At 34.0% G+C, this 288,358-nt stretch overlaps 3 protein-coding genes, 1 long non-coding RNA gene and 1 pseudogene across 10 annotated transcripts in view; 2 read left to right on the top strand and 3 right to left on the bottom strand.

Moving 5' to 3' along the window:
- The window catches only part of LOC143226291 (protein obstructor-E-like), a 16,339-nt pseudogene extending 4,248 nt beyond the window's left edge, over window positions 1-12,091 (bottom strand). The window contains exons 1-3 of the transcript XR_013014540.1: window positions 11,758-12,091; window positions 2,383-2,604; window positions 119-306 (exon numbers count right to left, since the gene is read on the bottom strand). The product of XR_013014540.1 is annotated as a protein obstructor-E-like (transcript). The remainder of the gene's footprint in view (window positions 1-118; window positions 307-2,382; window positions 2,605-11,757) is intronic.
- Window positions 12,092-61,647: 49,556 nt separating this feature from the next.
- On the bottom strand, window positions 61,648-122,665 carry LOC143233269 (uncharacterized). Its single transcript, XM_076469330.1, has 10 exons — window positions 122,508-122,665; window positions 115,685-115,879; window positions 112,355-112,543; window positions 106,426-106,651; window positions 104,255-104,276; window positions 71,963-72,143; window positions 66,072-66,299; window positions 63,712-63,900; window positions 62,935-63,133; window positions 61,648-61,860 (listed from the first exon to the last, which is right to left on the bottom strand). The coding sequence occupies exons 1-10, from the start codon at window positions 122,551-122,553 to the stop codon at window positions 61,848-61,850; spliced, it is 1,488 nt and encodes a 495-aa protein (XP_076325445.1). The 5' UTR covers window positions 122,554-122,665; the 3' UTR covers window positions 61,648-61,847.
- Window positions 122,666-132,315: 9,650 nt separating this feature from the next.
- LOC143226261 (uncharacterized) lies at window positions 132,316-169,910 on the bottom strand. 4 transcript variants are annotated; one of them, XM_076457020.1, is made up of 5 exons: window positions 169,887-169,910; window positions 139,918-141,208; window positions 139,034-139,100; window positions 137,489-137,657; window positions 132,316-136,646 (listed from the first exon to the last, which is right to left on the bottom strand). In XM_076457020.1, exons 2-5 carry the CDS (start codon window positions 141,115-141,117, stop codon window positions 136,445-136,447), a joined length of 1,638 nt encoding a protein of 545 aa, XP_076313135.1. In that variant the 5' UTR covers window positions 141,118-141,208; window positions 169,887-169,910; the 3' UTR covers window positions 132,316-136,444. The 4 variants fall into 4 exon arrangements, with proteins under 4 accessions (XP_076313135.1, XP_076313132.1, XP_076313137.1 ...); XM_076457017.1 differs by having other exon boundaries at window positions 169,765-169,906; XM_076457022.1 differs by lacking the exon at window positions 169,887-169,910 and adding an exon at window positions 169,559-169,738.
- Window positions 169,911-189,434: 19,524 nt separating this feature from the next.
- Window positions 189,435-215,258, top strand: LOC143226251 (uncharacterized). 3 transcript variants are annotated; one of them, XR_013014452.1, is made up of 3 exons: window positions 189,435-189,563; window positions 199,516-199,613; window positions 203,746-206,420. It is a non-coding gene; the product is annotated as an uncharacterized LOC143226251 (long non-coding RNA). The 3 variants fall into 3 exon arrangements; XR_013014458.1 differs by lacking the exon at window positions 203,746-206,420 and adding an exon at window positions 215,119-215,258 and having other exon boundaries at window positions 189,507-189,643; XR_013014438.1 differs by having other exon boundaries at window positions 189,507-189,643.
- A 1,482-nt stretch (window positions 215,259-216,740) lies between these two features.
- LOC143226242 (long-chain fatty acid transport protein 4-like) lies at window positions 216,741-288,010 on the top strand. The gene is made up of 12 exons (XM_076457008.1): window positions 216,741-217,157; window positions 257,617-257,767; window positions 261,460-261,697; window positions 264,278-264,439; window positions 266,011-266,080; window positions 267,112-267,313; window positions 269,418-269,610; window positions 270,880-271,023; window positions 272,832-272,969; window positions 279,428-279,592; window positions 281,813-281,959; window positions 282,798-288,010. Exons 1-12 carry the CDS (start codon window positions 217,045-217,047, stop codon window positions 282,953-282,955), a joined length of 1,881 nt encoding a protein of 626 aa, XP_076313123.1. The 5' UTR covers window positions 216,741-217,044; the 3' UTR covers window positions 282,956-288,010.
- The last annotated feature ends 348 nt before the right edge of the window (window positions 288,011-288,358 follow it).

The following is a 288,358-nucleotide window of genomic DNA, read 5'->3' as shown; positions in this document are numbered from 1 at the left end:
GTGCATTGATATAGTTGACTTAAATGGATACAGTAATTCTGTCATAGTAAGATGTTAGATCACACTTAACATATATCACAAAACATTCATTATTGAATCTGATTTAAATTTTACTTACGATGTTGCTGACAACCTGCAACGTTTTCAGGCCAATCGCACGATTCGCTCTTTGTGTTATAAAGAAGTGAGTATCCACACTTGTGGACGGAAGACGTTCCGTTCCAACATTCCCAGTAACGCCTACAACTAGTTTTGTGGGGAATCGTCCCCATAACCAATCACAATTCTCGGTTTGGATAGGTGATTCTGTAAGGAGTATAATAAGAATAATAGTTAAGCCTAAAACAGTTTTATACAGTTGTATTTGAAAACATGAAATTCCATAAGACAAAAAACGAAATGTGCAAATGAGTAATTCATCTTTTGGTGGAAAATGTATGCTCTTTTTACAGTCATGATTTCAGTCGAAAACTAAAGGGGCGCTTAGTAGAATGCATATCTCCGCCACCCACACAGCTCTGATCATATTCATCTCTTAAAAAAATAAGGTTTGGTTTGTTTTGAATTTTGCGAAAAGCTACATGAGGACTATCTGCGCTAGCCGTCCCTAATGTAGCAGTGTAAGACTAGAGGAAAGACAGCTAGTCATCACCACCCACCGCCAACTCTTGAGCTACAGTTTTACCAACGAATAGTGGGATTGGCAGTCACATTAGAGCATGTTTGGTTTGACGAGGGTTCGAAAGCCGAACCCTCAGATTATGAGTCGAGTGTCTTTACCACTTGGCCATGCCGGGCCAAAAGAAAATAAATAAGAAAATGTCTTTGAATGTAAACCGTGATCAACAAACAGTAATCATTTTACGGTGGACTGTATAAGTGTGGTTCGTACCCCATTACCTCTTCTCCCCCCTCCCCAAATAAAACCAGTATCGTAGTTGGGGGCCCTAGGTGCATTATAAGAGCGATGGTCAAATTCCAATATTCGATTAGTGTAACTCGCAAGCTGGGTGTTAGGCGGTATTGGCTAGTTACCGTTGTCATTATATTTTATCACTTCATAATTAAGAAGGCCTAGCACAGATAATTCTCGAGTAGCTTTGCACGAAACAACAATCATAAGAATAAATGAACCTTTTTTATTTAATCAGTTCGTCTAATAATTAATTTTTTACTGTTATTCATTGTTTTGATTATTTAGATTATCACAAAAAGAATATAAATATGATTCATGTGATCGGCAGCTTATTTTCCAGAAAGGGGACCGAAACCTGCGTGAGGGATAATTTGTTTTAACCATTTGCATCACAATGTACTAGTGTGTTGTTTGTAAGTAGACAATAAAATGGTGTCATATAAGAGACGTTTAACGTTGCACTTTGTACTGTCGTGACAGAACATTTTCGGGAATCTTGCTCTAATGCAATTTGTTTTACTATGGAATGTACTGAGTATTTTTGAATATGCTTACTGCAAATACGTGACCGTGTATAAGTACATTTTACGTTTTCGTGAATCTTAGGAGCAAATAACTGGTGTTTTTTTGTAAGTTCTATAAATTATGACTTGCTTCATTGTATTCTGTAGTTAACTCATTAAATCTTATTAGTTATAACATGTTGTACTTCTTTTCAATTGCTGTTTGCATTATTAACTTGGTATACGAATTTAAGGTGTGTGTTTTCTTATAGCAGAGCTACATGGTGCTATTTGCTGATTCCATCGAGGAGAATCGAACCATTGATTTCAGCTTTGTAAATCCGTAGATTTACCATTGTACCAGCGTAGGACATGAAATTCGGTCTGGCCTAAACGTTTTAAGCTGGCGGAGTTTGGTATGACAACAATGATCTCTTGAGAGTTGGGGGAGCTGTTAGGGTATAGTCAGAACATTAATTATACCGAATTAAGTGTTCTAGTACATTTTCATTGATGAAAATAATAAGTAATTATTACAGCATATACAGTATTTTAATGTGTATCTGTATATTAAATTTCATCACTTAACTCACTCTTTCATTCATTTAAATAAGAAGTGGTCGCTCAAGAAACCACATTTATTTAAAAGGTGGTACGAATGACAAAAATTTGGCAAGCGCTCTTATATCGTATTGTTAAGACTGTGCCCGAAAATATTGTACTGAATATAGTATATACTCTAATCAGCGTGAATTGTATCTTTCTGTTGTATTGATTTATGAACACAGTAGGACGTTTATTAGTTTGATATACACAATTGAATTAATTAGATTATGACTCACTTTTTGATTCCAATCAATGTAGTTTACTTAGTTTTTTAATTAAAATCTCACATTAACTGTATTCGTACTCATTTTTATATTTTTGTACTATTAATGTTTTTAAGAAACCAACTTCACTTACGTCCCATTACCCTTACTCCGTCAGGACAACCACCACGTTTTTGGTAATCACAACTATGAAGTAAACCACGACGTTTTCCAACAAATACAAGGCCATTTGGACATAATTGTAATGATGCAACGCCATCTATACATTCGTAATAATAATCGCAATAATCATCGTGTGGAAAATATCCGTTGTCAGTGCGACAAACAGCATCCCTACCACTTCCTTGCGCCACACCTATGAAGATCAACATTATTAGGGTTTAATATTAAGAATTTTAACACAACCATTATTTAATGAAGTTCGTCATTGTAATTAGTTTTCTCGTTCTCTAAACCTATAACACAAAGTAAACAAAGAGAAATATTAAGAAAAAACTGTTTTTCAGGTTCATAATTATTGCTTAGATCCTATAGGACATATTATTCATTCTATTATCTCATCTTCTAAACTTCCATAGTTATGTAACAAGGACCGCCGAGAACTATCATGGGTTGTAGGGATAGATTGTTTGTTTTTGAATTTCACGCAAAGCTACTCAAAGGCTATTTGCGCTAGCCATCCATAAGTTAGCAGTGTAAGATTAGAGGGAAGGCAGCTAGAATAGTGGGATTGACCGTCAGTTTATAGCGCCCCCACGGCTGAAAGGGCGGAAAGATTGTTATGTGGGCCCCTTCTTCTAATTAATTTTCCCTCTGTCTTCTTCAGGGTCCCATGGAAACTTTATCAGCCTCTCAGCTTTCTCGGTGGTCCTGTCTATGACCAAACAAAAAAAAACTCTATATCCAAAACCACAAACCTAAAATACCTCTTTTTATTCCCATAGGAAAACATTGGGATAAAAATACTTTCATTTATACCACACAAAATTATAATAATAATTTCAATCTCTCTCCGAATAATATTATCAGTTTTTAAAAGTTTATCTCAATTCTTTAACCAAAATTTACTTCAGTTTAAAAGGATTAACAAACACACCGCTTAACGCTGACTGCCATATTTAATATTCCACTGATGAAAACAGAGAACAAATTAAACTAACTGGACAAATTCATCAATTCAGACGTATTAGTCTCATTTTTATTACAGCCATTAGCTATAAATTTTAATCATCTTTTTTTACTTTATACATAATTTAATTTGTTCGAAATTACTGATAAGTTAACCTTTTAAACGCACTAACTGGCTTTATTTCAACGCAAGCTTAATTTTCCAGTTGTAAACTTTTACAAAATGGACACAGCTATGTGCACTTGTTTGTTTTGGAATTTCGCACAAAGCTACTCGAGGGCTATCTGTGCTAGCCGTCCCTAATTTAGCAGTGTAAGACTAGAGGGAAGGCAGCTAGTCATCACCACCCACCGCCAACTCTTGGGCTACAGTTTTACCAACGAATAGTGGGATTGACCGTAACATTATACACCCCCACGGCTGGGAGGGCGAGCATGTTTAGCGCGACACGGGCGCGAACCCGCGACCCTCGGATTACGAGTCGCACGCCTTACGCCCTTGGCCATGCCAGACCCGCTATGTGCACACCTAAAGTTTTTATTACGCCATACTTTATAATTCTTTCACACTTTCAAAATTATTCTATGCTATTCAACGATATCACCTAATTTAAGTGAGCCAACTGTTCAATAACCCAAGGTTGTGTCAAATTCTTAAAGTTACGCAGTGAGAGAAAAGAGGGCGCTAGCTATTCCTGATATGCGACATCTCTCGATAGTTATCTTGAAAAGTAGGTTGTCTACGAAGGCCTAACTTCTATGTTTTTCAATAAACTAGAGTACGACCCGTTATACATGAATCTGGACGTCCTTGGATGAGAAAAGTTGACGGATAAAAAAATTTTCTTATGTGAGGAAACAAGCGTTTAGCAGAAATGTAACTAGTTGCCGAATAGGTTTTTTTTCGAAGCTCGTTGAAACTCTACCACGAATTTAAAAGGACAGAAAGTACAATGGCCAAACTTCTGAGTAGAGACGTAAATAAAACATATGTTTTATACATCGACGAAACTATTTCTCTCCCCGCAAACAACATAGAATTGAAAAGTACTAAACAAAAACATGGGTGGGGAAGAGATAGGTGTAATATCACTAGGTACTAAAAGAATGAATGAGAGATAAACAGAATTAAAAAGAGAAGAGCAGATTATCTTTAGATATACGTATGAACAGTTATACTTCATTAGTGAGTTAACTAAGATAAGCATAAATAAATATAAGGATTAAGAATATAAGTAGAGCTTATCAGATATGTTGGTTTTCCTTTTTTATTATCTGTTTTAATCTATTAGATAAAGCTCATAAATAACCTTATGTTTGTCTTTGCCCAACAAACTTGAAAAACGCACCAAAACAGGCAAATAAAGTCGTAAAAAATGTCAGAAAACCCTTCATTTACGTATATATGTGTAATTGGACTTTATCTAACAAACCTTAATGAAGAATAGAAGAGAAAATAGATGGAAATATATATATGTGTAGATCATAGAATATATTAGATTAATGGACAAAGAAACAAAAATTGAGCGTATATTTAAACAAAAATAAAAATATAATTGAATCGTAAATTATATTTTAAAATTATAACTTTTTTAATATATTATTATTTGTGATTCAATCATTCAGTGACATGAAGGAATTAAAAAAAAACTGTTGTTTTGGGAAATTTCAGTGGGTTGATTTGTTTTGAATTTTCGCGCGAACTATCTGCGCTAGCCGTCCCTAATTTAGCAGTGTAGAACTAGAGAGAAGGCAGCTAGTCAACACCAACTACAGCCAACTCTTGGGCTACTCTTTTATCAACGAATAGTGGGACTGACCGTAATATTATAACGCCCCCGGCTAAAAGGGTGAGCATGTTAAGTGTGACGGGGATTCAAACCCGCGATTCTCGGATTATGAATCCAATGCCTTAACCACCTGGCAATGCAGTGGAACTCCTTATAATTTGTTGAACACGATACAAGTCTACTAAATTAATTACTACTATATATTTATGATTTACTGTTCATTTGCCTAGTCTTTACCTGAGTTCGATAAGTTTTCTTAATTTTGTCACTAAATATAATATTCTGAAATCAGACTCAGACAATATTTTTTGTTCCCTCACATGGTAATCATAATACACGACTATAATGAACGATTAGACGTGCCTTAAGCAGTGATGATATTGTAAAATAATATGAAACAGTAACAGTTTCGTTTGTCACATGTAATAATACTGAAATAATTATCGTAAGAAACGTTTTTACACGATCCTAGAACGTGTGGTGTTTTTGGAGAAACTTAAAGGTTCAATTTAATTTAACTTTAAAGTAATAAGTCTTACTAGCAATCCATCTCTATCTTAACAAAAATTCTTCAACATCAAACTGATACTTCAGAAATATTTCAGAGATTTCCTTCTTGAGCACATTAAAAGGAATATAAACCTCTGTACAAACACAAGTTTAGAACTTTTTCCACTGCAGAAAAAAAACACAACCTAAGTTCAGTAACTTAGTTTTGTATGCCTTTGAAAAAGTCGCCCACTAAGACAACAGTAAGTTTACGGAATTACAACATAAAAATCCGGGGTTCTATTCCTCAAGGTGACCACAATAGATATCCTTAAAATAACAAACCATTATTTTGATAAAAGATCGTTAGTTTCACAAGAACACTTCGTGTAACTTTTGAAAAGAGACTTTTCACAGATTACTCTCATAATTGTTTTCAGAAGTCCCTTTTATTGTCTTCTCATATTTTTATCTTATAAAGCTAAGCTTTTCAAACTAATAAAGTTACCAGTTATTTACAAATCTCTGTGTTCAAAAACCTGCAAGTTCTATCAGATATCCACGTGAAATAATAAATAAAAGCGCAATGTTTTCTCTATATAGCAATTCGCGGGTTTTAACACATGCGCAGAATAATAGTGGTATTTCCACTAACAAAGAAATATCGACATTGTTTTGTCAGCTTCCAAGTAAAAAAGTGTGCGAAGCAAATAATCTGTTTCCATTAAGACAATAAATATACCCAACTTTTAACGAACAAAGAGTCTCTAGCAATAAGTACAGACAATTGAAATAACTTGAAATAACAAAAGTGTAAAAGTAATGCTTCTTTTCTACTTAAAATCAATTGAGGTTTTGAAATCAATAAGCAATTAGCCAGCCCTTGATTTTGCAATATTTTGTAATCAAAACAAAATCTTATTACTACTTGTAATGAAACAAGTGTATGAAATTACAAGTAAAACTTCTATTGGCCTTCGAACGTATTAATAATATCGCACTATGTTAGAAATACCATAGGTTTAAGTCATTTCCTGTTTCTATAGGACAACGAGGTACTTTACAAAAAGTAAAAAAAAAATTCCTAAATAAAATTTTCTATTTCCTGTTGCTTACAAGCATGTTTGCGTGCCAGTTCACCATTCTACTTAGCTGACGGCCAGGACAGCTTGTATAAAAATGTTTGTTAAGTTTGTTTGTACCTAAAACCACATTGTTTCACCGTAGTGGAACTTCTGTGAGCAGTACAACGACCCACCCGTATAAAGTATGTAACTGGTCGACATGCGGCATACTTTTAACATAAGTGACTGGCAAGAATCAGGTTTAAGATATGATATATATGAACACAGATAACAGAATTTCAAAACACACGAATATTTTTACATAATATCTTGTATTCTGTAAAACGAATGAGATATATCTGTACTTCTGTTTCACTCATTTTATGCCCCGCCCCTTCATTTAATAAGCCTGTTCGGATATTAACTGTCTTTAAAATTACCTTATGTAGGACGAATTGAAGTCACTAACCACCAAATGGTAAGGGACAATAAGGTTCATTGATCCTAGTGCCGGTCAGTTACCTCTAATGGACAAATTTGTAACAACATGGTACATATGTTTGGATCAAAGGGAGATTTATCCGTTTTAAAATGGTGAAGATTAGTTTTAGGTAAACGTTCACATAGTTCATGCTTGTTCTCAAAGGACTGAATGTGTAAATCAGTACAATAATGTAACACTCTGTAACGCACATCTAAACACGATGTTACATGTTACTGTGTATCTTATTTATAACAGTTACTCTTTTTGTTAACCAATATTTGCCAGGAATACATACAGTTATTTAACAGTAAGGTGATATTAAGATGCTATACAAATTCTGTTATGTTTCTTCAACACTTGATTGTGTTATTTTCACAAAAGAAACAAATTTACCCAGGTCAACGTAATTTTTTTAACCTCATAGGTATTAAAGTATAGGAAAGGTAAAACAATACTAAAAATGCCAGAACTTCTTACAGCAAAAGTAAAACATTATTTTGCAGGTCTCAAATAAATTTAATAGGCCTGACATAGCCACGTGGTTAAGGCACTCGACTCATAATCCGCGGGTTCGAATCCCCGTCACACCAAAACATGCTCGCTCTTTCAGCCGTGGGGGCGTCATAATGTGACGGTCTATCCCACAATTCGTTGGTAAAGAATAGCCCAAAAGTGGCGGTGGGTGGTGATGACTAGCTGCCTTCCCTCTAGTCTTACACTACTAAATTAGGGACGGCTAGCGCAGATAGCCCTCGAGTAGCTTTGCACGAAATTCAAAAAAATCAAACCAATCCATTCAATACAAAGAACAGGGTGTTTCTGGTTATTATAAGTAAAATATAATACATTTCCGCCATTTTATCACCATTATAATTTTGCCCCTCAGTGGCACAGCGGCATGTCTGCAGACTTACAACACTAAAATCTGTGTTTCAATAGCCGTGATGCGTAGAGCACCGACAGCCCAGTGTGTAGCTTTGTGCTCAACTTGAAACAAATAGTATAATTTGTGTCTCCATCTGTTGGCAATATGAAAAGCTTTTATGAGTGGTACATTCAACAGATCGGAATAACAATTTATCTTGAAGCTATTTTAAACAAAATTATTTTAAAGTTTTTATTAGACTTGAAGTGTTGAATTATTATAATTATACATAAACATTGACAATATTAATCAGGAGTGACTGCTTAACATCTTTCATATTTTTATATTTTTGCGCGTCAATAAAGATGAAATTGTATTGCTTTACATTTTGAAGAAACTAATTTACATGTTCTTTAACCTTCCAGAATTCGAAAAATAACTCCATACTCCTAATCTCAATCATATAAATAATATAGTATAATGTACCAAAATGAAGTTATACTGGTTATTTACTGTACGATTTGTCAAAATAAAAACAATAGTAAATAAGTGTAAATTAATAACATTTGCGTCTAAGAAATCACAAACAAACCAAGTGTAAAGTTATAACAAAATAAAAATTGTGACTTTGATTTCCTAATGAAATCAGTTGCAATAAGCATTTCATTTTCGATTTAAACTTGATGTTAAGACGAACCATATCGGGTCAAGGAATATATGTAAAACACTCGTATTTTCAAATAATTATTTTGGTTCTTGTTACCATTTTTGAAAATTAAGTATGGAACGTAAGTAACCTACGAGAATACCTGTTAACCCTGTATTACATACATTATGAAAAAAAAATGTCGGGAAAACATTTTCATTTCTTATTGAGGTAATTCTATCTTGAACAAAAAGGTTTTTGTGCAAAATATGCATTGATAAGTTCTAAATGAGTACGTTACCTAGAAGTAATATTGTTCAATTGAAGAACCAACATGGTTTATTTGGAACGTTACCTGCTTGTAGCCTAGAAGAAAAGTTTAACTTTCCTTTTGGCTATTTAAAGCGACTCTACATTTATATATAATAATGACAAAAATTATATGTACAGACTTTTCTCTTGCATTTTCAAACTTCCTTTCATTGTTCTGGAAAATGCTTTCACTGCATAAGAGATGTTCCGAGTCCTAAACGTTTTTATTGTTTTTTTCCCGGACGACATAAATACAGATTTCTATGCGTCTATTTTTTTAAAGTTTATTTCAATAATATGTCTGTTACTCCATTCACATAAAATACACACAACGCTAAAACATCGCGTCACACCTCTGTGCATAATGAAATTAACAGCATACAATTTTATGATTTTATTTATTTTTTCTACTTGAAGTACACGAATTTACAAGACTTTAAAATAAGCTATGTTTAAATTCACCTTGACAAACCACTTTTTGGGTGGCCAAGTATGTTTCTTGAGCGATGAGGCATGTCGTATTCAAACTGTTCTTTTCGAACCAGTTTGAATAAGTAGAACGCTCAAGTTAACAACAGTGTCTACTTTAGTGGGATAAAGGAATAAGGCAAAGACGCATTGCATGTTCCTGTTTTTAAAACCAGTTTAGTTTAAATGTAATTACAATGATATTTCATATTGTATAATAGTACACTACACATGAATTTTATATTGAATTTTACTACTTCTTCTTGTCTTATTGAGGAATAGAAATATACATTTGTATTTATTTAAGGCTTCGCTCCTATATCTATGTCTCCATCATAAAAATTAGTTTGTATCTGATTCAACTTGAGAGTGGGTAGTAAATTAATCCAAAAGTTTTAGGTTTTGGCTACTAAGAGCAGGTAAAGATTTTGTTTAATCAAAATATACTTCTGAAATCTGACCATTCTGCTAACAGCTGTCAGAAAAAGATATATGTTAAACCTCGCTACCAGTAATCTGTACATAATAAACAGAAAATATTACAAACACTTTTGTTATCACAGTTAGACATATAGTTTTCATTATGAGCAATAAATTCACATTCATTTTTACTGTTTTTAGTGACAAAAATAAACATGTCGAAGTTTGAAACATGTTTCTCTGAATTATAACAGCTGTTTACTTTAGTAATATACGGATTCTTTGTATTTTTGTTTGTCAATACATATTTTATAACACGCGTATTTGTAATTATTTCACAATTGTAATGAAATTATTCAATGATAAACTATAAATCTAAGCTCAGGGTTGATAAGTTGTACTTTATTAAAAATGACATACTTATATTATATAAAAAAATGGTTACATTTTATTGTTGAATTCAGTGAAATGTTCAATGAAAGGAGTACTTCTTACTTCTGTTGAGTAATTTCAGTTATGACCCTGATTATATATATATACAGCAGAAATGATGTCTTCCTTTTGCCCGGTTAGGTATGCACCTACAGTTTGAAAAACTTGTTTAAAAATAACCAGTATTTTCTTGTTTTTCTAACTGAGAAAACACCATTATCTTAAGTTGAATGCTCAAAATAACTAGTACTTTATTACTGAAAAAAAAAAGATAAACGGCAAAGGAACCATTATTTCTAAGCCACAGGTTCAAGATTAGGTTTTTTTCATACTAGTATAAAAACTATCAGTTTTTATTCTTTTAGTGACCAAACATATATTTTGCAAAACGACTTCTTTTGATTTTTATATCCCAAATACGGACTTACGTAATAATTCTTTATTTGTTTCGTTCATTTACCAGGCAAACAATAAAAACCCGACTCCCATCACCACTTATTTTAATCAAAAATAATTTAAATTGCATGCTGGCTATTAACCAATATACTTTAACTGAGCGAATTAAAACAGGTCTGATAAAACGAGGATGATATCAACTGGACATTCAGTAGTTATAAAATATATAGTAAACATAAGTGGTACTTCACAACTGAGCACTTCCTAATAAAATTGTCCAGAAGCCAGCAGGAACACAGGAGTAGCAACTCAACCGGTTATCAGAGTTTTGTCAAGATACATTTGAGAAAAAAATTACCTTTTTAACATAATATTTTCTTATATCTCCATCAGATAACTCTATCTTCAATTTTTCCTTTGGTTTTGTGGCTGTTTTATATTCTTATTTAAAATTTGTGGAAGCAGTTAGTGCATTGAGCAACGTGAAGAGTTACGTGTAATATAAATTAAGGTAAGACACAGTTGTAAGAAGCAATATGACAAAACGAAATAAAACCGTGCATTCTTGATCATTTTGTTCGTTACTGAAAATAAAATTCGATACTGAAATATATTCCGTTACAAAACCTAAATAGTTAAAAAAATGTTCTACTGATTTTCCGCCTAGGAACTCTGTTGTGTCAGTTTCGTTTCTTATTGTTTATTCCATTCGAGAAAGGGTAATATACAACCTCTCTATAAACACTTCCAAAGTGATGTTTGTCATTTCCACCTTAATGTTAAGCATCAAGCCTTTTCTTTTATCTCCATATCGATAAGACAAGACGTATGAAATTAAGAGGGTATCAAGAAATCTGCTGCTCTGTTTAATTTTCTTACAAACCCGCTTTTGTCAAACAAAGCAAACTATCTTAACTGAACAAAATAGTTCTATTCTAAAGCAACAGTCGGGATGTCCAGATACCTTTACTAATCTGTAAAGCTATGGTAAATAAATAGTAAATAGCAACTTACAGGATCCTACGAACGCCAGGAACACCACTACATTAAGGATCCTCATGATTGTTAAGTACTATACAGTATTAAATCGTATTGTACAGGGCAGCTATTTCTGACTTTCTTCTAGGACACTAAATTTGCTCTGACTGTCAAGTTTCTTCACAATTTCTTTTAGTATGTCTCCGCTGTGGCAACATCAGTCACGCGTCGTGATTTCTCATTGGCTCTCGAACGTTATGATATAAAAAGTTGGACTAATATCATTGGGTAACCGAGGAGTTAAGCTAATAGTTGCTGCATGGAATTCACTGTGGATATATTTAATCCTGGGGAACAACTTATTAGGATTCCAAGCTTTTCCTTTGCTGGATGTTTCCACAGGCCATGTGAGCACGTGCTACATGTTATTGCTGACCCAGATCCAATTGTTAGATGACGAGCTAAACGTTTTATAACTGAACATATCAAAACTAGGTTACCATCTCATTGCTAGCAAACTAAGAGAGACTTACTTATAAGTAGAAACGATATAACAGATTGCAAGAGAAAGAGAAATAAAACATGTTTATTCTAGCCTTGAATTATTTTCATTTTGTTCGTTTATATAACAATAAACACCATACAATTTTAGTAGTTATAAACAAACTATAACTTACGTAACATAGTAGATTTTGTTATTTTGAAGTTAAGCACAAAACTACACAATGGGCTATCTGTGCTTTGCCCACCACTGGTATCTAAACTCGGATTCTAGCGTTGTAAGTCCGAAGACACATGACAGTACCAGTGGCGGGCAACATAATAAAAACATATAGAAGAAAAAATGAAACGTCACTGTTTAATAACGAAGTAATTTGAAAATACTAATTTTGCAGTTCACATAATAAGTTGATTGTTTGTTCGCTGTCAAGTGCATGGCTGCACAATGCGTTCTTTGTGCTGTGCACATTAAGGATACAAGGGTATTCAAACCCAGTTTTTAGCATTATAAGCAGAGTTGCTGTGGGGGAGTCCAGGAAATGGAACTACGTTGTGAGAAACAATAATATTTTCAAATAAACATCAAAGCAAAAATTGTTAATTTTTCAGTTTTTCTACGTTTGTGAATTTAAATTATATTTTGTATTATTTATTCATAGCCCTCGATAGTACAGCGGCATGTCTCCGCATTTACAACGCTAAAATCAAGGGTTCGATTCCCCTCGGTGTGGCTTTGCTATAAGAAAAACACATATTTATTCATAAACGAGGATAAATAACCCGTTTGACTCCTCACCTTTTTAGCTTTCTTTTATTTTTCCTGTTTCTATAATCACCTTTTTTTCGATACTTTTATTCTGTTTTAGTTAGCAATGCTTTTAATTTTCTTTGTTTTCGTTTTATCTTTTTGCTGTCACTTCTGGACTTCCATTCGATCCCAAACTTTATAAATACAAATAATCATTTCAAATTTTATAAATACAAATAATCATTACTTCTGTCAGATTCTTAGTAAATAATCATTACTTCTATCAGATTCTTAGTAAATAATCGTTACTTCTATCAGATTATTAGTAAATAATCATTACTTCTGTCAGATTATTAGTAGCTCTTTAATTTTTAAAACGGAGGTTATTCCTTCCCTTCTCGGCCCAGCGAATAAGGCACTCGGCTCATAATCCGAAAGTTGCAGGTTCTAAACCCCGTGACATTAAACATGTTGGTAAAAGAGTAGCTCAAGAGTTGGCGGTGGGTGGTGATGACTAGTTTCCTTATCTCTAGTCTTACACTACAAAATTATGGACGGCTAGCGCAGACAGCCCTCGAGTAGCTTTGCGCGAAATTAAAAAAAAACAAAACAATCCTTCCATTCTTAGTTTATCAGTAATAATTTGTATTCTCAAGTTGTCAATCGCTAAATTAAGAAGAAAAATAAAATCATAGTTTTGGAACAATGTTATTACAAAAACTGAGAACCAGTTATCGACGCTTTCATGTATCTTCTTCAGTCTTATGGTAATTTTGCTAACATACATGGTATTGTGTATTTTTTAGATTGCTATGTCAATCACTCCTTACTGCCCTCTACCCTGATGACTAGTTATTCATTTCACTCCATGATTGCTAATCGATACTCATTGCTTTTTTCTATTCCTGATTGATAACCAACGATTTTACTCCCTGATTATTAGTCTTTCCTTCCACTCCCTGATCACTAGTCATTCCTTTTATGTCCAAATTGTTAGTAATTCCTATGACTTCATGGTTGCTAGACACTCTTCCTACTCCATAATGATTAGTCATTTTTCTGATCACTAGTCACTTCTTCGACTTTCTAATCACTAATCATCACTTCTGTTCCTGATTATTAACAATTCTTTTCATTTTCTTACTTTTAGTTACAACTTCCACTCCTTGTTTATTATTTTTGTATTATTAATTATTATTCTTTCTCTCCATAGCTAACGTGACACAGTGGCTTGTGTATTGGACTGTGAATCAGCGTTAAGCGTTGACGTTCTCACTAAAATAAAATCATGTTCTCTTTTTTGGGGGTGGGGCATACATGCGTTATAAGAGTGATGGTCAAATCCAACTATTGGGTCAGACAAGAGCTTTCAGTAGGTGCTGTTGATTCGCTGCACCCCCTTGAGTGTATCAGTTCAAAATAAGGGGCGGCTAGCGTATATAACCTTACTGTAGCTTTTCATGAATACCTAAAAACAAACAAACAATATTTTCCTCTATTAAATATCAATTATTCTCTACAATCACTGATTATCAGTATTCCTTCTAATATCGGCTTACAAATTGTTTTTCTCCTTCCCATCACTACTAATCACTTCTTTCTATTTTCGACACCATTTTATTTGATACTCACGTTTCATTGTGTTTCTTGCCTTTTCTCCCTCTTTTATACATTTTTTCTCTGTGGAAATGACTTATGATATTTCATTAACATACATTAGGATGCACATTTATTAGAAAACATTTCCACATTTGATTTACATACAAAATAACAATTGGTTTACCACAGAAATCAGCTTGCAATTGTAACTTTAATTCGTGTGGTAATATTATGTATCAGTAACAGCTTGACACCAGTGTGACATCTGTTCATCCAAAGTCTCAAATATAGTTTGATCCTTTTCTTTTAAAATCCTATCCAGAGGTTTTCTTTAGTATGGTTGGCACTGAAGTCCAGCAAATCTCAAATCTGGTTTATAGGGTAAAATCCTGTAGACAGCTGGTTTCGTGAACTTCCTATGCCAAATAAGCTCAACATTTCTTTGAAGTGCGTTTGGAGTTATAATATTCTTAAAATATAAATAAACATTTTTCTAGAGAGTATAACATGATGGACTAATATACTGTGGTAACTTTGGTGATCCATGATTCCATCAATGTTATTAAAATAGCTATTACCCACATCACAGACCCTTCTGTAGGCCTAACTGTTGCCATAAGATACTCCTTCTGCAACTTCTGATTGAATCTTCGGCGAACCTATACGCACTGCTTGGTACCTACACTCTTTGTTGAAACTTAGGCTTGTCTGTCTATATAACGTTGTGTCACTTTGCCGTCTTCTCTTTATGTAGTGACATCAGTAATGCCTATCGCAGTTTTCCTTCATTGTTTGATTTGAAGGTATTTAACATCTCTTTTAGTTAGTTTTTCCTCGGTTCCCCACCTTGTCTAATGTTATAGGACTGTGCTTCCTCGTACCTGTTCAAGATGTACTTCACAATGTTTAGTGAACAGTAAGGTCTTTTGATTTTTTTTATCAAACTACATTCAATACCATTTAAATATTTTAATGGTAGTATCACATTATATTAGCTGTACTGGATGACGATTTTGTTATCATGTCATTTGTTATAAACCTACAGATGCAGGCATGAAAAATTTGTAATGTGACAATTTCAAAGTTGTAACAGTGATGCTTTGGTTTCTTTTGAAGAGAGCTATCTGTGCTAGCCGTCCACAATTGAGCAGTGTAAAACTGGAGAGAAGACAGCTAGTCATCACCAGTCACCGCCAACTCGTGGGCTGCTCTTTTACCAACGAATAGTGGGATTGACCGTCATATTATAACGCCTCCACGGCTGAAAGGGCGAATATGTTTGGTACGACGGTGATTCGAATCCGCGACCCTCTGATTACGAGTCGCGTGCCATAACCACTTGGCAATGCCGGGCCACATCAGTGATGACTGGTATAGAAACAACAGGCATCATGTGGGACAGTGCTACAATGAATAACTTTTAAACAATCGACTGCAATTAACAGTTTGTGTTGTTTTACTACAAAACGTTTAAGTAAATTAAAATTATAATATATTAATTTCATAAACTTTTGTTTTGAATTTCGTGCAAAGCTACACGAGGGCTATCTGCGCTAGCCGCCCCTAATTTAACAGTGTAAGACTAGAGGGAAGGCAGCTGGTCATCACCACCCACCGTCAACTCTTGGGCTCATCGTTTACCAACGAATATTGGGATTGACCGTCACACTATAACCCCCCCACGAGTCGAACGCCTTAACACGCCTAGCCTAATTTCATAAACAAAGTTAGCAAATAATAACATGCCTATTTTAGACTACAAGGTTTTATTTAAGAACCACAACAAGTCGAGACTACAAAAGTAATACAATATTCTAATAAATGTTCACACCACCATATACCCTAGAACTTTTCTTACCTTCTTTTCCTCTGTCACAACGTCTGTTTTTTTCTTTTTAAACTCTCCACCCGTGTATTGGAGCTGAAAACATTTTTTCCCCCACTCGTATTTTTTTCACAAGTTATCCAAACCTCGCTCACTTACTTTTGGCTTTTCTATGTCTTTTAAATGAGTCACAAAAACTAGAAGCAAAAAAATTAGTGGTTTGAAAGTTCGCACGTAATAACACCTGAAGAATAGATATAGGTTTGTACAATATTTGACCTAAATGACATAAAACAGATAAGCATAGAATCATTGAGAATAAAAGGTAAAAGAAATAAAGGAAATCGTTTTATTTTAGATCAGTAACATTGCCAAAGAGAATTAGTTTTGTTTGTTTTTGAAATTCACGTAAAACTACTCCAGGACTATCTGCACTAGCCATTCCAAATTGAGCAGAGATAGTATGTTTTTGTTTTTTCTTATAGCAAAGCCACATGACGCTATCCGCTGTGTCCACCGAGTAAAATTGAGCCCTAATGTTAGCGTTGTAATTCCATAGATTTACCGCTGTTCCAGCAGGAAACAGCAGTGATAGACTAGAGAGGTTTGATATGAATTTCGCGCCTAGCTACACAAGGGCTATCTGGGCTAGACGTCTCTAATTCAGCAGTGTAAGACAAGAGGGAAGGCGGCTAGTCATCCCCACCAACGCCAACTGTTGGGCTAATCTTTTACCACTAATAGCGAAATTGACCGTAACTTAATAACGTCCTCACGGCTGAAAAGGCGAGTATATTTTGATGTGACGGGGATTCCAACCCGCGAAATTCGGATTGCGAGTCGAGTGCTTTAACCAGTGGATCATGCCGGGTCTAGATTAGAGTGAATGCAACACAACCCTCACCAGTCAACCTTTCGATTGCTCTTTTCCAACGAGTAGTGGGATTAACTGTCACATTATAACGGCTAAAATGGCGAGCATTGCATGTTCGGTGATGGAGGTTTGAACCCGCGACCCATAGATTAGAAGTCGGGCCACCAAAGATTGAACAACGTCAACTCATAATAATTTTGTTATTATTTGTTTTTAGTTAAATAAGCCGAGAAACGGTTGTGATTTTAGTAATTTTGCAAGTTATTTTCTGGAAGTTTGAAACGCATGTTATATGGTTCTTAGTGTGACTGTGAACCCGAGTATGTATGGTTCGTTTACTGTTTTCGACAAAATGCGTTCCGTTAGAGGTAAATTGAAACACACTGGTTATTTCAATGCACAAAACGTCTTGCATCGTTGAGACAGGTATTTAGTTATCACGATTAAGAAATAAATTTTATTTGATAAAACTAACAGTAACTTGTTTTAACTGCACTTAAATGAACTTCAAATATACGAAACAGACAAGCAAAAACTATTAAATTGGATCTTAAAAATTGGAATACAGATATCCCTAGGATCTTTATAGATCCGGATTATGGGATGGGGATAAGTGTAAATGTGTTTGGCTCTTGGGTCGAAAGGAACCCGACTAAGAGGGGAAAAGTAATAAACTGGATGCCAATTGAACAACATATCTTTGCAACTGTCACCATAACAACATAAATTTTAACCGCTTCATGTAAACTGGCCAGGTGATTAGGGCACACGACTCGTAATCTGAAAGTCGTGGGTTCAAATCCTTGTCACACCAGACATGCTAGTCCTTTTAGCCGTGGGGGCGTTTGAATGTTATGGTCAATCCCACTATTAGTTGGTAAAAGAGAAGCACGAGAGTTGGCGTTAAGTGGTGATGACTAGCTGCCTTCCATCTAGTCTTACAATATGGAATTAGGGATAACTACCAGAGATATCCCTCATGTACCTTCCAGCGAAAATAAAAATCAACAATAATATAAGCCTATTTTCCCATTTTTCCCCTATTAACATGCCTTTAACAGCTTGTTTTTTCATAAGTATTTGGTTCATCATATAACTAAACATTATTTGTCATTACTTTATACTTATAAAAATTATTATTATTATTTTCTGTATTATCTCTCAGACAGTTATCGATTAATAACACTACATTGTATTTAACTTATTTATGAAGTTTTTTTTCTGAGAGGCCCCCCATAAAATTTAACAGTGGTCCTCGAGTCCATAATCCGGTCCTCGAGTCCTTAATCCGGTCCTGAGTCCTTAATCCGGTTCTGAGTCTCGGTGTAATGTAATAAGTTCCAATAGCTCTAAATTGTAAAAAACAACAAAAAATACGTCATTTGTTAAAATAGTAAGATTTTTTGTTTGTTTGCACAAATCGTGAGAAGCTTAAACTGCAATCGCTTCCTAGATGCCTTCTAAATAAGGACTCTATTCTTTAAAATCGAATCCTTTAATTAAGGAAGATGGGTACTCTGAATAGAATCTCTTTACACATTTATAGATTTTGTTTGTACATGTTATGCAGAAAATAATGTTCATTCACCTGGCCTCTACCTTAAAGCCGCATAAACTTTTACTTCATGAACTTTCCGCTGATTATAAAACATATTGGTGCTTCATATAACATATTATATAATATATAGGTGCTTCATATGAAACTGAAAGTATTCCAATTGAACAAACTTTCACAATAAAAATTTATGATATATCTTGAAAGATTAGCACATAACTATTATTCACTACTGTGTAGATAGATAAATTTGAGAACATAACGTGTAGTTTATTTTCGTTTTGGTATAAAAATAATAATAATTAAATAGCCAAATATACAAATACATTTGTTTGTTTGATTTAGAGCAATGCCACAGTTCAGCGAAGAATCAAAGATAGTTGAGGGCTAGTTAAAAAGAGAGAAGTTGTCTCTTGCCGGTAGAGTAAACCAGTCAGTGTGCTTTTGTGTAATTTTTGAAATGGCTTAAATTAAGTAAGTTTAGTTTTAAGTTGGTGTCGTGCAGTTAGCGTCATTTACAAATTTCACCTACGTATTCTAGTGTTTAACCTCGTAAATTTGTTGAGGAAAAAATAAATTAAATTGTTGTCACGCACTAGAGTTTAAGTTATTTGCACCAGATAATTTAAAAGAATCTGCCCCCACCTGACGTAGAATTGTTCAATGAACGGAGAAAGCATGGCGTGTCAAATTACAACAGGTGCCTGTCGAGGTTGAGCATATAGAATATTGAATTTTGTCAAAATTAAGAAAATATCATGGAATTTGCTTCTTTGCTAAATTTGTCGGATCTTTGTCTATATACCTTTGACGTAAATAAAATAGTTTGACTGTTTTCAATTTATTTATGTGGAAAATTATGTTATTGTGCAGATGTATTGTTCTCTTTTTTTCCTTTTTTCCTTCATTCATTTGCGTACTTGTTTTTAGTTTAGCTGCTACTAACCATAAATGTAACTATGTTATGCCTATCTATGATAAAACGACTTTTAGTAATTCAAAATGTCTGTAACTTATTCAATTGGAACGGATCATAAGTATTTTCATCACGATGCATCATTACGTAAAATAAACAACATAATTTATTTAAGAACTACAGGTTATGTGATATATACAACAAATTCTCAGTTCTAAGGATTGCTTTACATAGATTACAAAGTATTAAATACTTCCTGCATTCTGATGAAAAAAGACCATTTTAGTCTTCAATATTTTATAATTTTAAAATTGCGAGCTTAGAAAAATATTTATAATGCTATTTTATTAACGGAACATGAATATTGCTTCTCAATATTTGGAAAAATAATTTTGAAACATCTCTGTTTTTGCCTGTCTTTATATATAATTTATTATCCTTTCCTTCTTTTAGCTCTGTTGTCTCCTAATATCACATCAATGGTCTGTCCATTATTTCCATTCAGTGGGCAGAAACACATTTTACGTTTAAGGATTAAACTAGGATATTCAAGTAAAAATGACTAAATCTTTAAGTGCATTTATTTGGATTAGAGGCTTGTTTAGATTGGAGTATACTGTATCTAACAGTTTTTTTTAAAAAAAGGAGATAGAAATAAGCTTGTTTTGTTTGTTTGTTTTTTTCATTTCGCGCGGAGCTACTCGAGGGCTATCTACGCAAGCCGTCCCTAATTTAGCAGTGTAAGACTAGAGGGAAGACAGCTAGTCATTACCATCCACCGCCAACTCTTGGGGTAGAAGTGAGAATAAATTAAAATTGATCAATTTAGATCTTCTATGTTTGAATGTGAATTCTATTTTTGATAAATATGCCGAAATTTTTGAAACTTGTTATAAAATATCTTCAAATTAAAGTATGCAAAAATAAATTGTTTATGAAAATTTGTCTTAAATTTTGATGTACAAAATACCGACAATGAATATTTTATTTCATCTAATTAAATTCAGATTAAAATGGCAATCTATTCATTTTATAATAGCATTAAAATATTACGTTATAATATTATAATAATAAAAATAACAAAAAGAAGATGCGAATTATTACATTATAATACTAAAATTATAAATATTATATATAATATTTATTAGTTACTTTATTACATATGGAACTATGTAATTAATATATAGCGAATATTTAATCTTGAATATTTTTACGGATTTTAGAAAGCATTAGTGAATCCTCAAACATTTGTGTTTAAATACAAATATCATTGATTATCCTGAACGAATTGCTAACTTAACTTATAATTGCACTAGTAATAAATTAACATCCTTTTCATAATCATATTATTACAGATAATTTAGAAATGATTAAAAATGAGGATCATAAAATAATTATGCAAAACCTACTGAATTTAGAAATGGAAAACAAAAAACGCGTAAAATACGCAAATAGTTAGAAAATATCGAAGATTATTATATAAATCTTAATGGCCCGGCATGGTCAAGCGTGATTGAGGCGTGCGACTCGTAATCTGAGGGTTGCGGGTTCGCATCCCCATCGCGCCAAATGTGCTCGCCCTCTCAGCCGTGAGGGCGTTATAATGTGACGGTCAGTCCCACTAGTTGGCGGTGGGTGGTGATGACTAGCTGCCTTTCCTCTAGTCTTACACTGTTAAATTAGGGACGGCTAGCACAGATAGCCCTCGAGTAGCTTTGTGCAATTTTCAAAAAAACAATTAAAAACAATAAATCTTAGTACAAACATTTTTATTCTCCTTTATTTTTGAATGTCATTAATAGTGTATAGAAATAGTTAAATGTTTAAATATAGAAGAAAAGTTAGAGAAATATAAAAATATTTTGCTATTGCCCAATTGATAAAGTAGTTCATAATATAATATTTATACATAAAACATTTTACGCAAAAATTTTAATTAATGGAAGTAATACACTCAAATATCATTAAAAGTGCATTAAATATAAATTATTTTTATTGTTAATCCATAGAAAGTAATAAAAAATGTAATATAAGTGTTGATTATACATATATTAATTTGCCTTTTTTGTATGCTATTCAAAAATTACATGAAATACCTATTAAGTCTCAACTATTACAACTAGGGGTTTGATTCTAGTTGACGGACATAAGAAATAGCATACTGTGGCTTTGTTAAAAGAAAACACACACTGTTACTGAACCTTTCTCCATTATACTCGATACAGTTTTAGATCTTTCCATTTAATTAAATAAAATTAATGTCAGAAGGTATTTCGAACCATTGCTTTTCGATTATTAAAGGAGCATTGTTTGGAGTTTCACGCAAAGCTACACGAGGGCTATCTGCGTTAGCCGTCCCTAATTTAGCAGTGTTAAACTTGAGTGAACGCAGCTAGTCATCACCACCCACCGCCGCCAACTCTTGGGCTACTCTGTTACCAACAAATAGTGAGATTGACCGTCACATAATAACATCCCCACGGCTGAAAGAGCGAGCATTTTTGTGTGACGGGGATTTGAACCCGCGACCCTCGGATTACGAGTCGTATGCCTTAACCACCTGGCCATGCCGGGCCAGTGAAAGAGTAAATAAGCCTTGCAATGTTTAACTACTTAATATTATCTTCAATTACTTGACCATGTTCTTACATATTATTTCACTATTTTATGTACTAAAGACATTTGGGAGATTTTATAAGAATGTTTCTGTTATATTGTTTATTTAATTCTATCAATAGTTTAAACTTTGATCTCTCTAAAATATATCTCACTGAACTTATTGTAGAACGAAATTGCCCCCCAGTGGCTCAGTGGTATGTCTGCGGACTTACAACGCTTAAATCCGGGTTTCAATACCAGTAGTTGGCAGAGCACAGATAGCTCATTGTGTGGCTTGGTGCTTAGTTGAAAACAACAACAACAAAACGAAGAACGAAATAACAACCTAATTATAGTAAAAATCAAACAGATAAAAATATTCTTCTTCTAAGTGAAAAGGTGTAATTGACAACTTCTTTTCCAAATAAGAAAAAAACGACAAGCTAGTTTTATTATGTTTGGGCCTGGCAAGACCAGGTGGGTGAAGGCGTTCGATTCGTAATCCGAGAGTCGCGGGTTTGAGTCCCTATCCTACCAAACGTGCTCGCCCTTTCAGCCGTGGGGGCGTTATAGTGTGACGGTCAATCCTACTATTCGTTGGTAAAAGAGTAACCCAAGAGTTGGCGATGGGTGGTGATGATTAGCTGCCTTCCCTCTATAGTCTTACAATGCTAAATTAGGGACGGCTAGTGCAGATAGTCTTCGAGTAGCTTCGCGCGAAATTCAAAAAACAAAGAAACAAACCTATCTTTTGTGTAACTTTTCCATGTACAGTGTATTTCCATACGTTCTGCTGAAAATTATATAAATGTTCGTGATAATAGTACTTGCTTTTTATAAAACTTGGGAAATTTTTAAATTTCTAAGATTTTTTGTAATAAATATTACAATAGAATAGTAAGACCTTGATAGAGGCTATATTTATCTTTATTTATAGTATGCGATCTTTGAGAAGACTGTATTATTTCAAAGTTGCCTAGATATTATAAATACCAGCTTTAAATAGTCATTTCTACCTTTCGATTTGCAACACTTTTAGTGTGCCTGGTCCGGAACATTCGTTTCAGTTAACCTGGTTTGTATGACAATCATTTCATAAGAACGGATGGTTCTTGCATAATTATTACTAAACTGTCGGCCCGGCATGGCCAAGCGCGTTAAGGCGTGCGACCGTAATCTGAGTGTCGCGGGTTCGCATCCGCGTCGCGCCAAACATGCTCGCCCTCCCAGCCGTGGGGACGTTATAAAGTGACGGTCAATCCCACTTTTCGTTGGTAAAAAAGTAGTCCAAGAGTTGGCGGTGGGTGGTGATGACTAGCTGCCTTCCCTCTAGCCTTACACTGCTAAATTAGGGACGGCTAGCGCAGATAGCCCTCGTGTAGCTTTGCGCAAAATTAAAAACAAACAAATAAAACTAAACTTTTTGGGTAAAGGTTTTATGGTTTTTGTTATTTTCAAATAATAATCTAAGGGTAGAGGTCAGGGGTTTCACAAGCGCAGGATTCGAGGGAGCTTTTTTATTAATAAATACCTTTACTATGAATAACATAATTTTACTCACATCGAGTTAATGGTTCTTCGAGGTAATTACCATGCCCACAAGTAGCTGGCGACTGTGAGTGGTAGTAAGATTTAGATTGTTGTGGATTTTACCAACAAATCTTGGACTCCATTTACGTTTAGTGGTTAGTTGTCTCATTCTTCATCTGCTTACTTGATTATATAATTCTTCATCTGCTTACTTGGTTATCTCTGATAGACGGAATATCTCGAAAGCTTTTGCCAACTACTGTCGTAAACATTTCCCTTTTAAAATTATAGTTGCTGTTTTTCAAATAATGAATGATGAAGTGGAATTTAAAGCTCATATCTTGACAATATTTTCATAGATGTTCCATTATGCTTGGGTAATTGGTTCTTGAACTGTACTTAAACAAATAAAAGGTACAAAATCCTCTGAAGCTGAACTGGTGGGCTCAAAAACATATTGCCGAATGGGATTATTTTGATTATGTTATCGTGTCCAATTTCATCACTATGCCTTGTTGAGTTGTAGCAATAACCTTCGTTTTAGTACACAAACATTATTCTATAGTTCGCTGATTGTTGCTCTAAAAGATATGATTGAATTTTGCCACTTTCATCAAGAGCAATGACAGTTCTGTTTTTACAATGTTTTCTTTTTGTTTTACTTCATTTAACAATCTCTTTGTATGAGGACTTCTCTTGGGTCCTCCACTGGGATAGCGGAAAGTCTTCAGAAAGTGGACAACTCGTATTTGACAACAAAAACCTGAGAAAGAACACCAAGCTGATGGTTTACAATGTGGTGGCCATCATTATTCTTCTATACAGCGGAGAAACATGGATAGTGTACAGAAGACACTCAAGCCATTGTGGAATTCCATTAGAGATGAAGTTATTGAATTCTGTGAATCAACTGGAAGACAGAAGAACCAATACCAACTTTCACAAAGAACCACTTACACAGGCATATAAGTCAAACTGATAAATGATCAAATGTTCTACATCTTTACCACTTTTCTCATGCTCGCCCTCCCAGCCGTGGGGGCGTATAATGTGACGGTCAATCCCACTATTCGTTGGTAAAAGAGTAGCCCAAGAGTTGGCGGTGGGTGGTGATGACTAGCTGCCTTCCCTCTAGTCTTACACTGCTAAATTAGGGACGGCTAGCACAGATAGCCCTCGAGTAGCTTTGTGCGAAATTCTCAAACAAACAAACAAACAAACAATACCACTTTTCTTTTTTATGCAGTCAGATGTGTGAGATAGCTATTCACATGAAAATAAAATAAAGAAAGAAATTTAGAAAAATAACAAAAATAACTAAAAGAATAATAGAATTACATCGCAGTAAAACTGTCCCTGAGGTTAACATTCCAGTCACCCTCTACGGATTTACAACGCTAAAATCAGGAGTTCAATTCCTCTTGATGGACACAGTAGATAGTCCAATGTGGCTTTGTTATAAGAAAAACTCCCATACACTTCTCTCGGAAAATACATTTTATATGCTTCCACACATAAGCTTGTCCATGGCGGTATTGTTATGTCGAATAATCAAGAATGCGAAATGAACTGAATACGAGTATACATAAGCGCTAACCATTTTCCCATGTCACCATAATCCGCTTCAGCATCAACTCACCACTGTATAAGCATGTACAAATAGTTCATATACAGTGTTACTAATCTTCTGTATATGAAAACAATTGTGCCAGCTTCTTTATGAGGGAGTGGTCCCCCATTATTTAGGGAAAGTACTTTTACGTAATTTTTGGCATAATTTAACATTAAAATAATAATAACATTGAGGACTAATAGAGTATTATCGATATCCGGTACCTAGAAAGAAGTTCTTCCTTCACTTCTTGTTTGCTTCAGGTGAACACGACTTCAAATATATTTTCACTTCCACCCTTTGCAGCTGAAAGATTTAAGGTTCTTCAGTAAAAACGATTAATTTCCGTTACGTGTTTTAAGATTGTGGTTTGTGGCTGTTTAACCTTCTCTGACATTTAGTTGTCTGGGACAAAACAATCTTCTGCGAAATTTTATTAATGTGTTATGATTACCAGACATTTTGGGACTATAAAAGATAGACTTCTGCTGAAATAAAGCTACTGTAGAGCAGATCCCATAGAGGTGTTATTAATAATGTCTCAAACTTAGTACTTGACAGACCAAAATCTTTGTATTAAAAGTCAATTTGGAAAGCTAGTCTCTCGTTTTCATTGTTAGTTATCTATTTATTACTCAACGTGGTGGAGGGTATTGCAGTCGGGTCCGTATGTGTGTGTGTGAATGTGTGTCTGTGTTTCCATGTGCGTATCTCGGAAATTAATAAGTCGAGGTAAACAAGTATTTTACAAAGGATGAGAAGTAAGTATAGGATATTTTCGACAAATTTTATCACAATCCTAATCCAAATTCCGGATCATTTTGAATTATTTTTTTATAATGGAGGGATAGAGCATTTTCACAGTTTTAAGTTAACAGCTTTATAAAGCGAGATCGGATTGTACCAAATTTTATGGACAGATTAAAGTTGAGAATTATCATCCTACTACAAAAGATTGCCCGGATCGTTGATAATTTTGGATCTCAGTAGAATTTTCTGAGTTGTCGAAGGCAAAATTTGACGTTGTTCAATACAAATGCTGCAATTTGAAAAAACAGCGGCGAGGCTTCTGTATGTATTTCTGATTGCCCTCATTATTTAGCCTGGTGGTTCATATTTGGTTGACCAAGTGAAATGTTTGAAAAACTGAAATGAAACTGAAATGTTTCGCTGCTTAATAACTTGTATCAGAGATTTCAGTTATACTTAGTTTTTCTTTATGATGTTTATCAGGAAGTTACATATTTCTTAAAATTTACAAATTATCATTTTTCTTTTGGAATCTTTAGGGCATGTTCCTTCTCTCTCTCTCTTGAGAAGTGGAAGTCTTTAAGAATAACCCAGTGTTTAGAATATTTCCTGTTGTTTTCTGGCTGAGACAGCTTTGTCAAATTTAATAATCTTTCATATTGCCTTATAACGTATCTTTATATTCGATGGGCTGGTATATCATCTTTGTTTATCACGCTATTTTAATTTCTGCAGGGAATATGTTATTATTCACATAATGGAGAAAACTAATTAGACCCAAACCACAGACTTGTGAACAAATATTTAATTAAATTTTGTATTAAGAACCAAGGAACAAAATTTAAATATTCATAACAAAGTCTTCCTGAACGCAAAGTTAAATAAATAAACCTGTTTTATACAGACTCGTTTGTTTACTATGCACTAACCTAACTAGTTTCAAAAATCGGACAGACTTAACAGCGGTTAGAGTGTCTGTAATGCAGATCCGAGGGCTCGTGGCTCGTGTTGTAAAATTCCCTCTTCACTTTTAAATCATATGTGCGTTATAGGAGTGACAATCTAATTCCACTTGTGTGTGTGTGTGTGTTTTCTATAGCAAAACCACATCGGGATATCTGCTGAGTCCACCGAGGGGAATTGAGCCCCTGATTATATCGTTGTAAATCCATGGACTTACCGCTGTACTAGTGGGGTGGATGCTAATGATGAACTGCTTTTTCTATATAATATTACATAGAAATTAAGATGCACGTAATTCTTTTGTAGCTTTACTGCTCGTAATTCTGAAAGAAAAAAAATGTTTCGAGATGGTTTCGAACTTACTTAACAATAATCATTCAGCATTTTATAAAGGAGAAAACATTTTGAAAGCATGGTCAGCATCTTCAAGGAATGTGAGAGATAAAAGAATGTAGATTGATAATTAGTGAGCAATAAACCTACAAAATCAAACATATTTTAGATTTAAGCGACAATTTAATAAGATTCTTTTCAAACACATGGTTACGCAATAGGCTATCTGTGTTTTGTCCATCGTAGTTACCTAAACTGTTTTTATCACTGTAAACCCACTAATCCACTCGATTATATTAGAATAAAAATGAACAATATTAAAACGTTACAAAATAGCTTCCTTAATAAACAAGGAAAACTTTATGTTACCTAATCGCTCATAGAAATTCTCAATTCAACTAAAGATAAAAAAAATATACTACGTAGAAATATTGTTATAGTACTGACAGGACAATTTTCTTTCAATAAATACAATAACGACTATGACATATTTTAGTGTAGTACTTGTTTTTGAGTAATGAAATTAAAATTAAAAGAACGTGAAACCGAGATAACGCCATCATTGAGAAGCATGCTATTTCTAATATTTGTTTTTTATGTGTCCCGAATCCAGACAAGAAGTCACTGGGTTTGGTGATCTGGTTCAGGCGGTCAGGTGTTAAGCTTACAGATCCTAACCTGAATTTATGATTGAGAACCTTTATTCTAGTGTTTTTTATGCCAGGTCTAAGAAACAGATAGGCGACCAACAAAGATAGAAAGAACTTCTCAGTTATTGAATTATGAACGGATTCTGAGCTTTTTACAGATTTGCATAGGAAGTAGAGGATAGATATCTCAGCTTAAAACTAATTAACAAAGGAATGAAACATGAATTGGTTACAAAATGCTGATTTCAGAAGTATTATTGGTTTTAGAATTACCGAAAAATCTGTTTCAGTATTGCTACTTGTTTTGGTGTTGCATGACTTTAAAAGAGGCACGTCAGAGCCAGGTGGTTAAAGCACTCGACTCGCAATCCGAATGTTGCAGGTTCGAATCTTCGTCATACTAAAGCATGCTTGCCCTTTCAGTTATGTTTGTTTGTTTGTTTTTTGAATTTCGCGCAAAGCTACTCAAGGGCTATCTGCGCTAGACGTCCCTAATTTAGCAGTGTAAGACTAGAGGGAAAGCAGCTAGTCATCACCACCCACCGCCAACTCTTGGGCTGCTCTTTTACCAACGAATAGTGGGACTGATCACACATTATAATGCCCCCACGGCTGAAAGGGCGAGCATGTTTTTTGCGACCGAGATTTGAACCTGCGATCCTCAGATTACGAGTCGAACGCCTTAACCCATCTGACCATGCCGGGCCTTCAGTTATGAGGGCATTATAATGTGACAGGTCAATCCCGCTATTCATTAGTAAAAGAGTAGCCCGAAAGTTGGCGGTGAGTGGTGACGATTACCTGCCTTCCCTCTAGGCTTACACTGCTAAATTAGGGACGGCTAGCGCAAATAGCTCTCTTTGAAGCTTTGCGCGAAATTCAAAAACAAACAAATAATCAAGTCACTAATTAAAATTACTCACGTCTGTAAAATTGGCATATGTTCTAAAAGTTCCAAAACTATAATTATCTAGTTATCTTCTTAATTACACAGAATAACTTCGTCTTGGCCTATACTTTGCTGAGCAATCTCGGTTTACAATCTATGGCGATCCTTGTTTTTGTTATAAACGCTCAACTACTGCTTTAAAGTTAGAAAGCTGCTAGTGGGTAAAAATCAGTATATATGGACCTTTTCCCTATTATTAGAGTTTAAGTTTTGTTTGGGAATTTCGCACAAAGCTACTCGAGGGCTATCTGTGCTAGTCATCACCACCCACCGCCAACTCTTGGGCTACTCTTTACCAACGAATAGTGGGATTGACCGTCACATTATACACCCCCCACGGCTGGGAGGGCGAGCATGTTTAGCGCGACGCGGGCACGAACCCGCGACCCTAGGATTACGAGTCGCACGCCTTGCGCGCTAGGCCATGCCGGGCCTATTATTAGAGATTCATTTCAATGTAAATGTTTAATAGCAAACATATAATATCTGGTGTGTGAGAAACAAAAATGCACTAATAACGTTTTTTGGCGTAAATTGCGTTCTAAATGTATGAACATACATCAGCCGGATCTCTTTATACCGTTCTGAGCTTTTCAACTTCAAATAAAATATAATAATCCAGAGAAAACGTGTTGTGTATAGCACTTTATTCTATTTTGTAAATTTCAGAAGTTATAAATATTTTAAACACAAAAGATTTCCATACTCGTGATTCGCTGGGTTAGCTAAGCCTATCAAAAGGAAATGGTTCATTGAATAAGTTTGAAAGTATATTTATTTCAACTACGCTGTAGACGTCTCACTCAACTGGAATGATTTCACTAACTTTTTAAATCTAGCCTAAAAGTAATTTACTTTAAAGTAGAGTTTATAAACCTAATATTAATATCAGACTGTATATTCACAAATGTTTTTAATATAAGATACTTATTAGTTAAATTATACTTCGACCTTTAATTACACCAACCTAAATACAATTGAATTTTAGAATAAAAATTTGTTTTAATTATTGGTAAGCACAAAGCTTCATAATACGCTATCTTTGCTGTATTCAGCAAGGTATCTAAACCTGATTTTTAGCGTCGCAAGCTATTAAGTCAAAAAAGTGTATGAGAAAAGAAGAAGCGATATTTGCTGATTAAAAGCGAGATTGAGGTTTTGTACTACAAGTTTATGTTTCAAATGTTCAATTTCTGATTGTTACATAAATGTTGAATTACATCATAATATATGCTAGGTTTTTATGTAAGTGTTTTAGTATCATACGTTTTCGTAACCAGATATTTTACGTAAGAAATAAAAGAACACGCGTCTTGTATATTAGTCCATATTGAACATTGACCTATATGAAATCAGAACAGCAGTTGTACATTCTTCTGCTACGTACACAAATGTGCCTTTATAACTCTTTCATTTTTAGGCTCTTGTTTGTAATTAAGCACACAGCTATGCAAGCAGGTATCTGTGCTCTACCTATCACGGTTATCGAAACTCAGTTTGTATCGTAGTGAGTTCGCAGACATACAGCTGTACCACTATGGCATGGCCCAATGGTTAAAGTACCAAACTACGAATCCAAGGCAGGAGAGAGATGGTATTGCATTTCATAGTAAATGTCATCAACTTCAACTGACGTTCATCCAGATCAATAAAGAGCAAGTTTCAATTCAATCAATAAGAAAGGGCGATTATAATCGTAGAGTCTAATGGCTCAAAAGAAAAAAGGCGATTGCTCTGCTCGAAACTTGATGGCTGAGGAAAAAGAAACAGAAGTGCTGGAAAGAAAGAAAAGCTGTAGCCGACAGTATCAACGATGCTTTGCACATCAGTATCTTCCTAACCATGGGAGAGCAAGATGGAATGAGGGTAGAGGGCACAGTTTCTATTGAGCTTCTGAATCTTGTTTCAGACGACTTTGGAGCTAGTAGTAGAAGAGACGCTGGTTGGGATCTTAATCCAAATTCTTTCTGGCCCTGATGTCTAATCTGCCAAACATGGGCATGGTGTATTTCTGAACTTTTCACTCTTGCTGGCAGGCTGGAGATCGTTATCTTGGGAAATGTGTCAAGGTTTGTGGAATAAGACGAACAGCTGATTGAACGATGCAATCAGTTACTGCCTTCAAATAGTCATTAATAGACGGCAGATTCATGACAGCATAATCAAGTTCTAAAAAGAGATGAAGGAGAAATAGTCGACCCAGTTCAAATTCCACCATAGCATGCAAGTTGTGACCACGGCTAATCTACCACACAATGTTCCAAGGGTCACTGTCAACCCTTTAAGAAAATTGAGAGAAAAGTGAAGTGAAACAAATGTGTAGATCAAGGGTAGTAAACGATTGACTCAGTGCATGAAAATAAGTGAAAAAAACACTATTGAAGAAAAACAGGTTGTGTTCCAATACCATACACTCCACAGAATGATCATTTTCATCAATAAAAGCATATCCCAAAGAGTTTTTGGTCATTAAAGTATCTCGTGATGAAAAAGGAGACAGCAACTGTTCTATGAAGGTATCAAGGCTTGATTAATCGTAAGCCTCTCTGGGAAACAGGTAGAGGTAACAAACAGTGATGGTATGGCTCAAGGAGATATGGGTGCCTATAGCCTCCGTGGGTGTATTGAATGACACATGTAATGTGGGTACATGTTGTACCTCATCTCCCTGAATTTGTTCATCATACACAAGTCATTGTGGAGTAAAACAACTGAAAGCTTTTAAGAATGTTTCCTGTAAGAAAAGGGACATTGAATGATAGGAATCGGTTAAGGCCTTAATGTCATGCAAATGAGAATGAAAACCTCGACAATTCCATTGTATCAAAGTGGCTATTTTTATTTAGATGAAGGATAACTGAAAGAAGAACTCTTCTGTTTGCGTTCTTTCCGTTTTTCTGTCCAAGAAGGCAGTCTAAAGATCTCCATGGATCCTGCTCGGTAGGGTTGGCAGGGCTCTCTCATTATAAATTTATTCCAGTGACTGAGAAAGCAAACGAATAATTGTTTAGCATCTTGGGGCCGAATAAGACGAATACAACCAGTCATAGAAAGCAATGGTGAAGACAAAGACAGGAAACATTAACTTGTCAACTCGTTTATCCACTGAGAGCAAGCAACTCTTCAGATGGTGTGAGAAAGCCTCTGAAGGAAGCATGAAAAATCCATCTGCACTCCCACTGAAATAGTGTATCATAATACAGTCTGAGATGATGTAGGAGGAGGTAAGAAGGATTGCTGACAATCTTTTAGCATTGGATCTCTTTCTTCTCCACCATCTTAGGACAAGAATAAAAATAAAAGAGATGAAAACTATCACAATTAACACAATGAGGGTCTAGTTATCACTCGTAGGCATGATGGTCCTTGCCACCATAACGATCACACGTTATAGAATCACAACAATATACCTTCAACTAATCAAACTGCTGGCACTGAAAATATATGAGAGGGTTAGGGATATATGATCATATTTTACTATTAAGATAACCTTCATTAACAGAGGCAGGTAGAAGTGGAAATGTAAGCATTAGAATAAGAACATTAGTAGGCAGCAAAATTCATAATTCATTCTTTCACAGTTCATTTTTTTATAATTCATTCTTTCATAATTCATTCTTTATAAGTGAAGATACATTTCACCACAGGAATTCCTTGACTAGAAAAACTAGCGAGAATTTCTGAGTCAGGAATGTTCCATAAATTCCTTTCAACGATGACTCCTCGGGAAAAATTTAAAGTAGCATAGGAGTACCCTTAATAGCTATATCCGCAATGGCGTTCGAATTCAGAAATTTGCTGTGTTTAAGTGTAGATGTTCCTATCAAGATGTCTCAAGAATTATGCTACTTTATTGACTTTGGAGTGCCAGCAAGACCATTTAAACTGTTTTGAAAGGAAAAAAGAGACCTTTGTCTTAATGATTTCTCAGTCAAGTGACGAATGATAAGAAAACGAGATAAAGGTACAGAATTGCGAGAAAACTGCAGTTCAGAGTCTTTTAAATGTAGTCGCTCTACATTTCACTGTTTTTATAATTTTATTTTTTCAAGGATTGGACAAATCATATCAAATGAGAATGATTTAGTGCCCGCTGACTCCATCCACCAAGGAATCCTACGAGTTGGTGATAATTAACTGCCTTCCCTGTTATCTTACACTGCTAAATTAGGAACAGCTATGTAGTCTTCGTGTAACGGTATATGAAATTCTAAAAACAAATAAACCTTATTTAAGGGGGAAATAAGATCTTTCTGGAATGTATAAAGTGACACTTCGAAGAACTTTTTAAAAGAGGTAAAAGGTTTGTGACCTTCATATTAATAAACATAAATGACATTGTTATAGAACTTCAAGCAAAAGATTGTTATTTAAAATTACTTGGATTGTGAAGAAAATAATGCACTTGCAAATACATGTTCTAATTAATTGTCAAATGATAAAAGAGGGCTTTCTGAAAGGGAACTGGGTCGCATTTATTCGCACATCGATCAGTTTAATGCTTTATATCAAACAATAGACACTCCCCAGAGCCGTACCCAATTTTCGAACAATTTAGACATAACTAAGGTATTTGTAACAAAAGTTGTTGTTGTTTTGAATTAAGCGCAAAGCTACACAATGGGTTGTCTGTGCTCTGCCCACCACGGGTATCGAAACCTGGGTTTTAGCATTGTAAGTCCACAGACATACCGCTGAGCCACTGTGGGGCTTCTAATGAAAGAAAACACAGAAACAGAGGCTTTCTAGCAAATGGTTTCTACTAATGCTCATATATAAGAGCACCATTACTCAACTGTAATAAATCCACACAGCTGTTTTTATAAACTGTGTTGAGTAATTTCATCTTTCAACTTTATTAGACAACTTGAAGATATTTTTGACACCATACTGACTCTCAGTCGTCTTGAACATATGTTTTTTATGTCATGTTGGCTCTAATCTGAAAAACTGTTGTGACGACTAGCGAAGTGGATAGAAAGCTCAGGTAACGGTTACACAACCAGAACTATCAACATTAACTGTGGTGTTTTTGATGAATAAGTGGCAAGTCATGATTTGGTCAGTTTTTGTTCGATTTTTAAGTTGTGTGTTGTGTTCGTCATATCTTATTTTATTCTACATCCTTTCTGAGTTTCACCGAAATCAAGTAAATCCAGAAGTTGTATGTCCGATCTCTGCCATTAAGATCTTGTATCAGTTCTCAGTCTGCGAGTTTGTAGATTACAGAAGGTTGTCACAATTTCCAGTATATAAGTTAGAATTCTTATTTTACTGCTATTGCTATTAATATTGCTACTACTAGTACCACTGTTGCCACTATAATCTCTGCTGCTACTTATACTCCTGTGTTACAGCAACTGTTGTCACTACTACTGATATCTCAAACTTCGTGCACCAGATTAACTTCTCCAATCGAACTGGAGAGTGTTTGTCTGCGATTCTGAATACAAACCATTATAACAAAGACTACTGGACATACTGTAGTATCAATTTTGCACACATTAATGTTGTATGCATTCCTGGGCCATCTCCATGAAAATAATAGCTTTATACAGCAGAGGAACCTAATCTTGTATTGGGTATCATGTGTAGCAGCTATTGACATGTTTTATGTGAGAAAATGGATTTTACCCTCTCACAACATGGAAACTATTGCGAATATAACCAAGCTGATAGGCATTTCGTGTTCCATATATCACAAGAAGTTTTAACATCTATTCAGAACTTAAAACAAAGAGGTAGAGAGAACCAACAAGCTTTGTTTAGGTTTGTTTGTTTTTTGAATTTCGCACAAAGCTATTCGAGGGCTATCTGTGCTAGCCGTCCCTAATTTAGCAGTGTAAGACTAGAGGGAAGGCAGCTAGTCATCACCACCCACCGCCAACTGTTGGGCTACTCTTTTACCAACGAAAAGTGGGATTAACCGTAACATTATAACGCTCCCACGGCTGAAAGGGCGAGCATGTTTGGCACAACTGGGATGCGAACCCGCGACCCTCAGATTACGAGTCGCACGCCTTAACACGCTTGGCCATGCCGGGCCGCTTTGTTTAGGAACTACAACACTAAACATCTCTCCTTGACTCGAAGACTGAGTGTTAATTCAATGTTTTAGTACTCCACTGATATCATTGTTAACTAAGTAGGACTTATAAGTGAACCATTATTTTAATATCAGCCTATTAATAAAACACTCTCGAACTGTTCATCGCTATTTTTATGTTTTGTTTTGAAACCATTTGTATGATTAAACAGAGAAAAACAATCACACATTATATTACAATTTAACTTGAACCAACTGTGTGGTATCTATAAAAAGTCCAATATATGGCACTATATTTTTCTCGTGATAGCTGCTAATATTTCATGTGATGTTATAGTTGTATTCGCACAGAAATTAAATAAGATACTAAACAACAAAATAGAATTATGTTTATTTTACGGTAAAAAAATACATATAAATAAATATATATATATAAACACGATACATACCCTAATAGCTACTGTAACAGACTTCTTAATAAAGTGGTGATAGCAAGTTGCCTATAAAAGATGTTCTTCTCCCCGCAATTGAGCACCCTTAATTTATTCCCCTATAATTGTAGCTATGATTATAGCTGTTTAATATCATTAACTTAACGGAATAGTTCAACTGCTTTTTAATTAAAGCAAATTAAAAACTTTGTCTCTTCCCTTGTCGACAATTCTTAAGTTTGTCAGCTAGCTACAAGTCCCGTTTTGGCCTGCTCTTCCCTGCTACACTTGACGGATCATACTTATGACACTGGTGGTAGCCAATCTGTGTCACACGTGTCTCAACTGGCACACGGGACCAAAACTTACATACGCCTGTCATTTATAAAATATTGCATGTTGTAGCATCTGGTACAAGTTGTATTTGAAATTGCTGCACACGCGTGAAGTTTATTTAAATATTATTAAAATACATGTGTTACTGTTATATTACTTTTTAAAATTTAATTTGTAAAACATCCTAATTTGACTGCTTGATTCTCCATCTTCCTTCCCGTTTCAACAGATTTTGGTTTGGAGTGGTTTCCTGAGTCAGTGGCACTTTACTCAAAATTCAGAATCTAAAATTTGCACAACTGCTGAAAAAGTTGTTTATCCTTCTAACAATGGGTATTAAACTGAGTGATATATATCTTGAATACTTATAAATCACTGTAAAAACAGTGACCGAAAAGGATAAATAGATTTAGCCAATCTTAGCTAATTAGCATATATCGTGTATTTTTAAAATTCCTATCTAGCTTCTCTTGGTCATCTTAACAGAAACAGTAAAATATTCACTTCTTAATGTGTTGTTAAGTGGTATATCCTTAACTTGATATTTATTCACAGACATTCCTGTAGGTTCTAAGACTAAAATTTTAATTAAATCATTCAGTTACCCAGTTAAATGGATAATTAAGTACTTCAGATGTTGTACTTACACAAATCTGAGCTCTGTGTCTCTATGCCGTCGTAATTCGGTAAAGGGTAATTTAAGTTTGTGGCTTTTGAAACATAAATCATCGGTTAATGTTACTAATACTCGACAAAGACTGGAATTTTCGTTTATTACTGTATTAAACTGTACAACATTTGTAATATAAATGTTTGTTTGTTTGAATTTCGCACAAAGCTAAACGAGGGCTACCTGCGCTAGTCGTTCCTAATTTAGCAGTGTATGACTAGAGGGAAGGCAGTTAGTCATCACCACCCACCGCCAACTCTTGAGCTTCTCTTTTACCAACGAATAGTGGGTAACGGCTGAAAGGGTGAGGATGTTTGGTGTGATGCGGATTAAAACCTGCAACCCTCGGATCAATCAAGTGCCTTAACATCCTTGCCATGCAGGCCCTTATATAAACGAAGATAAACAATTTATTTTATTTTATAAAAAAAAGTAAGTTTCATTTATCTAAAACTGTGAGTCTTTTGACCTCTCTTGAAGAAACCAGTGACCTATTGTAGTTTAACAATTAAGTTTACATACTTAAGAAATTGTATGGAAATTAAAATATGGAAGAGAATCGCGAAGAATAATAAAAACATAAGACAATGGCATTAATTTCGCTACTAAACACATTGTAGAGAAATCAAGAAAAGTAGGATACAAGAAATTTTGTATAAGCATTTAAAAACCATACCTAAAAATGTGACAGTAAACAGTACAGAGAGAAGTTTTCTGAGGTACGAATATGACAGAACAATTTATATTAAGTAAAAAACCATGGCACTGCATTGCCAGGTGGTTAAGGCACTTGACTCGTTATCCGAGGGTCGAGGTTTCGAAACATGCTTGCCCTTTTAACCGTGGGGGTGTTATAATGTGACGGTTATTCCCACTATCGCCAAGAGTTGGCGATGGGTGGTGATGACTAGCTGTCTTCCCTCTAGTTTTACACTGCTAAATTAGGGACGGCTAGCGCAGATAACCTTCGAGTAGCTTTGCGCGAAATTCAAAACAAACCAAACAATCAAAAATCATTCAGAAATTTCAGATGCTTTATTCGTTTTGGGACAAACGCGATGGATCTGTTTACCAGATTATAGGCCCGGCATGGCCTAGCGCGTAAGGCGTGCGACTCGTAATCCGAGGGTCGCGGGTTCGCGCCCGCGTCGCGCTAAACATGCTCGCCCTCCCAGCCGTGGGGGTGTATAATGTGACGGTCAATCCCACTATTCGTTGGTAAAGAGTAGCCCAAGAGTTGGCGGTGGGTGGTGATGACTAGCTGCCTTCCCTCTAGTCTTACACTCCTAAATTAGGGACGGCTAGCACAGATAGCCCTCGAGTAGCTTTGTGCGAAATTCCCAAACAAACAAATACCAGATAATAAAACGTAGTTGGTTATAAAAACGGTTTTTGTTAACTACAGTTTCGGATGTATCTAGTGATTAACATGTCCAGACTGTAGATCCGAAGTTCTTATGATAACTCGCTCCGTTATAGCCATGTTATAAGTTTAACTGTCAATTAACACTGTTTGGTTAAACAAGAGTAACCCAGTTAAGAGTTAGTGACGTGTGTCGTTGGCTCGCTTCTTCATTTCTAGCCTACCAAATCAAAATTAGAAATGGCTTGATGCAGGTATCTCTTGAATAGCTTTCCGGGAAAATTCAGAAATAAACGTTAATGACACTTGTGCTAGAAGGAAATCTTCTTTTACGCTCTTTTGAAAGTCAAATAAGTCATTGCTCTTACGTGTTATATAATAAAATAACAATGATATTACAGTTTTCTGAATTATAAAGATCTAACATTTACCTAACATATCAATCTATTTCAATTCTAAATCATTAAAACCAACATGTCGATTTATAGGTTGCTTATTAAACAACAACTCCAAGATTTCCCTTAAAGATTTCAACTTTATATCATTCATTCAATATTGTAGGAGAATACACGTGTGTTTTCATACAGCAAAGCCACATCGCGTTATCTGCTGAGTCCACCGAGGGGGAATCGAACCCCTGATTTTAGGGTTGAAATCCGTAAACTTACCGCTCTACCAGGATAATGCACCTGATATGAAAATACTAAAATGAAGCAATTTTATTTCACCAGGGACATCAACTTTAAGATCATTGGATATAAACACACATTGTACTGTCATTTTCAGATGTTTAAAATTAGAGAATACTTCTTCTGTCATCTAACGCAATACATATTACACACAACCGAGAAACTTCTTTAAAATCATTCTATACATCGGAAATGAATCCATCAAGGTAGACAATGGATATTCTACAAAATGCTTTTATTAATAGTAAAAAAAACCTCAGCCATTTACTATGATGTTTAGGTAGACATATATTACTGTCAGTGTTCGATTGCTTTAACGCTTTAATTTAAATGGCTGTGTTCCTAAACTTCAACTATCCAGAAAACTTTTCAGATATACTTCATCCATAACGTTTCTTTAAATAAATGATGAGCCACTTATAACAATCAATGAAATGAAAGTTGGAACATCGGTATTTTCATTTGTGTTATTACTACCATGTAATAGTATTATGTTACATAAACACTCTCTGGCTAGTTATTGCTTCTATACGAAAAAAAGGATTTGAGCAATGGCTTATGGTGTTGCCTCCAGACATATAAAAGGAAGAAAATGGAACATTTTATTTCGTTGTGTTTTTTTTAAGGAAGAGGACGAACAGCATTTGATGGAAGCCTTGGGCAAACTAAGTTGTTCAAAACAAATAAAAATTTTCAGTTGCACAAACATTGACAACTATCCTTTCTTTTCTTTTTAAATGGCTTTTGGCTTTCTCACTGACTTTTAAATACGTCATGATATAATTTTACATGAATTAATCTAAACAAACTAAAAAATGCGCTGTTTATATTGCATAATGACTTTTTATTTCCCTTAAACATTTAAACATACACGATATTTTTATTGGTAATCTCTATTCATATGTCATTTTACCAAATCATTGATTGTTTTCTAAGTTATGCTAAAAATATTACTTTTAGCCATTTTTAAAGTGTCGTTTTGTTTTCCTTTTGAAATATTTTTTTCCTATAAAGTCTTGTGCGAGTTTTTATTGAATAAAATTTTGACAAATATAGTTTTTGTAATTTGATGTAAGGATTTTCATGTTGTTGACTGTTACTATATCGAACCTGCACCATTTATACTACAAGTGCGTAATACATTCATCTGTAATAGTTATGGCTTCTGCATTTACTTACATCTCACCTGCCAAATGAATTACTACTGTAGTAATCGCATACACGTGTAATGACCATGGCTGCATCTATCTGTATATTAATAATATTTTAACACACAGATCTTCATCAAGTTTCTTCGTAATAATTTGCTTGTTTGTTTCAAATATTCGCGACAGCTTCGTAAGAACTATCAGAGCTAGCCGTCTCTAACTTAGAAAGATCAAACTGAAGGAAATATACTAGTCAACTGCATCTGTGGCCAACTCTTGAGACATCCTAATCGGAGATACGTATCTGATCGTTACTCTTATAATGCACCTGCGGACATATTGCACGGAGCACAGATTTCCTGAAACAGAGCGCTAATATAAAACTAGCGATATCACCGTCCAGCACCCTAATGTTTGCCACACCCGGTCCATTTTTTGTAATATATGTAACTTTAGCAATTATTTGTGATTTGAAACAAGCATTGAGCGTAATCAAAGGTTAATGTAGCTGCACGATTAATACAAAATAACCGTACCAGCTTGATCTTTGAACAATAATTTCGCTCTTAACTGCTCATATTAGAAGAAAAGAACGATTGAGCTGCTAATAGTAAGTATCAAATATATTTTGTACACTTAATTAACATAATGATGAACATTTACTTGTCCTCAAGTTGCATAGTAGAGATTTTGAAGTATTATATCTAGTGATTGTTTCCACAGTTTTCGATTATTAACTTCACCGGTTATCAGTAAAACAGTTATAACAACGCTTCTTTAAAAATAAACCAACATAATTGTTTATTTTGTGTCAAAAATTAGAAAAGTAAACATTATGAGCCGGAATAGTCTAAACATACAATATGAAATACACTTAATACCGTCTGAACTTACCATCTCGAGTTCTTTCTTCCATTTTATGAATGGCTTGCCTATTGCAGAGATGCCAACTATTTCAAATGACTGAGCGTAATGATTGTAGACACAGCCCTTTATCATTTGTGGCTACTAGGCCTAGCCAATGTCTCTAAGTTGTTTATTATTATAACTATTATTACTTATTACTGCTATAGATTGCTTATTTATGACTGTGTTTTGTGTATTTAATAAATAAATTTAAAAAAATTCTTTTGAAATTATGTCTTTTATTTAGTTCAAAGTGAACTAAAACTGGTGAAACAACATTGAACATGCACAAACAGTAAGCAGAAAAAACCTTTGTACAAGGACTAGTTTATATCATGCTTATGACACTTATTGTAACAGTTTTGGAGCTGTTGCAGCCTTTGCTTTCATGAAAATGTCTCTGGATGGTTGGGAGTTATAACAACATTATCCATTTGACTTCATACACATCTTGTGTGTTATAACACTGCTTAAAACTGAGGTGCTCAAGTTTGGTCTGAACTTGCTTTTGTTTTTAGTCACTAAACTAAATATCCTTTCACCGTCAGCATTAGAACGGAAGATTGTAAGAATTCCAAGCATAACCCTACACAGAATGTCATACTTCTGGTTGCCATTTCCATCCTTAACTGTAGACAGCTGAATCCAAAACTTGTCAACATTTAACTGAAGGACAGTTTCTGAGAAAGTATCAATTTGATAGTTCAAATATTGCCCATTCAACTTGTCAATAGTGTCATGCTCATGTGTACTGACAAGGACAGAATACCTGTCTGTGAAGAAGCGAAGAGAAGAGAAATTTTTTCTAACTTTCGGTTTTGGATCAGCAACCTCTGCGTGAATCAGAAGTTCATCATTTAGAGGGAAATGTTTCATCATGCAATATAGTATTTCTTGACACTGGTGTAGATGGTAATTAGGTCCAGGTCCTTGTCATATTTAACAATGTATTTCTTGGCAGCATTTCCAATAGAAACTGCCTCATCAGATTTGTGTAAGGATTCATTGTTGTGGTCAAGTTCAGTGATGTTGCCCTCAAGATATTCTGGCTTGATGTATCTGACAAGTATATTTTTAACTTGTGTAATCAGAGTTCTATGCATAATGTGTATGCAAGGTTCTTCTCTTTGCAATATCAAATTGGCTTGCTTAACTAGAGGAATCGCAGATTGAAGAAAAAGACAAAATAACAAGTTCATTTTGTTGTCCAGAAAACTGTTAACTTATCTAACTTGCTCTGCGCATAATTTTTCTTGGTTACTTCCTTGCTAGCTTTCGTTTTCTTTTCTTTTTTTCATTGATTGTCTCTTCTTTAGTTCAAGGTCAGACTGCCTAAACATATATTGAGTTGTATCAAATGTTTCTTTGCTTTTGGAGACTGTTGTCTTGTGTCCCTGTGTGGCTGTGAGGATATCCTGACTGTTAAAGTCTTGCTGGCTGACTGAGCAGCATGTTTAGATCATTTTGAATCTAGTTTTTCTTTTTCACAGAGAAAATACTTCTTCAATGGCTTCCACATGTCCAATATTCTGTTGAGGCACACCCCAAGTGATAGCCATCTTGTGTTAACAAACTGTAAAATTTCTTCTTGTTTCTTTGTCATACAATCCTTGAAACTCTTTGAAATGTTGTTTTCTGCTAGTACTTTTGTCCAGAAAATAGTAGATATCAATACATCAGAAATTGGGCAGGGCAGTTCTTTGGAAGTTTTCTGGGCAGCAGTATTCATGAGATGACAGGCACAGACCATGAAGTAAATGCTAGACTGTCGTCTTGAGATGTGTCTCATCACACCTTTACCTATACCAGACATAACAGAGGTATTGTCTGAACAAAAACTAAGACAGTTTTCCCATGGAATTTTCCTCTTTGTCAGTTCGTGGTCCAAAAACTTAAAAATATTCTCTCCCGTTAAAGATTCTTTCCATTAGACCATTGTCAAAAGAGAACAAACAATTTTTCCAAGCAAAGGATCAAGATATCGTACAACCACTGGATACAGTTTGAGTCATTCATGTCTGTGGATCCATCAGTAGCTAAACTGTATACACTGTTAGTAAGTATGCTTGAAATCATTTTGTCATCTACACAACCCACCATCTGTATAATGGCTGTAGTTTTGGTTCTAGCACAGCCATATTTTTTCGCTATATCAGAGTCTGGGAACTTTTTTTTCTGAATAGATGTCCTGTATGATTAGCTACAGCTAGGGGTAAATTATGAGCAATGACGAATTGTGTGAACATCACTTCTACATTTATGGTTTCATATTCTGAATTCTTACTCATAAATGTCGTTATCTGCATCGTTTTTGTCTTCGCCTCAGTCTTTTATTGGTGAGATGCCGATTTTGTATGTCTGGAACAATCGTTTATCCCGCCATGCGCCACAGAAAAATCGATGTGGCAAACTGTACAAAACGCATGACTGTCACTGACATTCGATGCAATGACTGGATATTTTGCACTATACTCTTTCCTAAATTTTTGATTCACAGTTTTAGTCCTTTTAGATTTGCCAGAAACAAGACAATTTGGTGAACGAGGCCTATGTTTTTCGAACTTGTTAACGATCACATTGGTGTTTCTATGCCGCTTAGAAAACGAGGAATACCCATCTACGCGAGCGCTGGTTGGCTGACAAGCACTGATGACGTAACTATAGATTCCCCCACGTACCCAGGATAGAGAAGCACCCCACTCAAACTATTGGTAGACGTTGGAGTTACAAATATTTTTTTGTTATTTCATGCAAAAACATGATTATCGCAAGTAGCCATTTGGACTATGCCTTTTATTTATTAACAAAATTTATTTGTATCTTACTAGAAATTTTCTTTTCACGCTTTTCAAGCCCTGGGGGAACAATTTATCACTTTATTGTATAGGCCTATATAATATATAATAATTTGGGAGTTGCAAAAAGTCGTAATATTTGTCTGTATGAGCGTATAGTCGTAATGTATAAACCAAAATCGTAATGATTACGCTCAAATCGTAATGGTTGGCATCTCTGCTGTTTTAAAAGTACAAAGCTACACAATGAGTTATCTTTGCTGTGTCTATAACCAGGAAGTTTATGAATGGTTTATGTGTTTGCTTGTTTATAAGAACAAGCCAAATTGGGCTATCTGTTATGTTCGGTGAGGGGAACTGAACCCCGGATCTTAGCATGTAAATCAGTAAACTTACCACTGCCCCACCGGTGGACTTTTATGAATGATCAAAATAAGTTAACTCGATCAAAGATTTCAAATTTTCATTAAAAACTTGTATTTCTTTCATATGTAACTCTTTATTGTCCACACGCTAAGTATTTATTATATTACTAGCTCGAGTACCCCTCTCCTGCACGGAAATTATGTGAATTCACGATTAACGAATGGTTATCTTAGGGCGTAAAAAGTTGCTTCCCCTTTAAAAAAAAAAAAGAAACGCAAATAAAACCCTCAAAACTGAAAATTTACACCCTGCAAAATAGTTACATGAACATACAACAGACAGTACTATTATATTTATATGTATTTTCTAATAACATTATTCTGTATATAAGAAAATCGTTACATAATTATAAAAAATGGGCTTTTTTTGAAAAAGAAACTATCCGAATTTGTAAGAAATAATTTTAAAGTTTTAATTTTAAAAAACGTTTAGCTAATTATGTTATTTAGTATTGATGATTTTAGAAGTATTTTGTCCAATGCAACTATTAGCGATAATCACAACTGGAAAAAAATGTGGTATGAATTAGATTGCTGCTGGTTCATGATGCCAACCATACCTTTTCAATGAATGACTCTAGACCAATGACATGTGGTTTTACTAAAATATTTTTAGAAAAAATATTAATTACTTTCTAAAACTGGCAAGATTTATTTTGGATTTAAAGATAAAATATGCTTTTATTTAAAAAAAAAAGAAAAGCTTGAAACTGTTCCAAGTATTTATTGTTAAACTTTTGAGAGTAATGCAATTATGATATATTTGTCCTCGTTATATTTATGAAAACCTCACGTCAATATTTACATTTATGACCGTGTATTCAAATTTTTTATGTGAGTAAATCCCACCGTCCGTTGGTAACAGAGAAGCCCACGAGCTGACAGTGAATAATGTCGACTAGCTGTCTTTCACTGTTGAATTAGGGAAGACTAGCGAGAGCAGATTGCCCTCGTAAACTTTACGAGATGTTCGAAACAACCCAACAGTATTACCTTCGCTCAAATGTAGAACTTCGATAAAGAAAACTACTGCATCTTATCACGCCAGGATTTTTTTCTAAATTCTGAATGACGTTCAAACCAAAAAAGAAAGTTTTAGGTCACAATTAATTCCTGTTATCTAATTTATCAGAGCAGGCAAGAGAAGGTCGTTATCTTGTCATTCCATACTGAGAAATAGTTGGGGCTACAGCTTAAAAAACTAATCAAAATTCAATCTAAAAAGGAACTAAACCTAAAGAGAGAAAATCAGCACGGTTAGAGTTACGTTGGCTTTAACCTATTTTATGTACATTATATAGTTCAACAATATAAAAGGTTAAGTCTAACATAGTTTCTAATTTCGGATTCTAGTGTTACCGCCCTTTGCTGACACACTTAATTTTAACAGGGGTTGCCGTGAAAGTGTCGCTGAACTTTTCAAACCCAATGAATTGTTCTTCTTTTCTATGGGTGGAGAAACAGTTCATTGACTGAGTACAATAAGGCAGCACTTACGATAAGCTACAACCTACAAACATTAAGAATTTTATCCCTACGTCAGACAACGCGGTTCATGCAAGAGAACACGACACACGATGGAAAAAATAACTGATAAATTTCCCCTTAACTTCATCAATGAACTAGTCAAGAACATAGGCACTCCTGTTAAACCAGAATGACTATAACAAAAGGTTTCATAATAGGTCACTAAAATGTTCAGTCAAGTAGCCTTGGTTAATTATAAACACGTTCCTGACTTATATAGAGAGCTTCTGGTATTAAATGTATACATGTAGAGAAATACTGTTATCCGTGGAAGTGTGGTCACATAACGCTGCGTAGTAGGTTATTGTTTAATATTAAAACAGACATTGAATTTTGTCTTGCGCTTTGAAACTATAGATATGACGTTACACTCTCTAACTCACTTTTGGACAGTCTGCTGTGTCCGCCACGGAGAATCAGACTCCGGATTTTAGTGTTGGAAGTCGCATTAACAAAACATTTAAAAAGTCAAAGTTTGTTATTAAAGGCTCTTAGCTGGCAAGTTATGTTGTTTTAAGTTAGGCTTAACAAACTACCCTTATCACAGCATATATCTTTGTATATTTCAGTATTGCTTCTTCTATACAACAAGCCAAGTGAACTGAAATAAATACATTTTAAAACTTTCAAGTTATTGTTGCATTTTAAATTCTATGTTCACCGCGGAATTTCGAACCTCGGATTTCAAATGGCTCTAATCTGCAAACTTACGACTGATTCACTCTGCGAACGAATGCTTTTAATGTTAATATTTTGTTAAATGATTAATGTTTCAACTATTTTAGTTGTCACTAGTTATTTACTTTGCATTTAAAGGAAATTATTGAAATTCATAATTAATGAAAGATTATGTTAGGACATGAAAATTGTTTTCCTTATATGTAAATGTGAGAAACGTAAAAACGGCCATAAAAACCGCCAAACGGAATATACAAAACTTAAATTTCTACATATCTCCCAATGGACCCAAAATTTGGTGAAGATTCTTCAAGAGGGTTTGTTTGTGTGTTTTCATATAGCAAAGCCACATCGGGCTCTCTGCTGAGCCAACCGAGGGGAAGAGAACCACTGATTTTAGCGTTGTAAGTCCGGCGACATACCGCTGTGCTATCGGTGGGCCTTTGTTTTTAAAATTCGCGCCAACTAAATGAGGGTTATCTGCGTTAGCCGTCACTAAATTAGTAGTGTAAGACCAGAAGAAAGGCAACTAGTCATCACCACCCACTGCCAATCAACGAATAGTGAGATTGACCGTTACATTGTAACACCCACACTGCTGAAAGGGCGAGCATGTTTGGTGTGACCCTAAGATTAAGAGTCAAGTGCCTTAACCACCTGGCCATGCCGAGCCCAGACTTAAATAATAGCATTCTTATGCTTTTAAAATAATTTCAGGAAAAAAAAGTATAGTTCGTTTGTGTATAAAAACTGCACATAACTCAAACTGAAATACACTGAAAAACAAAACAACAAACTCTGAAGGAATAAGGTGGTTAAACTTTGAAAATAAACACACGTGACTGTATGAATATTTTGTTTTCCTGACCAGGACGCTATGGATGTGATTACATTTGATGCAGACTTTTCTATTTAGCTCGTACAGGGTTTGAAGAAGAGATTCCTTTCATACTGTTAACCTTTTAAAACTCTCTATTTGGCGTCTATTTGCCTTAAGTAAATTAAACGTGCTCATGTATTGTGACACGTGAATTCTGTTTGATTTCATCTCAATACACGCGAACTTATATATCATCCTTAAAATTAGGTACCACTACCCACTGCCAATGATTGGGCTACTCCTTTACTAACGAATAGTGGAATTTACGGTCACATTATAACGCCCCCGCAACTGAAAGGGCGAGCATGTTTGGTGTGACCGGGATTCAAACCTGCGACCCTTGAATTACAAGTCGAGTACTTTAATCACCTGGCTATGCCGGCTCTTCAAGAGGGAGCAAAGTAATGACATAATATGCGAAAAGGCTCATAAGAATGCAAACCTGGAAATTTGTTTAAACCTCAACATAGAACTAATAAACCTCCATAGCAATATTGGTAAAGATCCATCTACTTGCTATGGAGTAGTTCTATGAACATACAACAAACAGTACTGTTATCTTTATTTAGATATATAATAAGTTAATTTATAAACTGAAAAGAGCGATATACTATGTTCAATTTTGTTTTATAATTTAGATTTTCTAACATATCCAATGCTATTTTAAAATACAGGGTGAGCCAAAAGTAGGTGGACAGCATTTGGAATAGGTTTATGTATCGGTTATATTAATGCAATTGTATATTATAACTATGTTGCAACTATATTATTTGTGTTATATAATTACAATTTTATAATTACATTTGTTTTAATTTAATCTGTTTTCTCTTTTTTTAGATTGTTAATAGAACCCATAATGTCAAATACTTTAAATACAGATAAAAGAATATGGGTGTTAAAAGAGTATTGGAAATCTCCAAATACTGAAACCGTAAGGAGAAAGTGGGTTGAAACATTTGATACTCCAGCTCCAAAAAGACAAACCATTTACGGTATCCGTGACAAATTCGACGCCACTGGCTCAATCCTTAATGCTGCTAAAATTGGTCGACCCAAAACAGTCTGTACAGAGAATAATAAGCAACGTGTTGCCGATGCATTTGTTCAAAGTCCAAAAAAATCCACCAGAAGAGCTTCTATGGAATTGAACATACCACAAACCTCTATTAGGCGAATTATAACGCAAATATCGACCACAACTAATTCATGGCTTATTGGAGGATGATCCAGACAGGCGACTGCAATTTAGTGAAATTATGCTGAACAAGATTGAAGAAAACCCAGGAATTTTAGATAACACTGTGTGGAGTGATGAAGCTTCTTTTAAATTATCCGGTCATGTCAATAGACATAATTGTGTTTACTGGTATAGTGAGAACATGCATTTAACATTAGAACAACAGCTAAATCAGCCTGGTGTCAATGTTTGGGGTGGTATTTCAAGTTCTGGTGTTTATGGACCATTTCTTTTTGGACGGAACAATTACAGGAGATAAGTATCTCGAAATTCTAAGGAATCACGTTGTTCCCCAGTTACAACAACAACCTAATTTTCATGACTTTTATTTTCAACATTATTCCAAAGGAGTTCGTGAGTATCTTGATGAAACATTTCCATTGAAATGGATTGGTCGAAGAGGTCCAATCGATTGGCCGGCACGTTCACCGGACTTGACCCCTATGGATTTTTTCTTTTGGGAAGTACTCAAGGAAAAAGTTTATAGTCAAAAATCAAGAAGTGTCGGTGATTTAAAAAATTACATAAGAGATGCATTTCAAGAAATTAATGCCCAGAGTGACTTGTGCAAAAATGGTTGTCGAAGCGTAATAGGTAGACTTCAAAGCTGTGTAAATCAAGAAGGAAAACAATTTTAGCATTTGCGTTAATAAATAACATTTTATTTTCATTAATATAATTGTCTTATTACATATAGTTGTACGTATACGTGATCTCTAAATAAATTTTTTTTACTGTCCACCTACTTTTGGCTCACCCTGTATTTTCGAAAAAGAAGAAATTATTATTGCTTTCGAGAAGTTTTGTTATCGCAGAATTGAAAGAGAAGCTTTTAAATTAATTTTTTTAGAATTTCACTTCATATTTATATATTCTCTATAAGAGCAATTATTTCTGAGTTCTCTTTTTTGCTTTTTTTTACAGAGTATTAAGCAGTTTTCTTTCCAATAGATGGTTAATATTGTAATTAAATGGTTTTGTTTATGCGAAAAATGTTCTGATAAAACTATTTGACGAGTTATTTGTTTGGTTTTTTTTTATTTTCGCATATAGCTACACAAGAGCTATCTGCCTTAGCCGTCCGTAATTTAACAGCGAATAGTAGGATTGGCCTTCACATAAGAATTTCTCTCAGGCATGAAAGGACGAGCATGCTCGGTGGGAAATGATTCGAAAAGGAGTTAACGTTTTTATCAAATACAAATACTTCAAGTTTGTTTAGAACTTAACACTTACCTGTGTACATAACACCATAGCTTTTGTTGTTTGACTCTTTTATTGACAAATATATTATCGACAGATATTGTTACTTGGTAACCAGTAAAATATTGGAAACTACCTCTTAGCAACGACACTACCAAATTTTAAAATAAGAATGCATAAAATAGAAGGCGGATGTGTAGCACGTCTCATACTTTTTAGATTTATCATTCCGTTGCTGAAAAGGTCAGTAAAATGTCAATTATTGATTAATTATGGAGTTTTAACATATAGATTGGACACAAGGTTACCAATATCTCAAGGAAAACTTCGTAGAACCCAGTCACAATTGGACTGTTGTTTCAATCAAAGAATACTAAAACGTATTTTTTTGTTACCGTGGTCATCTTTATAAGTTATTTAATCTCTCCGTAGGTTCGGATCCCCGTCACACCAAACATGCTCGTCCTTTTAGCCGTGGGGGCGTTATAATGTTACAATCAATCCCACTTTTCGTTGGTAAAAGAGTAGCCCAAAAGTTGGCAGTGGGTGATGATGGCCAGCTGCCTTCCCTATAGTCTTACACTTCTTAATTAGGAACGGCTAGCGCAGATAGCCCTCATATAGTTTTGCAGAAAATTAAAAAAAAATAATAATTTCGTTACTCTCCGAAAATGGGAGAGTAAGATTCATATTAGTTACGCTGTTAGACATGGATTACTTTATGGTTATATCTTACTATATACATTCTATATAAGTGTGTGAGGCAGTCACGTTGAAAAAAGTATTCCAGAAACATCAGTATCTTGTAAGAAGTCTCAAACTTTTCGTGATTTCTACAAGCATGTACTCAAAATTGGCTGTAAAACTTAAGTATATCCGTTTCTCATTTAGAACCTTGACCAATAGTAAGGCAACCAGTCAACAACACTCGCTGCCTACAATGCTACCGAATAGTGAGATTGACTGTTCTAGTTTAACACCCTCACAACTGAAATTGTGGAATATGTTCGGCGTTATATTGCGCTCGAACCTCAAACATTATGATGCGCAGCCCAGGAAATGAATTAATACACTATGCTAGAGCAAACATTTTTAATGGTTAGAATATCTTTAATTCTTGTTATTTGTGAATATATTTTAATGACAGAAAGAGTTTTCAAAGATATTAAATAACTTTCTTCACCATTAAAGAAGGTGTATGTTTGGTGGATTATAAAGTGATTGACTTTAAGGTGATATTTCCCTAAGAATAATTGCTCGAAAAAGGCTAGAGGTAACTGAGTTTTGAAAATTAAATAAAACACATTACCTTAGCAGAAGTTTTAATTCGCTAATAAATTGTCTTTTGATTATCAAAACACTGACAATTGCGCACTATCTTTGACAAGCCTGATCCACATGGACTAGTTATGCTGTTAGGACACCTATTTAATATTATGTTTGACTGCTTCTCACCAAAGTAGCATGTTTAATTCGGTGCTACATAGAATAATAAGACGTCAAAGGCATTATGTTCGATTGTAGCCTTTTTGTTTAGATGTTCTCAGTCCACAAATGTTGGCAAACGATTTCTGTGGTAAATGTGAAATACAATTTATTTCCCAAAAGGTGCTCATCAGAACTGAGCTTTGATGAACGTGCTACTCAAAGAATATGATTGAAGTATTTGTTCTACTCTTCAAACCACGCCTAAACATTATAAAACCAGTAGCTTGTTACATGGAAATAAAGCATTAATCATTGAGCAAGACTAGCTATGCTACATTCAACCTTTTAGGTAAGCTTTTGATTATTATTATGAGAATATAACAATGTGGCCTAGACATGATAGCCAACAAGGTTCAATACATTCTGAATATTATTCAGTCTTCTAAACGAGTCATAGGATCCAGTTTCTCACATCCGCATTGTTATATCACCTCTAGTAGTTTGCACCAACAAGGTGACATTACCAACGTTAATTGACTCATTAACTCATCAAACACCACCGCTATTCTTCTTCCACGTTTTTTATTCCAAGTGTTACTAAAACTACACTCTTCTGTTGTGCATCTAATGCTAACAGTTTTCATACCAGATGTTGGCTGCCGCGTGTTAATTTTTTAAGTGGTCTGAACATGGTACATGTATAGATAATATAATTTTAACTGTGAAGGAATCTATAAATTAGGACACAGCCCGAGGTCTAAATCACTTAACAAGCCTGTCTAACTGTCCTTCCCTAAAGTCTGTTACTAGTAGTCTATGACTAGTCTTTACTAATAGTAGTCAAATTCTCTTTCAGTTGTCTTTGTTGGTAAACCATGTCAACAGATGGTTCTGAAATGCCGATGAAAGAGGTGATCTTTAATACGAAAGCTCTATTAGAGAGAGAGGTACAAACTAATATGCCATGTTTAAATTTTTAGAAAATCTTAGGTGTATTCATTGTTTTTACAGACATGATGTACTATTTCTACATCTGTATAGATTTACTGAGTTCAACTTGGACTACTTAGTAGTTAAAATGTTAAGTTCCAAAACTAACACTCCAAGGATCCTCGCGATGTGACACTTAACGCGTTTTTTAAGCTCAAACGTAAGAATGTAGGAAATGCGATAATTAACCTCTCTATTCGATTACGAGATTGGCGACATATATATAACGTGTGCTAAATACTGGTTGATTTCTTTCTGCTGAGTAGCCTTAAGTTCGTGAAGGTTATGCCTGAACCTTGGAGTCTCTAATTTGGCAGTTTAGCCACGTGTAAAATTAATCGCATCCAACATTATGTTATCAATCTGTTTTGCATACAATAAATGGACTATTCTACAAATATGTGTTAAAAGTTTAACAATGTAGTTATTTTATCTAGTTAATTCATATACTTTGAAGATGAAGGTGTGGGCATTGCTTGCTGGTTTGTTTCCTCGGGATGTCAATCCAAGGAAGTATGATTCTCAATTCGTTGCCATAAAAAACTTGCTACTATCTTTAGAGCCGTGAGTGCCAATCACTTTCCACTCTTTGATAAAGCAAGTATAGCTCGAGAGATGGCGGTGGGTGCTGTAGGCTGAAATACAGTTCAATAATAGCTTACAGATCCTCAACATCTCGAATATTTTGGTTAGGATTTAGTGATATTTGTATTCATTATTTTGAGTTGGTTTGGTTTGTTTTGAATTTCGCGCAAAGCTACATGAGGGCTATTTGCGTTATCCATCCCTAATTTAGCAGTGTAAGACTAGAAAAAAGGCAGCTAGTCATCACCACCCCCCGCCAACTCTTGGGCTACTCTTTTACGAATAGTGGGATTTACCGTCACATTATAACGTCACCATAGCTAAAAGGGCAAGCACATTTGGTGTGACGCGGATTTGAACCCGCCATCCTCGGATTAGGAGTCGAATACCCCAACCACCTGGACATGCCGGGCCAATTTTGAGTTGCAGAACAGACATAAATTCTCGCTGTTTGGCAGCATGTGTAGCGATAAAACAAAATTTGAAGAGAAAAATGGATCTTTTCCATTTACGTTAGGCATAAGCAATTGGGAAATATTACTTTCTGCCCAGGAACAAGAAAAAGTAAAAATGTTGTTACATAGTGTAGTTAGAACTGGACCAAGTGTCTTTTGGGTCCCACGCAAAGAAAATGTTATAGAGCCCTCAGTCATGATTTCAACAATCGAGGAGGAACTCAAACAGTTCACACAGAATATTTTTAAAATATATATATTTATTTAATGTTTAGCAAAATAATTTTTTCCCATTTTATAAAATCATATGCCTCCCAGTGGCTCAGCAGGAATTCTGAAGGCTTATACACCGGGTGTCAATAAACAAAGAAAGAAAGAAAGACTTAATAAAATCAAGCCAACACAATATTATTTTAAATAAGTATGACTGTATTGCATGACTTATATATCGTTATCAATCTTCCCATTGTAGTTCATTGTACAACGTACTTTTAAAATATCATTTTAAGTGCTTTGGCTGCAGAACATTTATCAAGATCTTCTACTGTATCTAAGATTTAGACCAGACCTATCATATATGGCTCCTCAGTGGTACAGCAGAATGTCTGCGGACTTACAACGCTAAAAATCAGGTTTCGATGCCTGTGGTGGGCAGAGCACAAATAGCCCATTGTGCTCAATTCAGCTGACACACAGCTGACACATTTTTATTATCACTTCAGTTTGGTTTGTTTTGAATTTCGTGCAAAGCTATTCGAAGGCTATCTGTGCTAGCCCTCCCTCAGTTAGCAGTGCAAGTCTAGTCATTAACACCCACTGCCAACTATTGGGCAACTTTTTTACCAACGAATAGTGGGATTGATCGTAACTTTATAATGCCCCAATGACTGAAAGGGCAAGCATGTTTAGAGTGACGAGGATTCGAACCCGCTACTCTCAAATTACGAGTCGAGTTTTTTAACCACCTAGCCAGTGCTAATCAACTACAGATCTTTGTTTGTTTAGAATTAAGCGCAAAGTTACACAATGTGCTATCTGTGCTCTGCCCACTACGGGTATCGAAACCCGGTTTTTAGTGGCGTAAGTCCGCAGACATACCACTGTTCCGCTGGGGGGGGCAACCACAGATCTACGGACCATCGCGATCCATCACAACCATCATCCTGACCCATAAAATTTCGCAAAAACAAACTAAAACTGACAGACTGTATATATGCAAATCACCATGTTTTTATTGTGCTTGAATCTTAGTGGTCTGCCGTATAAAAAGTATTCAGAGACACTGGTCTAAATCCACATCAGCAGTTCGTTGTTTTGTACAATGAAAGCGAATAACGCTTTTTATTGCAGCAGACCCTGGCGTTAATAAGATAAAATAACACTGTTGCATTGTAAAAGTTTGTTGTAGAAGTTAAAGCAAAACTATATAAGAAGTATCTGCTCATAGTCGCCTCTAAATTTGAACTAACAGACTAGAATAATGGCAGCTAATCAACATCGCCTGAGTTTTTCGCGTTTGGTTGAATAGTGGGATTTGAAATTCTCTCTCACACACATAAAGACACGACACCAAGAGCGTAAATTGATTTTGCGGAAACAGATTGTGAACCATTAATTTTTGGATTCGCAATTTGAAAACGCTAATTAAAAGACAACATTCAAAATCATAAAAATATCTTATAGGTGTGTTGAGTTTACCTGCTGAGTAGGTTGTTTTCAAAGAAGAATAAATATTCAAAAATCTCAGGAATAGTGAGTAAACAAGATTTCAAGAAAAAAGTTATCATTATGGTTTTGTTTGTTTTGGATTTCGTGCAAAGCTACACGAGGGTTATCTGCACTAGCGATCCCTAATTTAGCAGTGGAGGGAAGGCAACTCTTGGGCTACTCTTTTACAAAGGAATAGTGGGATTGACCGTCACATTATAATGCCCTCATAGCTGAAAGGGCAAGCATGTTAGGTGTGACGAGGATTCGAACCCGCGACCCTTAACCACCTGGCCATGTTAAGCCTGTTGTCGTTATGAGACAGACTTTCAAAAAGATTCAATGAATGAGAATACGATACATTTAATGCAAAGCTGCATTTATAAATAAACTATGTTAGTTGTGATCGTCATATCTGTGTTATTTCTATTAAATGTAGTCAGGTTTATTCTGAAGTTTCTGTGTTAAAGTAGGGTAAATGCAAATGTTTATAAAAAATAAGAAATTATTCTCCTGAATAAAGTTACAGTCAGTATTTTATTTATCGTGATACAATTAAACACGTCTTCGTGCAGAAAGTAATGATAACACAAAATAAGTTAAAATCCATGCAGTACGATATTTATGCCATATTTAAAAATTTAAAAATCCACTAATGGTTCAGTGATAGGTTTACGGACCTATAACGCTGAAATCTAGGGCTAGATCTCTCTCGATGGTCAACCCATTGTATGATTTTTTGCTAGAGGAACGACGCCTTTTAAAGACAAATTTTTTTTGCTTGGAAATGAATTACTTGTTTCTTTAAATTAAATATTTTTCATAAATTATATACATATCGCAAATGTTTAAGCAAATATATGTACGTATAATAAAATTTGCTATTTACCAGAAAGTTGTACGGTGTCGCACCTTGAAGTAGAACAGCAAGCTGATGATTTATACAACGCCCTCTGTAATCCACTTTGAATAACACAATACCTATTCAACAATACCATTCTTTCACTATAACACAAAATCCTATATACTTTCCACTATTGTGCAAACAGACTTAATTGATGTTAATATGGTAGATAAATATCAAAACAAAGGTGTTTTTTTTTGTCTAGTTCCAAATTCACATTTTCAATATATACGTCTATAAACAATACACTTTTTTGTTTTGCAAAGCAGATAATACTTACAGTCATAAATATGCCTGAAGAAAGATTCTGTGATCACGTTTATTTTATTGTAAACGTTGAAAGAGAGTGTGTGTGTTTTCTTACAGCAAAGCCACATCGGGATGTTTGCTGAGTCCACCGAGGGCGTTGAAAGAAATACACTTCATTAAGATATTTAAAATGTAAAGGTAATCTCGTTATGTTTTAGTTTGCAAAGATTTGATCATACTTATAGAAGTGTACTTAATACAAACCAGCAATAAAATTTCGGCACTGAAAGAAAAATGAACTAATGACAGAGCGATTAACACCAAAACAGTCGTTTCAAATACGGATCTACTAAACTGAACTAATAGATTGTTGTATTTGTTGTTGTTTCGAAAGTTTCTGAGTCAATGATAACACTAGCAAAAGTCTGTGGTTAAAGTTGAAAGCGTATTATTAGATTACGAGTTATCAAATGGAATTGATGGCAGATTGCCTTGAGTTCACTTGTGTCCATGAACTACTTTAAAACTATGTTGTAAATCAATGAGCTTCAGTTTTAGGTACAAGTATTTCGAAAGAGAGAATCCTAATGATTCGTGATTAGGGTAAGTTATTTATTAAAGCGAAACAAAGTGAAACTTCACAAAGGTATATGCAACTAACTATGTAGTTGATCAATTGAAGGTATCTTTGGCAATCTATGTGCAGCAGAATAATTTTAGAGTACGTATTGGCTCAGAATAGATTTATTTTAGGTTTTACATTAAAATTATATCATAAAAAGTAGAAGAAAAATATGGTTTATGAAATGATTATGCTCTGAGCAAATGAAATTAAATTACACGAACATGGTGTTTCACCCTAGGTGTGCTATTGTATTGATGTATGAGTGCTCAACCATAGTAAGTTGAGATCGTAAAGATACATAACAAGCTAACTAACTTGTAGTTGCTACTTGTTATAGAATGCCATTGATATCTAAAAGTCGAATGTAGTTTCTTAAAGAATGGAACAATTTTCAAAAATCGCTGGAAACCCTTCTGATCACCGTGAGTTTGCTAACTGAACTTTAGTTTCAACAAGGTAGAATTAAAAAAGTAGCCTGTAAGTTATACCGTTATCATTAACTTCTACACTTGCTAATATATTGATATTCATTGTAACTTATCACTTAGAAAATTAGTTTGAAGTCTCATTTTAGAAATCAGCATAAAGCATAGTTTTTCTGTTTCATCAACTTAGTAGATTTAATTCGTTTGATAAAGAAATTCTCAGAAGACGAATAAACGAGCATCGAAAGTTAATTACCTTGTACAAGAACAGTGTGATTGGTTCTGTGCAATTCTAAAAATTATTACCTCTATCTTCGATCGTGCTCATTATTGTTAATGAACACTATTCTACTGTAATAATTTCCAGTATATAATAGTGAGAATGTCAGTCTTATATTTCTCCTTTTTGACAAACTTCCATTTATTGTACGTGAATGTCGATTTTCAAGACAACAGTAAGCGGGTCAAAACAATGAGCGTCCAATTGAACGGCGTCAAAAGACCAGAGAAAAATTTAAAATTTCACTGTATGATATATTTCTCTTTAGAAAGACCTTTCATATCCTTCTACTCACAAGTCGATCCACGTAAACACTGCACTGTCTTATAGTTGATAATTTTCGAGAAGCGTTATATTGAAACGATTTTCAAACATCTTCATGTCATCACATTCCACGCATTTACATCCAGCCTCGCTCGCTCTATCCGACGATCGCTCACCTTGGAACTAGCCTTGTTGTATAATTATATTACAAAACACTAGGTTTATAGGATTTTCATGTCAAAATCACGCCACTCTTCCTTGCAGAGCTTTCATAATCCAGCTAGTATATGAAGATGACAGTTTCCGCCGACCATTTGAACAGTGCGTCTGTTGACTTGACTGATATGTCTTAATACGGAATAGCATGAATACCTGTTTCATTCTGCAATTAGTTAAGACGTGTCCCAGTTGAAAAGATATGTCGTTATAGAAGCAGCTTGTGTACATATAACGTATCACTTTTCCACATGAATATCCTTCTTGAGTACGTTACCTGAAACCGTGAACAGTTTTTACTACTGACCTTTGTGTTTCTAGATCATCAGCTGTTACATGAAACTGTTCTTTCTTACCGCAGCTGAAAACAGGACTTTCTACTGGTTTATTTTTGGACGTTATATCCCAAATGCGGTTCAAAACAGACGATATCTCTGTCTTTGAAATTCTAAATACCCCAGCTGAAAACATCTTTACGATCCAAATGTAAAAAAACATTTTGCTTCGAAGAGGGTCGTTATACTCTTCCCACCAGATGAACTTTCGATTGCATCACACTGCCTACCTAACGCCAAACAATCCCCGAAGGTTGTTCTGATACATGTCATTCTGCTGCAACTTAAATATGTTGTAACAGTTACGTTACTTGCTAATTTGCATATCTAAAATCGTTTTAAAATAACATTCTCATCCCATTGAATATATAAATGTTAAACACGTCGCCCATGGCTCTACGTTTGAGTGTGCAGCAAAATGTTATAGCACATTCTTAGAAATGTAATTTGGAAAAGTTAACAAAATGGGCCAACCTACTTGACCGTAGAAATCAGAAACCAATAATAAACGAACAGTTCTGTGATTGGACTGGGGGAAGGTACTGAAGGGAATGTTTTAAAACACTTGTTGCCATTTTTTATATAAATGTTATAAGTAGCCTCATTAACTGTCGATGATATAAATTTTCTGATGCTAGCTAACCTGATAATGTTTCCAAAGGATTTTGGCAGGTTCAGTGAATAGTGAAACCAGTAAATTATGCGTATTTCAACATTAAAAAGCATAAAGTAATATATTCAAGATATAGACACTTGTTGTATGAAAGGGTTTTATTCCTGGAAAGCTGAGGTGCTTTCTCCTTCAATGGAACAATGGAGCTTCAGGTTATACAGGGGCGTCAAACAGCAGCTAGCTAGATTGGCATGTTGGAGAGAGCATCCTTTCTGAACGAAGGCCCTCGTTCATCGACCATGCCAAAGCAAATGTTCGCAGTTATTCGTAAGGACGGCCGTGCAACTCACTACTGAGATCTCTTGTTGGGCATTTCTTACCCTGTTTAGGACTTCTTTTTGGTATGGTCTTGAACGTTTGGCCAACTGGTATTTAAGCTAATTTTATGGTGTTTACATTTTCCCTATTAAATACTAAATCTTTTTTTTATTTTTCCTTTTCTTATCTTCATCTTTCGAAGCTCTAGTCAAATAAGTGGTTGAGTCTAACAACGCAAAATGCATATTTTTTCTTCATGTTCATTGGCCTTAAGATTTTGGCCAGCGTTGTATGTGTTTTATAAAAGCACTAACGTATCTTCCCAATATTGTTACCAACTGAACTTTCGAGAACCTCACCCTAGAAGTTTATAAATAGACAAGCCAAACAACAGTATAATATTGTTGGTTTGCTAGAGTTAGTATACTATAAACCTTGGAAGCTATAATTGTGATGAACGCTTATTGAACGGGAAAACTACACATATTTGACCAGGAGCATTTATAGATTTCGAACATTACAAATTGTTTAACTTCAGTGAATTAACTTCTAACGCTAGTATTCCTATGGGGACATCGCATAACTTCAGCGGAAAAACTCGCGTGTGAAGGGATAGCTAGCTTTCCCGTCAAATTAAGTGTACTTGTTTATCGACATAGAATTATTTCGTTTGTTGTAAACCGTCGATAAAATATTCAGTTTCAGACCAGTGCTGTTTGTAAGTTTGTAAGATTTCTATATAGAAATTATTAATTGTAATAACCGTTATATAAATTGTATTGTTTGTATAATAAAATATACTTGTGTTAAGAAAGAAAATTGTGTGTATCAACCTTATTGACAAATATAATAAATGTGATAAATATCTACATTCATTTAGCTAATAAATCAAAATTAAGATTTTCGGCTATTTGAAAACGTAATACGTTCCATGATAAATCGGAGCCTCATCTAATATCAATTATAATACGTCACACAACTAATAATAGAAGTATAAAACTGAAACCTGTTATTATACCTATGCTAGGTATTATGGACAAAACATTATTGGTACGTTATTCGATAATGATATGCCAATTAGTAAACGTCTAGAGAAGAATTATTGAAAACAACCCGTTTAGAAATAATGAGTTAAGACGAATGTGGAAAGTTAATCTTTGTTCAATGGATAGACCACCTGTAAGGTTGTTATGATTCTAGGATTAATAAAGATATTATTGATAATTCTATTGTTTGAGATAGTGAATACAAGCTTTGAAATCCTAGATCCAGACGTGTTATTATGGAAAGTTATTTCACGCTGGAAATTGATAACTTGTAAAATAAGTTGCTTTATGACGTGATGTGTACTTGTAATTGCTCTATTTTATTTCGTTATTAGATGTTTACAGATGAGTTTAAGATATTTCTTTTAAATGAGTTTATACTTGCTTTTGCATTTTTTTAAGAAAATAAATAATTGGTTTGGTTTTGAATTTCGTCCAAAACTACACGAGGACTATCTGTGCTAGCCATCCCTAATTTAGACAAGAGGAAAGACAGCGACTCAACACCACCCACCGCCAACTCTTGAGCTACTATTTTACAAACGAATAGGGGGATTGATTGACATATAATAACGCCCTCACGGGTCTCCTTGGTCTCATATAATTAGTTTTAAAAAATATTAAACAAACACTCTGAAATACGCTGATGTATTCTCAGAAATATTTAAAAATATAATTTTCTCAAGGTAATCGCATCTGTTTTAACAGCACACGACTCAATAGGTACTAAATTGTAGTTTCACTTTTAAAATTAAAACAATAAACTTCTCTGTTCTCTTTAGATTCAGCTATGACTAATAGTCAAGTAACTCCAAATTCAAAGCCGGAACAAAATGGACATTACGTTCCTATAAAATGTTACGCTGATTAAGATTTATATTTATTTATTCCTCTGACAACAATGTTCTGTTGTTAACAATAAATAATTAAAAATCACTTTTTTTTCATTCATCCATTTTATACCACATAAGCTTTTGAAATGAAATTTCTGGAGAACTCATTTAAATATTATTTTCCCATGTTATAATTTTTAATCACAATTAGTTATTTATTCTTGTCACGAAATATGTGGTGGGAATTATAAAATTATCATTCTTCTATCTAAATGTAACTTCAAAAACCATTTTTTACACCCCCCCAGTGGCTCAGCGGTATGTCTGCGGACATATAACACTAAAAACCAGGTTTAAATACCCGTGGTGGGTAGAGCACAGATTGCCCATTGTGTAGCTTTGTGCTTAGTTCAAAACAACAACCATTTTTCTTCAAATTAATTTCGGTTTTATTTCGCGGTTGTTTATCTCTCACATTATTTTCTCATATTGTTTTTTTTTACACTTTATTCAGAGTCTTAATTATTTTGACGTGTAATTGGATTAAAAAGGTATTCTTCATCGAATACTTTTGTTTAATAACGAACACAGTATTATTTTTCAAGAAGACCTCTATTAACTGACTAACTACTGAGGAAGGTGGCGCTTTAAGAGAATGATGATTATTATTGATGATGTTGATAAATTATTGCTATTTGAGTACACCTAACATTCTGGTCTGCAAGTAAAAAAAATTCAAAGTTTATTCAACTTTCACAAAGCATAATAGTAAGAAACCCCAAATCGACAAAACATCAAAATCAAGGAATTCCAAACCCCTAAGTATATTTAAGAAAAGTTACATACGTGCTTGTTATTATATTGATCGATTAATATCCAAAGATAGTGAAATAATGAATAATTAAATCAAGCAAAGTTATGTGTAATCTGCCCACCAGTTTATTAAATCAAATTACAAACTGTACATTATTAACCATATTTTTACAAGACTTGTTCTGTGGCATTCGGGAAAAAGATTTTGCCTTTACTACAGAGTCATTACGTCATCTCTAAAGGGTTTAGGTCACGTTCTGTGAAATCTAGAAGAAGGTGGACACGAATCGGTTCTTCAACCGCTTAGTGCGTTTTGCTGAAAATAAGAAAATAAATAAATAAAAATTATGACATCCCTTCCAAAAAAAATTAATGTCGCACTCAACAACTAATTCAAAGTTTCCTCACTTCTAAAAATTGAAAACCATCATTGACTTGACGCTACCAACGTTAATTGGAGCTACGCACACGAAAATCGCATATGAAAAAATTATACAAAATTATAAAATGCATTACCAAACAGGTGGTTGAAACGTGTGTGAAGCTTATTCATAGATTGTTAATATAGAACGATTGATGACTGATCGGTGATGCACATCAGTAAAGCATCTGTTAAGGTTTGAAAGAAACGTTTGAGTCAAAGCTTAAAGGTCAGTTAACTTATATATGCTTTTGTGACACAAGTATATGAGAGTGGTGAACACTTTGTCTGGATGGGATTATAGTCCATTCTATGTCAGTTTTCAGCAATTAGCTGGTACTCGTATTACGAGTGAATAGAATGAAGAAAACTTTCGATACCTTATTATCGTGGACACAACGACTAAGTATTAGCTAGATTCTAACCCGCAACCTTTCGGTTACGAATTCCAAACCTTAACCTCTCACTAAACGCAACGCCGATCTCAAATATTATAAGAATGACATGTTATTACTATTAATGTATTCTTTAGTTCATTAAAGAGATACGGGTTTGAACTTTTGGAATTTTAGTATTTTTCTAATTTGTTTCTGCCCAAGATTGTATTGGCAATATACTTTGAAAGATTTTGATAATTCTGTGCTCTTAAAATGTTGTAAGGGTTGAATAAAAAATTTTATTTATGTAATTATATCACCGTAAAATAACTCAGTTCTTAGAGTATTTCTGATGATAAAACAAAATAAAATAAGCCCACTTATCCTAGACGAACATACTATCACGTGACTATTTTATTTTAAAAATTACAAGTATATTTTGCCTTATTCATAAATACTCTTTATCCTAAAGTCGTGTATATCATTGTAACATGATTTATTTAAACAATTATATAAATGTATATGTGTGCCTCTGTTTATCAACCAGTTCGTGTATTATAAATTTCACTCCGTACTGTGTTCAAGCACTTACCAATTAACAAGACGATTGTCGACACATCCGTACTCTTCTTCACTAAAGGCCTTCCCATCACCACAGTTCAGGATACGCGGATTACCTTCGACACAGATAATCAACTTGGTGCAGTCATAAGGATGTGGATATCGAGGAGTTGGATTGAAAAGAGCTGCTTTGCCTGTTGGTTCAGCTGGACATGTGAAACCAACCACAGCTAAACAGGAAGGAAAAAATAAAAGTTCAGATAATTAAAAGAAATATTTTAAAACTGTATTGGTCTTACCAACTTCCGTTATTTTATACATCAATTAATCGTACTAGTACATAGAAACGTTTATGATGAACAGTAAATTACTTTTAAAACAGTAATTGAATGAACAAATTATCTTAAATAATGACCTATTTACTGCACATTATTAACAGTTCTTTATATTGTTTATGCTAACTGGTGGTTAGTGGGACCATTCATATCATGTAAACATAAATATAATAATAATAGTTCAGAATTACCACAAGTACTAAACAATGTAGTAGAAATACTATCTTTTACATATGTTTTTATGTAATAAGTCTTACCTATAAAAACATTATAGGCTTATTTTTTATTTTCTATATGTTTCATTGGTAAGTAGTCCTTCAACAAATATATCTCTGTGTATACGTCTCGTTTTACTACATATTTTATGTTCACTTCATCTGATTCGTTGTTACGGGTTCACCTTTATTATGATATAATTAGGTTATGAAGTTTAAGTGTTCAAAGTGAAAACTTAAAAATGAACCTATTCGTACCTTCACTGTTACATCCCAACACATCTGGCCAATTGCATGCCTTTTTAGTATCGTCATAGACCAAACCCTCTTCACAGTCTGTTACATGGGCAATCCCCCAGGCGCACTTGAAATACTGAGTGTTACATTCAGCACCAAATGGAAAGAGTCCAAACTGCCAAGGACAATTTTCGGACGGAATAGGATCCGCTTAAAGCAAAATAACAAAAATCTTTGGTACAGCTTTACTTATTGAAAGAAATGTATGAATAATTATGAACACATAATTCTCAATACGATATAGATGAAAAGACACCTATGTATAAATATATGGATAACTTAATGACATTTTGTCATGGTTCATCTCGATCAATTTCAATTATTTTTGCACCAAATTGAAGGTAGATTAAGATCAGTGATCTTATATTATATACACTGGCAATAGTGAATGAGATACAGATACTGGGTTTAGATTGTCTGTGTCTCAAAAACTCAAAATAAAAACTGGTTAGTTTTGAGTATAATAGACAAATAAAGATAAATGAATAAATAAAAAGGAAAGGATTTTATTACCTTTGTGGCTCATAACTGTAAAGAATTAGTTAAATATTTTGAATATTTATTTTAAAACGTTTTATAGGTACACAGTAAAACTAGAGTAATCAATACAGAAAATATTCTCCAAAAAACAACGCTAGAAACAAATAGTTCATTGTGGTGCTTTGTGCTTAGTTACAAACAAAAAACAATTAAAAAATAATAATAACATTTATTTTAACTAAAATCTATCATTTGTATGATTCCATAAATAGGCTTAACATCGAAACGCTTTTGAGTTTGTTTATTTGCAATTAAGCACAAAGCTACACAATGGGCTATAACTAAAACACCTGAACAGAGAAAAAAAAATCACCCAAGCAAACTGAAATGATAAAAAAGAAGTTATTTACCGGAATTAGGAGATTAATAGAATATTTAAGAAAACATTTTCACTCTTTACCGTTTGAAATTATAAAACAGCAAAGAATTTTTTTAAAATACGCCTTGGGATTTAGGTGCTATTATACCATCAGGAATTGATGAAAATCTGATGTATATTTTACTGCACACTTTTGTAAGACAAGCAACACTGCTTTAGTCACACGTAAAATCTTATCTAAATTGACGGTCTTTTATTTGAGTGACGTATCTAAAGGTACCTATCCCTTGAAGAAACTATTATTTGAGTGACATATCTAAAAATACCCATCCCTTGAATAAACTATTATTTGAGTGACATATCTAAAAATACCCATCCCTTGAATAAACTATTATTTGAGTGACATATCTAAAAGTACCTATCTATTGAATAAACTATTATTTGAGTGACATATCTAAAAGTACCTATCTCTTGAATAAACTATTATTTGAGTGACATATCTAAAAGTACCTATCTCTTGAATAAACTATTATTTGAGTGACATATCTAAAATCCCTTGAAGAAACTAAGAAAATTAACGATTTTAATATTATTTCGTAAAGACAGTTAGTTGGTTGATTATTTAAGATCAAAGCCACATTGGGCTATCTGAGTGCCCACCGTTGGGAATGAAACATATAATATATGCACTATATTGTGTTGTAAGGTCATAGACAAATCAAAAAGTTATTTCCAATTAAACTTCATGACAATGTATTAGAGACATTAGGAGTAAAATCCCAATAGAGACTTTGATTCAATGTGTTACAACAATGCCTGAAACACTGTCTGCAGTTATTAAAGCAAAACGGGGCACGTGAAATATTAACTATTTGCTGAACTCAAGCACTTCTACTGAGTTTCTTAGGAAGATTAACAAAAGTTTGTTTTAACTATGATTTACCTTCCATTGCTCTTTGAACGTAGCCTGAAATCTAATTTTTGCCCTAGCACTTTTGCACAGTACAGTAGGTTTACTTCACAATCAGAACATCACCTACCATTTACGTAAGTAGTCTCAGGTTAATGTTTGATTTTTGATGTCATCTTTTTCTTGAACACCACTCGTCAAGTTTATTAAAGGAAATTATGAACAGATGAAATTTAATTCTAACTTTAATTTTATCTACCTAGTCCTGAAAAATAAAACTTTACGAAGAATGAATAATGAATACTAAACATCTTATTTCTAAAATTGTTAAAGATATTAGAAAATATCATAATTCAAGTTTTAGAGTTCAAGATATTTCTTTCTTCATATCACAATTATTGTAGTAGTTTTATAGTTTATGAAAGACTGCTTTATTATTTTCTTGCTTTTAAGAAACAAAGCAATCTTTCCAACGTCCATTTATTCATCAAATACAAAAGTAATTCATTAAATAACCTGGTTATTTATATATAATATATATTTATATCATACGCAGAATTTTATCTCCACAGTTTACATGCCACGGGTACGTGCAGAATTCGACAACTTTTCCATCGGCAGCAAAGGCAAGTCCATTGGGGCAGGTTTCGTGTGAAAAGGTCCCATTTACGCACAAATAAAACTGGTCACAGGCTTGCTCATGAGGGTAAGCAAAAACTCCAAGTTCGGGACAAGCAGTTGGTGCGCCATCTAGTGGTAGTTCATTTCCCAAGTAGGTACCTTAGTAAAATAAAATCATATTCTATTTTACTTAAAATATTTCTTTATTTCGATTAAGTAGCATACATTATAGCATTATAGAGAGCTTATATGTTTTTAGCTTTATTTTTTCATGTATTGCAATTCTGAACCCCTAAGAAATAAATTCTTAAAAACTAAAAGCATGTCTCTTTGGTATTGAATAAGCAACATATTTTGAAAACTCAAAATAAAACTTTCAGCACTGTAAATGTAATAATTCAGATTTGTGAAACTTGTTTAAGAGGTTAAATAATAATAGTTTATTGCGTTTTCATTCCAAAACAAACAAAAAACACTACATCTGCAGAATACATTAAAATAACAAACTTAAATTCTTTAAAAGGTGTCATGAACATATCTTAATCTCATGATGAATGTTTTAAAACATCTTGTTTGTTTGTTTATAGTCATGGACAATCTGCTAAGACTAACTACCTATGTTCCTAATTTTGAAATGTTACACAGACTGAATGTAACCAGTCAGTAGCATGCATCACCAACTCTTTGCTACTCTTTTTACCAAAAATAATGAGATTGACCTTTCCATTATAATTCTCTCACGGTTTAAAGGACATGCACATTCGGTGCTAGATTTAAATTCCTCGACCTATAGGTTTCGAGTATAGCACCGCTAACCATCATTAGTAGAACAGAATAAGAAACTTGAGTAATACATGAACCAAATGGTTTGTATGTGGCACAAGTGTTTTTTAGTGACGTATTCTAAATATTCAGAAAACTTTTTGGAAAAAACCTATAACGTTACACCAAGTTGCGGGTTTTATTCTATTACTAAAACATTCTTCAAACTTATTTGTTTACTTTGTATTTGAAATCGGCTCGTTTCAATATTAGAATAGAATGCACAATTGTACCGTGTTTCATTATAAAATATAATTTTTATGCATAAAAATAGACAACAAATTAACTTAATTTTCTATCAAGTAAACGCCATGTTTTGGATTACTCTTTACCAACGATTAGTGGGATTGATCGTTACAATGTAACGCTCTCACACTTATAAGGACGAGCATGTTCGATGATGGGTTTTAATCCCATGGGCAATGGATTGCGATTAAGCTGAAATAATACATACGTAAGAATATACATTGTTTAATAAACATAAAGCCCAAGCTTTAGATGAGCTTACAATATTGTTTTTCCACTATAACAAAATATATACGTGTACATAATAGAAACGCATCACGTATTGTATAAAATGAAGAAAAAAATTAAATAAATTCTTTTCATGCCTTTGGAAGGCACATTGAAGCAGTGATTTCGATTGTTTGTTTACTTTTTAATTTCGCGTAAAGCTATGACACATACACTATGGTCATCTGCGCTAGCTGTCCCTAATTTAGCAGTATAAGACTAGAGGAAGTGCAACTAATCATCACCACCCGCCGCTACCTCTTGGGTTACTCTTTTACTAACGAATAGTGGGATTGACTGTCACATTATATCGCCCTCACGGCTGAATGGATAAGCATGTTTGGTGTGACAAGAATTCGAATCCGTGACTCTCAGATTGTGAGTCAAGTGTCCTAATAACCTGGCCATGCGGAATAGCCAGAGTTTCCAAAGTTACTGTTTTGTTAATCAGTGCACTTTGCCATTTAACTGATATGTAAAAATTATATACAATATGTACATTTTTTAAATTATTTAATGCATATTCATGTTACAAATCACAAAATAATCCTCCAAATATAAAAAATTTCCTGTAGGCGTTTTTAATATGTTACTTTTTCTTCATTATGTTATTTAATATATGTTTATGGTATACGTTTTAAAACTCTAAATAATATTTGATACGCATTCTACGTTTGGAAACTTGAATGGATAAACCAGGTGAAGTTATAAAAAAGTGGGTGGGGCTTACGCTCAATATTTTTTCTAATCTTCAAGGGTACTTATAACGCATGTCTGTATTAGAAAATGAGTTTATTTAAGCACTTGTCGTCCGGCTCTATTTTATAAAGCATGACACAAAATAATATAAATATTACTGGGTATCTCCTATATACGACTTTTTGTAATTAGTTTCTAATCCAATTTAAGAAACAATAATTCTTCTTCCGATTGTAAACTAATTTCTAATAGGTGTTTTTTTTGTAAAATCATGTACCGCAACCCAAACCATGTGGCCAAATAAAGTGATTAACGACTTTCCAAATGAATGAATGAAACATACGAATGGGGAACTGCTTATCATAAATTTAAGTTACTGGAGTTGTATCAAAATTCCGTCTACAAGGATAACCAGTTAACGATAACCAAAGGTTTCCTTCGATCGCTTAAACGTTATTCTGGAGGACGAGGTGGACAAGTGCGAATCTAGTCTGTCCGGAAAAGGAGGTCGTTGTTTTTTTCGTCATTAAAACTGGGGCAACGCTACACCACCTTTACCTTTACTACAAAGGTGCGCATAGAAACTACAAACATGTAGAAAAGCCAACTGGATTTTCGTGTGTGTGTGTGTATGTATGTCTATATATATATACATGTATGCGTGTGGTGTGTGTTTATATATATTGTGGTGTTTTCAGTAACCTTGAATGAGTAGTGAGGGTATTGAAATGAAGTGTCATGTATATCTTTACTAAAGATACCATATTTCTGGTACTAAAAGTGGATTGGGGGTTATAAAGAAGCTAAATATTTAGTCTCTAGCTGGGTTTGATCAAGTAGTTAGCGTGACGTACTATGGATCTAAGAGTCCACGGTTCGCGATACTCGTAGAAAATATCGCTCCATAATTGGGCTGTAGTTACATTATAAGAGTAATGGTTAAATCCAACACCTCGACTAGTGTAACCCAAAGAGTTTACAAAGGGTGATGTTAAATAGTAAGTTGCCTTCACTCTAGTCTTAGGGACGGTTACCACAGATAACCCCTATGGAGCTTTACGTGAATATCTGAAACAAAACAAAGCAAAACGTTTACTGTTACGTGACACAAAAACTACGTCTATTAAAATTCATAGACAATATAAGCTGTTTTTCAGGCCAGCTCGACATGGGCAAGAGGTTAGGGCACTTGACTAAGGGTCACGGGTTCGAATCCTGCCACACCAAACATGCTCGCCCTTTCATCAGTGGGAGCGTTATAATGTGCGTTCAGTTCCACTTTTCGTTGGTAAAAGAGTAGCCCAAGAGTTGGTAGTAGGTGGTGATAACTAGCTGCCTTCCTACATTCTGACATTGTTAAATTAGAACGTCTAGCGCAGATAGCCCTCACGTATGTTTGCTCGAAATCCAAAATAAACAAACTTGTCAGGCCAGTTCAAGTGTCCTGTTACGGAAAGTGTAAGGATATGATAGATTTACGCACACCATGGTTCGGAATAAATATAAAGAAAAATAAAATGTCCATATTATTGTGGTACGGGAACTGAAGGGCTTGTAAACAGAATAAATATTCATGTTAATATATTCCGAATAATTATAATATGATAGGAATTAAAAGAATAGACAGAGAAAAAACTCTCACAGAAAAAAAGCTATGACAACAGAATTACCATAAAAGGATTTACTATGCACGTTGCTAGGATACAAGGTATTTGTTGCTATGAAGAGATTAAATGTTCACTTTGTCATTGGAAAACATTTCAAGAAGATGGTTACTATACAAAGATTAAAAATCCGTGTGGCCATGGAACAACATCTACAAGGACGTGGTTACTATGAGATTAAATTTGGAATGGAAACTTGAAGGACATTGGTGTTGCTAGGAGGAGATTAAGTACTGTTGTTGTAACGAGAGAAAACTTTGAAGATGTGATTATTGTAAGAAAATTAAATGTTATATCTTTTATTGGACGTAGACTACAGGTGCATACAAAAATAGCAAATATTCATGTTATCGTAACGCTTGAACTATGGGTTCTTTATGCACATGTACGGTTTCATTGCACAAAACAATTAGAATGGAATATATTCAATCCAACATGCATAATAATGATGGATATAAAGAATAAACAAATATTTTGAAATACAAAGGAAGTAGATTTGAAAAAATCTTGAAGAAATAAACACTGAAATTCAAGAAACATAAAAAGTATATGTGTAAATTAAGCAACTAAAACATGCATCCTTGGTTTGGAGCAGCAGTTGAGACAGTTAATTTAAAGAGATTGATTTTTTGTTTTAATGTTTTGTTGAATATTTCTATTGTAAAGAGAGCTGTATGCGCTGGCCTTCCCTAATTTAGAAGTGATAGGCTACTTTAGTACCAAAGATAATAGAGATTAACAATCAAAATATAACGCCTTCACAGATAAAAGAACGAGCATAGTCGGTGATGGGATTTGAATCCCGGTACCACAGCTTGTGAGTAGGGTGCCCTAGCCAGCAGAACATTCAAGCCCACCTTGCATAAAAAATTAAAGAAAGAGTTATCAGTTACGAAACAGCAAATTTTAATTTTAGAAATACAGAAATTGAAAAGAAAAGGCCTAACCAAAGTTATCATAAAAAAAATAACGAATACATATTAATCTGTAATAGACCTACTACCAAATATCCTTTTTTTATTTATTTACAGCCTAATAAAATATCAAATCAAGGCTATCTGACTGGTAATATTTTTTTCACTTCATTAGGACAAATGATTTGATTAATCTATTTTAATACTAATATATATTATATACTCAGTTGTGATTACGCACAAACGTTTTCATTAGTTAAAGCCCACTACTTCATCATCTAGTGAATTGCGTTGTTATTAATCCACATGAAAAACGCAGTAACTGTGTCAAAGATTCAATAATAACACGAACGATACTAATACGTAATATGTTTAAAACACCACCTGGCGGCATTTTAATACATGAGGTAGTTTCAATAAAAACAATTAAAACACACTCCGTTTCATTTTATATGGTTTTTTTTATTTGTATGTGTATGTGAGTCTACTGGGAAAAAGGTTTTCGCCAAAATTAGGCCCGATCTTCACTTCTTGTAGCTTCATATTCATAGTTTTAGTTTTGTGTTATTAAAGAAATATTTTTAGAATTCATTAAAATTTCGCACACGCACACACACACACACACAAGCTTTTTAACGTATATAATAATATTATACCCAAAATAGAACTTTTTAACGTTTTTTCAACAAAACGGTCTCAGATTTAACAATTTAAAATGAACATCTTTGATGTAGTCAAGCTTCGAAATTAAAAATGTTTCAATCAAGTAGGTGTTCAGTTATCAACCTATAGGAGGTAACTATAGACAACTCTATTGATTTGAATAATCATTATACCTTATATAGTGTAAATTTTACCCAAATCAAACGATTTCAATCTTTTTAATTGGAAGTTTCTATCCCTTTGACAAATAAACTTATTGCAACAAATGTTATTGTTTTTTCACACAAAATAATCTATTTTTCTACACTGAGAGAATTTCAGTGTATCTTATTAATAGAAAGGATTTTATAGCTCCACATGTTATAAAAGTTACAATTTCAAGAAATTCATGTCAAATTAATTAACATAACATATGTTGATATGAAGCTTTTAAGATATTAATGTTTAAGGACACAAAACATGTTAAAAGTATTGGCAATTAAAGATAATAATTCGGATCATTCAAAAATTATATACACATATATATATATATATATTTACGACTTACAATAAGCCGGAATTACCAGCAACAGAATGATCCCTAGAGAAAACGCCATCTTTCGTCTGCCTTCTAGCTGTGATACCAAGGAAGGAAAGTCACCCGAGTGAAAGCGGAGTGATTGAATACGTTCAGTGTGTGCGTAATGTGTAACGCTCAGGGCGAATTGGGATACGGTCACGTGATAACCCTAGGTACCGTTATACTGGTATTTTTTAGTGTACAATTAAAAGAGGTGTTCGAGCTAGTGTAAACTAAATCTGACGTAACTGTGAAAATGTGGTATTCAGGCCATATTTGGGCCATTAAATATGTGCTATCTTGCACTACAACTTTTCCAAACTTTTAGACAAAACCAGTTTTGTTTCGACTCAATTACCTTTGGAACAAAAAAAAATCTAATCGGGTTTTTAGTGTGTCATGGGTGTGGCACGTTAAGTAAGTTTAAGAAATACCTGTTAACTTTTCTACCATTGACAACGTACTTTGTTCATTTCTGACACCGGATGACTATATTGCTTCTCGTCTAAAGGATTTTGCATTAACAGTTTACCAAAAAATCTACTCTGTATATTTCATGATATAATTTTACTGCACATTAATTATGTTATATCTAGATTCTTCACAGTTTGGTCTGGTTTTAATACAACTTTACGAATATGGATACATTTGACTTTACTAAGGGATACACTTATGCACTGTGAGCCTCTATTCACACATGTATTTTAATGTGTGTGTGTGTTCTAATAGAAAAAGCCACATCGGGCTATCTGCTGAATCCACCGAGGTGAATCGAATCCCTGATTTTAGCGTAGTAAATCCGTACACTTACTGTTGTACCAGCGGGGGACGTATTTTAATGAATATATTTTGGGCGTGTGTTTTGATTTCTTATGTTAGAGACCAAAAATAAGTAGCAAATTACACACCCCACAGTTTGTCAGAAAAACTTCTACCATCAGCATTGGAAATACATATGATTTAACCCCAGTTAACCACTACTGTTAATTCTTTACACACTGTTTTTTTTCATATTGTCATATTTTTCATTTTTTGTAGTGTCTTTTTTAAACTTCAATTAAAAAATTGTTGTCATTTGGAAGTCCCTATTGTCATAAAAAATACATCAACTTTGAATAGCTTTTTGACTGTCTTCGGATTTAAAACGCTAAAATCAGGGGATCTAGTCCCCTTGGTAAAATCAGCAGATAGCCCATGTGGCTTTTTTATAAACACACCCACCAAAGTTTTTTTTTATTATAATTACAATTTCAGTCATATAATATATAAAACACAGCAACGACACAAGTGCACACTTATTTTGGTCTTCACAAAGTAATCTGAGATCGTCTTACATTTTCGTCCTGCATAAGAAATCAAGTTTAAATCTTGAGGCAAACATTATTTCTATTTACTTTCTATAACCAACTAGTCCGGCTACATAAGGCTCGGCATGGCCACGTGGTTAAGGCGCTCGACTTCCACTCTGGGTATCGCGGGTTCGAATCCTCGGACCACCAAACGTGTTCGCCCTTTTAACCATGGAAGCGTTATAATGTGTGGTCAATCTCACTCTTCGTTGGTAAAAGAGCAGCCCAAAAGTTGGTGGTGGGGGTGAAATGACTCGTTGCCTTCCCTCTAGTCTTTCACCTCTAAATTAGGGACGGCTATCGCAGATGGCCCTCGTGTAACTTTTTGCGAAATTGAAAACAAACAAACAAGCCCGCTTACATCGTGCTTAAGATGAACTTTTAAACATTGTTACATGAAAAAGAGTTAATAGATAACCTTGCCTGTTGCAATATTTTGAGTTTTGCCATAGGTGTCGCTTGGCACTGGCCCTTAACTCACTGAGTTTCACCATACATGATACAAGCCATCATGACATTGAGCTTCACCGTGGGTGTTACTTGACACTAGCACACATTCCATTGAGTATCACCATGGGTGTTGCTTGGCACTGGCCCACATTAATTGAGCCTCACTATGGGTGTTCTCTGGCACTGGTCCACCCTGACCCAGGGTATTGAACAAAATACATCTCCAAAAATACTATAAAACGTTTTATTGGCTTTTTTTTCTCTACTCTGTTTTTAATGAAGTGTAGCATACAAGGTTTCATAGTTTCTTTGGACAGGCGAAAAAATGGCTTTTTTTAAAACCAAGCCTTTAAAGTAAAAACATTTGCCAGCCGTCTCACATTAAAATTAATTTCTTCTGAGCCTTAACCCCAGGTCTCTCCTGTAGCAATAACCGCCTCCTATTCTTTCTGATATATATGTTAGTGATACATATATTTTAAAAGTGTGTGTACTTTTTATACATTGTTGACAATGTAGTTTGAATATATTTTTATGGTCTTTGACAGAAGATATTCAACAGCTTGTTTAAAGTCTTGTTGAAGCATTAATATACGGAGAAAAAACAGTTGGATTAAAAAGGTACAATAAACATACTTTAGTATTAAATACATTGTACTGTTTCATTAATCGTAATATTTACTAAAATAATCATATGTTACAACATAATTGACAAAAGTACGGATATGACTGGTTTCTACGAGGTTGGCTATGTTATACGTATGTTATAATGCTGTCAATGGAAACAACTGGTTAGAAAATCATTGTTTCTCCCATTGATGTTCCAAACCTGCTATAGCATATTAGAATAGCTTATACTCAGAAAAATGCGTTAAATATCTTAATAGGGAATATACATTACTTTGAAGAAAAAGCATAGAGTTCATCTTTGTTGGGTTTTTTTAATTTTGCGCAAAGCTACAAAATGGCTATGTACACTAGCTGTCCCTAATTTAGCAGAGTAATACTAGAGGGGAGGCAACTGGTTATCACCAACCATCGCCAGCTCTTGGGCTACACTTTTACTAACGAATAGTGAGATTGAGCGTAACATTATAACACTCCTACGACCGAAAAGGCCATTATGTTTGGTGTGGCAGGGATTCGAACCCGCTACCCTCAGATTACAAGTCGAGCGCCCTAACCACCTGGCCATGCCGGGCCAGAAAACATAGAGTTTTGGGCTTTACTCCTAAACAAGAATCATAAGACGTCGGGCTTAGAAAAGTTTTACGTTTCTTACTTAATTTTTACTCGTGATTCAATATTGAAACAAATTACTGTTTGAATGATAGTCACTGTCTCCAATAATAAATGGGGTCAAAAGTTGAGCTTTCTCTCTGTTCTACTTTGTTTTTTCACGAATAAACAAGACTCAGTTAAATTTTGAGTTTGCACATATATATCATCAAAACCAGGTATTTTCATTCGGAAAGGATCGCAGCCATAACTAATCTACCAAGGCTTAACAAAGAATATTAAAACTTCAACTAAGCGTCAGTGACAATTTCAGGCAGTCTTCGTGGGTACCATGTTTGTCTTTAATTACATGCTAAAGAATTCTGACGAACTTCCTACTTCTATTGCACACATGAACTGAAGTTAGCATTAACTGTATAGTTTTTACAGAAAGAATGAGGCACGATTATTTGCTCTGTGTAGCTGACGTGTCTCATATAAATACGAAACAATTAGCTGATAAAATTACCTTTCATGCTTTGAAGATTAATTATGTTGTTTTCTTTCAATAACATAGCGTAACGTGTTTATAGACAACCTTAAAAACATATATATATCACTTTACACATTATTGTAACAGGTGTGAATAAGTTGTTAGCATGCAGTATTATGAATCTACAGGTCCATTGTTCACGTCTCGTTACAGAACAAATACAATCTTACACCACAGCCTCAGAGTGAGATGACGTGCAGATTTCAGTGTTCGGTCAGAAAAGAGAATTGTTTTGTTTTTGAATTTTGCGCAAAGCTACACGAGAGCTATCTGCGCTAGCCGTCCCTAATTTAGCAGTGTGAGACTAGGGGGAAGGCAGTCAGTCATCACCACCTACCGTTAACTCTCGGGCTACTCGTTTACAAACGAATAGTGGGATTGACCGTCACATTATAACGCCTCCACAGCTGAAAAAGCGAGCGTGTTTGGTGTGACGGGGATTCGAACCCGCGACCCTCAGATTACGAGTCGAACGCCTTAACCCACCTGGCCGTGCCGGGCCCAGAAAAGAGTAGCCCAAGAGCTGGCGGTTGGTAAAACACGCATTAAATCCATTCTATTTTAACTGAGCTCGCGATTTATACATCTAAAACTCGGATCTTGGAAACTATCGCACCGATCATCAAAATCGTAATTGAGTAATATTTTAATAATCAGGCAGTATTTCAAAAGATGGGCAATAAATGAAATCATTGAAATTCCATAAAACTGATGTGTTTCAGATTTAATCACTAAAAATTACAAAAAACTAAGACTCACAAGAAAAACATTTTTTAAAAAATTACTTGATTTTCTTTAGTGAAGTTTTCATTTGCGTTGTAAGGGAAAAGCAAAGCACCTTTATTGATAATTGGGTCTAAAAAGGAATACTCAAATAAAACCAACTCTGTGTTGTGGCCAGGTAGTTAAGGCACTCAATTCATAATCTGAGGGTCGCAGGTTCGAATCCCCGTCCCACCAATATAGGCTCCCCCTTTCAGGGGGGGGGGCGTTATAATGCAACCTGGTTGCCTGCTAGTAGCCTTTTCAATAAAAGCAAATATATGTACGTATATTTACTTTTCTAGAGAAATGGGAAAAACGCAACTACAAACAAACATCTAACGCCACGGAAAAAAACATAAGATGGGTCATTATGTAATGTATTTTAAACTTCTTGTGTGGATTCGTTGATTACAAGAGGTTTAATATTTCAAACCATTTAATAATCATAGATTTTTTTTTAAATTTGAAAAATAAGTATGATGTAGAGGTGGCAGTACCAAAATGTACAGAAACAAGGTGGGGATAAACAGACAAAACCATTCAGAAATCACGATAGTGGCAGTACCAAAATGTACAGAAACAAGGTGGGGATAAACAGACAAAACCATTCAGAAATCACGATAGTGGCAGTACCAAAATGTACAGAAACAAGGTGGGGATAAACAGACAAAACCATTCAGAAATCACGATAGTGGCAGTACCAAAATGTACAGAAACAAGGTGGGGATAAACAGACAAAACCATTCAGAAATCACGATAGTGGCAGTACCAAAATGTACAGAAACAAGGTGGGGATAAACAGACAAAACCATTCAGAAATCACGATAGTGGCAGTACCAAAATGTACAAAAACAAGGTGGGGATAAACAGACAAAACCATTCAGAAATCACGATAGTGGCAGTACAAAATGTACAAAACAAGGTGGGGATAAACAGACAAAACCATTCAGAAATCACGATAGTGGCAGTACCAAAATATACAGAAACAAGGTGGGGATAAACAGACAAAACCATTCAGAAATCACGATATAAGTAGCCAAATATTTCCATGAAAATCTTTTGACCACAATTAAATGTTGAATTCCTTTTCCTTGCGTGAATTCAGATTTGAATAAAAGCATATATTTGAATGGTGCTATAAAGTCTTGCATCGACTAATTCCCATAAGTTTGTAACAATGAGTCAATGGCTTCTTTCTGTAGTGAATTTTGCATGGTTTGGTGTGTTCATTCTTACCTTGTTTCTGTATTTTTTAGTATTACCATCCCTAATCAACCGGATTAAAAAAAATCTTCATTACTTGTTTCCCCTCATTTTTTAACAATACCAATGAATATTTTATTCTGAATAGCAGTTGCTCTGAAGGCAGTAGTTTTAGCCTGGTGTGAGTTGTATTACTTGACACCATGTGTTGAAGTTTGTGAAATTCGATACTGTTTCTACACTCCCAAAGTTAAAATCTTATGTGTAAAACTGAATTTAGATGCTTGTAAAAGTTTCTTAGATTGTTATATAAGAGATCTGAGACAATAAGAACAATACATAATATGTGTCAGCTATTTTTTCTGACCCGTCCTTAAGTACTAAACACTACAGCGCTTAGTGATAACAAAAAACATGTTAAAAAGTGTGCTTTTTATCAAATACAGCCAGAAACAAGACAATCCAGTAAAATTACTCAGTTTGGTATTAAAACATTGAATTTTCTGTCATTTGTAATTAATATATATATATGTTTTTAATAACTGGCTGCTAAAATCCTAATAACTGTTTCTGTTTTTTTTTCAAATGGAACATTTCAGTATCATCATAACTAAGAAACTTTGGCTGTAACTTGATAAACATATGGTAAATCAAGAAACATGAAAAAGTGTGAACAGCTTATAAAAGTGATTGATATCTCTTCTGGAATATGTCGTCCAACTTTGCTAAGCTTTACATACCCACTAACTCTGCAAAGCTTCACATACCCACTAACTCTGCAAAGCTTCACATACCCACTAACTCTGCAAAGCTTCACATACCCACTAACTCTGCAAAGCTTCACATGCCCACTAACTTTGATAAACTTTCTATACCCTCTACTTTGATTTCTCTCCTGTGGCACAGATATGTCTCCAGACGTATATCTCTAGAAACCTTTTCGATACGCTACCCACAGATAGCTCTTTGTGCTTAATTAAAAATTAACTCAACAACTCTGCTAAGCTTCACATACCCACTAACTCTGCAAAGCTTCACATACCCACTAACTTTGATAAACTTTCTATACCATCTACTTTGATTTCCCTCCTGTGGCACAGAGGTATGTCTCCAGACGTATATCTCTAGAAACCTTGTTTCAATACGCTTGGTGGGTAGAGCACAGATAGCCCTTTGTGTAGCTTTGTGCTTAATTAAAAATTAACTCAACAACTCTGCTAAGCTTCACATACCCACTAACTCTAAAGCTTTACATGCCCACTAACTTTGATAAACTTTCTATACCCTCTACTTTGATTTCCCTCCTGTGGCACAGAGGTATGTCTCCAGACGTATATCTCTAGAAACCTTGTTTCGATACGCTTGGTGGGTAGAGCACAGATAGCCCTTTGTGTAGCTTTGTGCTTAATTAAAAATTAACTCAACAACTTTGATAAACTTCACATACCCACTAACTCTGATGAGTTTAATGTGTTGTAGCTCACATGGTTTATTTCAACAAATAGTGTTTCCTGTTTGCCTTCTATCGACGTTAAATACATTGAAAAATGAGAAACGCGCGTTCTAAAGTTCAGCTATTAAGAAGATAATATAGCAAAAGAATCAATACGAAACAGTAAGTTAATTACAGTAATGAAAACAAATAATTAGAGTGGAATTTTTATCAAAGTTTCAGTGTTTTAAATTTTCAATACTAAGGGTTGTGGAGCAAAAGAGAAACAGATTTTTACACCATATGAAGAAGAAAATATACATAACAATCGCATAAGATATATTTGTGTAGACGCAAAGTTTCATAACGGTCTGTCGGCACTGCTCCAAATGAAGGAATCGAATCCAAATTTATCATTATAAATGTTAAGTTTACTGCTAGGCTACAGCACCTGAAAGAGCTGTAATCGGTTTAATCCTCAATCCTATTCATTCTATTAATTTCTAAATTTTAATGAACGATAATAGATTCTTACATCATTTTTTCTTCTAATAATTTAAAATGCATTTTTTTCTGAAGCATTTTTATGATAGATATATTTTTAATCGAAATTACCTTATTTAATTGTCACTCATAAGCAATAAAATTACCAGTAAATCAACATAACTTCGAACGTTACAAAATGTTTTATTTTGATTAGGGAATAATTACTACCTGAAGCAATCGATTGTTTTCAAAAGCAAAAAAGCGAGCTCGGAAACATATACGTTATGCATTATTTCAAAAGGATAAACTTTGTGGTTCTTTGTTTTACGTGACTTATTTCCAAGTTTAGTTATTTTTTCAAATTTCATATTCTGAATGAATCCAAAGTGTTTTAATTCGTCCTTCCTTTTTATTAGTGGTCATAGTAACTGTCGTATCATTTACGTTCTGTTTGTTGCTCGATTTAGCACAAATCTACTGCGCTAACCACCTCTAACTTGTAACTTAGAAGAATGTCATCTAGTCAACCCCACACGTTGCCAACTCTTGATCTGTTCTTTACCAACGAATAGTAGGATAGACAGTCACATCAGAACGTTCTCATGGCTGAAAAGGTGAACATGTTTTGCAACAGGTTTCAATCCCAAGACCTGCAAATAATGAGCCAAGTTCCCTAACCGCCAGGCTATGCTAGGCCTTGTTTCTGTTCGAACCAGTTTTCCAACACAAACACATTTAAAATATCACTTTGAATTGACATCATGAGCTTGTTTAACCGAAGGCTAGAATTAGATACGTATAAAGAAATACATTTGACACTCAAGGTGTTATTGTTGAAGGTAGGATTTATTTTCACCTATTTTTCAATATATGAATAAAGATCTTTACCAAGATATTGTAAAATTTAGTATTTACCAAAATAATGCAAAACATAAGTTTTCATCCCAGATCTTTACTAATCATATAACACAATACTGACATAATTAATAAAATCAAACGCAATAAATATAATAAAACCTACCTAGCGATTGTATAACAAAATCTAAACATCTGTAAAAAAAAAAAAAAAGTTAATAGAAAAGGCTATGAAACAAACTATCTATGATAATATTAAAGTAAAACCAAAAATACGAGAGAAAAAAAATAGTACAGCTGGATAAAGAGACAAAGTGAAACCTTACTATTCCTGGATGTTTTCTGGTTTAGAACTTAACTTAATGATGTAGAGCTCTCCCCCTAGGACAAGCCTACAATGTCGGGATCCGACTATAGAGACTAGTTTCGAATTTATTACAGTAATAGGAATAATGTGGAGCTAAGCCAACAACTTGCAAAACTTCTGAGGTTTTCTGAGTGGGGTAAGGATAACCCTAACGTACTATAGATATTTACAAGCATAATAAACTGTTTTCAGATCATGATTTGTTATATACTGATATAAAGATATTAACTATAGTTGAATCAAAAATACATTAGTTCTTCTTTCGTACATTTCACTGCTATTGTATCTTGTGCTGTCAATGTTTCTTTACTTTTAAAAAATTAGCACGAGATAGAAGCGCTTTGAACATGTTCTGAAATTTTAAACGTCAATGTATTGCCATCTATTGAACTTTCCAAAAACTATTAGACAATCAATTACTTTACGCTCTTTCACAGGTGTTAAATATTAGTAAAATAACGAAAGAGAAAGATCCAACTGCGCATTTTTCTAGCTAAAGAGAAAAAAAGAGAAAGTCATATTTTCTCTGTGACATGTAATTTTCAACGATCCTTTTTAATAAAAAGAGAGATCACAGTTACAAGATATTATGTCACCAGCTGCTGAACAAACGGTGGATACACGTTCAACATACATTTGTAGCGACCTTGTTTTCTCAAATGATAAGTGAATTAACTGCATGATTTTAAAAAAGAAGAAGAAAAAATTATAAGGAAGAAATTTGTATTTATATGTTGTATTTTTAAGAAAACTACTAAGGTGATTTGACCCACCCCCTAATTGTAAGCTACTGGCCAGAAAGAAGATAGCCAATGAACTAAGGAATTTATATAACTTATAACGTATCCTAAAAGTGGCAGAGGAGGAAGATGTAGAAAAGTAAAATTTAAAAAAAAAGAAAATAAATCATTTTATATCGTAATCTACTGAATTTCGCGCCGGGTTATGTACAGCACAAGCTGTCTCTAATTTAGCAGCATAAGACTAGAGAAAAGGAAGCTAATCATCGCCACACACTGCCGACTCTTGAAGTGCTCTTCTACCAACGAATAGTGGGATTGAATGTAACATTATAACGCCCACACTAAACACGTTCCGCACTTTCAGGTGTCGGCGCGTTATAAAAGTAACAATCAATCACGTTATGTATTCTACGATCATGAATATAAGAATTTCATTAAATAACTCATTGTTTTTTTACCCTAGTCAATGACTCAAAATTAAGGATAGCAAAATTTTAATCATAGAGGGAATCTGACCACTGCATTTATGCTACACGTGCAAAAGGTACCACACAAGTTCAATTTTTTATTTCCATATCCGAAAGTCCAGAAGACTTTAAAGCTTCTGTAACACTTATATTATTTATTTCAAAACATATGCAGAAAATAACCACAGAGGCTTACACAGCCTCAAATCTTTTATGAAGAACATAAGGAATTGAAGACATATGTTTATGAACTTGAAAATTTGTGATTTGAATATTTTTCAGGTATAGGACACTAACCAAATATAACATTTGGTAGAGAAATATGTGCGTGGTGTTACGTAGCATAAGACTGATAGAAATGAATACCACATTATTCTTCACTAGTTATTTATGGAATTCCACACAGAAGACTGAATTGAGATTTAATTATATCTTGTTTAAAGTTACGGTTTGAACGCCGATAGATGGCAAAGCAAAATTTGTAGGCCTATAAACATTATTTGAAATCCGAAACTGATAAATGAAAGAGAATATGTAAGTAAAACATCTACGATTTACCCGGTGTTGTTTCAATCACAGATGGTATACCTCGTTTGTTGTATGCAACTGTCGACAAAACCATTTGATCAAAACAGGAGCTCATAAAAAATGGAAGAATTAAAACTATATACTCTGCCTTATTTGAAACGTTATCTACAACAGTGGAAGAAATACAACAAATCCAATATAACAGCAATGTTATTGCACATTTTTCTACTGAAAAACTATATTGAGTTAGTAATTCTAAACACCTGTGATATATCCAACTCTAACGACGCCTTCTGCGTAATATAAGTACATACCAAACTGATTGGAAGACGACAGATGTGGTACTGGACCAACTTAAATTGTCTCCCCGTCGGTTAGCCGTAAGTTTGAGACTTATAGCCCTAGTGGACGTGGCGCAGATAGTCCATTATACAGTCTCAAACTAAAAAGAAACAACAAAGTTTTCAAGCGTATGATACACTTACGTCTTCTAAAGTTACGATTACAAATATTTAAATTGTTTTGAGAGAATAAACCCTTGTTTTCTTAGTGTAAGTACACATGAACTGATTTTTCTACTGTCATTTTTTATGCACGTTTTACACTGATTCACAAGCTATAATGAGATTTAGAAAATAAATCAGTATAAACATCTTGATGTTCCAGCTGTTCAGTTTTGTGTTAAACAGACTGTACAATTAAGAAATTAAATTTTATAGTCTGATGAAAAATTTAAATTTTAAAAAGATATCGAGATACAGCAGGAGAAAAAAGAGGAGACAAATACGAGTTTAAACATCCTATTAGAAAGTGTTCGTTTGCTTATTTTTGAATACATATGTAGTTTGTTTGTTTTTGAATTTCGCGCAAAGCTACACGAGAACTATCTACGCTAGCCGTCCCTAATTTAGCAGTGTAAGACTAGATGGAAGGCAGCTAGTCTTCACCACCCACTGCCAACTCTTGGGCTACTCTTTTACCAACCAAAAGTGGAATTGATCGTAACATTATAACGCTCCTACTGCTGAAAGGGGAAGCATGTTTGATGCAACGGGGATTCGAACATGCAACCCTCAGATTACGAATCGATTGTCTTAACCACCTGGTCATGCAGGGCCATAAGTGTTCGTAATTCGCTGAAATCAGCCATTCGTTAATTACAGTACAATGTCGTGTTTGCTTTCTAAAGTTCCCCTGTTTCTTGTAGCACGCTAACTACTGCATTGTAATAGTTTGTATGTTTGTTTAGAATTTCGCACACAGCTACACAAGGACTATCTGCGCATTGTAGTAGTACATAAAGCTATGAGAAGAAGAAGTCTATACTTTAGCCGTTACTTGAAACTCTTCTAACGTGTAATTAAATATTACATGGAATCAGCATGACAGTTTTACTCTTTATCAATATAGTTAATTGATTTACTCTAAATAATCACGTTAGAGGCATCTTGTCTTAAAACAAATGTTAATAAGTACGTTACAGCAGAAGTTGAATTCGGTTTATCTTATTAACTGGAATGCATTGGTTTATCTTCGAATTATTTTTTTTAATTCAACTTTTCATACACGTGAAATTATTTTGTGTGTTTCTTTATTAGAGACATTAAATATTTTGTAGTTATGTTTATTTTGCATAAAATAACTTAAATACAGAATGGTATTAATACAACGGTCAAAAGGGGAAGTTGTCTAGAGCCCACCGTCGTCAGGGACCAATCGCGCGTTGTAAGCATAATAATAAATAAGAAAATATGAAGTGCATAGTAAAAAACAATAATAATAAACTTATTATAATAAGATTTTCCCTTTATCATTTTCATAATTGTTTTTATTGCTAAGAAATTTAGTTTATCAATTTGTATGATATTTTCTTTAAAACAATGGTAAACAAGGAAGGCTCCATTAGTTTATACTTTGCCCAGGCCCCATCAGTGCTTTAATGTAGCACTGGTGAATGTTGAAAAAAGAATGTCTTAAAGCTTCACTAAATACATTACATTAAAATACTGGTTTTTTGGTGAGTGTTTTCATATTGCGGTGTACAGGTTCGCTGATGCTCAGTAGAAATGCCAAAATAAGTTCCACAACGAGTAGTTTTAGAACTGTTGAACACAATGTTTTGTTACTTAATTGGTCGAGGTTCTTCTTTCCTGTCTGGTGCCCGAACAAGGGCAAGAGATCTGGCAAAAGATAAGATAAGGAGTCTTCTTTTTCCTGGTCAGTCCTTACGTTTATTATATAAAACTAAGGATGCTCAAATATAAAGCGATCTCTCTTCATCTCTCTCATTATTCATTGGATTTATGAAATAGTTGCATGAAAAAATATATATATAAATACACACACAATAAGTTAAGCCACCTCAAGCACATTAAAGTATTAGAAAGCCTGTCTTATATATTCAAACGCCCACCGTTTGATAAATGGTCCTACTCAGGGTGGCTGGGATTTGTAGATCTGATGCCATAAATTTAGCTGTGGGGGGGGGAGTACCCTCCGGAGAAAACTCACTTTCACTTATCGAGCGCCGAACATCCTACTCGACCAGTGTTTGGACTGCATATCTGGAATGAGAGAAGAAAATATTATGAGTGTCACATAATGTGATTTCGAAATAATTTCTGTATCATAGCAGCGATTACTGAGTGTTGTGGAACGATGGTGAATAGGCGTTATTGTAGCTTCAGATAGTTTCAAGTTTTGCATGTCATCGTTCACTAGAATATTCAATGATGGTTCAATGAACCATCTTAATCAGCAACTTTTCAATAAAGGTTTTCAAAGCCAGTTATCCTCCTGGGTTGTGGCTTCAGGTTCTAAGTCGATCGATGTGTCAATTTGGGTTTTCTTACTTCTGATATTCGCTCTAGCTTGAGTTCAACGGTCTGAAGTCGAGGAGATTTTGATGGATGTTTCTCTGTTTATCGGTTACATAACATTTACTGGTTAGGGTTACTGTATATTGTTCTTCCGTTTTACATTTGTTTACTTGCTAGTTTCTGAGTTTCTTGGTGGAGATGTTACTGTCGTGAAACTTTAACTTGAGAGTAATATCGACTTCAGTGTTTTTGGCCTGCAAGTGTCAGTTGTAGTTCTAATTTCATTCGATGTTTTGTTCTTTATAGGTTGGAAATGAATGAAGTATGAAAAAAGAACCGTTGTAGGTATGTATTCTGAAATTCGCTTTGATGTTGTAACAACTTTCGTGAACTGTGTTGGACGTCCTGTCTGCTTTGAAATGATTCTGTGAACTGCGTGAATTTAAGGTGATTATTATTTTCTAGCGCTTGTAGGATTTTCTAGCTGATAATAGACAAGTCCACATCTTTCATGAAAATGTTACTGCCTGGAGGCTGGAAGTGTACTAACGAATTAGAGTTTCATGGTGTATTTTAAACATCTGAAGCTTTTGGATGCCTTGAGTTTCATGATGACTCCTCTTCGTTGAACTGTTTTTTGATTGGTTGGTTTTTGTTCGTTTGTTTATTTTTGGTGTTAATTGGCGCACAGCAACTCTGCCAAACATTCGGAATAAAAATGAAATTAAAAACTTTATAATAGGTAACAAGAATTAATTACAAACTAAACAATGTCCAAAAATCAGATAAAAGCTCAAACAGAATTGAAGAGACATGCAAAAATCTGAAAACAGTCAAGCTGGATAATATCACCAATAGCATTGTCCAATGTCAGCGGTAAATCCCGAGAAAAAAATGTCTAAAATGGTGCCGCCGTTTACATTCATAGTGATGGCACGAAAGTGAGAGATGAGCAATTATGATATCAGTGTCATAAAAGCCACACATTGGAGGAATGATCCCACATAAAGGAAAACGCAGAGTGAGAAAAACTGTGACCAATGCCTAGCCAAGATAACTTCTGCCCTTCAATCCTTATGTAAACAAGATGGCCAAACACAAAAAGTTGATTTAATTTGGAAAAGCTTGTCATGAAGCTGCACTCCTTAAATCGACTGCCAACTGGCGCGAAACTGAATTTCGATTACAGTACTATAGTTCATAAATGGAGGATGAGAGACGGACATAACTGCGGTGTCATTGAGCTGGTTCTCATGAATACCGACATAGCCAGATACCAAGGAAAACTGAATAGATCTCTCTTAACTCTCTTTCTCTGATAGAACAACTAGTTATCACAACGATTGTTTAAAATAGCGACTGCGTTTACTAATCAATTAAAAATTCAAAAAATCATTTGCCTGAGGTATATTATGTTACGTGTATACAATACACCTAATAATAAAAACTTCACTTTATATTAATTGTTCCATATTCGAGACATGATTACAATTCTAGCAGTGTTCTTTAATTATAGCACCAATGCTCTTCCTACACACGAAGTAAAGGGTTAATACTTATTTGCGACGCTACAGGGCTACACGATTGTATACAGAAGATAATGTTATTTATATGAGTGATTTGTATATACTAATACAAGAGCGTCTCACGTTATATGCGAGCTATAGCGCCACGGGCCTTATGCTTGTCAGTGTGTAAAATACTTATGGCTGGAAGAAAAAAAATTACAATTTTTTTTCAAATACGGATATTGCTATAGCAAGTTAGTTAAATGATGTAAAACTAAAGAACATAACCCAGTGGACAGGAAACTAATTGTACACTTTGTGGTAAAACATAAAACTTGGCGCTTATATATAGTGCTGAGGAAAGTTAAGATTTAAATTTCAGGCTTCTTTCAAAGATCAATAGAAAATAAATTGCAAATGAAACAAAATTTTGTTAATCTTCCTATTTAGTACAACAAAAACTTTTGCTTTAATGGCTGTAGACAGTCTTCAGACAATGATGCAACATGTTTAATCAAAGCTTTGCTTTAATGGCTGTAGACAGTCTTCAGACATTCATGCAACATGTTTAATCAAAGCTTTGCTTTAATGGCTGTAGACAGTCTTCAGACATTCATGCAACATGTTTAATTAAAGCTTTGCTTTAATGGCTGTAGACAGTCTTCAGACATTGATACAACATGCTTAATCAAAGCTTTGGAATTCTATTCCAGATCTTTCTAATACACTGATATAAAGTTTCTTTGGAAGTAACTTTTAACTTGTCAATTTCTTGATCTATAAAATCTCAGATCTACTCAATTGGGTTAAGACCAGATCATTCTATCAGTTGAATGATTCAAGCAATTTATCTCTTAGCTAAATGATTTCTGGAAAGAATGGGCGAATGTTTAGAGTCATTATCTTCTTGGTAGTTGAATCATTTATTAACAATATGTAAATCACTAAGTATGTTATGATAAATCAGTATCTGATGGTACTTGCGCTGTTTCATTATTCCATCTATTTTGTAAATATCTTTAGTCGCATCAGCATAAAAGCACCCACAAGCCATCACACTGCCTCTAACATGCTTCATGACAGGTACAATGCATTGACGCATCTTTCATCTTTATTTCTTCGGACATACATTTGCAGAAAAAGCAGACAAACGCCCTCAGACTATCACACTGTCTCCCTCATGCCTCGTTGTAGACTTAATGCATTAAGTATCTTTCACCTTTCTTTAGCTGGACGTACAACCTATGCTTTGAACCAAATATTTCAAACTCTGACTTAGCCTTCTATAACACCCTTTTCCAAAGATAAGCTGTCGCGTTTTGTGCTTTTTAGCAAATTTCAGTTTTTTGACAATACTTGGAGATAGAAATAATGTTTTTATAGTTGCTACATAACTAAATATTACCTTCATGTTGAATATTCGTGATACTATAGATCTGAACAATTTTCTATACTTTGATACATGGTCGTTTATGTTATGCTGGAGATCAGTGGCAGTCTTCCTTCTGTTCAAAAGGCTGCATAAACGAAGATATCTAACATCACTATTATTGAATTTAGGTGTTCTACCTCTTTCTTTCCTATTTTCAAAGTTACTTGTCTCAGCCTCATGATCTAGCATCACGTAAAGCTTTTATGTAAACTCTCTGCTCTGCTGACAGTTCTCTACGCTTTTAAGGTCATGGCATGACAACAAAACTTAATATATAGTGTTTATTAAGGTTTATTTGTGGAGTTCCATTAAACTGATTTCTTCTATCATACACCAGTACCATATGATAACTTATTTCTATATTGTTGTTATTGTTGTTTTGTTGTTTTGAATTAACCACGAAGCTACACAATGAGCTATCTCTGCTGTGCCCACCACGGGTATCGAAACTCGGATTTTAGCGTTGTAAGTCCGCAGGCATACGGCTGAGCCACTGAAGGGCTTTTATATAGTTAAATCACTGCATGGGGTACTATGACAGTTATTTCAGACCCTAAATTTGATTGGTATGTTCATTCAAGCAGTCCCCGTCACACCAAATATGCTCGACCTTTCAGCTGTGGGGCATTATAATGTGATGGTCATTCGTTGACAAAAGAGTAGCCCAAGAGTTGGCAGTGGGTAGTGATGATTAGTACCATCCCTCTAGTCTTACACTCTTAAATTAGGGACGGATAGCGCAGATAGCACTCTTATAGTTTTGCGCGAAATTCAAAACAAAAACAATCATTCAAGTAGAAGAATGGTAAATATTCTAGCCTGGCTCATTAAGTTATCAACAGGGATCAGTGAAGTATTACCATAGTGTTGGTATTTACATTCTGTAATGGCATGTAAGAATTAGCCCTATAAAACAGAAAGAATGACAAAATATTCTATTTTCCTAACACTCTTGCACAGTAGTGTACACTATGTAAATATATAAATAGTACCGTTCTATATTATGCTTATGGCATCCGTAGTAGCCATTTATCAAATTAACATTATATATCTTGGAAAAAAGCAATATCGACACATAGGTTTTAGGGTGGTAAAGTTCAAATAAAATATTATTATGTGCGTCAGTCTAGCGGTTTACCAGTTTTAAAGATGGCGGACATAAAAACAGCTGAAATATGATAACTAGAGAGACTGGAGACTTAGAGTCATTATTCTGATTTCAAGTTAACATTTTTAAGGTTAATGAGTTCAACAAGGATGTTATCAAGATAACTAGACCACAGTACCCTCCACTTGTAAAGATTGTGTACAGAAAATGCAGTCTTACTCAGCCATAGATTTGCAGTCCTAAAGTCGTCAATCCGGTGTCAGTTATAGATTTTTCGGGATCAGAGAATGGAAAACACACAATATTGTGTTATTTGAATAATACAATAATGCAATTTGTTACAATTATCTAGAAAATTACCAGAAGCCTTAACACTACATTTATCCATAGTTAACGTACAGATGTTGTGATTTTTAAGAAAAAATGTAAATATAAAACTGTATGATCCTCTAATAGCTTACACTTTTTATGATGTTTAAACTAACAAGTTCCTCCAAACTTGCACAGAGCAGTACAGCTTTTACACGTTTACACTACACTCAACACCCTTTGGTGCAACCAGAGTGCAAAAGTTCTCCAAACACTTGAAGGCTGCTCCATCGGCATGTGTTCAGTTTCACACTTCAGGTTGCAGAAGGTTTACAAGTGGCTCATGAGCCTAACTCGAAGAATTATCAGTATTATATGTAGCTCTTCTCAGAAGAGTCTTTTGTGTGGATAGAGTATTGTTCTCATCTCGATACTTCCGTGTAAGTATTTCTACTTTGGCCTCCCCTATACGACATTTCAACTTGATTTGAGAACAACAACTCTCTCCAGTGTATCCATTACAGCATCCACTTGACAGTTTTCAGGGACTGTGTCATTGAACTATGTTGTGCTCATCGTTTCTTTTGACGTAATCATTGCTGAATGAGCATGTATAAATGCATCTGCATAATGTTCGTATGCTTTCCTTAAAAATCCTCGTTATGCAGCAAGAGAAGTCACTTCCTTTCTTAAAGGCGTGCGCCTCAGGAAGGTTTGCTAAAATATAATCTTCAAGCCTTGTCAAGGGCACATTTGGATCAGGCATACCAAATTGTGGAAGCATATTGCTGTGGAGCCGATCGTGGAAAAACATCTTAAACATTGATGATATTTTGTGCAATCTACTGCCAATAAATTTGTCCTTTAAAAATAAAACAAACTCAATAATTGCTCTTGTATCATAAGCTTCTGTTTTATCATTTTGTTTATAAGATTTTATGCTAGCTAAACATTTGAATACTATTTTGCTGCAATAGCATCAAGTCTCAGAGGAAATTATTGCTAGAAGTTGTTCATCAAGTAATTTTATCACACTTCTCTTAACTTTTTTGCCAATCACTTTTGTCTTTGCTTCATCCAGTGGCTCAGATGGGCTAGCATGTTTATCACAGAATAGACACATGTTGATAATGTTCCGTTGTAGGAAATGTCGTTCATGTGCTTGCTTTTCGATACACTCGGTGTTTGACTTCTTTTTTTGTTTATCTATGGATTACCTACGAAAGTCTGATTTTATTGTACAGAACCCTACTAGTAAAATGGAAATTGCAATGTGAGTTCTACATTGACTCCGTTATAGCTATGAATTTTTTTTACTGTTTTAGGCAAGCAACCAGCAGTAATAAAAACAATAAGTTCTTCTGCAGAACTACTCCAGCACCAACATTAATGTATTTTGAAAGTGCTAGGCAACAAAGTTTTTTATTGTTAGCTTCTTAGCAAATAACACAATATGTATAGAAACATTCAGCAGAAGATGGTTGCATTGTTGAGCTAACGAGCTTCACTTCTAAGGTCATCTTATTCCGGAAAAAAAAAGAAAAATTAATTAATTTCATTACACATTTCTCTTTTTTAGAATGAAATTTTACGATTTTCTTCTTGTTTAGAAGAGAAAGTTTATGGCAACTGCTAGCTCTGTTTATGCTAACTGGACGGAAGAGATGTCCAAAATATCAACATCAGATAGTTCAAACTACCAAACACCGGAAGAGATGTCCAAAATATCAACATCAGATAGTTCAAACTACCAAACACCGGAAGAGATGTCCAAAATATCAACATCAGATAGTTCAAACTACCAAACACTTTGGTATGATACACCTAAAAATACCTGAACTATACAATTCCAAAAAGCTATATTTAGGCTCTAAAATGGAAGGGAAACACAGGGATTCTAAGACTTATCAAGTTCTGAGTTTATTTCATGTCAGCCATCTTTTAAAATGGCTGATGTTATAGAAACAATGATCTAAAAATACCTGTGATGAGCTCTTTGATCCTCCAAGTATATAATTCATCATCAAATCAAAAACTCTTAACCTCCAAGTTCTCTAGTTATTAGATTTTTGGCTGTTTGCAGATCCACCAGTTTAAAAATGGCGAAGGCGTTGGTCTGATTCCCTTAAAATGCTTTATCTTAACTATTCGTCCTATAAAACCTGTATGTAAGCACTGGAATGATAGTTTATAACACCAAAATGTTGTTTTTATTTAATTAGACACTGAACATTGATCTTTTATCAGCTGAACTTCTATGCCTATGCAATCGATCTCTTTGGAGAAATTGGTGTTGGTTCTTTTGTCTTTCCATTTGATTCCCAGAATTCAATGACTGCATCTCTGATGAAATTTCAAAAGGGGTCGGGTGTCTTATATACACTATTCATGTCACACCGACATATAGTATAATAGTGATGACCACCAGATCTTTTCCAGATCTTTGTTGTCGAATAAAAGTTGCTCAGGCTGTAAAAAGCATTTCAAGAACATCTTATTCTGCTTTCAACCTCCTTATCAATTAAGGTGACTGAAGAGAGATGACTGCCACGATATGAAAAGTTGTTCACACATTCCAATGGTTCTCCATCGACAAAAATGTAGGTTGATTTGAAGTTTGGTCTCTAAGGTTTTGGTTGAAAAATGATTTCGATTTTTCGTTTCCATGGAGAGTCCAAGTTTCTTGAAAGCAGAGTTAATAAGATCCATTGTCGTTTGCATAGATTATGGACAATTATCACACAGTCACTGGCGTATTGAAGATAATTAAGTATGATAGGGGTAACCTCGCTTCTGACCTTCAATGTTGTAAGTTGAAAAGTCTGCCCTTATAATGATAATGAAGTTGTACGCTAGCAAAAATGTCATTTTGTATAAGAAAAAGACTGCTGACAAGAAAGGTTGAAGAAAGTCTGAGCAGTAACTCATCCTTGCTTTATGCCTGTGTAAATTTTAAAGGTGTTAGTTTGAGAGTCTTTACAAAATACAACAACAGTCAAGGAGTCTCAAAATTCAAAAAAATCTTATAGGGCAGCCAAGTTTATCAATAATTTTCCATAATACTTCACGGTTGAGGGAATCAGATGTTTTTATTTGATCTGCAAAGTTCATATGCAAATCCAGGTCTTATTCTCTACACTTTTCTTGATCTTGATGTTTCAAATCATGTTGGTAGTTCCACAGTGAGATTTTAAACCACACTGTGATCCAGGAATTATTTCCACAGCTATCTGAGATATTCTGTTTGTTAGAATATGGGTCAAGCTCGTTCTTGCAACTGAAAAAAAGGGAAACGCCTCGATAATTTCCAGACAGATATTTTACATCTTTTTTAAGATAGTCACTCACAGGTCAGATGGTATTACCTCTGTAACTCAGATATGAAGTATCTGAATCAGGAGAGTTCTCCCATGTTGAAATATCTAGGTAGGGATTTGATTTGGTCCACAAGCCTTGTTACACTTCATCTTTTTCAGAGCAGATTCTATTTCAGTTTATAATGGAGACTTTTTAAATGTTTGTATGATGCTTGCTGAAGGATGCCATCATATATATGTTCTTCATTTGTGCTGGCTCTGTTCAGGAGCTGTTCAAAGTGGCCCTGTCAGCATCGAATCATCCTTGGTGTTGTCGTTTAAGTAAGACTGCTCAGCCATAGATACAGCTGCTGAGGAATACTTTTGTTCCTATCCAAGCATGGCGTAACCATCTAATACCTGTCACTTATTTACAATGTTGTGGCTGAGGACCTCTAGATCCTACAACCCTGCTAATGCAATACTTGTTTATGACTCAGGAGAAGCCTATGCATGATTTTTATAGAGTGGTAATAGCGGTGTACAGCCGCTAACCACACTATTTTTGGCAAGTTGGTACTCATGTTCCAATGTGATGGACAATCAAGAAAATTGATAGTGCTTTCTTTGTATTACGCTTCCTTGTGAAAGAAAAGCCTTTTATTGCAGTCAAATATTACATAAAATTTCATGTTTTGCAACATGTTTGCAGGCCCAGATTGCATCCTATTGTGTGTTTTGTACTTGTATTTGGCAAGTAGGTTCTCACACTTGGTGTTCATTTGATTTAATGACTAAAAGATGGTGCATTGGGTTTTCCATAGTGAAGAGTATAGAGTGAAAGCCCTTTATAATCTTATACAATGGAAGGATTCTAGGTTTGTATGTCATCATCACGGGGTTCTGATTATACTATGTAAAAAAAATTTTACTTTTTCTTGTTCCTGGGCAGAAAGTGTTATTTCCTAATTGCTTATGCCTATAGTAATTAGAAAAGGCTTATTTTTCTCTTCAAACTTTGCTTTTGAGACCTGGGTAATGAAATTTTCAAATTTGCCAATTTTCCAGAACATTCCTGGTAGATACAGTGCTGAGTAGCTGATAAAGAATTTTCTCTAACCTGCAAGAAGTTTCAAGAACTTTCTAGAACGTTGTAGAACTTACAAGAATTTTCTAAAACGTCGCAAGTCAGAGGAAGCGTTACCGACATTTTTCAAGTTTCTTTACTCGTCAAGATGGGTTTTGCTTCTGCCACAATGTATCCGGTCTGTGCGAGGCAATTGGAAATGCCTGTAACCCGAACGAGTGGTGCCTCTTCATTGATAGCTCATCCAGAAGCCTCAAAGCTGTGTTGTTCCATGACGGGAATAAGTATCCATCTATTCTCTTGGCTCATTCGGTACACCTCAAAGAGGAATACAACACCGCCAAGACCTTGCTAGAAGCCTTGAAGTATAATGAGTATGGCTGGAAGATTATCGAAGACTTCAAAATGGTGGCATTCCTGATGGGTCTCCAAGGAGGGTTTATAAAGTTTCCCTGCTATCTTTGCCTTTGAGACAGCAGGGACACCGCAGCGCACTACAACAGGAAGCACTGGCCACAATGGACCGAGTTCTCTGTAAGGAGGCACAATGTCAAGTGTGAGCCACTAGTGAACAACCAGAAGATGTTGTTCCCACCATTGAACATAAAACTGGGTCTTATGAAACAATTTGTCACAGCTCTTAATAAGGAGTTTGTAGTCTTCAAGCACATTTGAGACTTCTTCCCTAACCTGTCTGAGGCAAAGGTTAAAGCTGGTGTCTTCATTGGACCGCAAATAAAGAAGATCCTGGAGTGCACAGAATTCCTCAAGAAGCTCAGTAGGAAGGGAAAAAGCTTGGAGCAGTTTTGTCGCAGTAATTTGGGGCTTCTTGGGCAATCACAAGGCCGAAAGTTATGTGAAACTGGTTAAGACTCTCGTGAAGAACTACGGCAAAATCGGCTGCAGAATGTCCCTAAAAATTCATATCCTTGACGCTCATCTTGATAAATTTAAGTAGAATATGCGAGCATACTCAGAGGAAAAAGGCGAGCGCTTCCACCACAATATACTGGACTTTGAATACCGCTACTCAGGAGCGTATAACGAAAATTTGATATGAGACTATATTTGGAGCCTGATACGTGAAAGTGATTTACATTACAGTCGCAAATCTCGAAAAACTACTCACTTCTAAACATTTTAGTTCATTTTTGTATAACTTTAATATAAATACATGTAAGTCTTTATTCATATGTTGTTCAGACCTCATGTAAATGAAAATGTGCAAATTTCCCCGTTTTTATATAGAAAATTGGTTAATTTCTAAATTTCATTACCCAGGTCACAAAAGCAAAGTTTGAAGAAAATAATGGTAATTTTCTGTACTTTTACACATAAGCAATTAAGAAATAACACATACTATCCGGGAACAAAATTTGTGTTACGTAGTGTTATCGATAAATTCTTATGTCCTGTAATTGATAATTTTTGTTTAGCTTTTATCTTTTGTGAGCTCTCTTTGTGTTATAACCTCTGATGCAGATCTGATTTAATTTTTTTTTTTTGCACCTCACTAGGAAACATCTTTGTTCAGAATAAATTCCATTCAGTAGAAAAGCTAAAGTGTATACCACAGGTACAAAGTACACGAGTTAACTTGTAATTTAAATTCAGACTGAATTCGTTATGATGGTATAACACGTAATCGTAAAGGATTTTATAGACAGATTGTTTACACCAAATATAGCTTCCCCCGGTGTCACAGCAGTAAGTCAACTGATTTACAGTTCAAGGTTCGATGCCCCACAGTGAACACGACAGATTTCTAGCAAAACATCATCTCGCCATGCAAGGAAAATATCTCCATCAAAACATAACCTAATATGACAATGTAATGCTGCTTGCTGAATGATATTTTCTTCAATATATCTCATAAATAACCTTAGCAGTGAAAGACAAGAGGAAAGACAGCTAGTAATCACCCTTCATCGCCAATCCTTGGGCTACTCTTTTTTACTAACGAATAACGGGATTGGCCATTACATTATAACGTCCCCATAGATCAAAGGGCGAGCATGTTTATTGTCATAACAATTCGTTGTTGTTGTTGGTTTGAATTAAGCACAAAGCTACACAATGGGCTATCTGTGTTCTGCCCACCACGGGTATCGAAACCCGGATTTTCGTGTGTAAGTCCGCAGACATACCGCTGAGCCACTGGGGGGCATATAACAATTCGAACCCTTGACCTGTAGATAACGAGTCGAGCACAATAACCACTTGACCATATGCATGTGATGGAGCCATCATGATACCAATGCTGTATTGCATTACTGGACAATTTCAAACGTATTTAACATTAGAGCTAGTCCAATCAAATGGGTTATATTTTTGGTTAGGGACAAAGTTATTGGTATATTTTTGTTTCTGTGTTTTAAAGTTATTTGACAGCATTTAATCCCAAGATACTGTAGTACATTAGTGTTTAACACTGCAACTTGTAATGTTACAAAAATGCAATTGAAAACTATAGTAAACAGTGTATTTATTTTTAGTGATTAAACTGTTGATATCCTGAACAAATAATAGTAACGTACGGATAAGCGATCGGATATACTACTAGAGCAAAGGGTGCGTGTGGAATGTTTTTAATGATATATGTTCTAAAACTGACCACAAAGTCCTTCACAAAAACTGTTACAATAAAAATTTCAGTGAGTAATAAAATGTAATCAGGGCCAACAGCCTGAGCACAATCGAAGAGGGTAAGAATACGATAACCAGAATATCGTTTTTATAACCTACAATTTATTCTTTATATCTCAAATGCTGTCTTCTGTAAATCTCTCTAACCTCCTTTATTATTTTGTAATTTAATTGAAAATGGATCACTATTTTTTTAATTTTATGATTCTTTATTGCTCATGAATATATATACTACAGGTGTATTGTCAAAATTAGTATAAAGGCTACACAATTCCTTGGCAAAGCCAGTCGAGTGTTATCTGGGCTAGCCATTCCTAATTTCGATAAGGTAGATAACAGGGGTAGCAGATAGTCGACATCACCCATGGATTACTTTTTAGCAACGAATGGTTCACCATCTCACTAAAGCGCCCTTACAGCTGAAAGGGCGACCACGTAACCAATACATTGTAAAACGAGTGTTCTAACCACTAGACCAGGCCAGGCCCAGGCCGTTTCTATAGGAAAGTACGTTTTTATAGTTCAAACGAGTTTTAAGAGAATCCTTTTACACACGTAGAACAAGAAACTGCTTCAGTATATAATACAGATTGAAATTAAAGAAACTGTTTTCAGGTGACGAAGATGACTGGAACTATACATTTTAACGAAAAAAACTTTAACATCTTTGAAGCACTTTAAAGTTTTACTTAATCCAAGAATTATTTATTTTAGAAATACGTGCTTAAGAAATTTATTTATTTTTTTATGAAATTGAAACACCAAACTTGACCAAAAGCTGGAACATCATTGATATTTTTTTAAAATGAATCAAAAGTATTTTCTTATCGAAAATTTAATGTGTTTTATTTGATCTGATAACTGAGTACAGAAGATCAGTCGTGGCAGGTAGCTTTATTTAAGTGATGAACTATTTTCTGAAGTGAAAAACGTCATAAATCAGATTGAACAGTAATTGTACCCGCATATAATCCTGTTGAACGACTATTCTAACTAATTTAATTACTGGGCTCTATTCTGCAACTTTAATTCTACATTTTCTGACTTATTTGAGTGGCAAGTAAATGTTAAGAAATAAATAGATAAATAAACACTAAATTCTTACGTGAAATAATAATAGTTTCGTAACCGCATGCATTATACCTGTTAATGATAGAGCGTTTGGATTGTATCAAAAGTGATTCCTTCAAGTTCCTGTCATGGAGGTTATTACAAATGTATTATCATCATTATTTTGATATTACACTTTTTACCCCTTTGTATCATTTAACAACGATGATACCTTTATTATTATTAAATTTATTTATTAATTAAATAAACCCTTATGGAGATGGATGTGTTTGAGGAGCACGTTAGACATATAATGCTTTATGAATTTAAAAAAGGCAATAGTGCAGCAGAAACTACACGAAACATTTGAAGTGTTTATGGTGCAGAGTCTCTCAAAGAAAGAAAATGTTGAAGGTGGATTTAGAAATAGTTTAAGTGATGCACCACATCGTCTTGTTGAGTTTAATGGTGACTTGCTGCGAGCTGCACCTGATGAAGATTGTGCTGTAACAGCTGAAGAACTAGCATTAAACCTTAATTCAACCCATTCAACAGTTCACCATCATCGTCAACAGCTTGGAAAGGTGTCAAAACTTGGAAAATGGGTAGCCCTTGATTTGACAAAAGCCAACCTCAGAGAAAGAGTGGATATTTGCACTTCTCTGCTCTCTCGTGAACGTAACTCATCTTTTTTGGACAGGTTAGTGACTGGAGATGAAAAATGGATATTTTATAAAATGTTAAATGCTGCAGACAATGGCTCAGTGCAGGTAAAATGGCTAAAGCACAGCCCGAAATGGACTCCACCCTAGAAAAGTCTTGTTAAGCGTTTGGTGGGATATTGCTAGTGTGATCCACTCTGAATTGATGCCACTCAGTGTAAATAACATCAGACTTCTATTGTCAACAGTTAATAAGCTTGAATGTTGCACTGAAAGAAAAAGAGGCCTGCTTTGATCAATCATAAAGGTGCAATGTTACACCAGGATAATGTACGGCCCCATACAGCAAGGATCATATCCTCAAAGATTGAAGAGCTAGACTAGGAAAAAGTTCCACTTTTTTCTTATTCTCCAGATCTTGTCCCATCTGATTATCATCTATTTCGAAGTTTTCAGAACTATCTTGATGAAAAAAAAACTTGGAACACATGAAGATGTCAAAACTACCATCTTTACAATATTTTCCTCCAAACCCCAAGAATTTTATAAAAGTGGCATTCAGAAGCTTGTGAATCGTTGGCAGGAAGTAATTAATAATAATGGAACATACATTATTGATTAAATAACATTAAAAGCGTTTGAAATCTTTTCTCTTTTTCTGAACCTAAAAGCAGACATTACTTAAGGGATGGCCTGATATATAACAGTACTATCGGTTTTATGTTTATGCCCATGTAACTACTTCAAAGGATAAAAATAGATTTTCACCAAATTTGATATGAAGGTTCATTGAGTATATGGGGAGATACATACACATTTTCAGTTTTCATGTTGCGTTTTTTTCTATTTTTAAGGGCGTTTTTGCATTTTTTACTACTTCTGTGGATGAATATTCACCAATTTTGATATGGAGGTTCACTGGGTACAGTTTTGCTGCATTTATGAGAGTTTTTACTTTTTATACCACAATTTCGCCCCACGTTGATGGTTCTTCACCACATTTAGCATTAATGTTTGTTAAACGTAATATAAGGTCTTATTAATGAACGTTTAGACTTTCAATATGAAGAATTCAATAACTTAGTGTTAGTGTTATTATTTCAAAATAACCTTGAGAGTTTTGATATAAATGAACTGTTTGATAGAGAAACTAGTGAGAATCTCCAGCTCGGGAATGTTCTTTAAATCCCTCTCAATAATAACTCCTCATGAGGAATTAAAAATAGCATTGTGAATAAACTCAATGATTATATTCCTAATAGCCTTAGAATTCACGAGGAGTCTGTATAAAATAGCTTCTTGATGAACTATGGAAAGCCAGCAAACCTCTCTAATCCCTTTTAAACAAAAAATGGAAACATTTGCCCTAAATGTTTGTTAGACAAAGAATACAGTATGAGACAATAAGGTACAGGTGTAGAATGACTTGGAGATTACTGTCCAGAGTCTTTAAGACGTGGTCATTTACTAATAAACTGTTTTCATAATATTTTATTTTTATAATGATTTGGGGGATCCATAATATAACAAGAAAGACTTAGTGTGCACTGACCATACCCGCCATAGAGTTCTACAATGGAATGCACGGCAATGTCAAACAAGAACACTGCAGCAACACCGGGGTTTCGTGAGCACTATACCCAAACACCAGCATTAGATACAATGCCCACAACACTAGAACTCGATTGACCCTAGCTAAACAAGGTCAGCTAACTGACGTTAGGGTGCCACCGCAGGGCCATCCGTCTATAGGAATTCAAAGCCAAAGTAGTGTGTTGGGGTTGGACCCCTCATAAAACCAGGATCCTCTTTTCCCCTTCACGGCTTGCCATTCATGACAAACACGTGAGTGGACGTTCATATCCCAGAGGAGGTAAACTGGAAAGACAAAATCTTCTCTGGAAGGTGCCCTCACTAGGCATCCACACTAAGAGATAATGGAGAGTCAAACACCCTAACCACCAAGACAAGCAATAATATAATATGTATATGTCACATTTTAGAGAAAAATCGCATTTTAAAAACTATAGTATTAATTTATTTACCTGGCAACGTTCCGATCAAATGCTCTGTTTCAAGCCAAAAACAAGTTTGTAGGTTAGTGACTATTACAGAAACGTTTCGAAAGGAAACAAAATACAAAACAGAATGTAACGCGACATAAAACTGTGAGAATCAAACAATATACTAAAACTGGTGATTAAGAATCAGTCTTAAGAATTATTAGAAATTGATAAAAACTTTACTTTATTTATTTCTTTGTTATATAAACATTTTAAGATAATAAAAGGAGATAAAAAGATACGAAAAAATGAACCGACTGTTAATACCCAAAGAACTTAAATAACCCAAATTAAAAATGATTTATTTTTCGATAATAATTCATTTAATGGTGTTAGAGAGGGTATGACATAAGGAAAGTACTTTCAAGTACTTAGGAGAATAAACAGTTGCGTTGAAGTGTCAAAACTCTAGTTTATCTTGATTAAAAATCAAGATATTACTCAAGTGGTCTCGTGTACAATCAGCAAGCATTCAGCTGGTTTCTTCTATGGATATGTGATTACAGTTGTTACATATAATACAATACACGAAACATTTATGTGTACAGGTGAAATGGCTATTCACAGAATAAGTTTATTTAGGATCTCTAACAGATGTTCTAAGATCAGAGAAAGGACAAGTGTTGCATCTGCTCCTCTGACAACTGTACGTACGAACTTCAACTGCAGATAAGTTATATATTATTCGAAAGTTAGCTATGAACGAGTACATCTTTGATATTAGCGTCTCGTTTATAAGAAATCATAAGTTTACTAAGGAACATGTGACCAATGCTATTGTCCTGTGTTATAATATGGAAGTTATCAAACAATATACGTGTTATTTATGTTGGATGAGTGAAACTTGTCACGGGAATTGTTGATGGTCTGTGGAAGTAGAAGTGTGTAGGTTGAAATGAGGCTGGATGGGTGTTTCAGAAGTTTAGAATTGTCTACTGTGTTAGTTATAATCGCTAATATGATTTAACCTAAGCAATTTCTGGAAAGCTAAATTCGAACGTTTATTGTTAGTATGTGGATTATCTTTAATGTGATGAAGAAGAGACGTATGTTAGCCATGTTCTTAGTAACAGTGGATGTTGATAGATTTGCTATTATAATCTTGGTCGTTACTGAAGACCTACGCAATCTGGTGAGTTGGAATTTGAGAATGTTTCTCCTGACGTATTGAGAATGGTTGGAGAGAAAATTTAAATAGCTACGTGTATCAGTTGGTTTGTAATGTACAAACATTGCGAGAATGTCATCATCGGTCACGGAAATATTTATATTGAGAAATGAAATGGTTTGGTGAGAAACAGAAGACATGTATTGGAGTGATTGGTGAAAGGATTGAATTGGTTCATCATTAGTGTATGTAACTATACCAAAAGCATCATCAATACATCTATAGTATAAGTCTGTTAAATTTATCTTCAATTTATTCAACAGAGGTTAAAGTAGAAAGGACCTATTTCGGTTTCCATGGCTACATCCTTCATTTGCAAATAGAATTTGCGATCAGAAGAAAAGGCATTTAACGATAAAACTAATTGAGCTATTCTAATAAAGGTTTTAGGAGGTGATTCTATGTTATCTCTTCTGTCAAGGTGGTGTTTTAAGGCCTTGAGTCCATCTTCATGTGGAATAGACATATATAACGTTATTTCAAGCATGAATAAAATAACCGAATCTAATTTTGAATTAAGATTCGCATTTTTTGTAAAGCGTCACTGGTGCCTTGAATATAAGTACGAAGTTGATGAACTAATGGAGTCAGGATGAAATTACGGTAATTAGAGATAAGTTCAGTAGGACAGCTGCATGTTGAAACTGTGGTTCTGCCAGGATAGTTTGGTTTATGTACCGTCGATATAATATATAACACTTAAAGCGTGAGATATTTAACAATTAAATTAGATTTTATTGGAAGTTCGTTATTGCTTATCGTTAGTTCTATAGTTGAAACAGACAGTCTGTTGATATTCATCAAGAGGTTCGTTATCACAGATATCATAGGACAATTGGTCTGATATTTGCTAGTACATGAAGATAGATTTCTTTATTCCAAATAACTGCTGCTCCTATGTCAGCTTGCTTGATTACAATGTAGTCGCAGGAACGAAGATTATGTAAAGCTGTTTCTAATAGATGTCGCAACACTGAAATCCAAGTTATAAATTTCCTCCCAACATTTCTCTACATAATAATCAAGGGAAAGAATTTTTCCATGTTGATGAATTCACATGTTAGTTTGTTTCTGTATTTGGGGAAAAATAACTTACTCTTGTTGCTAGGTGGCTCCTGTCTTAAGAGATTTGCATTTGAAATGTATAAGTGCGCTTGAAGACGTACGCATCGAATAAATATGCTCGACTTAGTGTTTAGTATTGAACTTATATGTTTCTTAATGGGGACAAATTTTAGGCCTTTCTTTAGAATACCGATATCACTTTCCGTTAGGTGTAGGTCCTGAGGTATTTTGACAACAAAAATATGTGACGTGTTCCATGTTAGATCGTCATGGCTAATTTATGACGATTTTTTTTTTCATTTAGAGGAAGATAAAATTCTATCAACCTATACTCTGAGTTAAGAGTTACGAGTTTATAGGATTTTACATTTCTCATTAAGTTATAACAGAGAATTCAACTCACTTTATTATGCATGTTATGTGAAATAACTGGTTCACTAGATCTGTAAAATCGATGAAGCTAATAGCATAGTTCTAATGTAATAGTTTCTTTTCTGATAAAAATTTTCTTAATGTATCACGTATTAAGTCAATAGAACATTTCGTCAGTTTATTTTCTATCATATCTTTATAATCATTAAGTTTAAAATCTCGATGGATTAATTTTAAAGTTCAAGAAATACGAAGAAAAGATATGTGGCTACAATACCTGGTTTTTGACAACGTCGCCTTGAAAATATTAGAATGAAACAGTTAAGTGGGGTAGTTTAGTTTGGTTTTGAATTTTGCACAAAACTGCACGAGGACTATCTACGCCAGCCGTCCCTAATTTAGTAAGGTAAGACTAGAGGAAAAGCAGCTAGTCATCACATAACCCTCGACCATCAGATTATGAGTCGAACGCCCTAACCACCTGGCCATGCTGGGCCTAAATGGGCTAGCGGAAAAGATAACTCATTTCATGGGAAGGTAGTTGGATGTTATCTTAGAAAGAGAAATTATGTTTAAATGGTCGCTTAAGAATTCAGTGAATAAACAAGTGGAAAACTTTTATCTCCTTTGCATTTTTTCACTTATATGTAAATATTGTTATGGATTACATTTAATGTAAAACATGTCTTACTAAATATTGTGTTTTTAAATTCTTTCTTTAAGGATGTAAAATGATTTTGAGGGTGAAATCCCTATTATAATGTAGGCGAACGTTTTCAATTTTTTTTTAGATTAGATTATTTCAATTCTTTTGTTTGTTTTAATTTTGCACAAAGCTACACAAGGGCTATCTGCACTAGCCGTCCATCATTTATTGGTGTAAGACTAAAGAGAAGGCAGTTAGTCATCATCACCTACTGCCAACTCTTGGGCTACTATTTTGCCAACGAATAATAGTATTGACCGTCACATTATAACGCCCTCACGACTGAAAGGACGAGCATGTTTGGTGCGACGGGGATTTGAACCCGCGACCTTCAGATTACAAGTCAAACGCCTTAACCCTCTTGGCCTTGCCAGGCCATTGTTTCGATATAAAACTCATGTCATTCTTGAAAAAACATTTTGACTCAAAACGTTTGTTTATTTACCTTTTTTAAATATTTTAAGGTACAGATTTTCCTCTCAAGCAGATGTAAATTAAATACGTTTAACGTAGAAAATAACTTGTCATCTTGTGGACGGGTACAGATGCATGAGGTTAAAACGTCTGCTTCGCAATGTTTTTGTAGTAATTTTCACTAGAAAATAAAGAAAATAAAAAGGTATTAATTTTTTTTAAAAAAAGTGGCTAGCATAAACAATTTCCTTACTGAATATCTAATCTCACAATTATCCATTATGCATTTAAATCTAACTATTTATTAAAAGTTAGTTAATACAGTATTGTTGGTATTCTGCATCCGTTTATTAATATAATTTTCTAAAGACATTCTAACACGATTTAAGGTTATTTAATACTTAGTATTTCTTAAACTAAGTATATTTAAACATTGAAGACGATTGCATCAGTGCTCGAATATCGTTTGTGTTTGAAAATAAAACTTACAAACGAATAACATCGTTACATTTCTTTATAGTATAGACCAGTAGTTTTATAATGAAAGTATCAAATTTCTACGCAGATAAAACTTGTAATACACCAACTTAAGATCAAGTACCGCGTCTAAAATGACCACATCTAGTCAGTAGCAATAATTTATCACTAAATATAGTCATTCTTTAAGGAGTTTAATAGCTTTGATATAGATGTGAGAAATATTCTTATTTAGCAAAAATGTTGATTTTAAACACGTGGAAAGTTGTTTTTTTTTTAAAAAACGCACTAGCTTTATTAAAAAGGTACTAACTATTAGACCTTATTTTAAGCAAAACTTTAATTTGACCTCTATTGACTATTGTCCAATTTCATTGTGACCCATCCTCTCACTTATTTTAGAGTATAGTAACATCTGTATGTATATCTAAATGACAAAACAATCACTAGTTTTTTTAACATATTTCACAATACTGTTGGCCCGAGACATATTTTCCGTTAATATTTCGGGTTCAACAAAAACATCTGGGGGAGAGTTAGTGATTATTGAAACAAACTAGTCTCAGATTTTTTTTTTTTTTTTACTTTCCTTAAGTAGATTTAAAACGAACCTAATTATTTTATGTTTCCAATTTAGTTATTAAAGACATGACCCCAGGTGTATGTTTTAAATTTGGTTACACCACACCAGTGTCATCCGTTTGTAACACATGAAACTGGAGTTCGTAAGTGCTTGTCTTAGACCTAAAGTTTTTTTAAGCCTGTCAGTCACGTGTAGTTTCATTAAAGTAATCAATATTTTATACTCATGTGATTAGGTTTTAAAACAATCTTTAAAAAATAAATATTCACAACTTGATGTTTATTATATATGTTGTATATCATAACGGATATGAAAAAGCAAACCGAGGTATTTTGATGCTTTAAAGAACGCTCTTTTTCTAAAAATTACCAATTTTTAAAAGTCCATGAATACTTGTTTTAAAATGACAAATGTCTTCGTTGGAAAAACTATACAATCAATCTATAAACGAATCTGTATATCAACTATATGATGGAGCTGAAAAGATTGCGTTAATAAAGTAATAAGGACAATTGTAAACAAATGTTATCTAAAGTATAAGGAACTGAGAAAGGATATTATATTTCCATTAGGACACAAAACACTCAGAATACAGAAAACAAAGGATTAATTTAAAAACTGTTAAAATTACCAAACTTTTAAATACTACTAGTGAGAAAAAATCCCTAAACAGTTTCTGAAAAAAAAAAAATCTAGGTCTGGTCAAGTCATTTTTCAAAGGGATGGCGTTAAATTATATCCAATTAAGAAAGACATTGTCTCTACATAATGTCAAAATGTAGGACAGGTTTCCAATTAACGGTTTTAACATGAACAGTTTTAACTCATAGTTTTAAACGTTATTTGATGTTTCAACAATATGTTTAATGAATTACAGTGAAGAAAATAAATCGCTTTAAATTGCTCATGAACTTCTCTACAGTTATTTTGCAAGGAAGTAATTTGTAGTTTACTAAAATAATTAATCGAAGTGTTTAGTTGCAAGTTTTTATCGTTCGTTAGCATTGATATTAAATTAACCAGCATTTAAAATGATGCAACTTGCACTAACTTTAATCAAACTGGCAAACAAACTTTACATTTTGATTATAAAACATTAAAGTAGAAAATCACTCACCTTTGACTTCTCCATTCTAATGGTCAGAATAGTGTAACTGGGTCGTAAGTACAACATATATTTTAAGCTACTTGTTAATTATTATACTATAATAAACAATATAAAAACATAGAACATCTTGTTCTATATAAACCAGTTAATGTCTATTCTTACCATCCAGTCACATTCACAGGATCATCACATGTTGATTTTATAGGGTTAAAAACAAGATAATCTTCACAAGTCAACAGGCGCGGGACCCTCCTGCTCTGACTAGGATCGTTAATGTCTATCACGCACACAAATAGTTTCTTGCAGTCTACTGGGTGCGGATAAATTGGGTTGCCGAACAACTGGATTTCTGCAGGGGTTGGGACAGGGCACTTGAAACCTAAGAATGCTGTGAAAATTTAAGCGAATAAGTGATTATACGTCAGTTCATAGAACCTAAAACAATCCATAAACTTTAGCTCATTGAATGGTTTTACGCAGTGTTTGTGTACATATTGACATCATAAAGTAGACACTGTAACAACGACCTTTACAATCAACCCCAGGATCAGTTGCTTAAGAAAGTCCAAAATACCATGTCCTCATTCCATTGATACAATGTAAGTTTGCATACAAGTAACGCTCTTTAATACATTGTCTATAGAGTCAAAAACACCCAGAAGAGAAGAAGATAAACCATACAAGACTGTGGATGAATTTCTTCCAATATGTCTCGGTGGAACTAAATAATATTCCATCAGCAGCCTGAGCAACATCTAAAAATCAGTGGTTTAATTTATCTCTAATAATACTTTGTCAAGTGGTTTTACGTAAAGGTCATATGAAGGGAAAGCCTTCAGTCTTCCAAGATCTAAAACTAAACCAAGTTTAGTTAATTATTTGAAGTAAGTTTGATATACACCTTCACAGTTTCAAACCAATGACATATTTTAAAGTTATTTTTTATTGAGATTATTTTTAAGTTAAAACTATTGATTGCGTAGCCATCTATACGAGTAATACTTAGTATTCCGAAAATTGTTTAGTATCTAAGCCTAAATTCAAAAATGTGTAGTTCAATCTATACTTTCATCAGCATGTGTTATTGTATGATGTTAATTTCGGAGAATTGTACTCCTCACCAGTTAACACAAGTTAACCGGAGAGAGATAAGCTAGGCCATGTTTCAGAGACCAAAAACATAGAAAATATATCTGTAACATTATACTGGTTGGTTTTGAAAATATCTTGTTTCTGAGGTGTGTGTGTCTATAAAGGTTATACGTTCACACCAACAGTATATTTGGTACTTTTCACTGAGATATAAGTCTAACTTATCTCTCTTTGACTGACTTATTGTTCAGGGTTACTGCTGAGAAGTGAAAATCTCCGACAGTTGTATAACCTAATAACACACGTTGATCAAAGTGTAAAATGAATTGGACCTTTCTTGAATTTAGACTTTGATATTAAACAATTCAGAATACTAATTTTATTTATTATACCTGCTATTATTTAATTTGAAGAACTGAATAGTGGTCGATAACAATTTCATCGTTGCACCTATTCATTGTATAGTTTGTTTTTCTCATAGTGACTACAAAACACATTCACACCAAAAGTATGTTTGATCTATACAAGTGGCTGCATACCCGTCAAATAGAAATATTCTTAAATTGTTTTTATGATTAATATTTAGTGTGAAAAGAGAAATTAAAAAACACTTAATTTCTAAATTTGATTCTTTTCAATCTTTAGATTGGGTTAATTCAAGAGCAACTAAATAGGGAGTAAGTCCCTACCTCTTTAATACAGTAGGTAATTAACCCTTTCATATCTCCCAACAAACAAGTTCGATAGATTTACATTCTTGTTTGTTTATTTTTGAATTTCGCACAAAGCTTCTCGAGAACTATTTGCGCTAACCGTTTCTAATTTAGCAGTGTAAAACTAGAGGGAAGGCAGTTAGTCATCACCACCCACCACCAACTCTTGGGCTACTCTTTTACCAATGAATAGTGGGATTGACCGTCACATTATAACGCTTCCTCAACCTTCATATTATGAGTCGAGCAACTTAAACATCAGGCCATGCAGAGCCATTTAGTATTTAGAGATTATAAAATGAATTTAGTAGATGGATATAAAGAATAAAAGAAAAAAAAAAGATTGAAAGTCAAATAAGTTGATTATTGAACTAATTATTTCCACATCATATCTTGGTTCGAATTCATCACTTAACGAACACTCTACATATACAAGTTTTCATGAGAAGGATAGCCCTAAAAACCTCTTGTTTCCACCTACACTTCTAACAAGATTGATTAATTTCCTACTGTAACCCCTGCCACACACGTATGTTACTCCATGGAGGTTTAGGAATTTCACTTCTAAAATAACATTCAGCTAAATATTCATCAAGTTTTATTTGGAGAACTTTTAATGGCGTTATATTGTTCTTTGAAACCTCCAGTCAGATATTACATCTGAGAAAAGGTAATAAACTACAATTTATATAATAGTATTCTTTAATTGGTGTCGTTTTACTTCTTTAATCACAATCCTAAGGTCGCTCTTGCCAATTATAATTTTTTTTGTATTTTATACTTACCTAAAGGTAATAACATCACATAGTAAAGCATTAACTTAATATAATAAGATATTTCATAACCTGAGTACTTTTGAAAGAACTTTTCTTCTTCAGAAGCAAACAGTTTGCCCCTAACTAACTAACTAATTTTACTAACGAAGTGAAATTAGCTGTCACATTGTAATATCCCCATGGCTAAAAAGGCGAGCATGTTTGTTGGTATGGGGATTCAAACCTGCGTCTCTCCGGTTGTTCATCAAGTGCCCTAACCACCTGGCTATGTTGGGTCCTCAAGCTAATAACAACCATTTGGCAAGTACCTTAAAGTTACGTGTGGATTAGTAACATCGATGAGCAGTAATGTATATTAATTTTAAAGATAACATCCAATCCATTTAGCCAACTTCTAAGTACGTGTAACTTTATCACAAGTATTTGAAAGGGAAAAAAAATATGAATTTTTTAAATTTTGCTTCCTCTAACAATAAACTTTTAAAATTTAATAATTTTAATGATAAATTTAACCTTTAAAGAGCGCAATTCCAGAGTCAGTGAGAAATGTAAGATCTGTGTACATTTCGCTGTATTTTTTAACTTGAATGAGATGCACACCATTCTGTTTTAAATCAGAGTAGAAGACTCAGAAAACTGAAAGATCTCTAACCAATCAAAAGAAATGAAATTCAACCTTGGCTACCACGCCTTAATATTCTTGATTTTTCTTTTTTTGATATCTGTTAATACCAGAAAAAAAATTTTTACTCTTTCCAGTAATTTTGTAAAATAACTCCCTTTTTAATAATTTATCTTTTCGGGTCCTACAAGAACGTTGTTAATACGTGAAGATGAAAAATGTTAACCCATGTCCAGGATCTCTGAATTAGAGGCCATTATAGATCAAAATACAAACATTTGACTCAAGAAGATCTGATGCTATATTTACAAGTAAAGAAAAAAACTTTTCAAAAAGTAAGTAAAATGTAGGGATGGCTAATGTCAATCCTTCAAAAAAATGCAAAACAAAATAGTAAAAATAGCAGTTGCGTCACCCATTCATAATTGCTATACGTTAATTCTTGCTGCACTATTATGCAGAGATAATACAGGTGCCATTCCTATTAACTTCTTTACACTGTTTTTGAAGGATTTGTATTAACCATCCCTGTATTTAATTCATTTTTGAAATGTTTTTTCTTTACCGGTCTGCTTATTTTTTAATGCAGTATTTCAAAAGTCATAGTAACATTGTGTTTATAACTAAGATCTTGTAATTCTGTTATTACATGGATATAGTCAAAGGAAATACTGTATAGCATTGAAAAGTTTTGATGACCTATTGAGATATATTTAGTATATTATTTCTATGGACTTCCTTGCAGAAGCAGCACTACTGCCTGCCTTATAATTAAATGTTACTGTGGAAACATACAAACAACAGCTCTGTGCCCTACTTACGAGGTAGGTATTAATATTAAGTATAATTAGACTATTAAAGTAGTGATGTATAAAGTTAAGTCATGAATGTCTTGTCACTCTCATTATTCCCGTGTGGTTTGTTTCTTTGTTAAATATACCTACTGGGCAAAAAATCACTTCGCACAGGATTGTTTATGTGGTCACCTGTTTTCTTAACAAAACAGCTTATATGCATATAATCCGGTAAAAAGAGAGTAGCAGTCAATGGAACTGTAAGAATACTCAGTAAATTTCCAGACAATGAAAATTGTTACATTGTTTCAAGTTAAAATCTATTTATGAGATCGTTCGTATGCTGTAATATTCAGAATTGTGAATGGTTTAAATTGTGTATACTACTCTTATTATTAGAATATATATGCTTTAGTGAGTTACGTAATACTTATCCGTGTTTATCCTGACTTAAAATAGTGGGATTTTTAAAATGCTTAAGCAGTGACTTCTCTTCATTTGATATTTGTAGATCATGATATAATGTATAATTTTATTCTTGAGTTACAGTTGCGTTTAACTTATATAATCAACTCTTGATGACGAGAAACCCATTTGAAATAAAAATGGGTCTCAGAACGGTTGGTGTGGGTATTAACACTTTCATTGCTAAGCAGAGAACAACGTTTCGACCTTCCTAGGTCATCTTTAGATTAACAAAAGTTAATAATCCTTTTGTTAACCTGAAGATGACCTAGGAAGGTTGAAACATTGTTCTCTATTTATTAATAAAATTGTTAATACCCACACCAGCCGTTCTGAAATACATTTTTATATAATCAACTGCTTGTTCTTAAAGTAACCAACTTCTAAAGCTCGTTGAATAAATAGACAAGAATGGAAAACTGACAGCTAGGAATCTAAAGGATCGAAAGACTAACCTTACACAAAAACACCACAATAAAACTATCATATACTGAGCAAAAAAATTCCCATTTCCTCCGGGAAAAACGCTGTAATGTTAAATGCTTTAGTTGGAGAACAAAGATTATCTAGGTCTGCAAGAGAGGTGAAAAGCCCGTTCGACCACGGTTCTTTCATCACATTATTTGAAGTAAGTTTTGTATTTCAGACTTGAATTTGTTAAGAACTACTACACAACTATAATTTGTTTGTAAAGGAGATATTTTCTTGACTACCAGAGTTAATGAGCCAGGTCGCACCTAGCTGTGGGCAATGTCAAGAAAGGTATTACATAGGATTTGTGTTTTTGTGTTCCTTCATTTGTTGTTGAAACATATCAGGAAGATACATTGTATTGACGACTGTTTGCAATTGTTGGGTATTTATATTACTACACTATTTTTATACGTCCTAATTTATCCTAACAGTAAACGAACATTTATAACCTTTCTTAAGTGGCTGATTGCAAGACTCATGAGTGAAAGTGTAGAATAATATAATATGTCAACCATACTTTAACTGTTATGTCAATCCTCACGTGGCTTCCCTCCCAATAACAGAGCTCATCCAGTCAGCTGGAACACGACAGACGTAGTAGTATTAGTCGATACGTTATTTGTATCATCAGTTACTATAACAGAAACGAATTGGTTTAACGTACTTTGTAAAACGAGTTCCACTTTCTGTATCTAGAATTATCCTGGGTAAATAACTGCTCTAATCACGTAGAATTTCCTATGAACAAAACTTAATTCTTACTGAAACTATCAAAGATCACTTGTTTTGAGTCATTAAGATGAGCAACATGTCCTCTGATTATGAAACAGCCTTTCCTTTGGTCTTGTGTGCGTTTAAATATATGAATACAAACAAAATACGACTATCTTACACATACACACCACAACCCTAATCAATACTTAAAAAACATTTGAAAACGTTGGTTAAAAGCAATAATACTCATAGAGAAATCTTATTTCTGACTGTTATTCAGGTAATGCAACAGAGAATCTACAAACACGAAACATTAACTTACCAAGGGTAAAATTATTTACCAATTAAACCCACATATAACATGTATATTTTTACAGACGCCATGTATAATTCAATGTACCATTTGTGGGCTGCAAAGTTTGTATGCAAAGTTGTTCCTACCTTCACTGTCACATTCTGATACTAAGTCTGGCCAATCACATGCTCTTTTGTTTGGGCTGTAAGCTAAGCCAACAGGACAGTTGAAGCCATAAGCAACACCATCAGCACACTTCCAGAATTTTCCACAGTCAATCTCGTGTGAATAGTCACCCCATTTATGAGGACAGTGCTCAGAGGGTTGAGCAGGTTCTGTAACAAATACATAAAACAATCAAATATCTTTAGACTAAACAAACTACAAAACGAATGCTCACTTGTTACAAAGTTAGCTTAAATCAGTTTTAAACTATGGAAACAAGATTTTAATTATTTTCTTTTCATTTAAAGAGGTACTTTAGGTCTGGTAACGTAATTTACTGTGTTACCTAAATCTTATTTTTATTCCACTTTTTTTCATCCTCCAGAAAGCTTACAAAGGGAGATAGTTTTAATACACAAGTTATACCCATCATTTCCTTCTGTGGTTCCTACTTCAACAGATACGTTCCACATGAGAAAACACTGCTGTTTCTACTTCACAATTTACGTCCTGTATTTATTTGTATACGTCATACATTTCTGTTAACTAGGTAACAGATTCAAATCGTTTATTTGCTGTTTTTGTTTTGTTTGGTTTTCTTTTTACAAATCAACATCAATAGCCATTTGTGCATAACCATCCTTGATTTTTAACTGATAGCCTAAAAGAAAGAAGCCAGTCAGAAATCATCACAAATTATTGAAAATGTTCTTCTTATCTAATAGTGGAATTTAATTGTCACATTTATTGTGCACTCACAACAACTCCAATGTACATAGTGCGTTTTTGCGATAATTCCCGCAAACTCTGAGTCTTCAGACTCACGGTACGAGAAAGATAGCCACTGTAGTTTGTTCATTTAGCACTGATTTTTACCTAAGAGTGGTAGGTCTGAGTAATAACAAGCAATTTGTCAAGATATTTACTGGTAAATAAATTTTTATCTTCTAACTAAATGAGATCACAGACTGAAACGTGTACAATCACAAAAATCAGTTCCTTATGTAAAACACACTAAATTATTTATTTATTGCTACCTTATTAACAGTATTGATTATACTATTTAATATATCTAAAGTTATATTTACTTTATTCTTTGTAATTATATTTTGTGTGTTTTTATTGCTTTTTTTGCATTGTTAGATTAATATATGTGTTTAGGAATAACCTACATATCCTAAGTTGGCTAAACCTCGTGAGGTATTGTGACAGAAAATATTGTTAACAACAAGAGTACTCAGATAATAGAACAGTGTATCATAATCTTTAGAAGTAGAAGCATAATAAAAGTACACATAATGAAACATAATGAATGTCAAGTTAATTTCAGTTTCACTCTAAGTACATAACTTACTCCAGTAAGAACTTAATCTTTATTCAAACAAGCATAATTATAATAAATATTACCTGTCACAATGGAGTCATCATTACTGGAAAAGTATGTCTAAAGTCTATACATATAAAAACGGCTGGTATGGGTTGAGAAGATTTTTTATGTAGAGGAGCGAACAAAGTTTCGACCTTTCTTCTGTCATCGTCAAGTTCACAAAGAAAGAAAGAGGTAGCTGGCAGATAGCTGACCACATGTTTGAAGGGGGTTCTGCAATTGAGTGTAGGAATGTAGAGGGCGTGCTTAGATGTTTGATTATATTCATTAATATAGGTATAAAGGTGTTCCTTTGTATTGGTTTATTCTGGGCTTGAGTTGTTGTATAAGTAAGGCTTCTTTAATTTTGCGTTTCTTTATGTTTGTTTCTTTATTTAGTATTTGGGTATTTTTTATGGTTATGTTGTGTTTATTTGACTTGCAGTGTTTGAAAACGTTTTGAAGGTGACTTTTTGTGTTCTTTGAATGTGGTTTCCATTTTTCTACTTGTTTCTCCAATAGAGAAGTCGTGGCAGTTATCACATTATATTTTATAAATAATGTTGGTGTGGTGTTTTTCACATGAAGTTTGTCTTCATCGTGGTGAATTCTATGAGGGTTGCTAATTGGTTGCTGGGAATGACTATTGATGGGTTAGGGTCTCGGATATAGAGTTCTAAGGCTATCTTACAGACTTCAGCGGTTGCGACTTCTGTAAGGAGGGATATAACATCGAAACCGACAATTAAGGCTTTATTAAGTTTATTAAGATTAGACTTGAAATTAAACCTCATAAACCAGATTGTCCATTACGACCAATAATGTCCACATATGAATCGTTTAATTACAACCTTGGTAAATACGTAGCATGGGCATTCTCCAAATATGTAACATCAGATAGCTCGTTCATCAAAGACTCTTTTAATTTCAAGTATAATCTTAAGCAACATAATCATAAAGCCTTAATGGCCAATTAGCAACCTCCATAGAATTCACCACGATGAAGACAAACTTCATGTTCAACAACCACAACTATATACAAACAAATGGCCTAAGCATGGGCAACCCAGTATCACCAGTTCTAGCAAATATGTTTATGACACAAGTTGAAACACAAACAATTAACACAGCATTACATACACCACTATACTGGTACAGATATGTTGACGACACGATTACGGGATTCAAATCTACAGAACACATACTTAATTTTTTCAATCACATTAACTCAATACATCCCAACATTAACTTCACATGTGAACAGGAAGAAAACAATCAAATATCATTTATTTACCTCAAAATTACAAGAACCGATACACAATTTAAAACAGAAATCCACCGAAAAATCACCTATACTGGACCAAACATTCCTTGGGATTCAGCACATGAAACAAAAACTCAACATACTAAGAAACCAAATAAACACAGCCAAAACTGTGCTCACCAGATAAAATTAACGACGAGTTAGAAAAATAAAACAATACTTCATCAACATCAATAAGTTTCCTCCACAAACCGTAGAAAACATGGGTTAACCTAAGATGGCCTAGGAAGGTCGAAATTGTTCTCTGCTTATCAATAAAAATGTTAATACCCATACCAGTCGTTCTGAAATACATTTTTATTTCAAGTGAGTTTCTCGTCAACGAGCATATTTGCTAATGTCGCTAACAGATGGCAGCGTGTATGCTGCTTGATGGCCCATCACTCAGCGGGTTGGTTCATAGAAACTGTGATACTAGAAGGAAAGTTGTTTTTTCACTCGTGGCATAAATGCAGTTTTCGTACCTAACAGTGCTAATTCTACAATCGCAACTTCGCGATTATAGTAACTGTTATTAGCAATAAATTTGCCGCCTCCAAAATGTGCTGTTAGGAACAGACTCCCAGTTAGCCCTACCCCCTTTCGCTACGCCACTGCTTGTAATAAACAAAAAAGACTTACGAAGTTCTGGCCTCGTACTACAGTCTACATCGAGAATGTAGTCACAACGAGAAAAAATGTGCGAAGTTCTATCGTTGAACGCCAGGCCATCTGGACAGAGTCTTTCACTGATAACCCCTTCTTTGCATATGAAATAACGGTCACACTGTCTGGTATCTGGAAAAAATCCATTAGGCTCGGGACACTGGCTCCAACCTGAAAAATTATTTATATAACTTACGATTATATCGTCTCAAAATGTATGTAGTGTCACCATAAGGGATAGCTTCAGCATATTTCTTTTTAAAGTTAGAGACGCGTATATAAGAAAATTTCAAAACTTTTATTAAAATGTTTTGCATTTCCCAGTCTTAATCAAAAGGTCATGGGTAATAGCACCCAAAAGCGTTGGAAATATCCCATCTATCATACAAAAATAATAAAAAAAGCAGATGAGAAAACAATTATCAGTCATAGAAAATTAATTAACGGTGCAGAGATGAGAGCTCAACTGTTACTGTTTTTCACTGCTTCAGTCAGAGATTTATTAAACTCAAAACTCGGAATATAATAAAATAAAGCCACCTTAAAAATATATCTAATAAACATTACCTACCATCCTCACCCTTAAAAGTTCTAACAAGTCCTACAATGGAATAATAACCATTCTAAAATTTTACAAGTTACTCGCAACCTTCACCACATTATACACTAAAATAGATCTAAAAGATCTAACAGAAGTTTGTAATCACCTGTACGATAATTTTATAGACACAGAAATAAATATTCCTAACTATACTTTTGCTAAAAGGGAAAATGCCTTCCCACAACTGGCTACAGATATTGTGGCAGTGAAAGCAAATAAGACTAAACTGAGTCATTGTGGGTATAAGCACTCAACTCTGCCTCTTAATTTTCCAAGACTGCTAACTGGTTTGTTATCTGCTCTTTAAATTTTGTCTGATAAACGGGATATCCCCAAAGCTTTTGGGCGATATTACTACAGGCAATCTTCGTCTTGGCGTTTGGAGTACGACTTGGAAATGCGATGAATGTTTATAAAAGTGTTTGTTTTGTTTTTTGTATATTAAGTATTAAGTTCATTATTGTTCTATAGTGCTCTATGTGATATATATATATATAATTAGGCTACACTTAAAGTGAAAAATAATATTTTTAAACTACACATCAGCAAAATCTCAAATGAAAATAGGTTAATTTTTATATATATATAAAATGTTTTTTTCAAGAATGACTTTCTGTAAAACTCAATGTTAGGAAAGCACATCTATTCAAAATATTAAATACAAAAATGTTAAATCCTAATTTCAAAAAAGTAGAATAGCTAGTCCCTGTTGAAGGATTGTTTTGTTTTTTTGTTTTTTGGAATTTCGCACAAAGCTACTCGAGGGCTATCTGTGCTAGCTGTCCCTAATTTAGCAGTGTAAGACTAGAGGGAAGGCAGCTAGTCATCACCACCCACCGCCAACTCTTGGGCTACTCTTTTACCAACGAATAGTGGGATTGACCGTAACATTATAACGCCCCCACGGCTGGGAGGGCGAGCATGTTTGGCGCGACTCGGGCGCGAACCCGCGACCCTCAGATTACGAAGCGCACGCCTTAACGCGCTAGGCCATGCCAGGCCCCCCTGTTGAAGGAAGGTCTACTTTTTGAAAGCGCTCGGGATAGTGTTTTGTATTCTTATATCAACTACTATGAAATTATACGATTCTTCACGTGTTTTTCTCCACCACTTCCACATAAGATTAACTTTTAAACAAAACGTTATCACACCTCAGTCAGTGCCTTTTTGTTTTAATTAACTGTTAAGCCTCGCTGTATAGTGTATTTTATTCGCTTCTTTAAATCTTTAACGTTCCTTTAGAAAATATGTTAATATAAGTATTTAACAGTAACGTGAATTCGTAACTGTAGACGATCATGCATAGCTTAGTATTATCGCATAAACCAAAAGTAATGGATAGTGATAAAACTTAAATTTTAATAAGTTGATTCTTTATTTCTATTTCACAAAATCCAAGACTGTGATTTTGCTATCTAAATGGTTTTGTTTAATTAACCATTTTTTTATTTGACAAAACTACTCAGAATACCGACTGTCGTTCTCAGTTTTAAACTGATGAGAAGCAACATTCTTCAGGCAAAGGTAAAGGATATTTCTTCATAAAAGACTATTTAATGTGGATATTACTTAGTTTATTTTGTTAATGCATATTTCATGATTGCGTTGTTATTAAGAGAGTTAAAAGCAGACAGTTATTGGAAGTTGTGTTTCGAATTCGTTGACGTTGAGAACATAGCTAGCAGACGATTTAGTAAAAAACATATAAATAGTATGAGATGAGTGGGAAACAGCAGACAGACAAAAAACAATGCAAGAAAAGAGTGAAGTTACTGCCAAGGAAAACTTCGTCGTGAAATCAATTTTGTAAGAAGTGATAACCCTAACGTTTGATACGTTAGAGTAAGACTAACAGTATGAACGGAGATAAGAAAAATAATTTATTCTGTCAAACCGTGGATCTGTTGCAGTTGAAACAGCCTGAGAGGACTTTGACAAAAGGAAAAGACGAAAATTTCAAGAAAGAAGACCAAATTATTACTGTAAGAGCAGTATGTAACTGCAGTGACTCAAGTGACAGTTGTGAATTATACAGAGAACAGTAGAAAAAGGTGGATCGGCTAATGAACAGAAATTCAGAACTAATTGAATAGACCTAAGTGAACTTTTGACAAGAGAGCCTATGATCTCTATAGTGTAAATAATTTACAGATGTTTAACTTCTTCCGAATATATAAATAACATTTTGTAAAAATGTGAAGTTCGTACTGTTCATTCATCGTTGAATTTATCGCCAAGTCAAATATCTGTATAAAGAATCCTAAACCCAACACAGTATATATTTACACTGTAAAGAAGTACGGATAACAGTCTTTATTTGATAATTGGTGAACATAACCTTAACATCTCACAAAACTGAACTGCCGCGCTGAAACCGAAGTCGCAGCTTAAAGTTGCACTTGTCAACTCCAGTTTCCAGCGCTATTAAAGAGTCGATGCCATTGTATAACTCCATTATTATTCTGCAAATATAAGTTTCTTTGTTTTTGAATTTCGCGCAAAGTAACTCGAGACCTATCTGCGTTAGTGAAAGACTAGAGAGAAGGCAGCTTGTCAACACCACCCACCACCAACTTTTCTTGGACTACTCTTTTACCAACGAATAGTGGGATTGACCGTCACATTATAACGCACCCACGGCTGATAAGGCGAGCATGTTTGGTGCGACGGGGATGCGAACCCGCGACGAGTCGAACGCTTTAACCCACCTGACCATGCCGGGCCACGAATATCACTTCGCAGAAAATAAATATGAGTGACTCTAATGTAGCTGGAAATTTTATTAATTTTTAACTTTTTTACCAGTGTTTTTGAATATATTAAAATAACACATCAATATTTTACCTATAAATTCCTAACTTATTTTTTCTAAGATTGAGAGTCGACGCCTATGCTGAAAATAAAAAATGTTTTTCTTCAGAATATTTTCTTGATTTCTATTTCAGTCTTCAGTGAAATCAAAATTAAACGTTAAATATAAAGATATTTTGAATTAATATTACAGATTATTTTTACCGAAATTAGTTATTATTGTTAAAAGAAAACACAAAGTAATTTCCTTTACAATTTATACATTTTTAGCGACAGGTATTGTTATTCTTGTTTTTCATTTGTAGACAATGAACTAAATATAAGAAAAGCTTTGAATAAACTAACTTCTTGTACACTCAGATTTTAAGCAGTCCATCATTTTATATAAAGGTCTAATGTAGAAAAATAACATGAATAAAACGTTATAGTCACTGAAAAAACAAATTTATTTCTTAAAATCAAACTGTTTTGTGGAATTATTATACAATGCTTAAAGGAGTGAAAGAAATACAAGTTTTTATTACTTTTTCTTTAAAAAACTCAATGGTCCAATGTAGAAATATTCTTACATTATTTAATAACAAATATCAACTAAGTAGTAAAACATTTTTTACAAATAGTTTTGCATGCGTAACGATCTTTCAAAAATGGCTGTCAAATACGCTTCTAATAAAGATTTTGGAAGTTGTTAATTTATTTACTTCAGTGTATATTTTAATCACTAGCTTATCTTTGTTCCTAAGAGCATCTGCGGTTAAAATTAGTTTCTGTGTGAAGCTTATTTAGTCTTGTACTTTGGAGTTGCCCTTGTCCAAAATCACTGATGAGGAGTAGAGTTTAACGAGACCAGTATTAGTGACAATTGGTAAACTGAATTATAAGTTGTACATATATTTATTATTGCTTTTTCTAACTTAGTTTCTGCTAGTGCAGTACGTGACCTCTGACCATTTACTTTTATTTTCATCCCCCACCTCTATGCTTAACCTCTTTTCTAAACCCGTTAGAATTGTAGTTGAATCTGATAAGATTATTACATGTACTCGTAGGAAACATCCGAAGGTCAACGACTTTAATGACCTAGATGTGTACGCAGACATTGTTTGTTCCATGAAGACAGAAAAACGTAACTCCGTTAGAAAGCGTTAGGACTGAAAATTCACCAAATAAGTGTATGAAAAAAACAGAACAAAAACCTTGTAATAAATATATACAGCAAACTTAATGGTTAAATTTAATACCGTAAACTTTTTTAAAAATGTCTATTTTTAAGAAATACTAACTGTGAAGTTTCGGCTTATACGAGTGAAATTGATATAAACAGGAAAAAACAACATAAGATATACTAATCAAATCATTAGAACTTGGTTTGAACAAACACTCAAGTTTTCTACTAATTACAAACCGTATAATTACACATATTTTTTTTAAATGAGTATTGCCACCTAATTAGATATTTGTAGTAAAACGTGTTCGTTGTCATCATGTCCCCCGCTAATACAGCGGTAAGTCTCCGGATTTACAACGCTAAAATCAGGGGTTCGATTCCCCTCGGTGGGCTGAGCAGATAGCCCGATGTGGCTTTGCTGTACGAAAATCACACACACCCTCGTTGTCATCACACTTTGAATTTGTAATTTTTATTAATCATGAGTTGCCATACAATGGTTCCTCCTTGCGATTTTAATTAATTTAAAAAAACCATGTTCATTTGAAAACTGGTCACAACATTAAATTTAAATGGAATATTCTCTCCTTTTGATTTAAAGACATCTTAATTAAGTTTGATCCTAAGCCGTCTGAATTATTAGTATGCTTTTCTTTTGTACTGTTACATAGTATGTGAACATAAAATGTGACATCTTTGTTTTAAAAAATGTGGCCTTTAAGATACACTGCTGACCAAAATTTTAAGGACAATAAACATAAAGAAAAAACATGCATTGTGCGTTGTGAGACTCAACCACTTATATGAGTAGAACTTCGAAAGATAACAATAAGAAAAGGGAAAATAAAATAAAAAACATTTTTTAGCATTTAATAGGGAAAATGTGAACACTATGAAATTAGCCTAAATACTAGCTGGTCAAAAGTTTAAGACCATACTAAAACGAAACGTTAATCTGTAAACACATAACGACATTTAGTCATTTGTGTTCAAGCATTAGCATTGTCAACATCTCCTACTGACATCTCCAGTGTTACATTGGGTAAAAACATGGAAAAAGGCTAAAAAGTTGACAGAGTTTAAACGTGGCAGAATTGTCGAGCTGTAAAAACAACGTGCCATCTCTGGTGAGATTGGGTGTAGTTCTTCAAACGCTTATATCGACCATGCCAAAGCGAATGTTTGAAGTTATTCGCAATGATGGCCGTGCAACTCACTACTGAGACCTCTTGTTGGGCATTTCCTACCCTGTTTAGGACTTCTTTTTTGTATGGTCATAAACTTTTGACCAGCTAGCAATTAGGCTAATTTTATAATGTTCACATTTTCCCTATTAAATGCTAAAAAAGTTTTTAATTTTTATTTTCCCTTTTCTTATTTTCATCTTTCGAAGCTTTACTCAAATAAGTGATTGAGTCTAATAACGCAAAATGCATATTTTTTCTTTATGTTTATTGTCCTTAAAATTTTGGTCAGCAGTGTATCTTAAAGGCCGCATTTTTTAAAACAAAGATGTTGTGCATCTCGTCCAAATGATTTAGTACATAACAAATGGCCGCTTATTTATGGAAACTATGTATTTAAAGTGAAATAAGTTCGTTACTCGCAAACGAGTTTCAAAGTTCAGTCATTCTAACTTATCTGTATTGATGTAATGTAACTTTACTGATTTAACTGTATTGTACTATCTATTCGAAACCTGGCCCGGCATGGCCTAGCGCGTAAGGCGTGCGACTCGTAATCCGAGGGTCGCGGGTTCGCGCCCCCGTCGCGCTAAACATGCTCGCCCTCCCAGCTGTGGGGGTGTATAATGTGACGACCAATCCCACTATTCGTTGGTAAAAGAGTAGCCCAAGAGTTGGCGGTGGGTGGTGATGACTAGCTGCCTTCCCTCTAGTCTTACACTGCTAAATTAGGGACGGCTAGCACAGATAGCCCTCGAGTAGCTTTGTGCGAAATTCCAAAACAAACAAACAAACTATTCGAAACCAAGCTTATTCACGTCATGCACCTACAAAATAAAATTTCTGGAATGCATTGGGTTAATATGCATAATATGAAATAAATCATTTCAGGTTTCTTACTATAGGGAATTTTATTTAACTCTATATGTAAAATATAAATATTCTTAATGCCAATTAGTCCATTACCCTTCTTTTGACTCCAGTACCATGAATTACCCTTATATTAATTGTTACTATCAATTTAACTTCACTTACCGATTTGAACTATTCCGGCGAAAAATATTAAGCTTGAAACAATCATTGTCTTAATTTTATCTAACTATCTTGAATGACTAAATATTAAAATTAGTTGTTTTTTTTCTATAGTTAGTCCTAATTTATTATTCAAAAACTAACACTTCAACTTTCCGCATCCAACTCCCACTTGCAGGCACGAGGATTCTTTAGAGTAGTTCCTCTCAGAAATAAGGTTTTGTAGAATTTAAGAAAGAGATTCAAAAGTACGTCACTAAATTCTCCTGATTGGCTGGGGATGAGAAAAGGTCTCGTGCAAGCTAAACTTTTTGCCCTGCAGCGGTCCCTTCATTAATTTTGTTGTTCTAGACTCCCAGTGTTGGTAAGGTACGGGTCAGTAGGTCATTTGAAGCGGTAGAATCACATCCTACAGAGTATACTAACAGACAAGTGGTGAAAACTTGTTCAGTATAACAACTTTCTTAGTTCTATAAGTGCAAACAAAAGTTTGTTTACTTGTCTAATAAATTTCGCACAAAGATACTAGAGGGTTGTCTGTGTTAGTCGTTCCTCATTGTTACATGATGGGCAAGAGAGAAGGCAGGAATTCAACACTACCTACCCTTAACTCCTAAACTACTCTATATCATCTAAAAGTGGGATTGAGGGTACCACTACAACTGGTCAATGATGGGTTTGGCACCCACGATGTGCAGATTGTGAGATGAGCGTCATATTTCCCTATATGCAAAGAAATTCTATATAGTGTTTAATAGTAAAGTTAAGCATTCTTATAAATATTTAAAAATAAGAAAGTATGAGTTGCTCAAATGTTCCAGAATAATGAAATTTCCGTCTATGACAGAATGGATGATTATAGGAACAAATAACTACGTAAAGAGGGCGTTATAAGAAAATAATAAAGAAAGTTACAGAGATGTACAACTTAAGAGCCACATTACTAAGATTTTCATCTTTTAAAACGTTGGAGTACCTGTCACTAAGATAATGTTGAGGAATACGATTTGATGTAGAACATTACAGCATCCAGTGCAATATTCATGCTCGCCTCCACCCATTTACCACCACCACCATCCCGGTTTAAGAAAGCTAACCGGAATAATTAATGTGATGTCCTTTGAACTACAAAACACTTTTGGCCCTAAAAAGTGCAAACTCAAGAAGTTGTTGCATCATAATTCTAAAAGAACAACGACCAGCTAGAATTTGACTGTTACTCACGTTCATAAAAGAACTTTTGTCACGAGAACGTTGTCTGTCCATTACACCAGCAGTTTACATAATCGGAAAGACACCAACCATTGTGTGGATTTCTCTAATATCTATAACACACAGTCAGTTCGGAAATTCATCATCCGGTACGTAATGTAATGCAGATAAACTCTAATAACACACCATTTTTAAACATCATTCAAAGAAATTGTCTTTAATAACAGTGATACTGCTAAGAAAACTCAATTAAAATGCCCATTTGAAAATTCCAGAGACACTTGCTCTTACTTATTGTATCGCAGACTCACAATGACATGACTAGAACTCTGACGATATAAATCTCAACCAACCAAACAACATTTTAAAAGTCATACTATAAATGTGTTAAGAAAATATAAAAAAGTTTTTACAGTATTTACAAAACACTATACTACTTGCACTGCAGAGAAATAAATTTATAATACGTTACATATTACATAAAGTTTTACTTTTTCTCGTGACTATGTAATTGTTCATCCCATTAGATCTTAGTTTCTCGACAATTTCAGTTTTCGCTTCAAGGAGTAAAACTATTCACAAACGATCTCATTTCTAACAATTCACTAAACTTCTACTTCAAAAAATTAGCTTAGATTCCAACAAATTAATTTACAGCACTCACAAAGCGCTGCAACACAAAACACATGAGAGGAGAAATTATCAGGCAATTTAAGTAAAATGAAAATAAAGATAAAATGTATCTGTCTTGCATTCTCTCCTACTTTAGAACCTGACCGCGACGCACTGACTTACAGTAATATGTCAAATTATTGTTATTCCAAATAATTCTTTCAAAAAGTTCCGATCTCGGTCATGGCCTGGTTGTTAGAGCGCTCGACTCAATCGATGGATTGCAGGTTCAAATCCTTTTCAGTCACAAGGGCATTATAAAGTCCCGATCAACTCCAAGATTTTGCAGTGGGTGGTGTTCACTAGCTGCCTTTTTTCTAGTCTATCACTGCTAAATTAGTGATGAATAACACAGATAGCCATTGAATAGGTTTCCACGAAATTCAAACTAAACTTTTAAGATACACGTTTTGTGAAAAACAATGAGTATTCAATACACACAAAAGTACATATAGATATATGTGTATGTGTGTGTTAACGTATATTAAAACTTCATAGCAGAGGTATGGTGTTCTTGTTATGTGAAAGACGTATATCAGTATGTAGTTCCTCACATGACCTGTAATCCAAAGAAGCTGAGGTACAGTTTTAAATTACCAAACGCGTTGTTTAGGAAATATGATTTCTGTGTTTCTAAAACAAAAATACACACAAAAAGTTCAAATTTTGATTGTTTAAGAGAGTCATTTTCACAAGGATTTTATTATGATGTATAGGCGTACATTCAGTTGTTGGTGAAGTTTTACTATCCGTAGATTTTTCGAAACTGTGTTGAGGATAAAACAACAGTTTTTATCAACTTGTGATGATAAATAACACACATTTTAAAACTAAAATTAAGAGATGTTATAACTGTGAATTCGCAGGCTAATGCACTTCCATTAACTAAAATAACTGCTTTAAGATGATGTTCCGGAAACATTTTAAAATAGTGTGACTAAAATAACTGTTTCAGGATAAATGCTGCAGAGACACCTTAAGACAGTGTAACTATAATAACTATTTCAGGATGATATCACAGATACGCCTTGAGACAGTGCAATTAGAATAGCTGGTTTAAGATGATGTTGCAGATAGGCCTTAAACATTGTGTGGATTTAGTTTTCTTTCTGACAGTGTTCTCCATTATCGAAAGAAAACTATTCATCTCCAAAACATTTACAAAGAATTAACTCTCTCAATAAGAATTATGTTGATATGACCGACCACGTGACCTCCTTATTCGTCCAGTTTTTATAGGTTTGATACAATTAACTTTTAATACAGCATATATATCTTCACCAAATTTGGAAGTCTTTCAGAAAATGTTATACATTTTTCAAATACACATATTTTAGTAAAGTATTTTTATTAAATTAAAAAAATTGTCTTTGACTATATCGAGTATTTGTTTTGAATAATCTTTGTGAAAAGTAATTTTCATGTAAAGACAAAAAATACTTTTATTCATTTGCAAAATATCAAATTTCATTTTTGTAATCTCTAAGACCTCCTAAATACATTTCTAAAGTTGTTTTCAGTAAAATTTTATATTTTGTCTGTTATTTTCTCACCATAACTCTATAGAAGGTTGAACAATTTGACTGACCTCGTAACTACCAAAAAGGAAATCGAAATAAATTAACGTCTTTCTTTTTAGAATGACTTGATATTGTAATATGAAACTATCTTCATTTACCCTAAGTATCTTTAAACTCTAACGATATACATCTATTTATAAGTAAATGTTATTGTTTTGTTGCTATTTGATCCTTGTCTAACTACTGTTCGTGCCATTAGTTATAAGTTGTAAATCACTTGAGGAACATACATCTGATGTTACACTGTTTAACTAGGTTACCTACCGGCTTCTCGAGTGCGTGCCTGCGAAATATATCTATTATATTATTTATTTTACTTAATGTAACCTTAACTAACTTAAAGAGATCCTTACTTTATATTATAGTTACTTTTATAATGATAGGTAAATAATTAACATGAAAATTAGAAATAAATAATTTGCTCCTTTATGTTTTTTGTTTGTTTATTGTTTTTTTTTGTGTTGTTGTTTTTGCTGTCGACTATCGATGACACTTAACCATATTTTTGTACTAATGGTAGTAATTCACTAAATAAGTTTTATTTTGTTTAATAATAAAGAAAAAATAGAATAATAATATAGAAATATCAGACAATTTCCTTTAATTACCAAAGCTTTCCTCGCCTTCTAACTATGCAACAAAAGTCCTTACAAATTCGATTACTATTTCAGACTTAAGACCTCTTGTATGCATATATATATAATGTTTAGATTTTAATTATAGATTTGTAATTAACTACTGAATTTTATTTCTATAAAATATTTTAATATTGTAATAGTCCTCTGCTGAGACAGCGGTATGTTTACAGACATATAACGCTAAAATCCAGGGTTTGGTTCCATGCAGTGTACAATGCAGATAGCCCAATGCATCTCTTCTTTCAAAACAAACAAATAAAAATACTGTGACAAATAGTGACATCTATAGAATAAACTATCTGCGCTTTACCCACCGCAGTTATGAAAACCTGGTTTTTGACGTTATGAGTCCTCAGGCTGAGCCACCTAGGGAGGGGGAAGAATTTTGATTAAGGAGTGCAACGAATCGAAGTTACATGAAAAACTGGAAAGTATCTTCAAACAACTGCAAAATAAATTATTTTAAAGGTTGGAAACATACAGTTTTGTTTGCTACACAATTCTTATTGCAATGAAAGAGCGTTTGATTTATTTTTTTTAAAAAAACATTGTTTGTTGTTGACAGTGGTGTTTGTTTGGCTACTAAGAAATGAAGAATGTCTTTTGTTTTCATTAATTTATCTTTATTTGAGCTTTCCATTGTATCTTATATACAATATTTCATACTTTATTGAGGCATCTTTCATTTTTTTAGATGTATTTGTTTTGTTTGTTTGTTTGTTTTGAATTAAGCACAAAGTTAATCAATGGGCTATCTGTGCTCTGTCCACCACGGGTATCGAAATCCGGTTTTTAGTATGTACGTCTGCAGATATACCACTGTAACAATGGGGGCCTTTTTAAATGTATTGAATAACAAGTTCTAAAAGATTTTCTACATTTATGGAGAGTTTTCTTTATTTCCCTTAGCTGTTTAACTAAAAAAGAAATATTTTTATATCAGTATCTAGTTTCTCTGTAAATAAACATCGACATTTATCGTGTCCAGTTTTGCCTCTCAGACAATTTCTTTAAATCAAATAATCGTCGTAATAGCACCTAAAAAGCGTTAGAATATTCTTTATAACCAATTTCTTTAAAACTTAGATGAAGAACCAGTAGACTTAAAAATTCAGTACAGGTTTGAGACTGGTGTTTAGACTCGCAACGCCCCAACTGATAATACCATTCACTTATATACGTATAAAATTTACGTTATATAAACCTGCTCTGCAGTGTGTGAAAACACCCATTCAACGACCTTTGCATATCAAAAATTACAACTGCGTTGAATAAACGTAAGCTGGTTGAATTAGGATCGTTCCATTTATTTGGTGTTGTGTTTACAAACCTTAACATGAAATAAGTTATTGTATGAATAAATTAAGAATAGATAAATTATCCACTAAAATAGTTCAGTGTTTTGCAATAGCAACCATCCAATCTCCCAAAACGACGACGTGTCATTAAATATTAACAGTTACAAAATTAACAGTAACAAAGTGTTTCCCCGCTCATCGACCGATTTCTGAGAACCGATGACTAAAGGCAAAGAGTAGTATTTTACATGTAAAACGCTTTTTATCTCCCATTTCAGTGCGATTATCGAGTCGTCTAGAACGCGGCAGGCATAATGATGGCCTACACGCTACTTATAGACACATAACAAACATCTATCAAGAAAATTGTAATTATTATCAATTTTATTTAAATCATTCACGAAAAATTACCTTTATCTTACTGCAAGTTAACAAAACATTAACGGACCAACAATTTTTCAACTTACATTGGCAATTAATAATTATCCATTTCCTTTCATACTTAAATACATATTTTGACTTTGTCCTTACGACCTCTTAAGAGAGTTTTTTAAATGTTAAAAGCTCACAATTTTGTTTCAAAACAACGATTAATTTATAGAAAATTCTAAAATTCAGGCCGCTTCCAGTCTCAGAATTACAATACGATACAAATAACCTACTGTACAGGATAAAAATTATGTTAAAACCCGATGAGACTGGAAAACAATCTCATACACTCTATGCGTTTTGACTCACAATACTGCGTCATCCTCAAGACCATAATCTTTTGCAAACGTGCCAAGAAATTTTAAAAGTGCTTCTTAAAGGCTGTTAGTGCGGAAATGTAAGCAAAGAAAGATGTAAATAAATATTTAAAACTATGTTTAATAAGTTGCATTCTCATAATGAAGAATAAATAATAAATATGGCAAGATTAAAAGTGTGTCAAACATGTGCAAGATGGTGCTATCAAAGAGTCCAAGGTTTCTTGATCCTATCTATCTACATGAAACTTGTTTGGCTAGTGACAACAATCAACACTTTTATACGGATATGAATACAAGTTTGAATTAAGGTCAGCTTGTGATCAGTGTTAGTTCCAATTGCCATTTAGCTTGGTTATGCTGCATGTATTTAGTATGCCGGAGGGAAATTTTAAAGATATTGGGTGTCTTTTAAAGATATTACGGTTGTCATAGAAATATTACTGTACTGTATTGAGCATCCTTTGTGCTGTTACCGAGTTTATTTGCAAAATATTACAACACTTCTTTTATTTTACAGCTTCAACTCGTAATAATATTTATTATCTTACTGTATTCAGTTGCGAGCTATCACAAACATAACGAGCGTACAATTGTCCGTTTCACAAAAAAATTCATTTATTCACGACTATGATTTCACCAGTAAAGGCATCATTCATTATCAGGCGACATCATAGTTAAGAACAAATTAAGTGATTTGTTTCATTGTTTTTATTACGGAGCTTCAAGTACCAACGGTTTCAAGTATCATTTATACACTATAATTCGAAGAAAATTTATCACAAACAATTTTTTTGTGCCGTTCATAGGTTTATTTATAAAATATTACAACATTTTTTTTACAGCTTGAAATCATAACAAGATTACTTTTTATATAAAAATTATTCATAGTAGAAGCAAAGTTCTGAAAAGATCCCTTACTGACAAACAATATAAACAAGAACAACAAAAACACTAACCTAAATTAGAATATAATGACTATTTTTTCCGCTAGATGTAGGTGCTCGGTGTTAGCATTGTGATATTTTGTTGGTATTATTGCCTCAAAGTATATTAACAATGAAATATAAATAAAGCAATAATCGTATAAAATCAAAATATTCATGCGGTTCGAGTAACATAATGGTACAAACTTTTCCATACTTTCAATCATTATCACAAATAGCACATATTTTATGAAATTAACAAAGTGGTATTAACGTAAATCAGAATGCAAAAGTTCAAACCAATTGATTTTTATTCCGATTTAAAAAAATAAATCATACTAAAGGAATTACTACAAGCCTATATAATATACTAGACCAGTGCTCTGAAGTAAATGAATGAATACTACAAATTGTACAACTTCAAAAGAAAAAAAGTTATTAGGTATTTATTTTAGTTGTAGTTTTATGTGTAATTAAGTCGTAATAAAGAGTTTTGTGTTTTTATTCAGTACTTGTTTTCGAAGTTGGATGGGTGAGCTATTGCAAAAACTTATACAGGTGACAGACATTGAAAAAGGTTTAGAAGCACACTCCTAGACTGGCAAGATGACTTAGTGAGTTTGCATGTGAATCTGCCATCTTGGAAGTTGAGGTGAGAATTGTGTGTGTTTCAGGCTGGTTGTTGTCAAAATTGCAAAGGGAAAGTAACAATGCATTTCACAAACTATTCTAAGTATGATTAATATTTTCAATTCTACGAGATTCAAGAACATTATTAAAAATATGTTTACGTTATTCATTCATTCAGTAATATTTTTGTTGTGGTTACAAATTCAATACAAATATGGGATAATTTCCATCCACGTTATACACACACCTCAATTACTACTAATTTGCTTTATTGTTATGTATGATTGTATATCTAACATGTTCCATCGTAAGTGTCAGAATTTTCTGCACGTGTCTGTTTTCCATTTCATCTGTTTATATTATTTGTATAGTTTTATGTCATTAAATTTTAAAATGAACATTAGAAAACTTCAGCACTTTTCGTGTACTATCACGACCATAATTCCGATCTGTGAATCTCATTGTTTATGTCGTATCATATTTAATAGTTGTATTTTGAACGGAAGGCAGGAAAGGGGCTAGGATTTTGTTCTGTCTTCGTGTATTCAATATGTGGTTGTTGAAATTTTGTAGTAGTAGATTTGCAAAATAAAGCTGTTTCTTCTATATTCATTCTTCCTACTAATTAGGAAAAGGACTATAGTGTAACAGTTTTCCTATATTGTTGATCTGAATAAATATACATGCCTAAATTATTGTTTGGAATTTCGCACAAAGCTACTCGAGGGCTATCTGTGCTAGCCGTCCCTAATTTAGCAGTGTAAGACTAGAGGGAAGGCAGCTAGTCATCACCACCCACCGCCAACTCTTGGGCTACTCTTTTACCAACGAAAAGTGGGATTGACCGTAACATTATACACCCCCCACGGCTGGGAGGGCGAGCATGTTTAGCGCGACGCGGGCACGAACCCGCGACCCTCAGATTACGAGTCGCACGCCTTACGCGCTTGGCCATGCCAGGCCACCTAAATTATTAGTAAATACATTTAATATCAGTGATATCTGAACCTGCCTCTTTCTTTCATGAATCAAATAATGACATTGTATGCAGAATGAATAACAATTACAGTACGTAGTATAATTTGTTCCTCCTACACAATTATAAATCCAGGAATAACTTTCAAATCAAATATTACACTGTCTCTTATTCATGAGTTTAGAAAAATATGCAGGTTCAAGAAGTCTTGATAGAAATTAAATAGAAACCCTATAACCCAAGCACTTTCAAAAGGTTGACCTTTCGAAAGTGCTTGGGTTATAGGGTTTTTATTTCAGCTTTGTCTATTATTATAGTTTAACTTTATGATGATCAATCCATTTTATGTTCTAGACAATCAAGCTGTAAGAATCTAAAGAAATCCATATTTCCATAGAAACCACAAAATGTTTAGTTTGAACGTGCTCACCTGCTGCACATAATATTTAGCTTTTACTTTAAATGTGCATTTATTAAAATTCTGAATTGTAAAGTACATTAAATATTTATACATTTCTCACTTTTTTTTTAAATATAGAACATAAAACATACTTTAGCACTTAAAATTATTTTTATTCTCTTGAATTTCATTAATAATTTAAGGTGCTTGTGGTATATATTTTTGTGATAGTTACCAAATATTCATTTTCATTTATTTAATTCAACTCTATCATACTGCTTTATTTATACTGTTGGCCCTTAGATCTTGTGAGAATTATCAAATTTCTAGTATCGGTAATAAAGTATTACATAATTATAAAACTCTGTCAGCTGTTCAGTTTTCAATAAAGATAGCATGAACTTTGAAGTTTTTAGATAAATGTACCTACAAAATTACTGAAGAATTGTGATCTCCAGTGCCATTTTACCTTGACCTACTATGCTTTGTTAACAGCTTGCTAAGAATGATGATTGCATTCCTTATTCACAACCAACTGATTATTGCAGTTATTGCCAATATATTCTATAGGCCTGTTGTAGTTAATACAGAAAATTGGTGCTACCTTTGAAAGTTCCCTAAAACAAAGTATGAAAAAAATTATACTAAAGAAATATATTAAAATATATTTCAAACAAGTATTCCTAAGCTCAGTAAATTAACAAAAAATGCTTATTCTCCATGAATCAATACAGACTGGAAAACCATTTTAATATAAAGATATTATAGTGTACAAAAACCCTTTTGGATACACTATACTGAAGAAATGGAAGTTTTAAAGAATCATACTAGTTTGAAAAGATTCTACACTAAATTCATAACATGTCAAATAAAACTCTCAAATCTTGTTTATACATAGCTGAACTTGAAACATTTTATCACTAAAATAACCAAAGTTATTATGAATACAAAAAGAATTACAAATAAACGAAATTAATATTGAAAATTATTTTTTAAAAAGTTCAAGCTAACTTGCCATCTGTTGACAACTCTTGGTATTAACAATTATTTCACTGCAGATATTAACACTTTACAACTTTTTTACATTATCAACAGCTGTATAGCAATAACAACTAACAGTTCCTTTAAACTGTAGTATATCACTTAAAACATAATATAATCAAATAAAAAATACCTACTTTTCAAAGGTTTTCTATTTAATATTTAACAAAAGAACCTAGTAAATGTTTTACATTTCTTTCACCACCATGCAGTAATTCAGTGTTTCTGTTAACTTCACACATAGCCTCAGTTCTAATATATAAACTCTTCAACCTTTTCACAACTTTGAGAAGTACAAAAGTATAACAAAACTAGCTTTTGTTTTTCACTAATTCTAAAATAATTATTATGAAAATGAAATTGCTTTCTGAGTTCTTGTGTTTTGGTGATTTTTCATTACTTTAAGAAAACTGATTTTTCTGTAAATATATAAACATACATAAATATCTATTATGAGATCATACTATTTATTGACAAATATGGCCACCTACACTAATTTCATTTTCCTTTTGTAATTTTAAGTCTACTGACTACATTAATAGTAAATAACAAGAGGTAGCTAGGAAAGTGATATTATTATAGATATTATTGTTTGTATTAAAATTGATAAAATTACCATACAGTATATTTTTTTTTGTAAAACTGTTAACAAATTACATTATTATTTTATTATTTTCCATGCAGGTAAAAAACATATAGGAATTGAACACTGCATTGAAAAGATACTGTGTGAAAACAAAATGGGAGAAATAAAGATTCTTCCAAAGAAAATGCTTATGCTTCATGAATGAATACAGTCTGGAAGGCCATTTGTGGATAAAGAATGTTGTATACCAAGTTACTCTTAAAAAATATTCAAGCATTTTATCAGAGAAATAAGCTTAATACTGCATAACAGAATAACCAAACTTGACAAGATATTCAAAACCATAGAACAGCCAACACCACAACAGATAATTTTCTTTTTTATCAGTCATAAACATCTTATATAATGGAATTAAAGAATTTTAATCCAAAAAATAGAAGAACTGAAACTTAACAGATATAAATAAAGTTGTTCTGTATAAAAGGAAGGAAAGTGTTTCTCACTATATATATATTGTGGTGATTCATTTAACCACTTCTTTTAATACATTGTGGATTTTAACATTATAATATATGCACACATTAATAAACTATTTTTGTTTATCACTTCTTATGGTTACCACTGAACAATATCAATTCCTTTGAAAGATTATGCAAGTATAAGTTTTGAATTTTGCAAATTTTTAATTATTCCAAGTTATAGCATACATATAGGTTGGACAAAAAATATTAGAAACAGTTAGTAGAAGTGATTTTCAATAACTTGTTAAAACTACCTCAGTTTTTTACAATAGGGAATTCGTAAGTTCCTGAAAAGTTATGCTGAGGAATCAGGTTCCATCTCTTGAAGTCACAGCCTGACATAAAGCACAGCTGTCTCATTTACCCTTGATGGTCTTTTGACCACTAGTTCTTTTATCCAGTGAGACTTAGATTAATTGCCATGATGTAATAACCTTTAACATTGTTTCTCTTGCAAGGCTAGTAAGTTTTGGAGTTTCATTCACTAAAGCACTTATTCATCAAACTCTTACAATCTGCCCTTTTTGAAAGTAAATTAAGCCACACTTGTTTCCTGTGTTGTTTGAAACTAATATGGAATAGGGCTTAAACATATTTAAATAACATGGATTTACCTGTCTGAGATATCATTGTAATAAAAAATTATGCAGTAAAAATGTGTCTCAGAATGGTTGGTATGGGTATTAATGTTTTTACTGATAAGGAGAGAACAATGTTCCGACCTTCCTAGGTCATCTGCATTAAGTTAATGATGTAGTTCATTTAACACCTGGGAAAAAAATGAGCACATTTTAAGCAGGTATTTTCATTTTTTACTTGCTCCTTTATATATACAAATATACATATGTATATATCTTACAACTTCTTCATTAAATGTTTATTTAATGTAATGTGTTTATCACTCATATACTAACATCTTGCACATGTTACAAAATACAGTGTCTTTCCATGTGTTTATCTGTGTACCATTTACTCCAGCCTCTTCCGACTCTGGATTTCAAAAGCTCAACATTCACTTTTGAAATGACTGGAGAACAGGCATAAATAATATTGATGCCAAATTTCATTTTTTTAATAAGAATATTCAACACTAAACTGTTAGAAATTAATCATAATATCATTCACGTTTCAAAATGTGATGCATCTTAGAGAATAAGAACATAGATTTACCATATGATCAGCCACTGGCATAACTGAAATGCTCAACAATTACTTTTTGTAGTGGGCAGCATAAGTAGCAAAGGGCTTTGACTATGAGAGAAACCACAGTTAACATTTTTAAAACCCATTAAATAATTTAACAGGTTAAGTTAAAGTTTTCCTGATACTGGGGACTGATACTTTGGCTTGTTTACAAATGGTTTTGTGATAACAGAACATTAAATGTTTTATATTGTTAATGGTATCTGTGTGATTAGTATACAAGAAAATATATTGCATTTCATTTTACCCCAATTTTCAGCAGTGTATATGTAAGACAAGAGACTCCTGAAGAAACCATGGGGTGAAAGGTTGAGTAATAAAAATTGTATTCTGTGTACTGTAACAAAATTGCACATGATTCTTAGATAAAACAGCATTCTCTGAATGCTGCACAATTCCAGGAAAACTGGTTCCAGTACAAGTTAACTTATGATGGCTATTAGAAACTGTGAAGCTCTAGCAGACAGTGCTTTCGGTGAGAAACAAAGACTTCTCCCTTTGTACAGACCTATCTTAAACATTAATCATATATCATGCATGTAATTTTCTGCATCAGTTAAAGTGTTACCATTAGCTAAATATAATAAATATTAATTTTTTCCAACAGACAAAACATTGATTATATGTAAAAATATCTTGATATTACATAATAAGGAACTTTATTACATATCTCACAGTTCCCATATTATAACATAAAATTAGATATTCTAGTTTTAGAAACACCACTTTCTATTAAATAAACAGATTTTACATGGGTAATAATAATACTTTTTTTTAATAAGAACTGAAAATAAAAAGTAAGACTTTCCTAAATAGTAGACCCCTGGTGACTCAACGGTACATTTGAGAGCTTTTAACACTAAAATCAATCCCTTCAGTGGGTATAGCACATAGTCCATTATGTGTCTTTGTGCTTAACAAGAAACAAATTTAAACTATATTTGATATATAGCAGTTGTAACAGCTTCTAGTAATATTTAAATTTAACTGTTATTTTTAATTCTTTTTTTCTGTTAACAAAGCAAGTCTTTGAACTACTCATCATAACATTCAATTTTTCTTAAAAGTTATTAAAAAACCAATTAATTATTTTAAGGTACTTTATTTATGCTGCCTCAGCTCATATTGAAATTATTATTATTACCTATTTTTTACTTAATAAATTACTCTATTTTGTAATAGGATTTATATTCAGCAAATCCCATATCAATTTAAAAATCAACAAAAGATATGACACAAATATTCTATCACACAAGCTCATGTATCTTAGGAAAGATATACCATTGGGACAAATTTAAATTTTTTCTCTGTATTTACAATACACTTTTAGACATGTAATTTAACACTCTTACCATAATAGAACTCATTCTCAATTCTGAACATATCTATGTAAGTATACTGAAATTAGATATCCGTGGCAATCTAAAAGAAAACTTAAACTTTTCGAGATTTACATAAATGTGACTATAAATATAATACATTCGCTATCATACACAAAAGTTTTAAGTTCTTCAGTGACAATGTTCAGTTACATCTACTACTGTTGCTTTTTTCCAGCCAAAAAGGAAAAATCCAGCCCCAGCACCAAGTACTACAGCAATACATATCCACACATTGTACGTCATGAAGATAAGCATCAAAAAGTAGCTGATCACAAACTGGACAATGTGGAGGAGTGTCTGAATCAGGTGTGGTACACTCAGCATTCTGTTTCTATGTTAAAAAACAAAGTAATAATCACTACCTATTGCAACAGTAGTAAATAATAACTTTCTAGATCTTTTATCTCTGTTTCTAAAGGGGAAGTAGCTGTGAGAACTGGCTTCTATAATAACAAACAGTTATTCAGACAAGCAGAATAACTTATTGTAATGTAGAACAATAAACAATAAGTGTGTAGAAATCTAACCATTATTACAGAATGAAATAAACTCATGAAATTTAAATTTACAAATAAACAAAAATATATTTTTGGTTTAACTTTTTTAACATAGCAAATAAATTATAAAAGTTTTTAACTATTCTTTGGTTGAACATCTTATTGTAAACATAAGGGTTTTATAAAAATGAAAAAACCAAGTTTCAGGGATATCTGAATATGCTTACTACATAAAATATAAAACTTCTGTGAGAAGTTCCATTTTGTGACAAAGATAATCAGATATACAGTACTGCATTTAGAGGATATCCAAATGTCATATTAACAAAATAGTTTATTACTCTTGTATGCATGCATTTATTAAACCAGTTTCCTGGTGTCCTATATTTTTATATATTAGTGGAAACATACCAACACTGTAACATCAGTTTTAGGCATCAATGTTTCTAATTGCTTGTTGCTGTGACAATAGCTCTATAAAGAGTTTATGTAGTATCATGCTACTTTAGTTTTATCTGTGCTATTTTATACGAAAGATTGTTCCTTAGTTAATAGTTCTAAGCATCAGTTTTAAAGTAATAAACAAATAAGATTAGAAAGTAAAGCTATCCATTCCAATCATGAAAGAAATGAAGAAACCCTGATGGTATGAGGGCTTACATTAAGTAATGCTTACCTTGTTACTTTCTGGAATTCTGTGACAGGAGATCCACTTTGACTTGTAACAGCAACAGTGGCATATTGAATTGATGAAGCATTTTTTTTATACAAATATTCTCTCAAGAACTTTAGGCCCTCATAAACCATTGCCAAAATAAATATGCCAATAGCTGATCCAATCAAACCTATCAAAATATTTCATTGGAACTTCAGTGAATTAAGAAAAAGAGACTGTGATTTGTTCTGTTTAATTCCTGCAAAACACTAATAAACATGCCTGTTTTTATCAAGAGATAATTTGATTTAGTGATAAGTCTTTAGTTTCTTTTTAATAACTCAATTTCAAATTTATGCAAACTTACCGCTTTCATAATTGTTATAATTTTAATAATTAAAACCCTGAAATTCAAACACAATCAAATGTACATAGTATAAAATGAAACAAAACTATTAATTCATATATATATAAATTGCACCTAGTAGCAGCTATAAATTCTTAGTTTTCTATTTTTAATAAAGAAGAAATAACTACATTTCAAATGTTCCTCAAATCAAACCAACTAGTTTGGCTAACATGCATTGATATTAACAAGTTAATGTTCTGAAATATTGTACAAGGTTTTGATTTTCATTTCTATACTGAGTAGGCAGAATACATTGAAATAATATCCTGTATGGTATTAGATCCAGTAGTGTTATATGTTATTAATTAAGCCAGTATTTAAACAAACTGCTAAACAGGCTCTGTACACAGTATGAATAAAATGCTGAATTAGAAAATATTTCATATATATTTGAATGCATTATTATAATTAACCTATTCAAGTCTGTAAAGTTTGCATTACTATTTTTTTGATAAAACAAATTTAAAGTAATTCTATATAAAATTCAATCAATTAATTAAGGGTTTCCAAGTTTAACACTTTCAAATAAAATAAAATCAAAAATTTAAAGAAATTTGTTTTGAAACAAGGAAACATTGTACATTCTTTTACATCATGAGTTTCTGGAATAAAAATGAAGATGTGTAAACATAGTATTTGTGAAAACGTTTTTAAGTTGTTCAACTAGTTTTATTTTTTATCATTAATTGACATTATCATTGATGGAGAAATCGTAAAATAACATTTTGATTACTTTGTTTAATGTGAATCTATATTTTAATCCATATTAGAGATCACAGTTATGAGTTTTAGTTGTCCTAGTCAGACTCGTCCTTTTGGCATGGACTAATCTTTTTTAATTACTTATTGGATTGAAACAAATTGTAGTGATAACTGAGGTAGCAGATACATTATGAGATGGTTCATAAGATAATGATGTATTATAAAGCAACTTTATTAGTTGCTTAAAGTGTTTTTTTTTCTTCAACAGAAATCTGAAAAAGGTAGTATGCTTCTTTATGAGTTTAACTGTATATTTATTGTTATACATCATGCACTTTAGTATTTTAAAACATTTGTGAGTGATTTTGTTGTCTATTAGCATATTTCAAAATTTTAAAATATCAAACTACAAGAAAATATAATAAAAAGTTAAGTAATGTAGAAACTTCGCCTACCAGCTACTGTTGTCACATGCCATTGTTTGAAGAGGATTGTCACTTCCACATTGCTTGTGAAATACATCTGGATAAAAAATTAATATAGCTAAGTAATAAAATAAAACATATAATGTAGTTTGGTTAAACAATAAGATAAAATATTTTAGATAGATTAGATAAATAAAATACATGAGCACCAATACATTAAAGAACTATCTAAATAACTTTGTGAGAAAAAATGCAAGCTTCAAGGAATGCATTTGATTCATCATGTAAAATATTTATCTAAATAATTATTTATAACATAGCGAGCATTATCTAAAACAATAAAGATATTGTATATTATATACAAATATTTCCCTCATGACAATGTCTCACACTACAAGTAGGATTACTATGAAACAAATTCTGTAATAAAAATTTAAGTATTTTCAAAATCACATGTTACTTTTTCAGTTCATGTTATTTACTTTTTAAAAATTTATGACAAATCAAATACTATTACATAGACTTCTTGTAAGCATTTTAGTCATCTAGGCTTCTTTCTCCTAGACATTTTATATAACTGTCTAACAGCTTACTCTTATAAGAGCATAAAATACACATCATAAAATATATATCTTCTAAAACAGGAATATTTCTGTAGTAGTTGAAATTGGAAAGATTCATGTTTTTGGGCCAATCTTGGATATACCACCTGTGCATATTGTACTTTCATAGATAAGTAAGAACTATAACAAGTGTCATAGTCTATTACACATTTCGAGGTGAAGATAGAGAGTAGATTATTTTACCAGATAGAAATGTAAACTACAATTCAACTTATCTATTTGTTAAATTAATAATATTTGCTAATTCACAATTATATTGAAACAAATACTGCAAATGTTACATTACATTACCTGCATGCTATGTCCTACATGATTACCACTTTCATGATCAGCATGAGCATGTACTGAAGTACTATGATGACCATGCAGAGAGTGATCATTTATATTTGGTATAGCAGGAGACATATCCATTTGTTGCTGCGACTTAACATGGTGAGAATGACCAAAATCATCATGTTCAGACAGATTTTCTTGAGTAGAAGAGACTGCTACAAATTCATTGTGATGGTTATACTTTTTGTGGTAATCATTTATGTGCATTAAAGTTGAAGACACAACTTCTTGAGACTGGTGATGTCCATGTTGGTGGTCATTTGTAGAATCAGTGTGGTCAAGAAATTGGGTTAATTTTGTGGATGCCACTGGAAATTCACGATGGTTACCATGCTTTTGATTGTGGATATTTATTTCTGTCACTGTATTAAATGTCTCAGACTGAGCTTGGCCATTGTGAATAAGCAGGGAATCACCATTTTCAGGAAACTGAGCTGGTATTGGAGATATAGTTTGAAGGTTATAATGATGTTCATGTTCCTTGTTGTGATGATTTACTTTTGGCAAAGCAGTTGAAACAACTGCCTGAGGTTGAGAATGATCATGATGGTCATGTTGAGGAATATCACCACTTCTTGTAGAAGTGGTTGGAAAATTATAATGGTGGTCATGGTCTTGATTGTAGTAATTTAAGTGTGTTAAATTAGCAGATGTCTGGGATTGAGAATGGTCATCTTGATTAGGTAGAGATTCACCATGTTCAGAAAACTGAGGTTCACTTGTAGAAGTAGTTATGGGATCATAATGATGGTCATCTCCCTTTTTATGGTTATTTAAGTCTAGTAAACTGGCTGACTCATGAGACTGAAAGTCACTATGATGAATTTGTGTAGAATCTTCAAGTTCTGGAGACTGAATTGGACTTGATAGGTTAATAGTAGACCTGTAGTGGTGTCCATATTCATTATTGTGATCACTTACATTTGTTAAAGCAGGTGGTACTTTTAATTGAGAATGAGAATAATTGTGTAGGGAATCATTATACTTTGAAGTTGAAGGCAGAGTTGCAGATGCCCTTGAAGATGTATGATTGTGGACATGATGCATCATCATAGTAGTGACTAGAGCTTGAAGAAAAGTGGCTGTAGTTGGAGTAAGTTCCGTCATGTTCATCATAGAATGGTTAATTAGTGAGTGGTTCATAACAGAATGATCCATTATAAAACAATTTAAGACTGCACAACTGTTCACAGAATATATTTGTTGAAAGTGTTAGGCTTTTATACTTATGGAATAATTTCAGCAACCTCTAGAAGTAAAATATGAAAATAAAAAGTTGATTACAAGCTAATATTTTAATAACTTTTATCTTATTATATCAACAGTAATTGCTATATTTGATATTTTAAAAATATCACTTCATATTTTCATCTTAAAAACCAAAATTTAGAGAATATTTGTAATAATTTCATTATGAGTGTATTTACTAATTAAGTATATTTTATTACAAGTTACAGCTTTTACAGTAAGTAACATTTGTGTTTAGAACAGATACAACATTTGTATCACTGGTGCGATCTTTCTCAAGTACACAAGTTTTAACTGTTATTTGTTTTTCGGATATATGAAATTCAATAATAATAAGGAATATCAGCATGAACAATAAGCGGGTCTGGATGTTTATTTATATCATATTGCTCTATCGTACTCCTGTGTTGACCTAAAGAAGTTTCTTCATGATATTAAACTTCTCAAATAGAATATTTTACAACTTCTTATTTCCCCGAAAGATGGCCTAAAACAGTCAGGAGAGGTCACCTGTTTTAACCACTCACCCTACTGTACAGTAATGTGATGTCAGTCAGCAGACACTAAAACAACATTACGTATTGAACGCTTAATGTTACAACTTGTACTGCTGTGACGTCAGTAAAACGTGCACATGCAATGAATCACGAGACAAATTTTTATTCTGCAGGCTGTAAAATAATATGAGATACCAATTTCAAAAGCAAGAAATAAAAGTATTTATGAGTTTTAAATTTAGTTTTATTTATTCTTGAAACAAGACATTTTCGGGGACCTTATGGAAATACGCCTAGTTTGTAAAATGGAAAAGCAATTTCTTGACATTCAGTGTATTTTTTAAATTCTAAATATTAATTAAACTTGTAGCTTTCATGCTAAAATACATTTCTTATACTAATTAATGGCATATATTATATTAAAAGAAAATAATTAAAGAAAATAATTAAAGTAAAACTTCCATACAAAACATTTAAATAATAAAGACAAAATGTATAAAAAATGAAATAAGAATAAACACGTTCTTTTTTAACCTTTTACCTCAGAAAAAACAGGTCATACGTGTTCTTTGAACTTGAAGTTAATTTTAGAATTTACCACAAAAAAATGAGACCAAGAAATTATACTTTGTGACATAACGCTTAATTTCCCTAATCAAAAAGAAAAACTCAGGTTTCTCTGCGTTCTGTTTTTTTAATTATGATACGTAGCCAAATACTGAAATCATATTTAACCCTTAATCTGCAGATGACGTCATCAGTTAAAGTACGCGATAGTGATTAACATCATATGATGCAAGCATTTTGCACGCAACGTTTAGAAACGGTCGCTGAAAGAATTCGCTAATCTTTGCATATGGAATGATAGGCATATTTACACAAACCACAATAAAACACAGGAGCAAAATATTGTTTTTGATGACGTATTTAATAGTAAAATAATCTTTATCAGAAGTAACTGTTGTTCTTATTTATATATACATGTACATATATATCAATATCAGTCAGTGTTAAAGGGTTTGATTCGCTCGTTACCTGTCACTTTAAAACCATGTATTTTTGTGTGAAAATTATAAAACAGTGTAGAAAAATGCATTATTCTACAGAGTTCTCTATGAATATTTAAAGAACGATGTGTTTGAATAGTCAAAAAAGTTTTATATATCTATTCTATTTTCACATTTACAAAATATTGTTTTTGGATTTATATACTCTATAGTCTCTTGTGTTCCTTTACAGTAGCACCAGTAGAGCCCTTTTTTTTTTCAAAAATGTAAAATGTCTGGTTAATGAGCTATATTTATGGGTAACTACTAATGTTAATATATACAAAATTAAAATATTTACATTTTTTCTCTTGTTATTTCTCATAACCTTCTGGCTCTTATATAGTTATTACAGTTGATGTATGAACTCCAAAACGTGCCATGTATGAAGTATAAATTAAGATTTAACGTTGCTCTCCCTCAGATTTTTCTGAAATGGTGCATATGTGTTTTCTTGCTATACGAGGACTATCTGCGCTAGATGCCCCTAATTTAGCAAGGTAAGACTAGAGGGAAGGTATGTAGTCATCACCACCCACCGCTAACTCTTTAGCTACTGTTTTACCAACGAATAGTGGGTTTGACAGTAACATTATAACGCCCCTACAGCTGAAAGGGCGAACATGTTTGGTGTGACGGGGATTCAAAACCGTGACCCTCGGATTAGAGTCGAGTGCCCTAACCACCTGGCCATGTCGGGCCACAATTTTGGGCTACATAACCACTGTGGATTAGTAAAGTATCATATTGGAAGAACTTTGTATCGCTGGCGTTACAATTCAACATTACTGATGAAAGGGGCTTGGTCTCAAATAACATTCAGAAATTCTGAATATTCTTCACACTTTCAAAAGAATCAATATTTCAAGAATATTCCTCATACCATTATAAAGCACCTGAGGTGCCTCTTGCACTTCACATTTTTTATCGTATATAGTGATCCCTCAACGACGTCGGACATTTTCAGCCAACCATTTCCGACAGCTTATAAAACTCTATTGAAGACACATTCAGTTGTTTCGTCTTGAAAATTAGATTCCAATTGATTGTCAACTTCAATGTTACATTTTTGTAATTTCCCTTCTATGAAATGTGGTTGAAGATAATTGTATCCTAATAACTACTGATGGAATCATTCAACTAGGATACAGTCTGTTGTAGTTTAAAAACAGTACAACAGTAACGTTTCTAGGTCCTTCGCCAGTTGGAAGCGGCATCTTACCATTGCGAAAAACATTTTCCTTTTTGATTGTACAATGTATAAATACATTCTGATAAAAAATGACCGATTAACCATTCATATTTTTTTAAAAATAAATACATTCTTATTAGACGCGCAATTTCCTCCCGCTGGTACAGCAGTAAGTCTAAGGACTTACAACGCTAAAATCAGGGGTTCGATTCCCCTCGGGAGCAGAGATGTTAACCATTACGATTTGAGCGTAATCATTACAATTTTGGTGTATACATTACGGCTATACGCTCATACAGACAAATATTACGACTTGTTGCAACTCCCAAATTATTATATATTATATAGGCCTACACAATAAAGTGATAAATTGTTCCCCCAGGGCTTGAAAGAGGTGAAAAGAAAATTTCTAGTGAGACAAATAAATTTTGATAATAAATAAAAGACATAGTCCAAATGGCTACTTGCGATAATCATGTTTTTGCTTGAAATAATAGAAAAATATTTATATCTCCGACGTCTAACAATAGTTTGAGCGCGGTGCATCTCCATGCTGGGTACGTGGGGTAATCCATAGTTACGTTATCAGTGATTGTCAGCCAATCAGCGCTCGCGTAGATGGGTATTTTTCGTTTTCTCAGCCGCATAGAAACACCAATGCGATCATTCACAAGATGGAAAAAAAAAGAGGCCTCGTTCACTAAATTGTCTTGTTTCTTGCAATTCTAAAATGACTAAAACTGTGAAAGGGCTCTGTCTACAATCATTACGGTTAATATTTTGAAATAGTTCGCATCTCTGCGGTAGACTCAGCAGATAGCCCTGTGTAGCTTTGCTGTAAGAAAAACATAAACACACACGAGCAACTTCCATCTTGCTTCTGTTTAAGTCTTACATATTCTTGCTCTTGTCTATTGTCTTGTGCATTAAATGTATTAATAATATATTTCTGACTTAATAATAGTGAGGAATCGCTTAAGAGATCAAACGACTAGTATTGAGCTAATGAGTGTGAGAGGCGTTCCTAATAAATTGGTCAGCAGTGACAACGCCACCTTAGTTGACTTGTACCGTTAGGGTCTAAAGAAATTGTCAAACAAATTTGTCATCACATTTAAATTTACCCTAAAGTCAGCTGATTTTAAGCTTGAAATCTAATACTTTAATATCAAGTCGTTAATATTATAAATTCTACGTGGTCATGTTATGCAGTTGAAGAGAGAGATTAAGTACGATGACGCTGAATATTTCTCATGTAATAAAGTATTAATGAAAAACCATGCTAAACGGCATTGTACATACTCAACTGAAAATGAATTTTAAACGTTCCCTGCAAATGACTAACAACAATATATGAAATCACGCAAACAAATTAAGAAAATATTTCTAAGCCTAACTTTTCACCTAACAGTTCAACATTGAAGGGGGCTGTTGAAAACTGATTTATTGAGAAATCATAAAAACAAAGTAGTACCTATTGGGTAAAACCATATACAAGAAAACTATATAAAGACCTTCGATGTGAATTTTGTTATTAAAAAATACATAAGGGAATAGAAATATCGTACTTCATGCAGAAACCTATGAGTATGAAAATGAAGTTAAAGTATAGATATAGGTCTAGACGAAACCGCATCTATGAAAATGAGGATCATTCATTCTGGCAGGCTGTATATTTGTTCGTCTTATACTGTGTGTTTGTGTTTTTTCTTTTAGCAAAGCCACAAAGGCTATCTGCTCAGTCGTCTTATACAACTTATCCGTTTGACAAAAACAAACTAATAAACAATACTTAAAATACAAAGATATACGAAATTAGTAGTATCTGTATTGTTCAGTCAACTGAAAAATATATATGACATCTGAAAAGCTGTGAACATTTCCTGTTTTGCACATTCTATCTCACAGCGCCGCCATCCGTTCACAGATGTATAACAGGATATAAGAATATTCTATTATAGCCTTTCAGTATTCAACTACGCTTATTTTTTTCTTACGTATTCTCATACAAATTCACAAACTACTTTAAATATGCAGTTAGAATCTTTGTTTTTTAACAAAAGAGAATACGTATTGAAAAATCGAATATTTTGTAATAACGACTTTGTGCTAGCTCGTGTATAATAAATTCGCAATATTTTGATATCACACCACGAAGTCCAAAAAAATGTACACCAAACATGTTCATCCTTTCAGCCGTAGTGGCGTTTAAGTGACGGTCAGTTCTACAATTCGTTGATAAAAAAATTGGCGGTGGGTGGTGATGATTAGCTGCCTTCCTTGTAGTCTCACACAGCTAAATTAGGGACGACAATAAAGTATAACAATTGCGCGAAGCAATACTGAATGTGGGTATTACTGTTTATCAACACAACAAACCAATGACATGTTAACTTTTATTCGTAATTGAAGATAATTAAAATCCGTTGATGCTGACTGGTTCGAAAATGTTCACTTACAAGAGAAACAAATAATGATGTCTTATTATGGAACTAATATAACTACGACGAATTGCAAATAAAAGAAAGGAAACTAATTTGGTCGAGTATAAAACATAAAAAATAATTTCATGTTCCTGGAATTAGTATATGAAATACAAAATATATAGATCCAATTCATAGCACTCGTTCGGTTACATTAACCAGTTAGAAGTATAGCGCAGATTTTTCGTTTTTGTTTTTGGGAGCCGTGCACTATAATTTAAATAAAATGCTAAAACATACTGAAACAAAGAAGCTTTCCTTCTGTGTATGCCCGGTATGGCCAGGTGATTAAGGCACTCGACTCGTGATCTGAGGGTCACACGTTCGAATCCTTGTTGCACCAAACATGCTCGCTTTTCAGCCGTGGGGGCGTTATAATGTGACGGTCAAATCCACTATTCGTTGGTAAAAGAGTAGCCCAAGAGTTGGCGGTGGGTGGTGATAACTAACTACCTTCTCCGTAGTCTTACACTGCTAAATTAGGGACAACTAGCGCAGATAGCCCTCGTGTAGCATTGCGCAAACTTCAAAACAAACCAAAACCAAAAAATGAGGAAAATCTTAAAAATTTAGATATGAAACAGATAATATGTCTTGTTCTGTCGTTCTCTGACACGATATACAAATAGAACCAAGTACAAACCCAGCAATTTGAGCTCTGGATTTGGCGAACTTTGGGATATACTGTATTTAATGTATAACAATTAACAAGTTCTTATATTCGCATTGCAATGTCTACTCAGCACACATTGTGAAAACACGATTTAGTTCACTGCATAGCAGGTTATTGTAACATTATGAGTTTATTGCCACGGTAACAGACTGTTGTGCTCTGTACCATTTAACGCAGTGAATGTGTGATGCAATATTTTGAAAACATTATATTATAGGGAAACAAGTTCTAAAGTTACAAAAATGCGTACTTGTATAAGCGTTATGTAAAATATGACACTTAAGAATGTCTACCATTATGCTACAAACAGATATTTGAATCTCGTGCCTTTTGATATTGAAGTGACAGACTGTATTATTAAAATATTCGTTACTAGCAGCTTATAATCAAGCCAAACTACTTGTACAAACCGTAACAAAACATTTACCTTGTAATTAATTAATTCAATTATTTTAATATGCAAAGTAATGTAATAAGTAGTTATAATGATTAAAATACATTGATCCATCAGTTAGGGAGCCTTGCTATTACTAATATTTTCGGTCGTAATCCTAATAATATCTTCCAATATTCGACTAGTTTACGACATGTAGGCTAGTCATAAACCTATGCACTTGACTATCATAGCAAAATAACAAGTAATATACAAAAATATGTTGTTAATATATTGGCCCTTTAACTAATTTATTTAAGAAATCGCTCAGTTTGCAAGAAATTCCAACCCAAATGACGCAAAAATAGGATTACCAGAAATTATGTATTGTCAGTCAGCTCATGATTATATTACTGCACAACATTATCACAATAATGTGCCAGACAAGAATTTTCCTATATATGTCTTCTAGGAAAACTGGCACGGCATGGCCAGGTGATTTAGGTACTCCACTCATAATCCGAGGGTCGTGGGTTCGAATCCCCGTTACACCAAACATGCTTGCCCTTTCAGCCGTGGGGATGATATAATGTGACGATCAATGTGACGCAGTGGGTGGTGATGACTAGCTGCCTTCCCTCTAGTCTTACACAACTAAATCAGAGACGGCTAGCGCAGATAGCCCGAGAGTAGCTTTGCGCGAAATTCAAAACAAATCGAACCAAACCAAATCCTAGGAAAACTATGAAATGTTATAACTTTCTTCTATTTCTATTATTATTGAAATTACTATAGAGTATATCTAATTAGATCTAAAAATCAATCTGTACATAATTCGGTTTTGTTAACAAGAAGAATATTATAGTGTATTTTACTTCTCATACGTATGAAAATGAAGGATTAAACTCTTCCTTTTACTCTATTATTATTTTTGTTAGATTTTTAAACGAAGTTTGTGACAGGCAAAAACCTAAAATTACTTCGTATAATGCAATATTTGGACCCTGCTTTAGTGAACTGTATCACAAGTCAGCAATTCAATGGTTAATAAAAACCGTTTTCAGACCTATTGTTCAACTCAAATACATTTTTTGGTTTCTCAAAACAATCTCATTAATCTATGTTCTTAAGCTTTATATATCAACAAAGGTATTTGTTGCCATGTTACTTGAACATTGAAATTGTCCTGAACCTAGAGTACGAGGTATGATCAAAAACATCTAAGACTTCATATTTATTCCGAAGAATAATGTACATACATCAATATTATATGCTATCTCCTTCAAAGTAATCTCCCGCAGCTGATACACACTTGTTCCAATGTTCCTGCCATTATCGGAAGCAATGCTGGAAGTCTGCAACTGTTATGCTACTAAGTTCTGCTTTCACATTATTATTGATGATTGGAATGTCATCAAATCTCTTTCCTTTCAACTTTATCGGGAGAATACTGGGAGTGTGGCATCACGGGAGTGTTTTTTTTCTGCCAAAGATTCCTGAACAGACACAGCAGTATGTGAAGGCGCTTTGTCATGATGAAGAAACCAGTGACCTTTCTCTCACAGCTTGCGGCTGTTTCTTCTAACATTCTCCCTTAAGCGAATTAAAACCTCTTTATAAAAGGCCTGGTTAACTGTCTTTCATCTTATCAACCGTTTCATCAGTGGACGATGTCGATGGTCGCCCAGAACGTGGGTCATCTTTGACCGATTCCCGGCCATCTTGGAAGCGTTTTACCCACTGATAAACGATAGCCTTACTTAAGCAGTCATCACCAAAGGCAGTTCTTAGCATTTCGAGGATTTCTGTTCCTCCTTCACCATTTTTCACACAAAACTTGATGCAATCACGTTGCTCTTCTTTTCTCTCCATTTGTATTACAACAGGGCCAAGAAATATGTCTGTCTTTAAACACGTTTTTCGCAACTCGAGTATAAGGTCTGGAGAAATGGCTTTTTCGTGGGGTAGATCACTATTTGTACTTTGTACACACCTCAATGAAGCTCACTGCCTCTGCACTGGCACCTGTAACAGAAGAAGTCTCAGAACTTTTTAATCAGACCTGGTATATACACGTGTGTGTGAACAATGCCTTGTATTAAACTCCTCTGCAAAGTTTTCACATTTTGTTGCTGTCTGAGCTTGTAATCATGAAACTTTCATGTGGGAATGTATCGTTAGAATCTACTCCAAACTGAGAAAGCTAAAAAACTGACCTGTATGAGCGAGTGGCAAGAAAGAAGTTATTACTGAAAAAAAATTAAACCTCGAATGGAGTTTGTGACAAAGCATGTAAATAATACTGCAGACATGTGGCAGAACCTTTTTGTGGTCAGACGAGACACGAATTAAGCATTTTGGTCTAAATTCAAAGCAGTACGTTTGGCACAAGCCCATCACAGCACATCAACTAATCAAAACTATCCCAACTTTCAAGCATGGTGTTGGCAACATCATGTTATAGGGATGCTTCTCATCAGAAGGGAATGGGCAGCTAGTCAGGAGTGAGGACAAATGAATGATTCAAAGCCCAGGCGAATCCAAGAATACAACCTGCTTGAGTCAATCAAGAATTTAAAACAGGGTCGAAAATTTACATTTCAGCAGGACAATGACCCGAATCTCAAGGCCGAGTTGCACTGGAGTGATTTCAGTGAATGTCTTGAAGTGTGTATATGTGCGTTTTCTTATAGCAAAGCCACATCGGGCTATCTGCTGAGCCCACCGAGGGGAATCGAACCCCTAATTTTAGCGTTGTAAATCCGGAGACTTACCGCAGTACTATCGGGAGGTCCTGAAGTGACCCAATCAAAATCCTCGCTTGAATCCAATGAAAAAGTTATGACGAGACTTGAAGATTGTAGTCCATCAACAGTCTCCAATAAGCCTGTCAGAATTTGCAATTTTGCCATGAAGAATGAGCAAAAGTTACATCATCCAACTGTGTAAAGGTGGTAGAGATGTATCAGAAGACTCACAACAGTAAGTACTGCAGAAGGTGCTTCCACCAAATGCTGACTTACGGGGCTGAATACCTGTGCTATCAGCAAAGTTCAATTTGTATATTTTCTTCGCAAGTTTTGCCCCATGTAAAATGAAAAACACATTTATGTCTTTATTCATTCAGTATATATACCCATATGTTATATTGCTTTAGAGTTTATCCCCTTGGAAAATATTTGGGGACACCCATGTATATATATATATATATGTATGAATATTCGTAAAAGAGCTATCTGTGCTAACTGTCCCTAATTTTGATCTGATAGAATGGAAAAAACATGGCTTGTCAACAGCGCCCACCGTCACTAATTGAACAAGGGAATTAAGCTGTCACTTCTATTACGCACTCACAGCACTAAAATATGGAACAAATTGTTTTATTTTATTTTTTGCTTATAATGTGGTTTCCATGGGATCAATGTCCGGTACACTAACCATTAGGCACACTTGACTCTTCTTTTTTTAAAAAAAAATTGAAAAATTTGGTTTGGTTACTTTCAGTAATTTTGTTGTTGTTGTTGTTTTATGTTAAATATCGTCATCCTTATGGTCTTACATATGCTCTTTGTACCCTTATGGTCTAACATATGCTCTTTGTTGTTAACCTCGTACTCCTAATTTTTTCTTCATTATTGAATATTAATTTTCACTACTATACTTTTTAGTATGAGATTTTTCTTACGTTATCTTGTAGGAAGCAGCGGTACCCACTGCCAGTTACTGGGTTACTCAAATATTGCAACACACACACGCACAGAACCAAAGTGCGGAGAGCGATTCTGCTGCAACATGATGCAAACCACGTATTTTTGGATTGACAGTCCTATACATTAATCACTGGGATTCGCCCAGCCAAAAGGTGTTATAAATAACAGAGAAAGAATAATCAGACAGTTTCCGAACAGGCGCCAGAACAAGGTCAGACTCGACATGAAAATTTAGCACACGTGAATTTGCTAATATCTGATTGGAGTTAGATCTATTTTATCTCAGATGAAATAAGCATGATTTGATGAATACATACATAAAAACTTATCAAAAGGTCGTCCCTAAACTACCCTGGTACAGAAAGATGACCCAAAATTGTATACCGTCTGTATATTTTAGGATATATAAAGAATGGTTTTGAATTATTATTATTCAAATCATGATACACTAAATCACTATAACTACTACTTACTCAGAATGCCACTTAAACAGTAACTGAAATATTAGAGAGATCTCGAACAAGTAACGCTCCACGTATGATTGACAACATTACAATCTAAGCACAAAACGTCACTAGCAAAGCTCGAGAGCCACGTGAACTCTACACGATGTTGAAATAAAGACATAGAAGAAAAACCAGTGGTAAACAAATTATAGTTCCTCAACATGAACCCCCAAAGTGTTGACCCTCCCCAGCCGAGAGTTAATCACGTGTCTCACCCAATGATAGTTACAACTCAACAACAGGATGTAGCACAACTAAAAATACCATAGCAAGAAAACTTGTATAGACAACTACAATGATTCCACCTCCAAAGTAAATTTTATATATATTTTCCTTTTTTATAGCGTTTATTAATTTTTAACTTGTTTGTTTTTTGTTTAGTTTATGTCTACGTTTGGTAGAAGTAGTTCATTTCTTTTTTTTTTGTCAGTAACTCTTAATTTTTCTGACAACAGTATTATAATATTTCTATCTTTATACGCGTACAAAGTGACTGGCAACAGAATTTAGTTTCATATATCCATGTGTACATATTGGAAATGTCTGTAGAACTGATCTTTTTATAAAATATTTATTCCATAACTTTGCATTTAAAAATATTTTGAAGATATCTTGCGATAGTTGGAATAGTAGGTGATTAATACAGTGGAATCCAAATCATTGTTTCATACACGTGTATCAGCGAAGCAAAATGTTTCTTGAGCGCGACTCATCTCATCTCCCCAGGAATTTGTTTTCAATTTCGCACAAAGCTTGTCGAGGGCTATCTGCGCTAGCCGTCCCTAATTTAGCAGTGGAAGGCAACTAATCATCACCACCAACCGCAAAGCCAACTTTGGGCTACTCTTTTACCAACGAATAATGGATTTGACTGTCACATTATAACGCTCCCACGGCTGAAAGGGCGAGCATGTTTGGTGCGATGGGGATTCGAACCTGCGATCCTCGGATTAAGAGTCGAGTGCCTTAACCACCTGGCCATGTCGGGCTGTCCCCTGGAGAGCGTGAGCGATCTGGATAAAGCCTAGTGCAATGACGCAAATTTAAACTATTTTAACATAATTTTTATTAATTAAAATAATAAGTAAACGCCACAACACATATACCATTCATTTAAAAAAACGAAAAACAGGTGCCGCAAAAAACCCTATTTATTAAAGAAGGGGCGTGGATGATAAAAGTTTGGGAAATGTTGCAACAAAGTATAACAATTGTACGAAGCAATACTGAATGTCGGTATTATTGTTTATCAACATAACAAACCAATAACATGTTAACTTTCATTCGTGATTGAAGATAATTAAAATCCGTTGATGCTGACTGGTTCGAAAATGTTCACCCACAAGAGGGACAAATAATGATGTCTTATTATGGAACTAATATAACTACGACGAATTGCAAATAAAAGAAAGGAAACTAATTTGGCCGAGTATAAAACATAAAAATTAATTTCATGTTCCTGGAATTAGTATATGAAATACAAAATATATAGATTCACAGCACTCGTTTCGGTTACATGAACCAGTAAGAAGTATAGCGCAGACTTTTCGTTTTTGTTTCTGGGAGCCCGTGTACTATAATTTAAATAAAATGCTAAAACATACGGAAACAAAGAAGCTTTCCTTCTGTGTATGCCTCGTATGACCAAGTGGTTAAGGCACTCGACTCGTGAACTGAGGGTCGCACGTTCGAATCCTCGTCGCACCAAACATGCTCGCCTTTTCAGCCGTGGGGGCGTTAAAATGTGACGGTCAATTCCACTATTCGTTGGTAAAAGAGTAGCCCAAGAGTTGGCAGTAGGTGGTGATGACTCGATGCCTTCCCTCTTACCTTACACTGCTGAAGTGGAGACGGCTAGTGCAGATAGCCCTCGTGTAACTTTGCGCGAAATTCAAAACACACATACACAACATTCCCACCCAAATTTATGCTACTCCCAGAACATAATAAAATGGAAAGATAATCTAAATTTATTATATTTAACGGTACGGTCCAGTGGTTTGATGTTCTTTTGCTTGCTGACATCCCCCACACTTCTTTTTATTATTATTGTTAAGGAGCTAAGACAAAATAACAACCCATCACGAGCAATTAAATTATTACCTAATCTGGTCATACTGTATCACGAGCGGGATGAAGAGAAATTCATTTTACTAAATATTCCACATTGCATTCGCTCTTTAGCTCTTTTCGAGTTTTGGATCGAATGGCTACAGCGCACAAATTCTGGAATAAAATTATAAAACAAGAAAAATAAGTTATAACCTAATGTGTTTACAATGTCCCATATATACTAATATTAGTATTACTGTCTGAAGACACTAACGGGACAGTGTCTCACATATACTAATATTAACATTCACCGTGTGCAGACACTTACGGCACAATGTCTCACATATATATTAATATTAACGTTCACCGTGTGCAAACATTTACGGCACAATGTCTTACATATACTACTATTAACGTACACCGTGTGTAGATACTTAAGAAAAGGTAGTTGCTCCTAAGTGAGAACAAAAAAGAATCGTATATCACATCTGATAAAAATAACGTCATTAACAAAGAAGATATTAAATACAGACCATAATAATGATGATGATAAAATGTTATCAACTGCAGGTGGTGTTCCTTCTCCGGTAATTGTCATACATGTATATCTATATTTATAAATAGTATCATACAAACCAAATAAAATAAGTAGGTTGCTGCATGTATAAAATGCAAATAAATTGGGATCTTCCTCTATTTAGAAACAATAGTATATAACTCTGAACCTACTTCCTTTTTTATTTTGTTAATGACTGTGAATTTAAAAAGTGTTGATCTAGTTGCATCTAAACAACGTTATATATATACAAGTTGGGGCACCCGTACCCTGGACGGAAACTATGTAAATAAAGTATATGTAAAGTAAAATTAAAGTAAACAAACTTTTCATACTGAAAGATTTTCAAAATAGCTAAGAGATTTTTTAGGAAACCATATCTTACTTTGAAATGTGTACTTTTAAATATGTTAAGTTATCCAGTTGCAAAGACTGTCTACCAACAATTCTGTTTCCTGATTTTTGCATATGTAATTGGAATTGTGAAGTAACCTTTTAAGCACGACAAACACTGCACAGAAGTTAACTACATTACATTAAAACGGTTGGGCCCGGCATGGCCAAGCGCGTTAAGGCGTGCGATTCGTAATCTGAGCGTCGCGGGTTCGCATCCCCGTCGCGCCAAACATGCTCGCCTTTTCAGCCGTAGGGGCGTTATAATGTGACGGTCAATCCCACTATTCGTTGGTAAAAAAGTAGCCCAAGAGTTGGCGGTGGGTGGTGATGACTAGCTGCCTTCCCTCTAGTCTTACACTGCAAAATTAGGGACGGCTAGCACAGATAGCCCTCGAGTAGCTTTGTGCGAAATTCAAAAACAAACAATTAAAACGGTTATGGAGCTTTAGTGTGTCATTATATTCTATGGCGATATATCCTGTGATGCTCTGTCTCGACAACAGCCCTGTTTACATTGCAAAAATCTCCATGTTCAAACACGCCACTCTTTTTCTATGCTTTCCACAACCAAGAAGAAGAACCACGATTTCCCAGCACTTGTTTCAACAGTCAGATCTCACAGAAATCTATATACGTTGCATCTCATAACTTCACCTTATGTTTTCGCATGGAACAAAAATAACACTGGTTTCATTCTTCAGCTGTTTGAGATATGCGACATATGAGCTATGTCGTTGAACATACTTGTGTATATTTAACTTTTTCAACTTGTTCAGTTGAAAATCCTTCTTGATTTTGTTACGTACTGTAGCTTGGAAATGCGGATAATTTTATCACTTACCTTGTTCTTCGTGGTTTCTCTTTTAAAATATTTCGCACTTTGCACACCATGGATAAAGTAAGACTTGCAGGTAATTCCATGAATAGTGCTGGTGATTTATATTGCTTTATTTTCTGATGTCATTACACATGAAATATACCCTGTCTTAGAGTCTCGCGGTTGGTCAGTGGTAAGTTTAAAGAGGTACAACACGAAAATCCTGGGCTCGATTACCCACTGGGGATACGGCAGATAGTCAGATGTGGTTTTATTTATACCACAATACCAAAACACCGTCTTGGAAAGTTTCGGTGGCATCAAACTACCTATGTCCTCTGCACTACATTTTTTTTCTGCTTTATATGTATCTTCACACAATACAAATCTTGTTTTTAATCTATCGCAGCAGAGATGCCAACCATTACGATTTGAGCGTAATCATTACAATTTTGGTGTATACATTACGGCTATACGCTCATACAGACAAATATTACGACTTGTTGCAACTCCCAAATTATTATATATTATATAGGCCTACACAATAAAGTGATAAATTGTTCCCCCAGGGCTTGAAAGAGGTGAAAAGAAAATTTCTAGTGAGACAAATAAATTTTGATAATAAATAAAAGACATAGTTTAAATGGCTGCTTGCGATAATCATGTTTGTGTTTGAAATAATAAATAATATTTTTATCTCCGGCGTCTACCAATAGTTTGAGTGCGGTGCTTCTCCATACTGGGTACGTGGGAGAATCCATAGTACGTCAACAGTGCTTGTCAGCCAATCAGCGCTCGCGTAGTTAGATATTTCTCGTTTTCTAAGCGGCATAGAAACACCAATGTGATCATTCACAAGATGGAAAAAAAAAAAGGCCTCGTTCACCAGATTGTCTTGTTTCTGGCAAATCTAAAAGGACTAAAACTGTGAATAAAAAATTTAGGAAAGAGTATAATGCAAAATATCCGGTCATTGCATCAAAAGTCAGTGACAGTCATGCGTTTTGTACAGTTTGTCACATCGATTTTTCTGTGGCGCATGGCGGGATAAACGATTGTTCCAGACATACAAAATCGGCATCTCACCAATAAAAGGTTGAGGCGAAGACAAAAACGGCATTTATGAGCAAAAATTCAGAATATGAAAAAGAATTTCAAAATAGTGTTTTTTAATTTATTTATTAAATACACAAAACTCAGTCATAAATGAGCAATCTATAGCAGTAATAAATAATAATAGTTATAATAATAATATAATAATAAACAGCTTAGAGACATTAGTCAGGCCTAGTAGCCGCAAATGATAAAGGGCTCTGTCTCCAATCATTACGATTAGTCATTTGAAATAGTTGGCATCTCTGCTTCAGAAGCATCTGTGTTTATTGGTTGTTTATTTTCGCGCAAAGCTACACGAGGGCTATCTGCGCTAGCCGTCCCTAATTTAGCAGTGTAAGGCTACAGAGAAAGTAGCTGATCATTATCACCCACCGCCCACTCTTGGGCTACCCTTTTACCAACGAATAGAGAGATTGACCGTAATAATATAATGATCCCACGGCTAAAAGAGCGAGTATGTTTAGTGTGACGGGAATTGGAAGCCGTGACCCTCAGATTACACGTCGAGCGCCCTAACCATCTGGCAATGCTGGGCCCAGAAGCGTCACGAAACACTATCTCAGGGGGTTGTGCCACTAAACCCAAGTTAGTGTCTTGAAAAATCAGAATGGAAAACCATGATTGATATAATATTCAAACGTCGAGAAACCCCGCGCTTATGAGCCTGAGCCCCTAATATTTTAATCACCTAACGATACCTCTGAGCTACATTAAAATACTTCTGTTTTTGAAGAGAACCTCCGATCCATAGTGTGTGATGCTAACCACGCGTTTGTTTTCATAAAATATTTTTATTGAATATAATTAATTTTGTAACATATTTTCTGGCAATATCCAACGGAATTCTTTCTTAAATGCATTTTATAATGATAATTGAATGTCACGGAAACATACTTGAAAACTATCTGTGTTTGTGTGTTTTTTCTTATAGCAAAGCCACATTGAGCTATCTGCTGGAAAACTATCTACACATGGCTTCACCGATACTGAACAGACAGACAGTGGGAGGTCAACTTAGTAACGTCAATCCCACTATTCGTTGGTAAAAAAGTAACCCAAGAGTTGGCGGTGGGTGGTAATGCCTTCCCTCTTACCTTACACTGCTAAAGTAGGGACGGTTAGCACAGATAGCCCTCGTGTAGCTTTGCGCGAAATTCCAAACAAACCAAAATCGTTCATAAAGATAGATATTTAAATAATATATAATGGGACTGGACAGCCGTTTTCTTTGTTTTGTTTTTTTGGGGGAGTGGTACGAACCCTTGCTTTTTAATCTACACTGCCGTAAAACATGTGAGCAAAATTACGTATAAATAACATATCTCCAGAATTTGCCGAGTTAACCAAATGGAGCGCTACTTACGGTATATGACGTTACGCCTAAAACTATCATGTTAACTTTTTAAAATACTTTTCTTCGTAATTAGATGTGAAAGAGGAAAAGGTCAAAAGAACCTGACCCTCCCGGGTCTTTATACCCAAATCCGACAAAGAAGAAGATGTGTAAATGTAACAAATAAACTAGATGGGGGAGACACGAGTATCAACAGCTGTTGATTAAGGCAAACCATTATTAATATTTTTCTTGAGTGATTGAACTCGTTACTGGAAACTCGGAAAGGAGCTGTCATTGTCAATATATCACGTACTTCATGCAAATAGTAGCCCCCCAGTCGCTCAGTGCTATGTCTGCAGAACTTACAACGTTAAAAAATGGGTTTCGATACCCGTGGTGGGCAGAGCACAGATAGCCCATTGTGTAGTTTTGTGCCTAATTCAAAAACAACAATGACAAAATAGTTTTTAGTAACTTACAACATTTTTGCCAAAAAAAACCGACAAAAAACGAGTGATTATTCAACAGCGCAAAACACCAGTATATTCGTAGTATCGTTGTGCTAAGCCCTGTTTTTATATTTCCGAATCCAATGATCAACCCACTAAATATTTGTATTTCTAACAAACACCTACACCATTTGGCTGTCATGCCTGCTAATACAAACTGATGTGAGTGAGCAAAAATCACTGAAGAAAACAGCTATGAATGAATGCTGTATGGAAACATACATGTACACATGGCGCACACGCAATATATGCATGTTATAAGATACATTTATATCGCATAATATATCTGTGCATTGTTTAATACAACGATAAACCACTGAAAAATGAGGGGCTATATGCATTAGACTGGGCCTGACAAATCGCGACAAAAATAAATAAAAGTATACAGTACGTACAACCATTCCATGTTTATAAACTATGCATAGCCGTGTATCTCTGAACCCCAAGTGTATGATTCAAATTAGACTCCTTGCAATTTTACTACCGTCCCCTAACATAAATTACCTTGAAATCTTGCATATCAACATTTGTTAGTCTCGTTAGAATTCTTATGGCTTTATACTTGGCCTACCCCTTCAAAACTGGTTTCTTTTCAGTAGAGTTATAGCTGTTGATCGCCTTTTAACTTCACAATAACATTATTTGAATTAGTTGTGAAGGTTACAAAAGCCAAAAGACCACCTGTGAATTTTAAATTATCATCAAGGAAAAACGTCTTTTTCCTACTATCAACTTCTGTAGTTTTCTTTAATTGAAAATAAGATGTACATTTAATATACATATATTCTTCACTCAACCCTAAGTGGGTAGAATAAGCTTTAGGATTTATAATTCTAAAATGTTTAGTTCAATCTTTGTAGTGGGCAAACTACAAATAGGTCGTGTTCAGAATTTTGCTTAACAATAAATAAACAAAACGTGTTTTTCAGGCAGTTTTAAATGTAATTCATCAATTATTGTTAATGCCTTCTACCTTAATTTTTAATTTCAAACATTAATTGATAATAAATAATAAAAATGTCGTTCATCAGTTGTCAATCATGGATTGATTATAATCTAAAATTTAATGAACACTAATTTTTCATTAAAGTCTTTTATCGTTCAGAAAACAAATATTACAATTTTCTCAAACTATAAGTCATTTGGTATTAACTAACAACCAGACTTAGAAAGGAAGGGTCTGGCTTCTAGTAACTATCCTTTCCAACGTCATCCTAGCCATATGTCACAAGGCATTAACTTTCAATTAGTGCTCACGTGGTAATTTCCCCAGTTGGTTCTTCAGTGAGACTAGAATCGTTTTCATGTGTACAACTTTTTAAAACAATACTTAGTATTCCTAATGTTGATAATTATACTGTTTATTCAGCCGCTTCTGATATTTCCTAGTTGTTCAACAAGGTTCCAAAACTTTATGACGTGATGCTTTGACCAGTCAAAGTATTATATTTTAAGACTTATTTCTATAAGAATATTAAATATCATAAATGTATGGGCCTACTTGGAAAAGCTGATCCATCTGAGACTTAGCGTTTTTCTAACTGGTATCGAAACCATTACCAATTTTTTTGATTGAATTGTTCTTGCATACATTGACCACATCCTGGTTTGACAAATAGTTTCTTTCCTGTGTACTGATGATAATACTTATTGGTTTTTTCATGCCGTAACGGATACGGTCTACGTGCAAGTAAGTGCAAATCTCTTTACAGCATAATACGCCAAATTGTATAAAACATCAACTTAAAAGCATTTTCTTTCCCAACATCACAGTTTAGATAAGATTAGACTGTAAATGGTAGAGAATTATTCGAGGTCTCGCTCTCCCTCTTTACTGAAATAACTCCTTATATCTTTTTTCTTCTCTCGTGTCAACGAAACGTTAGATAAACTGATTTAAGATCATACATTCTGCTTCAACTTTAGTAGAAACCTAAACCCCTTTCCACTGGCACAGCGGTATGTCTGTGGACTCACATCGTAGGAAGCCGGGTCTCAATACCCGTGGTGGGCATAGCACAAATAGCCCATTGTGTAGTTTTGTGCTTGATTCCAAACAAATAAACAACTAAATAGTTCACCGATAATACAACTTTGGTCATGATAAGCTATAATTATTCCGTTCTTTATCTGAGTTCTACCATCAAGAATTGAATTAACCGATATTCTACTGTCTGGTAACTTTGGTTTAGGTATGAATATCCTAAGACCTAAAGGGGGTGATTTTAACAGGCTTTTTAGCTACCCCCTCAGTGTGGACTCTTGTACGTGGTGAGGGGACCTGCCAGAGAAGATTCTGTTATTTCACTCTCCCTCCTCTGGGATCTCTCAATTTGCTCCCCTTCACTATTCTCCCATTTTTCATGGAGGATTGACAGTAATTCACGAGGCAGTGATCATTTTCCTATCATTTTGAGAGAGACTGGGCGAGGTCAGTGCCACCCGACCCGCTTACCCAGGTGGAAGCTGAATCAAGCCAATTAGCCTTCTTTCACTGTTCTTGCAGAACTTTATTTTGCCATCGTCTGTAAGCCATCAATAGATGACTGCATGGTAGCAGTGACTGACTGTATTATACAGGCAGCTGCTCAATGCATTCCGAAAACCTCGGCATGTTTTCCACGATATCCTCGTTCATGGTGAAATCCTGCCTACCATATGGCAAGGAAAGCTCAAAAACGGGCCTGGGATATTTTTCGTAGGTATCCCACACTCTCGAACCGCATTGCTTTGCAGCAGGCCCCGGTACATGCTTGGCAGGTAAGACGTCAAAGTCAGAATGAATCTTGAATTAAGTTCACAACAAGGATCTCTTCTAACACCAATTCCAAAGTTTTATGGGACAAGATTCGAAAGGTCAGTGGGCAGTATAATTCCGTCCACCTTTCGATCTTGCTCTCTGATAGCCAGGAAGTAGCTGATACCCAGAGAATTGCCAATACTTTTGGTGAAAGCTTTTGCCAGGTATCTAGCATTTCTGCTTCATTCTCCACCTTCTTAGTCATCAAGACTCAGGCAGAGCGATCACCTCTTTCCTTTTGAGCTGATCGTCTCTATGACTATAATCGCCCTTTACACTGGTGGAATTCAAACTGGCCCTTCATCGGTCAGGAAATACATGGTCGAACCTATGATATACATTACGAGATGCTGCACCATTTATCTCCTGCTTCACTTTATATTTTTCTGATTGTTTTTAAGTAGATCTGGCAAGACAGTATTTTTCCTGATGTCTGGTGCAGGCTATTGTACTATGTTTTAGTAAACCTGGGAAGGATCCCAAGATTCATTCAAACTACCGTCCAATTACTTTGACGAACTGTAAGACCTTAGAGAGGATGGTTAATGCTCGTTCTGTTTGGTTCCTCGAATCAAACAACCTCCTCTCGACCAGACGGTGTGAATTCCGACGACAGCACTCAACCATGGTCCACCTAATTCAACTTGAGTATCACACTTTTCAGTATAAAGATTAATGTCATCACTGAACCACTCCCTTTTACTGTTGTAAACGGGATTTTGCGACAACTTTCACATCTCATGTCAGTTATCAAACATGAGGTATGTTGAGCAACAGCTATAGACTGCCCTCAATCATTTACTGAAGTGGACCACAGCAAACGGTTTTAACTTCTCTCTCTGTAAAACCATTTGTATATACTTTTGCTGCCAATGAGGTATTCACCCTGATCCTGAACTCCGTGTCGGTGAAGTTGTGCTACCCGTGGCCCTTGCAACAAAGTTCTTGGGGCTTATCTTTGGTCGTAAGCTGACCTCACCTTTATACCACAGATCTAGCAGCTATGAGTCAAATGTACAAGAGCGCTGAATATCTTCCGTGTCCTCTCTTCCACCACTTGAGGTGTGGATCGATGTTCAATGCTAAAAATATATCGGGCTTTTATTTGATCAAAACTAGACTATGAGTCACTGGTCTATGGCTCTGCCAGGACCTCAGTCTTGAAGATGCTGGAGCCCATTCATCATCAAGAACTTCCTTTCTGCACCGGGGCTTTCTGCACTTCCTAAGTCTAGAGCTTGTACACAGAATTTCATGAACCTCCTCTGCACCTCCTCCGTTTGCAACTGTCTTTACTGTATGCTTCAAAACTTTGTTCTTTACCAAAGCATCCTACCTGGGTTGTGTTTTCCTCAGTGGGCCATGCTTTTTCAGAACAGACGATCTGTCATTGTTCCTTTTGACCTTCGTATCCAGGTGCAGTTGGATGAATTGTGTCTGTCCTTGGATAACATTGCTGTATAAACTGGTCAACCCATCCCACCATGGCTTATTACAATCTCCATAAATGGCCTTTGTCTAAGTCATCTGAGAAAAGCAGATATTCCCAGTTGGAAGTACCGTCTTTCATTTACTGAACATCTTTCGAACCATCCTTCAATTCCCATTTATACGAATGGTTCGAAATCAGGTGACTCTGTAGGCTCTGCCATGGTTTGTTGTGGTTGCGCACGAAATTTTTTGTACAGTTTCTGTGTTCACTGCTGAACTGTACGCCATTTATCTTGCCCTGGATCACATAGAAGCTAAACAGTACTCGAATTGCACTATTTATACTGATTCGTTTAGTTCTCTACTGGCTCTGGAGTCGCTTTACGTTAATTCTCACCCTATTCTTGGCGATATTCAAACCGACTGGCCTATTTTTCTTTAACATCTTCTTCTATCCAGTTTTTCTGGATACCGGGCCACGTTGGTATTCGCGGAAACGAGCTTCCCGACACCGCAGCTAATTTTGTCTGCTCTGGCGCTATTACAGCTGTGCCTGTTCCATACCTGGACCATGGTCCTGTATTAAAGGCTTGAATCCGTGCCAGTTGGCAATCGACTTGGAGTGAGCAACGTGAAATAAACTTTTCCAAATAAAACTCTCTATGTAGTCTTGGCCGTCTTGTTTCCGTAAAAAGCAGAAATAGGAAGTTGTCTTAACTAGACTACACATTGACTACAGTTTTTTAACTCATCACTTTCTATTATTCGGGACTGATGCACCGATGTGTTGTCTGTGTGACACTTAGGTTACAATAAGACACTTTTTATTGTCGTTACGACTCTCAACGACGGCACCATTTTAGATATGTTTTGTCCCAAGGTTTATCCATAATGTTGGACAGTGTCATTGGCGATGGTGACACTGTCTACCTTACAAATATTTTTAATTATTTAAAGGCTATTGACCTTTTTAACACTATTTAAGTTTTTAATTAATAAATTAAACCTTTTTCTTTATATGATTTATTTATACGAATTAAAGTACAACTAGTTCGACATGAAATTATAAAATAGGCGTATGACATTAAATAAATCGAAACCAGGACTGGAAAGGCCAACCTTAGGTAACTAACATTGATGTTTGACTTACCAGTTAGTCATCCTGGCCAGTTATGATAATTAACATTACGTTACAAGAAAGCACTTTAGAACTTGTATTACTGTAGTTTTTCTCTTACTGTTGTAAACTAGATATAAAAATTGTATTTAATGCTATTTCAGTTTTTAATTCAAAAATAAAACTTTGTTTTGCTTTACCTTGATTCCCTTTTACAAATTTTAATAATTTTACTTTAATTTCAACTTCTTACCGGATGTTTGGCACAGATAGCCTAGTTGCTTTGCGCCATAAAACGCCAAACCTAATTTTTATCTACAGTACAAAATACTTTCATTGTACAAAGTGCAAATAAGAATTTACACCTTATTTTTAAATGCCTTATAAATAGGTCTATCAATAAAAGGTACTATGTTTTTCATTTTTCTAACACAATTATCCGAGACAACACATGACAACCCAAGTTGACCATAGCAGCCTTATTTCAAGAGATGTAGTATTCTAGTCACACTTTGAGGTAAGTTTGTTTCATTATGTGTACGGCTCTTTATTAGACATATACAGAAACCTTTCGCAGCATATGGTTGTGATATAGTACTGTCAATTCGGTATGACTTAGTGACATACCTGTTCTTCTGACCTGGAAAGCTACGTTTTTTCTCTCAAACATTTAATTATTAGGTAGGTTCCATCATGAACAGCTGAAAAGATCTACCTAACTTCAATTTCGTCTTTGATCAAGTTGTTTTTAACCTGAGTCAGAGACCAATTTTGAATTATGATGTGGTTGTTCAGGATTGTTTGTGAAACAGTCTCTTTTCCGCATCAATCTCCTAAGTGGTAGCCAGCAATAAGTTGAAAAGTACATTCCATTAAATACAAAAGCAAACAATCGCTGTAACACTAGCTCACAGCCAAAGCACTAAAACGTTCTTTTTTCTTTTTCTTTTGGTATTATTAGCATTTCGTCTTCCATGTAATACTCTATCACATTTTGCGCCAAAGTGCTTAAAATAATTGGATTTCATGATTAAATAACACACCGTAAACAAGTTTGTGTGAAGTTAAACACAAAGCTACACAATGGGCTATATCTGCTCTGCCCACCACACGTATCGAAACCCGATTTTAGCGTTGTAAGTCCGCAGTAGTATCGTTGTGCCACTGAGAGGCATCGTAGTCAAGTAATAATTTGGAAGTATAGTTAAAAACAAAATATGTTTTCTTACAAGATATAGTGGTCGAAAATTAAAATGAAACCTTGCCTTAGGTTGACACCAACACAATACATTTTGTAGCATAAACATTTGAGCAAAGTAGTGCCCTCAATTACCATCACTACTAAAACCTTGGTAAGATTTATTTGCGTAAGGAAACACATTATGCTAATATAACAATAGGTAGGAAAACAATGATTTCATAAGCATAAATAAGAATTGTATTGATGGTAGGGCATACTACGTTTAGATAAACAGAAGATTTATCTTTTTTTACATTGAAGACTTTAGACTATGGTTCCAAGTATCCCTGTTTCTCGCCTTTTTGCGGAATAAAAGGTTACATTCCACATTTTCTGAACGCCGAGTGTGTTATAAGAGTGACAGTGAAGTCGAATTATTTTATTATTGTAGTCAAAGAGTTTGTGGTTGACGCTGTTGACTTGACTAACTACCTTCCTTTCAGTCTATGAGATCAAAATTAGGGATAGCTAGCACAGATGGCCATTTTACTGCTTTAAGAAAAATATAAAACAAATAATTTTTCAAATCCATACACACTTTTCCAATACTCATTTATATCCTGCACGCTATGTCTTTATACAGCTCTTTATATTTACATAGTTAATAATTGTATTAACTTAGAAATCTGTATAATCATTCCATATATTGATCTTTAATTTTCATATTAATTTATACGCCAACGCAAAAATTCCAGTTGCGATTTAAAAGTGGAGGATATGTAAATAATCGAAATGCATTTCTTCTTACGGCATTCGAACATCAGAATAAATTAAGCAGAAAATGTTATTACGGAATGAAATTTTAATTGGATGGAACAAAGGAAAGAATTACTGGACGACATATTTAACAATAAGCAAAGACATTTTACTTAGTTGACAACATGAATAAATGTTAAAACATATTGTTTGTTTATTGTTAAGCATAAAGCTACACAATGAGCTATCTGGGCTCTGTCTACCACACATTTCGAAACTCGGTTTTCATAGTTTTAAGCCCTTAAACGTACAGCTGAGTCACTGGGATAAGAGGTGCGAAAGGATAAACAGCATTTTCATTCAGTGGACGCTTTACACGACTTTTGAAGATAAATTATCTCTCTCATCAATGTTTACTCTGGACTAGAAGTTTGTTTTAATATCTGAATTAGAATAGAATCAACCACTATGCAGTTACTCAAATAAGGTTAACTCTCTGAGTTCGTTTATCACCTAACCACTTTTATGTGTCAGAAAACTCACAACTATAATCCAAACGGAATCCTCCAGTAATACTCAAATAATGGCGATATTTAGAAATACCAAAAGGAATGACCTAATGCAATATGTGACTGAAAATAAGGTAACGGCAGTTTATAGCTAGTTGTCTGCACTTTAATGTTCTAACAGGTGCACAAACTTGTGAAATTTTCATATACCAAAACAAACATTCATTTTGCTAAAAAAGAAAGACACCCACCTTATACCATTTTCTTCTCCTTGCCAGATTTGTTATTTATAATGATGGAACTAAGTGGTCGTAATATTTCATTACTGTTTAATGGGAAATAATGAATAGTTCAGGGATAACTTTTATTTAGTTCCATATTCGATTAATATAGTATTTCAATATATATTAATCGAGTAGGAAAGTAAACAGTTTAACGTAGTAATATATTGAAATACTTTTATTGACATTATAAAATATAGTTTTTTTATACGTTGCATTGGAGTTTGCTTAGTAACATTTTACTTATAAAAACAATGTGTTTTTACAATGAATTACATGTTACAGCGTTTAAATGATACTGGTAAGACTGTGAACTTGGCTGGTATTATGGATGATATTTCACCGTAGTACCTATTATAAAGTAAACTTTTATTAATGGTATGTTAACCTACATGTCAAGACACTATTACATATTCATTATACACTCTCAGCAGTTGAATAATTTGATGTTAAAGTAGATAATTTTCAGATAAAATAAGAAACGTCGAGCAAAATCAGTATTGTGTTTTAGGTTTAAAGCTAATAATGTAATAATAATAATATCATTATTAAATCAAAGACATCAAGTAATTAAGCTATTTTTTTCCTCTTCCACAATTCAGAATGACGTTTCGCTTCTCAAGCTTTCAAGCAATTAGAGCTCCTAGTCTTTTTATTGGAAGAAAAATGTCATATGTTGGCTTACGTTATAATTTATGCTGCTACCACAAAGGCATCATTTTTTTATCGAATTTAATCTATTTTGTCTTTTACATGCTGACATTTTAACATAAAAAATGGAATGTTTAACAGCCTCTTGTGTGTATGTGTTTTCTTATAGCAAAGTCACATTAGGCTATCTGCTGAGTCCAGCGAGAGGAATCGAACTCCTGATTTTGGCGTTTTAAATCCGTATACTTACTTCTGTACCAGCGGAGGACTAACAGCCTCATTAGTTGAATTTGATCATCCGGGATCAGATTACTTACGAAACTCTAACTATCCCTCTAAATAGCACTAAAATTCTAGGTTCAATTGGTTTGGTTTCTTTTGTATTTCGTGTGAAGCTACACGAGGGCTATCTACGCTAGTAATCCCTAGTTTTGTAGTGTAAGACCAGAGGGAAGGCAGCTAGCCATCACCACCCACCGCCAATTCTTGGGCTACTTTTTTACCAACAATTAGTGGGGTTGACTGTCACATTATAACGCCTCCACTGCTGAAAGGGTGAGCATGTTTGGTGTGACAGGGATTCGAACCCGCGACCCTCAGATTACGAGTAAAGTGCCTTAACCACCTGGCCATGCTGGGCCCTCGACTCTACATTGAACACAGTAGTTAGCAAGAAGCATATAGGCCATCACAAAAAAAAAATAATTCGTGAAACTTTTCGTTTTCAATGTAAAGCAACGAGTGACATTATCTTATCATAGCGACTTTACTTTGTGGGACTTACAATGTTCAGTTCTCCCAGCATATAAAGTTTAATTGTACAAAAAAAGATCTTTCTACTGTTAAATGAAAACACACAGAGTTTTATTCTTGCTGTATTGAAGTAATACTAAAAACAATTATTATGCGACAGCTTCGATGAAAAATAACATATAGTCGCTTGAAAAAATTATAACTCGTTCCCACACCACAATCTTCAAATATATATTTTGGTGAAGGAATTATTACTTGTGAACATGTGCTCCAGATGTAATTCCATCCAATGTGACCCAACTGATCGGTGGCCCAAAAAGAGGCTGTTACTACGGTTTCACTTTGGCAGGTTTCTCGATGATATTAGCTCGATTCTTCGCAGTGGACCGAGCACAGATAATACACTTTGCAGCTTTGCATTTAAGTGACAACAAACTTTAACAGAGCTTGGCAGGACACATACAATGCAGCAAAACTATCTTCTGTTTAACCCTAGTTTTATTCACTCTGGTGAAGTTAACCCAGTTATTACACCTATTTTCCTAGATAAGACTCTGACTGCAGTAGAATAACCTAATAAGCCATGAACTAGTAAGATTTATTTTAGCTCACAAGGTTTGTTTATTTGTAATAAAGCACAAAGCTACACAGTGAGATATATGTTTGTGCTCTGCTCACCACGAGTATCGAAACCCAATTTTTAGTGTTGTAGGTTCACTGGGGTGGGGGAACTGGCAATGTTAACGATGCAAGTTTATAAATTTATCCCAGAAAACTGAAAATCGATGCAGACATTAGAAGGAATTGTATTTTATCTCTTTGCCAGAGATCAATGTCTCTTGTATTGTAGGGAACTTCATAAAACTGGCCACGTTCACACGCTCGATATCAGTTTTCGAAACTGCTTTTATCATGAATGTTTTTACCTCGATGTAAGCTGCATAGGGGTTACACTCCTTTCACCTTGACTATTAGTTATAAGTTAAAACAAGATCTTGTTTTCTTGGTTAATAATCTAACAGTCTATTTTTGCTTTTAAGTGTAAGTACTAAAATAGATTTTTTTTTTTTACATTTAAAGAAGGATTATCAATCCTTTGCATTTTATTCACTTAGTGTCTCATATCGTAACTTCTTTTGTTTTAACTTTTATCTTTGTTTTTAAATGTGCATTTCAGAAAGTATTAAACTTTTTCAAAATTTCTTATTTTGTGAGTCCACCGCTGAAACAGAAGTTAGTCTTCGGATTTATAATGCTAAAATCAGGGGTTCGATTACCCTTTGGTGGAGACGGATAGCCCGATATGGCTTTGTAGTAAGAAAAACACAATTATTTTGTGAAGTGATACTTGGTAAAACTTTAACTACATTGCAGGAGAGATGAAAAGAAAAAAATCAAACAGCGATTAATATTGCTCACAATATTTAATTATCATAGTGTTATAATTTATAAATATATTTCAATATCAGAAATATTAGTTGTAAGATTTGTCGCACTTAAGATCATAAATGTAAAAACTAAACCACACATTAAAACTCACCGACAGTTCTTTTTTCTCTCTCTTTCTCTCTAAAGTACAACAACTAAACATACTATAATAAATATACTAACCTGAAATGGCATTAATTCTTCAAGAAACCGCACACACATGTGGCAGTGTTACTGTGATTCCCTCTAGCATTATAATCACCCAGATAGAAATGAGAAAGTGGCAAATCGTCAATCTTAGAAACGTTTTGCAAGTGTACTTAAATATCAGAGTTAAAAAGGTGAAACATGATTTGAACAAGTTAACCAATAGCCTACGCCTTATTTACCTTGACCGAGTATTTTGTGTGCGCACGTTGGACGACGTCTTGTTCGAGTCAGTACAACTGTAAGCAGTGTATAAGTTACAAGGCTAGTTAAAAACGTTTTAAAAAATATATTTCAAACATACTTTTGTATGTAAACCTTTATTCACACAGAGGAATGGTTCAACACACGTTTAACTTCTGCCTGCTCCTATGGAATACGCGTTAAACGATGCGCCGCGTTCAAAATTATGTGATGTCAAAGTGTGACATCAGAAATAATAAATCAAAAAAACAGGTTCGTCAAGCTAGTCTGTCCAGTAAAAAATAAATTATATTAGAGCTTAATCAATGTAAAAACAACAACTATTACATAATCACTCGCAAGACGTCGCGAAGAAGCTTTAAAGTTGTTGCAGTGAAGGTAAATTATTGTTGTATGCTAGTATTCTGTAATTTAAAACATCTGATAACCATGTCCAACTATAAATCCAAAGTTCAGTGTGTTATAAAGCTACGATAGAATGGAAACAAATGCCTCTACGGTGTTAGATTTTGAAGTGTCATTTAAATCCACTATTACTTGCATTCATCGGAGATTTTTTAGCATGACCTTTCATAGACGTTTCACAAACAGCAGTTTTTTGTTGAAGTGGACCAAATACACACTGTAGTAAAAAGTTCGAAAGCTGTATATGTTTCAGTAGAGAATGATCAACTGAAATACCATTCTAAAATCAGATGTTAAATGTATATAAAGAATAACAGTTTCCAAATAACCGATAAGAATGGTAAAATATTTCACTAATCTTCCCACGCTTAAGATGATTTATTAATATTTTGGTTGTTCAATCGAATCAACAACAGCAGCATATATAGAGAATGGGCGGATTGGGTAATTAAATAGATTGGATGTTTTCGGCATTTGTTGTAATATGGCTTATTGACGTTGACCATTATTAAATCTACTGGTTAAGGGACATAGATCGTTGAAGGATGCCCGGCATTGTCAAGTAGTTAAGGCACTCGACTCGCAATCTAAGGGTCCCGGGTTCGAATCCCTGTCGCATCAAACATGCTTGTCCTTTCAGCCATGGGGGCATAAAAATGTTACGATCAATCCCACTTTTCGTTGATAAAAGAATAGCCCAAGAGTTGGCGGTGAGCGGTGATGACTAGTTTTCTTACCTCCAGTCTTACATCCCTAAATTAGGGACAGCTAGATCAGATAGCCCTTGTGTAGCTTTGCGCGAAATTGGAAAACAAACGAACAATTATCGCTAAAACCTTACAGTAAGTAAAAATATCTTGAAATATTTTTGAAAACTTGCATAAATATCCAAAGCAACATAATAATTAAACTGGAGAATTACAAACAGAGTAATTACGACTCGAACTTTAGCGTACGTTCAGTTCTGTCTTCACAATCCTATACATACAAGAAGCATTAGTTGTACAATAACTTTTTGTAAACTTTTATGTATACAGTGATATAATTATCAAAGTACAACTCGTACTTTGGTGAAAAGTAACATTTTCACATGATGTTAAATGAGATCAGATTTCATTATTTTTTGTTTGTAATCGATCAGTGTATATTTATGGTATCTGATTTATCATCGCACTTTAGACACAGTGTCAAAATGGTGTCAAGTAACTTTATTTGAAGGCTCAGCTGATAACAGGGGTTTGATTTGGATTGAATTTCGTGTAAAGCTTCACGAGGGCTATCTGCGCTAGCCGTCCCTAATTTAGCAGTGAAGAACAAGAGGGAAGACAGCTAGTCAGCAGCACCCACCGTCAACTTTTAGACTACTCTTTTTTCCAAAGAATAATGGAATTGATTGTGACATTATAATAACCTCACGGCTGAAAAAGCAATCATGTTCGGTGACGAGGAAGAAAACCTGTGCACTTGTTCAATGGGTTTCGATCACTTATTTACTTAATTTTTAGCTGCTAACAAACGTAATTCACCATATCATAAATCTTGTTTTACTTTGAAAATACCACACATTTTCTTATGATTTCATGCGAATATATCTTCTCTAAATTTTAATAATATTACGGGTGTTGAACAAAATATAATACTGTGACCCAACATGACCAGGTGGTTAAGGCACTCGACTCGTAATCTGAGGGTCGTGGGTTCGAATCCCTGTCACACCAAATATGTTCGCCCTTTCAGCCATGGGGGCGTAAAAATATGACAGTCAATCCCACTACTGGTTGGTAAAAGCCAATCTCTCTATTCGTTGGTAAAAGGGTAGCCCAAGCGTTGGCAGTGGGTTGTGATGACTAGCTGCCTTCCATCTAGTTTTACACTGCTAAATTAGTGTTGGTTGACGCAGATAGCACTCGTGTAGCTTTGCGCAAAATTCAAAAACAAACAATGATACTGGTTTATTTGGAAGTTTGCGCTTAGGTACACGAGGGCTACCTGTGCTATCCTTCCGTAATTTAGCAGTAAAAGACTAGAAGAATGAAAGCTATCCCTAACAACCCACCGCTAGCTATTAAGCTACTATTTTACCAACAAATAGTGGGATTAACTGTCACATTATAACGCCCCCACGGGTGAAAGGGCGAGCATGTTTGGTGGGATAGGGGTTCAAACCCGCGACCTTCAGATTGAGTCGACCACCCTATCTCATCATGCCGAGCAGTGCAAATAGGGATAGTACAACAAGTAAGGAAACAAGGCTTAAGATACTATAGATATTATTTACTCACACTACAAACCCCTATTTTGGCTTCATGCTGTTATTTAGAATTATATTTTGTTTCCTTACTTTTCGATCCTATTTGCAGGGTTTGAAATTCTTATTTTTTTATTTATCTTGTTTGGTTTTTCTTATTCTCACCTGTTGGCAAAGGATTACTTGGTATGGTAAATAACTTTATACATTATAGTGATAATAAACCAAGGTAGTATGTAGCCTATACGGTACATGATGATTTACTAAACATTTTGACTATTTGATTGCACTAATTAGATATGTAAAATTTTAAGCTGCAGCTGGGGATTGTTATGAAGATTTGTTTGAAAATATAGTGAGTATTTATAGTGTACAAAGCACTGAGAATTTATATGTTACAATAATGTTCATTTATTATTGGCTTGTAATTATTTTTTCACCTTATACCTAAATTTTATAAAATAAACATCAGATATCTGTGAAAAAACTAACTTCAAGGGGTAATGATAACATCGTTTACCCTAGTATTATGATGTTTTTCGGTTATGTAAAATACAGAAGAAACAAATCGACTTTCCAATACATCTATGACCTTTACACTACCTCATTTAGTTTTCTACAAAAGGTTTGGGTGCAATATATCAAGCAGTTTTAGTTGACAGGTGAATAGCACTAATAAAAATTACAAACGGGTATTTTGAGCGGATTTTCTCATAAGTCTAACACGCATGCGTTTTGTGCATCTTCCGTGCTTACAGACTTAGCAATCAATAGTAAAGGTTTGAAAGTGTTATTTGAACTGAATCTACACTACTTAAGATGTTTTTGCCCGAACGTTCTATTAGGGTTCTATGCAATTCCTTGCGATCTTTATTACTCTGTTTATACGTGTTGTGTTGTGGAATCCAGTTTAGAGAAGTTAAAGGTGGGTCACTTTGTGATAGTTCTTAGAGTAACTTGATTCCTTACCCATCAGTTATCAAATTCATCATTCCACAAATTAAGAAATCCTGTCTATCAGCTTACTAAGATGTTCAGTATTTTTCTCTCTTTTAATATTTATTTAATTTTTACTCTTTACTTTTTGGTAGTAGTAGTGATAGAATATACAAATAAAAAAATTAATTGCCTTAATTTAGGATTTTATTCCATCTAATGAGAGAATCTGAAGTGTTTTGTTGTTGTTTTTCTAATTGTAATATCCTTATTCCCTCGTCAAATAAATTTTCAGTGAAAAACAACTAGTTTGACAAAAACAAACCACCTCTGACTATGCTGTATTAAATGGCCAACATAAACAAAATCCTTATGTAACATATGAACATATCTTTATTGTTACAGTTTTTGTTTTCAGAATTTCAATACAAGTTTTTAAACTTAGTTATAAATTCTTGAACTCCGCAATTTTTTGCCTTTGAAATGATTGTCTTACATGTTTCAATGCGTAGCACTTGTCCTGCTCACTGGATAATTTGTTTAGTTGATTTTATCCGGTTTTATGACATGTTGGTGATATACGGAGAGAAAAATTGATCAATTACATGTTTAGGCTTGTCTAATGACTTAAAGTTTTAAGAAACCTTCTTGCTCACATCCTAGTGTAAAAGAAATGATATGTTTAACAGTCTTATCAGTTTAATTTGATTGTGCAATGTCATTGTACTTATGAAACTAACAATCCCTCTTAGTAGCTTTGGTAAGCTTTAAAGGCTTATAGGTTCCCTTGTAAAATATATTTTCAACGCACAAACTAGGAAACAGCCAGTAAAATACCAATACGTTCTTTAATATAAATTGTCTCATGTACTGCCTCCCATTTTTAGCTGCTTTGGTGTGTGTGATGTCTACATATTTGATTGACAGAGAACGTCTACACGACTGAACAACAGCTAAAGGGAGGAAAGACTGACACCCTCATACATTGTGGGTACGCCAGCTAGTCTTCTTGCTTTCCAAGTATTTTTCTGTTTGCAATTTGCCAGAAGATGAGGTTAATATATTCGATCTTTGCAGTTGGAGAAATTAGCTGGAGAACCAGCACTGATTTTAAAATCAGGATGGTTATGACGAAACTTATCAGCCCTTAAGATGTTCACAAAGTGTTCAGATTGTTTGTTTTGGAATTTCGCACAAAGCTACTCGAGGGCTATCTGTGCTAGCCGTCCCTAATTTAGCAGTGTAAGACTAGAGGGAAGGCAGATAGTCATCACCACTCACCGCCAACTCTTGGGCTACTCTTTTACCAACGAATAATGGGATTGACCGTCACATTATAACGCCCCCCACGGCTGGGAGGGCGAGCATGTTTGGCGCGACGCGGGCGCGAACCCGCGACCCTCGGATTGCGAGTCGTACGCCTTACGCGCTAGGCCATGCCAGGCCCCAAAGTGTTCAGAAGTCAGACAACTATAAGACTGAACACCAAATAATCCTTCGGTGTTCAATATAACGTCGATGCTATCAAATCATATTCGCCACACGATACAAAATAAAACACGTAATCTTTTGAAAACAGTGTTGTGGTTTTAGACCATCAGTAATAAAGACTAATATACGGTAAAATAAAGTAACTATTATTTATCTAGAAAAAAAGCATCAGAAAGAGTAGACTGACGGGTCTTTGAGATGGTTGAGAATTATAGATGTCAAAATAAAGTGGATCTTGGGACTGAAAGGCAAGCCCAAAACTTTCAAAATCAGAAGAAAAAAAACAATTGTTAAATTTGCTGAGTAAATTCTCCCATTGCTTCACATAGCATTGCTAATCAAAATCAATATGTTTCACATACGCACGAAACCTCGACTCATCATGTACACCACAAAAGAACCTCAATTTTGACTTAATTTCTCATACATACTGTGCAAAGCAAAAATGAGTTTATTCTGAAGATTCAAGTTCATTTCATGCAAATGGACGGTGATGTCTGTTAGTCACTTTGTTACACTTTATCCTCAATTACGGAATAAGTTGTCAACTTTTTTTTTACAAGAAAGTCTCGGATCGCATTGAGCAAAGCAGCAAATAGCTGCAAGGCTTTTTCATGACTCAGCCACCCAAAATTTGCCAAGTAGATATTTTCAACAAGTCTACAAATTATCAATGGTTCAGAGCGCTACTGCAAATAAAATCGACAATTTAACAACTGTGTTTACCAAATATTTGAGCATGTCTTGCCCTGCCATTTGAGTGCAATGATTTTCATGGTGCAAAATGCAGTAAACGAGGCGAAATCATCGCCATCAAGGCCGTTTACAGTCTGATAATATTTCACCAGACTGAAAAATCCAGACTGTTGTCCAATCATTGCAGACTTACCATCTGTTATGACTGAAGCTAACTTCAAATTTCTTCAAATTTTTGTTCCCTGGTGGGACAGCAGAAAGTATTCAGATTTACAGTGTTAACATCAGAGGTTCGATTCACTTCGGTGGACACAGCAAGTTGTCCGATGTGGCTTTGGTATAAGAAACCACATTCAAACTTTTTATTTTCTTTTATACATAGTGGATTTTTCCATCTTTTTCACTACGATAAATTCCACCTTCCATTTATCGTGAAATTTACGTCCAACTCTTTTCCAGTATCCTTGTGTTTTTTACTGCAGTTTATTTTAAAATGCAAGCATTTTCATCGTCAGTCGGATCAACACTTTTCTTACTTTCGTGTTGCCGTTCTCTAATAACAAACTTATTCGTGTTTACAATGTGATAAAAAATATTTAAGTAAATTAGTAACCTTCAAAATTTTGAAAAACATTTTCCATACAAAAAATAAATTTCGAATAGTAATTCGAATATAGAATAAAAAGCCAACTTTCTAAACTAATAACGTACTGGATGGTTCGACTTGAGGTGTACTATCTGCAAGGAATCTTGTTGGGTTGTACTGAAACAAAATTCCGTAAAAACCACTAATGAAAGTCTTTCATTGGCTAGGGTTTTTACCGTTTTTACTTATTTGAGTTGCCTACTTTTATATTCGGTCTTTTCAGGATTTGCCCTTTCATACAACTGGACTCCTTTTTTACAATTTTTTACATAATTGACTCTCTGTTTTAGTTTTCTGTTTTGTAGAAATAAAATGTTTGATCAGGTGCTCTATTTGTGTGTGTGTATGTGTGTTTTCTTATAGCAAAATCACATCGGGCTATCTGCTGAGTCCACTACTCTCTGTAAGAATGCAACAGTTGTATGAATAAGAAAGAAAGACCAATTTCTATTGGATTTTAATTTTGTGTCTGACGCATAGATGGCACCACCATAAGAGAACGCACGGTTACAATTTCGTGGCTGACGAGGAACATTGACGTTGTTTGCCATGGTTACCATATGTAGATCATCACAGGTTTTTTTCGTATACTATGCGTATACACATAGGTATTACGTTGTTGTGTATATGTATGTTATGTCGTAAGTGAATTTACCTGTGTATGATATATTTCATAGTTCAATGACATGTACAAATATTGAATTTTTAGACATGAATAAATGAAACGACAATATTCTACTGAGATGTGTATACAGTAGATCCTGGTTTGGACGACCCCCGCTGTTGCCGACCACCCGGTGTTTCCGACCATATTTCTGCCAACGGACGGCTTTCAATGTTATTTTCCCCGTAGTGACCGACCACCCGCTGGACGCGACCCGAGACCGCCTGTGTGTGATCAAAAACCGGTCGTTTGGTCGCTTAAATGCTGGTCTTAACGGTCATTTCATAATACCTCACGTCTGATAATTGACAGTTTTGTCCAAAGTACTGATGTAAAATATTGCTAAACAAACAAAACCACACCACACGCCAGCTTTTTATTGATAATTGCTGAACAAACATGTCGCATCCAATTAGTAGATTAGTAGACCAAATCATACCAAAAATGATCAGTTCGGTTAAGGTATAAATAGGAGGCATATATTTATTAAAAATCAGTTTCAATTTGATTCTTTTGCTCTACACATATTCAAAACGTCTTTATCTTCATTCTGAAGTCATGGCTGATTGTCGAAAACGCAAAGTGCTTTCACTAGAAGATCGTGTCAAAGTTGTAAAGTTGTTTGAAGGCGGCAAAAGCTGCAGAAAAATTACAGAATCCATGAACGTTGGAAAGACACGAATACAGAGCATAGTAAATGACAAAGAAAAAATAATGTCACTGTGGTAAAATGGTGCTAACAGTGGCCAAAAATATCAGAAAGCACGGAAAACAGTCTACACGGAGCTGAACGAAAGAGTGTGGGACTGGTTTTGTGCCGCACGTGCCAAAAACCACCCTGTTACTGGCGTAGCCTTGAAGGAATATGCACTGATGAAAGCCACAGAAATGAATCTGGATGACTTCACTGCCTCCAATGGTAATTATTTAGGCCTATAAATTTCCAGCTTGATAACCCAAAATGTTTTAATATGCATTCACTTTTGTTTTACTTGACTTGAATAAGTTTAAGTTACTTTCGCAAATTTTAACGCGTGTTTTGTTTTCTATATTACAGGCTGGCTAGAGGCTTTCCAAAACAACAACAATCTGTCCATGAAAGTGTTGAATGGAGAAGCAGCAGACGTGAATCCTGCAGCAATCGATGACTGGAACAAGCGCCTGGCAGCTATTACCGAGGGCTACGAGTTGAAGGATATCTTCAACGCAGATGAGACGGGGCTGTTCTATAGAGCCCTACCCACCCGTTCACTTGTCAAGAAGGGGGGACACTTGCAGTGGGGGCAAAAATTCAAAGGAGCGGCTCACCATTTTACTCGCGTGCAGTGCCTCCGGCGAGAAGCTGACCCCATTAGTGATCAGGAAATCTGCCAAGCCCCGCTGTTTTGGCAGCCTGTCAACATCATCGCTTCCCGTAATATATAAACACAATAAGAAGGCGTGGATGACCAGCACTATCTTCAGGGATTGGCTCACAACTATCAACAATAAAATGAAGCTGCAGAAGAGGAAAATCCTTATGTTTGTGGACAACTGCCCCGCTCACCCCGCCATCACCCTGTCAAATGTCAAGCTGCATTTCCTGCCTCCGAACACGACATCAAAGCTACAGCCATGCGACGCAGGAATCATCCGTGCTTTCAAGGCGCATTACAGGAAGCGGCTTGTGAGGCACGTGCTGTTCCAAATGAATAAAACAGACCTTGCAACAGACATCGCGCGATCTGTGAACATTCTGGACATGGTGTACTGGTGTAAACAAGCATGGGATTGTGTTACCGCTGAGACAGTGATCAACTGTTTTCGGAAGTGTGGTTTTGTAGCTTTTGCTCCAGCCACAGAGGACACACCACAACTGGAGCTACCCACAGCAGATCCAGACTTTGAGCGTGTCCTGGGTGGTACATCCTGGGAGGATTTCATCGACTGCGACAGTGACGTAGTCAGCACCGTCCAGTTTGGAGACAACTGGCAGAAGGAACTCGATGAAGCAGCTGCTGGTGAGCACCAGGAGCCAGAGGAGGAGCAACAAGACCAGGAAACTGGAGACGACTTTGTTCCAGACAACAAGGAGATGGCTATATGCCTGGAGTATCTTCGGAATTGCGCAGTGGCCCAGAACAACGTAGAACTTTTGAATATTGTTCAGAGTGGACAGAAGTCAGTGACCGTGTTGGCTCAGCAGACCAGAAAAAAACAGTTGTGCATTCAGGACTTTTTCAAACTGTAAATAAAGTTAATAGAGTCTACATGTATTGTAAAATTGTTTTTGTACATATTGCTGTTAGTTTGTTTTGTTTTGTTTTTTTTTGCTAAGAAGAAAAAAATATAAGAAGAAACAAATGAAAAGCCTTTCTTTGTTTTCTTTGTTAACTTCAAAATATGTACAAATAAAAAAAAACATGCAAAAAATGGGCTCCTGCAATAACAGACCACCTGCTGTTTAAGACCACTATTGTTCTGCAGATGAGGTGGTCTTAAATACCAGGATCTACTGTATATGTATTCATATATATATGCACAGAGGTTTTCTTTCTGATTATTTTCGGGGAGAGTGGCGGTTATTTGATGATCGATGAGGCAAAAAGCCTCCAAGTGAAAGCAGAATATATATGTAAAAACACGATCTGGCTGTATTTCTTAATATTTACTTCATAAGTACGTCTAAAATGGCACAGTTTTATAGGTATCTAGCTTTTTCACCACAAAAGTTATCACCTATGGACAAAACTCTCAAATTTGTAAAGTTTCTAGATGGGAAGCTTAAAACTTGCCTGCTAGCTATACTCGACAGTTTAAAATTAGTGTGAATGTTATGATTTAAACAGTTTAGGTATAGCATGATTATTAAAATTAGTCATGTTTAAAAGTGATAGTTTTTCACAGTACGTAACTGTGTACAAATCAGACGTTGTGTATTTCCAGTTTTATGTTTTCGTGCTTGTTGTATTATTCCATCAAATCACTAAAGCCTTCTACGTTTTCTCGTTGTTTTGATTGAGAATTATTACATCAAAATATATTCTAGCGCGTAGAAAGTTCTAGGTCTCGGTCAGGCTATAAATACTTATACAAAATGTAGTTTTGTACGCCTTAACACGCTTGGCCATGCCGGGCCTAATAAGTTAGACAATCGTATTTAAGAAAATAGCTAACATCTAGTGTGATAACAAGTTTGTCATAAAGAGTGTTTAGTGGTAATTTCTAAAGTGAATTATCATAGATTGTATTATAACAACAGATTAGAGAAGTAATTGTTTTGTCAATTGTATTCTAAAGTAAATAAACCACCCTATATGGATTTTTATGAAAAGAAACAATTATTTTAAACTCTGAATACAATCGTGGTAATTAACTGTGTGACTATCATTTATAAATGCGTTTAGCTTGTTTAAATATATTACTTTGAAACAAGTGAACTGTGTGGTGTTTATTTACTGTTGGAATTCATCACCAACGAATCATAAGCACCTACTGTAAAGAATTCGGACCATACGTGTACGTAAAACATAGGCACTGTCCCATGGAAAGTAAACTCTTGCGCACATACATATAAAACAAATCTGTGATAATTAACTTAAGTGGTATTTAGGACGTAATGTGAAATACTAGCCATCTTCTCAGCTTTTCTTTTGATTGTTGCCATTCACAGAGCACAGCGCCATCAACGTGGTTAACAGTTAAAACAGGAAGTGTTATTCACCAATTATGCCCGTAACATGATTGACAGTATCCACCATCTTATCCCAATTATATATGTTCGTTTTGATGTTAATAACTTTAACACCTGATAAATTCATAAGCCTGCAAGTATTTGGTTGTGAGATAAAAATTACTGTTTGACCTAGATCAAACCATAGGAATATCTAATTTACCCAGTGTTTTCTTTGAGATTCAAAATGGTTTCGTTCAGCTTGGTACTTGGATTTACGTAAGTTTGCAATAATGTCTAAATAAGGTGAAACATCAGTATACTGACGCATTTCAAATTCAAGGAATGCAAAGTGTTACTACTTATTTTCGTATGTTGTAACAATACTTTACTCGGTTTTTAGAACTGAAATATTTACGAGTTCATAGATTTATAGTATTGCTAATACATATTTCACGTTTGAAAACACAGATAGTGGATGCTTAATGACTTATCACATTATATGAGATAGAAAGGTAAGATTTCAATTTTCTTCAGGAATATGCCTAAAGTTGAACGTTGATAATGAAGATGTACAACAAAACAAGTAGTGTAAAAATGCCAACAGAAAAATAAATTGACGTAGTTAGATTACAAAAGAAAAGTCAGAACTGGTACCTAAAGGTGAATTATTATAAAGATAGTATAAATACGTTGCTAAATATGTTTGAAGCATGAAAGGTAGAAGTTAAAAGTTTAGATAATACAAATAAGATATCCTCTATGTGTGTTAAGAGTTTATTTTTAAAGGGCCTTTAATTTTCTGCATGTTTCGTCGTTTTCAGCTCTACACCTTTCTTGTAGTCTACTAGAATTTCAGTTTCACAGAAGGATTTACACTGTGACATCAGTGTAAATACCAACTTATACATACAAAATGTAATAAAGAGATCAGCCAACAGCAAAACTGTAAGTAATCTTATATATTTAGCGATATTTCAAATAAAGTTTGATCAAAAATAAAAGTGAATAAGTTGGATACCTGGCAGAAGTAAACTAGTGTATTTTTGATAAGCCCTATAGGGTGGTGACTATTATGTGAAATTATATTTATATTTAACGCATAAAGGAGCCAGGGATTTTGTGCAGGAAGCGGACTTCAGTATGTCACTAACCTCAATTAAATTATACTTGCATTGATTTCTGGATATTTCACATGTTTGGTGATTTAAAGATGAATGGACAGTAAAGAAAAAAAGGTGAGAAAATATGGTGAAATGCAGAATTACATTAAAATGTAAGTCTAAATAAGTCACAGAATGTCTGTCAGGTTTATGAGTTACTAATGAACTTGTATTGAGTGTCATTTAATTATGTTATCAATAAATATTGAATATGATTAATTAATGGCCAATTTTAGAATTAAAATATCAATATATTTCTCAGAGCAAGAATAAACTAGTTTTGGTGGATTTACTAATGACTTATTCTTCTGCTTGGAGTTATAATTCAAGATTTTCTATCGATTGATACCGTCAGAAATCTGGTGTTCTTCATAAGTACTTATGTATGAACATAAATAACGTGAGATTGGGCATCTGACCTCTTTGGACCTAGAATGCCAACTTCTGCTAACGAGTAATGTCATCACCTTGATGACCTTCGTGTATCGTCAAAGTAGAAATTTGTAGATATTATAGACACACAAAGCAAGTCAGCACACATAGTTTCTGGTTAAGTGCTTGGTGACTGGTATTCGATCTTTGTTCATAGCCCCATGATATGATTGTGATAAATGATAATTCGAATTGCCCACGGAAGGCCTTGTCGAAAACACAAGAATTGTAAAGTAATAATATTTTTATTTTTATTTTATACCCATTTAAGTTTTTTGTGCACTTTTAAACCACTTCTGGTTAATTATACTTGCCCCCTCCGGCACAGCGGTATGTGTCTGTGGACTTGCAACACTAAAACTGGGATCTCGATACTCGTGGTGGGAGAGCACATATAACCCCTTGCGTAGCTTTGTGCTTGACTTCAAACGGAGTCATATGTACTTGTACTTCATTTGTTCGGAAGAAAACTAATAAATTTCATGAACATGATCAGTGGACTCAGCACATAGCCCAATGTGGCTTTGTTATAAAAAAAAACACACATTCATGAAAATAAAAAATGTTTGGCTTTAATCTTGCTCCCCAGTGACTCAACAATAAGCCTTAAGACTTATGACACTAAAATTCAGGTTTCTGTCGTTGCAGTGAAAACAGCTACACTATTATGCAAATCTGCTAAATAAACAATGAACAAAATATGTTGAACTAGCTACACTGGAGTATTTGTACAAAACCAACTGACTAAATAAATGTAACCTAATCACAAAGAAACAGAAATAGAACTTGTTAGAAAGATTTTCTTTACCAGAGTAAACAGAAAAGCATTTACTACGTAAACCTTCTCTAAGTAGTAGTTCTTGACAAATAACTTGAGAACTAAGAGGATGATATTCTTGGTGGGTCTCATTCTTTCAGAAAAACAAATCTAAAATTGAAACACTTTTCTAAAAGCATCAATAAAACATTTAGAACTAAGCTCTGATGCACATAACGACATCCAATGTTGATTCTTCAACTTATTTTGTCAATAAAGTCAGCAAAAAATTCATAATCAATAGTATAATTACTATTACATTTCGAAGGGGCAGTGATTATTTATTTTTTTATTCAGAACGCAAAGAGTCGTTTTGGTTTGAATTTAGCGCAAAGCTACTCGAGGGCTATCTGCGCTAACTGTCCCTAATTTAGTAGTGTAAGACTAAGAAGGCAGCTAGTCATCACCCACCGCCAACTCTTGGGCTACTCTTTTATCAACGAATAGTTGGATTGGTCGTCACATTGTAATGCCCACATAAGTGCAACTATGTTTGATGGGATGGGTATTTGATCCCGCAATCTTAAGATTGCTTTATATTTATAATACAATAATTAACGACAATTCACAAATACAATTACAAAAATTAATAGGCTAGTGTTCAATAATTTATGTAGCAGCAAAAATTTTGAATATTATGCAAAATAATATAAATTAATTCATTGAAACAAATTTATGATTAAGTTTCAAAACAATTTATTAGATAACAGTTTACTTGTATGTTTAAATAATTAATTTTTAAATACATATTTCATATAGTCAGTTAAGTTTGTCTCATACATTACAAATTACACACCTCAAAACTGGTATTGCTGGTGCACAAAAATATAGCTGATGAATGAATTTGGAAAAAAGATCTCATAGATTAAATTACTTTTAATACTGCATAAGAAAATTTTAAGAAACGCGGCTATTGAGAATTGCCTTTTCTTTTTAGTCAACAACGTTTCTTTCCTGTTAGTGAGGATGTATAGTTGTGTACTTAAAAAATATCAAGATGCAATAAATTGCAGTTAAAATTGTTTATTTCCAACATATTGTATTTATCTAGCATGTGAATCAAACTGGAGTGAATTGAATTCAATTAAAATTCTTTCAAGAATAAGAATAATAAAACAATTTAATGTGTAACAATAATTAGCATAGTGTTAATAAAAATCATAAAATTAATTATTATGTATAATGATTTGAATAAAAGTTAAGGAAAATTACAGTTCGCCAAATGAATTTCGACCCGGCATGGCCAGGTGGTTAACGCGTTCTACTCGTAATTTGAGGGTCGCGGGTTCGAATCCCTGTTACACCAAGAAATGTTATGCGCAGAGCAAGTTAGATAAGTTAACAGTTTTCTTGGACAACAAAATGAACTTGTTATTTTGTCTTTTTCTTCAGTCTGCAATTCCAATATTTGAGCAAACCAATTTGATATTGCAAAGAAAAGAACCTTGCATACATATTATGCATAGAACTCTGATTACACAAGTTAAAATATACTTGTCAGATACATCAAGCCAGAATATCTTGAGGGCAACATCACTGAACTTGACCACAACAATGAATCCTTACACAAATCTGATGAGGCAGTTTCTATTGGAAATGCTGCCAAGGAATACATTGTTAAATATGAAAAGAACCTGATCAGCTTTTACACCAGTGTCAAGAAATACTATATTGCAGCTACAAATTACATGATGAAACATTTCCCTCTAAACGGTGAACTTCTGATTCACGCAGAGGTTGTTGATCCAAAACTGATAGTCAGCGAAGATTTCTCTTCTCTATGCTTCTTCACAGACAGGTATCCTGTTCTTGTCAATACACATGAGCATGACACTATTGACAAGTTGGAAGGGCAATATTTGAATTATCAAATTGATACTTTCTCAGAAACTGTCCTTCAGTTGAATGATGACAAGTTTTGGGTTCAGCTGTCTGCAGTTAAGGATGGAAATGGCAACCAGAAGTATGACATTCTGTGTAGGGTTATGCTTGAAATTCTTACAATCATCCATTCTAATGCTGACAGTGAAAGGATATTTAGTTTAGTGACTTAAAACAAAAGCAAGTTCAGACCAAACTTGAGCACCTCAGTTTTAAGCAGTGTTATAACACACAAGATGTGTTTGCAGTCAAATGGACAATATTGTTATAACTCCCAACCATCCAGAGACATTCTCATGAAAGCAAAGGCTGTATCAACTGCAAAACTGTTGCAATAAGTGTCATAAACAGGATATAAACTAGTCCTTACACAAAGGCTTTTTCTGCTTACTGTTTGTGCATGTTCAATATTTTACCAGTATATTTGTTACTCTGATCTAAATAAAAGAAATAATTTCAAAATATTTTAATTTATTTATTAAATACACAAAACACAGTCATAAATGAGCAATGTATAGCAGTAATAAATAATAATAGTTATAATAATAATATAATAATAAACAGCTTAGAGACATTGGTCAGGCCTGGTAGTTGCAAATGATAAGGGACTCTGTCTACAATCATTACATTTAATCATTTGAAATAGTTGGCTTCTCTTCAAATGAACTTAGTTTACACCGAAATATAGTAGAAGTATGTATATATATATAGAGAGAGAGAGTCTGAGAGACACGCATTTATATTTACATTTTCACACCTGTTGTGAAAGCACTTAATGTTTTAATGCACTTCCGTTTCTCATTCCATGGGGCCACTTAACACTTGTTAAGAGGGTTTGTTTTTTTACTTCTCTTAACTATTATTGTTATACTGATAGTGTGTGAGTGTATGTGTGTTGCTTTGATATGTAATGTATACAGTAGATTTATATGAAGACACGATAAATGCATGAATCAAAAGAAAGAGCAGCTGCTTCCTGTAGTGTTTTAACTTTCAAAATAAGTCTAGAGGTCGACACGGGAAAACGTTTGAACTCCTTAATTAGACATAGTTGTCTAATTAAACATGTAGAGGTTTTCCTGAGAAATCAGGAATTTCTGGGGGGCATGGCCAGGTTGTTAGGGCGCTCAACTCGTAATTTCAGGGTCGCGTGTTCGAAATCCCGTCATACCAAACATGTTCGCCCTTTCATCCGTGAAGCATAATAATGTTACGATCAATCCCACTATTCGTTGGTAAAAGAATAGCCCAAGAGTTGGCGGTATATGATGATAACTAGCTCCCTTCCCTGTACTTTTACACTGCTGAATTAGGAACGGTTAGCACAGATAGCCCTCATGTAGCTTTGCGCTAAATTAAAAAACAAATGAGCAGGAATTTCTTTTTATAGGCCCAGCATGGCCAAGCGCGTTAAGGCGTGCGACTCGTAATCCGAGGGTCGCGGGTTCGCATCCCCGTCGTACCAAACATGCTCGCCTTTTCAGCCGTGGGGGCGTTATAATGTGACGTTCAATCCCACTATTCGTTGGTAAAGGAGTAGCCCAAGAGTTGGTGGTGGGTGGTGATGACTAGCTGCCTTCCCTCTAGTCTTACACTGCAAAATTAGGGACGGCTAGCACAAATAGCCCTCGAGTAGCTTTGTGCGAAATTCAAAAACAAAACAATTTTTTTTATTAAAAATTGTTTTATGAGTTAAAGTGTAATCATCGGTTAGGGACGCTGCTTCCTGTAGCGTTTCAATTTTTTTTATTTCATCCAAATAAGTTTTGAGGTCGTGACTTGCACAGCGTTTAAATTTCTCAATTAGATATAACTGTCTTAATTTGTAAAAACTGTTGGCAATATGCATAGGATTACACCACTGATCAAAATGACAGATATATTTTTCGTATGCGAATTCTGTATTAGACTGACTATCTTGCTTGTGATAACTTCGAAACTTTTGGCGATAAGCCTCGAGTACTAATTCGTATGCTTTGAGAATAGTTTCTTTATTATAATTCGTACAATTTTCTAAAGAGCGAGCAGGATAAGCTTTTTGTACTTCAACAATTAAAACAGTATGTAATAATAACGAATATTGTTATTAAAAATGTTTGAAGTATTTATCAAATTTATCTTCATTGAATGTGGGTACATTAAAATCGATTAAGTTCAAAATTCTTATCTTGCCTTGGTCGATCGGACTTGAGCTTATGCTCCATTTCTTTCAGGCTGATTTCTTTTTCGGCTTCAGTGCGAGCTTTTTTCGGCCTCAAGACGTTTTTGTTTGTTTTTCAGCTTCGATACGAGCTTGTTTAAGCTCGATATGTTTGAGTTTTAGATGAATCTCTATTCTATCTTTATCACTCAACCCCGACTGGCCAGTGGGGGACACCAGAATATTCTCATAATGTTTCCTCAGATATCAAATCATAATCGACTAGTATTTCAAAACTACACTTTTTAGTTCATTTTGTCTCATTGATTTATTATCCTCTAGTTCTGAAACTTTGGCAGTTTCGATCAATTCGTATTTGTTTTATCTTTTTAGTTGTTCGAGGGAGGATGATTCAAGAAAATTTTGCTAATCAGATATGATCAAATCTTGTTGGCTCTAAATTAAAATCAAAATCTTAATTCAATTTATTTTTATTATCATTTTAACAGAGTTTCAAGCTATCTCACTTTGTAATACCTAACCTAATAAATTGAAGGCTCGTCCGAGGTAAATTATAACACAAAACAATGATAAATTGTAAATTAGATTTAGAAGTTAAATAAATTTTTATATGTAACCTATTTATGATAATTGCGAACTGTTTTGATATAAACAGTTTTTCTTTCTTGAAATATTTTAATATACAAACAGTAATACAATTTATAGTAACGGTTATTGCAAATAATGTTTTAAATGCAAAAGTTTTACAAACTTAAAAACAATATCGAGTTTTCTCTCTGATATTTGAACTGGATATTTTATCGAAAGTTCACGATGAACTAATTAACTTACGAGTTTATATAGGTACAGTTCGCTTAGCTCGGAGCTAGCTAGCTCTTCGTCGAGTTTTCCACAGATGAACTTATGTAAAGACTTCGTAAAAATACTGTTATTTGGAATCAATCCACTGGGTTGTAATGTTCGAAATATATAGACGTTCTTGGTCGATATATTTGAAGTTATCAATTAATAAGCGTTAACCACAGTTATAGCTTCCGAAGTTTTATAGTATACCGACTGTAGCAATTCAGATATATATTGTCTCTCTGCGCGTGGCGTTAGTTACATTTATAGGGATGAGGAGAGTTTCCTGAAATTTCACTCTGCAGAACAATACAAACTTAAAAGTATAACTTATACACATTTCTAAATATGAGTTTAACAAACATCAATATTAGAATAGGTATATAACAGTAAATCCGTCACATACACGATAACACTGTGTTTGAACGATTTTTTAGTAGTACATACATTTTAAACGTTTCACACACATACACGCGCAAAATGGGCTTTAATAATAGACAAAAACAAACAACCATATACACTCAAGAAAGATGCATACACCCACGACGTAGACATAATCATTCTATGTAATACTTATTACTATTGTGAATAAAGTTTATTAGTTATGGCTCCAGTGGTATGCCAGCGAACTTACAACGCTATAATCTGGGTTTCGGTTCTCATGATAGGCAAAGCAGAGATAATTCACACACGGCATTAACCACATGAACAAATCGTGAGAAAGATTAATAGTAAACACGAACAAGCCAACGTGCTCATTACAACGTTGTTGTAACGCGGTTTGAATCACTTGATACAAATAATAACTTCCATTCACAGTAAGCGATGTATTTAAAGCGAAAGTAAATAGCAGTTTGGCCATCAGTATAGTTAAGCATTATTTCATTAGTTGTGTACTCTTGCTATTAACGACATTTTCAGTCGTAAACCAATAACAACTCACAATGTTCGAATCCCTAAGGAGATTTAGGCTATTCCTAAATACAATTTCTAAGCTCACAATACACAATTTTTTTATAATAAATGTAAAATAATACTCGACAAATGAAAATAAAAGTAGTAACGTCTAATATACCAACTAGTATAAACAATATTATTAATGAAAGCAACGATAAATAAACAAAATTGCAAACCTTACTTAGAAAACACATAAACATAATTAATTCACTTATTTGTTGGGAGTCTTTTTTTCTAACATCGCATTTTATAAACGAAAACACATTATAGCACTGTACCAATATAACGTCAAAGGCTAAATGTCATAATTGCGACGATTAAATCCATATGTTTTAGTCTTTTTATATAATATGTGTTTATAAGTATGGTTGTTACTTTTAAACTGTCATGTTTCCAAGAAAATTTCATGTTTTATAGCTTTTATTTTACTCTTTTTCATGCTTCTTTCTTCTCCTAGTTGCGCTGCAGATCTAAACTTTTGTGAGTTGTGATTACGAGCACTATAAATTTGTCTTATCAAATTATTTATTTACAAGTACAGACATTAATATATATAGTAAGCTACTTCTAATTTTTTTTCTGTGGTTTTGCATTATCTTTGAATTTTTTGTAACCGACCAACATTTTTCTTAGAAAAATAAATTGTAATTGAAAATTAAAAGCTCTAGTAGTACAGTGGTAGTGGTGTTGTGAGAGTCAGTGCGGCATAAAAGGAAAAACAAGTGCGACAGTGCTCCTACAAGTGAAAATGTTATCGAGAGATAAGGACATTGAAGATATCAGTGGTATTTGATTTTATTTGCATCCTTTACAGCTAGTATTAGATGTTTAAAAATGTCTTTCACATTTTAAACCGTTATTTGAGGTAAGTTTAATGCTTAATTCTCTATAAATTTTTATTTTCCAACCTAATTTCTTTTCATTTTAGTTTTACTAATAGTAATAGTGAGAATGGTGTTTTCTTATTAACGTTAGTTTATATTTTTATCCATCAAAATATTAAGTATATAACCCACAAGCTAGGATTTCATGTTAAGCTTGGATGTTTTGTAAACAACAAATCCTTGTTGGATATTTTTTGTTTATCTCAAGATAGATAATCTATAATCAAAGAATATTATCCCAAGTTTATGATATGAAACAACCAAACTTAGTTCAGTAAGATAATTCAGTTTTATTTTAAACAGTTGCAGTTCTTTTCGGTAAATTGTCATTAAAGTATTACTCATAAATGTATAAATCTTAATGAAAATTTATAAGCATAAAAAGTAGGTAAAATATATCTGTGTGTTAGGAAGTGAATCACAGAATTACATATGTTCATGTAACTTGAAAATCTTGAGTATTTAACAGGAAATATTTAAATGCCATGCAAAGTTCATGAAAGTGGCATTCACTGATAAAAGATGTTTGTCTACATTGCATTTGCATATGACATTCTCTTTTGGCAAAACTGAGAAACCATTGGGTATGTTCAATCTCCCAACTTTTCCAAATGAACAAAAATAAATCTTTAAATCGAGTTCTGATTTTAAAAAAAATTAATTATAAATCATTTTTTAAAACTAATAAGTTGTAGCCTCTATCACTTTAGTTATAATTTATTCCAAATTCTTATATCTATGATCCATTTATCCTCCTGCTCTTAAATTCAACATAAACTAAACAATAACAAATGTATTAGCCTTATCAATTCCCTCAATAATTTTGATGCACAAAAAGTTTGATTTCATTGTTTGTATGCATAGAAAGGAGTCTTATTGTCTGTAAGAGCTACACTAAATAATCAGTAGTATCTTTATCTAGAGTATTTAAGAACAATAATCTTCAAAAGTCTTAACTAATTTGAAATTTGTATATGTTATAGTCTGTATTTAACTTCGCCTTGATAATTAAACTTGCATATTACTCTTTATATTAACATTCACCTTTCCAACCATATAAATTTGCAATTCTAACAGAATACTCACAACTCATGAGTATCATTTAAACCCATAACATTTTTTAAAAACTGTCAAATTGTCTTTAGGCTTTTGCTTTTCAGAGAAAAAAGGAAAGAAAGAAAACTTAATTATTCTTTGCTCTTTATCTAACATAAACATACATATAAATATATGCTCACACTTCAAAGACAAAAAAGGATATGATAGTTCACATCTGACATCCCACCCATTAAACTAAACTTTAAAGTGGAAACACTGAAAGCCAACCCTTATCATTTAAATATATATAAATTCTTCTATTAAACTTCCCTGAATTAATTGCATTCACCATATCTAAAGGCAACTCATTACAAAGGTCAGCCTCCTTTTTAGAAAAATAAAGCTTAGTTGAAGATGATTCGCACCTTGCCAGAATTTATATTTGTGTCCCCTATTTTTATCATTCTTCATTAAGTATGAAAGAAGATATTGCATTAATACTATATTTTTAACAATCTTAAACACCTTAACCATATCTCTTCTAACAACCATTCTGTCCCAGTTATAACCCTAGTAGCCCTTCTCTGAATTCTTTCCAACAATTGTTTCTGCATTGACTAATGAGCCTAAGACTGAACACAGTGCTCCAAATTTTGCCTAGCCAATGACCTACACAATGAAATTATAACCTATTGAGATTCTGTTCAGTACTTCTATACATACAATTTAATTCTAATTTGTCCTGCTACTAGCACACTGACTGGATGGCTTAAGAGGCTGGTCACCAAGATAGCCAGTATTGTTTTTTTTGTAATACTGTTAATAAAGTTATTTCCATTTAAATTGTACTCATACTTCAAATCATATCTCACATGCATTACCTTACATTTATTATAATCAAAAGCTGTCTACCATTTATCTGTCTAAATCACCAGATAATCCACATTTATTTGTAAAGTAGCAGCATCTTTACAGTCAGCAACACCCAAAATTTTAATATCATCAGAAACTTAATTTATTGGGCAATCCTCCATCTGCATTATTGATGTAAATCAAAAACAGAACAGATCCTGATACCCCATTTGTGACACAAGTTCAGTTTGAATGAACTCCATTCAACAAGTTTTCTGTCCAGTGAGCTAATTTAATCTCCACATCTACAGAGATAATCTTTTTAACAAGCCTTTATTTGGCACCTTTTCAAACACTATGAAAATTCAGACACATCAAATCCACATTTATACCCCAATGTACATATGCAGTAACTTTTTTAAATGTTGTAGATTAGTAAGGCAAGATCTTCCCTTAGTGAAACCATTTTAACTAGTTAACAAAATTCCAAACTTTGTTAAATTACTTTGCAAAATATCTTTCATCATACATTTTTCCAATTACTTGTTTAAAATTAACAGGCTTATAATTATTTGGACAATTTTTATCACCTCCCAGTAAGTGACTCAAATATCCAATTCTGAACCTTCTCTAAAACCCTTGCTGCTATTTTTCTGTAAAAATAATTCAAACTAACTGCATTTGCTACAATGTGTATGCAATCAATTTCACAAAATTTATAACATACCAAATAATAACTTGTCAACGACTACACTTTCACTTTCAAAGAAACATTTTCAAAATATCCTTTCCTATCATCTTTGCATAATCAGCAAAATTAGTTATGTTACTACTGAGTTGTGAAGTAGCTTGCCAAATAATGTAATGAGTGTTTATTGTTTAGGTTCTTACTGTTATTTATAATTTTCATTATTTGTGCTTGACTATCTTAAGGATAAGGTTCTCTAATTGATCAGTTACTTGTTTTTAGCTGATTTATTTTTACGATTTTAATGTTAATGTATATAGGTTTTCATGACTGTTAAAACTTTCATGACATAATGAATTTGCAAATTTGTATAATTTATTTCTGTAACAGGTTCCAATAGAAGTGAATAGGTTACTGTGGCCTAGTATAGCACTTTGATAAAACTTCAGAGTAATTTTAGTGTTTTTTTATCTCCTTATTACAAGAAGGATTTTGGTATACTTATAAACTTTGAAGAGATGCACTATTATAATTTTACATGAAATAGAAAATTAAAGACTGCATCATTTCTTTTGACCATGAAAGGATAAAAAGACACACACTGTCTTTGTAATATTGCATATCTTACTTAAATACAATTCCATGTATACACTTCACTTTTCAAGGTTGCTTTGTCATTGACTTGTACAGCTCCATCATTTTAAGTCTGAAAAGAATAAGGGCATGTTCAGATGTGAAACATGTGCAAGTAGTTCAGACAGTATCTTTGTACACAGAAAAATTTACCAAAAATTTCACTTTGATGTTCATAAAGTTGTGACAACCCAACACCCTCAGTCTCTTGGTTTCACAGAACTCTTAACTATGATCAGTAATTTCCTCCTCTCACATCAGATGATTTGAGGTTGCACAATAAAGCATCCCTTTCTAAAGATTTGTCACACTCATTCACCTGAAATGTCTAATCCATTTACATAAGTTTCAAATCATCATTGTGATAATACGTTTGTGTACCATACGACCATTGCAACTAATAGTTCACTTCAATGTGCTCTTGATGCTGCTTTTAATCAGAAAGAACTAAGTTTCTTATATGCAGATGGTGAACACTTTAGCCATTCCCAGTCTTGTGGCTTGAACTTTGTTTTCAGGGGTGTAGATTTTTACACCCAATAGGGGGGATGATTTTTGCAACCACTTATGTGGACTGTTCAATTTGCAAATTGGTAATCTCTGATTACATGAATATGAAAGCTATAAACATGCAGTCACAGAGTAATCTTATTGCCATGATACTTCAAGGTTTCCATGTAAATTTGTATAAGTGAGGTGTTGTGAACAGTTTTCAAAATGTTAATAGAATAAAGACAAATGTATCACAAATTAACTGCCACATGAATTTATTCCTGCACACTGCACGGTATAAAAGATGGCCATTATATTTGACAAGGTTACTAATAACTTTCATTGCATGAATTATGTTTTCAAATATTAATAAAATTAGTAATTACCCTTTAAGTTTATATTTACTGAAAAACTGTTCATGTTGTTTGATAAAAATAATTAAAATGTCTTTGCGAACTTTTGAAAATTACACATCAATACAATGTAGCACATAATTATTCATACTTTTCATTGAAGTAAGATTCATTTAGTCCTCTAGTCTACATGTTCCCAAACATAGACCTCCTTTGTGATGATCTATTTATGAATTCATTCACAAGCTCTTCTATATTTATCTTGTCGACCTCATCTTTGTGAATGTGACAAACTGCCACATGGTTGAGGTAACACTGAAATATAGTTGACCTTAACCACGCCTTTAACCGTCTTAATGCAGAAAAGCTGTGTTCACATTCGCAGTTGGATACTGACATACAAGCAAAATTTTCATGAGAAGAAACACTTCACTTAATTTCTGCTGGCTTTTTTCATGCATTTTACAGTAAGTATCCTTCGCACCTTTCAGAGATACTGCTTTTGTTGTTCCTTTGAACATGGACAACTGAAACTTGAGCTGTTGTGCAAATATTTCTGGATAGAAGTTTATTACCGAGTTGTCAATCTTGCCAGATGTGATCATGTTCTCAAGTGCCAGATATTGCCTAAAGTCATTGTTGTCTGCATTGAATCTAGTGGTCAGATGTTCTAGGACTGTGTCCACAAATTCAAAATATTGGCTTCTGTAGTAATCTTTAGCTGTTGCAGAATGGTGTGTTAAGCCATCACCTGTGATCCTTCTGAGGGGTCTGCGAATGTGTGGTAGTTCAATAGGCACCAGATCTAGGGAAGTTACCTTTTTCTCAGCTTCATCAAATATCTTGTAATTTTCCTCTGTTTGCAATATCCGCAATTGCTCAACTGTCATTGCAGATGCTTCAATCATGCCAGATACTGTTGCTGATTTTGCTTGGAATGCACGGTTTAGTTTCTCTAATGCAGCTAATGAATGCTGAACCATCAACAATCCTAAAACTGTCTTTCCTTTGTCAAATCTGTCCAGCAGACCTCATGCTTTCACTGCTACATCTGATTTTTCATTTGCTAATTCAGACAAAGAATCACAATGTCACTGTAGTGATCATTAGCACATGTAATTGGAGATAGGCAGCACAACCAGTGTGTTGGACACAGTGGGCAGATGTATTTAACTGGACCATTGTGGCTCTCTGACGATACAATATTTTCAAAGATTGTCTTGAATTTGCCTGACCTCTGAAGCTTTAGGCCAACTGACTGATAATTATGAACTATTGCTTAGATCGAAAAGCTTAGAAGCACACCTATATTAAAGATGTGCATTTTGGCTACTGAAAAAGCCTACATCTAGGCTTAATTATGTAATTCGATTTGTAAGAACACAAGAACAAATGCACAATTTGTAAGCTTGTGATGCAATAAAACAATTCAACAGACCAAGGGGGGATGATTGTATGCACCATACCCCCCCACCTAAAATGAAAGGGGGATGTATCCCCCCAGGATCTATGCCCCTGTTTGTTTTGATATTACTTTGTCATCACATTTTTTTTTTGGCATGTGCATTATTACTTGTTTGTTGATGTATTTTATTATCTAACCTTAAAAATTCTGAAGTCAACAAAACTGCATAATCAATGATATAATTACTATTAAGTTTTATAGTTGTTATTTTTCATTATTTGAAAAGTCTAGGTAATTTGCAGACATATTGACTGACATGACCTAGCATATAAAATGCCCTAACTGTAAATCCAAAGATTTATGGTTAACATCTTTTGTGAAAAAAAAAATGACAATCAATGAATACTATTACAGGCTAGCTACTTTCTTTCCTGTCAATCAATTATAAACTAGGGACATCTACGTACAGGCAGACATTTATGTAGTTTTGTGTGAAATTTTTGGAATTAAGAAAACTTTCAGACCCCTGTTGCACCAGTGTTTGAAGTTCACTGTTGCTTCATTTAAACTTTAAAAAGTGGAAGGATACTTTTTTCTGTGAATGTTATTTTGTTTTTACATTCTCTAATGTAAGGATAGTTTTTACTAGGTTTATATAGCTTATTTACTCACCTGTGCAATAATTAAAGTTTTTGACTTCAGGATGGCAATGGTATTACCACCTGCAGGTAAACAACAGTACTTAGTTTGTCACTTGCTGAAGTGAAACAGTTAGTAAACTATTTATCAGAGAAGCTGTTTGTATAGTTTTGTAAGTCAATTAGCATAATAATGCTCAGACCAGTACAATTAGGGGGTAGGAGAAAAATTAAATAAAGTTGTGGCTTTACCTTCAAATCATAGAGATGATCAGTATAACATAAAATACAGGCAACAATGGACCATTTAATCCTCCAAAGCTGTCCTTGCATGCCCATTTCTGAGCAAAAATAAAAAAAAAAACTAAACCTATCCTTTATATTTTTCAAGAAACTATTTAATCCCATTTTAAACTTTTGTCAAGTATTGTCCTCCACTACTACCAGTGGCAACTCATCCTGTTAGAAAAATAACTGTTTAAATGAAAAATAGGCTTTCTTGCAAAATCTTGAACTTCTCTTGTCCTGTTATCTTCAGAATACAGCAGAAAGAAATCATATCTTTACCATGTTGATTCTTCAGATAACCCTGTAAATTTATATCCTAATCTGATCCCACTCAAATAATCCTTCTATCACCAGAATCATCATAAAAACACTTTTCTGAAACCCTTTCCAGTGAGTTAGTATCTTTTATTGGATAGATTTGCACAGAGAAGTAATTACTTCTTTTGTATTATACTTAAATGTCTATAAACACATTCTAAATATATTAGTTTTGTTCTGACAGCTACAGCACTGTCTGGACAACTTGAATAATGTATCCAATATAATACAATGCACTTTTTTATAATTAAAGCCATTTGTCAAGCATTTATTCAACCGACCAGTTGATCTGAGTCATTCTGTTGTATTCTGACATCCTCTGTGCAGCTAGAAACGTGTTTTATGTCACCCATATTCTTTACTTGCATCATACAATAACAAAATTCTTTCTTATATGTGTGATACTGGAAAAAACGTTTATTACGCGATGAGCAATCTCCAACTTCGCGAAATTTTTATGCTGTGGGCATTTAGATTTTCCAGTTTCGCCTCCGTTTCACGTCACGAAAAACTTTATTTTCTCCATTGAAATAAGGCCCGGCATGGCCAAGCGTGTTAAGGCGTGCGACTCATAATCTGAGGATTGCGGGTTCGAATCCTCGTCGCAACAAACATGCTCGCTCTTTCAGCCGTGAGGACGTTACAATGTTATGGTCAATCCCACTATTCGTTGGTAAAAGAGTAGCCCAAGAGTTGGCGGTGGGTGGTGATGACTAGCTACCTTCCCTCTAGTCTTACACTGCTAAATTAGGGACGGCTAGTGCAGATAGCCCTCGTGTAGCTTTGCGCGAAATCTAAAACAAACAAACAAACAAACCATTGGAATATTATTAAAGTTGTATTTTAAATGTTCGCTAGATGGAGGTACGAGTTAATAAGATAGGCCGAAATCACAAAGGTCAAAGAATGTAACGTAATATTTTCATATATAATAATAATAATAATAATAGTACTGTCTGTCGTATAACCTTGTAACTACTTTGCAGGATTTGGATAAACCTTCACCCAAATTGGTATGTAGGATCATTAAGTCCATGCGGGAATACTTTTTTTTTTTTTTTTTCATTTTACGTCTTGCGTTTTTCTGGGCGTTTTGTTTTTTTACCACCACTTCTACCATGTATTTAGGTTTTCACGGAATTTGATGTAGATGTTCATTGGGTCTAAGAGCAGATACATAAAAAATGGTTAATTTTGTGTTTTGCTGTTTTTTAGGCGATATTTCATTTTTTTTTTTTTTTTTTTTTCAATTACATATAATGGAGCAACTTTATATCCAAAGATAACCTTTTATTAATCATGAATTTACAAAATTTCCTTCCAAGGGATGAGTACTCCAGCTAGTACTAGAAATCCCTCTATCAGTATCATTAATGTAAATAAAATAAGTAAATGTTTGAGTACTGACTTGTGAGGATTTCCACTGCCAGTACGGGTCCAGTTTAACTAGATTCAGTTATCATCCCTTTTCAGGTGACACATCATCAAAAAAGTTAAAAAAAAAAAAAAGTATTGAACAATTTCGCTTTAGTGAAGGCCCGGCATGGCCAGGTGGTTAAGGCACTCAACTCGTAATCCGAGAGTCGCAGGTTCGAATCCTCATCGCACCAAACATGCTCGCCCTTTCAGCCGTGGGGGCGTTATAATGTGACGGTCAATCCCACTATTCATTGATAAAGAGTAGTCCAAGAGTTGACGCTCGGTGGTAATGACTAGCTGCCTTCCCTTTAGTCTTAGTGCTAAGTCCTCCGCTGCTACAGCGGTGAGTCTAAGGATTTACAACGTTAAAATCAGGGGTTCGATTTCCCTCGGTGGACTCGGTAGATACCCCAATATAGCTTTGCTATAAGAAAACACACACAAACCAATCATCTGCCAGCTGTACGTTTCTCATTAGCCATGTTTTAATATACCGTATTACTTCGAATTTAAGACGCACCCCACTTATAAAAAAAAAATTAGATGATAATTAGAAAAAGGTAAATATGTTTGAAAAGTGTGTATTAAGGACCCAAAAATGTTAATAATGTAATAAAAATGAAATATAATAAAAAAGATATAAAATATACAGGAAATTTGAAATTTTCATTACAATATTATTTCTTCCTGCTTTCTTTAATCACAATGCTACTCCAATGTTTCTTCTGACCATCTTGTTACATTGTGAAGTTGAAGCATCTTCATCGCTTGAATCTCTGTTGTCCAAAAGAATGTCATCTTGCGTTCCATATTCCACATCTTCAAAAGTTGACGGTAATTTTTGACTAATTGTTGACCTTCGCCATATTGATAAACCTTCTCGTTTCAAAAATTTCTTACACCAGCCTTGAAAGAAATACCACTATTTCCTGCACATTCTTTTCCTTTTAACATTAACACTTCTTTCGTTACAGACAGTCCTTTATTTTTAACTCTCTGAAATATATTAAAATGGCGGCATAAATTTTAGGATCTCCTTTTTTCCTTGGGCCAGAAAATGACTTTGTACTTTTCTTACAAGAAAACAACTTGGTTTTCATACCACGCCTATAACATACATTTGCTTTGCTTACAGTATACTTTTTACCTGCTGCACAATTTCCAATCTGTTCGGCGCACAAAATAATTTTTTTTAATTCGGAATCGTACGTAAAACGCTTTTCTGTGAATAAAAAACGCAATATAATATCGCCTGTACATGTTTTTTTTATCTTTCTAAGCTATTTTTGAAATGCAGTTCAATCTGTTTGTTTATGTACAATTTTTTCGAAAATCTTTGTTGTTTGATGTTGTTGTTTTGAATTAAGCACAAAGCTACACAATAGTCTATCTGTGTTCTGCCCACCATGGGTATCGAAACCCGGTTTTTAGCGTTGTAAGTCCGCAGATATACTGCTAACTCACTGGGGGGCTTTGTTGTTTGAGGAAAATGTTTTCGAGACTTTGGAAGAGTTAAAAATAATATCTCGAATTTAAGACGCACTCTAATTTTAAGTTTGGAAAAATATGAAAAAAAGATGCATCTTAAAGTTGAAGTAATAAGATATACTGGAATAAATAAAAGAAAAAACTTCGGTTTTTGTTCTGAAGGACGAGTAAAGTCCTATTTGAATATTTTAATACATATTTTTAAGGTTTTTTGTTTATTTAAAGAGATTTGTTGTTCCAGAAAGATGTGTTTCGTGCTGGAGAATGCATTGTACACCATGACAAAATACGAAGTCCATCATGAAATATTGTTTTCTGGCAGCTGGGAAGCTTGAAGTAGTAAGTGAACACATTTATATTTCCATAAAAAGGTTTTGATAAAAAATACCATTAGTAAGGATGGAGATTCCAAGAGAGTGACTTTTTGTTTAAACTTTGTCTTTTCTATGTTTAATTTTCTTTCAAATTGGTTGAGCTTTGTTCTGTAACCCCAACCGTAGGTGTAAGGTGTGGTTTATCTTCCTTTGAACTCGTGGATAATTGCATATCTTGTAACAAGAAGAACGAATTGTTCGCGAAATTGAGAAGACGCTGTTATATTTCAGTGCTGTCATTATTGGAAAATATTGGTTCATCCCGTAGCGCTTGGGGTTCTTGAAGCATATTTAAATTACCTTTAATAGACGTTCCTCTAACGTTCTGCATCCATTCCGTGTTCGATAGTATTTTCATATGCTCTTGACCCTGCTGTTTGTAGAAGGACGTAAAGAATATCTACGTCGCATATTGCAGAAAATTTCTCCACAGTTTTGTCTATTACAGTATTCATGAATACAAACGTATTTTGTTTTACCTTCACTTCTTTTGACCTCCTCATCAATGCTGATATTACTTCAGCAAATGTATGCAAATATTTTAACGTTGAATATCCTGAATGAATGGCCTTCCTTACATTTTTTGCAACCTGTTGCGTAGACTGTCTCGTGACAAACGTTGTCACACCGATTGCAAAACAATGCAGAACATGTCAAGGCAAAATTCCCAGTACTTATGCATCATATATACAGTTTTTGCATACCCTGTTAATTAATCATTATTCAGAATTGGCCAACATAAACGAAATTTTTGACGCTACAAGTCATGTTTATCGGAGAGTGACTAGCACTTTCTGTGTAAGGAAGACACAAAGCCCTCATAAAGCAATACAAAAGTCATATGGATTTTCTTCTTTACAAGTTTTCAGAAGCTAGATATGAAGAGCTACCAGGTATAGTTGTTCTATCTCAGGTGTACATGTTGATTTCCAGTTAACCAGAGCGTTCCAAAGTGGAAAACCAATGAATATTCAATATTTCTGGTTTTCCTAAACAGTCTTCACGATCTTTGATTGCCTATTTTATTATTATTTTGTGGTAAACTTGTAAACCTTTAGAATACACTTTATAACTCGTGTAAACCTTATTATAAAAAAAAATTATAAGGAAAATCTTATTGCTAAATAAAAATGCTATGTAAGGCTGGCTACTGAACTATATAAAATAAAGGAACTAAACAAGATAAGGATGGAGGTACACATCACTTTGTCGGATAATAATCACATAGCAGGCTAAAGTTTCTCGATTTCGCATGTAGAATAAAATTCTTACATTACCGCCATTGTCACTGGCAAAAGAAATAGAACAAGAGTTTCTAGTCTCTGTAAAATAGCCATAAAATTAGTATTCTGAAGTTAGTTGAAGGAAAGGTATGATAATGAAAGCTGGGATTCTATTCAAACACCAACCTTTTGATAGACAAAGTGGGAAAACCAATAATATAGAAACTTTATTCTCCATGTAAAATAGAAACAGCTTAGTTTGCTATATGATAATAAGCCGATTGAGTAATATGCCCACTTCCATCCCTATCTTGTTTGGTTCCTTTTCTCAAGTTCGGTAGCCAGTCATGAGTTCCCACTGAAATATCTTCAAGAGGAGCGAAACATGTATGTAAGTAATTAGGTTTTACAGTGCAGGTCAACGGACTGAAAGAACGTATTATTTGTGCTTATATCCAAACAAAAATTTACAATTTTAATAAAAATTACTAAAAATATTTAGTTTAACTGTAATGTTAAGTTTCAATCATAATACATGTAATTTTTGGTGAAATACAAGAAGTCAATAGCCAGACTTGCATAGCTTTCTTATTTAGATATGTATTTTTCTTTATTTCCCCATATTTGTTTTCATACACCTCGCTTCAGTACAAATTCCAACTCCAATGTAAGTACTGTACATGCATCCATTTAATCTTCACACCTGTTGGTGTGGAAACATGGTGTTGGCCCTTTATATGAACCCTACCAATACCCATAAGCCTTATTGGTATGCATAATCAATGAAAATGTATAACTTTTGTTTCCCATTACCAAAAGGTGGAAGCACTTGACTGAGCCCTCACCAACTTGTTGATTTAGAGCATCCTGCGACAGAGTTCCGATGAGTATCCAACTGGATGTGTTTAAATGTATCCCTTTTATCAACACAAAATCGGGAAGAGTATTCGATACCTTTTGTATATCACCTCCTCCATTACGAAGCGTTGCCACGATAACTATAACAATCGCAAAAACAATTTAAAATAAGATTTAATATAACATAAAGTTTTCAAACAATATGGAACCTCTTGGTCCATTTCAACCTTTCCATCCTCTGAACTAAATTGAAATAAATAATCATAAAGCCAGCCTTTTATTATTCATATACTTAATAAGTTATTTTTAAACTCACCTTACTTGCTTCTACTATAACATCCGAAGGCAAACCATTTCAAAATCCAAACACCCTCTAAGAAAAATACAACAGTCTTAGTTGAAAATTATTTCTACCATGCTAAACCTTGTACTTACGAGGGCTGTTCAAAAAATACGCGGACTGACGTCATAAAACAAAATGTACTTTATTTAGAAGTTACAGGTCTGGAACCCCTTCAAAGTACTCTCCTCCCCAACGCACACACTTATCCCAATGGTGTTTCCACTTGTTGAAACAGTCCTGGTACGCTTCTTTTGTAATGTCATCCAGCTCCTTCGTCGCATTTGCCTTAATCTCGGGAATCGTCTCAAATCTTCTTCCTTTCAAGGGTCTTTTGAGTTTGGGGAACAAGAAAAAATAGCAAGGAGCATGGTCAGGTGAGTAGGGGAGTGGGGAAGAACAGTGATCGAGTGTTTGGCCAAAAACTCACGAGTTCTGAGGCACAAATTTCGCAGCAACGCGGTGCATCTTCAATCTTTCGGTCAAAATCTCATAACAAGATCCAACTGATGTTCCACACTCTTCAGCAAGCTCCCTGACAGTCAGACGTCGATTTGCCCGCACCAGGGTGTTGATTTTGTCGACGTGTGGGTCGTCAGTTGACGTGGAAGGACGTCCAGAACGCTCATCATCTTCAATGGACTGTCGACCATCCTTAAAACGTTCATGCCACTTGAAACATGCCGTACGATTCATAGCAAAATCACTGTAAGCCGTGTTAAGCATAGCAAAATTTCAGTCGCAGATTTTCCAAGTTTAACACAAAATTTCACAGCAAGTCGTTGCTTTTTCAGGTCATTCATTCTGAAATCCGCCAAACGAAAAAATCGCATTTCACTTAAAACCGCGTAGCTAATACATAAATGAAGATATCTGCAATCGAGAAATGGCGTCGTAATCAGCTGATCTGTGCGAACCTAGCGACACCAAGCGGATTCCCCTGGAACCAACTGGAGCCGCGCAATTCAAACAGTCCGCGTATTTTTGAACAGACCTCGTATAGCCTTGAAATGGGCCTGAGTATGATGTTATACTTTTACTCTGGCCCAAAGCTTAAAAAACAAACAAACCCTAAAGACAGACGCTATAATCGTTCGGGAGGGAGGAAGAGGTCAAATGTACCTGACCCTCCTGGGTATTTAACAACATCAATACCCAAATACCGACACAGTGAAACTTGGAACAGACCTCGTATGTTCCCTGTGCCTACGATTCTCTCTGTCGAATGTGAAAAAAAGATGATGCATCAGCACAATCAATCCCTTTACAATCTTACACACCTCAATTATATCACCTCTAACTCTTCTTTTCTCAAGAGAAAACAATTTGAGAGATTTCAGCCTCTCCTTGCATGGTAACCCCTCAATCCCAGTCAACATTCTCGTAACCCTTCTCTGAACCATTTTCTACATTTCAGTGTTTTTCCTCAGGTAAAGAACCCAAGACAGTATTCCAAATATGGTCTAACACTGGCATCAGTGTTATTTCTGAAAGGTATGTGAATACGAGAATGTATAGTTGCAAATGGAGTTATTTATAAAGTTAGACCTGAGTCAATATTTAACACTGATAACAAATATTCTGATGAATTAATAAATAGAGGATATTTTCCCAGTATACCATTCTGAAAACATTGCTGTTTTTATTAATTGATGTAAAGCAAATTGTAATTTCAGGTGATACTACAATTATCAGGCCGTTTCGTGAGAAAAACCACGCAAAAGGAGTTATTTCCACGTGCTAGTGGATTTGTGCGTGTGGATCGCACGGTTGCTTTAAAGCGATGTCTCATGACAGCGAAAGAGCAAGAAAATATTTCCACTTAATAGTTACGAATACTTCCATTAACAGTTATAGATTTTATTAGCACTATATAAAAAGAATAAACAGATTTCTTCATCTGATTAAGTTCACACGTGTTATACCTCTTTGCACCAAGTAATCAGCCATTTTATATGACCTTCAAACGCTTCAGTTCGATTTTGTTATATTTGTATACTGATGTTCTCTGCTAAAATCTTGCTTTAGATACCCTACGGTGGACAAAACAGATAATAGCCCAATATGGCTTCGCTCCAACACAACCAAACCATATTGTTTCCCATCCCGTGTAGCGATTATACAGGTAGCTCGCATTAGAGAAAGCAAACAAATTACCCACGATATATAAAAAAAACTTAGACCCTTCACTGGCACCCACAACAGAAGCTACAACCATGCATCTATATTTCACATCGTCATAAAGAATACCTATGATCATAGTCGCAGCGTACAGCAACAAAGCTTTACAGAAAGGTAGTATTTAAGGAACCCGGTTATGATCTATTGGCTAACGTCTAATGCTATAAATCCGAAAGTTTACGGTTAACATCCCATTGCCGGAACAATATGCTCATTGTAAATGATGACGAGAAAACCCACTTGTAGAGAAAAATATATGTTAAAACGGCTGGTTTTGGTTGAGAAAATTTTTTTATGTAGAGAAGCGAACAACGTTTCGACCTTCTTCGGTCATCGTGAACAGTGAGAAAGACAGCAAGAAAGCGCCTGAACTCGTATTTTTTATGATACATACAATGGCTCTACTAGTCATCATGTTTGTCTATCATTGGTTTTAAAGGCGAATTTTATAAACAAATGGTTTCATCACTGATTCAATGGCTATATCTTATGAAATAATGGAGCTAGCAATGTACACGCCCAAAACACGGATCTCGAAAATCATCACCAGTCATAACTGGGTAATATTTTTATAACTAGGGCTAGTACATTTATACTTGAGCAATAAATAAAACGATTAAAATTTCCACAAAAATGATGTTTCATATTTAATCAAGAAAAATTACAAAGAAAATGGAGTAAGTTTCAAGTATAAAACAATGAAAAACAAACGTTTCATTATTTTTTCTTTACTGAAAATTTCATGAGTATTGCAACAGAAAACCAAAGCACTTTCATTTATAACTACATCTAGAAAGAGGCCCCGACATAACCAGGTGGTTAAGACGCTCGACTCGAAATCTGACGATTGTGGGTTCGGATCCCCATCATACCAAACATACCCTTTCAGCCATGGAGACGTTATAATGTGATGGTCAGTCGCACTATTCGTTGGTAAAAGAGTAGCCCAAGAATTGGTGGTGGGTGGTAATGATTAGCTGCCTTCCCTCTATTCTTACCCTGCTAAACTAGGAACGGCTAGCGTAGATTGCGTTCGTGTAGCTTTGTGCGAAATTCAAAAACAATTACAAAGATGAAGCGGCAACATAGTGTATAGATCCCACTGTTATTGTTCTATTAAGGTGAAGGTTTAATATATAAATATCCACCCTCATGAAGAGATTTTTCCCATTCGTATCGGCTAGGCATGGCGGGGTGGTTAAGGCAGTCGACTCGTAATCTGAGGGCCACGGGTTAGAATCCCCGTCACACCAAACATGCTCGTCCTTTCAGCTGTGGGGGATATATAATGTGATGGTCAGTTTCACTATTTGTTGATAAAAGAGTAGCCCAAGAGTTGGCGAAATTCGAAACAAACAAACAAGCACGTACAAAGAAATATTTCAATAAAACCTACTATGTGATGTAATGTTGTGATGATAGCTCATTTTTAGTACTAAAATTTCAATAACTTCCTTTTCGTCGTGGATGATGAACGTTATTAAATGTCGAGTATGAGTATACTGTTGCAGAATTGTCGGAAAATTCCAGAAAAGGCCACAGGCCTAATAGCATTCGGAAGGAACTAGCAGTTGTACCTGACTGGAAAGCGGGTGTTTCTGCTAGTATATATAATGTGCGCTCGCTACACCTTGTGAAAGACGAATGGTTCATTCTAGAGCATATTATGTTTAATACATTGACAACCAGCATCAACTTAAGACTTCAAACCTACGTCAAAAACGAGTATTTTCAATTTTGGACCAGAAACTAGAAATTGTCGGAAGTCTTAAAAACGAATGTATATATATTAAAAAAAACGTGCAATTCGAATTTGGAAAAACAAAACAAAAAACGTTACAAATATCAGGAATGGTAAAGGAAAGCTAATATAACTTGTAAAAACGTCCAGCAACTAGACCAACTAAAAAGAAACAATGAAATGTAGAACTGCTGCAAATATCGAAATAATATGCAATGGGAACTGCAGTCTACAAGAAGTTGTCTATAAAACGAAGCTTATGTAAGTGTGTATTTTGTTTTAATATAAAGAAATGAAGCATTGTGAAGACTTGTTTGTTAGTTAAAATTTCGCACAAATCTTTCAGTGATATCCCTGATGTCACTTGAGGATATTACTTTCGTTTTCCTGTACCCTTATGAGGAAATAAACTTCTAATTTTTTCTTACCTTATTTCTCTTGTATTTTAGTCTATTGTGTGAGGCTATTACGTTATATAATCAGTCATACGTTAGTTGGCCGTCTCGTTCCTTTTGAGTCAGACTCACATGAGTGCACTGATTCACTGATACACTTGCACACTGTCCTGTACACAGCTGTGTACGCTATTATGATTTTTTTTTTTAGAGTTAGCCGAATAAAAATTAGCACTTTTTATAACCCTACACCCATTTTTCACGAGGATACATTTTGTTAATCCTAATTATTAAATCGGTCATTGGAGTTAAAATGATGTTTTATGAGACCTGTAGGAATGTCATGTACACTTGGATCATTACGTCTTTTCGGTTACTCTTCATTGTTTACTCACGATGATTAATGTTTTTGGTGTTGCACATTAACCTGCCATTTTTCAACAATATCTATTAATTGGGTACTATTAACTTGCAGATACACACAAAGCTTCTCTTTATATTAATGCAAATAAGGTCTTGTACTCTCAACACAGTTACACTGAGACACGTGAACATACATAAATAATTTTATTTTTCCATATATAATCCTTTCAAAATAAAACATTCCATATCTAAAAACCAGTTTCCACAGTACAACATGGCTGTTTTAAGGGAAGGGATGCTTGGGGTTAGGATCATTATGTGTGTGTGTGATTGGGTGTCTAGGCTGTTTAACAGTCATTTTCGCCCAGAATTTTCTTAAAATACTTGTTTGGACTCTGTCTGACAAGATCTGAATATTTGAGTAGTTGTGGAGGAATTATCTTAACTCCAGATGCTTTGGTTCGTGTGTAATTTTGTGTTCTTTGTAATTGTAATATTAATTATTTTTACACGCTGAGTAAGTCTAATCATTGATTTGTATGTATGTATGTTTTCCGATGTTCCCTACCTCTTTGTTATTGCCAGCCAGATTCATAAGATAACACACCTTATGTTTTTTTGGTTTTTTTACACTTTTATGTGATAAAAACATTAATTTTGAGTCATTCGTTAGTTTTAGGAATTTTGCGGTGTACACTCCTGGTGGTTGTGGCGCTTTACTCACAATCTGTGAGTCGCGGGCTCGAATCCCCATCATCAAACACGCTCTCACTTTAAGCTTTTGGTGCGTTATAATGTTACTATCTATCCAACTCTTTACTGGTAAAAGATTATCCCAAGGGATGATAGTAGATTGTGTTGACTAGTTGCCTTCTGTCTTGTCTATCTCTGCCAAAGTAGGGATCATTAGCTCATATCGCCCTCATGTAGTTTTGTGCAAAATTCAAAGTGAACCAAGCCAAACTTGTCCCCAAAACAAACACATACACAATAAACAAAATGTATAGATACAGCTTGTCAACCTAAAATAAATAGACACACGCACCAAAATATTCAATAAGAATTTAAGGAATACTGGCCTTATATAGAGAACCCCAACTAGCATTAGAAATACAACGTTGTAAGTAAAATTAGTTGCTATAAAAGGACTAGCCAGGGGCAGTGTCCTTGTTAGAGGCCGCTGACCTAAATCGCTTGCTTCAAGAATGGCTCAAAGATGCTTCCAGGCCCGGAGATATTTCTGTACACATTCCAGGGTCAGACCCTAAACAAAAATTCTTTGTAATAAAGGACATGCATACAAGCATTAATACCGAACAACTAGAAACTGAACTCGTGTGTAATAGCATACATTGCACCAACACAGAAATAATTCAAAAGCCGTAAAAATATACATTCATAATGCACGAGATATCTAGAGTATGATACTGAATGGTATCATTCTGTGGTATCACTGTTGAAAATACAAAAAAACATCGGTAGTAACCGTAACCTAATGTTACAATTGTCAAATATGTGGTTATGTCGCGACTGTATGAAAGCTTCTCCCACACAGTGTAGACTATGAGAAATTCAGACTGCCCTTATGTTGTAACTACAAACAAGGATACAGCAAATTATGAAGGATGCCCAAAATTCAAGGACATTCAAATACGATTATATTACATATACAATAAGTTAATAAGCTTGGATCAGAAAGATATTTACCAGAAGCAGACGTCAACTAAAAATATAACTCAATTACCAACACCAAAAACAATAGTGATTAAAAACACACAAATCAACATCATATACATACTCTCATGTGCAGCATGCTTATGGCCACAAACCCAAGAAACACATGAACAACAAAAGCCAAACACATCACAATCGCGTGGCAAGATGATGTATGTCCAACAATAAATGTTGCAACAGATAACCTTCTTACATCACACAATATCAAGATTCACAGAATAAAAAAAACTGCATTACTCTTTTTATCAAGATTGTAAAACACTATTTCACACTCGTTATAACAGCATTTTATTTCCGTTCTTCGATATATGTAATGCAACAAATGGCAAACTTCATAATCCAAAATCAGTCACAAAAACATGGGATCAACGTAAACAAGCAAATCAGCCTTTGGCAGATCGTTTGGATTCCATTAAGCATACCTAGTCATGGTCTTAAAAAGAACTCTAACAATTAACAGCTTTAAGAAGAAAAAATAGAAACATTATACAGCAACCAAATCACAACGGTCATTTGTAAAAATCAGTAACAGTTTAGTGAGATGAAGAGGTCTAATATTTAACTTGACCTTCCCAGGTCATCAAATGACCTAAATTCCGATGCGTAACAAACTAGTGAAATTTGTTTTGGACCTCTGGTAGTTTATTTGTGTTTTCAACATAAGTCAATAGTTTGCTGGTTTTTTGTTGCTTTTTTTCTAAAGCTTAAATAGCTGGCCAAGTTAATGAGTCTGTTTTTTTCTGGATTACTCGCTGATTTCCCTTCCTTTGGGAATGTAGTAATTTCTGCCTCTTTCCAAAAAATGGGTATGTTGCCTGATTTTATTCATAAATTGAAAATCTTTATTAAATGTTCGTACAATCTCAGATACCCTTTCACAGAAGTTTTTCTTTGATTCTTTTCTAATATTGTGATGAGTTTATTCAGTTTTGGTATGTAATCATGTTCTTAATTATCGGTTTTAGGTTTGGACCATCTATAAAAGATGTCCCAGTTTTGAAGTTGTAGCTTGTTAATGCCTTTTCTTACTTGATTTTAAAGTTGATTTATTTGTGTTTTAGGTCATAATTTTTTGTTTTCATTCATTATTTTCTTCTTTACATTCATTCTTATATGTTGTTTATTAATTGTGCTTATGGTCTCTATATTTTGTGGACTGTACTGTGTGGTAGTTTTGGTATATATGCGTCTGTGTTTATCAGGCACTCTATAATTGTACTATAGTTTTGGTCTATATCTGAACTGTTGTAACTGGTTTGTGTGGTAAAATATGATTTAGTGTTTCTACTTATTTGATCCGGTAAGCCTTTTTTTTTTTAAATTAATACTTTTGGAATACATTTGATGATTGTAATTGACTGAGATATCACAGATACACCGTATTGAATGATGATAGCTGTCAGCGACCTCTCCGACGTTAAATGAAATAAAGGTATTAAGGGACCTATGTCAGTATCAGACATTCTCAAAATACGCACGCCATAGGTTTAAGAAACCGTGTTGTTTTCCTTGATGTACACTTTTCCATCACTGTGGATTATCCTCGTGTTCTTGCTGGTTCTGATTTAATAACTTACTTCAAATTCCTTTTGTATTACATGTCGTTTCTACACATAATATAAAGTACACCTTAAATAATTACAGTAGCCATTATGGTACTAAAATGTATTTAATTAAATATATATATTACTTACTGGCCCATAAAAGATGGCATACCACCGTCTTTTCTATCGTTAGAATATTTTTCACCATTATTATTATCTTTAACGAAATGTAATTATTCATATAAATAGTTAATATTTTATTAAGATTATACAACTAAATATTAAGTGTAGTATATCACTTGATTTGCCACTTATCACTGAGTTACACCGGTTTCAGGAAATTCTTCCCTTCATCAGAATGCTTAGATAAGGCAAATCAAAAAACAGAATTATACTTTAGTGGTGCACTGTATATATTGTGTAGCGTTTTTAGTTTTTTAATTACAGCAGTGAACGTATACGTGTATTTGCTTCCTTGTGCACACTGTTATTTACATTTGTACTGGAGATTGTTTCTCAGGAACTGAAAAAAGAAGAGCAGTTATATCAACTGCACAATGCTATCTTTGCTGTTTAAGTAGTTTTTACAGTCTGCATTATTAACAAACATACCATCCAGTGGAGTAATCAGTTTCTTCTCATTCCTAAATCCAAACCACAAGCTGCTGAAAATAGCTTTATAAATTTCTCTGCCAATGATCTTTCCATCATTTTATGGTATCCACCATTTCTCATCTATAAACTTGATCTTGAACAAAGTCTCTAAAATTTATAATTAAGATAAAGTTTTAACTTTTTCACATGTTTTTCATGGAGTGTGATGTTTATGCAGTAGCTATTTACAACAAGATAAGGACATACCTAGCAGTTGGTTCAAGTTGGTTTGTTGAGAAATTTATATGCAAGTTTCGAATGGATATAAATGTTCATAAAATTATATATTCAAACATCTAATACCGGATTTCGACACACACAACCCCTTTCAAACATGTGGTCAGCTACAACAAAAACGTTGTTCGTAAAATATTTTCAACCCAAACGAGCCGTTGTTGCATATAAATTACAAAGTCACTTTGATATTCTGGTTGTAACTTTGTGTTGAATCTCAATTTGTCAATAATTGATCAAAACAAGTGAGCCTGGTCCCCCCCCCTGAAAAAAAATTAGGTATAATGATCACATTGTTTCAAATCTTTCGTATAATAATCATCTCGTTTAGTATCAGTAATAAAACATTTTCTATAAACACTATATCACATTTTGTGTTGTTTTAATTACCAGTTTTATTAAACATTTTGATCAATTTCAGTTTTTAATTTATTGTTCTTCCTTAAAATTTTTACACACACATATACACACCTAGGGTATATATTTCTTTTAACCTTACTGATAACGTGAGTAGAAATGAGGCAAAACACGGTTACGGTTCTATGTGGTAGTCAAGTCGTTTGCCGTAATCTGACATGTGTTATGTACAGGTAGTATATTTTGTGTGATGTACTTCCCGTGCTGATCCATGACAGATTACAGTATAACTATACTATAATTCTCGTGCGATTTAAACCAAGCTCTTTTTAATTTTGTCACTGGTTTTAAATCAGAGGTCTAAACACATGGGAAATTAATTCCAGGATAAAGAAAAATATTCATAATGACACAATCCATTCTTGTTTATAATTATACAAATGAGAGTCAGCTATCTGGAAATAAATAGACACCATTAGATAAATTTGTCTAAGAATCACCGATAATGCGTTGGCATCTAAGGCGCCTCAACATTTGTAAGTAATTAAAGAACTTTATATTATATTGGTACTGTAATAAATATACCACGAATTTAAGTATTTTGTTAGTCAGGTGCTAATTAGACAGAAGTTAAACTAAAAATAACTGCATAAAACAAGCGTTAAAATAAAAAGACCAAACAATTAATAGTTGGAAAAGAATATTTGACATAGCCGAAATGGGGATACATGCTACAGTGATAATGACTAAGTCAGTCAGTAATGTTTCATTCCGGAAACCTTCTCTAATGCGTATAATTTTGTATAATTGTAGTAACTGCAACAACGATAACTACTCCATATTTCCTCTAAATTAGAACGTACCTGAATCGCTCAAGGTTGTTACCTGCTATTTCGTAGGTACTAGCAATCAAACTTTAACATCACTTAGCTTTGTTTAAAGTTCTTTACCGATGACTGCATAAACTAGCAATACTCTGAACACCTAACATAACGTTTTGAGACAACATGGGACGTATTGCTCCATCTTGGATATTCCGTACAAGAAACTAAATTAACTTAAGAAAGACAAACACCTTAAAACCAGCTCTTATTAACCATATATTTATTAAGCCTTTTCTTAAACTAATTTAAATTTACTGCCTCCACAACACCTGAAGGCAACCCATTCCAAAGGCTAGCCTTGCCAAAATGTATACTTCTGTCCCCTGCTCCAACTGTTCTCACTGTTAAGTATGAAAAATGATGATGCACCAACACTAACAATTACAGCCTTAAACACCTCAATCAGATCTTCCCCAATTCTTCTTTCCTTTTTTTATTTTTTTATTTAAAGAAAACAGTTTGACAGATTTCAGACTCTCCTTGTATGGCAACCCCTCTATTCCAGGCACCATTCTAGTAACCCTTCTCTGAATCCAGGTTGATGTTTTTCCTTAGGTGAAGAGCCTAAGACTGAATACAATATTCCAAATATGGCCTAACCTGTGACCTGTATAATTAAATTATAACTTCTTTAGATTGCATTTCATATTTCTGCAGATAGAACCTAGAATCCTATTTATCCTACCACTAGTAACAGCACACTGTTTGGATGGTTTCAGAGACTGATCAACTATTACATCAAACTCCCTTTCCTTCATAACACTAATTAGGTTATTCCTATCCAAATTGTACTTTAGATTATGATAACCCACATGCATTGTCTTGCATTTATTACATTTAAAACCTATCTGTCATTTATTCTTTCAACACTTAAAGTGATATAAATTCTTTTGTAAATCAGTAGCATCCTCTTCACAGCTAGCAATATCCAAAACCTTAATATCATTTGCAAGTTTAAGTAATTTATTGACTATTCCTTCATCTATGTTATTGATGTAAATAAAAAAGAGCAATAGCCCTAAGACTGAACCCACTTGTGACATTAATCCAGTTTGTCTAAACTCTGTAACAACTCTTGCTTTCTTCCATCCAGCTGCTCTTGTATCCAATTTAAGTTATCCCCCACATCTGTAGATACTTTTTACAACCATTTTAAGTGCACCTTACCAAATGCTTTATAAAAATCCAAATATACCAAATCTACACCCTTAACTTCATCTACATAAGCAATAACCTTTTCAAAGAATGCCAGAAAATTTGCAAGGCATTGTTCCTTTTTAGTGAAACCATGTTGACTATTCAATAATATTCCAAACATTCTTAAATGACTTTGCATAGCACCTTTTAACAGACTTTCCAAAACCTTTCTCACAACTGATGTAAAATTAATGTATCTATAATTATTGGGAAAATTTGTATCACTTCCATTGAAAAGAGAAATTACATTAACTAACTTCCAATCCTCTGGTTAGTTAGTCAGTTAGTTATCACCATTAGATTCCATCTAGGAACATAGGGCCGCAATCGCTTGCAGATTCTTCAACAAGTATTTAAGTGAGTAGGTTGTTAACCCACTGCACCGAGCCGTCCCTAATGTAGCAGTGTAAGACTAAAGGGAAGGCAGCTAGTCATCACCACCCACCGCCAACTCTTGGGCTACTCTTTTACCAACGAATAGTGGGATTGACTGTCACATTATAATACCCCCACGGCTGGGAGGGCGAGCACGTTTAGTGCAATGCGGGTGCAAACCCGCGACCCTCGGATTACGAGTCGCACGCCTTACACGCTTGGCCATGCCAGACCCATTATTTAAGGACTGACAAAAAATAGTAGTAAGTGGATCACATATCTAATCTTTAACCTCCTTTAAAATCCTTGGGAAAGTATTATATGTCAAAGAGCTTTATCCTTTTTTTAAACTTCCCATTTTTTACTTAACCAGCTCAGAATTAATGTAGTAATTTTGTTTGATGTCATTTCCATTTATCAACTCTTCAAGATGTGGAGTACTGCTCAACTCTTCATTAGTAAAAAACACAGAAAAAACAGAATTTAATAACCAAACCATCTCTTCATCAGATACCAGTCTTCCTTTATTATCTGTCAAGTATCCTAATACCTTTCTAACATTTTGTTTACCCTTAATGTACTTGAAGAAATCCCCACTGTTAATATTTACATATTCTGTCAACCTTTTCACATACCTGTTTCTTCTGGAACATTTACGTGTCAGTTACTTAATTGTATAACCGTCGTTAAGAGTAGGTTGTTTTAGTGTTTTAGTTCAGTTTCATAATCTTCAGATGACAAGTGTAGGGTGATAAGTCGTGTTACAAACCATGAAAACAAGTTTGTAAGATATTAGATAACTTGAAGAAACTCGTATGATGTTGTCACTGTTAGTCGATTTTCTTAATATTTTGAAGGAATGTATGCCGTTATTTATGTCAATATTTAAGTTTCGAAAATTAACGTTTCCATCTAACATGTATAAAAGTTAGTGTGCGTCACGTTTGATTTCTTGAAATTGGAGTTCGAGTACTGTATGGCCGTTACAGTCATTCTGTTTATATATATATTGTCAATAAATGTTAGGTAACTAGTTTCTAAACAGAGTTTGGATAACTTTCATCGTACATGCTTGTCGTTTCAGTCGTGGGGGCGTTACAATGTTAATTTCAATCTCGTTATCTTAAGAGTTAGTGGGATTATGTGTTTTTCCTGTAGTGTATCACTGGTGAATTAGGGACGGCTGACCAAATTTAAGATAAACCACATTTAAGCAAGTGGTTATTATTGTTTGTAAATCCTGAGTTATTTTCTTTTTTCCAATAAATCATTTACAATTTGTGTAAAACGTGAAATTTCTCTTATTTTCACGATCCCATAACTGTTTTTTTTTCTGTATACTAGTTGTTTTAACCTCTCGATATTGCTTTATGTTTGTATTGAATTTCAGACAAAACACACAAAAATTTGAAGAAAGAAGACCAAATTATTACTGTAAGAGCAGTATGTAACTGCAGTGATTCAAGTGAATTGTGAATTATACAGAGAACAGTACCACTAGTGCGGTAGAAATAGAAAAAGGTGGATCGGCTTATAAACAGAAATTCAAAACTAATTGAATAGACCAAAGTGAACTTTTGACAAGCGAACCATATAGTATTTATAATATCCCTATGATCTCTATAGTGTAAATAATTTACAGATGTTTAACTTCTTCCAAATATATAAATAACATTTTGTAAAAATGTGAAGTTCGTACTGTTCATTCATTGTTGAATTTATCGCCAAGTCAAACATCTGTATAAAGAATCCTAAGCCCAACACAGTATATATTTACACTGTAAGGAAGTACGGATAACAGCCATTATTTGATAATTGGTGAACATAACCGTAACATCTCACAGGGCTGATTTACCACGCTGAAAACGAAGTCGCAGCTTAAGGTTGCACTCGTCAACTCCAGTTTCTAGCGCTATCAAACAGTCGATGCCATTATATAACTCCGTTATTGTTTTGGAACTATAAGTTTGTTTGTTTTTGAATTTCGTGCAAATCAACTCGAGACCTATCTGCGTTAGTGAAAGACTAGAGAGAAGGCAGCTAGTCATCACCACCCACCGTCAACTCTTGGGCTACTGTTTTACCAACGAACAGTGGGATTGATCGTAACGTATAACGTCCCCACGGCTGAAAGGGCGAGCATGTTTGGTGCGACCGGGATTCTTAAGGCGTGCGACTTCTTACGAGTCGAACGCCTAAACCCACCTGGGCATGCCGGGCCGCTGCATATTGCAGCTATCACGTAAAATGTGATCTTTTATTCGGTATCTTGAAATACTTGACTATACGAATAAGAAAAAAGAAGACCTTCTTAACCTTAAGATGACTTAGGAAGGTTGAAACGTTCTCTCCTTTGTAATAAAAGTATTAATACCCATACCAGCCATTCTGAGATGTAAAGATGTCACAGTTCCACAAAATCGACATGATCACCGTGAGTCATTGATGTTGCTGTAGTAAATAATGTACAATTAGTCACGTGAGCAGATACGCGAAGGGGATTATTTGAAAACGTAAGAGAGAATTAACGTGTTACACAGTTTTTAGTAATGTCGAGAAAACCCACTTGTAGAGAAAAATATATATGTAAAAACAGCTCGTTTGGGTTGAGAAAATTTGTGAACCTGACGATGACCAAAGAAAGTCGAAACGTTGTTCGCTCCTCCACGTAAAAAATTTTCTTAACCCAAACGAGCAGTTTTTACACATATGTCACACAGTTTTGTTTCCTTGATGCGTAGTGAGTCACTATGCATAATATATATGTGCATGTGTTTATTAATATTAAACAGTCGTGTTTTAAAAACATTTCGCAAATCATAACTTTTTTTTTCATTCTTACGTTTTCCTTTTGTGGTGACGTAAATCTACGCGATTACTTTAATTCGTATAATTTAAAAATACCAATTAGTTTGATTTGTGAAGTAAAGATGGCGGTAAGCTTTGCAATATGTATGCCTACCTGACCGTGTTCACGGTAAGTGTTATAAAGCCACGGTTCTAATAGTAACAGGTTATTTGTATCTTGTCTTGCGAAGAGAGTGGTTTTGTAACTGTGTAAGACTTCTGCTTTGGTGTCTGTTATTTGGCTATCAGTTGTTTTTTTCTGTTTACATATACACAAAGAACTCGGTATAAATAACTACTTAAAATTTAGTGCGCTGTTGTTTCTTTAATAACCTTCGAATTTTTATAACTACTAATCACATCCTTATAAAACGTTTTATAATTGTAGTGAAAAATTTAAGTGGTAGTCGTATTCTAGAAACTGTGAGACATATAAACAAATAGTTTTGTGGCCACACTGAAAATTAAAATGCCATCGAGTAATAATGACAACGAAGAAGAAACGTGTTTCTTCTGTGCATGTTGTACAGTCATTATTAGTTTTTTCAGAATGGTTTTTAATACTTTAAGCAGAGATTTGAGGTAAGTTTCATGCTTAATTCTCAACTAATTTTCATTTTCTAAACTAAATCTTTTAACTGTTTAGAAAGGTGTTTGTTCCCAATGTTTATATTTTTGTCTATCAAAATATTAAGTATCAAATAACTAATATACAACTCAGTATTTCATGTTTAATTTAGATGTGTTGTGAAGCACGAAAGTCTTGTTGGTTATTTTAGCATGAGACGTTTGTCAACCTCAAGACTTCTTTATTCAAAATAATTGTGCAATATATTTTCCATAGTTTACGATCTAGAATAACGAACTTCGTGAAAGTAGTTCAGTTTTATTGTCAATTACTACAGCTCTTTTCATTGATAAATAGTGTTTGCCCACATTGTATTGTCATACGATATAAAATCCGTTACTAAGTCTATTTCTAATCTCAAAAATATTTATCAGCCTTTTCTTGTGTGATTTCTACCACTTTAGGTAGCAATTTATTCTACAGATTTACTAAACTTCTGGAGAAGTAAAAATTACCTGTTGTATGTTGTGTTAAAAGTAAAAGAGGATTTACAATTATTTTTACTTTTCTCCTACTCAAGGAGGTGTTTGTGCAAAGATGGCCCTGAAGGGTCAAATGGTACATTATTCACTGTGTGTTGTCTCTCTAACCTCCCCAATTTTTATATTCATGATCAGTTGTTCTGCTGCCTTCAGAAGTCAAAATGAGAAAAATCTGATATACTAACCTAATCAGTTTTCATGATAATTTTGTATACTTCAGTTACACCATTTTAAGAACTTTGTCTACCATAATCTGACAATCTATCCAATCCCAGAATCGTCTTAGTAGCACTCTTCTGCACCCTATCTTACAATGTGGTGTTCACCTAACATAAAATATGTTACATGTGTTTTACAGAATTCCAAGAAGTATTTAATTTTGTCAGTGAAATTGATTTATGAAATGTGGTTTGAAATGCCCCATGAATTGTAATTTTTATTTTCATTGCTATATATATGTAAATACTATGTTAAATTGGTCTTTTTGCAGATTTTCAACATCTATAGTATTATTCTATGAAATATTTTAGCAAAAAAGTTATTAAATGTTTTATGAGTGATGCTTGTGTAAATTAGAATAGTTAGGTGTACACGTGTATGAAAACTAAAGTTATGGCCAACCCACTCTCTTGTGAATAATATAAAAGCAGTATACATATATCAAGTGGAAACTACATCTTACTAATTTGTTCTCAACTTTCATTTATAATGTCTAGCAAGAGACATTTCCTTATTTTAACCCACAGACACCTGGAATAATGCTAAAATTACCTGTAAAAAGAGAAATAGTAAATGCAGATTTTAATATAGTTTCAAAAATATTGGAATGTGAGCATCAATGACTGTGACTGAACATAAATGTTAATGATAAATGATTTTTTTTATTAATTAAAATTAATACTGTGTTGCTTTGGGGATTTAGTTTTCAAATTTTATTAATTATGTTTTTGAAAGATATGATAGCCACCATGAATATTTGCACATCTAAAAACATAAAAAAGAACTAAGTAAGGATAAGCATATGGTCCATCAAGGTTATTCTTCAGCTACCATCAAAATGAAACTAAATAAACAAATGGAGAAGACAAATACTCTGAAGAATGTGTCTTTGATACATACAGATAAGCTTAGTAAGTTGTTAATAACATGGAAAGTTATTTCAAGTAATGAACAAATGATGTATTCTGGTTAATTTGAAATAAGCTTGCTTTTGGTAAGATGGTAATGATCAGTGTTGAGATGCATTGCAAAAAATGATGTGGATGTAAATTATTACCTGAATGCATCAGAGGTTATTGTAATCTTGTGTAGCACTTTGGTAAGACCTCATTTTGAGTCTTTTTTGTGTTTTTGGCCTCCTTATTACAGGGAGGATTTTTGCATGCTTAAAATCTTTGAAAAGAGAGACTACTATAATTTTATCTAAAACAGAAAATTAAAGACTTTCCATCTTTTCTTTTGACCATAAAAGAATGAAAAAAAAACTTCCTTATTTACACTTCCATAAATACTTGTGCAATATTTAAGAAAAATTCCCTCCTTGTGATGAATAGATATGGAAGTTTTATTGGATGAAAAATGAATTTCAGCTGATGCATGAAAGAAGTCTTGTTTGAGTGGTGTAGTGGTAAGCTTAGATACAGACATCTGCTTCATTACTGGTGGTAAAGCAATTTAGAAAAGTATCCTTGTTCTGTTTTTAAAAAATCCATTTGAAAAGGCATTTTTGAGTAGAGTACGGAATACAGTTGTATATGAAATGCTGTATGATAAACTTGGTTTCACATTTTTCCTGAAAATGTTACAAACAGCAAGATGATACTGAGCATAACTCAATATACTTTCTATCTACTCAAGACAAAAACTACAATATAAGACTAATTCTGACAATTTGGTCATCAAGGAATTCAAAGGAAGCAAAATGAAAATTGTAGGGCTGAGCATGCAAGGTTATTTGTTGAAGGATATGTTCAATTTACTGAAGTGGCTGCTAGATACAAAACATCTATACAGTATCACTTCAGTCAAGATAGTATGATGATCTAAAACTGATTTTAGGCATTGGGTAGTTCATAGAACTCAATATTCAACACATGTTGGGTTGTTGAAGGTCATTTTTAAAAAGTCAAGTTTGTTCTTCATAAAATAGTCAAATTATACACAAAATCTGTAACTTCAAGGTATATTATTAAAAATGTGTTATTTAACCTTTTTTCAGAACTGTTGACAATGTCTCTACATATATGAAAGAAAAATTATTCTGAAAATCTGGTAATCCTAACAGGTCGTAGCTTCTAACCAAAGGTTCGATAGTGCAACTCTGTTGAGATGCTATTGTAGAGCATCACCTATTGAGAGAAGAAGTTCAGGGCATGGTTCTCTCTTGAACATATGGCTTTTCTTGGCCTGACCTGGAACATTATAAGTTTTACACCTGTAGGCCACAGTGGTTTTTATTGTTTCATTAGTAAGAGATTCTTGATTGATCCTGGTCATACATTTGTGGAGTCAACTACTCTACTATTTTTCACAGGTTTGAGGTCAAATACTGCACTACTTTACTAATGCATATTGTAAATAACATAAAATTACAAATTAAAAAAATGTATGCATATATATTGAAGGTAACCCTAAATTCTTAATTCTGTGTTTTCTTATTTTGATTTGATAGATTTTTGGATGCATACAACATCTGACTGGTGCTTTGCCTTGTAATTCTTTCTTAATAGAGTAGAGGTTTATACACATATACACACACACACACACACACACACACACACACACACACACACACACACACACACACAGTGTATAATTAATATCTTCAATTCTTTGGCAGCCTTTTTGGGGAAATTCACATTTATCTGTCACAATGTTTTGCATCCCTAAGTCTTACAGTTTTCATTTTGTTCTCAATGAATTCCTGGATCTGTGAAATACAAAATAGTCTTAAATTGTCTGTTTTACAAGGAGTAATAGTGATTTGTGTTATATTTGGTGGTCATCTTGTTTTTGTTTTCTTTTGTCAGTTTTTGGCATTGGGCCCAAAACACACAATTGTGCTTGATATACAGAACTTAGAGAATCATCAGGTCCAATACGCATTAAAACCACAGAATACCATAATATACTCGAAGATGATTTAGAAACCTTTTTTTCCCAAGAGCAGGTTTTTTGTTGTTGTTTTTTTCCAATTGAGTTGAGCACAGCCCAGTGGTTTGCATGTCAGACTGAAGTTTTCTAGGTTTGTGCCACATTAACACCACAAACTGCATTGCACTTTGGAACTGAGGGTGCTTTATAAAAGTGATTTTCAAATTGCACCATTTGGTCTAACAAGAGAAGCACAAATGTTGCTATTGAATGGTGTTGACTAGCTGCCTTCCATCTAGTCTGTCACTTTAAAACTTAGGACACCTAGTACAAATGGCACACAAGTATCTTTGCATCAAATTGTACAAAGTTATTTTTCCAGGTATAAAATATGAAACCAGACTATAAGCTTTGGCAATCTAAGATTTATTCTTGAGTATAATAAACCATAATTACCTTTTTCTTTTCTTTTATAACAACTGTAAATTTGTGGAATAGTTTTCCTGATCACTTTGTTTAAGTACATTTGAAAATTTTCATTAAAATATTGAGTGTGTGGAAGAAGGCTACTAAAATGATTCTAGGAAAAAATGTTTTTTTCATATGAGGATCAGTTGAGAATGATTAACAGTGATATTTTTTTATTTAAACCTATTAAAGGAATTGACAAGATTCACACAATTTTTCATGTTACATTCTAAAGACAGCAGGATAAGTGGTAATAAGTTAGACATTTTGAAAAGTCAGGTACATCTTTAGTTGAGGCAGTTGTATTTTCCCAACAGTGTAAATCTGTGGAACAAAAGGTCATATAACTCAGTATAGACTGTAACTTTACACAATTGTGAGAAAAGGGTGACAGGTATTTAGGGGATCAAGTCTGGATCTAATGATTTCTGTTTGTTAAGGAAAATTGAAAGTCAGACTATTCTTAATTGGCTGAAAGACTCAAGTTTCATCATTTATAATTAAAATTAGTTTTTGATTTTTGTGTGGTAGGCAGACAAAATATTTTTATCACATTGTAGATTCATAGCTGATTATTATTTGCCAAATCATCTTACTGCTTATTTTCTTGACATAATTCAATTAACTAAGATTAAGGAAACTTGCAGTTCATGCTGTAATGTAACTATTTGAAGTATGTTGGTGCAAAGCAGTCTGTTTCAACTGTGGTATGACCTTAATATTGAATGTGCTGGTAAAATGAACTTGATTGTAAGAATAACTGTCTGGTAATGTTTGTAAGAATAACTGTCTGGTAATGTTTGTAAGAATAACTGTCTGGTAATGTTTGTAAGAATAACTGTCTGGTAATGTTTGTATTTTATTTTTAATTTTTACAAATAAATAGTTGGACACACTTTGAGAGGTATTGACTAAATTGAGTAAATATAGCTTTGAATTCTAAATGTGCTGGTCCAGATATCATAGTTGAACTTTAATTAATGAATTTTAATTTTTCATTGTAGCCAGTTGTGTATGAAATTTGTACAAAAACATTTCATATAGACATTTTAGATTCTTTATTATTTTCCTCAGTAATCTTTCAAAGTGATTAGATGGATCTGGTTTGATATATATGAAAATGTTTTGAGACTTAACACATTTTTGCAAAATGTTGTAGAACACTCACTTGTAATAAAATGGCAGTTCTTATTTACTGCTCTTTTTTTCTTCTTTTTTGTAGTGAATTTTGGAACTATAAATAAACATTAGTTTTAATATTTTTATTAATATATTAAAAACCAGTGAGATTATGTCTGTAACTTTAAAGTTCAGGCTTACTATGGTGAGAAAATTAAAAGTTTCAATAACCTAAAAGAGAAAATAGATATTTACTTATGTATTTTATATATATATATATGTGTGTGTGTGTGTGTGTGTGTGTCGTGTGTGTGTGTGTGTGAGTGAGTGAGTGAAAAGCCTTTGTACAGCATACAGATTATAACAAAAGCAATAGCTGCAAAGCTAAGTTTGTCTGTTTGAAGCTGTGTGAGCTGCTATATCAATATAAAATTGATTTGTTTCACTGGTAAGAAACTTGGACATTTGTTTTTGTTTCTTTTATTAGAAGTGGAAATAGGGTATTCACTTACCATAATATCCATCCAACAGATTTTAAATTTGTTAGAAATTTCAGGCAAGACAACAATACTGGTGTTTTGCATACACAAGTACATTGTTGATTATTATGCTCAGAATTTTCGACAAATTTAGAGAACAGACGGGACATTCACAATTTACATTTAACAGTGCAAGAGTAATACATTTTTAAATATACAGTAAACTGAAACAAATATAGATATTAAAATAAACTTAACAGTAAACCCGTTACACGACAACCATGCTTATTATATGGATCGTTATTCCTTCACTCATCAATTTCCATTGTAATAAGCTTTTGTGACAGGCGGAGGTGTCAGTCGCACACCACACACATCGTGAACCCAGGCTTGTCCCAGTGGTTAAATATAGTAAAACCTGTACAAGCCAGAAAGATCAACATTTTGCAGTATTATCTTAGTCTTTGCTTAGACTCTTCGAGTCAGAAATTTAATAATTGGCTTGGGTTATGATTTAACAGTGCATTGCTGATACGTTCTGTTGTGCGACTTTTAGCGCTTTTACAGAGAACACTAAAGTTCATTCTCATCGAAATGTCTTTTTCACCTATCTGTACTGCGCTGTAACAAACGTTTTGCAGCAGGGCTGTAAAATAAAAGTTCAATTTTAACGGTTGTCTGAGACGACTAAAAACTTCTTCGGACAGCCATCTTAAATCCACATTTGTTCGACGGATGACTGGCGCCTTGGAACAGACCAAACGTAAAAACAGTCTATTGTAAACTTATCTATTCCCACACCACGCACGTAATATACGACAATAAAATTGACATGACCGTCTCAGGGTGTTATCGATAAACCTTTAGTAGGAACTAAAACGATCAAATTTACAATATCAAGCCCAGAATTTTCATCATTAATTGTCAAAGTTGAAACACTGATTCACCCTTTTGATTACTAATGTATCTCGGGACGGCTGGTATGGGTACTAACACTTTTATTGATAAAGCAGAGAACAACGTTTCTATCTTCTTAGGTCATCTTCAGGTTAACGTTATTCTCTCCTTATTAGTAAAAGTGTTAGTACCCATACCAGCCATCCTGAGATACATTTTTACTTCAAGTGGGTTTCTGGTCATCACGAATTATTTTCGATTACTCGCGTATAGGCGTAAAGCTAACTTTAGAGACACGTCCAATCGAGTCTAGGAAATATGGAGGACCTAGCTACCTGGGAAAAATTGGGAAAATCCACAGAACATTACAATGATAACTTAAAAGAAGTTTACAATAACTAAAGTAAGGCTAGTTTTACATCTGTCTAAGTTGATACAAACTACGAGTATTAATGCCAGTACATATCAGTAGTTTCTGTATACATGTGTAGCGTTCAGGGATTGTATTACGGTATAGTAATAGTATTGTTCGATGCAAGTCTAGTCTTACTACAGGCAGTACTTTATTGGCAGATCAGTTTGGTGTTCAGTTTAAAAGTTTTGTTTGTTTGTTTTCGAATTTCGCGCAAAGCCGCACGAGGGCTATCTGCGCTAGCCGTTCCTAATTTAGCAACGTAAGACTAGATGGTAGGCAACTTGTTATTACCATCCACCACCAACTCTTGGGCTACTCTTTTACCAACGGATAATGGGATTGACCGTTACGTTATAACGCCCCCACTGCTGAAAGAGCAAGTAATATCATGCAAACTATATTAACATTTTCTTGTCATCACCCATATGTACTCAGTACAGCAGTATTAACGAGCATTATTTACGCTGATTACTTAATACTAAATGTTCTTTGTTTAGGAAAACTTTGTATAAAACTTAGTAAATTTTTGCTGGAAAGTTGGCAATAAATAATCAATAATAACCATCCACCTGTATGACTGTTTTGTAAACTTGAGCTAGAAATGGCTAATACTATATGTGCGACCTAACCGATACTTATGTATCTGCACGTGCTTTCACCACTCTTAATCAGCCATCTTTAATACAAGTGACAAAAAACTAAAAATAGTTCACCTTTAATCGTAGCTGAAGCTATAGTAAAAATTAAATTTTTGCAAACTTTAGCGATTTTTGTAGCATAACTTTTCACATGTAGTTTATACATTAACCACGTTTGACACATAATTCTAGGTTATAGAGATCTATCAGTATACCAAATTTGAAAAAAAGAAACGAAAAATCCTATTAAATAAAAGTTTTCGTATTTTCGGTACGAATAAAAAAAGGAAGAAATTCAATTAAAATTAGAAATTTTATGTGATATGTATTTTATAATTGATTATCTTGAAATTTAGCATATCAGGTTAAGGGTCCAATAGAGTATATCCACTGAAAATATATGATAGTTTAGCACTTTCCGTAGCTCGAACTATGGTAATCCAAACTATCACTCGTTAATAACACAGTGTCATGATAACATTATTTGTGTTTTTTAAGTATGTCTCGGACTTATGACGCTAGAAACAGGATTTCAATACCCAAGGTGAGAAGAGCACAGATAGCTTTGTGCTTAACTACAACCAAGTAAACCTTTTTAAATAGGCCGTGAACCCACTAGTGCGAAATAATACTGTTTCGTCAAGAGAAATGGTAAATTCCCTTTATTTTGTGGACTAATTTCCTTTTACGACCCGAAAGGCGTTTTCATCCAATGGTTTATTCATTGAACAAAACACACACACACACACACACACACACACACAGAGAGAGAGAGAGAGAGAGAGAGAGAAAGAAGTTCTTGCGCTAAAATAAATTATAATATTGTTAGTGTTAAAAATGTTTTATTTATAAAACCTAGCCACGTTATCTTTATTATACAAGCTTTCACCTCTCTGATAAGCGCATGAAAGAAATTTTATGGTTTTCACAAAGAGCGTCACAATTTTATGAGATAGAAGTACGTAAAACATATACTTCGATACACATTCCTAAAATAGCAATACATTGCAAATAACTTTAAAGTAAACTACAGCACCTAACATTTGATTTAAAATTATGTAAATTAATTACAATGACAAAAGGAGGGGAATTATTTTGTTATATTAAGCTACGTTATACCCATAGTTTGCCTTCAATTTGTCATGCGTGGCATTATACAGGGTGTCCCGTAAGTCCCTACCCATCCATACATCTTATGTATCCAGTATATCTGTGTGCTGTCACCAGTATTTTTGCGCTCATGTTCCCACGTACTTGTCACAATACGCTCTTGAAGTGTAAATGGGCTCACAAGGGCCATATTTCTCTGAAAAAATAAATTTATAATACATGCGTAATTGAATGTAACATAATAACATATTGATGGGTAGGGACTTAGGGCCACCCTGTAGACTCGGGTCAAAAGCTACGATACGTAACTTATAAAAAATATAAAATAACTGGTATGTTGTTTACCTGTTACTTTTGGTAAGATGTATATATTATCCGAAACAAGAAATTCTAAAAAAAAAAAGGTCCGGCATGGCCAGGAGGGTTAAGGCGTTCGACTCGTAATCTGAGGGTCGCGAGTTCGAATCCCCGTCGCACCAAACATACTCGCCCTTTCAGCCGTGGGAGCGTTCTAATGTGACGGCCAATCCCACTATTCGTTGGTAAAAGAGCAGTTGGTGGTGACTAGCTGCCTTCCCTCTAGTCTTATTACACTGCTAACTTAGGGACGGCTAGAGCAGATAGTCCTCGTGTAGCTTTGCGCGAAGTTCAAAATGTAAACAAACAATTCTAAAAAAGTAATGTAATTAACCTGTGATTATAAGTATGCCATACTGAGGAAATGTTTTAACTGTAATCCTTGTTTGACTTTTATGTAATCCATAAAATATTAAATCTACATCAGATGTAAACTATTGTAGTTTTCGCGCATAATTTTACGCTTCTAATTGTAGTTTCCTCACAAACATATAATTATCGTATAATACTGTTTCATTTGTCTTTGGACTCTTCTTACATATACGTAGGGGTGAAACGAGGCCTCAACGACTGCCTTTGTGGAGAGGCTGACGTGAAAAGTAGTGATGATAATTTTGGAACATTGCTTTACAAGGTCAACGTGTTATGAAGAACAAAATTTCCTGAACAATAAAAACAGCAGGAAAGTGTGTGAATCGTCATTATTTAGCATAGTTACCAAGGTAACATAACCTAAAAATCATTCTTTAATATGCCAAAGAGCGTTCCCATTAAGGCTTTGAAAAATTGTTTAAAACTCTTATCAGTTTGTTGATATACATTAAAAAAAAAGATTCTGAACAAGTTTCAACGCAAATTTCAGAAGTTCTATTGATAACAACATATGACTAGAATGATAAAACAGCACTGTTTTCCAATCTTCGGTGCCCCCCGCTAGTACAGCGGTATGTCTCCGGATTTACAACGCTAAAATCAGGGGTTCGATTCCCCTCGGTGGGCTGAGCAGATAGCCTTTGTGGCTTTGCTAAAAGAAAAACACACAAACACACTCCAATCTTCGGAGAGCTGATGAAACATTTCTTAAGCAATAGCAACAAAACTCAGTATAATTGTCGCTAGAGCGGACAAGGACGACACTGTTGTTTATGTTATACGTACTGGTACAGGAATATCCAACTGCTACAAAGAAAATTAAATCTTCACAAGTACTGGGTGTTCAGAAAGTCACTGTGTACTTATATATTTAATAACAGTCACGTTTCAATATAGAATACATGAGGTAAATATGAATGACAATGATAAACAATGTTGAAAGTAACCCCCGTTGGCATCAATACAGGTCTGGATCCTTCTTATTTTGTTTCTAAACGCCGCTATCAGTTGCTGGCTTGAAATAGACTGAATAGACATATGATTACAAAACTGTACAGTGACTTTCCGAACACCCTGTATTTGTTTAAACAGTAGAAATGTATGGTAGTGACTCGTTAATTAATGATAATGTGGAAACCATACATCCAGGCTGCTCTGTGGAACTCACAAAGTACATAAACCGGGATGACGTGTCAGAAATATTTTTTTATTTCCAGTTGTTAATATATATGAATAATGTCTTGATTAAATTCCTATTGTTTTATCATCAGGGTCATCTGCTGTTTTCAAATAGTCCCAGTTTGTAATGGAAGATGGCAGGGTTACTTACGAAATAATTCTTAATTCAAATGAATTGAGTTAAACAAACTCTGCTCTTGTGAAATGCAAAATAATTTGTTTATTCAAAGTCGCAAGGCCCAGTATGGCCAACTGGTTAAGGCAGTCGACTCGTAATCTGAGGGTCGCGGGTTCGAATTCCCATCACATCAAACATACTCGCTCTTTCAGCCGTGGGGGCATTATAATGTTACGGTCAATCCCACTATTCGTTGGTAAAAAGAGTAGCCCAAGAATCGGCGGTGGGTGGTAATGACTAGCTGCCTTCCCTCTAGTCTTGCACTACTAAACTGGGGACGGTTAGCGCAGATAGCCCTCGTGTAGCTTTGCGCGAAATTAAAAAAACAAAAAACAAAGGCGCAAAGAGAGCATGCGTACTTACTTTTTAACAATGAACGATTACATTCTACAGGACTTCTGAATTATCTTTTCTTTCCATCAATCAGTTCACTTGGGTTCGTATATTTAAATAATAGTTTCATACTTGACATGAAATTTCGACTTTACCTGTAGCGAATGTAACGTAGGGGAGACATAACCTCTAGAATCTAGATATCATCTGTTCTACCAGGGAAAAATCGTACTGTCGTCTATATTCTCGTAAATTGTGTAGTGTTGGAGCAGGTATTATCGCTAGAGAATAGCAAACAAACAAAGGTAGCTAGAAAGAAGGCACTGGTTTCTAAACTAGTTATTATGCAAATTCATAGATTCAAAATAAGCGAAACTTTTTGATCATTTTTTTTAATGTAAAAATTAACCTTGGAGAGAATGGCAGGGGCACTAGACCATACAGTAGTCGCAGTGTTTGATGTTTCTACTGTTAATGTATAGCCAACCACCAGAAGACCTTACACTTAAATTTACATGATATATGTCTCATTGTTCAGCGTTCAAAGATGTCGGCAAGAGATTTAAATAGTTTTGTTGTAAATAATCGAGCAACAGGAAAACGTACTTATACGAAGCTTTATATCATTTGATTTAAGAGCTTTGTTTAATATTTAACTATAACTGTCTTTGCTAAAAATGGGCAAAATGTTTTGCAAATGAAATCAGAAATGGTAATAATAATAGAAAGACGTAGTAAAAGTACCATTATCGTTAAGCTAGTACTTTGTCAATTATGGAGTCTTCTCCACTAAATCCACGGTTCAGTTGAGTATCACTGTAGTTCCTTATTCCTCCACAGTTTAATGAGTATCACTGTAGTTCCTTATTCCTCCACAGTTCAATGAGTATCACTGTAGTTCCTTATTCCTCCGTCAGTTCAGTTGAGTATCACTAGTTCCTTATTCCTCCATCAGTTCAGTTGATTATTACTGTAGTTCCTTATTTCTCCGTCTCTGTACAAAGTTATTCAAGTTTCTCGTTCTCAGTTCATTTCTAATATCATCGAGTCTCTTCTCGCTGTCTTTCGATTATACCCATCAAGATCTCTGTCCACCTTCCCTCAGAGCTAATCATCAATATTATACCCAAAATAGACATCTTTAGTTTCATACATATGTTCATCATAGCGGTATTTAACATATTTAGATAAAGGTCGATGTTTCCGATAGTAAGGGCTACGGAATACCTGACGTGAAACACAATAGTGCGGAAACACTGAAGTTGAACATATTTTCGTGCGAAACTAAAGACGTGTGGATAGTGTGTTTTGCAGTAGAATGAATTATTATAATTATTTATATTTGCCAATATTTAGACTACCAATTTTGTTTTCAATATGGGTGCATATCGCAACACTTTTAATAACCAAGTGACAGAAACATTTGATATAGTGGATGCAAGTAAACGAGGGCGCTAAAGTCCAACGGTTTCGACATTAGAGAAATAATATTAGGGAACCAGGGTTGGTTTAATATATATAGTATGTTATATAGTTCATGATAAAAGAAAACATTTTATTTGTATGTATTAAGTTAGTCGTTTGATTTGTGTTTATTAAAAACAGATCCAATTTTTTATGGTGTGTGTTGGATTGCACCTCGTGTGTCCGCCACAGGGCCAGTAGCTGCCTTTCTCATTCCAGCATTTCTTCATTACGTTTCATTCCAATATACTTGTCTTCTTCGTTCATTCACAACACTGTGTTCAGAATATTTCAAATTGTTTTGTTTAAGCATACAGGATCTAAGTTTCCACTCTGTATAGCAGGAGCAGCCACACATGGCGTTCGTGCGCTTACTTTATCAGTTTTAGTTTGCCATCTCTTTGAGTTTGTTGAACAACGCTGTTGTTTGTTTTGTTTTTCATTTTCTGACTGCAAGATCACGTAAGACTGACTTGATAAATATAACATTAAGCTATAATGTTGCTTAAAATAACTGAAGGTAATGAACTTTGGTTTAGTTACCTAATTTTCAAAGTGTACGGTCTCTTCACATACAGAGCACAGCGTTCGTAACCAAGCGTAACTACATGAGTAATGGCGAATATGCAAGAAACAGAAAAGACATTAAATGAATGGAAAACGAAATATATGGTAAAACACCGAGATAATACAACAAACCTTATGAAATACGATAAAATAAAATGTATTGACTCTACATTATACAGTTTCTTTATTAGCGAAATGCTTAAACTCATAATTTGAACCAAAACATGCTCAAAAAATGTATGAAAATACAACTTATACGAAACTACTTACGACATGAGATACTATGTGGGTAAAATCCATGTCTATTTCGCAGATCTAGTTCTTATGTTGCACTTCGAGTACATATTAGAGGAAAAGGTGATTTACTGAGCACCGAAAATTTTTAACACCCTGGTGGTTTCGTATTTCTGCATATTAATAACCTCGTTGCTTCTGTTGTGTTTATATAAAATTCTATAAAAATTACTCTCGGAATATTGCAGTAGGTTACCTACATCATCACGGTAGGTCTTGTAATTTAAAATATATCAATAATGTTTAAATCTTATCACAGACTTAATAGTTTTGTAATAGGCATGAACGTTGTATTTGTGACCTTTATCTATTCCTGTCTGACCCGTGCTTTGATCATTCTGTATATTAACTTATGGATAATACTTGTTAAGAACATTAAACTATGAAGTACCACCAAACTACACCAATAAAAATGCGTAACATAGCGCAATACAATTCAAGTATATTAAAGGAATATAAATCCTATTAGAAAATACAAATATACAAAGAGAATGTATGTGTGTGTGTATAGACATACGACAATTGTGCTTGAAAAATATCCTTACCAGTTCTGTGTATGTTAGGGCCAGTAAATTTTAAGTTCTCAATTTTCAGAATTAATCTAATAAATTAAGCTGAACCAACTGTAGAAGAATACCCTCTCAAATTACTCATTAAAACAATCATTGAAATCGACAAAAGTTAATTTTAATATAATATATTACATGTCGGAAGTTTATTTATGTAGTTTTGGAATTGGGTTTACCCTTGCATTCATTTTCTGCAACGTACTGACCAGGTATTCGAAGTTCAACTCTGATCATGATATCAGTAAGAAATTTTCGGCTTCGACAAAGTAAAGATAAAATTGGCATATGTTAAAACGTAGTTCATATTTACGTTTTACAGAAACATTCAGATTTTCATCCGTACAGTGTACTTAAATGTTACTTTACTGTAATTTTTAATGTAGAACACATTTCTACACTTTACAGTGTAGTCGACAAGCTCGGTGAACATATTCCGCTAAACCTATTCGTTCTGGTCCGACCCTTGTTTTGATATGTGAGCTGTTTAAACTCAGATTTTTAGAGTTTCTGCAAAGTCAAGACCTAATGATAAAAATTGTCCAACCAGCGAGTGTATTCAGATGATGCGAAAAATTCGTTTCTTGTTTGACCATTTTCTTCATGAATATAAGCCAAATGATCAATAGCGTACTTAAAAAAAGTAGTTTTTATACATTTCGTCAGTCTGTTTTTTTCATATGTAGGTTTATTTCTTCATATTTCCTTCGGGAAGTATGCTAAACTTAGCAAATTTTTTTTTCTCACGAGCACGAAACAATATCATTAGATGGGTAAACTGGTTTGGGAAGTGTACACTGTTATTTTACACTCATGGATTACTGTGTAGTGTGTTCTAATGTTTTTCGTTCTAGCAATGTAGGGCTAGGAGCATTGACCTGTACGTATATGAGTGAATAACCTACGTCACTATCAGGCTATGTTAGGAGTGAAATCACCAGAAGTCTTAATCCGTGATGACGAGAAAATCCACTTGTAGAGAAAATTATGTATTTAAAAAACGGCTGGTATGGATAGAGAAGGCACTATGTAGAGGAGCGAACAACGTTTCAATCTTCCAGTCATCGTCAGGTTCACAAAGAAAGGGTTACTGACCGGTAGCTGACCACATGTTTGAAGGCGATTGTGCATTTGAGTGTCGGAATGTAGAGGGCGTGCTTAGATGTCGGATATATTTATTATTGGGCTTGAGTTGTATAAGTTTGTATTTATCCGACCTGCTTCTCGTCGTATTTCCCCGTCTCTCTTCTTGGGGGGTTTGCTTTGCCTTTGCCTTGTTGCCTGCCACGCTTACCAGACAAGCATTTGCATGCGTTAAAGCAATCCATTAATCCGTCTATCAGTGTTATCCACTAACGCTATTTTTTACAAATTCCTACCTGGTGCGGGGTTGAAGGAGGACTAGTTAGTCTTCGAGCACCCCAGGGGATTAATGTTTCTTAGGAAATATTAATTTTAAACCTAAACACCTGCAGATATAGAGAGAGTTGTATAAGTAAGGCTTCTTAAATTTTGCGTTTGTATATGTTTGTTTCTTTATTTGGTATGTGGGTGTTTTCTATGATTATGTTGTGTTTATTTGATTTGCAGTGTTCGAAAACGTGTGAAGGTGACTTTTTGTATTCTTTGAATTTGGTTTCCATATTCCTACTTGTTTCTTCAATATAGAAGTCATGACAATTATCACATTGTATTTTGTAAATAATGTTGGTGTGGTGTTTGTCAGTGTAGTTTTTACATAGTATAGACCTTAGTTTTGTGCCTGGTTTTTGAATAAATTTGGTATTAACTGGAATGTCATATTTTGTTACTAGTTTTTGCCAAATATTGGTTATTTTTCTGCTGATGTCGGGAATATATCGTATGCAGCCGTATATGATTTCGTGATTGTTTTAAATCGTGATGTATATTTACTTTTGTTAGTTGATTTTGCTTTTTGTCAAGGTGTGTGCGTACCGGGCCACGTTGGTATTCGCGGGAACGAGCTCGCCCACACCGCAGCTAAGTCTATCTGCTATGGTACTATCACCACTGTGCCTGTCCCATACATGGACTATGGTCCTGTATTCAGGGCTCGGCTCCGTGCCAGCTGGTAGTCGACTTGGAGTGAGCAACGCGAAAAAAAGCTTTTCCAAATAAAACCCTTTATTGGACTTTGGCCGTCTTGTAACCGTAAGGATCGGAAAGAGGAAGTTGTTCTAACTAGACTACACATTGATCACAGTTTTTTCAATTCACCGCTTTCATTTATCTGGAACTGATGCACCAGTGTGTAGTTTGTGTAACACTCAGATCACAATAAGCCATATTTTACTTTCTTGTCGTCGTTACGACTTCAACGACGGCACCATTTTAAACATGTTCTGTCCCAAGGTTTGTTTATAACGTTAGATAGTGTTATTGGTGATAGGCCTGGCATGGCCAAGCGCGTAAGGCGTGCGACTCGTAATCCGAGAGTCGCGGGTTCGCGCCCGCGTCGCGTTAAACATGCTCGCCCTCCCAGCCGTGGGGTGTATAATGTGACAGTCAATCCCACTATTCGTTGGTAAAAGAGTAGCCCAAGAGTTGGCGGTGGGTGGTGATGACTAGCTGCTTTCCCTCTAGTCTTACACTGCTAAATTAGGGACGGCTAGCACAGATAGCCCTCGAGTAGCTTTGTGCGAAATTCCAAAACAGTTATTGGTGATGGTGACACTGTCCACCTTGGTAATATTTTTTAAAGGCCGTTAATCTTTTTAATGCCATTTAGGTTTTTTTTTAATTTATACTTTACACCTTTTTAATGTGGCTCCCTTTTAAAAATCACAGTTCATCTAGTTCGATTTGAAATTAGCAGTGGCGACGCCAGGATATTTTCGTTGGGGAGCTGAGGGAAGGGGGCTGAGATAAACTGTGGAGGGGCTTCCCAAAATGCCATCAATATGAAGTATAGATGGTAAATTATAATAATGTAAATACCAAGGTACATTTCAGAAAGGTGTGCTATTTTGAACTGCGTTTTCAATGCAGTTTTCATTGGAAACTCATACTCTGATTAATAATTCATTATTACAAATTAGAAATAATCTGTTTATGAAAATATGCATATATGTAAAAGAGGAAGCTTACCTAAATTCCACCCAAGGTAATACATAATAATAAAGAAAATCAAGATCAGCTTAGATTGAACATTTAATATACCATTAAGAGTAAAGCTACAAATCAAAAGAAATATAACATAAAGACATAGTTTACATAGCAGAAACGAATTATCCAATGTGAAGTTAATACACTCTGAGGAAAAGTAAGGTCACTATCAGGCTAGCTATCTTTCATGTTGTGTTTATAATCAATATTACTTCAAAACAATGCGCCTGTTCTGGTGATTGGCAGCAAATGTGTCTATAACAGTATCAATATCGAGTTATTTTGTCCTCTTGGAGTTTACTGATATGACAGCAAGGTTGCTGGTGCGGTTGTTACCACTGCTGTTGTGCAAGTATGTCTTGAGAAGCTTCAGACATGAGAAACTTCTCTCACAGGCAGCTGAAGTGACAAGCAGGGTCACAGCGATGCATACAATTTTGTGGAGATCCATGAAGGCATCCTTGAATGGCTCCAGCATGGTTGCATGCTCCAATGGTGTGGATACTTCCTGTCCCTTGTTTTTCTTCCTGGCAATTAGCCGGTTCAACTAGTGGACATCCACTGCGAGGTCGTCCTCTGCCACACCATAGTTTACTATCACTCCTAAGAGTGCTTGCTTGTCCAGAAATGTGGAGTGTTTGGGGTTCATTGCAGTTGCACCCATCAGAACACTGCAGGCATCAGAGGGAAATCTTCTACTCAGCTCGTTGAGCATTCTGTCTATGATGGCATAAAAGGTGTGTCTTCTGGCATCTGGTGTTGGTTCATCTCTTTAGCCAGTACTAGATGTGATTATGAATTCGTCCAGGTGTCTGGGAGCAGATCGCTGTCCACCTTGATGCACTGTCTCAGTGCATATTCCCACTTTCTTATATATATCCTCAGCAGACTCTTCCAAGTCTTTCCATGCTGCTTCAGTTTTCATTCCTGAGAGACCAGAGATGACAGATTGTACTAGGTCCTCTGCAGAGGCCAGCTGCAAGTTAGGTGACTAGAGGTGGTCTGATAGCTGTTTTGTCATCAGCAGTAGTTTTTCTATGGCCATTAGACTGGTTACGAACTGTTGATCTAGGAGAATGCACAGGCCCTTTGATTCAGTGGCTCTATGGACATTGTCCACTCCACAAGACGCTTTAGGGTTGTCACAATGGTAGGGAGGGTTCTTTTCACAGCCAGACAAGCAGCATGTTGGTAGGCCCTTCTTTTGTCTGACAGTCGCTTCAACTCTATGCGCTGGTTCACAGGTTTAAGCATCTTCTGTACCTTCAGAAATTATTCATGCACAACCGATGTAGAGAAGAACTTGTACAGCTTCTGAATTGTCACAAAGAACTGTGCTGCAGCCTGGACGTTGTGCACGCAATCAACTAGCACAAGGTTGAGCCTGTGTGCATAGCAGTGGACATACACAGCCTGAGACACCTCTCTCCTGTACGACATGACTGCAGTTCCGTCATAGCACTGGCCAATGCAGGCATTATGGTCAATACCACATTTAGCCAGTCTTTATGATTTTTTGAGCAATGAATCTGCATCCAGACCCTCAGCAGCTGTGAAGTCCAGGAACTCCTCGTGAAGGCTCTGTTTATGGAGGTACCTTACCACAATGGACAGCTGTTCTTGTTTGCTCACATCCTTTATTTCATCCACCATTAGAGAAAAATGCTCAGCTTCCATGACCTCTTTACTGATATCCTTACTGATCATTCCAGCTATGATGTCAAGCAGTTAGTTTTTGGATATCAGGGTGCTTGTACTTGGCATTGCCAGGACCACTCAGCTTCTTCTTCACGATTTCATCATACCTGTAAATCATGTCAAGAAGTTCCAGGAAATTGCCCCTGTTATCTGACTGACTACCTTCCCTGTAACCTCTCTGGGCTTCATTTTGGCAGGCTGTGTAGAGCAGTGCATCTATTACAGCTCTCATGTAATGTCGGTTTTCCTCCACAGTTTTAGCATGGCTTGCATTGAGAGCATGTTGGATCCTTGCACCCTTTGTTTTCTGCAATTTAAACTCTGCCCAAGCTTGCATGGCAAACTTGTGTCCTGCAGAATTATCATGGAATTTCACTGATGTGGTCGCCTTCTTCCAGTTCTGGAAGCCTTCATGGGCAAAGGACTTCTTAGTTTTATTGAAGTGTGTGTGACTGAAAAGACGACATGCGAAGTAGAATGCAGCATCTTGAGTCACAGACTGCTCCAACCACGAGTGTTGATCACGCCAATTCTTGTTGAATGACCTTGACTGGCTGCTGTATTCTGTGGCCGAGTTCTCTTCAATTCTGGACAGGTAGGACCACTATCTGGAAGCTGGCTCAGGTCGTTGGGTCCTGGTGGTAGTTTTTCAACCTGGGTGTGAGTGGTGCCCTCTTGCGGCTGGGGTCCCGCACTAGTCGTGTCCGCATTTACACCATCACGATCACCACTGTCCTCCTTACTCGCATCTCATGTGTTTGTAGGACTATCTACTCGCTGCCTCTTCTTGGATAGCAGGTAGTGTTGCATAAACAAACATAACTCCCTATTTTACAGCTGACTGCTAGTACAATTTCGTACTTCCAAGTTGTGTTAGTTTATATGAAACGAATGGGAATTTCTCTCCTTATATTAGTATTAGGGCTTACAAATGATATTTATTTTAAACATCGAAATCTAAGGAAAAAGATATAACATAATACTATTGGGTCATTTCATGAATAAGAAACAAATAACAACTAAACATAGTTCAACATTACAAACTGCTCTGCGGCATTGAAATCACCAAATTATATTAATAACATGAAAATCCAGAACATATCCTTGAAATACTGTAAGAGAAAGTGTTTATCTTTAACCATATAGCACAAGTACTTAATTAGATTAATTAATTAATCACAATTTTACATTGTGATAATCTAAAATTACAGGGCTAATTAGGGAACACAAACACAGCTTTGATAGGTATGTTGTAAAACTGTGGGCAGCTAATGGGAGTGAGCGGGGGGGTGGCGGTGTGCGGCTCGCATCTGGATCTCGATCGGCTCAGCCCGATATCAACCCGCGGCCTGGATATTGAATGGTCATAGTAGCACCAAAACAAAATGTCTAAATTGCAGTTGACCTTCACAGAAAGGCTGGTTTCTTCATAAGTTCACATTGTTCATACAGGGCAAACTGTGATTGTGATATTGTTCTTATTATTATAAGTGTGACAAGCACCTATTACAATAATGTAACTACAACAGTAAATTAAATTAGGCACTTCTAAATAGCTCAATGACAATTTCAAAATTCATTCTAGAATTGTTTAGAAATATTATTTGGTCAGTTAACATGTAAGGTTATTATCTAATCATGAGTATAACATTAATTGGATTGTAAGTCACAATTTTAAATGTATGCCACGATCATCAGTACAATTTTGGATGGTTGATACTCAATGCAAAATGATTTCACAGAGGACACAACACCGGCCAAATGCTTCATAGTTTTGACGTATACACAATACACGCACGCTATGTTTTACTTTTCAATAAAAAATAAATGATATTAATGGGTAAATACCTGTGAAACCTTTGGTTTATCAAGTAAAATCCCTGATGATTTGTTGTAACTTGAAATCAACGTGGTTGTCTAATCTTCGTCAAAGCTCAAGATAGAATGGAACTACACAGGGAGCGGCAATACAGCACATGAGTTTCAGAGCATTCAGTACGTTGATATGGGACTCATGACACATACTTCCGTCTTAATGAAGACGTTGAGTTCTACAGATCTCTGTCTCCTGGCGAGTTATTATTATAATTTTGCTACACGTCTCTTAAAACCTTTTTTATTACTTTCCTTTTTGAAAATGGTCATAACGTCAAATAACTCGGAACCAGGATTGGAAAGGTCAACTTCAGGTGATTGACGATGGTTTTTGTACTTACCTGTTAGTCTTCCTGGCGAGTTATGATTATTACAGTCACACTACAGAAAGTGCTCAACTTGAATTACTGTAGTTTTTCTCTTGACGTTGTAGACTACATGTAAACATTGGTTTTATGCTATTTATGTTTTTTAAACTTTGTTTTGTTTTATCTTAATTTCATTTTATAAATTTTACTAAATTTACTTTAATTTTAACTTTATACCGGATGTTTGGCGCAGATAGCCTAGTTGCTTTGTGCCATAAAACACTAAATCACCCAACCAACCAACTAGATGTGTGCGTTTCATGTTTTTTACGGTTTGTGGACGAAACTTGTTGATGCTGATGAAGTATTTTTATTTTGTCTAAATCGTTGTTAATTTTATCTGGTGAGCATGGTTCTATGGCTGTCTTTATTTGGTTTCTTAGTATGTTGAGTTTTGGTTTTGTTTCATGTGCTGAGTCCCAAGGAATGTTTCGTCCAGTATGGGTGATTTTTCGGTGGATTTCTGTTTTAAATTGTGTATCGGTTCTTGTAATTTTGACTCTATACATCCCAACATGAACTTCACATGTGAACAGGAAGAAAGCAATCAAACATCATTTCTTAACCTCAAAATTACAGGTTATTTCGTTTCCCGATACAGTTAGACATTCTACTTACGACTATTCATGTTAGGCTTTTTACGTTTCGGTCAAACGAATTTTTGACAACTTTACGAAGAACTGGTTCTGTTTGTAATACACACAACAATCAAAACCCACCGAAACTTTTTTTGATAAACTATTTAATGAACAGTTTTATTGGTAGTTTCGTGTGATATTTTGTATGTGACTCAAAGCTCTATCATCAACACGAGGTTATTTCTCCGAAAGGAGGCCGAATACCGCCTGGAAGGTAAAACTGTTTCAATCATTCGCACTACTACATAGTAGTATCTTGTCAGTCAGTCAGTAGACAAAATGACGTCATATAAAGGATGCTTAACATTTCAGTTTCTATTGTCCTGACATCGATAAAAGACGCGCATGCAATGAATCACGAGAAGAATTATGCACTCTGTAAGCTATAACACAGCATGACATATGAACTACAAAAGTGAAATAAAATTATTTGTAACTTTTAATTTTTATGTTATTTACTCTTGAAACAAACCACTTTCTGGAACCCTGAAGAACTACATCTAATTTATATGATAGGACTTTATGATAAACTAATATGCACGCAGTATCACTGTAACATGTGTAAGTGTAAGATATTTTTTTGTAATTATCTTGCGTAGCTCATTCGTCATTTAAATTATGTCTTCATTGCTTAAATTAAAGAAATATTTATTTCCCGACAAGAGATTTGTTTGTACTTTTATAAATATTACCTGATTTCCCTCTACCAAACCTTAACCGTAATAGTTGATACAAAATTAGCTATAAAAAATAACAAAATCACTGTACTTAATAGATTATGTAATAACTGCACTGCTTAACGATTATCTTTTATTTTTATGAACGTATGAAAAGTACTAAAGTTATTCGTAAACCTTACTAGCCTTTATATGAAACGTTCTTGTGCTTAACGTCTCTCCAACAAACTCAAATTGTCATTTAACCGTCGTTTCATCAACACCGAATTTGTCTATCCGAATACTCCTTTTATTTAGCGTCAAAATAATTTGTAAAAGCTGATGAATAAGTATAATTTTTTCTTCTAAAAATATGAGTGTTCTTCTATATTTCTTTTACAAAATTTTAAAAGATTCCATTACCTGTGGATATTGAAACCTGAATTTAAGAGTGATAAGTTCTGAGGCATGGTTAAGTTGTTATGGCGATCCACTCGCAACTCGAGAGTTACGGGTTTGAATCCCCGTCGTACCAAACACGCTCGCCCTATCAGCCATGGGGGCGTTATAATGTTATGGTCAATTCCACTATTCGTTGATAAGAAACATTAGCCCAAGAGTTTTTCACTGCTTTTTGTACAGACACTAGCCATCTTGTAGCTTTGCGTGAAATTCAGAACAAACAAACTTAGCTCCAAGTCAGCGAGGGTACAACTGAAGCTGGGAAAAATTTTGATTTGCTAATTGAGATATGTAAAAGTTAAGAAGTATTAACGTGAGTATAGGTAGATAGCATTACGTATGTTTTATTAGCCTCTCGGACGGACTTTCTTAGTAATCACAATCACTATAAGTTTAAAAAAAAAAAACGGCTGTTGTCTGCATATACCAAAGTGTTGTTTGCAAAAGCCCCATGAATTGCCTGATGGGTAACTTTACCATGAACGTTATGGAAGGAATAAACACAGTTTTTACCATAAACAAAAATGCTTTCGTGCTCATAAAATTTAATTATTATTTTGAACGTACTTATTATATTTTTAAGAAAATGCCATTAATTTAGTATTAAAATTTAATAAAATCATATTAATAACAATTCTCAATAATGTAATTATACTGAGAACTTATTTCCTTCAAGATGAAATACAACTGACCATGTGTTGTGACGTCACGTATTAATTGTGTTTACTGGAGTACCTATTTGTTTAGCAGGTGAATATTGATACCTTTTTGTAACACAAATAATGTAATACCAAATTCGTTGGTTTGTTTGTTTTTGAATTTCGCGCAAAGCTACTCGAGGGCTATCTGCGCTAGCCGTCCCTAATTTAGCAGTGTAAGACTAGAGGAAAGGCAGCTAGTCATCACCACCCACCGCCAACTCTTGGGCTTCTCTTTTTCTAACGAATAGTGGGATTGACCGTCACATTATAATGCTCCCACGGCTGAAAGGGCGAGCATGTTTGGTACGACGGGGATTCGAACCCGTGACCCTTAGATTAGGAACGAAATCCGTTGGATGATCCGTATTTTTGTGCTATGTTGTCACTTTAGCGCAAAGCTACGGAATGGGCTGTCTTATGCTCTGTCAAACGTAGATAATCGAACCGTGGGTTTATAAAATTTTATTCCTAAAACTCTCCGCTGGACTCACCGGGAAGGGAAATGTATTTTTTTACAACATTAAAAAATGAAACTTATAACCACAACTTTGTGAAAATAAGCGGATCCTGGTTTTTTTTATGTGTGTGTGACAATACACATGATCAAACTATTATTTTATTGTGTATTCGTAGACTAGGGGCTAATTCCACTTTGAGGGCCAATCTATGATTTTTTTTATGATAAGTAAACAATTGAATATAATTATTGATAAAAACTAGGAACTATGGCCTCACAGATATCCTACAGGTTATTTCGGTTCTAAAGTTCAAGAACAAAGTGAACAATGATCATTTGTCTTGATGACATTCAATGGTTATTATGAAACTAATCAGTTGTTTTTTGTGGTATGAATAAAATCATATGGAAGGTGTGTTTGAAATCTGTCACATGAGGAAGTGTGTAACGAAGATCTTTATGTTGAGTACAGGTTGCAGAAAAAATATTTTTGTAAAATCCAAGTTCGCAACGAAAGTAAAAATTATTGAAGACGAATAAAGTTAAAAATATTCGCAAGAAACAAAATACTTGAAGTTTCGGCTTTTAATTGCCTCAGATAAACTTTAAAAGTATTAACCGTTTTTTATATCCCGGTATTTTGAACATTGAGCATTTATTGCCATTTATTATCTAATTTGGGTGTTCGGATTTTTAGTTGTTTCGTTCACAAGGCAACGATTTACCACGTACAGTGGTCTTTCATGTCTTGAATAAGTTTTAGTTCATTTTTAAATCAAAAGTGGTATTGTTAGCTACTTTTCACACAGAAATGAAATACATTGTGCTTTTATATAATTTATAATTTCTACTCCAAGAACGTGCTCCTCTTGTTTAAACAATTATCTGATCATATTTTGGCGTATAAAATCTGCTCTGTTAAAGAGTGATATGGCGACTTATTATAATTTCTGAATAGTCCTGAATACTTGTACAGCTAAAATCTGGGTTTCGATATCCGTAGTTGGCAAGCATAAATTTCTCATGTAGCTTGTGCTTAATGACAAACGAATATTAAAGTAACTAAGTTGTAATTGTCTAATACCAGTGTTTTATGACATATAGCTGTGATCATTCTTCGTCAGTTTGTAAAAGGTGTACACGCCACAATAGTTGTTATTGTAACAAATGATATAAATAGTGTAGCGACCACTTCTGTACTTGTAACCCATCTGGTCTGAAGAGCTTCGGATTAAGTAAAACACATAATTGACAATGGATATGAAGAATATTTCTAATTTTTGAAGGACGAGATTTAAAATGCGGTGTTTAAAAATGTAATTATAGTACTATTGTCACACACAGTCACATCCTTTTATTATTATTATTGACAACATTAGTTACTTTGGGAAGTTTTTGTATTACTAAATTTAAGTGTTGTAACCATCAAAACTTCGAAATGTAACTGACTGAAGTTGACAAGAGGCTTGCTCGCACTCGAGTAGCTAACAGTAATAATAATAATGGAAATAAAAACATGCATATGTATACAGACACAGTCAGAATAAGAAGTATTCGCTAAAATTAAAAGCATTTATATTCTGAAGGCGGCTCAAAACAATCGAGAAATGTCAAATGAAACTATTACTCATTCATAAAAAAGTACTTTACATCGGAAACTCTTGTTGGGTTCAGTATGCATTTTAATGGGGATTTCACACTTTTTTATCTAATTAAAATAATATTTTTATGAGTTGACAACAGTAAGAATGTGTTTCTTGAGTCCAAATACCCATCGTGGCTAAGGTATTGAATCAGCTTTTCCATTCTTATTATAAGGTGAAATTCCACACATTGTGTGAATGTGTCAATAGCTTTTCCTATCCTGCCTTTAGCATAAAATACATAATCTTAACTCATGTTTTCCAGAGAGGGATGGCGCTAAGATAGCATTGTTAATAGTAATCACTGTAAAGGCAAAACAGAAACGCTCACAAACCTAGAAGTAGGGTGTAGATGTATAAACGTAGCAATATTTGGAACGTAGTAAAATAATGTATTTTAAGGAATGTCTGAATTGTTATACTGCATCCAAGATACGGTGGATTGTGTTAAAATATAACCTCAGTCTTAATCTTTTATAATATTAAATAAAAGTTTGCATCGCACAGATTAAGGAGAGTGGCGGTGGTGTTTTTTGTCGACATCGGTAAGTTTAGTTCGACCACTTATTGTGGAATCCTGATATATTTGTATGTAAGGAAATAGGCTTTTAAATTATGAAGTTTAGAGAAGATAAACCAGCAATTTAACCACAATCGCTATACTCTTTCTAATATACACGTGTATACAATATAGTCCTTCTTAACCGTGTTGCATTGGAATGATGACTTATGGCGGAGCTAAGATTCGAGCCGCGACATGCTGTTGAATACGGACCACACTCTCATCTGCAGTGATATCAGTTGTTTGAATTATTTATATAGAACTAAACGCCCAAATATTAAATTCATAATTGATCATACACTCAGTATTTGATATTCGTCATAAACCAACTGTTGTTTATTCCTACAGCTTTTAAAGATAATTTTAAGTTTTCGTAAAATGCAACTACAAACATGTTATGGGCTGTATTTCCAATTTCGTGAGAAGTATTACTAATTTTTTTTAACTTAATGCATGTGACAGCTATTTTATAGATAGTAAGGTAGAGAAATATGAACAAACTGACTACACCAAAATTTCAAAGTTAGATTCACTTAAAAAGAAAAAGGCAGCGTTAGTGCTTTTATTATAAGAAATAGCTAATCGTAATATCTCATAAAGTTTTTTTTTTAATTATGGACAGCGTTTATGGGGGATATAATATACGAATTATGGGTGCATTTAAATCGGCTTTTATGATTGACAACTCGTGGCATTTCATGGTACGTTGTGACAAACTACAACGCTACTACGTGAATGATAATTCCATGGTAATTAATCTAAAGAGTAGCAACCTAAAAATCTAGAACCTGGTGTTTAACCAAAGGTGAACTAGTAAGCAGAGATGAATGTTTATTGGTTTGGCTATACTCATAATATAAATCCTACAATATGTATATGTGCTATGATAATGTACTGATATCATAATGGTTGTGTTATCACGATCCCAACGACTTCGTGGAACATCGTAATGAGGTACATAGCCTGGTAGTGCAATTCGAATAATAACACTGCTGTAGCAAACTATTTTAGAGCGGTCAGGTCATTGCCACTTGTAGGCATTGAATCTCGAGCTATTTTAACTACAAATACTGCAAGGTCAGAAAGTTGTTTAGCTTTGGGAGGCACTGAGAGTGGGTAGACCTTTGATTAAACAGTCTTCAAAGATTCTTTTTTTTAATAATTTTTTATGGATTTCTTATCCACTTGATTGTCACGCTTTCCCATATTAATAAAATCGGTGTTATCTGGGTTTCCATGTTTAATGTATTTTTGCCTTCAAAGACTTTCAAGTCAATACTTTTCCAATTCCACCTACGTAACCTTTCTCATAGTAGTGTTGTGGTGTAATATAAACCCCGTATTTTTCTTGTCCTGGTGTTCTGACTGAAGTTATGTTTAATGATGTACGAATTATAATTACTCTGACCGATTTTATTTGGATATGTAAATTTTCTATTCTCCACTACCATAATGCGATAGAGAACGATGTAAATGTTTTGACCCGTTTTCGTATGAACATGTATCGTTACTTTGATAATTTATGTTATCGGTAAAACAAAAAAAAATGTTAAAGATTCCTTCCCACAAAATTCTTGACAAATCGGCGCCTATGTGTGTATGCGAGACGCATAGGAAAGAAATGCACCTAAGTTTAATAAATGTATAAAAATACAAAGAGATAGTTAAAATCACTAGAAGTAGATGTACTGCGTTGCCAATATTGTGGAACAAAGACTTTTATGAGGTGTAGCATGCATATACTTATACTACCTAGGGTACAACTTGTACACAAAATTCAGTGATGACGAGAAAACCCACTTGTATAGAAATATATACAGGGTGAGCCAAAAGTAGGTGGACAGTAAAAAAAACATTTATTTAGAGATCACGTATACATACAACTATATGTAATAAGACAATTATATTAATGAAAATAAAATGTTATTTATTAACGCAAATGCTCAAATTGTTTTCCTTCTTGATTTACACAGCTTTGAAGTCTACCTCTTACGCTTCGACAAACATTTTTGCACAAGTCACTCTGGGCATTAATTTCTTGAAATGCATCTCTTATGTAATTTTTTAAATCACCGACACTTCTTGATTTTTGACTATAAACTTTTTCCTTGAGTACTCCCCAAAAGACAAAATCCATAGGGGTCAAGTCCGGTGAACGTGCCGGCCAATCGATTGGACCTCTTCGACCAATCCATTTCAATGGAAATGTTTCATCAAAATACTCACGAACTCCTTTGGAATAATGTGGAGGGGCCCCATCTTGTTGAAAATAAAAGTCATGTAAATTAGGTTGTTGCTGTAACTGGGGAACAACTTGATTCCTTAGAATTTCGAGATACTTATCTCCTGTAATTGTTCCGTCCAAAAAAAATGGTCCATAAACACCAGAACTTGAAATACCACCCCAAACATTGACACCAGGCTGATTTAGCTGTTGTTCTAATGTTAAATGCATGTTCTCACTATACCAGTAAACACAATTATGTCTATTAACATGACCGGATAATTTAAAAGAAGCTTCATCACTCCACACAATGTTATCTAAAATTCCTGGGTTTTCTTCAATCTTGTTCAGCATAATTTCACTAAATTGCAGTCGCCTGTCTGGATCATCCTCTAATAAGCCATGAATTAGTTGTGGTCGATAGGGTTTCAACCCAATTTGCGTTATAATTCGCCTAATAGAGGTTTGTGGTATGTTCAATTCCATAGAAGCTCTTCTGGTGGATTTTTTTGGACTTTGAACAAATGCATCGGCAACACGTTGCTTATTATTCTCTGTACAGACTGTTTTGGGTCGACCAGTTTTAGCAGCATTAAGGATTGAGCCAGTGGCGTCGAATTTGTCACGGATACGGTAAATGGTTTGTCTTTTTGGAGCTGGAGTATCAAATGTTTCAACCCACTTTCTCCTTACGGTTTCAGTATTTGGAGATTTCCAATACTCTTTTAACACCCATATTCTTTTATCTGTATTTAAAGTATTTGACATTATGGGTTCTATTAACAATCTAAACAAAAAGAAAACAGATTAAATTAAAACAAATCTAATTATAAAATTGTAATTATATAACACAAATAATATAGTTGCAACATAGTTATAATATACAATTGCATTAATATAACCGATACATAAACCTATTCCAAATGCTGTCCACCTACTTTTGGCTCACCCTGTATGTTCATTTATTTACATACACAATTCTAGCACACCTGCAGAAAAAATAAATTGAGTCGCGCGGCACATATTGTGTTATTTACAGAAACCAAAGAACTGCAATTTTCAGCTAATCTTTCATTTACTGCTTCTGCCATTAATTTTTAACGTATACTGCCTGCCAGTTTCGAGCTTGGATTTCTGGTTGACTGTAACACTGTTAGCGATCCATACCATAACAATGTAGATTTTTGAAACATAATAATCCTACTATGTATGGAATACAGACAAACTACAGATCACCTAATCCGATTAACAGAAACAGTTACAGACAGCTTTAACAAAAACGAATGCACTGTAGCTTGCTTTTTCTACATTGAGAAAGCATTTGACACCGTGTGGCATAACGGATTACGCCACCGGTTAACGGAAATTGATTTACTACAGGGAATTATTCGTTGGCTATCTAACTTTCTGGACAGTAGAACGTGTAAAGTGGATGTGAATGGGGTCCACTCGAGGTCCTTTTCACCCGAGGCACTGTTGGACCTAAATTTAGGTTTTGCATCACAACTTGCTGAGGATGTAGCAGTCTGGAAAAGTGCCCCCACTCCTTTAATAGCAGCAATAAACCTCCAACCAGTCGTGAATAATATCGAAGAATACTGCCAGAAATATAATATAAAAATAAATCTCCCGGAAAACCAAGTACTACTATTCAGCAGATTAAATAAACTGAAAAAAGATTCACCAAAGTATTAATGAACGGATTGTTTTTACAGACTGCTACTTCTGCTAATTTTTTAGGATTAACTTATGATACCAAATTAACGTGGATACAGCATACAAACAATATCCTGATTAGAATCTGGAAAAAAATCAAATTATGCAAGAAGTCTTTCAGGTAAAAATCAAGGCACATCACCTGATAATATAATAAAAATCTACAAAACATACATTATACCTATAATAAAATACGCATGTCCAGCCTGGATAAACATAACACAAAAACAATTGCATAAACTACAAAAAATACAAAATTCAATTTGAACTTCAGCTTATAAAGTACCACGGCGTACTTCATCCACATTTACGAACAAGTATGCAAACATAGAAACAATATCTGTAAGACTCTCGTATAATGCACTAAATTATTATAACAAGAATTGGCATAAAAATAACTTAATGTGTGATCTACGTACATGATGAACATGGTACTAAGTACCTCTCTCCTATAAATATATATTTAAGAAATATAAAACATGCTGGCCACCATGCAATAGACGGTTAAAACTAGTTTTATTTTTTACTTTTCTTTCCTTTCTTTGTCTTTTATTTTATTTTTCCGATAAATATGTACTAAAGAAGGGAAACTATATATATATATATATGTGTGTGTGTGTGTGTGTGTGTGTGTGTATAAGTGGACAAAGAAATATATATATATACACACATAGAGAATAAAAAAATAAAATAAAAATGGAATAAAAGGAAAAAATAATAAATGGATAAAGGGAAAAAAAATGGGCAAATCAAGACAATACATGGGCATTGCCATGAAAAGAGCCGGAGTACTGTGAGATACTCTGGCCCAAAAGCACTACAATAACAACACATTCGTAATAGTAGCCGATATGAAAGCTACGGATGGAGGAAGAGGTCTTCTGCACCTCTCCCTCCTTGCTATTTAAAAATTAAACATACCAAAATACCCACAAAGAAGAAGCGAAGCGAAGGAGACGTATCGTGTATCTAACTAACCTTGTATGTTGTCGAAATAATAAATACACTATCGCGTCATTCACTGAATAGCACCCCAAACAAAACACCGTAAAAGAAAAATCACACTTTAAGTATTCAATACTGCGACAATTAGAAAGATAACTATCGTATATGCAACAACCATTTCTTTATCACAATACACAATTTCCAATAAAAGTACTCTCCTGATAATAATGATACGACTTGTGCCAGGATTGCACGTGGTCTTCTAAAAAGAAATATATCACTTTTAATACATAAAAAAGTTACAGTTCATATCAGCACATTCCGAACACTTGACCCGTTCAGCACTTCCCATAAATTTAACTTATTATTATTATTATTAATGAGGTATGAGTACTAAACTTACTAATTACAAGTACAGACAGTTTCTGCTAATAATAATACCCGATAGTGAGACGTGGTTGTATTATTCAAAACAACTAATCCGTTGTATATGTCCTTATACTTTAGCCCTTGTAACATAATCCATTCTAATCCTACAAACACACTCTGGTCTTATTAATTATCTCTTTTAAAAACCAACCTCATTGATATTCTGAAAAGCACAAACGTAAATTCTACATTTCGCTATGAGCCTTGGAAGCCAAGGCAAACGTGCTTTTAAACTGATAATGAGATTTACACTTATTTTTATTTCAAAAATGGCTTGGTAACTAGGGAGCTCAAATTGCAACCTGCAGGTTCGAATGTGCTCGCCTTTGTAATTGTGTGGTTGTATGATATGACGATCACTCATCATTATTCGTTGATAAGAGTAACTTACGAGCGGTAGTGACTAGTTAACTACCTTCCCTCTAGTCTATCACTGCTAAATTAGGTACGGCTGGGACAGATAGCCTTCATGTAGCTTTGCGAGAAGTTAAAAACAACACTAAAATGACAGTTTCTCGATGTTTGACATAGAGCATTCGACGTTTTACTTGAAGTCGAATTAGTTAACTTATAACACGTTGAGATGGTAATAAAACTAATAATTTCAAGTCCAAAGCCGTGTGTGTTTTTCAAGAATGTCTTGAAGAGTGTCTCATTTTAATTGGTGTCACATACTTATCACTGACTAACGAAAACATGAATTTTTATGGTGTAAACACTTTTTTCAACTCGGGAAGCATGGTTGGTAATTAATTTACTTCTCATTAAACAAGATCAATTATGTTTTTAACGCTACGTGTTATATCCATTCCCTTATGGATTTCAAGAATTAGAAAACTGTACAATAATAGTATTCCAACCATACTATGTTTTCCATGTCCTTTGCCGACGACGTGTTTCGCGTAGTCCAAGAACTCATCAAGGCGGTTGGAACACAGCAAACACAGTAGTGGACGAAATAATAATCAGTGATGACGAGAAACCCACTTGTTGAGAAATTTATATGCAAAAACGGCTCGTTTGGGCTGAGAAAACACTTTTACATAGAAGAGACGTTGTTCGCTCTTCTATGTAAAAGTGTTTTCTCAGCCCAAACGAGCCGTTTTTGCATATAAACAGTAGTGGACGGAACGCTATTTATATAAACTGATCGAAACGAGTCGTGGGCAATGGATACTGTAATCATAGTGTGGTCGAAATGCTAATATCGGGTCTGTACACAGAATATTTAAGGGGGTTCTGATTTGTGAGGAGAAAAAAAACGCACCAAAGAAACGTGTATATAGTAATAGTGTGTGTAGCTGCTTGTTGTATTTAATGTTTTCCACATTACAAAAATAGAGGGTTCCGCTGAGCCCCCTCAAACCACTCTGCTGTGTTCGTTATCATTATACACTCGTGTACTTCTTCAAACCTCTTAAGAGACTAGGTACAGAATGCAGTGTTAAAAATATAATAGTCCTAATATAAATGTCAGTGTTCTGCTGTGTTCGTTATCATTATACACTCTTGTAATTCTTCAAACCTCTTAAGAGACTAGGTACAGAATGCAGTGTTAAAAATATAATAGTCCTAATATAAATGTCTGTGTTCTGCTGTGTTCGTTATCATTATACGCTCTTGTAATTCTTCAAACCTCTTAAGAGACTAGGTACAAAATGCAGTGTTAAAAATATAATAGTCCTAATATAAATGTCTGTGTTCTGCTGTGTTCGTTATCATTATACGCTCTTGTAATTCTTCAAACCTCTTAAGAGACTAGGTACAGAATGCAGTGTTAAAAATATAATAGTCCTAATATAAATGTCTGTGTTCTGCTGTGTTCTGCTGTGTTCGTTATCATTATACGCTCTTGTAATTCTTCAAACCTCTTAAGAGACTAGGTACAAAATGCAGTGTTAAAAATATAATAGTCCTAATATAAATGTCTGTGTTCTGCTGTGTTCGTTATCATTATACGCTCTTGTAATTCTTCAAACCTCTTAAGAGACTAGGTACAGAATGCAGTGTTAAAAATATAATAGTCCTAATATAAATGTCTGTGTTCTGCTGTGTTCGTTATCATTATACGCTCTTGTAATTCTTCAAACCTCTTAAGAGACTAGGTACAGAATGCAGTGTTAAAAATATAATAGTCCTAATATAAATGTCTGTGTTCTGCTGTGTTCGTTATCATTATACGCTCTTGTAATTCTTCAAACCTCTTAAGAGACTAGGTACAGAATGCAGTGTTAAAAATATAATAGTCCGAATATAAATGTCTAATGATAGATTAGAAACCCGATTTTGTTAATGACAAAAAACGCCTTAGACTCTTTTACAGAATTCTAAACAAATAAGAAAACTTTATTTATATTCTCGTGTAATAGTAAAGTTCAGTGACATTACACACGTAGATAAGTTGTAATGTAAGCAAGTGGTGCGCAAATAATTTTTTACATCGACCTTTCTGAACAAATGTTTGTTATGTTCCACCACCACACACCTCATGACCCAATTGTCTATATACCTTACATTTCACTGTTCCACTGTAATTGTTGTTAATATGCTATTTATAGTAGTATTTGTCTGCTTGTTTTAAAGCCTCTTTATTTTTGAATTTATATAATTTGTGTTCCGAAGGTCATAGTTGTACGTCCTTTAGTTTCAACACCAGAACCCAGATTGAACAATTTGAACCCAGATTTAACTAACCATAGAAACAACGAATTAACAAGCTGCTATGAACAATGAAAATTCAAGCTATTCTATACAATATTGAATGACTCGCACTCTATTGGCTGTGCAATGCATACACGTGTGTATAAATAGTTAATGAAGAACAAATATATGCCAGTATCACTGTTTTTTGTTGGTTTTTTTTTTTGGCCAAAAGGAAATTTGCCCTCGGGTAATTACTTTTGAGTAAAGACTGAAATTTATCCAGAGTTTTAGAACAGTTTAAACGGTATAATTTGCGAAAAACTGGATGGCTCATTGTTTGTTTTTTAATTTCGCGCAAAGCTACTCGAGGACTATCTGCGCTAGCTGTCCCTACTTTAGCAGTGTATGACTAGAGGGAAGGCAGCTAGTCACCACTACCCACCGCCAACTCTTAGGCTACTCTTTTACCAATGAATAGTGGAATTGACCTTCACAGTATAACGCCCCCACGGCTGAAAGGGCAAGCATGTTTGGTGGGACAGATTCGAACCCGCGACCCTCGGATTACGAGTCAAGTGCCTTAACCATCTGGCCATGCCGGACCTCGATGAGTCATGCATGTTACGACATGAAATGTGGTTTGGTTTGTTTCGAATTTCACGCAAAGATACACAAGGGCTAAATGTGCTAGCCGTCTCTAATTTAGCAGTGTAAAACTAGAGGGAAGGCAGCTAGTCATCACCACCCACCGCCAACTCTTAGGCTTCTCTTTTACCAACGAATAATGGGATTGACTGTCATATTATAACGCACCAGCGTCTGAAAGGACGAGCATGTTTGGTGTGATGGGGATTCGAACCCGCGACCCTCATTACGAGTCGAGTTCCATAACCACCTGGCCATGCCGGAGCCTACCGATAAAGAAGAGATATCTCAAGGATGTACGTAATATCCGTCAAACCGAATTCACATGACTGATGACGTAATGTGACCGTCAATCAGAAACAAGTCAAAGTACTTGAAGATCAATTAAGCAAAAAATAAAAAAACAGTGATCCTGTGTGCAGAGTTAGCAAAGATAATATGAACTAGTAATCACTTTACTATGTTCTCAAGAAAATACATTAACGATTACAGTTTTTACAATTACAACTATTCCCAAATTAATGAGACGAGTGAGTTCCATTGGACGAACTGGTATTCCATTTTTTTTTCTTCTCTGTTATAATTATCATTTTCGATTTTCTTTTCTAAATACTATGAGTTACGTTTATTCACATTTCCCATCGACAGCGAATTATACATGCTGCTTTGTTAACGACACAACTCCCTATTTGAAAAGTAGGACTCAGCCGAATTAGGAGAACGTTCGTATATTTGCATACAATACTAACTCGCAGATTTCGAAGTTCCAAAAGGATGTAAGTTTATGAGTGTTTTTTGCTGTAGTCGACCAGTCATGCCAGTGGTTAGGGCGCTTGACTCCCAGTCCGAGGGTCGTAGGTTTAAATACCCTCACCTGTGCCCGACAACGGTCAGTTGCAGACTCTCTTTGTTAACCTGAAAATGACCTAGGAAGGACAAAACGTTGTTCTCTGCTTATTAGTAAAAGTGTAAATACCCAAACCAGCCGTTCTGAGATGCATTTTTATTTGAAGTGGGTTTCTCGTCATCAATAATAGTAAAAACTGGATTGTTACTGACGAATCACAGTAGAGATGATACTGAAGATGTTTGTGAGGAAGCATCCCTGTGCATTAGAAATACTGTGTTATGATTAGTAAACAGAACAGTGTTATAAGCTTTATTTATGTGAAATAAGCAAGCATTAAAAACATGCTCAAAAGTCTACTAAAGTCATTAAACAATAAATAACGAATTCAGTGGTTACAATCTCCTGTAGATGACGCATACATGTGTCATAAAAGGCCTAAAATTTCAAAGGATCATAGCAAAAGTAACCCACGATATCTCACACTAACAATATATTTCTCAGCCTACCGCTTGTAATGTTAATGAAATTGGTTCTGATCAAAAAACGAGCCTCTTTTGTAGTTCACTCTCGCCTTCTACGTTTTTTCCTGTACAGATTTATTGTGATAAATATGAAATTCTGAAAAACTGTGTAGAGACGTAGTTTTGATGGCATGTGATTGAAAAAAAGTGTATACGACCTTCTCATTATTGACTCTACGTACGTGCACACTCTGAATGCGTGGAAGCTTGGAATGGCCAGGTGGGTTAAAGCGTTTCACTCGTAACCTGAGGATCGCGGATTCGAATCCTCGTCGCACCAAACATGCTCGACCTCTCAGCCGTTGGGGTGTTATAATGTTACGGTCAATCCCACTATTCGTTGGTAAAAGAGTTGGCGGTGGGTGGTGATGACTAGCTGCCTTCCCTCTAGTTTTACACTGCTAAATTAGGGACGGCTAGTACAGATAGCCCTTGAGTAGCTTTACACGAAATTCAAAACAAACAAACTGGATATGTGGAACTGTAGAATCTGTTGTATAAATACCCGGTTTGTGTCTGTCGTGAATTGCTCTCTCACCCTACTATCTAAATGCGCATGCGCACACTTATTTTAACGGATGTAAATATAGTTTGGCAGACATTTTTCACAAAAGCACATTAATAGTTTATCGTTATTTTGAAAAAGGTAGTAGAATAACATTATAAGCTTATTTGCTCATACTAATGACTATGATAAAGTTTAACCTAATTTAATTAATGTAGAAACCGTACACAAACTAGTGTTAACGTATCTCGGTTATGGAATGTAGGTCCAACTTAATAAAAGCTTAACCAATGTTAGATATAAGACAGTTGGCCTAACAGATTTCGGTGTAGGCCACTAGAATTCTTTCTTACTGTTATAGATATCCTGTAGTTAAACTTTGTCACCGTTAGTTTTAATTTGCGTATAATATTGAGTAGTTAAAAATATATTTAAAATTTTCTAAACATACAAATCACTTGGAAAATTATAGAACTTGATTTTGATTTGAACGATCTGGACTGTTTTATTAAAGAATACACTCTTATTTTCATCATTATTATACAAAATTATTATGGTAACCATACGTTTAGTCATGACTATTCACTCCTTACTTTGATATTCTTCACTAGTTGTATTATTTTTCCTTTTATGACAATACACATAAAATTTTAATTTTCTTTTGTTTTGTACAGTTAGCATGTGCCGAACTTCAATTTTGATTGTTATGAGCTCTTGCTTTACGTTCCCAACGTTAAGTAGCGTGAGAAATAAACAGACAAGACATATTTGAAAGGCCAGCCAAAACAATACTAACCCACAATTACAATTAAAAGATCTTTGTACCAACTAGACAGGTGGTTGATCGTTTCTATTAGATCAGTGAAGAACTCGTCAGCGTTCTATTCCGCACGATAGATATCTGTTCTTACCTGTTATAATTTATTTCGGACACGTCTCCGATTTATTTTATTACGTATATTAACGTATTACTATTTCGAATAACCTGAAATTTTAACTTAGAAGTTAATTAAGTATTAATATGCATCAAATATATGTTATTTACCAACAAGATTGATACACACAATTTTTAACACATATATATTTTAATATACAAACAAATATATATATATACAATTTATAATAACGGTTATTATAAATAATTATTTATATACAACAGTTTTACAAACTTACAGACAATACTGAGTTTTACATCCGGTTGAGAACTGACTACTTTGTGGACGATCGAAGCCCACGACGAGCAAATTAATTTCGAGTTTATATTGTCACACCTTGCTTTAGCTAGCTAACTTGATTGACATCACAACGGTTACAAGCTGGCTTTTCCCAGCAATGATATTTAATGTCCTCGTATAAATACTAACGTCCGAAGTAATTCATTGAAGTTGAACATTTTGTAGTTTTCCGATTATCAGGCGTTAATCACAATTATAGCTTCTTAGGCCTATAGAATAGTGACTGTAACCGTCCAATTATATTTTTCCGTATCTCGCCTAGCTGATTTTTTATAGGAATGGCGCGAGTTTGTAAAAATTTCTACAATGTTCTAGCGCGTTTTCATAAAACATATTGTTGACTTTTACTTTAGAGAATCTTCTACCAATTCCCAGACCAAGCGACCTGGTATGGCCAGATGGTTAAGGCACTCAACTCGTAATCTGAGGGTCTCGAGTTCGAATCCTCGTCACACGAAACATGCTCGCCCTTTCAGCATTGGGGGCGTTATAATGTTACGATCAATCCCACTATTCGCTAGTGAAAGACTATCCCAAGAGTTTGCGGTGGGTGTTGATGACTAGCTGCCTTCCCTGTAGTCTTACGCTGCTAAGTTACGGATGGCTAGCGCAGATAGTCCTCGTGTAGCTTTTCGCGAAATTCCAAACAAACCAAACCCAGAACAGGCAAGACTTGCGTAATACATTCAAGAATATACGTCACATACAAAAATGAAAACTACACAGAAACAAGCGTAGGCATTAAAATAAGTGTACAACAGTAAATCCGTCAAACTGCCATGGAAATAACGGTGAAAATTAAGTAGAACTGGCAGGAAAAAAAAAAGGCGTGCAAAATTCAACAGAGAAACGCGCTATCTTTGTCAAGTTAACGTTGTTATTTCATGGCCTTTAATCTTCTCCAACAGTGGTCTGTTGTCACATCTAGTCAACGTTTTACACTGCCAATAAAAAAGATATTTTGCTGTCAATCCTTTTTAATTCAAATCTTATTTGTTATTGCAATATTCTGTCAGGCAAAATAAGCATTACAAGCTTAAGAGTGAAAAAAAGCAAGTAAAACAAGGTACTTTTAACGACTTTTTGAACTGTGCGTTGTCGCTATTGCAGAACGTAACTAAAAAAACCCAAAAATTATAAGTGTTTTATATTACTAAAAAAAAAAAGGCAAAAAATATGACATGCCCCAAATCACATGTTTCAGTTCAAAGTCCAAACTATGAAGCTCTTTATGGAGTTGTTCTACCTCAGCAAACACTACTACTAGTACCAGAAATGTGGTGACGTCATAAAAGTCTGAATGAGCTTTACGGAATAAACTATATTTATCATTTTCGAGAGCAACAAATTCGATTAATTTATATCTCTCTATACATTTATGTATCTGTTAAGTACAGTTGGTCTCTCTATATACAATTAATTTCTTACGCTGGAAATAACACTTTTTTGTCTTATCCATCTGAAATAAACTAACAAACAAAAGAAACATTTATTAGCATTATGACATATTGCATAACGTTACTGTTTTTTAATAGAACTGCTAAATACATTTGTGTATTTTGGGATAAAGTAATAAAGAGTGGAATAAAAAGGTTCTTAAACAATTATAGGTTACAGTCGGCGGAATGTCATTTGGTAGAGCATGATGATTGGAACTATGCACCCATTGGATTATTATTTTAGGGTGCATGGTGAGAAGAGTTACCTAAATACTCGCGTATCGTGCGCAATTTTTTCAAAAAAATTTGGGCTCAAATATGAAGTGTTTTCTATTAAAGAGAAGAGTATTTTTCAAGTTATACTTTGTCTGAATGGTGCTTCAATAGAATATAATTATCATTTGTCGCTGTCGGGTCACCAGAAGTAAAAACTAACAATAATAATTTCACTAAATGGTGAAAAAGAGAAATTTGAGTTAGGTATTATCTTTGATATTATGTGGGCCTAACATTAATGGTTAAAGTGTAGAAATAGCATACACTTTTCATGTTTTGCCACTTATTTAGGAGTTTACAATGGTAATGTATCACTTTGTTTAATTTTAAACATTCAGGTTTCAGAGTTTAATTTTGTCGTATTTGATATCTTCAGAAAGGCCCAAAGGATGCGTGGCAAGTGAACGTTATAACTGATGTTCATAGACAGTATATCACTAACATAATAACTAGTAAAAAAAAACCAAAAAAAAACTTAATATGAAGATAAAGTCTGATAGCTGTATTTGTTAGGAACAGAGCCTGTACATGTTGTGTGAATGGGAAGTGTTATATTGCTCTTACGTTCCTCTATCACACACACCCCGGGTTGACGGTAAGCTTACACTACTAGTAACACAAAAATCCTGAGGTTTGACACCCTGCAGTGGACAACATGCAAATACCCTGTTATCTCGCTTTGCATGAAAAATACGTCAACATTTTACTTGGGCACAGCTATTACTAGAGTTAAGTTTTCTATATACATAGTTTTGAAAGCTCTAAGCTTTAATCATTTATTTTTCTAGGGCCCTTTATCGGTATTTGCGATGTAGGAAACTTCTGAACAAATGTAAACGAAAAAAACTCACCGTCCCGAGATTGTTCCAACTTCAGGTTCAAAAACATCCTCAGAAGCCCTGTTTCTTGTATGAAGACCAAGTGTGGACATTCCAAGAGGTTAGTATTTCAAAGTTTAAAGTAATAATGGGAACCACCCCGATGTCTTGTTTTTGGAACTGCAATACTTTTGCTGTAGTTGCTGGTTTTCATTATTGAAAACATATTTAAAGAAAAATGATAAAATTCTTGCTTCTTGTGTACATGTTTTATTGTTTTGCTTTTGAAAATAATAACATACGTTTAATTTTGTTTCAACGCTCCTGAACTGAAATGTTTTGAAATGAAACTTCAAATAAAAATGGATATCATTCCTGAAAGCAAATTACCAGTCGTCCCCATTTTTATTTTATAAGGCGAGCTACCTTTACCAACTATACATAATTCATATGTGTATGTACTACTTTAACAATGGATGCGAGGTCGTTGTAGCAACTAGAATATGAGGGGAATTAGGGGAGAAAAAGTTATTTAGCATATCTTTCAGAACGGTCTGTCCATGAACATCACGTCGCACACTTTTAGTTAAATTTTAAAGCAAATTTTATTATCGAAATTAATATTAATGCTGTAAATGTTTAATTTAACATTAAAACGTGAGGATAATTAGAACGATCTCAATGAACCTGTCGATAATTATTATTATATTATTAATAAGAACTTCTCAATGAAAGCAAAGAAGAGTATACAATAGTAAAAATATGTCATGCACAATATACAACAGGAGTGTGGAAAGTAATTTTGGATTAGTCAGGTAATCAGAAAAACATTCCATCACAAAGATTTGGAGACATGCTGCCTTCCTTAGGAAAATTTTGAAAAATATGTATTCTGAGATTGAAATCTGTCCAAATTTTACACTACTCATTGAAAGCACTTTTTTATGGTTCACAAAAGATAGGTAGGTGTTCAATTAACATATATACTCACAATAGCTATAATCAAGCAAAAGCATGTACACTTGCAGATTACACATGTAATTTATTATGCATTGTTATTCTGATTCATAAAGACCTAGATCTAATTTTTAAAGTGCAAGTTAAAGTTTAAAAAGCTCAACAGTTACTGCAACAAAATGTTGTTTCAGCTGCTGCCTGGTCTGTGAGACCTACTCTGGTATGCATGTGCAGTAAGTATCCCATGCTACAAGGATGTTGTAATAGAATAAAAAGGTGGAGACCTGGAATAAATAAATAAACAATTGCTCATTATGCTTTTGCTCATATCCATGTAGATAAAACTGCTTTTACAGCAACATATATGTTGAAAACACTAACATGAAATACCCATGCTTTGCTGCAGGATTCAAAACCCTAAAGTACTGATTAAGCTCCTTCAAAATGAAACAAACTTGGCAGAGGTTTAGTTTAGAGGGAGAGAAATCTGATAAATTCTCTCTCCAACAGGGGTGCTCAGGAACATTGTAGTTCCTCTTCGTCCTTGCTCATGGAAAATTATTTGCTTTTACGTGGGAGTTTTCCTGTATTTTTTATTTGACTTGTTTAAGGTGATGAAGTGAGGTGAGATGGGTGAGAATGGAGAGTGAGACAAAGGTTTTACAAGGGAAGTAGGCCAAGCCGGAGCCCGTAGTCTGAACAGCAGATGAGACAAAACGAAACATCAACTCAAATGGCATGATTCAGGGCTAGGCAAGGATATTGCCTTGGCTAGGGTCTAAAGATCCAATGTCTGAGATTTGGATGTGAGAAGAAATGGGAGTGCCCCGAGAAAACCCACTTTCACAGGGCAGGTGCCAATTGTTTTACCTGTCCAAGGACTGTTATTCTGGTCAAAACATCAACCAGTTAAGCTCCTTCATTATCCCCAATAACTTCTATAGCTACCTCAATTGTCGTCGTATACCCCTGGTACCTGAGCTTGTGTGCCAAGTGTGGGGTCCTGCTACATTATATTTGTTTCAATGGGAATACATTTTATGCTACAGAAGAGTAGTACTATTAACTTAGATTTGTGATTTTTCAGAAATAACATACAGCATTCACTTAACTTATTCTGAAATTTTAGGAAGGAAAAAAGTTTAGTCTTGCTACCTTACAGCAGGAGTATGAAAATAGCTTCAGATGTGGCTCTCCTGGGATCTGAGCAGCCCAGTAACATAAAATATGATTTATAATTCAGATTTAGCAATCCTGTAAACCTACTTATAGATCCCAAAGTGCCTTCATGTTCTTCTAGAAGCATGTTACCCCTTCCCCCATTATATGCTGACTACTACATCATTTAGAAGAGAACACCCCCAGACCACCCTAAATCCACTTACCAAATTTGACAGTATTAGGTCCAGAACTATGGGAAGATTAACTGGACAAATATACATATACAAAGTTACAAACTGAATTAACATAGAATAGTGACTGCTTGACATTAAGGATTATCCATTTAGAGGGTTCTGCCTCACTAAGTACATACTGATATAATTATATGTAATGATAAATTTAACTTGCCAAGTTCTGCACACACAAAAACACATCTCTAGCTACTTCACATGTAGCTAAACTTTTGAATAGCATTTAAATGTTGAGGTATTGAAATCTGTTGAATACACTTCCTCAGCATCTTTCAGTTATTTTGTGTGTTGAATATTTAATACCTGTACTAGTAAAGTTTCTTACTTTGTTACACAGTAACAGCCTTGTAAACTAATAATTCTCTCCCCAAAACAAAACAAAAACATCATCATCACCCAATCAGACAAAAGAAACAGAGTTCTTATCCTCAACAAAGCTAATTATGTTAAGAAAATATTTGACATTCTTAATGACTTCAATAAGTTCAGACTTATAAACAAAGAAACATTAACCCATTTCTTGCAACTTGAAGGGAAAACTCAGAGCTATCTTAGAAACCTCAGCAAAATAAATATTATTTGTGACTGTGTTTACAGTAACATTTATCTATATAACCCCAATCACTCTAACATTTCTTTTAATAAGTATAAATTTTGTGCTATAGTAGTAATATTGACTTAGGTTGAAGATTTTTTTCAAATGTAATATTAAATATTTATGTAATTCATTCTGAAATTTTAGAAAAGAAAATAGTTTCTTGTAAAATGAGTATTATATCCAGATATAAATTCAGAAAAAAAAACTTAATAGCTTATATTATGTAATTGCTTCTGCATTATATATGCAGTAAGTAAAAAAAAAAATACTGTATGTTTATAATAATGTAACGTTTTCATTTTTCTTTCAAGGATTTGTATGACTTTCTTTGATTTATTGCACAGCTACACAATAGGCTGCCTGTGCTGTACTGAGTTAACAGTAGCAGGTACTGTTGAGAGAATAGCATGTCTGTAAAACTTGCATGCTATTGGAATTTGCTGTGATTGGTTATTCTAGTGCTGTTGAACATTTCTAGAACTGAAATGACTGGCTCAACAAGTTTTGAACATTTATTCAGTGAAACTTTTTTTTTTTTTTAATTTAGTTGTATAATAGTATTTGCTAATAAAGTGAATGCTGTTTCATTCTGGCCAAGCAGTTCTTTTTTAAAATTATGTTTTACAAATCACTTAAAACAAATGATGCTTTATTGCAACTGCTTTGTCAAACATGTTATTCCATATATATTTACTGTGTTATGCTAGATAAAAGCAATTTTAGGCTTAACAAATACTTTAACATATTCTTGATAAAATAAGAAAATTAGAGTTGTGTCTCTGTAACTTGTTTAACAAATACATTCGTTTATAATTGTTCATAATTCTATTAAAATTGTTTTTACAGGTTGAAGATTTCTCAAACAGAGTAGCCAATTTCTTTGCAGAACAGGGATTCAAACCTGGTGATGAAATAGCTTTATTCATGGAAAACAAACCAGAATATGTGGCTTTCTGGTTAGGCTTGTCCAAGATTGGAATTGTTACTGCTCTCATTAACACCAATCTGCGAATGAAAACATTAGTGCATTCTATCACAATTGTTAAATCAAAAGCCATTATCTTTGGAAGAGCACTTGAAGATGGTAGGTTTGTAATATTTTCACAAAAGTGTCATGCATGATTTAGTCCTTGAAATCTGGCTAATCTGATTTAATTTGTAGAACTGATACCATCACTAGTTCTTTTGATGTTTTGCATCCTTCTTTGTTACTGTATTGGTTGAAAACTACTATACTCACAAACCTTCCTCAATCATTTTATTCAGCTAATTATTTGAAAATTTTAGTATTTCTTTTTCAAATTTAGTTCATATCCTTGTTTACTATAACTTTCTTTAATCCATCACTAGGATATTTGCATATGGCAAGTTAATGGCTACACATTTTATCTTTCTATACTGGGCAGTCACATAGGCTCAAGCTAATACTTGTGTGCATGTGACTTGGTTGCATGGAATTATTTTGAACAAAGTTGAAAGATATTTTCCCCTTAAATTATCAGTAATATTGACCCTTGATATGTGCCTATAGGAATTTTTGATAAAACAGAATTGTTGACTTATCCCAATAGATTTTTACCAGAGATATTTCTATTGTTCTGTGTTTAATGTGAATGTTTTTCTTCAACAACTGTATCTTCATTTACAAAGAAATAAATTGTAGAAGTCAGCAAAATGAGAACTTGTAGTGAAAAACTGTTAATTTTAGGTTTTTAAAACAGAAACATAAATAGTCTTTGTCGTGTTATCATCAGTGAAGATTCTGTGATTGTTGTTTTATGTAACAGCATTATTTTGTATCTTACTTGTTTACTTTTTTCATTCCATTATTGTGTTTTTTTAACTTATACAATAATACAAATGTATTCCTGTACAGTCTGTATTTTAACACTTGCCACACAAGCCAGTTTGGAATCTTGTTGTAGATCTAAAAACAATGAGTCATTTTGGAAAATTTTGAGATGTTTTGTAAGACAAAACAAAGACATTTGGCACTATTTTAGAGGTCTAGATTGCTAGACCAGGCTCTTGACCTGACCCCAGACCACGAGAGCCAACACAGAGAAGTTAACTTATAAAATGAACATTGCAATAAAACATGCTGGAAATGTTCTTGGCATGATAGTGAATGTGACAGTTTAAGTGTGGCAGATAAGCTAAACAGTGGACCCAGGTCAGATGAGGAAAGAATTTGGTTGAAGATATCAAAATTGATTTGACATACCAGCTAAATTGGAGATTTGCCAACTGATTGCTGCATTGACAACAAAACATAAAAAATAGGTATAATAGTGTTATTATCTTAAGAAAGGAGAACTGAAAACATGTATAAGAAATCATTAATTTCAATATTTTCTGAAAGTAACAACATTGTGAAGCCTGAAAATGCAGTGTTAAAGTTGAAGCAGATACATTATGTGGTGATTTTATTAGTGATTCTCAAATTTAAAATGTAATTTCTACACTAAATAGTAAATATTAAAAGGATGGTATAATGCTCACTGTATTACTACCATATAGATTTCATCATTTCATATTTTGATTAATATTTAATTTTTTAATCATTTTAGAAGTCATGCTGAGCTTCATTAATCAAGATCTATGGAAATGACTGTTTTCCAAAATGACCCGTTTCACTTCCCTAGTTGGCTGTACTAGGCTGAGTATTAAGTGATGGTGGGCTGGCTTATGTGATGGATGTTTAAACAAGCTATATTTTTTTTTAACTCAAAGATGCAAATGTATATATTAAACTGTCAGTTTACTAAGCTACTACAAATGTCTGTCATTTTAAAATGAATAGAAGAAGTAGAAAGTAGAAATATAGTATTGAACACCTTTACATTTGTAGTAAATCAGTTTTCTAACATAAAAACATAACAGAACTTTATCTTTCATTAAAAATCAGTATATTAAATCATCTGATCTCATTTAAAATATTTTAAATGTTATAAGAAAGAAATTAACCAAAAGGTATCCCCCCATTCCTGTATTTTGAATAAATAATTTCCTATCCTAGCAAAACAAAAATTACAATTGGTATGAAAGCATGCATTCACTTTTTCCATTGAGTGAAATAACTATTGATATTTTGCATTTTATATTATGCAATTTAAATTGTGATTGAATTTCAAATAAGTATGTATAATTAGCAGAAAATGCCTTACACTTTAACTATTTGAAGAACAATCATAAGTCAGGTAATTATTTAAATTACCTAATTAGTATATCACATATCTTATGATAAAAGCATGGTTGGCAATTTTCAATATTAAGTCAAATCTATTTAAAATTCATATGTTTGGAATTGTAAAATATTTACAAAAGTTATTTAGAACTTACTTAAGAAATGCTGTATTAACTTCATAACAAAAGGTATTTTCATTTTAACAAGTACCAGTTCACTTACAAGTGACATCAGTAATGATCAGAGAAACAAATGAGTGAAACCTGTTTATAATTTCATTTGAAAAAATGTCAGCAACAAAAAAAATTACGTTTTAGTGAAAATCATGTACTCTATCATGATGGCCATAATGTTTCTTGCACTAAAATTTTTTACTTTATTTTGTTAATTTTTAAATGACTTCTAAAGAATTCTTTAGACAGGATATTTGTTATTTACTTTTAATTTCGCTTTAGATTTATATTGCATTGTTTTTAGCCATAGAAGCCATTCAAGCATCATTAGATCAAAATGGTAACAAAATGAAATATTACTGCTATGAAGAGGGTACTGAAGATTTTTCTCCATCCTCACTCAATAGCTTATTACAACAATGTCTTCCTCACCCACCTGCAGCAATGAATCAATTTAGTTTCAATGGTAAGTTATTTTTGAACTTGAGTAGCTAAAAATCAAGATGTATGGCATTGTACCATGCAACCTAAACAAGCTGCTGCAGGACACAATTATTTTCCACCTTCTGTGTCTCAGATGGTGGTGATCTAATCTACCACATATTTGTGGTGGATATGCTTTAATAGACTCTTATTTTACATACCAAATTTCAAAGCAATCTATTAAGAAAGATTTGAGATACAACATTTCCAAGTTTGATTAAGTTTCTTCCTCTTTTTTCTTTTTTTTCTTTGCACCAAATGTATAGAGGCTTGATTTGATATAAAAACATATTTAACTTTTATGGATTTTTTGTCAAATTTGGTAAACTTATAGAATTTTTCAACCAACAGTTAGGAGTTTCATTTAGTGTAAGTATAAGCGACATGTGCAAAGTTATTCAACAAAAAAAACTACTCAAATTCAACCAAAAGTGTTTCTGCATGCCTATGCAAAATGTCACATGAGCTAGTGGTTTAAGATTTTTCACCTAAGAGTAAAAGTGGACAGTTTTTAGTTTTTTGGATAGCTGATTCAGAGCAGCAAAACTATAAGGTGAAAAGACATGCAGATACATAAGTATTCATAAGGCCAAGCAAACTAGATTATCAGTTTCTAGCTCAAGTATTCAAAAGAATCATATGTGCAGACAACTATTATTCATTGCCAAGTTTTATGAACAAATTTGGTAAATTTTATTATATTTTATTACAGAGCATTTAGCTTCACGTGATTTTAGTTTAATCAATTAAGGTAAATAATTGTGATTGATATAGCTGTACTGAGTGCATGCAGATGGTGACAAGAAACCATGGTCTTACTATAAAGGAAGTTATTAGCAGTGTTTGAAAGAAGGAAACCTACCACCATGTATTCTAAAGAAACTAGTTGGTTCTGTAAAATATAGGCCTGTTTTGAATAACAGAGTTTTGATCCTAAAGCTAATGTTGGTTACTTTCAAGTGTCACTTTTTTACTTGCTGTGATTTGTTGGTATGTATTGACAAAAAGTCATGATATCTAATCAAAAACACCATAAGTGTGAAAATGAAAGGTGCTTCCAATAAATGATGGAACATTTGACTTGAAGGAATGAAATCAAAATTGGAGGTCAAACTGGTAGCTACATTTATAGCATCAATAAGCTAAAGTTCATATTTTGTTTTACCCATCTTTGTGCCCCAAGTCGAACAAAACTTGTGACCTGACTAACTACTGAATGAGTATTGGTTGTAAAATCATTATCAATGCTATAAGTGTAGCTACCAGTTTGGATGTCAATTTTGATTTCATTCCTTTAGGTCGTATGCTCAATCTTTTTTGGCTACACTTTTTTTTTTTTTACACCTGAGGTTTTTTCTATTACATTTATTTACAAATACCTAGAAATAAACATTTTTATTTAGTATTTTCTGAGCAACCATGTTTTTACAATCTTGAAAAATTAGATTCATGTACTAGTCTATCTTGTTGTTTGTAACATGATACTTAAAATTAGTATTGTATATCACTTAATGCTTAAGATATTCCTTTTTTTCCCCTAAACTTGACATCTAGACTGCTTATTGTATATATATACATCAGGAACAACTGGATTACCAAAAGCAGCTATTATTAAGCATAACAGGTGAGTTGTGTACTTATTCATATAGCAAAGTGTGCAGTTATATAATGATTTAGTACCTTATGATGTTATTTAATTACTTTATAAGAAATGCATCTCTCTATTCTAATAATCACTTTATTACCTTATAAAACTAGTACAAGCTTGGAAATAATGATTTTGATTTGGCAATACATGTGGATAATTTGATCCATAGATAAGTGCATGATGTAGAAATTTTAAATTTTTCTAAATCAAGTTTTATAGATATGATTTCAAAAGAGAAAACCATTTTGGTTTAGAAATAGCAATCAGGATCCATAAAATGTTAGAAAAATGTTTAGTATTACAAAAGCAATTTTTCTTTTTAGTAGAGAGTTTTCTTTTTCTTGAATAAAAGGAAGAATAACTTTCATAATAGAGAAGTTATATAAGAGAAGTATATTTCATCTTGAAGTTATTAATGTAAATCCCAGAAATAGTGTACCATGAATTTTTTTGAGTATATTTATGTGTATGTTGTATAAACATATTCTTCCAGTGATGTCAGATTTAGCAGTATGCTTGCTTACGTATATTTTCTGTACATCTGACATTTTGATAAAAATAAGTCACTTTATTAGAATAATAAAGTTTACATTACGTTTAAAGCAAGGTAAACTTAAAAAGTGAAAAACAAATTAAAATTAAACTTCTCTATATAAGTCAACATAGTTCTTTTACATTATTCTGTTAAACTTGAACAAGTTATTCGATGCTTTCAACCCATTATACATGCAAGGTAAAAACCAATTTAAGTAGAAGTTTTCTACATTTCACTGTTTGTGTTCTTTGGATGATGAGCAACTTGTTCACCAAAACAACTTTATGAAACAGTGTCAAAAAATATTAACAAATTCAACAACTTTATGAAACAGTGTCAAAAAATATTAACAAATTCACTGAATATTGTTCTTCAGTATGACAGTTATTGTTTATTGTTTATTTTTTTATTGTTGTAAATGCTGAAACTATGATGTTTATAATTAGAATATTTAATTATATTTGTAATGCAGGTACGTTTGGCTTGGAACAGCCATTCGTTTCATGCTGAATATGCCAGATGATGAAATTTACTATACAAGCCTCCCACTGTACCATTCTGCTGCTGGTATTACATTTGCATGTCAGGCTGTTGTACATGGAGACACCCTTGCACTTCGTAAAAAGTTTTCTGCCTCCAAGTTCTGGGAAGATTGCATCAAGTTCAATGCAACAGTAAGTTTCAGTAATTTACATGGTGTGTACATACTAAAATATTATCTTTCAAATATCTGGCATTTCTATATTATATCAGTTATGATTGGCATGCTTTCAAATGCTAGTTACTTTATATATTTTGCTGTAATAAAATTTTGCTAAAAAGTCACCGTTTTCCTTACACATGATGTTATTTAGCTGTGCTGGGAACACAGTGTTCGCTTTAATTGTCATTAGTTTGCTTTACTAAGAAAACCAACCACTGTTTGCTTTACTTTTGACACTTTAGCTTTGCTTGGAAAGCCACTATACAGTTTATAACACTTGAGTTTGCTGGGACCATATTGCTCATTCTATAATATTTAGCTCTCACCTTTTTAGTTTGGCTTGAAACTATATCATCCAATTTACATTTGACACTACTTAGTTTTGCTGGGAAGGCCACATTAGGTTTAACATTATTTTGCTTTGTTCTATGTAATTACACTTATACACAATTAATTCCAAATTAGTGTTTTGTTTCTTTTCTGTTGTGCTAGGACATAGCAGGATTTGGTAAATCTGTTATGAAACAAAAGAATTCTTCTGTCTGGATAATAGCCATTTATTCAGTTTTAATTAAACAGCACTACTCACACTAGTTTCAAACACTTTTGTAACATTCAATAAAATATGAAACAGTCAGAAATCATATTGGTAGCCTATTTAGAAGTAAAATAAAAGTGAATGTAAGAGAGAAAACAACAACCACAACTGTTACAAATGACACCTAGATACAGAACACTCAGTATTCATTAAATATTGCAAAGAAAGTAATGGATTATATATATGTATATACTCTATAATAAGAGAAAACCATTTATTTTGTATCCATTCAGATTTTTGCATCATCCATAATAGAAGAGCAACTGCAGAAGTTAAATTATTTATATTTTTCTGCTAAGATTCTGATATTTTTTAGGTTGGTATTTCTTTCTCAGGTCAGTTATGGTTGGAGTCCTTTTGATTGCTATTAACTTTACATTTAGTACTCTTTAGCTTCACTGAAAAGGCAACTTTACCCATTTAGGCACAGCATTACTTATCTTTCCTGTGAATGCTAAAGTTCACTCTACTTTTGTCATTATTTATTTTATATGAAAGGCCACTGTTAATTTTACATTTGGAAGACCAAGGATCACATTATATTGTTGACAACATTTAGTTTTGTTGGGAAGGTCACTGTTCACTTTAAGTTTGGCATCATTTAGCTTTGTTAAAAATGTCAGTGTTCATATTATAGTTAGCATTATTAGGTTTGAGAGGAACATCACTGTTCAATTTAAATTTTGCACTGTATAGTTGCACTTGTTCACTTTATACTAGGAGTTATTCAGCTTTTCTAGAAGTCATTTGCTAATTCAACATTTTACATCATTTAGCTTTGCTGGAAATGCAGTTTTTCACTTTCTGTTTCACACTATTTAGCTTCTCTGTTCATTATACATTTGCCAATTTCTACTCTTAAGCAGAATGTCACCCACCACACCAACATGTTCATTGCACAAAATGATTGTAATACCACAACAAAAGCACACTGGGTATTTATTTACTTGGAGAAATTTATAGCTGTAATGGCATCAATATATTGTGTTGAAATGAGAAACATAGTAAGAGTAAATCATAATTTACCTGATTAGTAGGTGGCCATTCAAATTATGGTATATAGCAATTAAGCATGTAACTTTGCTGAACTAGACACCAAAATTTAATGGCTTCTTTCATGTATTTATGTGTAAAATTGGCTTGATAAAGAGGAGACAAAACAAAACAAAAGGGTAAACTTCTAACACTTGCAGAAAATAATGTTAATCTATATGTATAAGATTACAATAAAATAAAATGAAAACAGCATATTACTATATATTTGTACTAATTTACTAAATTAATACAAGACTGAAAACTTTCAATAGGTTATGTACTTATAAATGCCAAAGCCTAATAGTAATTGGTATAGTTTTCACAAAATATAAGAAATATAGTACTAAGACTTTGTTTCTGAATTATTTTAATCATTTCTTTATGTTTTATTACTTTGAAAATGCCCTGCTGTAGTTAATTAATGTATTATAAATATAAATAGGTGACCCAGTATATAGGTGAAACCTGCCGCTATTTGATGGCCCAACCAGTTAGACCTGAAGAGAAACAACATAAAGTTTCCACAGTTATTGGAAATGGTCTCCGTCCTGCTTTATGGCCAACTTTTGTTGAAAGATTTCAAATAAAAAAAGTTGGAGAGTTTTATGGATCCTCAGAAGGAAATGCAAATATCAGTAAGTAAAAGAGTATCATTTTATCTCTTATGATTTTTATGTCTTTAAAAGGACTTATCTCTGAATAATGACGTATAATTGGTAGTACTAATTAATGTTTGATTGACCTAATTCATATCACTCTATAACTTTCATCTTCTTCTGTGTTTCATTTAAGTATTAACTGCATTTGTACAGTATCATTAGTTTTCAAAATCTTTCTTAATTCCTTTTTTTAATGGTCTCTCTCATCCACTTGTTCTCCAACTACATGTATATTTTATCACTCTGTGTCTGTCTTATAATTATGAATTTTTGTAATTTTCCAAACTTAATTCTTCTAGAAACACCAATAATTAAAAACTGGAACAGTGGCTGAAACAATATTTTTTTTTAATTGAAACTTTGAAGACTTCCTATCCAACTATTTTTTTTATTATTGATATATCTACCTGACATTACCAGATTTTAACTTGAGTTACCTTTAGTACTTTTCATCACATCATTTTCTTTGTCATCATGTCTTGTATATCTTCTCTTTATTGCTGTTTTTTCAGCTTCACTGTAAGCTGTTATATTCAGCCCTTATTTTTATCTTCCTCCCATTCTTCATGTTTTGCTTTATAGAACTTCTTACACTTCACCCATCCTCAGCTGCTTCTGTCTTTCTTAAACATACTTGCATATCTTTACCTGCTTTCCTTACTCTCTCACACATTATTCACTTGACATCAAGAAAGATGATGACTTAAAAAAACTAATTGACTATCTTACAATTCTTCTGTTGTAATTACTACAAGATCATATAATCTTCCTACTAGTACAAACTTTTGAGAATAACTTTTGCACCCTATGTTTTTCACAATAATTCAAATTGAAGAGGAGTATTTGTTGATTATTATCAACAATATGTAGATCCTTCAATTTCAAAATATGGGATGGGCTGAAAACAAAATATTTTAATTTGCAAAAAAATAATATAATGTAGTTTTGTTCAATTATATCTTGTTTTATTGAAAGATTAATATACATGTATTGAAAGATGATTACAAATGTAAGATCATCAATGGTAAAAGAACTGAGATTTGAGTATTCATGTTTTGATCATATTTAAGATGTATGGCTCTGTCAAAAACAAATATATTAAAGCTGCTTTCTATTTCCCAGCTGATGTTTTTCTTGTTACAAAAAGCATTACAGAGTTAAACTTGTGCACATTGTTTTTATAGAGTAGTGGATTTTATCAACTGATTGGAATGAAGGTTGATGTCAAAACTATGTTTTTTTCAGTCAACTCAGACAACACTACAGGAGCTGTAGGTTTTATATCACAAATCATTCCCACAGTGTATCCAGTAACACTTATCAGAATTGATGAGACTACTGGAGAGCCTATTAGAAATACAAAAGGTCTATGTGTGAAGTGTAAGCCTGGTAAGAAAAATGTTTTAACGATAAAGACTTTTAGGTTTGTATGGCAGCTGTGTGGAACTTAAGTAGTTTTTTTTCTATTTGTTTGTTTAAAAATAAACATCCATAATCATTAATTTGATTAAATGCCTATCTGTTTTATAAAGCAGTGTGATGCACATAAGAACCAATAAGGTAGTTCTCTCATTGGTCAATATCACTTTGAATATAATTCCAAAATTTCAAAAGTATTTTCATTGAAGTCAAAACTTTTTATTGTAAATTTGAATATATAATATGATATAAGCATTAATGGAATATTTATTAATAATTTATAATTTGCAAAATTACTTCATGTTACTGTTTGATATTTTCAACATAATTTAGCAGATTCTGCTATACATGCTTATTCTGTTGTGTTTGTGTTATCTAATGAAATAGTCCATTGAACTTAAATTTTCACTTGAGTAAAATTCTGTATGATTTCAATGCATTTAATAAAATAAAATTGACTGAAATATTCCCATATAGCTAAATACAGTAAATTATGTAATTTTACTTCAATATTTAGAAAATAAAAACACATTAATCAGTAGTTTTGAACTATAATTATTAACTTTCATGAAAAAAAACACCTAAAGGAGCAAGGTGGATAACAACTGCCATTATTAACTCATTTGTTCCCCCACTGGTACAACAGTAAGTCTATGGATTTACAACCCTAAAATCAGAGGTTCAATTCCCCTTGGTGGACTCAGCAGATAGTTCGATGTGGCTTTGCTATAAGAAAACAAAAAAAAAAACAATTAACTCATTTGAATATTCTTTTATTAAAACAAATTATCTATTCTGAGATTGTCTCAGTCAAATACTGTTTCTCATGGAAATAATTATTTGTGAATAAACATGATGAAAAAGTTTAATAATGTTACTTTTGAAGAACAGAGAAAATTGTGAGCATTCATACTGTGGTAATATTATTTGATAAACAATATATATTGTGCATTTATGACCCAAAACCTATACACTAATAACATTATATGATTAAGTTTTGTATTCCAGGTATATAAACACAGTTCCAAACATTTTATCTTAGCAAGAATGTTGAAATAATTATTAAGTTTGAAAAAAATAATTAATAGTGTAAAAAGTTTTATTCACTTATGGTGAAAACTTTGTTCAGTTTTTAGAAGTTTTCATGAATGGTTTTATTTTGAAATTTACTAAAGATTGATTTTAAGTCCATCAAAGACTTTTAAACAACTTTTTTTGAAAACAAAAAGTCTGAGAACACGATAAAAACTAATAATATAAAATTTAAAGTTTTGGCAAAGTAGACATTTTTTATCCAATTTTGCAACTAGTTTAGATAATGAAGAAGATGTAGAATAGTTTTGATAAATAAGAGGAAATGTTAAAATATTGGTTGTTCAAGCAATATCTTGTCAAGTGCACCATGTTTTTAAAATTGTAACCTAATTGTATGAAATATGATCTTGGATGTCAGAAAAAACTCAAAAAAGACCCAAATTTTTAGAGGTGTTATTTTTCACAAATTATATAGATATTTTATAAAAAGATCAAAATTATTAAATATATTAGACTGATCTTTAAAATTGCTATTTTGTTCAAATAACTATTAATTTACATTGTCTTCTGTTTGTTTAGAATTAAGCACAAAGCTACACAATGCTCTGCCCATAATGAGTATCGAAACCCAGAGTCTGACAGTGTGTGGGGTAATTGTCTTCTGTGTTAACTGTATATTCTGAATGTTGTATTTCTTGAAAGAAACTTGTGTTTTTAGTAACTGTTCTCTGTTTCATTGGTAGGAGAACCTGGTGAATTCGTTGGAAAAATAATATCTAATGATCCAATTCGTAATTTTGATGGATATGTGAATGACCAAGCAACAAACAAGAAAGTTATCAACAATGTCTTCAGTATAGGAGATTTGGCATTCCTCTCAGGTGCTTCTTTTATAATAGAAATATGGTTTTTGTGTAATTATAAGTTATAAATTACAAATTAAGTTTAATTATCAGAATTAACTATGTTCTTAATACAAAACTAAAAATCAACCTGGCCACTATTATAGTTAATGAAATATACATTTCTTATCTTCTATTTATAAAAAAATAGAATGCATTATTTCATCAGTTGAATGTCCATGCTATTTTGCTATTTTAAGCCATCACCCAATAACATCTTACAAGGTTTGACCAGCATATGAAGTTTAGGCTAGTTCAGAATTTTCTTCAAAGAAAAATGTTTAAGCATTAACAATTACTCAGATGGGATGACCTAACTATTATAATTTGTGTTACATATTATGATTTATCTTGGATGACTCTCTAATTTATGATGTTATGTATATTACATATTATGGTTTCAAATAGTTGGAAATTTTAATTTAGTCGTTATCCAAATTTGATATGTATCAATTTTATGATATTTGCCAACAAGATTGATACAATTTTCTTTCTTAACACAAATTTATTTTATTACACAAAAAACAATACAATACAATTTATAACAACAGATATTACAAATAATGATGTATATACAACAGTTTTACAAACTTACAGACTAGAACTTAATATATTGACAGTCCAGGTCCATGAGGAGCAAATTAATTTTGAGTTCATATTGTTACACCTTGCTTAAGTTAGCTAGTTCACTGTATTAATGCCACTTATGAGCTGGCTTTTACTGATGAAGACATTTAATGTCTTCGTATAAATGCTAACATCTGAAGTTATTTCATGAATATGAATGGTTTGTAATGTTCAAAATCTGTAAATGTTCCAGGTCCAATTCTGTATTTTTTCAATCAACAGGCATTAGTCATAATTATAGTTTCCAAGGCTTATAGCATGATGACTGTAGTTGTCTAATAATAATCATATTACTGTCTCTCAGCTAAGTGCTTTTATGTGAAACATATGAGATTCTAGAACGTTCAACACTATTCAAACACATTGGTAACTTCATTTAAAAAATGTTGATTCTTACTCTCAAGAATCTTCTTCAAATTTACAAAACATGCAGGACTTGCACAATACATATCCACCAATATATGTCACGTGCATCAAACTTAAACAAATGTAGGTATTAAAATAAATGTATAATGGTAAATCCATTACACCTTATACTGACTATTACCTAACTATTGTTACTTGCTTTTCTTCAAACGGTTTTTGATTTTTTTTAAATTAATACTAGATATTTATGAAAGCAATTCAGTATTTTATCAGTATGCTAAAGTTGACAAAAAGTTATTTTAAATTAGTACAGTCTGACTTGCCAAGCACAAAACAATTAAATGAGAACTTTTATTTTTTTAGTTTGGAGTTCTATGGTTATCTTAGTTTTAAGTATTGTTGGTTGATAACTGTAGAAGTGATTTTGTTTGAGAGTGCTGGGTTTTTGTTGTTTACACAATACAAAGTGAATTATGATTGCTATTAGCAGTGTTGTGAACTAAATTCATCCAAACCATGTTATTATCCACTTTTTATAAACTGACTGGAAATTTTATAAGGTACGGTGATAATTATTAGGACATCATGAAAGTAATACCATGAGAACAAGTAAACAGTTATGGATTTAAAAAGTTAGGTCTGGTGCATTCTGGGAAGGGGGGTTCAGTCTCTATTGATCTGATGGTGTTTTTCCAGGGGGCTCTACTCCTGGACATTCTGTAGAGAATTTAATTTCACAACTTTCATCTCCTTACTTTATTCTATTCAGCTTTTTATGAGGACAGTGTGGATCAACTGACTCTAGCTCCTTTTCTTAATGCGATAAACTGAATGTGTGATGTTTTGGGTCTTTCTACAGTTTTTATGAATCTGTGCCTTCCTTGATGGTGAAAACGTCTGAGGGTGAGTACTTAGTTCTCCCTTCATCCCCTGATGTTGTGGTGCATGCAAGGAGGTTTACTTTTCAGTTATGTGAAGGTACTGCTGTACCTTGTCTGCCAAGTTTGTCAGAACAACGTGTTTTATCCTATCATTGTCAAATAGAAGCATAATTAGACTCTCAGAGAATTAGACCCATGCCTGGAAATGTGAAGTTCCAGAACAGAGTCTGTGATCAATTTGAACAGATCATAATTTCCTAGGATTCAACCCTACACCTTGTTTTTGGAAATATCTTAGCAAATTGCCACATCAATTTTATGACAAGTTGGAACCATTGTCAGCATCTGCCTTGGGTCAGTTGTCAGCTTCTGCACTTTCCCCAGTTTCTTGGCTGGTATGTTTTTAAGATTTGTTTTGGGTAGAGAGGCAGTGTTGAAGGGTGTTTATCTACCTGCTGCTGCCCTCTGTGAGTTACATGAGGTCCCTTTTGTGCAATTCTTGATTTTTATGGGTGTTTGGAATCAAAGATTGATGTCACTTGGGGGCAACGGAAAGGTTTGTTCCAGTTTTTCCAAAGTTTAATTCCTGTCTATTTGTTGTGCCTAAGAAGATGGGAGATTGGCATTTAGTGATTCATCTTTCTTGTCTAAATCTATCCCTAGATAGTCCAAAGTTCACAATGGTATCATTCTTCACTCTACATTGGCATTTTTGCCAGGACTGCAGATAACCAAGTTTGATATTGCCAAAACCTATCTACATGGTCCAGTGATGGAGTTATCCTGTGTCTTATGCACAAGGGTCAGATGCTGCATTTCAGGACTCTGCTGTTCAGACTGGCATTGGCACTTTATATGTTCTGCTGAATCATACAAACTTTTCCTCATCACCTCCATCTATGCATACAGCATTAAATGAACAACTGGCTACTGCTGACAACATCTTATCAGTTGGCAAAAAGTAGCACTCAGATAATGCTTTCCAAAACAATCAAGACAGGATTTCTTATCAAAACCAAGAAAGCCAAAGCAATATATCATCCATCTGTTTTTTTTTTTCAACATATATTTTGGTCTGGCTCAGTCAACTCCCTTCCAGCTCCTTGCTATAGAACAGGCAAGTCTGACTCATATTTTATTCTCCCCACTGTGCAGATGGTTCTTTCTCTTTTGGTAATGTGCATATTGCTTGAACCCCTCATCCATTTGAGACAAGAACATGTAAGAACTCTTCAATCATCTCTGCATAATTACTGGAACATGAACAGTGATCCACAGCCTCCTTATTTGGAATCTTAAGTGGTAGTTGGATCAGAACAATACTGTAATAGGTGATCCTTTGCTGCCACCTTGCCCAGAGATCCATCTCTTCACTGTTGCCTTGCTTCAGGGATAGGGTGCATATCTCAATGTTCAAGAATTCCCAGGCCTATGGACAGATGACAAGGCTTTCCTCTACATCATTGTTTTAGAACTTTGTGCTGTTCAAAGGGCAATGCTTCAAAGTCTGGAATTATTGAGAGGCAAAATCATCATGCTTCACTTTAACAATTCTATGGTGGTGTCTTACATTTCCTGTCCAGAGAGGACGCAATGCAGGTCTCTTCAATTTTAAACCTTGGATATTTTATATTGGGCCCACTCATATCATCTTACTAGCTTGCCATGTTCCAGTGGTAATGAATTTGATGGTGGACCAACTGCCTCAACCAAACCAGATTTTCCTGACAGAATGGATGCTCTATTGAGGGATTTTTCCATTAGATTTAGTCTCTGGAATATCACTCTCAGACATTAGCAGCAGATGCATTTAGTTAGGATTGTACTGGATTGCACCTATATGGCTACTCACCAGTTCTTCTGTTACCCAGAATCATAGCAATGATTTGTTCAACTCCTTGTTATGTTTTGTTGGTAGCATCAAATTGGCCAGCTCAATCCTGGTTTCCACTTTTGTGGTACCTTCAGAAGTGTCCACCTATTCCACTTCTTCTTTGGCCATCTTTTTTGAAGCAACTACAAACCAACATCTTACATCCATCCATCTTAAGCTCAAAAGCTTCACACATGGAATTTATGCAGCATCTGGGTTTAATTTCTATGGTTGTCATGTACTTCTTTCAGTTTGTATGTCATCCACCAATAGACATTCATCAACAGAAATGGCACTTGTATCAACAGTTGTGTATTGCCACTGGCAAGAATGTGAACTAATTTCATGCAGACATACCAACTATAGCTCTGTTTATGACCTGCCTCTTTGACAAGGATTTCACATCTTCCACAATCTCTATATTAGGTGGCCATATTGGCTACCACTTGAAGAGGTGGAAATGTTTGAGTTTTCACTGCTGTCTGGCCCTCTCAAGTTGTTTTGGGTCCTTCATACCAGACAACTGTTTCAGTTACTTAACTGGTATATAAGTATCCTATTACATGTTCTTTCTCAACATCTGTTAAAGCCCTTGGTCTCATGTTCCATGTATCCCCTTTCCCTTAAGGTTTATTTTTTGTTGCTGCTGGCCTGTGGATATCACTGATCAGAGTTGTTTGTGCTGTACATGGAAAAGATGTTTTATCTTTCTACCTAAGATACTGGTAGCCAGGGAAGGAAATAAATCCTTTTCACCGATTAATCTATTATTTCTTACCTCTATGACTGATCAGATTCCAATCATTTGTTATCTCCAGTGAGGGCCTTGAAATGTTATGTTGCCCATATTAAAGCTTTTAAGAGGTGCTAGTCAATGGTATTTTTATTCATTGTAGCCCTTCAGTTTCCTAGGCTTATTCCCAGTTACTCATCAGATGTCACATTTCTATATCCTTAGTGACCCAGTTGAATTTGTCCACTGAAGTACATTGTGTGGGTGAGTATGTGTACCTCCCAAATTCTTTTATCTTACAGTATATGCATTATCTGGCAGTATCTACCTCTGAGGGTTTTCAGTTACCCCTCCTGTAACTATATAGACCACATCTGCTATATTATTAAGAGGGATGAGTATTTTCATTACTCATTTTGCTTCTTCTTTCCCTTCCAGGATCCCTTCTAGTTTACACAGGATCCTACTTTGTGGCTAGTCTTGCTCAGTCAGGTGTGCTTTTGTCAAACTAATCACACTAGCAATCTCGAATGCATTATACTTTATCTTGGTTGCAATAGACTAGGTGGTATTACTGTACTATACTGGACTGCCACTTGTGGACTATCATAAGTAAAGCATAAGGAAATCTTGCCAATCAGTGGATTGCATAAATTGGAGTTGATGTGCTTTTAAGATTTTATGAAACTTGATTCCCTATTGCTGTAGGTCTCCTTTTTAATATTTCTAATATTGGCTATTTACATCACACAGCTTACTTATTTGCATATTAAAATTTATTTTAACATAATTTACTCAAACTTTCAGTGTTTTTGTTTCTTAAAAACATTATTAAACAGGCTTTGGTGAGGTAAAATGCTGTTAACGTTCTTTAATAATAAAAACTTGATAAGTTGATAAGTATTCTGTGGTAAAGCATAAGAAATCTATTTCATTCCCAGTAATACTGTGATTTTATAAGTGGTTGAGGTTTGAAAATTACTTACTTGCCAAAGAAATTAGTCATAAAGTCAACAAAGACCTATATTTACCTGGCCAATGAGTTTATAAAAACATATTTTCATTTGATAGCCTATTCTGTTTAGTATATTTATTCTTAAAAATGATTTGTAGGGCCTGTGTAATATTCCTACCAAACTTGAGCTATAACAACAAATTGATGTACTAGAGAGTACCATATATTCTATAATCTGTTGGCTCAAATTAGTTCTGTAATAAATACTATTTGTTCTTATGTTCTATAATTATAGCATTTTACCAACATTTTAAAATACTAATTATATTTATATAAAATTATAATGGTTTATTTTAGTGTACTTGAAGAATTATGCATTATTATACATATACATGGATAAAACAAGAACAGAAACTGATGAATTGTTAGATAAAATGGTTACATATTATTTTGATAATGAAATGTTAGGTGTAACATAATAGATTTAGCTCCTCGTGTCTAATAGTATTTTGTGAAATGAAAAAAAAACATCCTTTGATTAATTAAAAAGTTGTACACACTGCTGGTTTATAATAGTTTTTTTTCATGTTACTTAATCACATGTATTTCTATAAGTATGGGCTTCCTTTTTATATCCATTCAGTGTTTCTATAGTTACATGACATGATTTGCATAACATTTTATTGTTATAAATTATTAAATCTGACATGAATAGACTGGCATGTAATAGAGACTTTATGTTTGATATGTGTAGTACATCAAACACTTTGTTCTGTAAAATGAATGTGCTTCTATAGAAACATGCTATTGTAAGTAATATTTGGCAGTTCCATAGTGAAAAATGAAACCTCAGGAACTGTTAATGATAAAATCATCATGAAACTTTAAAAACTGTCATCAGTGCACAGAACTATTTCTAGTAGTATACAAAAATTAGTATTCTTTATATCTGTTACTCTCTCTCGAGAAATGAGGATTATCAGCTACATTTGTCATTTTCAGGTGACATAATGGTGATGGATGAAAATGGTTATATATACTTTAAGGACAGAACAGGTGACACTTTCAGATGGAAAGGAGAAAACGTATCAACAATGGAAGTAGAAAGTGCTATTAGCCAGGTTCTTAACCTAACAGACTGTGTGGTGTATGGTGTAGAAATACCAGGTAGGCAAGTTTGCTGAAATCTGAGATAAGACAGATTCTTAACTTTACTGACCATGTGGTGAATGATGTAAAGACACCAGTTAGATAAGCTTACTGAATGTATCTAAAGCTGCTGCACATCAAAATCCTGACCTTATAGAGTGTGTGTGGTGTTTGATGTAGAAATATCAATCAGGTTAATAAGACTGGAATTTTGAGATGTAGTAACTGCATAGTATATAAAGTTAAAAGTTTAGTTTATTAATCATAGATTTTGCATGTTACACAGTGTAGGTGGTTTATAATTGTGATTACCAATAATCTTCAATTTCAAACATTGTTTAGTTTTAATTGTATTTCATAAATTAACCTTATGTGCAAGGGCGGGGGTCAAAGTACACATGCCACAACTTTTAAAGAGTGCTACTCAACACAGTATTATGTATTTGGTGTCAGAGTTCTAGCTATCAATTTTATTTTATTTTATACTATTTATTTAGTGCAGCATTTTGTTGTAGAGAAGAGTATATACCAGATATGTTAAACAGGATTACTGAAAAAAACTGTAGATATGCATTTTGAAGTTCCTAGAGGTTACTTAAAAGAAATATTCAAACAATATGATGGATAAAAGTATTCTTATTCCTAACACAAATATCAAATTGCAATCCAGTTTGTTAAAATCTGAGTTAGACTGATGTTGGCAATTCATAGTCATATCTTGAGTGTGTGTGTGTGTGTGTGTATATATATGCGTGTTTATAACATATTTGATTTTTTTTTTGTATAGTACAGACTTGTACATGCCGCCAAAACTTGTCAAATATTCTGTAGATACACACAGTAAATTAGAAAATAAAGTCAACATTGCTTCTCCAAAATGGGACTGGTTCAATGGACCAACCCCCAATGCATTTGGTTAATAATAGTCCTTATAGTATGAAATGAAATTGCTTACCTGTTCAGTCTCTTTTTACATAAATAAAAGTTTAGAACTATACAAGTTTTAAGAACTTTGGACTTAATAGTTAAATTAATGAAACCCTTTCCCCATTTGTCCTAGATTATTGGAAATTTGATTACAGTAAATTATTAAACTACTCCAGTATCATTAATTAAATTTGGTGTAAATAATTTGAATGTGTAAACTATTTAAAGTAACACACTTAATAGACAGATAATTAATTAAAATATTTTTTTAATTTGAAACAAGGAGACAGAGAATCAGTCTAATAACTATATCATTTATTTTTCTTTCTATAATATTAAGATAATTCTTGATTTTGAAACTTTTATGATCTTTATTTGAAATATTTTATCACACAAAAAAATCTTAAACTTTGTTTCAATTCTCTTACTTCACACAGCCCATCATGGCCAGGTGGTTACAGTGCTCAACTCATAATCTGAGGGTTGTATGTTCAAAACCCTGTCACACCAAAAATGCTTGCCCTTTCAGCTGTGAGGGCATTATAATGTAACAGTCAATCCCCACTATTCATTGGTAAAAGAATAGCCCAAGGGTTGGCAGTGGGTGGTGATGACTAGTTGCCTTCCCTCTCGTCTTGCACTGCTAAATTGGAGACGGCTAGCACAGATAGCCATCGTGTAGCTTTGTGCAAAATTCAAAAAATACTTTAAACAAGGAAATCAGGAATTTAGACTGTTTGTTTTCATATACATTTGGTTTCATTAAATGTTGAAAGTATAATGAGATAGTGAGAACATTTAACAACATTTGAGAGGCAAGATCCTAACAGCACCTAATGGCTAACAATAACACTACTGAAATATGCTAAATTGACCAAAGTAGATTCATATCTTACAAATTATTTCATAATTGTTTAAGCATAATGCATTACAAAAATTTAAATTTACATTGATTCAGCTGGATCACTATATTTTCCTTCTAACTTCTGATGTTGAGATTGTAGCAATCTTTTTTCTTTTTTTTGCAAAGGTATACAATTGGCTGTTTGCATTCCATCTACTAATGGGAATCAAACCCTGTATTCTAGTGTTGCAAGTCTATAACCTTACCATGTACCCATCAGGGGGAATTAATTTTTTATACTGTTAATTTCAGACAGATAAAGCTTCCAAATTTCTATGATTATAATGTTTTTTCATTTAGAATATTTGTACAAAAACTGAAATAATAATAATTACTCTAATTATGTTTTAAATGGTCATAAATTTAACTTTTGACACTTTATTGTCCACTGGCTTTTTTCATTGTAGGTGCTGAAGGGAGGGCTGGCATGGCTGCAATCATCAACATTGAACATAAAGTCAGTTTTGACACTTTGGCACAAAATTTGAGGAAACTACTTCCTACATACTCTATGCCAATATTTATCCGTATTGTTGACAAACTAGAAAAAACAGGTAAGAAGTTCATATTCTTGGTTTGTGCTTTTCTGTCTGCCTGGTATGATATTTTCAAAAAGCGTAAGACTTATAAGTATTTAAGTCAACATAAACTAACTTCATGTGTGTATATTTTTGTATTTATTGCTGCTGTTTAACTGCCTCATATTAACTATATTCAGATATAGTTTCTCCTTTCTGTGGTCATTCAGGTTAAAATTGAAAGGAATTTCCTCATAACTAGAAAAACATTGCATGTTGTTTGCTTAAAAGGTTTTTGAACTAAAAAAAACAGTATTTAATTATAGTTGTCATTTTTCAACACTACATTATCCATTAGTTTTTCAAGAAGAAAAACCCTAAGGGACTGGATAAAAAATGTGTTCAAAAATACAATAAACCTAATAATAATGTTTTATGACAAGTATAATTAACTATGGTTTACGTTACCAGCTTAGAAAAAGCTTTCACACCATCATTATTGTTGTTGTCACAAATGGCTTAAATAGATACTATTCCAATATCTACTGTGTATATTGTGTCTTAGCTGGTCTGATGAGCTCTATATTGAGTAAAATGCAATGTTTGCATATTGAAATATTATTAAAAAACTCAGTTTTGAAAAGCCGAAATCAACTGATTTTTAGAACTATTAAGTCCTAGCACTAATGTCTTATGAGAAGTATAATTAATTATACTATGCTTTCCCAGCTTAGAAAAGGCATTTACATCATAAAACTATGTTCTGTGGATGATGGATTTTTATTGGTAGCATTTGCTCTCCAATGATCATTGAAGTTAGTGAAAAAAGAATTTGTTTGTTAACCAGTTTGATACTCTTTCTTTTTAACCATAGGAACATTCAAACTGAAGAAATTCAACTTACAAAAAGAAGGTTATAACCTGGATGTTGTGAAAGACCCTTTGTATTACCTTGATGTGAAACTGGGAAAGTACCTTCCATTAGACAAAACCACCTATGATGAAATTTCCTCTGGAAAATCCCGTCTGTGATCATTACTGTTAATAAATACATTTATGTCAATGACAAGTTCTTCTAATATTACAAGAAACAAAAGAGCTAAGAAATGCTTAGACTGACTCTGAAAACTTAGTTTATTCTCTAGAGCATACTTTTGTTGGCATACCACGTAATATCTATAATTTACAAAACAAAGTGCACAAACATAAAAATCACTATAATATTAATTTTAACCAGAGACTTACCTTTCTATATTTGAATGCAGTGGTGCACTTGTTCTTTCTTAGTAATATTTTGTAACTTCTGGTGTAATGTTCTTTAGCCTTAATCTTGAGGTTTGTTGAGCATTCACCCTGCTTCTGTATTTAAACTTCAGGACCACAAGTGACAAACTTCCCATCTCTCACAAATACATAGTAGCAAATGATATAAGAAATAAACTGCAATTAATCTTAAGCTCTGAATTTAACATGTGAACCATTGTATATGATTATGGATAGTGTATTTGATAACTATCTTGGATCAAGCATCTATGAGCTTAACTACGTAGTATAATTTCATTGCTTTTAACTACCTATCATTTATTTAGTTACTAAGAAATTCAGATTGTCACATTTATATGTTTATTTTTAAAATGGTTGTAAACAAGAAATAATATAAATATTCTGATTTTTTTATATTGTGTACCTTATTTGAAATAACGTCTTCAACAAAATCTCATAATTTGTGTGTAAAATTTTTTTTTCTTTTTCCTAAAACATGTTAGAGGCAGGAAATTCGCTTGATAGGGCATACCAATATCTTAATGTAATAAGTGTCCCCTCAGTGATACATTGGTATGTCTACAGACTGGTACTATTAGAAACCAGTTTTTTGTACCAGTTGTGGGCAGAGCACAGATAACCTTTTTATGATCAAGAGGAGATAATCTTTTGTTTAGCTTTGTGCTAAATAAACAAAAACAATGTAATAAATACAATTAGGAATGGTGGAATGATCAGCATGGTCTGCCATTTCTGTTTAATGATTTTGTAAAAAACAACAGTAAATTTTGCTACTTGGTTAAAACCAACTGTGTAAGTGCTACTAACTAGTTATTCTCCCTCTGGTCAATAGTTCTAGGTTAAAGATGCTCTTTAACCTGTCCATGTGCCTCTTCTTACATAAAATATCATTCGATCAAATATATCAATTTTTTTTAACTTTTAATTTGTATTTTTGAATGAATACTTTAACTATGAAAGAGAATAAGTTCAGGAAATATCTGTATAAATAAAATGAATTGCACTGAATGAAGAAAATATATACAAATTGTGCCTAAGCTCATACAGTTTAAGAAAATTTTATAATGATTTCAAAAACTATTTTTTAAACTTCTAATTAATGCATGTAAATGCCTGTCTGATTAAAAAAAAAGTTACTGTTATAAATAAACATTATATATGTATTAAATACTACAGTTAAAAACAACAGCCTATTTTCTGTTTAAATTTTTTTTTGTTTGAGACTGATCTACACTATTACACTTGATGTGTTTTGATTTTCTAACACATCATTTACTGTACATTAAAGTGTTGAAACAAGTCAAGTGTAATGGTAACTACAGATCGATATGAACTAAAACTATTTACTGCATAAACAAAAACAAGTTGTTCTTGGTAACTTTAGTACCTATTTATTTATGACTAAACACAAGTGTCCAAGAATTTTTAAATATATAGTATAATTTTTAATTATACACGAACATGTGTATTTTACTATCATTTACCTACTCCTAGAAAGAATATTTGTATTTTTTAAAATTTTGTGTTAATTTAGAATCAGCAGTTATCTTTATGGTAGACTTTCATTATAACTTATAATTTATTCCTACATTTTACATTACACTCTAAGACAGGGGTTCCCAACCTTTTGGCACTCGCGACCCCTTACCTAAAAGTTTGAAACCAATGTGACCCCCTACTTAGGGCTTACTATCAGCAGCTTAATTTTTATTTTATTTTCTGTGAAGGAGAGGGAAAGAAACATCTAAAAAAAAATATTTAAAAATTCTGTAATTATTTATTAGCAAATTAAATCACATTGGTCCAAACTGAATTCACAAAAAGAACATATATTTCTTAAAATAATATTAACATAGGTTTGAACAGCTATCCAACCCAGCTAGTGAGATGCCTGATGTTGCATTTCAGCAGCAAGCTTTGAAATTCGTGGCCGAGCATTTGTTAGAGCCAGTCTCATGTCATCTCCAACATCCAGTCTGTTCCTATTCTTTGTTTTTATATTGACAAGAGTGGAAAATCCTGCCTCACACAAGTAGGTAGAAGCAAATGGAACAAGGACACGTAAAGCTATCATGCTGACTTTGGAGTATGACTGATACATAGCGCACCAGAACTGAGTCACGGATTTCACCTTGAAGAGATCACGAGCTGAAGAGTCGTTCCTTAGATCCAGAAATTCATCTTGGATATCATCTGGGATGCTGGATACATCAAGTTCAGTACAAAATGGGTTCCTTACCAGGGCCTCCTGTTCCTGTGATAGCTCAGGGAAGTAACGCTCGACTTCCTTTTCTAGAGACTGAAATGTTCGGTAATCTCATCCTTGAGGAACTGATCCAGTTGGATCTGAGACTCATCCGTCACTTCACAAAGTTTTTCAAACATAGCGATGTTTCCAAGATTGGTTTTCCGACACCAGTTCTGCAGTTTGGAAACAAAGGCCCGAAGACTATCTTGAAAAAAGGAGAACATGTGTTTCCCTTCCTTGAAGCTTCAAATTGAGCTTTTTCAGCTGGTCAAAAATGTCGGCTAGGTACGCAACCCTTTTATTCCATGCTTCATCTTCGAAGTGAGCTAAAAGATCTTTCCTTTCTTGAGTCTCCAGGAATAGCTTTATTTCATCTTTCATTTCAAAGACACGATTAATAACGTTTCCTTTCGACAACCAACGTACTGCTGTGTAGAAGAGAAGGACTTCGTGGTCAGCATTGATGTCTTTGCATAGTTCTTTGAATAGGCGAGCGTTGAGTGCTTGAGTCTTCGCATAATTTACAATTTTGATTACAGATTCAAGCACTTCCTGCAGAGAGGCAGGGAGAGTCTTACTGGCGAGAACATATCGGCGAATCATGCAGTGGATGCCCTTTGCTTGAGGTGCTAGCTTCTTCACTTTCGACTGGAATCCTGATTTCAATCCCAGCATAGCCGGTGCCCCATCCGTACAAACCCCACATACGTTTTCCCATTGAAGATCTTCGTCTTGAAAAAAAGTTGAAACTTTTTCCATAACATCATCAGCTTTTGTTGTGGTTTCAAGTGCATTGCAGAATAAGAATTCGTCTTTGATGTCACCTGAATTAATGTATCTCACGAAGACAAGCAACTGAGAACATGAACTTACATCTGCTGAAAGGAGAACAAAGGGGAACCCTTGATTTCAGTCAAAACCTGTTCCTTCACATCCATAGACATTTTAGAAATGCGCCTCTGTATAGTATTATTTGGCAGGGATACTTGCTGCATCTTCTTTGCACTGGCTTCTCCAAGAATAAGATTTACTGCTTTCATCATGCAGGGTTTAAGAAGTGTTTCTCCAATCGTGTTAGGCTTTTTTTGTTCACCAATTTCGAATGCAATCTCATATGAAGCTTCCACTACGGCTGCACTCTGCTGCTGAAACGACCCACTTCTATCGATTCTTTGGCTTTTAAGACACCGTTCATGCCGTTTGAAGAAATCAAAACCCTTCTTTGCGTGTTCTGGATGTTTCTTCTCGAGATGACGCTTGAGTTTTGATGGTTTCATTGACTCTGCACTCAGGACAGCATTGCACAAAAAACACACTCTGGTTTCTCGATGCCGTCGTTGGCGAGCACAGTGGTGAAGCCAATGTTGAGGTAGCATTCTCAGTATCTGCGCCGTTTAGCCATGGACACAACTCACCTCTACTGCTTACTTATTTCCTTGTTAAAATAAAATAAAAATGTTGAATTATGAACGCTTTAGCAACTGTAGATCTTACACTGACTACTTGTGGGGGGTGCAGGTAGAGTAATGATGGGGTAAGTATTAGGAGGGAAGGGAGCGTGGCCAGTCGCGCGATTCTTCATCCACCAATCAGCAACGGACATGTGACTCACGTGTCGACAGCGAGCACACACACAATTAATCACAGCTAAACAGACACACAAGCATACGTACATACGCGTGCACTCACATACTCGCTACTCACTAGCAGACACATCCACATTCACACAGGCACATTCACTCACAGGCACGCATACATACACCCATAATATCACCTAATGACATTGAACTAACGTAGCACACGTTTTGCTTTGCACCGAAACCAAAAAAAAATGTAATTGATGAAATAAAATTAATGTTATCCCAAGCTACTTCTAACAAGACTACGCGACCCCCTGCCAAGGCTTCGCGACCCACTGGTTGGGAACCCCTGCTCTAAGAGATATCTTTGTCTTGTCCAATGAGAAATATTCATGAGTAAAGGCAGCAATGGGCCATAAACTTCAAGTATGTTATGTACTTAGTTTCTTGGTTGAAATCACAAAACATATTGTGAACTAATTCTCTTTTTTTGTTCAAGTGTATAAAAAGTTGATGATCTTTGTTATGGAATGCAAAAGTTTAAATACTGTTTGAAAAACAACAGCATTTAGTCAAATAAAATTGTAATTCACAGAAAAATCAAAGTTAATGTACATTAAAAACATTTTAAAGTGTATTAACCAATTTGTTTGGCTCTTAATTTTTAAATATTACTAAATGCAGTCTATCTCATGTAAATTGAAACTGGTACACTTACATATAATTCAAGTAAAAATCTGGATTATTATGATTGTATAATAAAGTATGTGTAAAGTTTCTATAAAAGCCACTTAAGAAATTTTTTTTTTATAGATTGAGGTCTGATTTTCTCATTTCATATTTACTGTGTTAAGCTTTATTTTCAAAATTATAAATTAGAATTATTTTTGATTACTTGAATAGTGTATTCATTATCAAAGTAATATCTTATTCAATATGTATATTTTTGTTATTAAATAAAAGTACACTACTTTTTGTCATTATGTATTTTAATATTCATGTATATATCTTGCTAATTTAAAGTTTAAACATTACTAATTGGTTTTTAGTTGTTCTATTTCGTTTTTACATCAGACACTCAGTCATAAAATAATTGAGAAATGCTATTACAGTATTTCCTTTCACCAAAACTTGTTAAAAATTAGCTGAAGTTAGGATATGCATTACTCTGTGAAAAATGAAGTTATAAATAATAATAAAAAGTAAGAAAACACCATAATTTACTTACAAATAAAATATCAACATACAAGTTCCTGTGTCCTTAACTGACAAAATTTGGCATTGCATTATATAAAATTAAAAATAGTGATGTCCTCTGAACTA

This window comes from Tachypleus tridentatus, chromosome 1 (assembly GCF_004210375.1).
Source record: "Tachypleus tridentatus isolate NWPU-2018 chromosome 1, ASM421037v1, whole genome shotgun sequence".
In the NCBI taxonomy this organism is placed as follows: domain Eukaryota; kingdom Metazoa; phylum Arthropoda; class Merostomata; order Xiphosura; family Limulidae; genus Tachypleus; species Tachypleus tridentatus.
Note: the sequence above shows the minus strand (reverse complement) of the source record. Positions and strands in the feature narration are given on the sequence as shown.

Coding starts and splice junctions, on each gene's coding strand:
- LOC143233269 (XM_076469330.1), bottom strand. CDS start 122,553: ATGATTGTTTCAAGCTTAATATTTTTCGCCGGAATAGTTCAAATCG. Junction 104,277..106,425: donor CCTGTGAATGTGACTGGATG/GTAAGAATAGAC, acceptor TTTATTTTCTAG/TGAAAATTACTACAAAAACA. Junction 72,144..104,254: donor AAAATTACTACAAAAACATT/GCGAAGCAGACG, acceptor AACGGTACCTAG/GGTTATCACGTGACCGTATC.
- LOC143226261 (XM_076457020.1), bottom strand. CDS start 141,117: ATGGATCATTCTGTTATGAACCACTCACTAATTAACCATTCTATGATG. Junction 139,101..139,917: donor ATGTAGGACATAGCATGCAG/GTAATGTAATGT, acceptor TTTTTTATCCAG/ATGTATTTCACAAGCAATGT. Junction 136,647..137,488: donor GAATTCCAGAAAGTAACAAG/GTAAGCATTACT, acceptor TTTTTAACATAG/AAACAGAATGCTGAGTGTAC.
- LOC143226242 (XM_076457008.1), top strand. CDS start 217,045: ATGCCATCGAGTAATAATGACAACGAAGAAGAAACGTGTTTCTTCTGT. Junction 266,081..267,111: donor GCTATTATTAAGCATAACAG/GTGAGTTGTGTA, acceptor TTTGTAATGCAG/GTACGTTTGGCTTGGAACAG. Junction 269,611..270,879: donor AGAAGGAAATGCAAATATCA/GTAAGTAAAAGA, acceptor TGTTTTTTTCAG/TCAACTCAGACAACACTACA.